Source organism: Colletotrichum abscissum (assembly GCF_030869225.1).
Source record: "Colletotrichum abscissum strain IMI 504890 chromosome Unknown Scaffold_3.1, whole genome shotgun sequence".
NCBI classification, from domain to species: Eukaryota; Fungi; Ascomycota; class Sordariomycetes; order Glomerellales; family Glomerellaceae; genus Colletotrichum; species Colletotrichum abscissum.
The window spans coordinates 1,380,987-1,648,835 of NW_026850209.1; the positions used below are offsets into that span (position 1 = coordinate 1,380,987).

The window sequence follows — 267,849 nt, forward strand, 5'->3', positions numbered from 1 at the left end:
AAAGGGTCCATGGAGGGAGGGCCCTCGTAGACGGTTTGTTTGTCACGGCTCACCTGAAGCCGGAGCCGAAAGCCGGGGCCCAAAAAGCCGGTTCTCGTCTCGTTTATACGATTTGCAGAAGCACTGGGTTCATCGTCGACACGCATGTACTTCGTAGGTGGTTGTGCGACTACGCGGCTGCTCCGCACTTTCGTCACCCAACTTGCTCTCGCTTGTTCGGTAGAGTTCCTGGAGGCTGGGGCTTGCATATGTCGGTGATGGCTTCCCTGGGTGTTGAAGGGCTGGCTATCGACTTACGCAGCGCACACTCACCCGCTCACACGCCCCCCTCCCCCTTCGAATCCACTTCTTCACCGGTCGTCCGTCGTTGGCACGCTCCTGCGTCTCCTACCGGAGGAGGTTTCCTTCCGGGTGGCCCAGTCGCAAGAGCTGCGAAATCCCGGGTGGAGGAGGCGACTTTTGGGCCGCAGGAGCAGCGGCGGCGACGACGGCGGCGGCGCGGATCTTGGCCCTTAGCGGGTAAGTTGACGAGCAGAAGGGGGAAGGGTCGGGGGGTTTTAGTGTAGGGTCCCGCATCGGATCTTGCGCATCACTGCATCGATAGACGCGGATCCCGGCCGACGGCTTCATGGGTGAGAGGGTGAGAGCCTGGAAGGGCAGAAAGGGTATTCGTAGAGAGATTGGCCAAGGATCGGCTTTCTGGTTTGTGAGATGCTGCTGATGTTGCTGCTGCTCATGTGGCCCTCAGTGCCGTGTTAGACGTCGTTGCTGGGGCGGGCTGTTCCCTTTCGGTATCTCGATTCCGCATATCCTTCCACTGGTTTGACTTGGTTCATCCAAAGATCGACACAGCTCTAATCTGTGGTTTTGTAAGATTGGCGGAGGGATCCAGATTCCCAAGATGAACACACATTCTTTTTTTTTTTTTTTTTTTTAAATTCGCAAGTGAGAAAACGGGGGAGGTGTCACAAGTGGTTAGCCAAGCATATCTTCCCCCCGGTCCCCTTTATTTTTTGGGACAGCGCCGCACGAGTACATTTCCAGATCCGGACGAAGCTTCGATTTATTGGGACGACCCTCGAGTCCCTCCAGATCGATGTTTCGAAACCTTGGCCATCATCATCACGACGCGTTCTTGAAGGGGCATGAGGGGCTGGGGTTGGTAAGGGGGTTTCGAAGGTAGATATGGGGGTGGGAGAGGGGGTTATCCATTTGGGGGCCCTTGGCCCCCTTCCTCCAGGCTTCCCCTGCTCTCTGTCTCTCGGATGGGACTACCAATGGAAGGAATCTGGAGGGGTTCATTCTTGCGTGTATGTATTCTTGATTTTCTTTCTGGGAAGTGGTCTTGGATTTCTGGAGAGATGGATGAGACACGGGTTGCTTGCCGTATTCGTGGGGTGTTTGCTTATTCTACGGGAAAGAGAGGGACCGTAGGTAAGTAGGTCATAGGGCCTCGTCCGTTTTTTTTTTTCATGTTTCGTGCTTTTTTTTCCTTCCAGGGGTTTGAGAAAGGATTCTAATGTACCTTACGCAGTATACGCAGTATTAGTACTAGGTAGTTTAAGGTCGTTGTTGCTTTTTCTTAGATGGGTTGGTGATGTGCGCCGCCCTGTGCCTCCTTAGTCAAGTCTGACAAGTCAAACTTCTTTTTGGTCCTGACAGGACGCAGTGCAGCCAGTGGGTCCTTTCCCCCTACCATGCCTTTCTTTATTTATTTATTCCTGGCTTTACGCAAAAGGTACATCTAACCCCGTTTTTCCCGGGCGATGAAGGCCGAGATGATTGCACCGACCGACCGCCCGGCGGCGCAAACACGGGGGGGGGGCGGTACCTAGCTCACAGGAACGAAGCCGGGGGGTGCGGCTGGCTGGCAGTTGGGGCGGGCGGGCGGGCGAGCCACGAGCCTAGGTTCTATCCGTACCGTTGTCTGGCATGTGGTGAGGTGTCGTTCTCTTATAATTTTGTTTTTATTTTGTTCTTTCTTTAGTTTTTTCTAGGTGTAACTGTTGGTGGGCTAGGCAGGTAAGGCGGGGCGGCCGGGGGTCGGTCCTGGGAGGGGTTCGGTGATGCGCTTTTCCTCGAGTTTGCCCTTGTCCGCTTGTTCATGTGAAGCTACGCTAGATGATGCGGGCTGAGGACGGTTGCGTCGATCGACGATCCTTGCCTGGGAGGTCTGGAGGGGGGAGGTGTGGGAAAGAGAAAAAGAGGAACTGTTACTGGCTGGTTGGTTTGGAAAACTTGGGATATTTCGTGCCATTGCTGTGGACGTGATGGGCGGGAGAGAGAGGGGGGGAGTGAGTGGACATGCGGGAAGTTTTTTCTTTGGTTCGACCGAGTTGCGGTTGCCGTAGGATGGGAGGGGGGTTACAAGGTGTTACTAGGGCTGGCTCGGCATAATTCCTTTTTCCCAGCTTTTCCCATGGATGATGGGTGCTGCAGCCTGCGGGTTTTTGTGGATGTTGTATAAGAAGCGTTCAGACGTTTCTTGAGAGGTGAGAGAGGCGAGTGTGTGGAGTCCGTGGGATGCAAAGGGCTTGCTTTGGATATTTGCTTTTTCTTACTATTTGGGTATAGACGCCGCTGCGGAAGGACGGTAGGCGGAGGTGAGGGAGAGTGGGGATTTCGTCTTTGTCCGAGGGGGTGTGTGTTGTGCAGCGTTGAGATGTGGTAGATGATTTGGATACAGAGAGAAAGGGACACTGTTGAGCTTCATTCCTTTCTTTGAAAACATCTCAGGAACCATGAATGGAAGCATGTTGGTTGAAACCTGCGATTTGGGAATATAAGAGGCCGGGGGGGGTTAATGGGAGTGTGGGTTTGGATTACCCATCTACTAAGCTAGTATCGACGAGATCTGTCTACCCACCCTGACGTCGTGCCTGTACTTCATTCTGACAGGCTGCTGCTCTGCTCTGCTCCACCGGTGCGATGCCGAATGCGATGCGCGCAAGGCACGCACGGGGAGGAGTTGTCCCGGCAGGCGGAAAGAACAATAAAGAGGGGAAGTTGAGGTGCTGCGCGGGCTCGGGGACCGGCCGATGGTAACTCGGTGTGAGACTTGCAGGTTCAGGGACCGGGGACCGGGCGGGGGTATCGGAGAGAGAGAGCCGTGGCACGGTCACGGCGCTGCGCTGCGCTCAGGGAGAGGTTCAGTGTGGCGTGGGCGCGCGGCAGATCTTCGGTCAGCTCGAGAGCACAGAAGGAGAGGTGGCGGCCGGAGATATCGGGTGCCGAGAAGTCGTTCCACGGCATAATTAAAGGATCTGGTACTGAGGAATGTTGAAAACGCTGGTAGACTAGAGAGCTAGTGTCGTTGGATGTAGGGAAGAACGTTTGTTAGAGGAGGGCCGGTGCGAGGCGCACCGGGAGGGCGGCGGTCCGGCTTGGCCCCCGCCTGCTTTTTGGGAGGGTCCGTGGTCTGGACCTGTCTCTTTGAGGTGTGTCATGCGGGCTTGTTGGCAGCGGCAGACAGAGACTCAGAGACTCAGAGACTCGGAGACTCAGACAGCGCCAGCAGCCCTGCTGAGATGGAATGACGGAGGTCTGGAGTCTCTGAGTCCCCTTTTTCTGGAGGGGATCATCGAGAGCTGCAAGCTTGAGCTGTGGCACATGTACTTTGTAGCCTAGTTATATACGTACGGATACATTACCTTGATCACGCATCTGGTAGGGAGCGATGGCGGGTATTACCTATTGCAGGCAAGGGAGGTAAACCGGGATCTCTGGCGCTGACGTAGGGATCAGAAAGGAGGCCGGGGGTCGTCCAGCATATACTTGCTTTTTCCCGACTTTTGGTTTCGTTTCCTGATCCCACAACCCTATGCACGAAATGGATAAGATGAGCAACAGGGTAGCTAGTTAGGGGATAGATAGAAAGGAAACGGGCACGACGGGGAAAGCTGGCTTGTGGGAGCCTCTCTAAGCCGAGACAACAAAACAAGAGATGAAGATCGAGGTGAAGATCTTGTGATGGAACTGGTTAGAGCCTCGTCGGCGCAGCCTTTTTTGTCTTGAATTCTTGATAGGGTTGGGTGTCTTTGCGTATCCAAGGTACGCGGTCTCTAATTTCAGACAATCAGCTCCCAAGACGTTTTGTTTCTGAAGCCGCATTCTGAATTGACCTGCCTATCGCGGTATGGAGGGCGACGGATGGTTGTCGACCTCGACTCCGTTTTGGGATATGAGATGTGCAACAGGGAGGCTTTAGTCCGAAGGGCTTAGCGTTTTGTAGTTGAATAGTCAGGGCACATAAGGGTAGAGGCAAGCACGGCAAGTGAGGATAGGGCTGAGAAAGTTGTGGGCTTCTTCGTGTGCCTGAGTAAGCGTTGCCATAACGTCTTTTCTTTTCCTGTCCATCTCTCTTACCTGACTTCGGACTAGGTTCGGCTCTTGCGAGAGCTTGGCCTTGACTTTGATGGGGGTCTAGCGTGGACTGGTTACGCGAGAGGTTTCCAAAACTGGATAATGGGATTCCTTTGGGAGGAATCGAAGGATGATGGAGGTTGCCCAAGAACTAGTCATGATAGTCCTTGCAAGGGAGAAGCAAAGGGATGGGTACTGTGGGAGGAGTTCCTAGCAGAGCGGGGGAGCCAAGAGTGGCTGTTTTGAGGTGGCGCATTGCGGGCTTAGCGTTACATATTCTAGAAACTCGATCCCATGGATATAGAGGCGTCCGAAGCGTTTATGAGATGTGATGGTAGAAGTATGGAAGCTAAGAAGATGCGGAAGGAAGGGAAGAATGATTAAGATATGGTTACAGTGGCTCTGTGGAAACCGGCTAGATGCGGTAGATGGCGAATATGGTGGGGGGCGTTGAAGGCAGGGAATATTGAAAGAAATGTTCGGTAATTGGATATATCCAAGTCAACAAGGTACCTGTTGTAACTTTGCTAGTTGGTATACGTTGAGTGGGACTTTGGTAGAGGAATCGAGACATGTGGCTTGATGGTGGAATTGACGTGTCAATGAGGCAGAGTCACAACACGTGGTATACTGACAACGCCTTGAACTCTCTCTTATCTGATGTGATCTGGATGTATCACGTGAACTTGAGTAGATTGAGCGGGTTTGACCATAGTTGCAGTGAAGCTCTGGGCTACATGAATCATGATTATCGTGTAGAAGCTATGAAACTTCAAGTCGTGTGGGGTGCATTATTCTAGGCGCCAAGTGAAAACTCTTGTCGAAAAACGAGGACAGTTCTTGCATAACCTAATGCAAGATGTCCCGGTAATGAAAAGCTAGAGTTCATGATTCAATGTAGTGCTTATCAACTTGAGCAGGCTATAGGAGTGATATGATTGTCCTGCTTTCTTGACAATGTGTCAGAAATAGTCTCTGAACCGACTTGTTTATATAGAAACTAAACATCTTGATTTAGTATCACGTTAAAATATTTGACATTGGCTTGCAAGTCAAGTTCCACACCTTAGCGAAACGCACTTTCGGTCTCTCAAGCAGCCGGTCAAGTGTGGCCATGGCCACGGCCGATCATTCGCACGGCCTGTGCTAAATCTCCTTCAGCAGCCAATCCTCGAGCAGCTCCTCTTCGAAAAATGATGCAGGACGTGATGCAGAAAAGCATCTCCTGAGGAAGAGGTCCGCACTCTGCTCTGAAGAAGGTCAGCTGGTGCTTGATTCAATATCAGACATCGGTTCGCAGGGTGTTGCACCGATCGGGGATGGTGTTGAGATGGCAGTGCCAGAAAGCAACATCCCGAGGAGCTGGGATATCAGGGCATCAGTATCAGTCCGGCGGCACAAACGAGACAAAGACTGGAGGCAACACTTACTACAGGAGTGGGTCTCATGGTGTTAATCTGGCGGAAAGGACCGAGGAGTTTGACGTTGAGAGGTGAACGGCTATCTGGCTTCGTGAAAGGGATTATGCCTCCGGTTCTTGATAGTGTGTGGTTGAATGAAGCTGCCTTTCTTGTGTACCCCGCCAAGTCTAGGTTGATAGAATATAAGTAGAAGGAAGACAATCATTCCGTAACGTCTCGAATCTCGCTCGACATTTATATCTAGGACCGCTAAAGTGAGTTTGGCTCCAACCTTCTCAAAAAGACTTTGGAGTACTTGGCATCGATCCGTGGTATTGATGATTACGGGAACTTCCAGGGAATGCTCGTGGTTCATCCTGCCGCTAAGCCGGGTGCTTACCCTGCAGTAGCAGCACCCAAGATGAAGTCAGTTGCCCGGCTGGAGAGGAGGTTGGCTAACCAATCGCACTGCATTTCTCTTTAGATAACTAAGGATTGCGTACAACGATGGCTTCAGAATTCGTAACATGGAGTATGTTCTTTGGGGAGAAGAGGGCTGTGTTCCTTTCTGAGAGACCCTCTGTTTGGTTGTGTTCCACTTTCGGGCGACTAAATTGCGGCTCACCATCATAGCCTACATGCATCGCGGGAGATGAAATATCGTCAGGCCATTATTTTATACGTATTGCGCCCTTGGAACCAATACCGATGACATTGCATGAAACTCGAGAAATGCTCAGCGATACGTTGAAGAAAACGGCCCTGAGGCTTGGTCTCATTTATAGTTCCAGTTTTGATTGGGCTCGTGGATGGCCTACGGACAAGATGTTCTTCGAATCTGGCCATAATTTACCTCACCAGTATTGTGTAGACCGTGTACCAGGTCTGCTCGCGGGATACCCTCCGTCTTAGATGGAGGTGGACGGCCGGGACAAAATAGACGTTGACCATCTTGCCATCAAGATTGAGATTAGTACACCGTGATGAAGAGACTGTTCAGGTAGAATTATTTTGGCGTCAACACCAAAATTATAATGAGCTTGAAGTCCGTGTTGATGATGTAGGGATCCAAAGATTTGAATTGATCTACTTCATTCCATGCTTCATGATGTAACACATGGTCAAAATCCCTTGTCCGGACTATTAGAACCAAGGAGAGAGATCACGGATCGCTATACGCGAGACAAGAAAGAGTATGTTAAGCTCAGAGATGCCACACGAATCGGGCATAAGCCTAGATGGTAGGGAGGTTGAAGTTGAAATTGAAGTTGAAGTTGCAGTCAAGTTTAGTAGTCTATGGGGATATAACGTACCCGATGAGGGGAATTCCCGCTGCTACCCATCTTACCAAACCTACTCGGTCAAATGTTGCTTACAAAAATGATCATGAAGTGACACCTTGGAAAGGGAGTTTCTCATGCTATGGTTCGGAATTACGATCGGACCTCTTCAAGGCCATTCTGTCCAATTCTTCGTCATGACGTTAGCGGCTTTGTGGCTGCGGGCCAGCTTCGGCATTCTTGCCCGCTTACGGCCGAACACGCATGTGATATGTCCGCTTACGTCCGTCTCCAGAAGTCAACTTCACCTCAGCACCAGGACGGCCCATCTGGCTCATCCGCTGCTTCCCCTTCCACCCCAAGTCTGCCTGCAATCGCCATAGGCCCGAGACGTTTGAACCGTAATCAACTGTTCAGACATGGAGCGACAAACCCGTCGACGGCGCAGACCCGCTCTGTCATGCCTAGAATGCAGACGCCGAAAGATCAAGTGTGACCGCGACGAGCCATGTGGGCATTGCACTGCATCAAAACTCCGTTGCACCTACCGAGTATTCGGAAGTGAACCGGCAACTCGGCCAACGGTGCAACAAGCTGTTCAGCCAATGCAGTCAATTCACATGATATCGCCCCTGTCACAGGCTCCGACTGTTGTTCCGGCACATGAGTCCACAAACGATGCCAATGCCATCTCTGAGCCTGGACCGGCGCATTCTCGTCGTCGCGAGTCCAGTATTGGCGATGATGTCAGTGAAGAAGTCATCGTATCTGGAAACATGGCTCAAGCTTCAGCTGCCGAGCCCGCTCTCAGAGATCTCCTACACCGCGTCCAGAAATTGGAAGAAGTTCAAGTATCTGCTGATACGGCACGACGAAGCCGATCCGAAGTTCCCCAGCAAATGATGGGGAAGGATACAGATTCACGCGTAGTGTTGAAGAAGTCAAGAGTCTGGCGATGGAGTGATTGGATGGGTGAAGCTTCCGAAGTATGTTCTTTGGCTGTGATGGTTGCTAGCAAGATGCCCACTGCTAACATTTGAACAGTTTGACAGATTATTGGACTGCTATACAAGTTACGTCAAGGCTGCTGCAAATGAGAGTCATACTCCATTTCCAGATGCCGAAACTGAGGCCATGGCTATAGAGGCCGGAACCTTACTACGGAACTGCAAAGACCTAGCGAGGAGCATCAAAAGTTGGCGACCCAGCAGAAGCTTTGGCAACTCTGGAGTCAACCTGGCGGCGCCATCTCGCGAGGTAGCCGATACAATGGTAGATCATTACCTGGATTCATTCGAATCAACCTACCGCATATTACACAAGCCTACCTTCAAGGCGGAATATCAGCGGTTTTGGGATGACCCAGCTAGCGTCAAAACCGATTCGCGCCTCAAGATACTTCTCGTCATCGCGATTGGGTCAAGCTTACATGACACTGAATTAGTCGAGCCAGGATTTAAACGCCTGGCTCATCAGTGGATTTACGCTGCCCAGGCTTGGCTTTCCGGCCCCCTGGAAAAGGATCGATTGGGTATCAACGGCGTCCAGATTCACTGCTTGACCATCTTTGCACGGCATATATTATCTATTGGAGGCGATCTGGTATGGATTTCCACAGGAACACTTATCCATACAGCCATGCAGATCGGCTTGCACCGTGATCCAAGCCATTTATCGTCAATGTCGACGTTGCAAGCAGAGATCCGAAGAAGAATCTGGTCGACCATCTTGGAGTTAGTAATCCAGTCATCCTTAGATGCGGCAATGCCTCCCAGGATCTCTTTCGATGAGTTTGATACTCAACCGCCTGCAAACATCAATGACGACGAACTATTAGAAGAGTCGCGAACGGAGCTAAGATCACATCCGAGGAGCACTTACACGGATATGTCGCTACATCTTCAGCTCAGAGACTCTCTCTTGAGCCGGCTTCGAGTTGTTCAGTTGCTCAATGGGATACACCATGAGTTGTCTTATCACGTCGCACTGGAGCTGAGCTCGGAGATTACTCATGCCTGCAGGACCAACATCCACTTCGTGAGGCAGCACGAACGATCCGGAGTCTCTGTTTTCCACCAAAACTTACTCGATTTTCTCGTGCGTCGCTTCCTGATTCCCTTGCACTGCCCGTTCGCGAGCCAGGCACAGACAAACCCCCTGTTCCAGTACTCGACGAAGGCGACCCTTGACGCCACAATCACGATCCTGTCACCTGTGCCGGACGACAAGTTCTCTCGTCTATTCAGAATCGCGGGAGGCATGTTCCGCGAAGGCTACAGGTACGCACTTGCTACCGTAAGCCACGAGTACATCGCTCAAGCAGAGACGCAGCATCGTGATGGAACGCTGCAACGCAACGTCCAACAGAGAGAATTTCTGAAGAAAACAATGATGGAGTTGATAGAGATAGCGGCAGAGAGAGTAAGGTACGGAGGCGAGACAAACATCAAAGGTCACATGTTTCTCAAAATGATTGTGGCACAAATAGAAGCCATGGAAATGGGCATCCAAGGAGATTTGGAGATTGCGAAGAGCGCGAAAGAAAGTCTAGAATACTGCCACACCTTGCTCGAGGGTCAAGCAAGCACTGTGACGCCATGCTCAACGGCCGATGCAGATTTTGGATCCTCGGGGCTTGACCACGAACAGGGAGGCTTTGGATTTGACTGGGACTTTGACTTTTTTCTACCCGAAGGAGATTTTTAAAGTTCATTCAATTTGAAAGTTGATAAAAAAATCTCCGCAAAATTCGATTGAAAAGACTCATTACTATTTCAATTTTCTTTGCAGCTACAGTTTGACTAGCGACTGAACGTTCCTGCTACTTGTCACAGCCGTTTGACAGTCCCCATATCGGACCTTGGCCTTTGACCGAGAGTATCTACAGCTCGATCCATCGGCATTAGCTGACTTGTTGTCAAAGAAAGGGCGTTCGCAGTGGTTCGGCCGAGGCGGCTAAGACACGGACATAACAGCTCATTCATACGAGTGTGACTCCTCGCCACCTTGATTGATTAAAGTACTTAAGTGTGGTGACAGAATCACCTAACATCTCTTCTCATATCGATTAAAACACGATATAAGACATTTGCTTCATTTCTCCGCCCTAGGTACTCCTCACTATCCTTATACTTAATCACGACGTTCAATCAAACATGTCTTCTCCTTTGAAGATTCTTATCAGCGGCGGTGGAATCGCTGGAGGCTGCCTCGCCTTCTGGCTAGTCAAACTCGGCCATGATGTTACCGTGGTGGAATGGTTCCCTACTCTCCGCGCTACAGGACTTCAAATCGACCTCCGAGGACACGGCATTGAAGTCTTGAAGCGTATGGGCCTCGAAGAGGGATTCCGCGCCAAATCGGTTCCTGAGCAAGGCCTCCAGTTTGTCGATAGTTCCGGCCGAAGGCGAGGCCACTTCCCGATGAACCACTCGGGAAGTGGAGCGCAAAACTTTACCTCCGAGTATGAGATCATGAGAGGAGATTTGTGCCATCTCTTCTACGATGCCACCAAGGGCCGTGCCAAGTACATCTTTGGCACTTCCGTGGAAAGCTTCGACCAGAAGAACGGCGGCGTAGACGTACGCTTCAAGGACGGCAAGACGGAACATTTCAATCTATTGGTCGGTGCCGACGGCCAAGGATCACGTACGCGCAAGATGATGCTAAAGTCCGAAGCCTCTGACGGCTTTTACCCGCTCAGGGGTATTCACGCCTCTTACTTCACAATACCCCGATCAATAGAGAAGGGTGAAGAGTACTATTCGACGGCTTATTTCGCGACCAACAGCCGGATTGTAATGACTCGACGACACAGTCCAGAAGCGATCCAGGCGTACACTTTCTTCACATCTCATGACGAAGAATTCCAGAACGCTCGACGAACCCACGGAAAGGAAGTAAAGAATGTTGTTGTCAAGACGTTCAAGGGCGCAGGATGGCAAGTGGACCACCTCCTGGACGCGATGATGGACTCCCAAGACTTTTACTGCGAGCAAATCGGCTTGGTCAAGATTGACCACTGGTCCGAGGGGCATGTCGCCCTTGTCGGAGACGCGGCGTACGGACCATCCTCCATGACGGGCATGGGCACAACTTCGGCAATTGTCGGCGCCTACGTCTTGGCTGGAGAGATCGGTAAACACTGCGGATCTGAACGCGGCCAAGATGGCATTGAAACGGCTCTACACGAGTACGAAAGAAAGATGCGGCCTTTCATGGATCAAGTGCAGGAGGGCATCACAGATGACGCTTTTGTTTATAAGCTGTGGCCGACGGGACCCATTGGGATGACAATCTTGTACTGGATTATTGGAATTGTTTCTTTCTTCCACATGAACCTTGGGAAGTGGGTTCTAAAGGAGAGTGCGGTGAAGTGGAACTTGCCGGACTACAAGGAGTTGCTACTTTGACGAGACTTGCCTCAGTATTGAGGAGGAAGGTACGGGAAAATAGCAGAGCATTCATTTATATCTGTACATTATGAGACGAAACACAGCTCTGAAAAAACCTCCATGATTCAACGACAACTAATATGAGGCAATATGTACGGGCTTTTCAATATGTGAGGAGGTTTCAAGACCCTAGGGAAGTATTTACAAGATGGATGAACGAGGAATAGTATCTGTACATGCAGCTTTGCTTGGCAGTTTAGTTGTTGAAGGTATGTGTGTGGATGTTGATAGTATCAACCTTCCAGGTCTTGCCGTTGTCGGAAGTGGTAAGCCCAGACGAGTCGGCCTCATTGAGACCGAGGGTCTTGCCGAAGGTGTTATCGGCGGCGTTGAGTATGATGGTCGTACCTGTGTACTCTGTGAATGACAAGGTTAGTGAACCATGAAGCGAACAAATCATCACAGGGAGCACTTACTGTGAGCAACAACCGTACCGACACAAGCATCGTCTTGGCATTCAACAGCAGTACCCCAGCCCTCGGCGTTTCCGGAGCCTTTGCATTGTGAGCATTCATCCTAGTACATTGACATCGCCTAAGTCTTTGAGTTTTACTTACTCGTTGAAAGAGTCGACACCACCTTGCCGTTGAGAGAGACGGTCTGATCATACTTGCCAGTGCTGTCGTTGTATTTGTCTGTGTTATGGAGTCAGACTCGATTCATGATAAAATCCAAATCTGATGACTTACAGTGCATATTGAGCTTGTCACCGGCAGAAGCAGGAACTTGCGTGCCTCCGAGCTGCTCTCCTTGAAGAGTGCTGGCCCAAGTGCACCACTGACCGACGCTAGCACCGCAGTTCCTATGGAAGTTGTCAGCTCGTGACTTTGCCTTCTGATAGAATATACAAGTGATTACGCCTTGGGATCGCTGAAGGAGACAGCAAGAGCCTGGATAAGGTCACCGCCGCTGGTACCCATGCCGGGCCAAAGAGCAAGACGATCCTTCTGGGGACTTGGCACGGGAGGAAGAACGAGAGTCGTAGTCGCCTCACGGATCCAAGACTGAGTGGGACCGAGGGAGAATGCTGGTCCAAACCCGACCTTATCCTGAGCGCTCACCATATTGGCGGCAGCGAGGAGAGCAGCTGCAGCGACGTTACGCATGTTGACGGATATTCGGAGCGAGTGACTGAAGGCAGCAAGGGTATGCAGTCGAAAAAGATCGAAATCCGGAGTGAAGCAATGTCGAGGGTTAACGTAGACTGGAGTCTTAGGAATGGAACGACGACGGCAAGAAGCGCCAAGTACTCTTGGCAACGAGTGTAGGATTTATATGGAAGGCTGCTCATCGTTCTAGACTGCTTCGATTCATCCTAGATGATGCCCCCTTTACCCGTCCGGCATGTTTCTGCCGTATCCAGTCTCCCAATTAACCTGCTACCTCCCACGAGAGAACCAGTCACAAAACAGCCCAGTGGTGGACAAACAATTTCCGCGATGGGTTGTGAAGGCTGCGCCAGGGTCCACGCGACCTGGCCAGATGGTTGAAGGAATAATCCAAGCGAGAAACCCATTCTCATTTGGTAACCCCAATGGGGTCGACAAGGACAAGGCATCATGCTTACTACCATCAACCTCTTAGGCTCTGCAACCTTAACCTTCCCAAAAGAGGGTTGCATTCCCTCGGAACCATCACTAGCATGGCAAGACGCTCAACCACTAAGCAAGAGCGCGACAAGACCAACGGAGAAGCGTGCAGACGGTAGACAAGCCTAGAAGGAAGTACATGACTTCAAGCGTAGACTCGTCGATAGTGACAATGCAAGTGGAGTTCGCGTATTCAACGTGCCGCTTTTTGGATCCCCTTCAAGTGTGAAAAGACAAGATTGGAGACCCCCTGTCTAAGGATCGTCCGTTGAACCATTGCTTGGCCCTGCGAGCCGCAACTAGATTGAAATCCCCACATCGTCTTTTTTAGAGTCGCGATTAGTAATCGTGTCACGAGTTATGGCACGTAGCAATGGGCATACGGAGTATAGTAAAAGTAGCTTAACTATTAAAGTGGAAATAGATAAAAGCAAAAGGTCTATATATATGATATTTAAGATAGATACGTAATTTAGTACGTAACGGGTATTTCGTAAGGTACGATTACTATTTTTATTACGTAATATACCCCCTAATTACTATTACTAAGGAGCTATTATACCTAAGATAGAATCTCTAAATACTTTTATAAAGGCCTAATTTAGTCGAATATAAATAAAAGAAAAATAAGTATAAGGGATATGCGTTTTTTAAACCGCGTTTATTATAAATATATCTTTTTATTTAAAATAAATAGAATCTTAACTTAGAATAGCGCGTATTATATTACTTTTAGTATATAAATTATTAAGGGCGAGGCTACTTAGCTACTTTATATATATTTAAATTCTTACGGCGTTACCTAGTTATTATTTTTTTTCTTTTTTTTAACTTTTTATAGTTATTATAAGTACTCCTATTTATTATATATGCGCGCTTACGCTATTGAATTGTTTATTAATTTTATTTTAAATATAAATATTTAATATATCTAAAAATAATAATAAGTTTTACGTAATTTTTATAATACTTTTTATATATATATTATATAGTTTATTAAGAGTTTAGATAGGTAATAATACTAACGAGCCCCTTTAAGTTATCTTCCCTTTTTATAACCTCTTACTTACTTATTAAGGCCCGGCTACCGAGCTCTCTCTCCTTAATTAAGAGGATATTAAGGCTACTTATTAAAATACTAAGGACTTTATTAAGTTCGAGGCTCTTTTTAGTAGTTATAATAAGGGTAATAATAAGGTAAATAGTAATAATAAGAGCTTTAACGGGCTTTTACTTATTCCCCCCTCGGAGTTTAAAAATAAAAATAAGACTAGTTTAGATAATAAGCTTTTTAAAAAGGGTATATCGTATACTTATTATTTTAAGAGTTTATATTTAATATTATTTTAAAATTTAAAAAACGTAAGGCTAGCTCTTTTTAAAAAAGTAGTAAGAAATAAAAGAGAACGCTAAGAAGTAAAGGTACTTTTTATAATAAGTATAGTTCTTTTTATTATTCTAAGCTTATTTAACGTATATTTAGTTTTTAAGAAGTTTAAAAGAGAGGCTCCTAAGGAACAGGAGATTTAGTACTTACCCTATTTTAAAGTAGCCTTTTAGTATACTAATTTTAAAAATAGTAGTTATTATTTTATAAAAAGTAGTAGTTAGTATATATACTATTTTAACGGCCGTTTAGCCGAGGGGTATATTAATATACTAGTCGTTTTATAGCTAATAGCCTGGGCCCTTACCGAGGCTATTATAAATAATACTCCCTTTTTTATAAATATATTATCTTTTTTTATTATTAAGAAGCGTATTTTTAATTATAGTTTTAATAAGATATTACTAAGCTCTATAGTATTATCCGCTAAATAGATAAAAACTAAAAGTTATATAAGAACTATATTAGCTTTTATATAGAGGACTTCTTTAACCCGCGCCCCTAGTCCTTTTTTATACTTATTATAGTTATTTATAATTAACTTTTTATTACGCCGCCCGCTTTTATATTCTAAGTTATTAACTTAACGGTCGTTCTAACTCCCGTACCCCCTACTATCCCCGCTATTCTTAGTTTTATAAATTTTAAAGTACGTAAGATACGTTTCTTAGTACGCGTACTAACCCTCCTCTTTAATAATATTATACTTTTAGTAATTACGTATTTTATAAACTAGGAGTTTAAATAGTAAGTATAAGCCCGGGTCTTGTTTTTATATACGTATATCCTATAAAGTAAAGTTATTTTAGGAGTTTAGGCCTTTAGGTTATAAGAGGTTTTTATTTTATTTATTTTAGGCCTCTGGGCCGTACTCTAAGTTCTATTTATTATTTACTTTTAAGTATTAAGTTTTTTTAAGCGTGGCTTAAATTAATTATTTTTAACTATTTTAGCTATTTATAATGGCTTTTTACGTATTATAAAAGTTAAGAAGTATATAAAAATGTTCGAACTTAGCTCGTAAAAGGTTTTTAATAAGTCTATTTATTAGTATATTTTTTATTAATATATAAGTAACTTTAAAGCTATTTTTAGCATATTCTTATTTTAGTTATATATTTTATATATTAATATAGTAAAGTTAAGTAGTTATTTTTTTTTTCTTATAACAAGTTAAATTATTTACTAATTATTATAGTTAACTAATTATACTTTTCTTAGATTAAGGGTAATATTTTTAAAAAGGCGTTTTAAAGCTATAGTTTTTTTTATAGTTTTTTTAAAGTAAAGAAGCTTAGTTTTAGTAATTAACGTCGTAACTATTACTTAGCGTACTAATTTTTATTAAATTAGGCTACTAAAAAAGAATATTATATATCCTTAAGATAATCGTCGTATTATTTTATTATTTATAAAGCTAGTATTTTTAGCTAAAAGTAATAATTATGTACTTAGTATACTACTATAATAGAGCGTAAAATATCTCGTTATATAAAGATATCGGATATAGTAGTTAATTATTTTAATATAGATTATACTTAGGTTAGTTAGGAACCGTGATAATTACGAATAAGTAAAAGTAACGTTTAGTTTAATTATAATAGTTATATAAAGCATACTCCTAACCTTCTCTTAGTAACTTTTTATTTCCTTTTTTATTACTTACCCCTTATTTAGTTTAAACTCTTTTTAAAAAAGAGGGGTAGCTAAATATAATAAATTTATAAAGTTAAAGCGCTTAGTAACTCGCTTAATATATATATTATAAATAAAGTAAACTTTATAAGTAGTATAGTCTTATAAAATCCGTACTCTAAGAAAGTAATTAATCGGTCTATTTTTTTTAAAATTAATATATTTTTTTATACTATTAACGATCTCTTAAACTACTTTTTAGTTATTTTAATAGTATAAAATAATAAAGTTATTAACGTAAAATACTAATATTACCTTCCTATTTACGGTTTAGTAAATATAGATCTTTTCGTAGCTATATATTATATTTATATTACGAAGTATAAAAGTAAAAGTTTAGAACTAAAGAATTAGTAAGTCTCGGAGGCTATATAGAGCGCGTTAGAGCTTACTTACTTTATTAATAACCTTATATCCCTCTAGGAGTTTAATAATTACTAGCTTCTTATTCTTAAAAAGTGCGTTAAGGAATATGTTAATGGTATTATACTAGTCTACTTTAAGGTCGAATTAGGTAGCTATTATTATTATAAACCTAAAGGCCTTTATAGCGAGCGTTAAAGCGTATATATTTTATAAGGGGTTAAGTAGTTATATATCCCCTCTTATATATATATATACCTTTACCTCGCTAACCTTATTATTAACATCGTATTTATAAGTATATATTTATTTTAATAAAAGTAGGATCCCTTATTTAAGATTACGGTCGACCTCTTTTTATATACTAATATCCCTTAGCTTTTTTATTTTTACGTTTATAGTATCCCTAAGTAGCTTTTATAATTATAATAAAAGATATTTAATATTACTAAACTTTTTTAGTAGGTTTTAGAAGTTAATTTTAATAAGTTGTAGTTTTTAAACTCCTCTAGAGCGCTCTAAGTAAGTCTTATAAACTACTCTTTTTATTACTTAATAAAGTATTATATATTTTATATTACTTTTTTTTATAGCTTTTTATTAATTAAGTATAAAAGTAGAGAAAAAGTAGTTTTAGAAACGGTTATAATAATTACCGTTTCTTATATTTAAATATAAGAGCGTTATAAAAATATTATTATTAAAACGTTATAGAGATTTACGGGCCCGGTTTAAACGTTTAGGACCTAACGGAGCTTTATTTAGTATTTAATAAAGTAGTTTTTATAAGCTCTATTTTTATATAATAGTAGAGGTTTATTATAAGGGTTCTTTACTAATATCGACTTTAACATTAAAAATTGCTTTTTTATAATTAGTATTTTATTTATTACGTATTTTAGTATTTTATTAAAAGTTATTAAGAATTAAAGGCTTAAGAACTTTTATAATATATATAAGCGCTCGTAGGGAGGACTATAGACTATATAGAGCTATTTATAACCCGGTTATTATATCCCCTTCTTTACCCCTACCCCCGAGCTTACGCAAGGGGGTTATTTTAAAAGTTAATAATAATAATAAGATTATATTAACCTCTTTAGTTTTATTAATTATACCTTAATGTACGTTTATTAGTTACTTAGCGTCCTAAATAATTAAAAATCTAATAATAATACTATCCTTAATTATAAAGTTATTTTAAGTATTAGTATTTTCGAAGTTTAGATCTACTTCTTTAAGTACTCGAACTAGCTTATCGTTAGTATTAAAAAGTTCTTATATTTTTTAAATTACTAAATTTACTTACTTACTTACGATAGCTTATTCTTTATATACGGGATTATAAAAGACTTTTTTATTAAATTTAATATTCTTTATAATAAATACTTATTCGAGCGCGGGTACTTAGACCTTATATAGGTTATACGTTTTTAGTATATATCTAACTAGGTATTTTATATACCCGCGGGGAAGTATTTTAAACTCTTTTTAACATATACCCCTCTTATAATCCTTATAAAGAGGGTATACTTAGTAGCTATATATATAGAAGTTATTAAAATACGGGGTAACTAGTTTAAAATCCCGTATTTAGTAACCTATTTATTACTAACGTTAATATTGCTTTTACTAATTAATTTTTATTATAATAAGTAAATCTTTTTTATTAGCCTCTTATAGGGTAATATTATAAATAAAGATTACTACTAGTATTATTTCGTCCTATAAATTCGTAAGGAGGTTTATAAAAAGGCGTATTTTATAGGCTTTAGTAATTATAAGTTAACCTACTCTTTTAGCGTTATTTATAAGTTCTTTTATATATAGAGGTAGAAGTTTTATTTTAATTCCTAGCTCGCTATATTACGTTTTATATACGCGTCTAACGTTTATAATTAAGAGGGTAGTTTTATTATTATTTCTAAAAAAGTAAATTAGGGTCCTTTTTTAATAATGAATTACTATTTCGAGGCTCTGTAGTATAAAAAGTACTTCCTCCTTTGTTTTAGTCCTTAAAGGGAACTTCTTAAGCTACTTACTATATTTATTAGAAACTATAAGTATATATTATTATTTATTTAAAAATAGTTCGAAATAAAAAAGATCTTAGTATATATAGTACTATAGCCGTAAGGCTTTTTTTAAGGGTAGTCCTCTTAAGACTACTATTTTAGCTTTAGATAATATATATACTTTATACTTAACTTATAATAGAGGTTTAATACGTATACCTCGAGTCTTATATAATAATTAATAAAGAGTATTAGGTTTAAAATAATTTATTTTAAGGTACTAAAGGAGCGTGCTATTAAACCTCTTATAGGTGCGTTAATATAAGTATTAGAATTTTTTATAACTAACTAGTAGTATAATACTAGCTAGGTTTTATAAGATATATTTGAGGTTTATAAAAAAAGGATAGGATTAGAAGAGCTTATATTTAAAGAAAATTAGATTATTTTTTTAGATAAGCTACTTTTTAATAGTACTCTTATAAAGCGTTCTCTATTATAAAGTATAATTTAGACTATAGTATTAGAGTGTGCTTCTATTTAATAGAGTTTCTAAGACTATATTAATATAGAATCCCTTAATATAAGCGACGTTTTAGAGCTTTAAATTGTAAGTTCCCTTTTTTTTAAGTTTATTTAAAATGCCCTTTATAATATAAGTACTGCGTATAGTAATAAGTAATATAATAGTTCCTAATTTAACGTAGTTATTATTACCTAATAATACGTAACTCTCGGGTTTAAATAGGCTCTTATTATTAACTAGATATATTACTCTATAGCTATTTATTACTATACTCTAAGAAAGGGGGTAAGTACTACTTATAGGGGTACTAAAGATTATATTTATTTCTAAGTCCTAACTTTTTATAAGTATAATAACTACGTAGCCCTCGTCCTAGTTTATTAATAAGCTTACTATAAGTTAGTTAGAGGATTTTTTTAAAAATCTAGGTTTCTTAAGGGTTTTATTATTCCTTAGTTAACTAGTTTTTTTAAACTTATTATAAAGTAATTTTTATTTACTTAATTTAATAATAATAAGGACTTTTTTTATATAGCTTTTTAATATTCGTATTAGTAACCTATTAGCGTTTTAGTTTATAAGTACCTATTTTAATTTTTAGTACGCCGTAGGGCGCTATAAGTATATATAATTATAAGGGTATATAACGTTACTTTTATTATTTATATTATTAATTAAGTTAGAGCGTCTAGTGAAAGTAGAATAAGCCCCTCTTTAACTTAAAAGTTATTTAGTATATACGTCCTAAGTTATTAAGCTAAATATATACGTAATCTCTTTAAATATCCTTATATACGTTCTAAAAGTTATTAATTTATTAAAGGTCTTATATATACGTTAGCCTTATATAGGGTTAAGTTTAGACTTAACTATAATTAAGAAGTTAAGTATAGCGATTTCTTTACTAATTTTTAGAATATTATACGTTTTAGTTTAGAAGTAAGTAGATTACTATTCCTTATATTAGTATTAGGGGTTAATTCTAGTCCTCGTTTTATTAAGGGCTTATTAATATTCCTCTCGAACTATATTCTTTATTACTAATTCGAGGGGTATAAATTCTTATTTTAGATATTTAACAATTCGCTATATACTAAACTTAGTACCGTTCTTAATAGCTTTTTAAAATACGTATTTATATAGTATAGCGTTAACTAATTTTATTAACTACTAGGCGAGGACTTTAATATACGTATTAATAATATTACGTTTATAAACTATAAGTTACTTATATTTAGTATTAAGCTCTTATTATTTTTAAATACTTTTAAGCATATAGATCCTCTTTATAAGTATAGTATAAAAATAAATTTATTTACGTAAAGTAAGTAGCATAGCTAGCTTTATAAAAAAAAACCTAGCTTAGTCCTATAGGTTATTTATATTTAAAAAAGTCGAAAGGTTCGTACTAGGAGTTATATTTAGAAGTTATTAATAAAAGATTTTTTAGTTTTTTTAGTTATTTTCGAACGCTTTATAACGGGCTTAGTAAGCTCGTAGTTCTTTTTTATTATAAGTCGTAACTAATTATTTAAATTTAAAGGGTAAAGTAAGTATTATAGAGGGGTTAAAGAATACGTTAGAGTTTAGAGCGTTTAGGTTAACGTATTTTTAGACCCCGACGCTCTTATTTATAATACGAAGTATATTAAACTATTTAATCTAATTATTATAGCTAGTTAATTTAGCTTAGGCTAAAGTGGGTATGAGTAAGTTAGTTATTTTAAAAAAATTATAGGAATTATATTAATAAGTGTATTATCGTAGTATAGGGTCTTAACTAAGAGCTAGGCTTATAATTATTATAAAAAGCGGGCCTACTTAATATGGGTAGTATTAACTATATCTATATTTCGTAATATACCCCCTAGACGCCTAGAGCCGTTATCTGTATAATGGGCGTTTATACTACGCCTTAACCCCGCAGGTAGTAGACTAGTTAGAAAACCCTAATATCTACGCTGCGCCTTAGCCTAGACTAATTAGAAAAACCTACCTATACGGAGACTCGAACGGCCGTCTTTCGCTTTTTAGGTATACGACTTATAGATAATGCGGCACTTAACTATTATAGTAATAGCGGATAGGAGCTGGGCTTATAACTATTACGAGTTATAGCACGTAGTAATAGGTATACGGAGTGTAGTAAAAGTAGCTTAATTATTAAAGTAGAAATAGATAAAAGCAAAAGGTCTATATATACGATGTCTGAGATAGACACGTGATTTAGCACGTGACGGGCACTTCGTGAGGTGCGATTGCTATCCCTGTTACGTGACAGATCGGGTAGACGGGTTTCGGCACTCAAGTGCCACAGTCCTCGATGTATTACTGGACTCGTTCGGTTTTCCGAATCCATAAATTCCTGGACTCATTAACGAATTATGAATGAGGGTTTCGGCTACCAAAATCAGGCGCAACACACTTCACACGACGTCATGAATGCACTGAAGAGAGCGAGGGTGGCTTCGAAGTGCCTCGAGCTCAGGTTTCTCGGAGCAGTTATATTCTGAGCGGAAGCTCTTCACGAAGCTTCACACAACTTGCAATTCATGAGGGGTTTAGGGGAGGGGCGCGTGTTGACCCCCTTGGCAAGTTGTCTTGGGGTTCCTCTGACGGCATACCGATGGTGCGCTTGAAACGGTGTAGCCACTCAAGATTGTCTGCCGAGGTCTGATTCCAAGGGTCGCCGCTAAATCAGTCAGGCTTCAATAATCCCTTACAAGAGAAGACGAGGAGACAGAACTTACTCTTCATAAACAATGAATCGCGCTTGGTGCTGAATCTCATGGTCCGACGGAACGTGACTGTTCGGGTTGTTGGGAGACATGGTTGCTGCGATCCAGCGTCGTAGCTCAAGAGCAAGCCACCGATTGAAATTGGAGTCATTGAAAAACGCATAGTTTCGTTTGACTGTTGAAAACTGCGGGTGTGCGCTGCGGCCATCTGGTCCAGTGCTTCCGGGTCTCTGCCAGTCGGGAGTATTCGAGACTAGAGGCGACACGGGTGAAGCTTGGGCGACATCGCTTGCTGGAGAAGCGTCCTGGGTAGTAGGTTCTTGTAGCAATGGTGGGAGAACGTCACTTCCTGTATCCTGCAGCCAAGCGCGTTGATTCGGCATGGCTAGATTCCTCCAGAGTCCTCTGTCAAAAGGAACACCTTGGAGTTGAAATGGAATCGGGGGCTCGAAAGGCTCATTTGCAGCAGCTCTTCCGTTCATGAGATCTCCGAGTCCTACTTGTTGGTCTTTCTCAGAAAGTCGTAGTGGAGGTAGAGCACTTGAGCTTTCGTGTTGAAGAAGACGTGTTCTCAAGCGAAACGCGGTAAGCCAGCCAGTTGATGAGCTGATGAGGTTGACTAGCCAGTTGACAACCAAGTCGGCCGGAGACATTCCCCAACTCTTGCCTAAACGTGTGACTATCTTACAAGCCTCGTTCTGTAGTTCTTGGTTGTTGAGAACATTGGGTCCAAGTAGCCTGTGCTTATCAACAAAGGCATCAAGCTGCAATTCACAGGGGCATTCATCAAACAGACTGCGCTTTCCTTTGATCTGAAGAACAGACATCATGCTTTCGGCTGGCGATCTTATCGGCCCAAATCGAGCCTCTCGAGTGAGGTCTTCTGACGAGGTAATCAAGTCTCGCAGCCACGACTCGGGTTTCGCACCCTTTTCAACTTCCGGAGATGAGACTTCCGATGCAAAGACGATTCGACAAGCCTCGAATTGGATTTCTCTGTTGTTGGGCAAGTTTCCTGTTCTGTCGAAAAATAGTCGTAGAAAATGATTGAGTTCCAGCGTGAGCAACTCATAGGCGCTACGGGGCGACTCGGGAGGCACGCCGCTTGCTTGATAGGGGAACGGCGAGAATCTTTCATATTCGATGAGATCTGGAAGGCGCATTAGTCCGGGCATCCGCGAAACAGTTTTGGGTTCTCTTACAAGGTGGAACAGAGTTCTCAACCATGTCCAGAACTGCATCGTTGAAGCCCCAATCTCCTTTCCAACTCGCCATGTCGGAACCCATCTTGAAATGATCCGCGAGATGGTCAGCTCTGACACCCCAAGTATCGAGAGATGCACCGCAGAAGCCGCAACGAGACTCGATTTCTGGAATGGTAATTTTCCAGAGTTTAGCCGACCAGTCGAGAAGGCCAGCATTGTGTACCAAACGCAAGTGCTGTTTCAAGTGATCCTTTCTGTTGAACGTTCGTTCCTGACAAGATGAGGGATTGTGGCTGTCGATGTGCGATTGAGTAGGCTCGGCTTCTCCACAGAAGACACAACATGTTTGGCCTGTGTCAGGATTGACGGCCCGAGGCCCTTTAGGCGAGCAAACCCATCTTTCGAGGGGCATATGGAGAGACTTTTCGTGTCGCTGCCAGTCGTGTTTCGTTCTAAATGTCTCTGTACAGAATGTGCACTGGTACTGGTTCCGAGGATGTGCAAGAGAAGTTCGCTTTGGACGTCTACGTTGCCGTGCTCGACTACGAACAGCGGGACGCGGAAGGGAAGCAGAGTCTTTGGAAGCATGGGAGAAGGCAGAAGCAAATGAGCCGCCACTCGAGGTTCCAGCGCTACTAGCTGACGAGGTGTGATAAAGGGACCGTGCTGGCTCATCGGTGAAGCTAGCATTGAAGCTGTCGTCTGCGACTACAAGGGATCAGCTTTGAGATACCCCCCCGACATTTGACACTCACACAATGGAGGGCCGTTCATAAAGTACAAAACTTACCTGATGATCCTGCATGAGTAGATGCTACGGCACGTGCAATGTCGCCAACAGTAGCAGGCTCGTGTTCTGGAGGAGAGTCGACCCATCTCTCGAGCGGGTTCAACCCCTGATAGTGTGGGCTGCTTCTAGGAGCTGGTGTTCCTGGCCTCGCGGGGACATCTATAGGTCTTGTCCCAGTACCAGAGTTTCCCGAGTATGGTGACGTAGATCGATGACGGCCTTGTACTTTTCCGCGACGACGAGCGTTGATCAACCAGTTAGTGATTTGGATCTTACTGAGGCCCGTTTGGTGCTGGAGGATTTTCTTTTGTTCGTCGTTTGGATAAGGATGGTGGCTGTGGGAGGAGAGCCATTGTCTCAAGATTCGAGTTGAGTCGCGAGAGAATCTCGTGCCAATCTTGGGTGGAGGAGGAGTCGATGTAGTGGAAACGTTGAGTGGCTCGAACGAGCCGCTTGATCTCTTTGAAGTCTCTGGTGTCGGGAGGTTCTGAACATCGGTTGTAACAGTCCGGCTGTCGGTCATGAGGTTGTTGAAAACATCTCCAGTGAAGTTCGGCGTGGTTTCTAAGAAAGTACAGTTGCATCCGAGAGAAACGCAAGATATACAGCGGTCTTGAGGTTCGGGTTGTTGTGGGAGCTGGCATTGGTAGCCCCATGCGGTGCAGTTGGCACAAGATGTCGAGGGTGTCGTCCATCCACTTTCGAAATTATCGCTGATGTAGTCAAGGGATCCGTCAAAAACGAACGGGGAGCATTCACCGCTAAATTGTTCAACGGGCGTGAAACATAGAGCTTCGTCGACGGCGAGGTTCTCGATAGCGAGATTGGCCCTGGGCTCCTGTGGCAGGGAAATTTCGGCGAGGTTCACGAATCGGTTTACAGTCGAAGAAGTAGCTTCATCCGAGTTATCCATCCTGTCGAGTCTCAATTCCACCACCGTAGCCACAGCAATAATCTCCCGGCCTTAATCTGGGGAAGCAGTAAGGCTTGTCAAGGATGTCAAAGCCCCTGCCAAAGATCGGGCTGATAGGGCGTGATCGAATCGATAAGGCGTATCAAGATATGAAGAAACAATGTCAAACGTGAATTGTGTATTGGTGTTCCCTCAGGGGAGTCATTCGACTTGGACTTTGTTTTGCTCAAGAGTGGAAGAGTCGTCGGAAGTCTATCCGCACTTTCATGCGTTGGAATGACACGGGATCCACCAAAGCACTCTCGATGATTGGCCCGACGTCGGATGTGTCAAGTGCGCCTTACACTAGAAACGCGATGGCCGGACCCATCGACTAATGGCAAGCTTGTTCAACGTGAAGTCTAGGTCCGAACCCGGACCACAGGCCTTCGCGTGCGGTTGAACTCAATTGCGGTGAATGTGGTTACTGAAAATAAGTCGTGTCACTTCAACTCTTAGGTACGTTGAAAACTGCCACATGGGGTTTATAGCTCCAGCTTCTCTGTCATCTCGTGAAATGATGTTAGAGTTCGAGAGTCACTGATGATTTTCAAAACACAAATGAATGAAAGGAGGCAAATCGAGAAGCGAGGAAAAGTCTCCGTAGTGGGTCACTTAGACCGGCATGCTTCTAGACCCTTACTCGAAGCCTTTGTCTTCGCCTCTCGCAGGATGTTGGGCGCGCCTGACGCACAATGAAATTTTTTGCGTGCGCTTACGGGTAGAAACATTACATTTATTATCGGCTTCATAAGTTTTTGATGAAAAGCTCTGATTCTCACCACTTGACAATAGACTTGTCGAAACACACAAGTACTCAATTACTTCATGCCGATAAGTTTACCTCAGTCGAGTTACTTCTTTCCCAACTACCTTAGCTTTCTCAGCCTTCAAGCATGGGGGAACGCGAGTCGTCAGGCCCAACATTGGCGATTGCACCGATACAAATCGACCCAGAAACCGATATTAATGATTTATCCAACGTCAACAATGATGCCGCGAGTGAGGAGACAGAATTTCTGCGATGGTCCTGTGTTGGTGCAGCTGGCCTATTCTTGATGTGCTCATATGGTACGTTCAGCACCATAGGATGGCCGTACCCGTTTTCACCCATGGATTGGACCGGACTGATTGGTATTTAGGCTTCTCTCAATCGATCGGGACTGTCCAATCTTTCCTTCAACTAAATCAGTTGAGCGACTATTCTGCACAAGATATTGGATGGATCACGGGCTTAGACACAGCTCTTTCGCTATTATGTGGCTTTCAGGTCGGCCCTTTGATGGATCGCTATGGTCCTAGGCTTCTGGCGCCAGTTGCAGTTGGGCTCACCGTCGCAAAATTCTTCCTTCTCTCCGAATGTAAAATTTACTGGCAGATTTTTCTCTGCCTAGGTGTTCTGGGAGGCATTGCCTCCGCGGTAGCCTCAACTGTCGCAATATCAGCAGTAGGCAAGCTGTTCATCCGCCGTCGAGGCCTGGCAATGGGTGCAGCGATGGCTGGAGCTTCTTTGGGTGGCATCACCTTTCCACTAGTCCTCCGCAGGGCTTTCCCGGCTTTGGGCTGGTCATGGTCTAACCGGGTGATGGGCTTCGTGATTCTAGGTCTCATGACTATTGGCATGGTTTTGCTTTTGCCTTTTCCAAAACTGATCCTACCCTCAGCGGTGTCGTCGAAGAAGAAATCAGCAGCACTCAACTTTGACGCTTTTCGGTCGGGGCCTTTCGTCTTCATCACGCTCGGGTTCTTCTTGTATGAGTTTTCCATCACTGGAGTGGGCGTGCTGTTGCCAACTTTTGCGGTCAAGGCTGGCTTTCCATCTGCGATGGGTTATACCTTGGTCTCAATCCTCAACGGATGTTCATGCCTAGGCCGCCTACTGCCTGGACTTGCGGGTGACTATGTAGGCCACTTCGACGTCATGCTTTTCATGACTTGTCTCTCATTGATCTTTACTGGAGCCTTATTTGTCCCGTTCGGGGGCCAATCGGCCGGAATCCTCTACGCATTTGCTGGTTTGTGGGGATTTTGCACTGGCTCTTTCCTGTCAATCCTTCCCGGTAAGCGAATTCTTAGCATCTTCAGTTTCGAGATTTCGTTTTGGAACTAACAAGGGTTTGCGACTAGTGTGTGTGGGCAAGACTTGCGATCCTAAAGATTACGGAAGATACTATGGTGAGTTGATGCACCAAATCATACCCGCCCCGATTCGCTCATGATTGTCTGACTGACGTGATTTCAGGTACCATGACATTCTTTGTTAGTTTCAGTGCCCTCACGGCAATTCCAGCAGGAGGTTCCCTTTTGGAAAAGGTGGGCTCAGTAGGGGCGTCGGGTCTGTATCTTTCAACGGTTGCTCTGGGGGGCTTGAGCTTCTACACAGCCCGTTCCTTGTTGATTGGGAAATTTCTTGTTTTCAGATCAAATATCTAGATTTTTATTTCTCATTCCAGCATACCAATTTTCATTACAACTCTTCTCTCTTGCTGACCAATTTTATTGTCTCGGCCCTGGGGAGATCGGACACAGCAGTAATCTCGAGACTGTGCCGATCTTCTCTCGAGACAAATTCTATGGCTCCTAAGTCTGGCCCGAAGTCTCTGATGGGACCTAACATGTAAACTTCCTCCACCGCAACCGCTGAACTTTCTGAGCTATTCTTGGCAACTGAGGTTGCTTCATTTCGTGTTCCAAGGGTCGCATTTGTAACATGAGTAAACCCTAGCTGTGTAAGACTGTATGGATCTTTCGGTTTCTTCTTGTCGTTGTGGTTGCTGGAAATCCCATCACTCAACTCTATACCATCCGAGCCCTGACTTGATTTCGGTGTGAACTTGTACTTGTGGTAGAATTGAGCCCATACTCTCCGTTTGAAAAGAGGCACCACCATGGGGGCCTGCCCAACGAAAATGGCAATGAAGTCCTCACGAATTGACCACATTGCCCCTGGGCCAAAGCCACCTGTAGGCTTGATGCATAATTAGCAACATCTCGGAATCCAAGAGGGAATGGTATGTCTTACGTGAAAAATGAGAACCACACGGATTGTCGCAGCAACCATGATGAAAACTCCCAAGCTGAAAAGAAAATATACTCCAATCCTGCGCCAAATCGAGGCTCTAACGAGACTTATCACCTAACTGATGATTAACTGACCGTTTGCAGGTTTGACCGAGGGATACTTACGGGTATAGGAATGGCAATTATGCAAAGATCTGTGGTGACGTTCATCACGAAGATGCTGTAGAAGTAAATTTTGTTTTGTGGCACACAATTCTCTTTTCAGATCTTGTAAGCTAATGCTTCCTACTCGGATCCCACTCAAGCTTACGTACCTCCTGGATCTGGGCGAATTTGCCACATGAGAGAGAGAGGGAGGCATGTCAGGGCAATGATCAGACCCATCGCAACCGCCGTGGCACCAACTAGACCCATGACAGGGAATATAAACTTGTCTACCCACTGTCCCGCAACCAGCCTTCGATAGAAAAACAACACTATCATGTATTAGATATGTTGTGGCATGAATGCAGGTTTGAGCATGAAAGAGGCCTCGAAAACAGCATGCCACGTACTGTTGAACTTCAATGACCACACTACTGTCGCATAGATAATCATGCCTGCGACGAAATTCTTCGAGCCGTATTCCCACTGATAGCTGCTTTTAGTCAGACTTTGTTGAGAACAAAAGGTTTCCTTCGCACATACAATTCTGATTCTGGCAATGTCGCGCGCTGTTCCGGGGTCAGGAGCGAGGTGTGTTTGCCTTGGGCAATCAGCGCGAAGAGCGTTGCCATCACGCATACAGAAGTGTAGAGAGACTGCCATGATGTAAGTCGAAATCGGATCCATCCCAGTGACAGCAAGATAGGGTATACCCATGTGAAGAAGATGATGTAATCGTCAGGTCGAAATCCAGACACGCCCACTTGCTTCGTGCGGCAAAATACCCTCGCCGCAATCATCAAAGTCGCAACAGCATACAAAGTCCATATTTCCAAGAGAGTCGGGTTGATCTCCATGATGTGTCCGATGTGCGAGCCAGCTGCTCTGCCGGCTGTCTATTTCGTTATCATCGAAGCTAGTCCGGGGCTCCGATGTTGTTGGCTAAGGTGAACACAAGGAATACTTGTATGAGTAAGGTCGGTAGCAGCTTGGACTTTTATTTGAACCTGGGGAACAATTCAGTCCAAGAAAAGGGAAGATTGAAACTTCTTGTATTGAACGCTATCCTAGCAAGGGCCTGTCACCTTGATCCAGGCTGGCTAGGTCCGAGCATGTGGAAGTAAACTTCACCAACTTCAGTGGTCTCTGGGGTCTTCCCCGATGTAGATACTCACAACCCCCCCCCCCCCCCCCAAACAATGAAAACCACCCGAGTCACATATATGCCAGTCAGAAATGTGCTTAGACAGTTACCCCGACAGAATTTTTTCTGGAGCGGAAACAGGCTTAAGTAATACGGTGCAGTATTGTTTGCGGCTCCCTACATATAGGTACTTGGAGTAATAGCTCCACAATCCATAGTTAGGGCAACAGAATTGTCTGCCAATATCAATTGGATGGTTCTCTCAGTCGGCGGTGGCGATGAGCAGCTCCTGCATTAGGTATTTCAGCGACAAAAACTGCGAACAAATTGTTGGCATTCCCAGGGCGTAGGACAATCTGTTGACTGCTTTGGGGTAGTTCCAAAAGTTAACATCATGCGATTCCACCTTGGCACAGGCTGCAGGATAGAACTCTCGATTCCAAGGTTGTGCCATGCTAGTTAACAAACAGCACGTGGTAGATCGGTGCTCGAATACACTGTAGACTTCTTCCATCTGGCCATACTTCGATGTTGATCAAGATAATAGAGCGTTATCCCTGTTTATCTTCTCGGTTTCGCGAGTCTATAAAGCCCTGCATGTGCCATGTCCTGATTGCCGGTATGCCGGTATGCCGTATGCCAAAACTTCCCCAGATTGCCCCAACTTCTCCAGTCAACCTCCATGTGCCGAGTGGGAGCAACGGGGGAATGATGATACTGAATCATTGGGTTGCAGCGCCTGTGACATGGCTCGCGACGAGTTAAGTTCATCTAAAATCATCCCTCTCATAAACATGTATGATACAGGTTCGAGGTAGTCAAATTCAAGAGTTCAATAAAGCTTTATGGTATGCGAATCTAGCAGGGATGAAATTGAACATACGGCAACCTTGGTTATCAAGACTTCCCATATGGTAACCGGTGGACTGGGTCGCAGCCTGGTATCTCTTCACCTGGACTCTGAATTAGAATATCAGCAGAAAATGTTATAATTAGATTCCCAAACCAACCTCAAGCTATTCCACCACAGCGACACTTTTCGAATCTGTGCTGTGACATGTATTATTCCGTTGTAAGTGAACTTTCCGATTCGTCTTAGCATGCTCCTCCTAGTCTTCTTCCTCCGTCTTGTTTGGACCTTTTAGAACATTACATGTGATGAATCTTCGCACCACAATCAGCACTGGCCGTTAGCTCGTAATCATCGGAAAGCGAAAATCAACACGACCATAACAAACACATGCCCTCGTGTTTTGATCCACCTTCGATTTCCATGTTCTATAGCTTAAGCCATGTATCTGGTGCCTTCATTATGAAAGCTTTAGATTTGGAGATGGGACAACTTGGGGAAAATAAAGTTATATAGAGCAATGACAATATCGCAAGTATCGATTACTAAAACCCAATTTCCCACGATTTCTAGAACTAGTCCTCGTTAGTCAATCTCTGTTTTTGATCGTCTTGTTCATTGATACCATTGTCCAATTTTTGTCGAGGATGTGCTGTGAGGCATCCGGCTGCTAAGAATAATAATGTTAGTACTAACAACTAAAATATAATGAAGGTACTTGGCGGAAAGTACCAGATGTTGCAGTGTGATATTCATGCCTACATTAATGCAATTCCTTTTTCAACTTACCAGAGATACAGAGGCGTGGGCGTGCGAAGGTGTTTTCCCAGAAGATTCGAGAAGCACCGTATTAACCCGCATGAAAACGTCAAGAATATGACTGCGGGTATGGCACGTTTTCAAGGCTATTCTTTCGATTCGAGAGCGAGCACAAACTGTGAACTGATGCGAGGGTACTGATGGAACCTTCTGCAATCAAATGACATCATTTTCCCCCCGTGCGGCGAGCGCACTTCGCGCCCTAAATGAGTGCTAGATAATCTCTGCATTCAATCGACCAAAGACCTGGGCTTCCATCTGATATTGAGAAACCGCCGGATGTGCTTTTTCTGAAGGGGCAGCGGCAATTGATATTATGCGGATTCGAGGTACGATCACCTTGTTATTGCTTGTACGCACTATTAATAAGACAAATAACAAAAGCCCTAGCCTCGGGTCGTCCCTTGGTAATCGCGCTGACCATTTTAGTTCGAAAGGTCTTCATATTCACGTGAAAGATCACGAACTAGCTGCCTTTGCGCTTGCCATCTACGTAGCTAATGTTGGGTCACATATCATCAGACAGTTTGAGTTTCTTAAGACGAGAGTCTGTGCGACATCTCATCTTGTAATTTGGTTGGCAGCTCTGCGCTCTGTCATACCACACGTCTGGATAAAGTTGCCAAGCGAAACATCCAACTCAAGGTCCCTGCCATTTCAAGGTAAGCTTAGCGTGCCGGCTGACATCAACACAGCGATGAAGCTTTCTGATTGCTCAATGTCGTTTAAGCGTTAAGTACACTAGAGATCGCCTCTTGGACGGGCTTCCGGATGCAGCGGTGAAAATGTGACTGGACTCGGAAAATAGGTAGTAGGCTCTTGGATGAGGTTCGGCCCCAGGCTCGAAAGCGAAGGCGCGCGAAGGCTTATCTCTTCCGCTTGGGGTAGCGCGGTCGTGTGAAAATATCCGTCGCCGGTTCTTGTTGTTGTGGGCTGGTTCAGGAAGTTTAGGCCGTGGCTAGTTGGGTGCTGATCATTGTTTTATGGTTTACCGTATATATATACATATGATATCCTTTTCACCGACCAAATAAGTACCCTAGCATTGGCAAGATTCGACTCAACTCACTAAGTATCAACTTCACTTATTTCACGCTCATACGAAATATTAAATCAGACATCATGGCTTCGAGAGAGGATGGAATCAATGGCATGAATGTCGGATCTAACTACGGCCAAGACTACCTGCGAGCGGTTGGGGGTATCACAGCATCTTCTTTTCAGACAGAGGAGGATCGCATGAAGGCACTTCTAGCAACGTATGAAGTTCTGTCTAAGCTGGAGACCCCCTGGGACACATATGTCAGAATTCATTTAAATCAGGTGAGGCCCAAGAAACACGCAGACGAGATTTCGATATATCATGAAGTGCTGACTCAGTTTTAGCCTGCTGTTACCGCGGGGATAAAAATCATCAAAGACTTGAAGTTGATGATGAAGTGGAAAGAACAAGGATTTGTCCCGATGACGAGTGCTCAGCTCGCAGGCCTTGTGGGGAGCTGTGATCCTCAGCTTCTTCGTAAGTCTCATCGGTGATAGACTTGGGTACTTGGAATCATTTTCGGACACTGCTGACAGATTAGCTGTAGATAGGTTTCTCCGTAGCTTAGCTGCGAATGGTCTTATGGAACAAGTTCCAGTAGAAAAGTTCAAACCGAACCAGTTCTGCATGGAACTATCAAAGCCAGACTTCCACACTCTCACAAACTTCTAGTGAGTGGCACGATCAAACCGAAGTGATTTTGCATACTTATAAGCCCCACAGTTACGTGACTGGCCACCGTGCATATGGTACTTTGCCCGACCATCTGGCAGAAAAAGGGTACAAGGATCCCTCTGATCCTGCTGACACAATCTTACGGAAATCTACTGGGCACACCGGAGACCTGTGGTCCTTTCTGAGCGGGAATCCGAAAATAGGTGAGATGTTCAATATCGTACAAAAGGCGTCCACCAACAAAGAGCCACCGTGGATGGATATGTACCCTCACCGTAACTTGGTTGATGGATCAGATTCAAGCCTTCCACTTCTTGTTGATATTGGCGGCGGGATTGGGCATGATCTCTTACGTTTTTACAAAGCTTACCCCAACGAAGGCTCGAGGTTATACCTCGAGGATCTCCAATCAGTCATTAGTGACGCGAAGGATAAAGCGCTCCTTCCCAACACGGTAAAGCAGGTGGAATACAGCTTTTTCGAGCCACAACCAGTGAAACGTTAGCTATACAAACCGCTTTGTACGGATTTGGTGCTGACTTGTGATACAGACGCTCGTGCATATTACATGCACCATATAATCCATGATTGGCCCGACCATTCGGCCCTGAAGATACTAGAGATGCAGAAAGGCGCCATGAAACCTGGCTACAGCAGATTGCTCATTCATGATCAGGTCTTAGACGACGAAAAGAGCCAGATGAATACTACAGCATTTGATATAGCCATGATGGTGTATCTATCTGGGAAAGAACGCACTGAAAAGCAGTGGATGGCTTTGCTTGACTCGGCCGGTCTCAGAGTCATCAAGTTTTGGAAGAAGCCACCAGACTACTTCAGTGTTATCGAAGTTGAGATTCCAGCTTCCTAGAGTTTTTAGGCTCCTTGTGTCAAAACGTACGAATGTTAACGACGCGTAAAGTCATACGAGATTTGAACGACACTTGGCACAAGCTACATGATCGTGGGCTGTAATGTTCTGGTCAATGAGAACATGTTACGGCGGCAATTGGATTATACTTTGCAACAAACTGCGTTGAATCAAACACACCAGGATTGAAAGTGCTCTGTCCACATGTCTACAAGAAGCGAATCCCTGAGCAAAGATTACGTCACTAGATTATTTTAACGATTTCTGTCGTTTGGGACCATGGTTTGCACTAAGCCTGACACTGACAAAGCTTTCTAATTGCTACCCTAATGACATTCGGTATTCATATTCGATGAAAAATGGATTGAAAGCCTCAAGTAAGAAAGAGAAATTGATTTTGATTTTGAACGCCTGAAATTGAGAAGAAATCTAAAATGTAATCTCGGCTTAGAGGTTCTTCAGCTCAACAACCTCGTCTCTTTGTACTCGAAGGCCATAAATACTTTCAGGTCCACCTATGAACTTATCCCCGAATGCTTTAAATCCGTCATCCCTCCTACAATATGTCTCGATGACTGTTTGGATAGGCTTAAAAGGATAAGGAACCATGATGCCCTGCCCATGGTCCTTTCCATCCAAGAACATTAGCTCCAACTCCTCTGTTCCGCTCCACTCGTAGTCTTTCCACGACTCTAAATCATCCATCGTCCACTTCACGTCTCCGGAATAGACATAACTTGCTACTGCTCTTGGGTTAGTTACGCAGTCTTCCCCTCCCAACACAACGGTGCTGCGCATTCCGGCTTGAATACCATTGCCGAATATCGCAGTTTCTTCTGGCGAGCCAGACGCATAGTAGCCAGCCTCAACATTCCGCAGGCTTGGAGTGAGCATCTCGCGCCACATAAGAGATTCCCGCCAGCAGAGCCTCCGAGCAAGTGTGTATGCTGTCCCGGCGTCGGTTGCACTTGCCCACCATATCTCCCATTCATTGCCGTGTCCTGTTCTCCCACGGATCGACGGCTTAGGCTCCCTGCGAGTAAAGTTGAAAGCGACATCCGGGAGATGAAGGAGCAACGACACTGGGTCAATCAAGATTGATGCCGCAACCCGCGGAGCAAAATCTGCTCTTTGTAGTAGTTGGCCCATCAACAAGGTTCCGTAGCTGTTACCGACAAGAACAAAGTCATCCCATGCTCCTCTTTCTCCGACTCCAGGCGCGGGTTGCGAAGCTCGCTGCTGTGCCACACACTTTGCAATCATCTCGCAGAGTTCGGGTGTTGATGGCAATGGCCACGTGGTGACACGAGAAGAAATTGGCAGCATCTCGACTGCTAGAATTCCGACGTCCTTAGGAATTGTGTTGAGCCAAAACATGTATGGGATCAAGCCGACACCCAGGCCATGGATAAATACGACAGGACGTTGCGTTGCTGACTTGTGAGGTCGATACCAGTAGGACATTTTGCTCGCCGCGGACTGTTTGAAAGGGAAGAGGTTGATGAACCGAACTGGGAAAACCTTGAAGAAGGTTGAGAATGACTGCTTGTAGTAGCAATAGCCTTGAGTAAGAAGATATAAAGCCATCAAGTTGTCGAAAAGTCCAATGACCTGGGAAACAATTTGATTAGTGAAGGTACATCGACTAGTCGAAGGGTAACAAGAGTAAATTGTGCCAACGGCGCATGCATCGCTCCTACTTTTCGGGAAACAATCATCGCAATCGACTTACCAGGTAATAAAGCAAGCTCCGATGTTGAATTATCACAGGGTCGAAGGCGAGTTTCAGGGCTTCAGCATCTCCTCTTCCCGGGCGTAATTTGATTCCAAACTTTTCTTCAGTGTCGTCGACGTACCCTTCGAGTTCGGCTTCAACTTCCTTAGTAGGGCGTCCAGCTGTATTGTCCTGTTCAAACAAAGCCCATAGCAGCCAATCTTTTAGGTTTTCGCGGCGTATGTCCTCCATATGTGCATTGAGCATCCACATGCGAACAAATTCCTCGCCATCTGGCACGAGACTCAAGGCCTTGGAGAATAATCGAGCGCGTTGTGATCGACTCATTGGGGCGGGCATGTGTGGCTTGTAAGTTTGCAAGTGCCGTTTGTACGGTAGGAAGAAGAGCAAGTAAAAAAGAATTTCGATGGCGGCAATGACTTCGATGAAGATGGAAACTGGATGAGCAATAGCCTTGACGCCGCCTAATGCGAATACGACATAGAAGTAAGTCAGGCCTAGAAGCCCCAGGTCCCTCATCATGATGATTAGCAGACGCACCGCAATGTATTGCGGCCATGTCTTTTGGACAATCATCGTCGAAGTCGACAGATCGGACCGTTATCGTGCTGCGTTGTTGCCGAGATGCGACAAGAATCGCTGAGATAAGGCTAGATACTTTTCGAGTCGGCCGCTTCGAATTCTTCGTTGATAATCTTGCGGCGAGAAAAGCAATGGGGCGGTATTAGTTGTTCTAGAGAGCACTGGCCGAGACTCAAGTCAGATGTAGTGCGGAGTCCAGGTTCTCTGCATCACTTGTGTGCGTTGTGACGATGACGCGCCGCCCTTGAATGGATGCTGATCAACTCCAATGCCTCATACTAATGCGAACAAAAAAGAATGCATAATTCTCCTCGGAAAGACAGACGCTCTGGACCTGCCGAGCGGTTGTGACGTATAACGGGAAGATGAATCGGACGCGGTAAAGCCAACCGTGTATACTTGAAAGGAGAGCGGACCCCCGTATCCGGGAAGAAGGTAGCGGAGACAGTCGTCCCCTTGACTTGACATCGGTGGGGTGGAGGTGATAGAAGACGGTGATCTTGGACTGCACCGCATAAGAATGCCGGCTGCGGTAGTTTCAAAAGGACTTGCCGCACTACGGACGACCTGTTAGCAAAATACGGTTATCTCTGACATGTGTTGCGCGTCCTGCAAGGCGGATCATCTCAGCCGTGGGAGACGGGCTGTGGTTTCTGTCTGGTTTTCGGCTTTGCAACCGAATATAGGCCCATCGACCAAATGGGTAATCGAAGAGCTGCACCTTAGCGGCGATGAACTTCAGCCCAAAACCGACTGTGTCGGACCTTGCCGACTCCCCATCGCCTTCTGGGCCCTGTATGGCCAAGTCTCGTGCTTCCTCGGTTGGTTCTCTGTTGGCGATTGGGCAGATCCGTCTGATCTTTACTCGTGCTCGTGTCATCGTTCATGTACTCTGGCCAAGACTTCTGTGGGATACCCTTGTGCTGTCAACGTCAAAGCCATCAAGGAGGCCCGAGATCCGCATTGATGCTAGGATCTAGGGGGCAGCTCCCCGTGTTCGTTCAGCGTGTTCGCTTGTAAGTACTTGATATTCTCTTGGTGGGGATTTTGACACATGAATGTTTCCCACGGTTATACATTGTTGCTAACCGACCAGACGCTTGCATCCAAACTTCCAGATGGTTGTGATAGTTGGTTGTCCAACTTGGAGTTTCCGATTTGCCTAACAGTAAATGCGTAGATGTATGCCAGGCTATCCGTAATATCAACAGCTACGGTACTTGTGAGTATAGAAATACTGGTCACAAACGCGAGGTTTTCCGTTATTGAAACTCGTCAACAATTGATGGCATGTATCGAGAAACAAAATAGTGAAGTTTCTAAATCATTACTCATGTGCTGGTGAAACCACTTTACTATGCTGTCACTCGCATAAGGTAGGCTTGATCTGACTACTGTTCAACTTGACGTGCAGTCAGTACCTTGTCATCGTAGTATTCTATGTAAGTTGGGTCTTGGGCTTCTGAATGTATGACCCTTCTATGTCATCAGCTGACTTCATTCCGAAGTGATGTGGTATGGACCTACAACATGTTGAAGGTGCCATCACAACGGTCAACCTCCATGTCGGTTGGAGTAATATAATAGTATCACACAGCACCTTTGTCTTAGAGTCGTGGCTGACTTCAGCAACTTGCAGAATACCGCTTTAGCAGACTCGGTTAACCAGAAGCTAGAACATCTGGCAGCACAGATGAGGGTATAATAGGTCGCTTCCCTAAATTAACGCACACCAACGCATGTAGATCAACGCATCCTCAGATGTGACCTGATTGAAAGTATGAATGATTTTTCCAGGTCGATTCGACCAATTATGGATTAAAGTCTAATACTCAAACTATGCTTGATAAGGAGGCAGGTGATAATCTAGGAGATGGGGCAGTTGATTGCGCTAAGAAGTGATCGGTTAGTCCTTATCTGCGATGTTCCGTGCCTTTTGTATAACTTACTTCTTGTCAGACTCGTTGGCGGTGATGCCATCCGGCTTCTTGCCGTCCACAGTGCACTTGGCGAAGACGTTGGGAACGATTTGTCCCGAAGTGGTACCGCAGTCAATGTGGTAGCTCTTGCCGCTGGTGCCGGTCACGTCGATGTCGTGGCCAACGCTGACGTATTGGTTGACAACGCCATCTCCGGAGAAGTAGCTATCAATTACTGTCAGCCCTGTGCAAGAGTTGGAACCCCTGCGATACAATCGCTGAGTTGTGTGGCTTCAGGGAACCGTGACTTACCATCCGTAGATGATCTGACGGCTCTCAAGAGCAGGTGCAGCCTGGGCTCCGGCAACCAGGAGAGCAGCAGCGATGGTGAAGGCGCGCATTTTGATGTATATATCTTAAGTTGGGAAGACAGCTAGTTTGTTGATCACGGAAGGGGATGAGAAAACGAGAGACAAGTAGTTGATGCAGAACAGATCGAGACTACGACACAAGTGCGTGTCCCATAGGCTCTTATACCAAGAGTGCACTAAACCAAGACCGTCGGATTCGTCGATCATTCAGTTTTTGACTTTCACGCATACGGGCCTCGAGTGGAGGCTATGCTCCTTGACTGCATATTGTTCTCATGCTATTGCCGGTTGTTAGGCTTCCTGGCAGCAGAATCCTGGGCCTAAATCCCGGGGAATCCGACATCAAAAATAACTTAGCGCCGGTTCATCCAATTGTAAACCTTAAGTGGCTTGTTTGTACGGGAACATTCTCACTGCCACAAGCAGTGGGGATTGAGCAGAGTATAATAGAATGCGCAATCTTAGTTTCAGAAGCTTATCCTTGTCGCGTCAGACCATCGACGACTCGATGTAGCTCGGCCAACGGATTGCTGAACTCAAGCGTGAACCGTTGATGATTGGTAATCGGCGAATTATGAAGATGTAAGTTGCGGTCTCTAGGTTGAAGGTTCGCAAATTTGTGATCCCTTTAGATAAAGCAGTCTGCCTCTAAGGAATATGATGACTCAAATGGCAAAAACATCGTTTGTAAGGAAAGATTAGGTTGAGAGAGTACGAGTCAGGCGCAGGACAATCAAGGAGGCGCGGTATTAAAACACTGTTTGCATGCAGGATTTCCCCGTGGTCTCTGAAAGTGGTCTTTGAAAGAAGAGCTTGAATACTTTTCTGTTTGTATAATCAGAGCCTTTGGCTGAAAAAACAAAAGACGGCGTTCTAGTACTGTCATAGACGATGTCCGGCCAATTGAAGTACCAACTTGACAGCCAGCTCGCGTACTGATTTCGGTATCCTGCCTGATCAGGATGCGACGCCTAACGAAGCTGAGCAGAAAGAGAGACATCTGATTTCTGGGCTGTTCAATGATACGTTCGCTGGCTACGGAGTACTGAGCGTTGGTTCTCAAAGTCATTGCTGCCCTCTAATGCGACGCTGATCGACTGTGCGCTTTCTCCCACCTTCCGAGGCCAGGAGCATTACTCGCATTATCAAGGATAATAATAAGCAGAGAAACATATGAAACCAAGTCTGATATCATTAGCGAGGCCGACCAAATACATACTTGCAGAGACAGATAGAGATTACATTTGTCTCTTCAGATATAGGATGGGGATGCACGAAGCCAATTAGGATGTATCACTTTGCAGCCCAGACTGGTTCGCGTTTCTTACCTCCTAGCTCCTGAGCGTGGAAAACGAAGCCTTAAGAGGAACTTGACTGGTGAAATTTGGCGAATCTTGGAGAAAAGAATTTGCATCAATAAGTAGGAAGCAACGAGGAATACGAGTTCAAGTGTCTTACCTAGCTAGAACAATGAACAAAATAACTTGCAAAGAATGTGGCTTCGGTGTTGTCTGGATTAACTCAGGGCTCTTCGGTAACCTGCAACGGCTTCTCATTGAAGAGCTGGCCCATTATTGTACTTACAAGAAGATCAGACAACGGGATATTCAGCATTGCAAGAGCTGCTGTCACAGATCTTACAGCCGCCGGCTCCCACAAACGGAAATTTCATAAGAATACTCTTTGCCCTCTCCTCGATCTATCTGCCACGATCTCATTATGAACAAGCCGGAAACCCGAGGGAAATTGAGAGTCATATGGACTAGATGTTGACCTCAACTTCAAGACCAATTTGACTGCAGAAAGCTACAGACAACCGGTGTCAACTGCCACGGTCTCGAGAGCTCCGGCCGAGAAGAAAGAAATGAAGTAGGGAAGAAATTGACGTCTGCGAACTCAAGTTCTTCTTCAAGGTGCTCGATAGAGTAGGACCTGCCTAGTAACTAGCCGCATGCTGCTGCCTGCTACTTTGATATCTTCGGACTGAAAGCAAGGGCTTGAAACAAAAAGGATCTTGGGAAGCCAAAGCTACCTGTTCTAGCACCGGCCACAAATCGAGATGCCCGAGTTACTGAATACCTTGACGAAGCTTGCCGGACAGTGTTCGGGTATCTCAACTATCAATTGTGTGGATTCTTTTCTTCCTTTTTTTTTTTTTTTTTTTGCCTATTACTTTAAAGGGGCACAGGCGCGGACGTATCTCAATGATGGATGCTCGCGGTCCACTGTGAGGTCCACTTTTCTTCTCTCCAGGAAAAAGAAAATATTCAATTCCTTCCTTCTTGGAGTTCCTGGAGAAGGAAGGATCTGATGCTGGGAATCTATGTAGGGCCATTGCTTGCTGCACCCAGTTTTGCCCGCTGCATCCATGCCTGTCAGATAGTCAGACTATCAATGATGAGAATCACAAGACTTGGGGTGATTGAGGATATGCCCCCCCTGGTGATGTATTTGCAGAGAACTTGGAAACGATTATGTTTGTCGTTATCGTCTAAAGTGGCCAAGATGTTGTAAAAAACACGTACGTATTAGGCTCCGTTCCGGGATGCCTTGGGGGGTTAACGCGCCATTGACGGTTTAGTATTCTAGCAAACACATCAACAGTGAGCGAACATGTCATTAGATTGGAGTGGGGATATGGGAGCGATCGTCCCAAGACTGAGGGATCCCAAGGCTGAGGAACCAGTCAAAGAATCGTATTGAAAATTTCGATGGTAAGGTAGCATTAGGTGGGAGTGGCAGCTCATGTTTGCGGTACCGGCATATCGAGCCTGCCACGTTTTCGAGTGACCATTCGTTTTGCCAAGATGGCGGGAAAGTGGGCACTGGAGTTCATTGGACGCATCCCCTGGCTCATGCATGAGGCATGGAAAGGTCTGACGACGATGGCCTCCTGGGACAGGTCTAGCCCGGGACTCCGGGGCGCCAAAGCTTTCTTATTCAGACGCGGCTCCTCGTATGTCTCATTGCCTACTGCAGAGGTGTTGCGAACTTGCCACTCTTACCTTCACCAACTGAATCAGCGGCTGACAGCCCCTCATTTTCGAACCTCTTGACCATCTGGCCATCAAGTGCGATTCAATGTCAGGAATCAATTTGAGCCCCAACAAACCCGTGACGATATCATCTAGATGGGGAATATGAGAGCGAGGCAAGAGGGCAGCAATCACTGCTAATGTTTGCCTCCTTACCAACTGCCACCGGCGATCCAACGGTTTAGTAACTTAGTTCGGCATATTCATCCATGTCCTGATGGCGACGTCCAACCAGAACACTTCATGCGCCGGCACCAACAGCAACACCAATTCGCTTGTTTGCTAACATGATGCATATCATCCCTGTCGCACACCCACAGGCAGGCACAAGGTCCGATTACATCAACTTCTCGGCCGCAAGGGAATTTCCTTTATCTTCGTCTTATATCTGCAAAGCATATTCCCGGTGCTCGGACGAAGATGGATGAAGCGCAGACGGCAAGCCGCATTCACCTTTCTCACTTTGTGTGACCAGATGTTCCTGCATCCAATTTGTTTGGACTCCCACTTGCACAATGGTTTCCATCGCATACCACTCGGACCACGACATCTCTGGCATTCTGACTATCTCACACGGAGTACTGAGTTTTGTGGCCACTGTTCTCTTCTTGCTCAGACTTTATGCCTCATGGAGGACACCACATGCAATATGGACAGCAGATGTTCATATTTCTTTGATAGCTTTGGTAAGTACTCGCCACAACTCACGTTGAAATAATATGAGACATGGCGCAAAGTGGAACAAACTGACTCAAAGGATAAAAGCTGGCAAATCACGCTTTGCTTGCTATTGAACTTGCCGGTAAGGTTATCCCGATGATCTTCGAGGCAACAAAGCTAACGCTCTAGTCTAGCTGTTCCACTCGGTCTTGGGATCAACATTCAAGATGTCATGGAAAATCAACCTGGCGGTACGGCCCCTCTGTTCAAGGCAAGTAAAGACTCTTTGCAATCCTCAGCGATTCTGTGCCAAGTAATAACTGACGCGCGAGATCTAGTGTATTCTGGCCATCGACATTATACACTGCGTAGCATGCTCGGCTGCCAAGATAGCAGTCCTCGCGATGTACTACCGCCTTTTCTCAGCTTCAAAGGTTTTGCGGTGCTGGGTATGGGGAACAACGATCGCAATCTTGCTGTGGCTCACTGCTGTGATTTTTGTCAGCAGTAAGTGATCTTCTAGTGGAGACTCCTTCGTTATTCCTTGGCTTTCGACCTCGGCGATCAGTAACCATCTTCGAACGAGAGACAGTACTGATATTCCTGCACAACGCACAGCTTTCTCGTGTCTGCCTGTGGAGTACCACTGGGATAAGTCGCTTCCGGGCAGCTGCATGGGGATCAGCAAAATAGGGATTCTATTCCCGAACATCCTCTTCGACATCATAGCTATGGTCCTTCCCATCAACGAGATATGGAGGCTTCAAATGCGACGGACCAAGAAAGCGGCACTCACAGGCATCTTCTTGATCGGCGGCAGGTATGGAAACACCTTCATCAAGCCATGCTTGCCCCCGAGTCAATGGCTGACTTTTTCCAGCGTAATCCTCATCTCCATCTCCCGACCGCTTCTCTTCTGGATCTTCCGTCCGGTGCCCGGTATAGCGCACAACGTCAGCCAGACAACCATCTTCCCCTACACGGCATCGGCCGCCGAAGTCTGCCTCGACATCATCGGCGCCTGCCTGCCGCCCTGTGCGTCTCTCTTCAGGCGCTTCTTTGGTGGCGTCGTGAGCGTTGTGAAATCAGGACATCATTACTCCACCTCGCGGGGCAAATCCAGCGGCAAAGATTCGTCTACAAAGAGGTCCAGCAAGGTACACGCACTCACCATCGGTAAAGCGAGTAACCGCAAGCGGGCCGCCGCCGCCAATGACACAATCGATCTCGAGGGGTCTTTTGAACAGCTTGGGGACGGTGTGAGCTGGCAAGGGTCGACGGACGAATTGTATGGGATGGATGATCTTCAGCACAGCAAAGCGAACGTGGTTGATGGCAAGGAACGTGATGGGATATGCGTCAGGCATGATATCCAAATTGATCATGGGGGCACAGTTACGGAGGAAGACATTAGAAAGTGGCACCGAGGAGACGTCTTCGACGGGAGATCTAGCAGACTTTCGGGAGAAGCTAGGGGATTATGAGTCTTCCAAGTTGCGTTTCTACTTGACTGATGTAAGATTTTGTACATTTTGGATCTATAGTATATGCTTCTTCCGAATCATATGTTGTCTGTGTACAGGTTGGTATCCGCCTCCACGGTTCAATTTTCCGTCAACTTTTACTCCTTATGTCAGATATGACTTGAGCCTGGAGTACAGAAGCCTTACACCTGCCCACCGGTTGCTACTTTCTCACAACTCAACCCACTCCTCCAGGTCCTCCCATTGCGGTATCACATCCTCTTTATATTCCCTATCCATCGAAACCTTCACCCACTCATCATCCTTGCCAAAGCCCAGATCAGCCTTTTTGAAATACGCCAGAATGATAATACATCCCTTATTTCCCAGCGAAATAGCCATGATCTCGCCAACGACCTCGTTCGCGAGCTTGTCTTTTGGCGCGACAGTGACCTGGACATTCTCCCGTTTCCCTTTCATGGCGACGTCTCTGCATTCCGAATCGTCGGTGAACGCATGTATACGGACGCCATATCCGGTGGTGGTTTTGCCCGCGGCGACGAGTCTGAAGCAGTTGATATACTTATCGTTGATTCGGACAGAGATGGATTGTTCGAGGTCGTCAAATTCGTGGGTGGGCTTTTCGCGGGGAGGTGCAAGATGTCCGTATCGCTCCATGTAACCATATGAGGATATAATGTTTTTAGCCGAGGAGTTTGATGTGGGATTCTGAGACATTGTTCCAGTGAATTGTACCGATTCCTTGTGAGTTGGATATCTTGGTAGCTGATGAAGCTTCGTGAGGGAGATGTTTTTGTTGTGCAGAATGTTGCCCTGTTGTGGACTTCAACGCAGGCTAAGGCTTGATAATCTAGTCGCACTTGGTTATATCTCCGAATGCTTTCTACCCTATCCTCAGTTAGAATGAAGTCACCAATTAAATACAAAAGTTCGAGAGAAAATGGACATATCAGAAAAGACTAATCCATTCGTGGGCAGACTTTGAGTTCTCCAGTTCCGTGGTAGCGGAAGAGAACTGCCTTCGACTGCTAGGCTCAGGTACCTTGTTATCGAAGGAAAATGAATTTCATGAGTAACAAGTACGATTCCATGGCCCAAAAGCTCTTTAACATGTTCTTGAGTTTTCTATCTTGATTTTAGTTTTTCTCATGAGATCCTTTCGGCTACCTTTCAGGCTACTCAGCACCATCAAGGTCAGGAATTGGTCCACCCTGAATACCTGGCAAACAGGTTCCTAGCCCGAATCCAATCATTTCCGTAGTCTTGTCCAGAATGTCCTCCTCATCTTTGGTCTCAGACCTCAAATTGTTGAAAAGCATCCATATCCCACTCCCTCACCTTTCCCCTCGCCACCCCACAAGGCCTAAAGTGTTTAAATTCAATTGTAGCAAGTGCAGACACTGTCCAAAAAGTCAACAACCATCAAGGCCACAACACGGCACGAGGAAAAGATGTACGAGAACTTACTTCTTGGAGTTGCAGTATCCACCAGTTCCCTTCAACCCAAAACACTACACCAAACTCGTCAGCGAAATTCCATCAACGAGCCATGAAGATCCGCGTCAGAAACAATACCTTCACCTGACAAGCCTTATCGCCCAAGAACGAACACGTCCATCCCTGACGGGTCTCGAGGATCTCTGCGGCGCGCTTGACGACTTCGGTCTCTTCTGCAGAAAGGATAGTACGGTCCTCGAGCTGTTCAGCCGCCGCTGCCGGTTGCGCGATGGGGTTTGCGAAGACTGTCGTTGAGGAGATGGCCAGCGCGGCGACGGAGAGGAAGGTCTTTGAGAAGTGCATTTTTTGAGGAGAACGTTCGTCTGTTTGGATTGAGAAGGACGAGGTATTTCAGTTGTGGGACAAGGTAGATGAGTGTAAGTAGGACTTGCTTGGTGGATGTAGTGATCAAATGATAGAACTTGTGAGCTTGGAAGTCTAGAGATATGGATGAAGAAGACCTTTCGACTGTTGGTCTTTATAGATATTCCCCAAGCACATCAACGACCCAAGCTCTACCCCAAGCCCGTCGACATCTCCAACCTGTTCACGTAACATCTCCCGTCTTCCGTCTCCCTCTCTCGCTCATCTCCTTCGCAGCTAACTTTCGAAGGCAAAGATCCGCAGACCAAAAGTCTGACGATCTCGCGGAGGATAGTTGTGGCTGACAACCTCATTACAAGATTTTCATGATCGGCAAGTCTCACGGGGACGAAAACCCTCCTCTCCTCAAGGCGGATATTGAGGCCCGAAGATTACCGATTACAACTGACGAGTCAGGAATAGATAGCAGGCTGTAGTAAATGACTATCACGCACGGCAGGTTAGCCTAAGAGACCGGTACCTATGCCAAGAAGCCTATCCTATATCTGGCCCCGCAAAGCTTCAACTCCCTATCACCTCGTGGCGTAGCTTATCAGACCAACATTGAACCAAGAACGCGGAGTCTCCGCAGCCGCCTCCGCTATGTTAATAGTTCACTCAAGTGGCAACGTATAACCGACCGAACTACTACGTAAACTCAAGCAAGCTTTTGGTCAAAGTGGCCACAGTAGGTAGGTAAGACACAAGACCCTGAAAAATAGCCCCGCGCCGGAAACAGCCTCAACGTGGACATAGGTAGACTGGGGAGGCTAAAATGTCTCTCTGGTGGAGGCCAAGACATGGACTAACAAGTTGGCATGCGGGTGTAGCCGCCGCCGACGACGCCGAGCCCGGTTGATCTCCACGTTCGGACTTTTATCACGTAACAAGTCGTCCAACGACAATGGTAAGCAGCCAAGATAGCCACTGTGACAAGTCAGAAACGGGATGATCTCCTCCTTCAGATCGCCAGGGAGTCAAAACAGGCTTCACACCAAGACTTCTAGGTACCCCGACGACAAGCCCTGCATCGCCTGCGACTAGCTCGTGGGTACGGTGAACGAAGTTGGAAATGATCCGGGTAATTCTGACACAGAGCTGAACGAAGCTGAAGCTGGACACCTAGGCGCAGAAACACCATAAAAGCCAAGAAGCTAAGAGCTGTCAAACTCCACGATGTCTCATGACCTCCTCAAATTCGCATTTCTCACCATACGCCAAGCCACAGTAGCCACCCGCAGTCATGTTTGCCACATCAAGGGGGAAGCGAAAAGCCACACCTGCAACGCTAGGAGAGCGGCCCGTCGGCCGGGAGCCAAGCTGCTTCCCTTGGTGTAGTGTGTGCTTTTTGGTGGCTCGGATGTTCTTGGCGTCCGTTGAACGTGGGCTTGCCATCCTTTCGTCCTTGTGTACATAGCAAGCTTGCTTGCAGTCTGCATGTCCGCCGCAGAAGCAAGTGCGTCTTTCCAAAGTCTTTGCACCTGAAAGAGTACTCAAAGTGCAGCATACACGATAAAGCCTCTACATAATCAAGAGACCACACGTATCTAATGTTGCAAGAAGCTCGTCCTCGCGTTCCGAGCAGCTGGAGTCGGAGACCGGGAATGAAAGCTCCGGTTCAGACCCTTCGCAGTCATGACGTGCTCGCCGAGACGCAAAACAGGCTGTCAATGTCATCGGGAGAGGCAGGGTCCGCTGGGCCAAAAAGAGCTTTCAAGCAGCATAAATAAGCTATTTTGACTTTCTCCTGGCATACGGCTGGAAGATACATACAAGTCCCAGAAGGAGCGGAGGAATGGAAGCAAGGATGATAATTACCTGAAGACATGCATGTCAAACCTGCACTCTTATCGATCGCGAAGAACTTTGTGGGCAACAGAATGCCTGTCTGACCATGCAGGGAAGCAAAGGGCTACTGGGTTGAACGTGATTCGACAGCACAACAGCTGCAGGCCTCGCAGCTACTCTGAGGCTCGGGCACGCGCGCCCTTGGGGGAGAACGTCGAAAAAAGGGAGTTCTGGCACTCTGGTTGAGAAGACTCATGCCCGTCTCAAGCCCTTCCAAGGTGGCCAAGAGCCCCGTGTACATAATGCCGTCCATCCGTCTCCCAGAATGTCGGATTCCGCAGGATGAGACCAACAATGGGCTTTTAGAGGTGAGGAAGAACACATTCGAGCTGAAAAGATGCTTACTGTAGCCCAAGCCTGACTGGCTGCCGAATCCCGTGCGATTAAACCTTCCGCCAGGACCACCGGGAGACTAGCCGGCTTGATCCTCGAGTGTCAGGTCCAGCCAAGGCATTAGGTTCTGGGGTAAGTAGAGTTTTCTCTTGTCAATGTAACTTTGATGAGGAAAGCGTAAGAGCCCAACTCTGTAGCACGATAGGCGAGAGAGAAAACGGCTAAGCTCATACTGCGGATAGCTCGGAGGGGTTCTGTCTTGGTGTCCGACAGGTGGTGGTAACATGGTGTTGAGTCTTGTCTGGGGCCAGTCGCAAGCTTAAACATCCCCCGTCATCCAACCACGTTGGGAGAAACATACGGGCCGTGGTCACCGAGTCGTTGAATGAAACTTGGATATCGAAATAAGGCCGCGGCGGATGCGTGGGGGTGACTTAGCTTGGGGTGCTTCGTTATCGGTGCCTTTTGGATCTCCGACGCTTTGTTGGTCGGTGATCGGCCATGGGTGTTGAAACCGCGCAAAGAGCCGCCCGCCACGTGTTGGTGATGGCCGTATGTATTGTGATACGTCTACCGTGCGCGAAACCGCAAATTCTCACACAAGACATGACGTTGAGGTTCCCATTGCGAAAAAAGAGGAGCAGTCGAACTCCGTTTTGGATCTCCTTATCCTCCCCCCGGTGCATCGTACATCCTCATTTGCGGTAGTGTAAAGGAGGGAGGATGTGCGGGGGATTTTCCCGTAGCCCTGCATCCGCGTTAATGAGAATTAAGGCTTATGTTCCAGGAACAACCCAGTGACATAAAGCGTTACGACTCGAGGAACTTCTGGACCACTGCACTGACTATTGCCTCCTTTGGCCGATAGTTGGGGTGGCTGTGCGTTCCGCTTTCCGGTTTCGCATTGATTTCAGATCCCGCCGTCTCCCTACTTGATGTGCGTGTTCTCCTCCCCCCCTGGGTCATTCTGCCCGCTCTCATCAAAATGGGTGTTGGTCGCATATTTTCTCGTCGACGTTGGAGCCGGGTTGTTGAACAATCAGATTCTCATCACCAACAGTCGCCGGCAGTTTCTACCATGCCCGACGTCGAGATGGCCCGAACGGGAAGCGTACAACGGCAAGGAGAGAAGGAAGAGGATACCGAATACAGGCCATTGAATTGGAAGAAGATCTTCTTGACGCCAAAGTATATCCGTATGAATCATCCAGTCGGCATCGAAAATACAGGGGAAACTGACTTGGGCGACGTGCAGCATTTCACCTTTTGGGCATAGCCATCATTGTGGCGACAGTCTTTATCAGTCTTCATCATGATGAGGTCGTTGAGGTATTTGGCATCTTATTGAGAGCGAAGAAGGTGCATACACTAACATGTACGGCAATCGTAGAAATTGAGACCCTTTTCTGAAAAGGTCCGGTCGCTACCCGGAGGGTTCTTGATTCCGATCGCCATCTTGGTGCTGATCTCGTTCCCGCCCCTTTTTGGCCACGAGATTGTGGCTCTTTTGTGCGGTGTGGTGTACGGCTTGTGGATTGGATTTGCCATTGTCGCAGCCGGCACTTTCATCGGAGAGAGTACGACGCTCATAAGCCCTCACGTATGACCAGATCACTAACTCGGCCTGCAGTTGGAACCTGGTTTGCGTTCAAGTACACCTTGCGACGCAAGGCCCAAAAGCTGGAGAGGACTAACCTCAACTATGGTGCTTTGGCGCGATTGACTCGCGACGGCGGATTCTGGGTACGTTCATTGACAAGCGTAGTTTGTGTAGTTGAACTGTGTGACTGACACCTAACAGATTGTCTTCATCATTCGGTTTTCGGTCATTCCGTCCCATTTCTCGACCGCGGTGTTTTCGACATGCGATGTGAAGTTTTGGCACTTTGCTGTGTCGACGTTCTTGACGCTTCCGAAGCAGATCATTCTCGTCTACCTCGGTGTCCTCCTGATTGAGAAGAAGTCGAACAACAGCAACAACACCATCAAGAACATTGTCTTTGGCGCAACATTCGTTCTGACCATCGCACTCGCGATATACATCTATGTCAAGATGAGAAGAGTCAAGAAGATGTTGTTGCAGGAGCAGGAGGAGAGGAGAGTGCAGCGAGAGTTGCAGGAGTTGCCTCAGAAGGCTGAAGTCGACGCAGTCGAGACGGAGATTGTACCCCTGCAGCCAGGCGCAGCGACGGTGCGAACAGACAGACCGGGATACCCACACTGGATTTGAGGGCTAGCAGCCATGATAGGGAAAGATGGAATCTTGAGAGAAAACAGATGTCTAGGGATTCAGGACACACAGGGACGGGGGAACATGGGACAATTGGTTTTCGGAGTTGGCGTTGGCATGCGCAACATAGCGTTTGAGGGCAAAGAAGAAATGATTGGCTTTGGTTCTGACAAGATGAGCGCCTTTCCTGAAAGTCGCAAAGTGAATGCCGGCTGTACTGGCTTTGCACCAGTGGACAGGAGGCACTGACAAGTTGCCAAGGTTTGCCAGCCACCGGAGTTGTTTCCGTCGAGCGAAGGCACAATAGTACGAAGGGTCAGAATCTTCCGATATCGACGTTGGCGAGTCGGTCTCGTGCGTGAGATCGTTTCGAGATGCGCGACATACAGAAAGGCGCCTGAAATTGCCAATTCTAGACGATGTGCTAAGACAGATCAGACTGTACTCGAAAGCCCCCCCAAGCTGCTGTACGCATCAGTTGGCTGATAGAAACACATACTTTGGTGATTCTCCTATGGTTCAATCCAGACTCTTGCTGCACGGGGGAGGATTGGGCTGTTCAGCTCGATATCTCTAATTATCAGCCAGGTTGGCTTTCAGCTAAGCAGTTGATCGTGGCCGCCTCGATGGGGTTTCTGGAGTTGGACTTGGACAATCTCCATATCAAACAGCAACAGCTCTATCTCATCGGATCTCTGCGAAGTGTATGCCAGAAGAGGGAGTCATCTGTGCACTCGTTACGCCGTCCTTGGCATCTTTGCGAGAAATGCCATCGAATTCCGGCAGGAAGGTGGGCTAGACATGACGAGCCGTCCCCTCGCGATCCGGTCAATGGGATGATCCCGGGGGAGTATGATGTGCAGAGAGTTTTTCCGACCTAATGGGAGAATATCTCCGGAAGAAGTCCGTGATGAGGTCGAGACTTGAGTTGAAGGTTGCAGGTGTGACAGGTTGGGGGTCGTCGAGCGAGTCGTTGAGGATCCGGCTGAGTCGTGGCTTGCAAAGGAAAGAAACAAATTTGAGGAAGCACAAGCCACATTTCTCTTGCCCTGGACTTCAGTCGCTGTTTCCTGCACCCAAGCCAATGTGGGATGCCGCAAGTGACTAATTCGAGGTCGGCAAGACTCAAGCTCAGAGCGTAATTCACCCCGCCTCCGGTGCTGAGTCCGCTGTGGCCGATGCCTCTGGAGTCTTCTGCAGGCCCGGACCCCGGAGCGGATTCTGCGCGCTGGACGGTCGTGGTCTGGTCCCTGGGCGGGGACTCCTGCTGGGGCTGAAGAGGTAAAAATAGCATCAATCTCAAGAAATTGTCCGCAGCACGCACTTACAGGGTCTACGTCGGTGGCTGTTCCGGTGGCCCTGTTTCGTTCATTCCGGGGAAATGAGGATGCAGATGGCTCTGCGGCCTGCCTCGAGCAAGAGATTGTTCCTACCGCTACGGAGTGAAGTTCTAGATGAGAGTAGACGGGTCAGCTCTGCACGGCAGGTGAGCGACGGTGAAGGTGGGTAAATGTTCACTCATACGCGGAGGAACCGGTAATAGAGTGCCGTCCATTCCTCATCCGGAGTTCCTCCATGTCGTTTTCTCTCTGATGCTCCATATGTCCCATGTCCGGGCCATGACAGGGGTAACGGGTCTTCGATTGAAGCATTTGGATGATGATCAGAACAATTATCAAAGAGTTTGCTGTACCTCAAACCACGTGAAGCCATATAGTCATGTTTGACGGGACGGATAAGTAGTGTCTTGAGCAATTCAGCAAACGTCTTCTTTTAATGTTTCATCAAAAGAAGACTCGTTTGATGAGGCTCAAGTACAGCTTGGTAGAGCCCAGAAACCTGACCATACCTTAATGAGCACAAACGCCTTGGCCCTCCACCATGACCTCATACGCGGATGAAACAACGCGTTTTCTAAGGAGCTAAGGCCAGCGGCCTCCAACTCATCAGTTGGCCTGCTGTGAGTACGTATGCAGTGATGCACCTGTGCTCTGGGCTATGGACGGTTCAGTATTTGTGGACAGACACTTGGAGACAGAGATGCAGGAGGCAGGGGGCTCAAAGACACGATGTGGAAATCAAGACCCAAGAGTCAAGATCAGGGTCTTTCCGGTGGCATTTGGGTAGCATTTGCAGAAGCTTCATGTACCTTACTAAGGTAACGTGGTAACCTAACGTCTCTTGGCAAATGAGCAATAGCAAACTTGCTGCTAGTCCCCTGATTCCCGGTTTACTGCCGTCAATCACCAACTCGATTGAGGAATCCGTTGGCGGTGGCGTTCGCATCTTGATTTCCCCCCTTCCTCAAGTTGGACCCTGCAATCGCCAACCAGCTGCAAGCCGCGCGCAAAAAACGGCCCTTTACTTGCCGTGAGATGCTCAGGACCTAATCGTAGCGCGGCCACTATCGACTTCGGGGTGGCACGGTGCGTGTAGTTGGTGATAATTGGTAGTTGGAGGCTTGAATAGCAAACTTTACAAGGTTGAAGAAAACCTGAAGAGAGGAACTGGGACCAGATAGGTGAAGTGGGCAGGAGGAGCCTGGCTGAGTCTCGAGAAGCCGTCCACAATCCACGGTGGTGCGGCATGCTTTTCCCCTTCCCTTCTGGTCCCCCCAGTCCACTCGGGTGCCTTCTCTCGCCCAGTTCCTTGGTATTCAGCCATTACGAGTACAATCCTGGCCACTGAGAGCTGCTGCGCCTCCTTCCAGACCACCCATCGTCTGTCTACCTTGCCTTTAGTCTGGTCTTAGCCATCAAAACAATAAATCCAGCTTTGTTTCTTTTTTGGCGTCTCAGAACCGCTACATACATAATCGAGACCGTTTTACCCAAAGTCCCAAATCGCACCGAACATCATTTGCGCGCGATTCGAAAGTCCCGAACCAACATCGCTCAAACCCACCCAAATTACGACGTCATGGCTGCTGTGCCGTCAGATCCTCCAGCTGTGGCTGCCACCACCAACACCAATTCTGTCCCGACGAACGGCGATGCCAACAAAGCATCTGACTCCACGGAGACAGCTACACACGCCGCGGAGCCCAATGCTACGACAACAACCGAGGAGTTGAAGGCCGCTCCGGAGCCCAAGAGCGCAGAGGACACAAACAGACTGTCTTCGTCGAACGGTCAAGATGCGACGGGGGACGAGCCGAAGCCTAGTCTACCTCCTCGGCCGACATCAATAGACGCCAGGGAGGGACTGCCGCCCACCGACCAGTCTGTACAACAACCACCAAACACCGCCACGACAACGAGCACCAGGTCGCCAAGGACCTCTACGACTCAAGGCGCTGATACGGCAGCGACCTCGATAGAAATTGACAACACCAAGCCCGCCGACTTCGAGGGCGAAATCTCTACCAACAACGACCTACCAACGCCCCAGATTCTGAAGAGGATCGAGAACTACGTAGTGCTAGATCGTCATGGGAAGAGCCACACGTTCAAGAGCTTATACACCGGTCGCAATGTCGCGAGGCGAGTCCTCGTCATCTTCATCCGCCACTTCTTCTGCGGCGTAAGTCTTCAACCAATCCCTACACAACTCTTCTCCTTGCTAACCCTACCAAGAATTGTCAGGAATTCCTACGATCTCTCTCCGAATCGATAACCCCCGACGCTCTGCTGGGTCTTCCCATGAGCACGTTCATTACCGTCGTCGGATGCGGCAACCCTGGTCTGATTGAAATGTACCTCCAGGAGACGGGCTGCCCCTTCCCCGTCTACACCGATCCTACGCGACGTCTCTTCGACACCTTGGGCATGACGCGCACCCTCGCGCTAGGAGCTCGACCGGCCTACATGCGCAAATCCATGCTCAAATCAGCCGCCGAGAGCGTGTTCCAGGGGTTGAAGCAGGTCAAGAGCGGTCTAGCCACAAAATCGGGCGACCACAGACAAGTTGGCGGCGAGTTCCTCTTTGAACCACTCGAGCTCGTCACACCCGTCTCAACGCCATACGCCGAGCGGCAGATCGAGGAAGCCATGACGTCGAAAAAGAACAGCATCGACAATAAGGAGGGCATCGACGGAGAGGGTGGCGACGATTTTGAGCCGGAGGAGAAGAGAGTGACGTGGTGCCACCGCATGCGCTCCACGCGAGACCACGCCGAAATACCCGAGCTGATGGAGATTCTCGGACTCAACGGGTCCGGAAAGCCTCCCGCTCACGAAAATAAGAGGTGGTCCAGGGCACTGGAGACGAGGAAGGGCACTGGGTTGAGCATGGCTAGCCAGATGAGCAAGTTGAGCGAACAGGAACGAGCATAGGAGCGGCAAGGCTTCTTTTGGGTCGTGGACGGGTCAGTACGGTCCATCCTCCGCCGAGGCTCCGAGAATTGGGGATGATTTTACTCATAGGTTACGGATCCAGGCCGTGCTGCGTGGTGCGTAGATGACCGCGGGCAAGCTGCCAAGTGGTCTTTCTTGTTGTTGTTTTTTTGTTAGGATTGATATCAGCATAGCCACTAAATGATACCTGCAGCACACATCACATCTTACAACTTCATGGCAGGACAGGTTGCATATGACAAGGCGACGGACCAGGGGTCTCCTCGATGACTACGTTCCAGTGTGGTAAGATGTGGTTGAATATACTCGACGAGTACGGGTGCCTCATCCCATGGACGAGATGAAGGGAGCTACAAGGTTTGATTACAGCCAGATCATCCAAACTCGGGCACAACTTTCTACCGCTGTCCCTCGTACCGGCCACAACTTGAGGCCTCTTAGGTTACAACCCGTCTTACGTCTCCTTCGCCATTCTGGGGCCAATGCGGAAATCAGCAGGATGTTGCGAGTACGACGAAATACCTAAAACCTATCGTCAGATGAACTAAGGCACTGCCAATCTCATCGGCTGAGTCGGTACCTTGCATCCTTCCGGCAGCCTCCGGCATCTTCGCTCAACACCACACCTTCTCGAAAAAGAGTCAGATTCCTGGTCTTCGAGCTCGCGAGCTCGTATAGGTGTCGCTCCTGACATGAGAGGACGGCGACATGACCTTGATTTCTAAACTTCTCTCGTTGTCGTCTTTGCTGACGACAAAATGTCTCAAATTCATCGCCAACAAAGCTCTCAGGCTCGTTCTCATACCCATGATCCTCACAACCGGCCCGAATGAAGTCACTACAAAACTCGGATCCTTCAAGAGCCCAGCTTTTTAGTATATATACCAAGGTCACGAGAAAGTCTGCTCCGCCCTACACGAAATGTTTATCCAATCGGCCGCGAACCCTGAGCCTTTCTGTCACGGTAGGTATTGGTAAGCTAGCCGTAGATGGGCACTAGTTAGACCTTTCCTTCTCGTTACCTCTTTTGGAGAATGCATGTTCCCGTGGAGGCTGTCAAAGTGCTAAGCTTATATTTAGAACATGCAAATCTGGGGAAAGGCAGGCTACCTAAGCAAGTCACTTAGGGCGTAACTTTGTAAGCTTAGCCCGGCAGTAGCTTCTTCAAATTCCCGGCTGAATCTGACTGGCCTTTTTCGTTGTCAGCTTTCGATCTTGCAGGGCTGAGCAACGAACCCGCCGAGCAGGGAGGGCGTGCTGACGGGCGTGAGATCCTCAGCCCGGGTTTCTTCACTTACCGCGAAGCAGCAGCTAACGCAACGCAGGAAACCGCATGGAAGGAAGAAAAAAAAAAGCGGAGGGATTTTTTTGGGAGATTCGATTCTTACGGCTATCTCAGCAGGGAGATCGTATAGGGTTTGGTCTTTCCAAGAAAGGCTACGACAAAAAGTCTCCGCAAGGCTTTTAGTGAGGCGGAGTCGGTTTCTTTTGCCCTACCTTGGTAGATGACTTGCGAATGTTGGCCTCGTGGTGCCCGTTGTGATACCCGAGAGCTGAATGCTGGAGGATTGTGACATCTCCCTCACTCTCCATCAGCCGCGATGTTGTCTCTCAACTCGCCTTCGCCTGGTGAGATTCCGGGCGCAGCAGTTGATGATCCTTCTACGAGGTATCGTGATGGACCGAAGAACCTCTTCAATACGAAGAGGACGACGAGATGAAGATATCTATAAAGCAGGATACTTCCCTCGTCTTCAACAACACCTTCCTCTCATCCACACCATCAGCAATAGCTTCACTTTCAGCCTAACAAGCTTACCAACCCCTCAACTTCCTCTCACCAACCAAACCAGAATCCCCCTTCCAAACCCAACAATGCAGCTCACATCAATCCTCATCACCGCCCTCGCAGGCCTCGCCACAGCCCGCTCAACCCCCTCCGAACGCCGCCAAACCTCAACCCCAAGCTGCCGCCTCGTCGCGCCCACAGACCTCAACTTCGGCGTCGCCGACCTCCGCTCCGGCACCGTCGTCACCAAAGTCCTGACCTTCCCCGTCGGTCCCACCACTGCTGGTCCCTGCCAGCTCGTCGGCGCCTTCAGCCAAGGCTTTCCCATCGACCAGGGCGGCGACGCTTTCGCCCGCCTCAACGTGCGCGCGCTGGACGGTCCCGCTGCTGGTAGCTTGGTCGGTAGCTTTGGGCCGCTCGAGGTGGCGAATGACGCTGTTGTCAAGGATACCGTGCAGGTCGTCAACAGCTTTTCGTGCCGCGAGAGTTTGAGCTTCGAGTTTGCTATTGCGAATGATGCGGATGTTGACGTTGATATCAATGTTGCATTCACGGCTTCTGGGCTCGGCGGGTTCTTCGTGCAGGTTGGGGACCAGTGCAACTGAGTAAAATGTGCTCGGGATATGTCCTAGACGAGGAGAGGCCAGGTACTTGACTTCTTCTCAGTTTCGGTTTAGATGGTGGGATTTGATATTTTGATTTTGCATTTGGGAAGCGCGGGTTTACTCGGGGTCTGGCATGTTGAGCAGCGTAATCATGAGCTCGGGGATTCTGATTGTTGTAACTTTACTGGTACTTCTACCGACTAAACCATTCTGTCCTGAAAGTTTCCTCAGTCCTTCATGAGTTCCCATCGATCCGCCCGTATACCTCAGTCTTCTTCCAGCTTAGCCACCACCCCTCTTTGCTCTTGCCTCTCTATCCACCACTTTGGTCGTCCGTCCACTGCCGACAAGCAAATCCGTATCACTGCCATATAGCAATATGATCTGGTAATTGATTCGAATTGGGACATTCAGAAAGTGCCAAAAGCCGCCAAAGGAGGGCAGACAGCCGTGTAGCCATCAAGAGTCGTCCTGAACGTACAATTTGTCAGTCTTTGATCGGAATGAAGATGGGGGAAGTGACCATATGCATCGAGATATACCTATCGAGATATACCTGGGACTTCGATAACTCACATTCGGTGGTTGAATATGTATACAAGTAGCTTCCACTGCATCTTTGTCTCTGCCTTCACGGCACGAAAAGTCGGCTGGAACGCGTTTGACCTCCATGCGAGCTGTAGTCTTGTAGACGATAGGCCGACTTAGGCTGGGAGGCTACATAGTTTCGGCAGGCTCATCGATAGCCATGGCCTCGGAAGAGTTGCCGTTGGCGGCGTTGCTCTCGGCGAATCCGTTCTCGGCGGGCTTGTCCTCGAAAGGGTTGAATTCCAAAGACTCCAAGTTGTCAGAAGCAGGCTTCTCAGTTCGAGACTCGATGCCCTCAGGCTTGTCATCGCCAGGCTTGTCGTCGACGTACTTGCTGTAGTCAATAACGCTTGCCTCGTCCCAGTCAAAGGTGTTCTCGCAAGACGCGCATCTAAACACCCGCGCAAGAAAATTAATAAGTAGCCGCTCAGAAAATAAGAAGAAACAACGCCAAAGTAGTAATTTCCACATGGAGCAAAGGAACTTACTGAACGTAGTTACAGCCACCATCAGCCTTCTCAGCAGGGGACTGACAGACCGGGCACTGCTTGATGGTCAACTGCTCCATGGTACGACGACTCTGACGCTCAAGCTCCTCCTTAAGCTTTCCCTCCGCCTTCCAGCGCGCTTCAACCTCGGCACAGGTCTCGCCCTGGTGAACCTTGTCGCCGCATCCAATGCAGGTGAGCTTTCCGCAGGGGCAAGTACCAGTGCCGCTGACGGTGCCGGCAACGTTGTTCAGACCGAAGCGGTAACGAAGCGGGATGTAGCGGCCGCAGGCAGTGTCATGGCAGTACAAGGCGGCGTTGCGGGAGACCTCATCGGCCTCGTCGGCGAGGTCGAAGTAGGTCGTAGCCTCCTTGCGGCGGAGCAACTGGCGGGCCCAAAGATCGGGGAAGGGCTTCTGGGATCCGCAGCCGCCGTCGCACTTAGGCTTGCGGAACGGCTTCGAGATGCACGACTTCAGGTAGGCGGTCGCGCAGGTGGTGCAGTAGGGATCACAACCACAGGAGAAATCCTTGCGGGTGGCTTTCTTGCAGGCCTTACCGCAGAGAACACAATCCTTGATGTCCTTTTTGCCCTCCATGATATTGATGCTTCGAGCGTGGGTTTTCGAATGTTGATGGGTGTTGGGGTGCCGACAGCTACCTTGAGGGTGAAGGTAAGCTGATAATGGATCGGGAAAGTGGAAAGTCCAGGAACGAACTTAGGGGTTTGATTTAGAAGAAGGATGGGGCCTGAAACTTCTGGCAGTCTACAGGGCGCTCTTGTTCTTGCCTCTAGATAGGTCTCCTTTGATGGGGGAAGGCACCCTGGCCGTGGAAGGCCATCGTGAGAGCCTCTCGGGAGCACCGGGACGTGGAGGCGCAAGACCATGAAGTATTTGTGGCCAGCCCGGGCTTTTAAGACGATGTCCTCACGAGTTCGAGACGGGGACAGCTTGGCCTAGAAGTGTCTGCACTGAACGTGGCCACCAGAAGGCTTGAGACTCGAGAATGCTTGAATATCCAAGGCTCTATGACTAGATGTGCATGAACATCAATCCCCAAAGGTCTAATGTGAAATTGATGGGATTACAGCATAATCAGAAGAATAAAGAAAGGCAATCATTGACAAGATGTGGTGTAATTGCCGTCAAATTTTTTCCTGGAGTAATGAAAATATTGGCGATGTCTTTGTCTTATGGGAGTGGTTTGAAATATCGAGGCTCATTGAATACCTCTAGTTCTCCTGTCCTCAGATGTTCTTTGGTGCTTTGAAGGTCTAAGATTTGACTTGACTCTCTCTAAATGACAGGACGAAGTAGGAATCCACCATCTGTCCACAATATCCACAATGCTTTTGCAGTTTCGGGGCATGGAACGATGGTCTCTGGAACTTAAGATTCGGACTGTGATATATCCATGACAGGCTAAGTTGATCATTGTCTCATGGCCAACATTTTGTTTGCAGGGTATAACTTTCGAATAGGTACCACGAGAAGTTTTCGGTCTTTGCCCAAAATACACAATTGAGTGGACAATCTCTACTTAGTTAGTGGAAATAAGGTTCTATCATGGCTTGTTACATCTACCTTAGATGATCATCTTTGAATGGTATTGTTTTAAAGACATAGATAGGCGAATTCTGTGGTAGAAAGGCATAGCAAACCTTGTTGATCATCTACCCATTCTGGACCATGGCATATCGATGCATGAGTCAAATTTTGGGTTCAAAGTTGAAAAGGGCAGTTTGAGCTAATGAGAAACCCCTTTTTGTTTTGTGGAAGGAGTAAGCACAACTAAAACTCAGAGCAGAGTAACCCGTTGATAGATAAGTAACGTCTTGTTATCGATGCTCCTTTTCTCGACTAGGTAAGTCTCCAATACTTTTCGAGTTTTTACAATCTTATTTGGCTCGTAAGCTGGCCTGTGTACCTCGACTTTATGAGTGTGGTATGCACGTACTGGCTCTCCGTTTTAAGTTGGGCCAGGTAGGACATTGTAATATGTAGGAATTGAAATCCACCTCGATCCTCACACGTTCAGTGAGTAGAAACCAATTTATTTGATACAACTTACCTTGGGATGCACTTAGCCTCTCACAAATAGACATAGATGTATGGAAATGGTGCTCACTCGGCCGTACTTGGGATATCACGTTGTACTGCGTATGCACCGTAGCAGCTTGAGGTTTGACTCATGTTACACCAAGGCTCTTCTCAGTCTAGACACTTCCGAGGGTATGCCAAGGTCTTGACCGATTCAAAGCGCTTCGACTGTAGGTCATGATCAAGGGCATGGGCTATGTATCATTGGAGCACTTTGATTCTACCCCGCAAGATTAAAATAACCTGCTGGCTGGTGTCTCAGGCATACTCGACACAGTTTGCCATACTTGCTCGGAATTTGAAGAGGAGCAACAGCATAAGGGAGATCACGTAACGGCGAGGGTAAAGACAGAACCATCCAAAAGTCATCGAATAAGGACTGTAGGCTGTCACTTGTCGCCTCAATATCCACAAGGGTTCGCGTTGGACAGACTAACATCAGTACTAGCCCGATTTCCCCTCTCAAGCGGTCAAGCTTACGTTTGCTTCTTGGCTAGTTTAGTGTGTAGCTTCGAATGTTATCCTTGGTTGACCACACCTTTTCGAATGCAACATTACAGCAATGTTTCATTGGCTTGGGCTCTATCACAAGAATCCTTCGAAAGTCACCGCAAGTCCAGCCGCACTGAAATACATGAGTAGACGATACACGCAGCCGGATGGTAGCATAACCAAGGTGCAGCAACACGGCTAACAGAGGCTACGCACTCATACGTAGAAGAATGAGCTGCATGTCCCTCATGTTGCTAGACACATACCGTTGAGAAGGCAGCCAATCCGGTGTTTCTCTCTGTCTATCAACCCCGCAGCTATGCCACAATGTTGTGATCGTATGTCTTTCAGCTGAATCAAAATGCGAAATATATACCGTTCAGCTATGCTGATCTCTTCGGAATAGTAAGACGGGCATGATATTACCCCTTTGCATCGAAAGCTTGATGAACCGACTTGGAAGCCAGAGCATGGAATTATGAATTATTGTTAAGAAGCTTATAAAAGCTATGAAAAGTTAACGAAATAGTCATCTTAACTAAGAAGCTCGAATCCATTTAACTGTAGCTGTTGAATCTTGCGTGAGCCTCAAGCGAATTAACAGACACAAAGGTATAGCCCAGCTATCAAAGCCTCGTGATTTGAAAGACAACTGACCAACTCTATGTTTCAGAAATTCGCCCAAAATGCGCTTTGCCACATCCTTAACCGTTTTCTTCCTCGCCGCAGCCGCCCAGGCCAGCGTCGCCCAGCAGGATGAACCTTACGCCATAGCCGCGCGGGCTGACACGGACGAGCCCGTGGCCATACTGGAGAAGAAGGAAGAGCCAGGTCTGGAGAAGAGGGCCTGCAACTACAACGGATGCAAGTGCGACAGCAAGAACAAGCAACTCACCGTCTGCGGCAACTGCGTCTGGAGCCGCGACAGAGGCTACGTCGTGACGAGCAAGAGGATCGCCAACCACATTTACGAGTGCTCGCCCAGCGGCAGATGCTGCGACTACGGTGTCGCCCATGACTGCGGTTCCCTCTCTGCTCGGTGCATTGTGAACTAATTGGGCGGCAGCGACTACTACACTTATTGTCTGAAGGGGTCGACTAAAGGAGCAGAATGAGCTGTCATCTCGGGTTCACGGCAAAAGTTGTGTTTGAAGGTGTCGTCTCAAGTCTGTATTTACCTCGAGTCACTCGCTCAAGTCGGTTTAGATCGTGGGGGTTTGATTCACTGAAGTTGCAGAGGAAACAAAAATCGGTACAAATCATTGGAGGCAATTATGGTTCCATGCAGGAGTGAAGTGCGTAAAGTTGCATGTTCCTGGTTCGAGACACTTATAAGGCAAGACGAGGCGAGTCGAGCCTAAAAATAGTGTATCAAATGACGTTGTGACGTGTAAGAGAAGCAAACTTAGCCGACTTGAACCACGATCTGCCGCGTGCAACCCGCAGTCTAGTCGCAGCCCACGGGTAATAGGCGTCTGGAACCTTGTAATTAGCAAGGCCAGAGTTGCAAGAATACGCGCCTCCCATGGTGGTTTTTGATGGGGGGTGGACCGCTTGGCCGCAGACTTGGCTCTTTTTTTTTCTAACCGTTCCTATTGCCCCTGGGGAATTTTGCGACTCAAGACCTGAGAATAGACGATCGGTTTTGCTTGGACAAGACGAATCAGGTGACTGCTATTTACCTCCATACCCGAGTTTAGGGAATATTTTTTCACCGCGCCTGTGGAAAGCTCTTACCAGGTGAAACGGGATTGGACATTGCATCCCTTAAAGGGGGCAACTCCCCGGTTAACGACTTACGGGGGCTTACCCCGCGCAGTTGCGTTTACCAGGTGGGGTTCAAAATCTGTGTTGCTCCCACCACCAACTTCACATCACACGCGAAATCTAGTATGCCAAGATGGCTGCCCAAGTTCCCACAGAAGCTTTGAAGAAGCTCAACGGTATGGCGCTCTTCGCCGTAGCTACCGGCTGTTCGCCCATCAAGTCCGGAACCTTATGCTAATCAATGATTTTTACCTTCCAACAGTGGGAGAGCCTGCGACGAACGGCAAGGCAGCGAAGCCCGCGGAGGGAAATGGGGTCGACCACGACAGCGACGACTCGGATGAGGAGGGCGAGGATGTGACGGCACCCGCCGCCGGCGGAGCGGCCAAGAAGAAGAAGAAGAACAAAAAGAAGAAGAAGAAGAAGTCCCCGACCGCCCAGTCCGACCCGCCCCGCGTGCTCATATCCTCGCTATTCCCCCAAAAGAACTACCCCAAGGGCCAGGAGGAGGAGTACCGCGACGAGAACCTCTACCGCACAACGGACGAGGAGAAGCGCCACCTCGACAACCTCAACAACGACTTCTTGACAGACTATCGTGAGGCCGCCGAGATCCATCGCCAGGTTCGCCAATGGGCGCAGAAGAACATCAAGCCCGGCCAAACCCTGACCGAGATTGCCGAAGGTATCGAGGACGGCGTGCGTGCGCTGACGGGACACCCTGGTCTCGAGGAGGGCGACGCGTACAAGGGCGGCATGGGCTTCCCGTGCGGCCTGTCCCTCAACCACTGCGCGGCGCATTACACGCCTAACGCCGGCAACAAGATGGTGCTCTCGCAGGAGGACGTTATGAAGGTCGACTTTGGCGTGCACGTTAACGGACGTATCGTCGACAGCGCCTTCACCATGGCCTTTGAGCCGCAGTATGACAACCTTCTCGCTGCCGTCAAGGACGCGACCAACGCCGGTGTCAAGGAGGCTGGCATCGACGTCCGCGTGGGCGATGTCGGCGGTGTCATCCAGGAGGTCATGGAGAGCTACGAGTGCGAGATTGACGGCGTGACGTATCCCGTTAAGTCGATCCGCAACCTCAACGGCCACACGATTGAGCGTTGGAGCATCCACGGCACCAAGAGCGTGCCTATCGTCAAGAGCAACGACACGACAAAGATGGAGGAGGGTGATGTTTTCGCCGTCGAGACGTTTGGTAGCACGGGCAATGGATATGTCAGGGAAGATATGGAGGTGTCTCACTACGCTAAGCGTGGAGAGGGCCATGCCGCGCTCCGGTTAGATTCAGCCAAGAGGCTGTTGAACGTCATCAACAAGAACTTTGGCACCCTGCCTTTCTGCCGGCGTTATCTGGACCGTTTAGGACAGGACAAGTATCTCCTTGGTGTAAGTTGGCATCTCCACCGCTGACTGAAGAATATGAGCTGACGAATAACAGTTGAACAACCTCGTTGCCAGCGGCATTGTCGAGGCTTACCCGCCCTTGTGTGATAAGAAGGGCTCCTATACAGCTCAGTTCGAGCACGTAAGTAACAACTTGCTACTCTTTGTCAGGGACAATGTTAACCCACGCCATCCAGACCATCCTGCTCAGGCCAAACGTGAAGGAAGTAATCAGCCGAGGAGAGGATTATTAGGCGGGGTGAAACCGGCCAAGGATAGGTATTGTCGTGGGTTTTCCTTCCACTTATCAAGACTATCGTTCAGAGATACATCAAAAATCCAAGCAATCGAGTCCAACATGACCGTACCCAAATCTTTGCCGAGAGTGTACGACTTGTAGTGAATTCTGCTTAAACCAGTGCTAAAGGCATCGAACGTCAGTCTGTTGTATACGACGCGGAATTTGGGAACAGCGTTAAGCCTGTCTCCAGGGCACGGTGAGTGTCCACATTTCGGGAGGCCAGCGATTTTCCCACGCCGATGTATCGGTATCACTTCGCACAATGCTCAAGAACGCTGAGGTACTATCACAAGCATGCATGATGCTTAGATGTGTCTACTCGAATCCGTATGTTGCATGTTACCTCTGCTATCGTTAGGCAAAGCCCAGAGCCTGCCATGCCAGCATGCTCGCAGCCCTCTCTTAACCCGTAATTCAAACGTTCTTTGAGTTCGCGAGTCGTTCGCGGCCCCATAACGGGATGCCGTCCCGTAGCCGGGCACAACGGGGCAAATCATAGTGGAGACCAGCTCCGACGCAATGGTCCGGAGCGGAAGACTCGATGTACAGTATGGCCGATGGTCTTGCGGATCGAAGGCTTCCGTTGCCGTCTGTGTGAATCTAGTGGTTGTCTGCGGTGATGTCAGATGCCATCACCACGAGCCCGGAATGGAAACCGATCGGAACCCGCAGATGAAGACGGGCGACGGGCGAAGTGGGTAGAGCAACACGGAACCCAGCGATTGCCTTAGTAAGCATGGAGCTAGAGAGGACCCCCTGCGCCACTTGAGGCTGAGGCGTGTCAGCATGGCGTCAATAAGAGGCATGCAGAGGCAAGATCATGGGCCGATCCAGAACCGACGACCACTCATAGGCATTTCCCCCGAGCGAGACTTGGCTGGCGCGACCGTTCACTGGTCGGCGGACTGGAACTGCGGTACCCACTTATTTCTCCACCGCCAATCCGCGCATCTCTGGTTCTCCAAGGGTCCGATCGGCGGCGTCCAGAAGCACGGAGAAGGGCATGACAGCTTCATCCGATATCCACCTCGGATATCCAGGTAGCATGAGAGGCGTCGGCCGCGGGTCGGCTGTCGGGGCCTGTAGCAGGAAGAGGCCTTGGCGGAACCTGCTTTTCGTCGTCCCTTCTTCGTCACACTCTCGGGCTGGGCGAAAAGTGTATTCATCCATGGATGTGTGTGTGTGTGTGTGTGGCGGGAAAGAGAGGAAGAGCTTGGGCCCAGTTTCCTACTCGCCGACTTAGCTTTCTCTTGCGGCTTCCCGGTGGGTAACGGGAACGGTACGGATGTCAGCGAGAAACGGCGTTTGGGAAGAGGAGAACCGACAAATGCTCATCCGCGGATCCACCTTTAGGCCAATCACATGCAACCAGCGATTTCACATCGGCGGCCAGCCCGCGTCCTGGAAGGTGCTGGGCATTTAGCACCCCCATCCCGTCTCTTCCCCCCTCGTCTCCGACGTTTTCCATCTCCATTGACGCGGTCCATGCGCGCCATACCCGAAACAGGCAGCTAGGCGAGGTAGGAGGCCCCAAGCCGAGCCAGACAGCGCGCTCCCTGCGGTGGAGTTTTCGTGCCTCCTTCGCTGCGAGCTCGCACGCGCCACCCCGAATTCCCATCTTTCTCCGGGGCACCGGCTGGGCCACTTGGCCCTGGGGGGGAAGGAATGCAAACTGCTGCAGTGCACCAAAATCCCACTGAGAAATTTCCAGCGCAAAAAGACCTTGTGGGGGCCTTGATGCCTTGGGAAGCGTTTTTCCACGCCCTGGTTGGTCAGATCAGCTTCCTAAAAAACCCGCACACGACACCTGCTCCACCCTCCGGCCTACCGAAGCTCGCAGCGCGCTGCTGCTCTCGGTTTTTTTTTTCTCGCACCCCCGTCCGATTTCCTTACTAGCAAGGCTCACCTATTATTTTCGCATCCCTTATATCAACAATCGCCTCCCTCTTCCTCTATTTTCCTTCCCGCAATAAAAGTTGACTCATCACTGTCGATTGACGATAAACAAACAAACAACGAGATACAACTCAGTTTGACTCGTTTCATTCACGAATACCCACGACACTTACACGATACCCCGATACCAATCCCGAAGACACTAGAGGCAGAAAAAAAAAAGCGACGAAAACCTTCCCGTTCGCTCCATCACACGAGCTTCCTTTCCTACCTCGCCCGCAAAACCCGATACCCAGAAGTAATATCAACCACCACTACACAAGAACCACATTCAAGATGAAGGTCTTCTCCAACGCAGTAACCTTCAACTACTCCTGGGAAGAGGTCTCAGCAGCAAACTGGCGCAAATACTGCCCCTGGAACGACAAGACGACGCACGTAATCGCCGTCGACACAATCGGCCGCAGCGTCGACCCAGCCACGGGAATCCTCCGCACCGAGCGCCTCATCACCTGCAAGCAGTCCGCCCCCAAGTGGTTCGCCTCCCTCGTCGGAGGCGGCGGCGGCGACCCGGACGTTTCCCACGTCTTCGAGACCTCCTACGTCGACCCGGCCAATAAGACCGTCACAATGGTCTCCCAGAACCTGACCTTCGCCAACCTCATCTCCGTCCAGGAGTCCGTCGTCTACAAGCCCGTCAGCCCGACGCAGACGCAGTTCGTCCAGGACGCGCAGATCACCGCCCTCTGCGGCGGCTGGCAGCGCATCAAGAACGGCATCGAGGACCAGTGCGTGTCGCAGTTCCGCAACAATGCGCAAAAGGGCAAGGAAGGGTTCGAGATGGTCCTGGCTATGAGCAGGCGGGTGTTTGCCGAGGAGCGCGAGCGCGAGATGCGTGTCCGCCAGGGCGCTATGGCAGCATGATGTGGCTGATGATGATGAAGATTTGAGAGTCCACCACGTTGACTCTTGTGTCTTCCCCCATCCCGGTTTGCCACACGACACTCGTGTTATGCAGCGTTCCTCGTCATTTTTTACATCTTTTCTCAACAAGCGGGCAGCATCACCACAAAAGGATCCGGAAAAGGGGGTTTTTAGACGGCGTTCAGACATCACTTTTTGTTTTTCCGGGCGAAGCCCAAAGACGTGGATGCGGATCTTCCACTCAAACCACTCAGGTTTAGAGAGGATAACCACCATCCCCAACTGTATAAAGACCTTCGGCGTTCAGGAATATCCCTACATGATAGAGCATCCGGGGGTTTTCCTCAGACAAGACATTTTCTTCTCAAGGTCCATTGCGACCAGAATTAGAGTGTTTTTAGAAATAATAGACCCCTCACAATGATCAGCAAACTTTATTGCCTCAACATGGAATTGTCCACCCGTTTCATCGTGATTCAGCAGAAATGCCTTATCCCATGTACCGACGCAATTCACTGCCCAACGAAACTCTAAGCTGAACGTGAAGAACTACTCGCTACAAGCCACCACGGTATCCCTTCTACGTGAGGTCGGTAAACCCTTCATTTCTCCATTCGGCCCCGGCACTTCTCCTCATACCGGACCAGCGTCTCCTTGGTATCCCGATCCAGCGCCGCCTCGCTCCCGTCCAGGACCCGCCTCGCAAACGCCGCAGCCTCGCCGAACCGACGTAGGAAGTAGAGCTCTTCCACAGCATGCAGGAGCTCTTGTAACACAGGCTTGCTGGCCTTTTCCGTGTTGAGCGGTAGCTCTATTGTTTGCCAAACCTAGCAAGGCAAGCATGTGTGTCAGTCGAAAACCACTCTTTCTGATCATTGTCTGCTACAAGAATAGAGGGGGCAAACAGGCGGAAGGGGAGGGGAGGGGGTGTTCTCCGCGGTCCAGGGTTCTCCAGGCAGGTGGAGAAAGCCGGGTAGCTTCCATCGGAAGTCCATCCGAGCTTCGAAAAGGACTGCCAAATGAGAACATGAAAAGGAGGATGAAAAGATCGAAAACCATCACCCCTCGCATACTCTCCATTGCACAAGCATAATTACATAGCCAACGATATAGAGTACATATTGTTTCTGTATAGAAAGATATCAAGGAAGCATGGGAAAGTAATGACTCACATCGCCGTCTTGCACCTTCACCCGATACGTAGCCCGAAGCTTTTGGAAGTCCTCTTCTGATTGCCAGTCTCTGGGCTTATGCTCCTCCTCATCAGAGTCGTCGATGGCGATGTTGAAGAGGTCGCCTTCTTCGTCAGCCATTTTTGTAGGTTGTAGGTGCAGATGTAGCCCGTGGAAGTAGATAAAAGTCCAGAGTAGGGAAAGATCCCAGAACTTGCTGAAATTCCCTTTCGAGGGTTCGGGGTACAGTCCCTTTAGCCTGCCGCTGCTCTATTCCTTAAGTCGACAACAAGAATGACCAATTTCGCCGGGGCGCTCAAAGTCTCGAGAAAACGAACGTCCAAAGAAGAAAATGAATCCCCACTCCGATTGCTCCGTCGTGGTGCAGGTTGGTCGGGAATCCAGTTAGGCGATCGATCACCAAGATATCCGTACAGATGCCGGCACGCTGGAAGGGACTGACTGACTAAGTCAAATTATGCAACTAAACAATACAATTTATGGTCGGGCTGCAAATCTTTTTACAAGCAAGTCCTGCCGAAACGGTTTCCCCAACATGACATCAAGCCGCATGGCGGGGTTAGTGGGGCCGCTTTTGCACCTAGCGGGCCGAGAAGCTTCGAAGCTTGAACCTCATCCGTCCAGTCTACCACCCCGCCTCTCCCGTCCCTTCATTCCAATCTTCCCGTCCCGTGAAGCCTTTAATTGACTTCAACGACCTTACCTAATTTGACTTATACATACACGAACGAACAGTAGAAGACTGCCTGGGATCAAATTAGTCGAAATGGAACAGCAAGTAGCCAGGCTCGTAGAAAAGGCATGGGACAAGTTTCAAAAGACGCCCGAGGAGAAACGCCTTTGTGAGTCTGCGCCCTTCACATCATGGCCCAGAGCTAGACACCTAACCTAAACATTGGAGCGTCCTGCTCTCAGTGAAATCCCTGCTCCCTGGCAGCTCTGTTATGTTTTCGTCACCCACCTCAACCAGCTTCAACCCAAGTATACAAGACAAGACTGACATCCCCAAGTGATAGGAATATCCGGCATCCCAGGCTCAGGTAAACACACCTCAAAGCCCTCTCTCTTACTCGCAACTCAACATTATCAACCCACACGGCACCTAACACCTCAAACCAGGCAAAACAACCCTCTCCCAAATAGTAACAACCCGCCTCAACGCCCGCGCCGCAACCCTCGACCCCTCAAACCCAACCCGCACATCCCACCCGCCCGCAGCCTTCGTCCCCATGGACGGCTACCACCTCACCCGCGCCCAGCTCTCCGCCATGCCCGACCCGAAAACCGCCCACGCCCGCCGCGGCGCCGCCTTCACGTTCGACGGTCCCGCCTTCCACAAGCTCGTCACGTCCCTCCGGGAACCCCTCAGGGCCGATTCCTCCCCGATATACGCCCCAAGCTTTGATCATGCCGTCAAAGATCCCAAGGAGAACGACATTGCTATCCAGCCGTATCACCGCATCGTTGTGTTCGAGGGAAACTACCTTACGCTCGACAAGCCGCCGTGGAGCGACGCTGCGAAGCTCATGGATGAGCTTTGGTTCGTAGACGTGGACTTTGAGGTGGCGAGGAAGCGGTTGATAGGGAGACATGTCAAGGCAGGCATTGCTAAGAACGAGGAGGAAGCTGATAAGAGGGCAAGAGAAAACGATCTGGTGAATGGGAAGGAGATTGTCGACTTCCGCCTAACGGTCGATGAGGTTGTTACCAGTCGAGAAGATGACGAATGGATTCACGAATGAGAAATATATGGCACTGTGTTTCAGTCATGGCTAGGGGGATCTTTATGACTCGCTGTCGACCCTCAATCGTGCCGGAACTATTATGAGGTCCTGTCCTGTCCCGTCCCGTCCCCGACCATGTAGCCGGCACTTCTGCTCAACCAATTGTGCTGGATATCGGTGGAGACTCGCATTCCAACTATCTATGCAACGTTGAGAACCATTCTCCCTCACATTGCCATCTCACTCGGCTGCAGCCCCCGTGAAGCTACCAGGAAACTTAGCTGCGCTGTAGCCTGTAGCGAACATAGAGCCTCCCAGTCCCCGGCGCGTACGAGGCTGATCGCCACCCTGCTGTGGAGGGACCTGGCCGTGGCCACAGGGCTGGAATGGTTCTGCGTTGGGCGAGAACGCTCCGCTATTTTGGTGAACTGGGCCATTCATACCAATGCCCGCCCCGGAATCCGGATAGCTGATGTGGTAAGTGACCGTCACAGCGTGAACGACGCCCGACGGGTACATTCCAGGAATCATTGCCTGCGGATGCATCTGAGGCTGCATCTGGGTCGCGTAGTGCACTTGGCCCGGCGCCATCTGCGGCGTAGGGATGCCAGCAGGCATGACAAAGCCTGTGGGGTTGAATGGAACTGCAGTGGCGGCCTCGGGACTCTGCACAGGAGTGGGCGCCGGCGCGGTGACATCTGGCTCAGCCTTGACGGGAGCTTCAAACTCAACAGCCGAGTCGTGCGAAGCGTCTGACATCGCATCTCCCTTATCCGATCCAGCAGTCTTGGAAGAAATCGGATGCTCTTTAGAAAGAACATTCTGAGAGGCATTCTGGACATGCGCATGCTCGCCCTCAGTACTGACACCCGCATCGACCGGATCGGTCGACTCCTTGGCGATGCCATTGGGTACATGCTCCTTTGCAGTGTCCTCCACATGAGCTTGGGTGCTGTCAATGGACTTCTTCGCAATGCTACAGTCGACTTGACCCTGAATCTCGATGTCGATATCGATCTTAGTCTTCGGTGCCTCAGTGTTTTCTGGCTTGACTGCACTGTTCTCCTTGTTCTCTGCCTTGCTGTCGGTGTTCTTCTCAAGGTCACCCTCAGTTGATTCCTTGCGTGGCATTTGAAGTCCGGGTAAGGACTGTGCAGTAGTAACGACTGCCTTATGGTGGTTGACAGCTTCAGATAAACCAGGCATAGAGACCTGTGAGACACCGCCGGTGCCTATCTGTGTCTGTAGAGTTCCCGAAATCCATTCCATAGCCTTTGCGGCCTCGTTGTTTGGCTGGGAAGCTCGCACTTTCTGGTTCTGTTGCAGGTGAGGTGGCAGCTTAGAGAACACACTTCGGCTGTCCTTTTCGAGGGGGATCTTGACGTCCTTGATTCCGGCAGGAACTTCAGCAGAAGAACGTCTCTCCAGCAACTGTTCCGGGCTGTACTGGACCCAAGGAGGGCGGTCTGCAGTGTACATGGGGGAGCCCTTGACATTGGTCAGCTTCAGATTGCTGAAAGCGTCCGTCAGGTCTTCCTCGCCATGATCCTTCTTCATGGGCACCACCTCGGTGGCCTGAACGGCGGCCTGGGTGGGGCGAGCGGCCTCGGGAGCAGCCGACTCGACGGGAGCGACGGCGCCCGTGTCCGCTTCATCTTGGGAAGCAGCCATCTCGCGGAGATATTTCATCACCTTCTGCAGCATGTCCGCACGCTGAACAAAGTCGGCAGCCGTCTCGGAGTCATCGAACTTGAGGCTGTATCGCATCGATGGACCCGACGCGGAAGCTCCGAAACTCATGATACACAGGTGATTCTTGTGGAAGTCCAGAGCGTAGTCGTTCATGCTATGGGCTTGGTCGAAGATGCCAGGGCATACAATGATGCAGACGACACGTCCATTAGGATGCTCGTCAGACTTGATGGTCTTCAATTTGAGAACAGCATCATGCTCTTTGCCTTGAGCCTGAGCCTTGCAATGGCTAGCCCAGTGGACCTCGGAGTTGTTCTTATCAGTCAGGTGAGGTTGCTTCGTAATTTCTTCAGACGTCTCCTTCTCCTTGCCTTTCACACTGGAAGCGGCGTTCGGAGTCGGCGTGGAGGCCGAGATGGCAGTGCCAGGGGTGGCAACTGGAAGATTCTGAGTGCTCTTGGCTCTCAGATGGGGCGGCAAGGGCATGTTGGTCGCTTCAGTAGATCCAGTCCTAGTAGTGATAGAGCCAATGGCAGCTGGTCTGGCCGTGGAAGGGGTAGTATGCGTGACCCTGCTTCCCTGGACATTTGCGCGGAGCTCACCAGCAGCTCTAGTCGAAGGGTATCGATGAACCTGGGAGCCAGGAGGCATGACAATGCCATTCTGACTGGTCTGCATGCCTTGAAAGTTCGCCACGCTATTATTGTTAGTTGAGTTTCTGCCAGAGGAGAGGAGTCACCTACTTGGGTCGACGTGTCTCGGGCAGGTGTCTGGCTGGACCAGCCGTAAGAGTTGGACGATAGACATTTGAGCCGCCTAGGTCAGGTAGCTGCATAGCAGCCATGGCTTCAGCATCGTCCATTCCTGTCTCTGCAAGGGCTATCATCTTCATTAGTCGAGATACTGTCCTGTGAAGTATGTGGAGAAAACATACCTCGGTAGCCGTTGAGAGCCTCAGTGTTCTCCACGTTGACAGGAGCGCGGCGGGCACGCGGCGGTACAACATGCCTTTTCGGGGTGTCGTCAAGAGGCAACTCATTGATGCGGTCCATACCGAGGTCGGCCTTCTCAATGTCAGTTACACACAGTATAAACGAGTTCCAGATGCAAAAGCAATCACTGACCATCATTGCACGCTGGACCAGTTCTTCATTGGTCAGTGACGAAGATGCGGCCTGGAGGCGATGACTGGGCATTTTGTCCGCCTTTCTGTCGGTGTCGGTTCCCCAGGATCCCATGTTTGCAGGCAAACTAAAAGTCAGTCCGAGGTTTTCGCTGATTTGATGTCGTGGTTTGGTTCTGGTGTCTAGATGTATATCTGTCAGAAAGGGTTGAGATCCCAAGATGGTCAGGGTAAGGAGAGAAGTAACAGTGGTGATGAAAACGAAAACAAATGACGAGTGGTAGATGAAAATATCAGTAGAGGTTTAGCTTCCTGGAGGCTTACCGCTGGAGGTTCTTGGACCTTTCCTGCTGGTTAAGGATTCGTAGATGCCGTCCCTGATGGGAATCGATGTAAAAAAGACGTAAGGCAGAAGCCTAGTGTGAAGTTTTACTCGAGTGGTACAGGAGAAAATAAGTGAGTGATAGTGATGGCAATATTTGCCCTGGTGGGATGTGTGTTGTGGTATGGAAACCTGGAAGAGAAGACATTCAGAGTGCGGGTGTTTTTGAGAAAGCAGAAGGAAAGAGAGAAGTGGATGGGTGGCAGCAGTACTTGGGGCAGGCTTTTCTGAGGCAAGAGGAAAGAAAAACAGTCCTTGCCTTAGATAAATAACCGTGCTGTCTGTCTAACTTGGAAAGAAGTCCTGCTCCGGGATGGAGTAAGTGAGCAGGCCGGTGGAAGGAGCCGGGGTAGAAGCGGAAAGCAGAGACAGGAAGGGCATATGACGATGCCACGAGGCAGGAACTGACTGAAGTCGGTACCTGCTACTTGTTTGTGAAATTAAAGCGCAGGCACAAATGACCATAGTGCAAGAGTAGCCATATATAAGGTATATAAACAAGATGTTTTGTAACTTACCTTATGAGAGACATTTTTTGTACCTGAGAGAGAGAGAGCTGCGTAATAGAAGGCTGTTCCCATAAGTGTACAGATTTCTTTCAAGGTTTGGGGCAATCGAAAACAATAACGATGTGCTGATGTGCACTTCCACGGGGGTGGATTCTATCACCATAGTGAAGGGCGTTCCTCACTCAAGGTTTCTGCCCTGGATGTTCCCATCATGCAAGAACAACCTTTCAACAAGTATGGCACTACAAGTGTTGGCAAAGAGAGGGACAGGTCACATAAGAAGGCACCGGAATTTGCCAGTTGCAATGTAGAAAAGAAAGAGCAGCATCTACGGCTAGACTACGAGCGTACTTTGCTCGAGTGTGCGATCTTATACCCATGCGTCATATATTTACGGAGGCGCTGTGGCCTAAAATTGAAGTTGCTGGTTCAATTTGGACGAAAACGACCTAAGGAGAATGTCATGCGATGCCCGGTATCTATTGTATAATTCCAGACTTTCTAAATCAGCGACGCATGCCATGGGATCACGCCAAGTCAGAGACGACCCAAGTGATATGGTGAGCTGCTAGGAATCATTCAAGATCTCATGCGTCACGGGCAGAAGATCACAATGTATGCATATTGCTCATGCTTTACTTGGGAGAATGCAGGAGCGAACCAAGCATACGAACTTGAGGTTTGAATCAATACCCTGTAGTTCAGCATCTTGAACCACCAATTTGGGAACTAGTCAGGCAGTGCCTTATGCACTAATTGTAAGGTCAGACTTTGATTCTCAGCATTTTGAGCCCAAGGCGATTTCTAGCCATCACGACACGAACATTGCGTTGTTGGTAAAGGCACATCATGCCCATGTCATTTACTCATATCTTGCAGTACTCTCTAGTCATACAGAAGCGTTTGCTCATCCATCCAGTAACAACCTTTGGTATATCCATCGCTTAACAAATTCCTAGAAAATGTGCTTATTTCGCAGCATCCTTGGGGACACCGCTCAGGCCCTCGGTAGCCTGACGACCGACGTTGCTAAGATCCTCGTTGGCCTTGGAGGCAGGGCCTCTCAGGCCGGAGGTGGCGCCGGTGCCAGTACCGACGGTAGTCTCGGCATCACCGCCGCTGCCGACGTTGACCTTTGTGGCGTCGGCGGATTGCCAGTCGGAGGCGACGGGGGGCTGCTCGGGGAGGGGGAGGTTGGACTGGACCTCGTTGATCTGGTCGGCCTTGGATTGGGTCATTTTTGCGGTAGTTGTTTAAGAAAAAGGTCGCTAGAGAGGATGTAAGTTAGCGTTGTGTGGCCTGTGGATGCTATTGGTTCGGGGCCATAGCGGCCTGGGCGCAGGGAATGTAGCTCACTGGAGTTGATTCGTCGGAGGGGATTTTTAGAGTTTGATCGAAGTTGCTGGTGCTGTGATTGTAATGGTTGGCTTTTCTTGTGATTGCTTGATGAATAGAAAAAGATAGACTCTTGCATCGAGCTTCAACAGAGGCTCTTATATGCAAAGCTGGAGGAGGACGAGCTCCAATCCGGCCAGGCTTGAGCTTTCGGAGCCTTTACGGACGCTGACGTCAATTACGTCAAGCAGGTGCAATTGCGGCTCTTTGCGCGGAATCAGTGGAGAACCATTGACGTTCATCGACGATTGTCGCGGGAAGTGGAGAACATCCAACAACACTTTTGGGCGTGGATGGCGGATGGGCGATCAGTGACACAAATTGGCCAGGAGCAAAAGCTCCAGACGCTTCGATGAGGCAGACGGGCTACATTGAATTGAGGGTCAAAGTGGTGCCTGGGCATGAACGAGGGCGTTTTCCTCAATCAGATGCAATTTTATCGAGGGGGTTGTTGGTATCAGCCGAGTGGGCTTTTTTGCGTAAGCTTCTGTCACCCGTCCCTGAACGCCTTACTCCCAGAGTCCCAGCAAAGCCAACCGTAGAGTCGGTCTGTTCCTTTTTCCCAAAGTGCAGATGCGGATGCCGTCATGGCCATGTCGACGTTTTGATCCAACCCTGTCATCTCCCAGCCCTGTGCCAACTGCTAATCCTTCCCTTCTGCCACTGCCACACGCGATCATTCTAGCCCATTCTCTTGTCTGTTTCAGCTGAAGTCGCCTTGTCGCCGGTGTCGGGGTTCAGGTAGTCGGAATCCTCCGCCGCCTCATATTCTTGGATCAGGTCTGACACAACCTCGCGGGCCTCGTCGAATTCATCCAGGTTCTCAGCAAAAGGCGCCGTCTTCTTGTAACCCTCCATGAAGGCATTACGCTTCCGCATACCGTCGTATTGTCTTAGAATTCTCTTGAACAGCTGGGAGCCTGTCAGCAAAGCAGGCGCATACCAGGATCAGGATCGTGAAACCTACAGTTGCGATACTTGTGTGGTTTGCCAGCATCAATCCACTGACACGGTGGGCCATTGGGATGTAGGGGCTCCGCTTTGTGAGGGCCACTTGAATGCTGGCCGGTCCCCATGGGATAAAGGTCGCCAGTCGTCGTTCCCGGATTCTCAGCAAACTCTTGTGGACGTCTGTCGGATCCACTTCGCCCTGAATGACGTTTAGAATAGAAATGTAGCAGCTCTTCTTTCCCGGTTGAGTAGAGACCATGCGGTTCTTGGGCTGCAGTAGTCTCCGCATGACGTCCAATACTGTCGTCTTGCGCACCGTCTTGGCCTGCTCAACCTGATCGCCTGTGAATGGTGTGTATGCCGTCATCAAGAAATGGCAGCGGGGCGTGGGAATCAACGAGGCAAGAATGCTGACCAGATCGTTGTGCATGTAACCTGGGTACCTGAGAGTTGTGGTACTTGCTGACATGACGGTCGATACCTGCGTTGCCCAAGTTAGTCTGTGAGCCTCGAACATGAGAGAATAATTCCTACCAGTTGATTTGTTTGAGCAAACGAGGGCTCCTGAACGTGTAATCTGTCGGCTGCGATGCGTGATAGAGCTCCGTTGTCCAGTACCACTACCGAGTCGGCGTTTTGCGTTAACCTTCTCATGGCGAGAACACTGTTGTAAGGGTGGACGACGACATCGCCTGCGTTTGTGGTATCAGGGAAGACGGAGTATGTTTGGATGATCTTTTTAGGGAACCGGTCGTTGAGCCGCTCGAGGAGGAATGAGCCCAGACCAGAGCCAGTACCTCCCGCGATGGAATGCAGCATCATGAAGCCCTGAGATGATCAGCGGGGATCGCACGAATAATACAAAGTTGCACGTACTTCTAGAGAGTCGCTACCATCAGCTTCGCGGTCGATCATCTCCATGATGTCTTCGTAGACCACTTCGCCAGTCTGATAACCGTCACCCCAGTTGTTCGCAGCACCAACTCCATTCTTGCCAACGTAAAAGTTCTCGGGGTTGTAGATGTTTTTGTAGGGGCCACTTTGAATGCCTTGTATGACCTGTAGTTCCTTTAGCAATAGTACAGTGTCTCGCTGGAAATTGTCGACGCACCCTTGGCTCTAGATCGACTAAGATAGCTCGCGGAATGTATCGTGTGTCGTCGCTCTGGTAGTAAAAGACGTCTTTGCGATCGCCACCTTCAGTAGCAAAGTCTTCGAGGTTTCCGTCCTGGTTGATGCCATGCTCCTGACAAAGCTGCTGCCAGAATTGGCTTCCAACTGTATGGCATTAGCTCCATTGCGCACGACTGATGTTCTGTTTGGTGGGGTAAACTGACTGCTGTTGCCGCATTGTCCGGCCTGGACCGTAATGATTTCCCTGTAAGACGAAGTCAAAACAAAGTATGGGCAAGCCAGGAGGGGCTCACGAAACCTACCTTGGCATCTTTGCAGTGTGATGGCGGCTTTGGCGATGTTGGGCTCCAAAATCAGTGACCTTCCGCAAGCTGTGATGTTGGACGCGACGGTGAGAGCTTATCGATAAGAAGATGCGCGAGACGCGCTTTGAGTGCGTTACGTAAGGCAGGGTGCGAAGAGTGAGGTGGTGCTGCACCGAGGTTGCTCGCAAACGGTAAGCAGGTAGTACTATACTACCTACCCTGAGGCGCCAGGATTCTTCCTTTACCACATGTGCCACACATCAAAATTTCAAGCCACATCTTGAGAGATGGGAGACTCAAATGATGGATCTTCAATTCTCCATTCTTTCATTCACAGTGAAACAGCCCACGCGGACTGCCTAGTCAGGGTCAACACGCTCGTTCTTTGTCCCTTGGCCTTATTCCTCCACAATGGGTCTCGGCGGCCTCTCTCTATCCGAAGCGAACAGCGGACTTTTCCTCGGATCCCACGCCCGCACCAAGGGTTGAAGTACCAGGGTGCGGATGACATTTGTTCATGAGGATACCTTTCCATCTCAAGATACGCGGCCCTCTGGCTACTCCGTACATTTGCCAGCCACGCCAGCCTCTTCTCCTTACGTTTGGCAGATAATAATCAAGCACCGCTGTCCCGACATACCTTGGATGGCCCACGTCTCAGATCTATCCGAACCCCTATTGAACGCCCCCACGGCCCGGACGTGCCATATGCGCGCAACAGGCGTATAATAAAAGCCATCGATCCATAATTGCGGGATTTGCGTCGTCTGTAATTGTGGTCATTTCAACGTCGCACAGTCGATGAAAGTTTGGCTTAGGACGTAATCTGGGCAGAAACGGGCCCCTGTAGGGCTCATGTACACTACTTACATCCAATGTAGGAGCTCAGTCCATTCCCGTCCTTTTCTGCGCCTTAGCTCCCTCCCAAGCATCTCATGATCTCATCACTGGATTGTTCAAAGCGGGAGACAACCACATACTTCGTGCAAGTCACATGGAACCGAAACGGCAGAGACGGGCAGAAAATCAGTCCCTATTCCTTGATAAGGTAGTTGTTCAACCGCGGATTCGGTGTCAAATGTCAGTGGAAGCTCCATCTGCTGCACCGCGCCCGAATAGCGCAAGGAGCCACTGAAGATTTGGGCGTGACATCGGACTAAGGTGGCACGCCCCAGAGGGAGCCGCTAGGTGTCCCCCCCTGTTCACCCCCCCTTATTCGCGCCCCTATTGGCGCCCATTGGCTCGGAGCCAAAGAAGCAATTAAGCCTCGCCCTCCACCAACGTTGCAACTTGCTGGGGATTTGCAGGCCGTCACAGGGATCACTGGTCCTGGTCCCTCCCATACCTTACCTTTCACTGCACTCCATCGCCCTCCCTGTCTCCCCCCAAAACTGCGACAGCCCAAGGTTCCTGGTCTCGAGGATCTGAGGTTGTCTGCAGTCTGCCCGCCTATCCGTACGGGAGATACCTGACTTTAGCAGGTCCAAAGATTCAAGGTGCTCGACTGCAACAAAACCGATCTTCCATCAACCCTGCAGGGCTTGCAGAAGCACACCCCCAGCCCAACCTTTTTCTGGGTACTGCTACATTTCATTCTTTGGAAGGTGTTGTTTCTTACCAAACCCATCAGCCGGATTTTGGAGCAGCTGCCGGTGATCGACCACGAGCGCCGTTGTTGTCTCGCTTTAGCTTCTCGCCTTCGAACCTTTCACCGACGGGTGTGTCTGACTGTCTCGACCGCAATTACAAGACGTCCGCCCCCGACCACCCCTCGACTTGATCTTCCAAACGCATCCCGACCCCTTGTTGGGCTGCTGTCTCTCATTTACACTTCGCCGAGAAAGCCATGTTTGAGGTGTTTACACCGATCCACGGCCTACACACCTCAATTTCGCGAGCCGATTTCCTAGAAACCTCGACTAATCCTCAACTCGTTTCCTACCTCTACACCCTCCCGAATTTCCCGTCACAATGACGGACTCGAGACGAGATGATTCGGTCTCACCAATGACAAGAAGCCCTCGCGCGGCATCACCAGCCATCACGAGCCAGCCAGAGTCGCTTGCTCCTCCAGCTCCTCCGCCGAAAGATAACCCTCCGGCTCTTCCCCCAAAGGATCTCCCGACGCCAAAAGACACGCATACCCCGATCGATTCCACGGTGGAAGCACGAGATTACATCAATGGGGGAGCACCTCATGACAGCGTGTCACCCGTTAACGACGGAAGGCGGCCGCAGCTCCCAACCCTCAACTCCACCGATAGCGTACGTCAGACCCCTGGCGGTCTGCCCGTGATGCCCGAAGACGATACATACTCCCCTGAGCCAGCTTCACCGACCGATCGCAGAAGCGTACAATTTGCCAGAACGGACCAGGTCCTGGAAGCCCCCGCAAGCCATTCGCGGCAGCCATCATGGGACGACGGTGGAAAGTCCATCGGCTCTGCCTTCATTTCTAAACTGAAGCAGCTCACCGGCTCTGGCAGCACGCAGACCCTCAAGACGAGCAGCTCCGGTAACCTGAACGAGAACGGCACGCCGCCGTCCATGGGTAGCTCGCCCACCACCGGCCAGTTCAGATCAAGAATACCTCATACACTAGACGAGGATGGTGGCAGCGATGCTGATGCGGATGTTGAGGAGACGGCTGATGAGGGAGCCACATCGGATGCTGTCAAGCCCAAGAAGAAAAGGAGAATGCGCCGCTCAAAAAAGCAACACATGTCTGTCCCGAGTACCCCCAACCTGCGGCATCTACCCGGCCCAGACTCGCCCGTCGGTTACGGCCGGATGGGTCTGCGAAGGCGCTTGAGTATGCCAGACCACCCCGAGCAGCAGCACGGCATGTCGGAAGGTGAAGGACGAGACCAGCTTGCAGGCCCCTCATGGATAAGGTCTCGCAAGAATACCGGAGACGGCACTGAGAGCCCTGGAGGAAGAAGAATGGGGCACGTCCGTCGCATAACTGTCCTTGGTGGAGGCGGGGTATCGGAGGGAGACGCGATCACGCCCAAGAGACCTTTTTTCGGCAGCGAACGAGCATCGACTTGGAAATACGTCAAGAACACCTTGAAGCTCCTTAGGCAGAAGAAAGAGGATCGTTTCGATTTCGCAAAGTCGGCAGAACTCATGGCAGAGCTGCGAGCCGGAGCGCCCGCCGTTCTCATGTTGGCCAGCATGATCCAAAGGGATGAGCATGGCAATAAGCGAATCCCTGTCCTTCTCGAACAAGTGCGCTTGCGTATTACTGATAGTCAACCCGAGTCCGACGACGACAGTGAGCGGCATTGGGTCTTCACAATGGACCTCGAGTACGGCAGCGGCCCAAGTCGAATGAAATGGGTCATTATCAGGACTCTGAAAGACATCTACAATCTCCACGTACGATACAAGCTTGCGATGAGCAACGATAAGTACTTGCATGGGCGCGCCGATGTAGGAGCCCGACCCAAAATGCCCAAGTTCCCCTGGGGCGCCTTCCCCTATCTTCGCAGTGCCCGTAATAAGGATGACAGCGAGGACGAAGATGACGCAAGCATTCGGGGCGATGATCTAGGAGAGGTCACCGCTGGCGAAGGGACTGCTGCTGAGGGTACCGCAGGAGAAGGTACAGCAAGCGAGTGGGAAGGCGGTCGAGCTGGCCCTGGAGTTAGGAAGAAGTCACGCCTCGGCATGCTCGGTATGCGTAGGAAGTCGACCGGATTTACTGAGCCCGGGGACTCGGGTGGCGAGAACCAAATCGATCAGGTTCAGGCTCGGAAACGGTATTTTGAGCGTCAAAGAAGGGTCCTTGAAAAGTATCTCCAGGACATGATTCGGTGGTTAATGTTCCGTGCGGACAGTAACCGTCTTTGCAAGTTCTTGGAGTTGTCTGCTCTGGGAGTGCGCCTAGCTGCTGAAGGCAGCTATCATGGCAAAGAGTGCTACTTGCACATCCAATCCTCCAAAGGCATGGATTTCCGTCGAGTCTTGACACCAAAGAAGGTCATTGCTCGCCATAGTCGCAAGTGGTTCCTTGTGCGCTCTAGCTACATCGTCTGTGTCGAATCACCAGAGAAGATGAGCGTCTACGACGTCTACCTCGTGGACTCCAAGTTTCGCATTGTTTCCAAGAAAAGCACATTGAAACAGTTGTCCAAGGGAAAGGCCAAGGCCGAGGAAAAGGAGATCGACCTGGCGGAAGAGGGCGATGCTGAGAAGCATCACACACTGACACTGCATACAGCTGAGCGAAAGGTCAAATTGTTTTCAAGAAACCAACACATCATGAAGCAGTTCGAAGACTCAATAGCAGAGATGCTCAAGCAGACTAAGTGGTATGACACCAACCGCTTCGACAGCTTCTCTCCAGTCCGAAATGGCGTATTTGCGCAGTGGCTTGTAGACGGCAGAGATTACATGTGGAACGTATCTCGTGCGATCAGCATGGCCCGAGACGTGATTTACATTCATGATTGGTGGCTCAGTCCCGAGCTTTATATGCGTCGACCAGCCGCTATCAGCCAGAAGTGGCGTTTGGATCGACTCCTGCAGCGAAAGGCCCGAGAGGGTGTCAAAATCTTCATCATTGTGTATCGCAATGTCGAAGCTGCTATTCCGATCGACTCTGAGTACACCAAGTATTCACTCTTGAACCTCCACCCGAACATCTTCGTCCAGCGGTCTCCCAATCAATTCAAGAAGAACCAGTTCTTCTTCGCCCACCATGAAAAGCTGTGTATCGTCGATCACGATGTCGCATTTGTCGGTGGCATCGACTTGTGTTTTGGCCGTTGGGATTGCCCGCAGCATCCGATTACAGACGACAAACCGACGGGTTTCGAGCACAGCGAGCAGCCAAAGGATGCTGAACATTGCCAACTCTTCCCCGGAAAGGACTACTCGAACCCCCGTGTCCAAGATTTCTTCAAACTCGACGAGCCGTACGAGGAGATGTACGACCGAAGCAAGGTTCCCCGAATGCCATGGCACGACATTGCTATGCAGGTCGTTGGTCAGCCAGCCCGAGATTTGACGAGACACTTCGTCCAAAGGTGGAACTATGTCAAGAGAGGCAGGAAGACGACCCGTCCTTTGCCGTTCTTGCTACCGCCTCCTGATGTAAAAATGCACGAGCTCGATGCCCTTGGGCTGACGGGTACTTGCGAAGTTCAGATCTTGAGGTCATCCGCCAACTGGTCTCTGGGCATTGAGCATGTCGAGTGCAGTATCCAGAACGCCTACGTCAAGATGATTGAGGATTCCGACCATTTCGTTTACATCGAGAACCAGTTCTTCATCACGAGCACCGAGGCGTTCAATACAAAGATTGTCAATCGCATCGGTGATGCGCTTGTCGAGCGCATCATCAGAGCTCACGAGAACGATGAGGACTGGAAGGCATGCATTGTCATTCCTCTCATGCCTGGTTTCCAAAACACTGTCGATGAACAGGAAGGCACCAGTGTTCGTCTCATTCTGCAATGCCAATACCGCAGTATCTGCCGCGGTGAAGGCTCGATCTTCGAACGTCTTCGTGCTGCCAACATCGAACCGGAAGAGTACATTCAGTTCTACAGTCTGCGACAGTGGGGCAAAATTGGCCCCAGAAATGCTTTGGTCACTGAGCAGCTTTACATTCATGCCAAATGTATCGTGGTAGATGACCGTGTTGCGCTCATTGGTTCCGCCAACATCAACGAGCGGTCCATGCTTGGAAGTCGTGACTCTGAGCTTGCTGCTGTTGTTCGTGACACCGACATGATTTGGTCAACAATGGCAGGCAGACCTTACCAAGTCGGCCGGTTTGCGCATACCTTGCGACTTCGCCTGATGCGAGAACATCTTGGCCTGGATGTAGACGAGATCCTGGAGGAAGAAAGGCAGGCCGAAATGGACCGCCAAGCCGAGTACGAGGCAGAGATGGATCAGATTTACGACGAGGAAGCAGAGTCACCTCCTGTCGCAGGGCCGAGTGCACCGCAGTCAGCCAGCAAACCGACCAAGCCAGCAATGCCAGGACAGGCTGCAAGCTTTAACCATGATGCCGCAGAGGCGGAAGCGGCAGCCGAGGAAGCGTCCTCAGTGTCCTCTTCAGAGAAGGGCAAGGACCGCGACGATCGCGTAACCGGCAACGAGGCACACGACCTAGAAGTCGCCGGTTTTGGCAAAGACCACTGGAAGGAAGCCGCTCAGCTTGGCCTTGACAGAGGACGAGACTCTGTCATCATCAATGGCCGCGAGGTCCTTGTCAACAATGTGAACTCTGAAGGAAAAGGCACTTTGCAATCGCCGATGCAGCCTCACGAGCGCAAGCTGTCGGCTGATCACCACACGGAAGAGGAGGGCGGAGTCAGCAACGATGCCCTGCCGCCGATCCCAGCTCTCAACAGACGGACCACAGACCAACTCGGCCTCCCTCGCACAGCTGGGCTTCCCACACTACCTGCTGTAGACGATACTGATATTGGCGGACCCCCTGTTCACTTGGACCAGAGCGGCCAGCCGACCAACGGCCCACTGCATCCTCTGGCTGCGGATATCAGGCAAGCGCACATTGATAAGGATTGCATGCGTGACCCCGTCAACTCAACGTTCTTTGACGACATCTGGAACAGAGTCGCTGAGAATAACACGAAACTGTACCGCCGCGTTTTTAGATGCATGCCCGATTCAGAAGTGCTTACCTGGCCCGATTATCGAGAGGCTGTGTCTTACACGGAGAGGTTCAGACAGAGCATGGAGGGCCAAACCAAGACCGATGACGGAGATCCCAACTTGAACCGTCACCAGACACCTGTCAGCGGAGGTAGTGCCGGTATGGGCGCGCCAGGCCCCGGGGCTATTGCGAGCGCTGTAGCGGATAAGACGGAAGAGAAGCTGCACCTCAAGACCAACCACTCGAACCATCCTAGAATTGTCATCCCGGCAGGTGATGACCACGACCTCAACGAGAAGAGCGAGCACCCAAGTTCCCGAGGCGGGCTCAACCTCAACATAGACGTGTCGGCATCATCAAAGCGTCCACAAGATGACCCATCGCCCATTCTTCCTGCTGGAGACGTTCCCTTCCCGGCCTTTGAACCAGGCCCTGCCGCCGACGCCAGCATGTTGGAACCAGCACGAGAGAAGAGTAGGGAAAGAAGAACAACCTTTTCCCCTCTAGAGAAGCCGCCTTCGAGAGATGTGAGCATTCCAGCTCAACAAGCCCAAGGGTCGGTTAGACGCCGCCGACGGGCCACTACTAAGGGCAGCCGGCGCGGTATGCCGCCTGAAGAGGTGCTTGGGCGGGCCGAAGCAGAGGAACTGCTCAGCATGATTCAGGGGCATGTCGTCAACTTCCCATATGATTGGCTCCTGACTGAAGAACAAAACGGCAACTGGGGATTCCAGGTAGATGGTGTCGCGCCGCTTCAAATCTAGTAAGTCTCCGTCTATCATTCCCGTGCGTAGCCGGTCCAGTGCTAACATCCATTGCAGCAACTAGGTGTTATACACAGTTCAGAACGGTCTCATGGACCTGCTGGACAAAGCCTCTCTATATGGCTGAACCATTACACGATACTTCGATGCACAGGACGGAGTCAGGGAGGAGCATCTTGGCGTCGCGGGTACTTTCACTGTATTGATTCTATTCGTATGGCTTCGGCCCCTGTTTTTACATGTATTGTACACATTGTTAAATTACAGCCTTTATTACACCTTCTCACTTACCCAGATGGCGCCTTTGCAACCCGCCCGGATCACACCGGTGAGCAACCAGTGCGGCTCCGCCTTCTTGGCGTCATGCTCGACAGCGTGGTCCAGGTGCTCCAATTCTTCATCGCGAATCCGCCGCAGTGTCTTGATGAGATCGGTGAACTCCGGACCGACGTCGTAGCCTTCAGCTTCCCACTCTGTGACCATCTCGATTAGGGTTCTGATTTGGTTGTTGTAGTGATCGCCAATTTCCGTCTCGACGGCCTCTGTACATGCCATGGCCGCTTCGCGACCCATTACTGCGGTACTCCAGCCCAGCCCAGTTGACATTAGCTGCCACAGAGGATACAGGGCAGTCGGTCGCACGCGATGCTTGTGGATGAGGGCGTTGAATGTATTGAGGTGGCCCTCTTCTTGGTCGTACATATGTGCCATGAGAGGTCGAAGGTGCGGGTGTCGATTGACGATCGGTGGGGTTTGAGCTGTGTAGATTCGGGTGGCAGCCAGTTCTCCGGCTTGATTGACTCGAAGCTGGACAAAGTCAGTATAGTTTCCCCAACTGCATACAATTGCACAACTTACTGCTGAAGACAAGAAATCCCGCTGCTCTTGGGTCAGGGGCTTTCGTCGGGGCGCCGCTGCTGCACCTTTTGCTTCGGCCTGAGCATTGGATGTGCCGGATAGCTGTCTGCGCGAGATGCAAACACCCGGCGCATACGCGTTTTGCGCTCCAATTCTTGCGATGCCACAGCAGGGCCTCAGAAATGAACTTACTGAAGCCATTGTGAGATTTTCCTGTGGATAGACAAGACCCCTAGGGTATTCGGAGCACAAACTCGGCCGAAGACAAATAGAAGATGTCAATGACATCGAACGACTAGACCCTGTGGATGCTGAAGCCTTTGTGAGCGTTGATTGGCTAGCCGTAGGGCAGGTCGGATGGGCATGGGCCGACGCTCCGACTGCTCCACCCCTGTGCAGACGAATGACATAATCTGAGCCAATCAGGCACGCGTTCGCAACGACAATGGCCCAAGGCTGTGAATAGGAGCCAGACTTTCGAGTTCTTATTCTAACAACCTTACCACACAACCGCCAGCGACCATCTCCTGACCATTCACCTCTCTACACCCAATCGACAAAGGAATTTCATCTTTCTGCGACTCAAAGTAATCGTATTTGTTTTCTTTGCATCAATAGCCAATTGCGTAAACCGATCGATCGGTCTTGAATCATTTGATTCACCCCGACGCAGCTGCTTGAAAGAGCTTCCAGCCCCTTAGTCGAATACCCGATTGTAACTCACCATGGCCGACATTGATGATGAGCTTTTGGCTCTTGCCGGAGGCGGAGAGTCCTCTGACGAGGAAGAGGAGGAGGTGATGTCCGAGGTGGAGAGTAGGGCGCAATCCGCGTCACCACCGCCCAAGGCAGCTGCGAAAAAGGCCGCTGCGAAAAAGGTGAAGAAGCGCGCTGGAGGAGGCGACTCAGAAGAAGAAGGAGAGGCGTAAGTTTCTTTCGTTTTGTAGTACACCCAGGCGCATTCCTACCTCTACACCGGAGGAAGTCCACCAACCTTGAGCTTCACCTTCGACATCTTGAATTTCAATCTACCAGCTCATCATCGCGCGCGCAACATTGGCTTTCCACTGCCTTGCCTGCCAATTACATCACTGACAATGCGCCTCAGCTCTTCAGCACCCGGTAGCCCCAACTCGATAGGATCCGCCGCCATGGACGAATCCGACTCCGAGGCCGAGCCGCATAGGGCGGGCCAAGACGATGATGAGGAGGATAAGTACCCGATCGACGGCATGTTCAAAAGCCGCGCCGAAAAGGAGATGGTAATGGCCATGCGCGAAGTCGAGAGAGAATCACTACTCGCAGAGCGACAGGCCGAAATTGAGCGCCACAGACAGAATCGCATGCTGCGACAGCTTGTCAGCAAGCAGGAGAACGAGGAGAAGAAGCAGAAGCTCAAGAAGCGCAGCGCCGACGCTGCCGACCTCGACGACGAATCGCGCACGACAGCGCGGCCGCGCACCGACGGCAAGACGTCAGCGATAGATGAGCTACGTCGCGCGCGTGCGGAAAAGGTCGACCGCATACGTCGTCGCGAGGAGGAGCGCAAGGGGCTTAGGTCGCCGCGCGACGACTACCAGGACGACAGCGATGAGGGAGGTGATTACGAGGAGAACCAACGCCGTCGGCACCGCAAGTCACGATCGCCGGAGGACGAGATTGTCGCCCGCGAGTTGCCGCCTCCAGACATTCGGGATTTCGAGCGCATTCGCGTCGGAAAGAGTCGTTTCGCGGAGCACTGCTTCCACCCAAGCTTCGAGACGACCATGATAGGATGCTACGTCCGCATCAGTATCGGTCCCGATCCCAAGACGGGCCAGGACGAGTATCGCATGGCGCGCATTCAATGTCAGTCCGCCCGCCGAGGTGTTGTTGCTGACAAGATGCTGACGTTTTACAGCCATCACGGTTGGCAAGCCATACGCCATGACAGGCCCTAGTGGTGCTTTTGTGACCGATCAGTATGTTCTGGCAGCTCATGGTAAGGCGGAACGGCCGTTCCCATTCATTTTCCTGTCAGATCGGCCATTCACCGAGGTGAGTTTCCTCTTCAGACGCTCTATACTGGAGGGCGTCCAACTGACTGGAACAGCGCGAATACAATCGATACGAAAAGGTCATTCAGTCCGAGGGCCTGACTTGGCCCAAGAAGAAGACCCTCATGGATAAGATTGACGACATCAACGCGCTCATCGCGTACCATCTCTCCACCACCGAGATTGACGAGCGCATCCAGCGCAAGGCCGCGCTCCGCAAGAAGTTCGATCCCAAGTTGCGCGAGCGCCTCGCTCAAGATATCGAGGTCGCCCGCGCCCAAGGGAACACCAGAAAAGCAGAGGACCTGCAGGAGCAGCTCGACGACCTCAAAACGAACGTATTGGCCTTCAAGACGAGCCTTAGCGAGACCTCATCTAAGCCCAGTGCAACATCCCAGCAGGACCGGTTAGCTAACATCAACCGCCAACGCCGGCTGGAGAACGCCGAGAACGTTAGGAGAGCACAGCTCAAGGAGAAGGCCGAGGCGCGTAAGCTAGAGGCGGCGCTGGAGAGGGGCGAGGACATCAAGAACGATTTGTCGCGGCGGTTGCGGACCAAGGCCAAGTTCATCCACGACGCCAACGATACGGGCAGCAAGAAGGCAAAAGACAGCAATGCAAGCACACCCGCCAACGGCACGCCCAAGATGGGCGCTCAGGAGAAGAACTTCTTGCCTAACTTGGTCAAGCTGCAGGCTGCGAACCAGGAGAAGAAGGGCATCCCGACAATTCACAAGCCGCTCATGGATGATGACATTATCGGATCCCTGGATCTCGATATTGACATTGACATTGACTAAAGAAGTCTTGTTTCGCGGCGGAAATCATTTGCATGGTTGCGAGGGAGGGACTTGGCCTGGCTGGAGACTGGTAGGTTGCTATAAAAGTTGCTTTAAAGGGGCATAAGGGGGTTTACGGGTACAGAGGCCCGACATCATATGGCACCTTTCCAGCGCAGTAGTTGTAGAGTAGAAAAAAAGCGTTTTGGCAGGGCTCTCTGCGTGAGCGAAGCAATCGACGCGATAGAGCAGACAAGAATGAAACAGGCTGCGCAAGCACTCGTCGAATTCATGGATCATCAGCCGTAATTTCACCTGCCTTCCCTCAGTAGTTTCTTCCAATGACCGCATCCTAGGCATGAGGCCCATTGATTCCTGTCTATCTACCTCAGTGAACCTGGAAGAGAACGGGTTACGCGGGACGCTACTGCAGACTCGCCCACCGCGGGGTCGGACTTAAGGTCTTGCCCCGCGGCGGTGGTCTGGTGGTGAGTGAGCTGCGGGGCAATGGATGCGCCAGCCCACAGTACCAGGTAGCGGAAGCGATCCGTCCCAAATTCCCACCTGCACCCTGCCCGCGTTAAGCTTCAAGGCAAAGTACGGCCCCCGTCGGCGCGCATTGGGCTTCTGCACGTGGTGGGACGTCGAACTGGCACGACCGCATTGGAATTGCTCCGAGGCACCCCGCTGGCCAGCTACGTATGGTGAGGCGAGGCAGCTAGCTGTACGTCTTGTCTCATAATCGTTCCTACCTTGGACATCCAATCCTCATGTTCATCGTCGTCAACATTCCGTCTCGTCCTTTGAATCAGCCCACGACTGCGCACGGCTTTTACGGGGTTAACCTAAGTCTTCGAGACCTCTGAAAGCTCCCGAGTCCGTATGCGCTAGAGTATGCGACGACTACATTACGTCCATTAGTTGATTAGTCTACAACTCTTCTCCCCTCTCTACCACTGAGGAAGGATTTCATCGTTTCGTCGTTGGATTCACGTAGACTCATAATCCTTTGCTTCTCTCCCTCCTCCGGCGCCTGCCTTTCTGCATTACACCACTCGGTCACTTGCGCTCATAGACCACCATCTCATTAGACAAGAGTGCTTTACACTAAGCTGGGCTGTCCGTTGATAGACCCAGCCTCCCACATACCATTAGAATTCTAGATGCGACATAGAGGACATCCAGCAGCAGCGGCAATGACTCCCGAAACGAAACCCCTCCTGGGGGATGAGTCCTCCAGCCCGTCAGGTACAACCCTCTCTCTTTCTCCCCCCCCCCCCCCCCCCCCCCCCCCCCCCCCCCCCCCCCCCACCCCAACCCCACCCACCCCCCCCCCCCACCCCACCCCCCCCCCCCCACCCCCCCCACCCCCCCCCCCCCCCCACCCCACCCCCCCCCCCCCCCCCCCCCCCCCCCCCCCGGGAATTGCACGTTTTTGCTCTAGGTGCCAATATGTAGCTAATAAGAGTCTCAACACCGCAGCACACTTTACATCCGCCCTCCCACTCACCACAGCCACCATCACAACCCGAGGCAGCGGCGGCGGCGGTGGCGGCGCACATCATCTCCCCCAAGCAATAGCCCACCGCGGCTTCAAAGCCCAGTACCCCGAAAACACCCTCCTCGCCTTCCGCGCCGCGCTCGACGAAGCCGGGGCGCACGCCCTCGAGACGGACCTGCACCTCTCGCGCGACGGCGTCGTCGTGCTCTCCCACGACGGGAACCTGAAGCGGTGTTTCGGGATCGAGGACAAGAAGATCAACGAGTGCGATTGGAGTTATCTCAAGACGCTCGAGACGGTTAGAGAGCCGAGGCAGAGGATGCCGAGGCTGGAGGATCTGTTGGGGTTGTTGGCGGAGGAGGGGAGGGAGGGGGTTTGGGTTTTGCTCGATATCAAGGTAAGGGATCACGTTCTTGGGTGCTTTTGGGGTGATGGGTTTGTGCTTTGGGTGTTTGGTGTGGGAGGTGAAGAGAGGGGGAGTTGAAGAGGAGGATGTGTGAGAAGAGGGCGCGGCGCTGGGAAGAAGAAGAAAATGATGATGATGAAGATGCTGACGTGAATCGAATGCGCATAGACCGACGATCCCCCAGCAGAACTCCTCGGCCGCGTAGCCGACGTCCTGGCCTCCACGCCGGGTCCCGTGCCGTGGAACGAGAGGATAGTATTCGGATGCTGGAACGTAAGTTACCATCTCACCAGTCTCACCACACTTTCCGCAAAAGACCAAAACCCCAAAGAGCACGACGGTACTAACACTTAACCCAAAGCAACCCTACATCACCCACGTCCGCACAATCTTACCCGCCTACCCAATCTCCCTCATCTCCTGGTCCCCGCTCTACGCCCGCAACTTCCTCACGCCGAAACAGCCGAATCTCTCCTTCAACATGTTCCAAAAGTCCCTCGTCGGGCCCGTCGGCAAACTGTTCATCAGAGACGTGAAGAAGAACCGTCGGCAGCTGTTCGTCTGGACGGTCAATGACGAGGAGTGGATGGAGTGGAGTATCCGCGCCGGAGCGGACGGGGTGATTACGGATGATCCAGAGTTGTTCCGGGAGGTGTGTAAGCGGTGGGAGGGGAAAGGGGAGGGGGCATCTACGTCTACATCCACGTCGACTTCGGTTCCATCGGGAGAGCGAGAGGTAGACGCAGACGAAAAGGCGAGGGCGGCTAGGCGGACGGGCCGGGTGCGCGACGGGACGTGGAAGAGGACGGCGAGGTTGTACCTCGAGGTCGCGGGGATACAGGTCCTCGTGGCGGTGTTCACGCCCATTCTGATGCTCGTTGCGCGGTTTGGGGTTGTGGGGCCCGGGCCCAAGGCCGCCAAGGCGTTGAAGCTGTGAGGATGGAGGGGGCTCTTGCAACGATGTGTTGGCGCTGGCTGGTTTGAGAAGGTCTCTAGTATGATCAATCTTGCGGGGATAGACGACGCCTGTGAAAGAGGAGAGAAAATGAGCTAGGGGAAAGTACACTGACAGAGGGCGAGTGGAGGGAAAGGGGGGCAGAGAGTAGAGCCCAGTCGGATGATGACTGTGATGAACATTTAGAGGACAGTAATTTACCTACATAGGAAGAGGCAGAAGGAGCTGAAATATGGCGCTAATTGCGCGATGTAGATGGAGGCTAGGTGACTAGAAATACAGAAGAGTATAAAGTTCGAATCCCGAAATACACATCCTCCTCGATCTGTGGCTTTCATCCAAACTTTCCTTCCCATGCTATACTTCTGTACAAGAACAGGCTACAGTACCCAGACATTGTGCTGTTTTGGAAGATGGTACCAAAGGTAACAAATTGTTGGACCTCCTTAGACCAGGACAGATAGTGCGCGTGAGAGCATTGAAGCAGACAGGATTTGTGCGAAGCCCGCATATATCCTTGAGCCGAGAGAAGTTATGCGTGACGCCTCGTTGTGTCTTGTCAGAAGATTCGGGTGGGGTCGAGAGAGGGTTCCTTTAAGAATAACAAGAGATAATCAATATTCGTGTCCAAGAGCTTGCTAGGTTTCCCATTTCCATCTGGCCGTTCAGATATATAAACCCCTGAAAATTCTCACATACAAAAAGCCAAAGCTGTCGCTATTTAAACCATCCAAATCACGCCGTCGACATACGACCCTCTCGCTCAAAGTCCGTAATTCCCATCAAGCCCATCCAAAAATAACCCATCATTGTTCCCGTTCCCGCTGCAAGATGCGAGCAACGCGTTCCGGTACTCCAAACTGCTGACGCTCAAATTCAAATCACTCGTCGCCAGGTCCTCGCCCGAGGACAAGCTCTCCTCGCTAACACTCAACACACTCTGCGGCGGTGCTGGGTTCGTTCCAAAGTCACCGATATTGAAGTTGGCTAGGTCCCAGCTATCGGGGCTCCAGCTGTCCAACCCTGTCGATGACGACGCGGGCGTCTCTCCCATGTTGGGGATGGCGCCGCCACCGCCGCCGTAGATTGCGTCGTAGACGTTGTTCAGACCGCCGTCCATGGAGCCGAGAAGGGCCTCCCATTCAGAGGAAGATACCCCGGACACCTTTTGTGGTTGCTGTGGCTGATGTTGTTGTTGCTGCTGCTGTTGTGCGTAAAGACTCTGGTGCGCTGCGGCGAGGATGTGCTGGTGTAGACGGGCTGTAGTTGGCGATGGAGGCGATGAACCGTTTGGTGTGCTATTCAGAGACAGATAGTCGAGGTTCTGCTTGGAGGACGTGCGGATGCGGCTGGCGATTTGTGACATAGAAAGACGCTGGTCTCGCCGTGCGGGGACGTCTTGCTGCTGCTGTTGTAAATTGTCAAACGACGGCTTCGAACGGGACCGGTAGAGTTCTGGGCGGTTCTGGATGCTCGGCATGGTCATCCGGCGCATCTTCTCCTGCTGCTGGATCAAGTCACTCTCGCTAGCAGCGGCGCTCGGAAGACGACCCAAAGTCCGTTGAGGCGACTTCTTCTTCACCGCTGGCGCAGGCGGCGAAGCCCTTTGCGGTGCGGGCATGGACGCGGATGCTTCCGGAGGCTCTTGTGGCGGAGTGGGCAGGTTTTGCTCATCAAGTCGAATGAGGAGGCCTGCCACACGCTTGAGATCGAAGGATCCGGGTGCCTTGGCCTTTGTGAGAATGTGGAGGACGCTGTTGACGAGACGCTCGACGTCCTTTAGCATCTTGCTTTCGGGCTTGAGCTCGAAGCTCTGGTACATGAGGGTCATGCCGCAGAGAACGAGGGTATCCGTCTTGTTGAGGCAGAAGGAGAAGGTCATGCTGCGCTCCTCGAGCAGCTGGACGATTTGAACAACGTGCTTGCTGGACTCGCCAATGGAGATCAAAGCAGGGGCGGCCTTGCGACCGAGCGAGGAGCCAACGGCAGGGCGGTAGATGAGGATCTTGGTGTAGTAGTAGGCGAGAGCAAGCAATGGCGACCGGCTTCCGGTGACATCGGTCGAAGGCTTATCTTGCTTAAAGGTAAGCTTGAGATGCGTCGGGAGTGACTCGTTCCATTCGTCGAGCTCAGCCTCCATGGCAGACATTGACTGCAGCGACAGCTCATGTGAAGTGGCGGCGGGGTAATTCTTCTCCATCACCTTGGCTAGGATTCGGCAACAGCGGAAGAGGGCGAGCGCGCTCGACAAGCGGGTGTATTCGCCAGGGAGCGTCGGCTGGAAGCCCTTCTCTGTGACGTACTCGTCGTCTGTGTCTGAAGGATACTCAGTGTGGATCTCATCCTCCTTGAGCAGTTTCGGCAATCCAAGAATGGCACCAGAGAAGCTGCAGCCGTTAGTCCATGTTCCAACTTCATTCTGAGATAATAATACTCACCAATCCAATGTGTACAGAGTCCAGAACACCTTCTTACGGGTCTCAATAGTGAGCGCGCCGAAGGAGAAGCGTTTCTGGCTCTGATGGAGGCCGAGGCGATGGGACAAACCCACCGCAATGCCCTTGTAGTGCTGCAAGCGCTTGTAATCCGCTCTCACGATGCAGTACAAGAGAGCCAACTCAAGACATTGCAGGGTGACCATGGTGTTTTCCATAAGAACAGCCTCGACAGCTCGCTGCCATTGTTGCTCACACGCTGCGATCTGCTCGAGATCGGGCTGGTCGCTGCCTAATGCCGCGATGCCAAAGACGAGGTACAGCTGGGCGATTTTGTGGTTATTCTTGACCTTTTCCGGGTCTGATACGAACTCCTCATAGATGTGGAGGAATGTCGGCTTGTGCAAGACGGGGAATAAGGGAGCCCACTCTTGGAAGTAGACGTTGACGCAGCGATCTGAGAACAAACGCGGCGGCACTTTGAGTGACTGATCAGGCGTTTTCGGCGTCAAGGGATGGCACCCCTGGATATGCAGAAACGCTTCCGGGTTGAAATCTGAGCATGACTTGCCATTTTCTTGCATCTTGCGCTTGAAAGCCTCTGTGTTCCTTGTTAGCCCAAAAGCTCGTTGGTCTATATCTACATCGCTCGGACCGCCACTCTGGGAGGCGGGATGAACGGGTACGCGCATAAGAAGGGCGGTACGAACCGATAAAGGCACGGCCGCTGGAAGGGCCCATAAAGTATGAATCCGAGTTCTCGACGCCGAGTAATAACGGCGACGCCTGCACCCGGAAAGTATCTTCCTTGGCCGGCGCCCCAGCATCCTTTCTTCCATCTGATGTCGACGCGGGTGAATGCGCCGATGTCGCGACGGAAGGGCTGCGCATAGTCGTGTGGCTGTGGTTTCCGTGCATCCTCGACAGCATGTCAATCTTTTCGTCCTTCTCATCCAGCAAGTCCTTCAACTCCCTGACTTCGGTTTCCAGCTGGCGCACGCGCTCCTCGAGAGACTCTGTGTAGCCGCGGGGGAATGCGCGACGGCTCAGCTTGTCGCTTGTGCGGCACTCGAAGCCCACGTTGGAGCATTGCGAGCATGTCGGCCTGATTCCATCGCAACGAATCTTCTTGCTCCGGCACCGGTCGCAGGCCTGTGCTATGCGGCTTTGCGAGCTGGTGCCCACCTTGATCACCTTCATGGGTAATATTCCAGGCATGGTGGCGGTGTTTCCCTCTGTTTTCTACGTTTAGATGTTCCTTCCTAGTGATTTATCCGATGATGGGCAACTCAAGGCGGATATCTGGCGTTGACTAGGTCAGCCTCAGAGGCTTCGGCGGTGACTTTTTCCTGTTCTCTAGATTCGTCGTTGGTGGGCTCGGTTGATTGTTTTGGACGGGCGCGCGGTTGGTTGAATATTTGTATACAGTTGAATCACGAGTCCTCCTCGAAGTGATGGGCGGGTGGTTTCGTAAACCGTCGTCTTCGTTGGGGGTTGCTGCAGGTAGTAGGTATCTTTAGTGACTAAGAAAGTAGGTCCACGAGAACACCGATCTTGCCAACTGAGATGGCAAAGATGACAGCAGAGACACGGAAAAGAGAAGAGAGGAGATTTGGTGTGTTCTACAACTCGGAAGCGGCGGGTGAGCAGTACCTATAATAGGTAGAATGAATTGTAAGGTCGAACAAGACGAAGAGCAATAGAGATGTTGGGTGGGAGGGCGGAGTCGGGGGTGTGTGTGAGGGAAAAAGGGAAAGAAGAAGTGGAAGATGGTCGTAGGGGAGAGGGAGTGAGACTGTGGGGTCTCTTAGTAGCAAAATGAACACAACGACTGGGAACGCTGGACGCAGGACACCACACCGAAAGGATTTGCTGCTAGGAACGCGGTACAAGATGAATCGTGGGGAGTTGGGGACGGTAAAGTACCTACCTGCCTGCCTTAGGTTAGGTACACTAGGCTACAAGTACAGTACCACCTACCTAGAACAAGACCCCGTGGACGATGTGCGGGGACCAGGGATGGACCAGGAGCCTAATGTAAGGTCGAAACAGCCTTCCGCTTCTTGACTGGAATGCACAGAATTGGTGAGCTCCTGCCTGCAGCCCCGTCAATTACTTACACTGAGCAGAGGTACCTTACTGCTCGGTTCTGGTGAGGTGCTGCTGTGGAGAGGAAAGTACCTGAGGAAACGGGAGGTTTTGGTGGGCCCCGGGCCGGCTCTCGCACTGGATAATCTGCCCTGCATCGCTGGCCAGTGCCTTGCTGTGTTGTGTAAGCGAGGAGCCCTTGAAGGTACAGAAATCTGGGGGAAGAGCAGCCCGGGGTCTGCCAGGCGGCCCTCGCGCCGGCGCTGGTGTTGGGAAAAGTTGGGGTGAGGTGGGAAACGATACAAATGCACGCTAACAAGAGTGAGGGGGAGCCAATCACCAACTGGCAATTGTATACCACCCAGCTCGCTAGACCGTAGACTTAAGTACGAGTACTTCGCTTCTGAGGTCTTCCAAAGTACATTTCCTGATATGGCCACTTGGTGAGGTGCTAGGTACCACCCAAGGTACCGGCCAGCACTCGATGACTGACAAGATCTAAGCTCTGGAAACAGGCGCCAGACAGAATGGAAGCCAGAAGCAGAACAGAAGCACACCACTACACTTTTGCCCGCCACGATAAACGTGTCCATCAACGCCATGCGTCGACATGATGTATGCCGGTCTGCTGTTGTGCCCGTAGCCTGACAGCGTCGCCAAAGCACAATGCCCCACGCAAACACGCGCTGGCCTGTCCTGCCATTGTCCCGTGTCTATGAAAAGCAGCATCTCTCTCTTCATCTCGCCATTCAGCCCTTCAAAAGCAGCTCAGCGGACGCAGATATGGCACCACTCGAGTCCTTAGAAGCAGCAGACCACTTCCCCAACTTCAGCTATCCAGTCTCTAGGTAGACCATCCGGTCTCTCCAGAGGCCCCAAAAGTCAACAGGCGCCTACGGCAACCTGACGGAAGGAAAAGCTCTAGACCATTTTGGACGCGGGGCGGATCCGCCCCCCAGAGTTTCCGCTCCGTTGTCAGCCCAGTGTCATGCGCAAGCGTCTCCTGGCGAGTCGTCCATTCCATGCTTCATGCCGCTTCGCTCCAACCAACCCGACCAACCACTCCTTTCCGCCACCACCCATCTCGCCTTTTCCCCAGATTCAGCCTTTCGTTCAGGGCAAGATTCGGAACAAAGAGATACATAGACAAGCTTGCGAATTTGACGTTCGGCAAAAGTAGGAACAGCCCACTGGGCTCTGGGGAAAAGGAGGGAGGCACCTGGGGTTCGAACTGGGGCGCAGGCCACAGGAAACTGGGGGAGAAATCCGGGGCATGGCCCCCGGTGCCGTTACACTGGTTCCGGGGCCCCCCATTATCGCCATATACCCATATCGGATTGGATCAACCCCAGTCGATGATCGCTTCCTCGTTACTGGTGGCCCCAATGATTCGCCGCCTGGGACGAAAGCTGCTTGGCCCACGCCTGCCACGCAAACTGGACCAATTCTTCACCTCTGCAGCGCTCTTCAAGGCCTATCGAGTCTGAGCGTGCGCGGCAGTGATACCTAGTCGTCAATACTGGGCCCGACCTTGCGGTGAGCAGCCAATAAACACAGACGAGCCGCGACTAAACTACCGGATCTTTTGCGATCAACGGGATCTTCGCTGTCTCGAGACCTGTTGGCACCTATTGGCATATCATCACTGAGAGATGACGCCTAGTCTTCATGTCACAACCTCTTGAGCTCTTGCACTGACCAACAGCCGTCATCATGATCAACCCGGCCCGGAATCCAGTGTATATGTTGCGACGACAACCAGACACTGCCCTCCGAATTTGGCTCGACCAGACAGGGTCCAACAGATTCCGAGATAGTTGACTGCCCCAATGTCACTTTGAAGTCTGAACGCGCCCGAGTCCCCGACGTCTTGACTCGAGTGACGCTTCTGTGATGCAATGAAAAGACCCACTGATATTGAAACTGGCGCCAGCTAGTCGGTAATCGTGAGTCCGCCAAAAACGGATCCCCCCATCCAAACATGTCACACCGTCGACGCCGTTGGCGTTGGGGATGGAAGGAAACCACGCTATCTTTGCGGAACCGCAATTGCAAAACTTTATCCCCTGCCCGCATTCCGCGCCGTTCTCGGGCGGGCCCACTTCACTTCAGTCCGGGCTTCGGGTCAGCGGTACCTGTAACTTGTAAGCTGAACACTGTCCTTCGAGGAGTCGAGGCTCAAGGAAGCACAACGTAGCAACAGTCTCGAATGCTCGCGTGCTCAGTGCTCGGCATCGCAAATATATGAGTCTGCCTGTTCCGAGTATTTGTCGTGCTGCCCGTCGTTGATTGGGCTACTCTCAGCATCTCCAAACAACATTCGGCCCTGTTCGGAAAGCGGACTTGTCTCGTCAACTCCAGACAATCCCATCCCAGATGATATGGGTATTTGTGTAGAAAGCCAAAAAGACATCATTTAACGGATAACGGGATCGGATGAATAAACGCATCCTGTCACGTCCGCAAGGCAGGCCAAAACATGAGACAGGCGAAGTTGAGCAAACCACGCCACTTTGTTACTTCGTCCTGACTCTCCTTTCTCGAAGAATTCCTGTTTGAGCGTCCCCTGTGGCATTCACCCAGTCAAAGATCGAATTGCAGAAGAGTGGTGCTCCTTCTCTATCCCTCATTCCGCAATCCCTTCCCCACACTACACTGTTGGTAATCGCACGTTGGAACGCTGACACCGCGCGCTGATGATGCACGTATCCCTTATCGGAGACATTCGTTGAGCTGCAGATGCCGCGAACAACAGGAACGTCAAACTCGTAGGGGTCGTTGTGTTGTGTTGGGAAATTCTACCCCATAACGTTTACCATGGACGACCCGATTGCCGCCCTTCATCGTGATATTTCGTTCATGCAAAAGACCCAGGGCGAAACCCAATCGGCGCAAGCTGCATCCCCGCTGGCAAGTCACCCAGATTCGATTCAATGACAAGGTCCAGGGTCTCTCCCACACGCGCCTGCTGCTCGGCGTGGCATCCCCCGTCGCTCGCTCCTTGTCCAAATACGTGCACCTGCTGTGTTTCTTCCTGCCCTCGTCTTCAAGAGGTTGAGGAGGCGCAGAATGTCACGTCGCGGACGAAATTGAGCAACATTCGCACCCTACTGTAGAGGTCCGTTCCGGACATGGCCCACCTACGTCGATCTCCATTGCACCTAGGTGAGGCCATGAACTCGTCGTCCGCCCGCCAAGTCTGAGCCTCGACGAGCCTCACGCTGCTCGGTGTGATGAGGAGTCTTCGGGGCGTTCCGCGCATGCCGGCGAAGAAACCGGATCACTTCGGCCTTGTTCTCGAAATGCAGATGGCGTCTGTTTGTGGCACGATGGCTATCAAGTATTGTTGTCAAACTCCATGAGATGGCATCGCCCCCATTATCAGACATGCATCGTGCAGGCAAACGCGGGGCATCCGGATGTTTGGTGCTGCACTCAACTGCCATTGTACAAGCTCCTGTTCTGCCCCGTGTGAAGGGAAGAGGTGGTGTTTTGATGGGTTTCCGTAGTTTTCGTAGGATAAGACGTCAAAGTAGTAAAGCACTCTAGTTGCGAACAAGCTCAAACTTCATGAATAAGGTCGTCTGCATTGCTCCATGGTCTGGTCTCTGCTGCAGCCGCTCATCGCCATGCTTCGCAACGGCGTACTATGCCCCAGATGGGCACCGCCGCGACTGAGTCTACGCTCGAGGTTGTGACTGCCGAATGGATCGACCCGGCCACCTGGCTTCGCCTGTCACTCCCTCCCTAACTGGAGTCTTCATCTTCATTGGATAACTCGTCTTGAACTAGGTCATTTTGGGCATCTTCCATCAACCCGAGATAAGCCACCACGTTCTCGTCTGCGAGGAGTTGTGTTTTCTGCAAGGTTAGGGCACATCGCCCACCCTTGTTAGCCTGGGCGCCACACGCGGGGGAAGTCTGGAGTTGAGACGGGTCTCCGGGGTAATCGAATTGTAGGAGAAAAATAGAAGGATTGCAGGACTTTGAGAAGCAGAAAGACTCTGGAGTGAAGTGGGCAGAGAATCGTAAGATTTGTCTGCAGCCCTAGCACTGACAGGAGACCGGCGATGAAGAGTAGCAAACCACTTACCTGGTCTTCTAGAGCCTTCGCGGCAGCTTCTAGCAAGCTCGTCTCTTGCTCCCTCAGCGTTGCAGCTGCACTGATGCATGTCCCGCAGACGAGACCACCTTCATTCAGGGACTCGTCCAGGTCCTCCAGAGATACACCGGTGGCCAGTCGCTCAAGCTGGCTGGCCACCAGATCCTCCAAAACGGAAACAACCCGAAGACGAAAGATTTGAGCTAGGGGGTGTTGATCGATGTGTTGCTCGAAAGCCGTTGTCGTCAAGGTCACATCCTCTTCTTGCCAGAATAGTTTTAGCTCCCGTGAACCTCCGGTGTCCTGCAAGACGCGAAATGACAGGCCGTCCTCCTCGTTGAGGCACATGAAGTAGGCAAAGGGGCTCTTCCAGCTGAGTGAGCCATTCGTCCGGACAAACTCCACAGTCGGTGCTCCATCAAAGACGTGCAGCTTCGCCTTGCCCAGCGGGTCGTCTTCCATGGGTATCAAGGGCAGCGTGATCCGGTCGGCGGCTGACGCGGGGTCAATGAACCCATAGCTGAAGAGCATCTCTGCCCCGGATTTCGCGTCTCCGTAGGATATCGTCATCTCGTCCCCAGACGAGACCCTGCAGCCGGGTCGCAGAAGGAGTACTACCTCGTCCTTGCCATTCTCCTCGTAGTAGGCATTGGCCTTGGATGAGTGATTTGCCAAGTCTAGCACCGGGACCATGGCCTCCCCTGATTTGGGGAGCTCCAGACATCGGGACCGAAACCACGCATCGACCCGAACCCAGTCAATGAGCGACACCTTGTCGCTTTCCCAAAACAGCTCGTTCCAAAACGGTAGAGTCGCAGAAATCTCTCGGAGCTCGTCAAACTCGTCTGTCAACGCAACAATCTTGGCGGCCGTGGCCGACTACTTCTTGTTAGAACGTTATCCATAAGCAATAGCTGAAGCCTTCGGGACATCGGTTCTATCTCACTCAGCCGCAATACTTGGCTGGCGAAGAAGTAGACCTCCATATGAGAACGATTCCACGAAATTTGGGGTTGCAATATTGATGTTGTTAAATACGGGGGTTGGACCAAACCTGCGTAACCAACGACAGCCGGTATTTGCTTTTCAGGGAAGGCCGTAGGCAGTGAGAAGGGAGGCTGGAGAATTGCTTGCCTCAAGTGATGTTCCATTCAACATCTCGCGTTCCTGCTCAGTCCAGAGGGTGGTAACAGGAACTTGCGGTGGCAGGTACTTGACGTATTCTGTCCATGGCGTCGAGACTCCGCCCTTCAAAGACGTTTTGGGCCTATCAGAAAGTACCTTCTGTGTGAGAAGAAAGAGGCAAACGTCATGGCGAGTGGACTAAATTAAGAAGATGGGTAATCCTTTAGCTTTCCAAGGTCCGCATCAGGCTCGGGCGAACACTCTACCTTGTGACCGGCAGCCTCGAGCAGCTGCCGAAAGTTCTTATCGACCTTTGCATAGTTCTCAACAGCTTCGGCGGATAACACCAGCTCGCCTGGGATCCTGAGTAAGGTTGGGATGTCAAAGGTCTCTTCCTCTCGACTGAGCTCCTTGTTTGAAAGTAGACCCAACCCGCAGCCGGGGATTTCGCGGGCCTCGACGTCGACGAGGTCTACGTCATTGAACATGGCCCAGGTGGAGAGGGTCTCCAGGGGAAGCTGCGTAGACGCCATGACGAGGCTGTCGCCTTGCTCTCAATGGGATTGAAGATATACTTGCGAACGGGCGGGATGTTGGTCGTTGCACTGCAGTCTCGTGGTTTGTCAGGCAAGTAGCGAGCAAATGTGGAAAGATTCAAGCGCGAGTCCCGGAGCAAAACGGTTGCTCAAAGCGCAGGGTGGATCGCAATGGCATGTACTGCTACCGAGCAGCGAATACAAGTGCTTGAGGGTTGGAACTGCAAGAAGCCGATGTCTCTCACCAGGAAACAATTCAGTTTTTCTTTTGTCATGTCAGAAAATCATGTTTTGAAACGGCAAGATATCTTTTTGGGCCAAGATTTCAATAGAGGCGCCGCATTGGTAGTTAGAAGCCCAAAGAAGCCTAAAAGACTGGGCCCCATCGCGAAGGCGGGCACGCACTCTACCTACTCGTCTCATGTTCAAGTACCTTAAGGTAAGAACCATCTTCTCGCAGCTCTGCTTGAACTTTCCGATGCAAAAGAAACATGGGCTTTCGACTCAAATACCACAACACTGAAAGACGACGGAGGTCACTGGATGGACATTGGAACTCGGAGGGTGTCAAAGTCCTGTTTTCGTAGGTGGCCTATGTACTGATACTCAGGTAATTGGCCGGAGCATGATTAACAACTGCTAGTCATCATGGCGGAACGACCAGACAATCCCGCTCTAAGGTAAGTTCGCAACGTCCTAGGAAGCATGTTTCCCCTATACCATTCCTGACAACTCCGAAATTATGCGTGCAGACCTAGCCGGGTTACGGCGAGATCAAGGTATCATCGATATGAAATAGGATAAGGAAACGAAAAGCAGACCAAACTCCATGCTGAGCATTCCCGGTCCCGTTGTCGCTGTTCACATGGCTCGTTAAGATGAGTAGTAACACAGACTTGCAGCCATCAATCGGCTGCACTGATCATCGTGCTTCAGGTTACCGACCATTTGAGGCGAGATGCTCCTTGAAGAGCTCAGCGGCACGACGAGCATCCCTCCGCTGACTCTCTTCATGTATCTTGCGCATCCAGGCCGCTCCCCGCACCCACTCCTCGTTCCTGCGGACATAGATTGGCAACTCCTCTTCAGGGACATCGCCGAAGTCCATGTGTCTATGGTGGGACCACGGCCGTGGCTCGCCCCTCGCCGAGGCCAGATTGTCTTCCTCTTCCTGGCGCTCTTCTGCCAAGCGCTGCTGTCGCATACGCTTGGCTGCTTTGCCGAAGTTCGCCTTGCGGCCACCTCGGGCTTTGATTTCCTCCATCTTCGACTTGTACCACTGGTCGCTGCGATTATGTGGCCAGTGGATGCGAGGGTCAAGCTTCATATGAAAGCGGCCGTCATCTGCACCAGGTGTCGAGGCTCCTTTCGAGGTCTCTATTGTCGCAGCCAGAGTATACACCCCCAGAGGAGGTCTCGTGGCGCCGGGCTGGCTATATATCATGGCGTCGAACTTGGTGAATTCAAAGTCGGCGCAAAGCTGGAGTCGACGCTCTTCACAGGTCAGTCTCTTCGTTTTGCGGGAAGAACTGGACTTCGGATCCTGTTGGTAGCGATTCTGTGGGTCGGCCCTCCCTAGTGTCGAGCCTTGTCGAAGTGTGCCATTCGGCAAAAGGACGTGATTATGACTCTGCCCGTTGGCAAGTTTTGGCTGCCGTATTCTCCCATCTTTCTCCCGTCTACCATCTTCGTCCTCGTCAGAGGAAGAGCTGAGCACAATAGGCCTAAACACGGCACCCAGGCGAGTGGTATCCTCATTTCTCGAAGAACGTGAACGTGACGCCTCGAGATTGGCGCCAGGAAGTCCCAAAGAAGATGTGGACTGTGAAGCATTCAAAGTTGCTGGGGCTCCAAGGTAAGTGGACGAATGGGGATGCCCAATGACTACCTTTGCCTGCTCTGGAGCTCTATCATCGATCTCGTCATCATCGTCATCAAGATCTTCATCAGAAGAGCTGGATGACGACGATGACTCGGATGTTGTGTCAGTACTGTCAAGCCTTCTACGCTTGCCGGCCGAAGACGTGAATCTGCTTGTTGAAGCTGATCGTGATGCCGATGGCGCCGATTTCACATGCATTGGCGGCAGACTCTTAGTATTGACGTGAGGCAGTGCATCGAAGCTTCTGTTCCCAGATAGCGTAGATGCCGAAGGTGCAATGGAAGTCCTTCCTCCAAGTTGACTTCTGTTGCTTTCGGCATCCGGCCGAGTGCTCAAATCGCGAGCGGCATGTGACGCATTCTTAGTGCCTGGCATCATCGCGGACTCTTGAGATGCTCGAGGGCTTTGACCTGGTCGATATCCCCCTGAAGAAGCCCGTGCTGAGTTGTATCCCCATGTCTTCTTTCCCCTTGGTTGCACCTGTTCGACGGTTGCAGACGTCTGCGATATGCGCTGGTTTGTATCGGTACTGCTAGATAATCGCTTCGTCTGGTCTTGTGATGGCGAGTGCACTTGATTAAGAAGTGGCCGAAAAGGATTGAACGTGCCAGGAGGGAGAGTTTCATGGTTAATTGGTGAGACAGACTCAGGAGTGTGAGTTTGCGCAGAAGTAGTGTGGAACCTTGGATGAGTCTCTTCTTCCATGCGCTTCTTAGGAGGAGCTTTTGCCCCGGCTGTCTTTCTAGCTGTCATTGCCAGTTTTCCCATGAGATCGGCCGGCAGATTCGTCCTTCTGACTGTGGCATGGGCGCTCTGGAAAGCGTGTGCTGGTTCGTCTCGAAAATCCCTGCCACGTGAATGGGACTGGCTGCTTCTCGACTGGTCGTCATGACTAACTCGCCCTACGTTCTGCGATGGGTTCTGCACCACGGAGGGCCTTGGGGGCGCGCGTCCAGATGAGCCGGCAGCAAGATGCGCAGCACTGCCTCGAGCAATCCTCCTTTCTGCTTGATGGCGTAGGCAAAGAGTCCCATTGAGAGCACTGGAATCGCATCCGTCTTCGGCACACCGTTTTGTAGACTGCTGACGAAGGGACTCCATCTCCTAGCGGCCTGGTTCTTCATGAAGATATCTCGATTCTATCAACTTGCTGAGATGGGTTTCCACGGACACAGGGTCGGGGTCAGTAGATCTCGAAAGCCTTGTTGCCTAGCCAGACCTGCTCTAAAGGGCGAAAGGCCGTTGCCCAAGTGCTGAAGTCAACGAAGATACGTCGTTAAGATTGGATGTTTGAGTCTCTCGGAAAACCGTTGTCAAAAGTCGAGCTGAGTGGTGCGCCCTAATTCAAATTCGGAACAACGTGTCGAGCAAGAAGTACACAGCGAGGATGGGTTCCTTTCTCTTCATGGTCTGGGACTTGGAGATTAGGTGGCCAGAGGTGCACGACAGGAGGGTTCTACTGAAGTAAGGTTAGCTTAAAGTTCAACCTGACGTTAGACGGGACCTGGAAGGTCCTTCAAAACAAGTTGGAGCCAAATGATGACAGTTGTAGAAATAAAGTGTGCGCTCAGGTCTTTTCAGTCATTTTGGTCTTCATATTGGGGACCGCAGCGGGTTCGTAGTCTCATCTTGAACCATTTTACTTGTCTTCCTGAGCCTTTGGTCCTACTCCGTTTGGGTAACTAGTAGCAGAACTCCAAAATGAGGTCATGTTCATTTCGCTTCTCAATCCTATGTTGGTATACTGCATTGTTTAAGCAGCTCCGTCTGTCGCGTATGCTGTTCGCTCGGCGAAAGCCTTGCGAGGATGAGGACGTGGCTCATTCGTCAAGAACGGCCATTGAACGGTAACAAGATGAGACAACAAACCCAGAAGAATCCTTTTCGATCGGACCTTTTACCAGTAGTCATCACTGCGCGTAAGAAATGTGTGTTGGGGGTCGGGGAAGGACATCAAGGCCTTGGAGAAGCAAAATCGCACTTACCCGTTGGAGAATCGCCTGCTCCCTCAGAGTCGCGCCTTCGGCCGCCAGCACACGACACTTTGGCATGGGTTAGGAAGATAAAGAGCTTTGGGACCGGGTTGAAATCGATTGAAAATGATTGAGTCTTGTTGTGAACGCAGAGTTGTGATCAAGTTTCTCTTCGTAGCTGCGCGAATGCTCAGGGTAAACCAAGCTTTTGTCGAGTCGCAAGGCTGGTCGGGTTGCTGAGGCTCTCGCCTCGCGTTGCGTTCAGTGGAGGTTGATGAAGGTCGCTTGCTTGAATTCACTGGAGGGCCTCTGGGTAATCCTTGCCTAGCTTCGTTAACAGACGGAACGACCTTGACGGGGCACCGTCGATTTGCATCCGGGCCCACCCAAAACATCGGCGAACGGATCATTTGTCACCCGTATCACCCCTCCATCCAAAATAGCCTAGCGCGGGGATCTTCAGGCATGAGCTGCTGCCCGTGGTCCCCTGTTCCAGTGTCAACGGTCCACTATCTTGTCGCCAAGTTGCCCGAAGCTCCCTGCCTACCTCAGCACTCGCAGCGCGTGCGTTGCCCCTTCCGCCAAATATACAATTTTGAGACCAGCAGTCGCCGATTGACCAGATCCTGGCTTCCTGAATACGCTCTCGGATTTGGTAGAGCAAGATGAATTTCCTCAAGTCAGCAGTGGCCTCTGCCATTGCACAGGGGCCACCATTCCCTTACAGCTTTGGCGACAAGGTGGACATCGACGAGTCCATATGGACATTGAACAATGGCACCAAGCGAGTATGTCTAGCTACCCGACGACGCAATCGACAGCCCAACATCTAACGCCCCTTGACAGGAAGACGGTTCCAACTGCAGTATTTTCTCCTTTGATGTTGCCGCCAACAAGTCCCGACTACCCCTGGCGAAGAACGCACTGCGAAAGCTGAGGACCTTACGACACCCAGGCGTCATCAAGGTGTTGGATACCGTGGAGGTAAGGGCGGCCCTTGACTACCTTACACGGAGCTTTGTCTCACAAGACTATGCAGACCGATACATATATCTACATTGCGACCGAGCGAGTGGTGCCTCTACGATGGCATGTGAAGAGAAAGAGCCTCACGCCAGAAACGATAAAATGGGGATTGAGCAGCGTTGCGGTATGTTGGGTTGATAATATAGTTGAGTGGGAAGACTAATTTTTCCTAAAGCGCACCATCAAATTTATCAATGATGAGGCTTCGTCAATACACGGCAACCTAAGGGTTGGCTCTGTGTACACATCTGAGAGTGGGGAGTGGAAGATGAGCGGGTTTGAGGTTCTGAGCAATGTGAAAGACGACGAAGCAGTGATATACGTAGGTATTCCTCCTTGATCTTAGGCAACACATTTACTGACATCGAGGCTTAGACATACGGCAGCTTGGTCCCAGATTCAGGGCGATATGCGCCACCTGAGCTTGCTCGTGGTGGCTGGGATGCCATCAAGAAGAGCCCGCATTCCGCAGTGGACTCATTTGGTTTCGGATGTATGATATTTGAAGTTTTCAACGGCGACTTCATGGGCTCTGATCAAGCCGGGCAGACGAAGAGCATTCCTCCGACCATGCAACAAAGTTACAAGCGTCTCGTCAACCCAAACCCTAAGGCGCGTGTTAGCGTTGGCCATTTCCTAGAACAAGGACAACGGAGTGGATCTTTCTTTGACAGCCCCTTAATCAAACTGACAGAAGGCATCGAGAATCTGGGTGTGAAGACTGAGAGTGAGAGAGAGGCATTCCTCGAGTAGGTCCTTTGATGTCGAGTCAATTATGTTAAGCATGTAACTGACCCATACAGTGATCTCGATCAACTGACGGACGATTTCCCCGAAGACTTCTTCAAGATGAAGATTCTCCCGGAGCTCATCAAGTCAGTTGAGTTTGGCGGCGGCGGCCCGAAGGCCTTCAGTGTCGTAATGAAAATTGCAGCCAAGCTTTCAAACGAGGATTTTGACTCAAAGATCACACCCGTCGTAATCCGGCTATTCGCCAACCCCGATCGAGCGATCCGCGTCTGCCTTCTCGATAGCCTGCCATTGATGATCGATCGGTTAACACAAAAAGTGGTCAACGACAAGATCTTCCCACAGCTCGTCACTGGCTTCACAGACGTGGCGCCAGTTGTCCGAGAACAGACTTTGAAGTCGGTTCTAGTCATCATTGGGAAGTTGTCTGATCGTACCATCAATGGAGAGCTGCTCAAGTACCTCGCCAAGGCCGCCAACGATGAACAGCCGGGCATTCGAACAAACACCACAATTTGTCTGGGAAAGATTGCCAAAAACCTTGGAACATCTTCGAGAGCCAAGGTGCTCATCGCTGCCTTCACCAGGTCCCTGCGTGATCCATTTGTGCATGCCCGAAATGCCTCGCTAATGGCCCTCGGCGTCACAGGAGATTGCTTCTCCGACGAGGATGTGGCTTTGAGGATAATGCCCGCGGTCTGCCCCTTGCTGATTGACAAGGAGAAGGTGATCCGTGACCAGGCGAGCAAGACGATGGACGTTTACCTGAAGCAGGTCAGGAAGGCCGCCTCCAACATGCCAGAAACCGCTCTGCCTCCTCAGGCCGCAGAAGGCGCCGGCGGACCTCGCATGAGCACTCCCCAACCCAACGAGGCCTCGGCAGCATCCTGGGCCGGGTGGGCCATCTCCTCTTTCACCAACAAGATTTCGACTGCGAACGGTGAGATGCAAACCTCCAACGGCTCAGGCGCTGCGTCTCCCAAGCCGACTCCATCGCCAGGCCCCGACGCGAAGAGGCCGACCACCTCGTCAGCCTCGGCTCTGCATCGTCAGGCGGTCAAGTCCCCCCCGCCAATGTCGCGAACACCGTCGTCGGTCGTGGCAGACGCCTTCAACCCGGAACCTGCGGACGACGGCGGAGACGCTTGGGGCGATCTTGGAGATGATGACGGTTGGGGAGAGCCAACCACCAACAGCAGCTCGTCGGCTAAGAAGGCAACTACGGCCAGTGCAACTCCATTTGACGACGGTGCAGAGCCAGATTTCGCCGGCTGGCTGGCGGCGCAATCCCAGAAGAAGACCGGAGGAAGCAAGCCGCTGCCAAAGGGCCTCTCGAAGTCAACAACAGCAGCGAAGAAGCCTCTGGTGTCGAAGCCGGCTGCTAAGCCTGTGGTAGCGAAGAAGATCGACATGAAGCCAAAGGACGACGATGACGATGAAGGCTGGGGAGATGGATGGTAGGTGATAATCGGAGCAAGACAAGACAAAGTTTGCAGCATTTACGGCGTTAAGGGGTGCGGGATACCACGATGTTGCAAGTAATGTTCATGTAGCAGTAAAGCCTGCCAATTGAGAATTTGTAATGCAGACGGCCGCAGCCTCATCTGTGAATGCGATACAAAGGACTGTCCCGGACGCCCCGCCAACCCAATCCCCAAAAGTCATAATGAAGAAAAGTTACAAGCCATGATTGAAGGAAAAGCCTTTTGTAGACCAATGAACCAACCAACGCAGACGTGTCCTCCCTAGTAAAACCCTCCCCAAATCGTTATCTAGCAGACTCGGAGTAGTCGTTGAGGGCGACACAGACGGCGCCTCTGTGGTGACCATTGTACTGGCGAATGATCTGCTGGCTGTGAAGCTCCCACAGCCGGGCATAGTGGTCGGAACAGGCCGTCACCAAATAGGCAGAATCGGCGCTGAACGCGCAGTCCCAGACCCAGCGCTGGTGGCCCGTGAGGGTGGCCTCGAGCGGGAACGGCTTAGGCTCCTGGTCGGGGGCAGGCTCAAGGTCCTTGACCTCCCAGATGCGGGCGGTGTGGTCGGCGCTGCAAGTTGCGAGCTTCTTGACGTCGGGCGAGAGGAGAATGCGCGTGATGTACTCCTTGTGCGCATTGAAGTGAGTTACTGGAAGGAGCTGGGTTCGGTCGTAGGCCTGCAGCAGCTGCCACACGAATACGTTGCCCTAGTTAGTCGTTAGTTCTGGTGTCGCATTCTATGTCTGTAGGCAATCGTGAGAAGCTTACGCCATTATTCGCAGCGCAAAGCAGAGAGCCGTCGCTGGCGACCGTGACGCTTGAGACCGAAACGTCCTCCTCGGGAATCAGCTGGTGGGAGCAGTTGTTCTCGGCAAGGTCCCAGACACGGACGCTGCCCTGGCGATCGCAACTGATGATTTCGCCCTGGTTAGGATGGATCACGACGTCGTTGGCGGGACAGCCGTGGTTGTAGGAGCGCTGGACCTGGCCACTGCGTGTCTCCCAAATCTTGACGGTGCCATCCTCGGAGCTGGTCACCATCCACTTGCCCTCGCAGTGGAAAGCGACGCCGGTGATGTTGCCAGTATGGCCCTCGAAGGTAAGCAGTGGGTTCGGGTTCGTGGACTTGATATCGTAGAGTTTGACCGTGTGGTGGCCTGCGGCGGCGAGGAAGCGCTTGTCGGGAGAGATGCAGAGGCGATTGACCTGGGAGTCTGGGTGCTGGATCGTACGGGAACAAATGCCCGAGAGGGCCTCCCAGAACCTGCATTCGGAGAATGATTGTCAGTCAAAGATTCCCAATTATTCGGCGGTCGGGATCGAGCCTTGAATAGTTTCGTACCTGATTGTGTGGTCGTAACCCGCTTGGACAAGGTTAGTGACCGATTCCAATGCTTTGTCGACCGGGAGAAAGAGGTAAAGGTTCCTCAAGGCTCAAGAGAACTCACCTGTGCAAAGAATCACAGACATGGTGACTGTGATGAAGCCTTCGGCCTCAGTTATCGCATGTTATGATTTATGTGTGTATGGAAGATGTTGGTCGAATATTGAGGAAGGCGCATCCAGAAATTGGGAGTTGTATTTGCGCGCGCAGGATCGCCAGTAGGAGGATGCAGCCCCTCCACGATGTAGTCGGCTGGGTTGGACTCTCGACTGGAGCTTCGGCTCACATTCCTAACAATGCGGCCCCACTACAGGTCCGGGGACACCTGGGGTCTCACCGAGGTGTGGCTGGTGTCGGGATTACTTCGGAATTTGGCACACAGACTACCACTCACCACCACGTAGGAGAAGGCGCGCCTTTGAATAAATGAATGCCCAGCTCCATTATTTTTACGGTCTAGAATTCAAGAGGCAACTAACTACCTTTCGACATGGAATTCATATGCGTATGCTTCCTTCATTTGAAGACTGACCACTCCTTGTCTGACATCTTCTACTGGCCACAACTATTGTCACTTAATTCTCTATTCTAAATCTCCTAATCTTTTCGAGTGTGACTCCGTCTCTATCGCACGCCTTCCTAAAAAACACACTGTTATTCCACACAGCCATGATGTCTCCATAGGCCTCTATCCTGCCCTGGTCAAGGACGAGCACTCGATCAAAAAGCATAGCAGACTCCATGCGATGCGTGACCGCTATCATTGTACTACCCTTCAGTGTCTCTTTTACCATCTTCGTAATTTCAACATCCGCTTGGACGCTAAATCCTCCCAGAGTCTCGTCCAGCACACATACCCGTGGTTTCTGAAGTATCATGGACGCTAAGGCAATCAGTTGTGCCCTCCCTGTTCCTTGAGCGACCTGCTCGTCAACAAGCTTGTCGAGTACGAGAGGAACCTGACTGTGCAGCCCGGCCACCCTGTCCAAATCCGACAGTAGACGACTGATTTCGTCACGAGAATGACTGGTTTCTGGATCGACAGCCTCTCGGACAGTGCTACTGGGAAATGAGGCGGCATCGTGAGGGACTGCAACGAGATGGGACCTCAAGACATGTAACGGAATGTCCACCATTGGTATGCCATCCAGGGTGACGGTGCCCATCGTGGGATCGAGTAAGCGGAGTAGTAGGGCGACAAGAGTCGATTTACCTCCACCCGTAGGTCCTACAACCGCAACATGCGTATCGCCTGGGATGGTGAAAGATATTTGCTGCAGAGCAGAGGATGTCTCCTGGAGATTTTCTTGACGGTGAGAGACACTCATGTTCCGAACAACTATCTCCCCGGAGTTCGGCCACGATTGCTCGAGAGAAAAGCGGTAACCCAAGGCACGCTCCGTCTCGCCCTCACGAGGTAGACTGGTTGCATAAGCTGCCAGGCGGTCAACTGCGACCATTGACTGAAGGGCGCTCGTAGAGAATCTCATGCCTTGTCTCAGGGATGCCGGTAGCACCAACGCTTGACTCATTATCAGGCCAATGATAGAAGGAGATAATGAACCTGAGGCAGTCACTACAAATAGACCCGTGAGCCCAATAGTACTGGCCACGATAGCATCAAGTCTCACTTCAAGCCAGCGTAGGTTTGCGGCGGCCAGCAAGCGGATATTACTCCAAGCGTTCAGCCGTTTGACTAGAAGGGACCGAGCCGATATTTCGGTCTTGTAAACAGAGATGCAGCTAGCGCCGTCCACGCTCTCGCTGAATGCAGCGTTCACACGGGACCGTAACTCAGCTTCGCGAGATCGAGCTGTCTTCAAACGAGGAGCGTAACGGCGCATCATAATGACGACGGCGGCTAGGCCTGGTACTACAACAAGGACAAGCTGGAGGAACTATTGTGAGCACAAATCTTTCGTGAGCATGTGAAAGGTACATACATTGATCTGCATTGCCAACATCAGGGCAACTCCACCCAATAGGCGCGCCAGATGGAGGGTGGCATTGCGCGTTGCCTCGATCAGCTCTCTATCGGTCGTATCTACATCTTTGGAGAGGCGATCCATGATGCTTCCCAAGGAGTGGCTTTGGAAGAACCTCATGGGTGCCCCGACCACACGTCTCACTGATCGCTCCCACAGGCTATGGCTCGCTTGCAACATCTTTCCCGTGATGTTCAGGCACAGCACATACGCCAGTATCGCCTCTCCAAATCCTAGCATAGCGAAGATTGCTACTGACGCGAGACCCGACAGCCCTAACCGATCAGAAGTCCACAGTGAAAGCCAAAGCACGAGGACGGCGGCGGTTACTTGCCAGCAAAAGACAATGCCTGCTGCTGTGGACGTTGCTCTTGGGCCACCCACGAGTTCCAGGTACCAGTCGAAGGACTTTTGTACTCTAGCATTTGCTTGTGGTGCTGTTACAACAGAGGCACGTGTAGTAGTCGGGCCTGCTACTTGTACTGCATCCGCATGCGATGAGGGCTGTTCTGGTAGCGGTTGCATCGTCTTGGTCTGAGGAGACTCGTCCGTTCCGATGGATGGTAAGTGTTGTTCAAGTCTATCCAGAGACCTCAGCTCGCTGGCACGTCCATTGTCGAGCCACAGCACCCGGTCACATCGGCGGGCCACCCAAGCCTGGTTTGTTGCGATCAGGCGCGTTTTGTTCTCCAACAAGCTGCAAATTCCACCTTCAAACGCTGCCTTTCCTGTTGCAGGGTCAAGATTGCGGAGACAATCGTCAATGAGGACAATGTCAGCATCCGAATACATGGCTCGGGCCAGACTGACACGTTGAGCTTGGCCGCTTGAGAGACCTTGGCCTCCGGAGCCAATAATAGTGAGATCCCTGCGAGGCATTCTGTCGATATCGCCCAGGAGAGCTGAAGCGCTGACCACTTTCCAATATCTGACCTCGTCGAACTTTTGGTCGAAGAGGATATTGCTGCGGATCGTTCCTTTCCTTAGCCATGGTATCTGACCAGCCATGGCCACCTTTGACCCGATGCCCAGTTCTAAGCCGCCAGAATCAAGGCACATTTGACCTGCGACTGCACATAGGAGAGATGATTTACCAGATCCAGGCGCACCACAGACAGCTATCAGCTCACCTTTCGTGACCTGAATATTGGTGTCAAAAGACAGTACGAAATCGCCATCTTCAGTTGTAGCTGGCCAGCAAACCACTGTGTCCTGAGCTATGTCAACTGCCCAGTCTGCGGAATTCGCCATCGTTTCTCCAGGCTCTTCCGTCTCTAACCACTGCTCAATTGCGCGGCATCCCACCAGTAAATCCTGCAACTGCACTGCAGCCTGTGCTGCGCGGTTCACATGTGGTTTGAGCGCTAAGAACAGAGCAAAGGATGAGAAAGCCTTTGCTGGATCGGGTACGCCCTCGTGGAGCGTGTGATAGAGGATGAGACTCGCCATTGAGGCCAATGTCGGCAATAGGGCGCACGCCGCTTCGAGCACCGCGCGGTTGTGCCATAATCGGCTTGCCGTGACCATCTCCACCACCCTCATCCCGCACAACTTGTTTAGGACCATGGTCTGGGAAGCCCACCCCGCGAGTTTGATCCCGCGGATGCCTTGGATGACTTGCTGCGTGCAGGCTGCTCGTCGTCTGCAGAGTCCGCTGAGATCCTTTTGCTCGCCCCAGATGCGGAGAGCGACGTTGGTGAAGATGGGGAGGCCTAGGAGCAAGACCACCATGCCACCTAGCGATGAACTGTCTATATTCGCGGCCAACATGGGGATCGCGAGAACAAAGCTAGCCGGTACAGTCCAGATAGCGTTGATACCGCTGATGCAATCCTCTATGCGCGATGCTTCCACGGATGCGAGATTGAAGACGGCGCCGGAGTTCCAGATTTGTCGTTTTGCCCTTCTCTTTGATTCTTGGCCTGTTTGAGATGAGACAATTGCCGCCGAAGAGGGCGGTGCCAGGAAGGCCTTGTCCATGATGATGTACGTGAGGGCAGCCTTTGCCTGGGCTCCAACACCTTCGAGTCTGTATCGCGAGGCGTTGATGAGGATGCCAGCAGCCATCTGTGTGAGTGTCATGGCTGCGACAAGAGCGTAGCTATGTGCCATCCGGGCATTGTGGCTCTCCCGCTGACCTTGCAAAGTCCCATCCGCTGTTGAGACTTTGGCGTTTTTGGTAGGTTCTGGTAAGGCTACGAGAAGCCAACGCAAGATAATGGGCGGGAGGGCGGCTGTCAGCATAGCAGCCAGCTCGATAAAGCCTCCTAGTAGAAGTCCACCGCGGAGACATTTTAGAAGGCTGATGGCAAGCCGACGACCTTGAGCTTGGGGATGCGTTGGGGTGTCGTAGAAACATCGAGAGAGCCCGCGGGCAAGGGGCTCTGCTTTCTTCCAGTCCGACAGCACGCCCTCGAAAGCGACTTCGACAGGGCCCTCATCGGCATCGTCAAATTCACTGACATCTTCTCCATCTAGCTTCTTGGTACTAGGAGGCGGAGGCGGCGCCCAAGAGAATAGCATCAGGCTAATCACCCAGCAGAGACTGGACCACATTGTGAATCGAGGCACATGCATCCTACCGGAAACTTCGAGCTCGATACGGCCCAGCTATTCACTCATTGTTCTGGAGCATAAGAGTAAAGGAGATCCACAGATAATGTTCAACAGCAACGCGACGAGATTTGCTTATGGTTTCTCCCCAGCCAGGAGCCCCAAGGATCTGAAACTTTGGTCTGGCGACAATTACTCAACTCGGGTCTAGCATTCACTGAGAGGTCAGTGTAGGCCTGGGCCGGAGCGGCATCAATCAAGCAAACTACTACGTATGTATACGATGGTTGTGCCGGGGGTTGACATTAATATAAAATACTTTGTTAGTCCATTGATATCCCACCGGTCGGCCCGGCGGCATCTAAGTGACAAGAACCTTATTTGAAAGCTCCACTGACAGGCGAGTATACCTGTGCAGGAAAGCTGAAGCATCGACTGATCTGTCGAAATCGATGTTCATTCCTTGTTCGTGGGTCAGGTTCTAATAAGACTCTTGTGTTCTGAATCATGTCCTCTAGTCGTGTCAGGAGTGGTTTTCATGAATTAATATAGAACATTCCGGATCGTAATATACTCATACTCAGACTGAGTCGCGTAACGGGCAGTCAATATTCAAGGGAGAATTGGAGGAAAGATTATCCAAAGCCCAGAGTGAACGGCCTTGAATTATATATCCGTTCAAGTCAAGGTTACGCGGAACTTTCCATCTTCGTGGTTGCCAAACTTTGCAATTACGCAATTGCTGCGAATGGTCATGTTACAATAGTGCAATAGCAGTTTCATCTAGATCTCACTGATCATCAGGTATCTTGATTAGCTCTCACGCCCTTCTCGTCGCCCCATCCTCAGTTGTAGAGGGCTTCTCCTGAAATCAATCTTTGACACCAATGCTGTGAGTTCACAGTAATTGTTCTTGGAATGCCAATTTTTGATGGATTCAACAGGCCAATCTTGTAGCTATGGCGAGGTTACGGTTGTGGCACACGTTTGCCATACTTGTCGACAGGAATGTTCTCAGACCTGACCTTCTTGATGACACCCTTGATGGCGTCCCAGTCACGGCACGTATGCATTTCGTGCTGACCGACCAATTTGGGTACAAAGTCATCATGACCCGGGTAGTGAATGAATTCAAATCGTTCCATGTTCATGTTTCCAGCACACATGGTGGCCTGGGTGTAGCTCGTCAGCATGTGGTCATCTTGTGGGCCGTTGAGGCTTTTCTCGAGCATTCAGCAATTATCTTACCTGACGAAGACTTTCGAGGCAGTGCTCAATGTGTTGGCGAGTGCAGACATCGTAGCCGCCGTCCAAGTCTAAAGCCAGCTTCATGTAAGTGGTGCGGAAGCAAACCTGTTCACAAGCATATAAGCTACGACAGCACGTTATATCAAGGGCCATCTTATAGAGTGTAATCATACCAAGCAATGTAGCTGATGGAAAACATTCCAGGCCACGGGTTGTAGACCTTCGGGTTGGAGAGCGTCTTTGTGGAAGTAGTCCGGGAGGCCATATTTGGACGGGTCATTCAGCGCAACGAAAGGCTTGCCAACTTCATTTCATAGGGTAAGTTTTGATCCGCAGCATGACAAGGAGCATGAATTATGCAGCGCTCCAGAGTTGAATGTTGAGTGGGCGGCATCGAATGGGACTTACATGAGATCAGATCGAGCCATCTCTGGTTCGCTCCCGGGGCTGTGAAGTTGTACGAAGAGTCGTGCTCAAACTTCTTTCGGACAAGTGGCACTGCGTCACTTTGGTCAGCTTCTTGCTATGGCAGCAGTATACTCATCACATACCGTCGGTGATGAAAGGTGCCTCATCAATAGTGGCCATGCCAAGCCCGGTAACAGAATCGACTTTCTTCGGCTCAGTGGCACACGAGGTCTGCCTTGAACCCAAACTGAAGCCGTAGGTACCCAGGAAGAAGCCAATAGCAACAGAAACAATGCAGCACAAGAAGGTCGATACCATCAGCATGCGATAAGCAGAGTGCGTGAAGCGGTCAGGCTGGGGCAGCATTCTTGAGCTTCCTTCGCCTTCGGATCCCTCTTCGCTCTGGTGCACCTCCGAATATTCTGTCTTGGTATTGTTGAAAACCATATTTGTTAATTGGCCGTCTTGATTGACGGAACCTCAAAAGTGAAAAGAGATGGAGAGAATTCTGACGAAGTCAGCCACATGATCGGATTCAGGTGCCATATATGCATCCCATCGCTCTCATTCTGACATTTGGGGCAGATCAACCCCAGCCGGTCGGCGGAGTCGAACGGTCAACTTTCTAATAGAGTTCTGCCTCACGACGCTTCGTCTACAAATCTCAGAAACCTTGGTTATCGTATTATAGGCTGCGCGAGGTGTTCGCTAGCTCTCTCCCCCCGTCCCTAGTCCTAGAAGTCGGACATGCTGACACTGCTGAGTAGCATGGATCGCCAATAGCTCTAGTCATGTCGTTTGTACAGAGACAAGATTAGTCGGACAACTTGTTAAAGTTAATGAAGCCGTTGTAGCGACTGACGAGTCATTTCAGACGAAGAGCAGTACTTCGTACCGAATGCGCGGGTCTGATTGTACGGGTCCGACCCTAGTTTAACTTTCCTTAAACTTCCATGGATGATCAAGGATGCGAGACCGAGCCAGGGTATCCGAACTTTCGTGTTGCACGTCCAACGACGGAGTCAAGCTGGCCGAAGCCGAGATACAACAGAACGGAATCAACCAAAAACACTGCCACTTCATCACGGGGAACATGTACTCTTGGAGAAATGACCGAGATCTAAGTACACCCTCCTGGCGTGGCAGTGGCGGCCAGACTGATGTAAACACAGCTGACTGAAGTTGTCCATGATATGTGTACTTTTCGACTTGCTATAGCTTCCTTAACCAATGCCCAAACATGCTTTGCGACATTGACTATTTTCAAACTTGACCGAATCACCTGCAGCTGTGCCTGTGTACTTATCAAGCCATGTGCTCAACACCTAATGCGATCCTCTACTTCGGGGATCAGTCTCTGGGTGTCAACACTTACAGCGAATCGCTGAGGTGCCTGCGCAGGAGAGCCATACCTCCCTCGACACATCTGCATAGGCTCTCGACGCAGCGGCTGACGGGCGAGCAACATAATGTGCTCGAGTGGGCAGAAATGGTCGCTTCAGATGTTGCCTACCGGGCAGATCCGATGTCATCTGCTCTTGTGCCTTGTATATCACAGCTTGGCTCAATGATCTGGTCAGTTGTACTTATGTTCTGAAAGAACAAAGCCTATCCTAATGTCAAGAACTGACGGATGAGGGTTTTCCCCGATGATATGCAGGAAGTGTCAACAAGACCCAAGTATACTTCATGACACTCATCCCAAGATCCTAGTGGGCGAATGCATCGGGCTCATCCTCGCATGCAGTGTTGCGGCGGCAAGAGATACGGGACACCTCGTCGATCTTACCCTGGAGACATTGAGAATCGTGAAGCGTGTAACGGAATTTGCTACTCAACGCTCTTGGGAGTTGGAAGATCATCCCGGTTCGGTCTGGGCTGTTGCGGTTCAGCTACCAAGACACGACTGCATCGCCGCCATGGCGCATTGCCCTGGCTATGAAGTAAGAGAACAGGAGTAGCTTTCAAAATCATCTCATCCCCATCACCCTGGCAAGCATTGGTGAGGATCACGTAAAGCTAACAAAGTGCGCCTTTAGAAGGTTTCGGCTCACAAGAGAGCGTATGTGAGCTTTGAGCTGGAAGAGTGGTCTGTCATCTCAGGCCCACCATCAACACTGAGTCAACTACGCCTAAAGACCTTCTGCAATACGCCAATGAAAGACCTGCCGATCTTTGCTGCATATCATGCAGAACACCTTCGTGAACCTAAGTAAGGATACGCGGCTCATCTCCTAAGGTGACTACGATGTAAGAGGGGATATCTTACTAATATTAAACCGATCCAGTTATGATGATATCTTAGGAGACTCTCCGCTTCTCGACTCACCAATTCAGTCTCGTGTCTCTATCTTGTCATCTAGCACCGGAGAAGTGGTGAAGGGCAGCTCATTACGGGCCATATTGCCGCAGGTACTCCGCGACATTCTACAGCGGCCTTCGTGTCCAGCACGAGTGGCGAAACAGATTGCTCATCAACTCGAGCCAGTCAAATCTCCTTCAGATTTATACACTTTTGGCCCAGCATCTCAATGGAGTGCTTTTGCCCGTCGCTTAAAGAACTCGGGGGTTGGCCTTGGTGCCATCTTCAGTCCCGCCCTTCTTCAACATAAACGGACAGGCGACAGCATGAGTGGATACAATCACGGTGACAGTCATAGCGACGATGAGGAGAGCGATGAAGAGGGAAATGAAAATCTCATAGCAATCATCGGCTACTCTGGCCGCTTTCCAGGGGCTGAAAGTGCGGAAGAGCTGTGGGATGTACTTTATGATGGCCGTGATACCTCGAGCCGAGTGAGTGGGGTCATGGTTAACACTTGTACGGGCTGTTTGCTGATTGATTATCCAGATGCCACGTGAAAGGGTCTCCGATAGCCATGGCGATATCTTGCCCACTGGGTGCTTCATCGAACAAGCCGGACACTTTGACAGAAAGTTCTTCAACATGTCGGGCAGAGCAGCTTTGCAGACAGACCCATCACAGAGACTTTTGCTACTCACGACGCAAGAGGCCTTGGACATGTCAGGCTATAACAAGGATACCCATACACAGCACGTGGGAACATTTGTTGGACAGGCTACGGATGACTGGCGCGAACATAACATGGCGCAGGACGATCCATACTACGTGACAGGAGGTCTGCGCGCCTTCGGCCCCGGCCGTCTGAATCACTTCTTTGGATGGGATGGCCCGTCAGTCTCAGTGGACACGGCTTGCTCCTCCAGCGCCATGGCTCTAGATTTGGCCGTGCAGTCTCTTCGGGGACGCAAGTGCAATATGGCCATCGCTGGCGGGGCCAGCATCATCTCAGGTCATGGTGATGCCGGCATGTACGCGGGTCTCCGTTGCGGCGGATTTCTGGGAGCCTCCGGCACAGCCTGCAAAACCTTCGACGCTACAGCGGACGGCTATACGCGGGCTGAGGCAGTGGCTGTTGTCGTCCTTAAGCGTCTCAGCGATGCGCGAAGCGATGGGGACATAATTCATGGCGTCATCAGGGGCATCGTCACGAATCACTCAACGGACACAAATCCCATCACTCGCCCGTCCGCAGAAGCTCAGAAGTCATTATTGCGTCGTGTTATAAGCGAATCGTTGAGGCAACCTGAAGATGTGGCTTATGTCGAGCTTCATGGATCCGGGACCCAGGCAGGTGATCTTGCAGAAATTGAAGCTGTAGCCGCCGTTCTTGGAGGGCCGCGTCGTCGCCCTAGGGGCTCACCAGGCAAACCATCCAGTGAGCTACGTATCGGCAGCATCAAGGCCAATATTGGACACAGCGAGGGTGCAGCCGGTATATCAGCCTTGGTGAAGGCGCTTCTCATGATTCGTCATGACCGAGTTCCTCCACATATCGGGCTCAGGACAGAGCTAAACCACAATTTCCCTCCGCTGGAAGAGTTGGAGATTGTCATCAACTCGATAGCTAAGCCCTTAAAGCCACTCGAAAAGTCTTCTAAACAATGTCGATGCCATTCAGCCATCGTACTAAATTGCTTTGGAGCAGCTGGCGGGAACACCAGTATACTTGTGGAAGGCTCAAAGAGGCACTCAAAAACCACCAGAAAACAACCCAACCGCGAAGAGGTTCACATAACAAAGCCACAGCAACGCATCGTTGTGGTTTCTGGCAAAAGCCGTTCTGCACTTCAAGCCAACAAGATGAGACTTCTTGAGTTCGTCAGGAAGGAGCCTTCTGCAGCGATTGACGACTTGTCTTACACCACATGTGAACGAAGAAGTCACTTTCCATACCGCTCTGCATACAGGGCTAGAAACACGACGGAGATTATCAAGCTTCTGCACGATGGCACAAATGAAGCATCGCCTCAATTTCGAAATGCGCCACAAGCGCCGCATATTGTCTTCGTGTTCTCCGGGCAGGGCGGGAAAATCGCTGGTTCGGCCCGGCCGTTATATGACAGCAACAGCGCCTTTCGGGATGCTTTAGACAACTACAACAAACTCAGTGAGTCCCTGGGATTTTCCGGAGTCTTGCAACACCTTATCACTCCCGATATAGCGCAAGCTTCTCCGAGTACCGTGCTAGAACAGGTCGCACTTATCGTGTTTGAGCTTGCTGTCAGCAAGATGTGGAAGAGCTGGGGCGTTGCGCCCGCGACTGTACTCGGACATAGTCTGGGAGAGTATGCGGCTCTGCACTTATGCGGCGTTCTCTCTGCTGCAGATGCTATTTGGCTTGTGGGCAAACGCGCAGGCTTGGTGCAAAAGTCTTGCCAGCCTGATACCCACAGGATGCTGGCTGTATTGGCCGAAGAGGAACGGCTCACTCCGTTCCTGGCAGAGTACGCAGTCGAGGTTTCATGCAGAAACTCGAGAAGTCAGACTGTAGTTGGTGGGCCATTCGACAGTATCTTGCAGTTGCAAAGCCGTCTCAAGGTACATGGCATTAAAAGTGCCTTGGTCAAGACACCATACGCATTCCATACGGGTCAGATGGACGGGATTCTGAAGAATCTGCTCGCTGTTGGTGAACAAGCTTCCTTTGCCAGTCAACCACAGATCAACTTTGTATCAACGGTGACGGGTTCGCTGATCGATGCTTTCCCGTCCGGGCCCGAGCATGTAGCCAAACACGCCCGCCAATCTGTACTATTTTCCGACGCCATCGAGTCTGCGATGACACTGAGCCCTGGTCGAAATACCATATTCCTGACGATTTCACCAACATCGATGTGCAGAGACATGACTGCGTCAAACATCACCACCGGGAAAGAAAGCATGGCCGAGGTTCTCGAAGCTACAAGAACCGGAAGTCAGGCATGCCTTGACGCTATCACCTCCAGCATGACTAGGCTTTACGATTCTGGGGTTGACATTGACTGGAGCCGATACCATGGTTCGATGAAACAGATCGGAAGTCTGCTAGAATTACCAGCCTACAGCTTTGATCTAAAGAATTTCTGGATTCCTCTAGAGCAAAGCCGCCACCTCCCTTCATCATCACCGTCATTATCGTCATCCTCACTCTCAACACAACTGGATACACCTATGTCTGAATGTACACTCAACTTAGAAGACGACATACACACTATCGAGAAACCACTTGTTACGAATATCCAAGAAGAGCCGCTAAGAAGTCTCATAATTGGTCATGCAATCCGTAACAAGGCCATATGCCCTGCAGGCGTACTGGTTGACATGGCCTTCGCTGTTGTGCTAGAAAGGATCGGCAAACGGGTGGGCCTCGAGTCTATCGGGCTGAGATCACTACGCCTGATCGCGGCTATCACGATAGACACTGATACTGTCAACGATTCCATCCAGACTCTTGAGACAACATTGCAAAAACGGACTGTAGCCCCAGAATTCGATGTCACTTTCAGCGGTGTCGAGCGTCAGACTCATCACGCAAGTTGCATCCTGCGAGTGATGGAAGACGCCAATGGTATAAGAGGCGAGCACACGACTCGCACACTCATCCGGGCCGTCTCTCGTATAAATTTGCTACGAAGCAACACCGCTTCCAGCTACTTCAATGGGCAGATGATCTACAAGATGTGGACGTCCGTTATGCAATACTCTTCAGAGTATCATGTTCTCCGGAACCTCACACTAGCACCCCTCGGTTATGAAGCCTGCGCGAAGCTTCAAACAACATCAACGGCGGGGCCCGCAAACCGAGAGTACACGATCGACCCGGTCTGGCTGGATGGTGCCATGCAGGCCGCTGGATTCACAGTGAACATGAATGTGGCTGCTGATCCCGGAGCGGTGTACGTTCTCACCGGATGTGCGGCCATCGACTTCTGGGAGCGTCCGCGAAGCAACAACATGTACGCTTGTTACGTCCACGGCGAAGCAGACGTGTTAGGCGATGTCATCATGAACGTTGCAATATTTGATGAGGACAACGACATGTCCCCGGTGGCAGCTATTAGTGGCATGCGCTTCCACAAACTGAAGCAACGACCGGAAACCAAAAGCAAAAGTGGTAAAGGCTACGAGGACGCCACGGTACGAATGAACGGGGATGAGTCCAGCAATCAGGTCATCTCGCCTACAACTAAGTTGTCAAATCCAACTTCCTTTTCTCCGTCAAAGAGTGTGAGACTCGATGAAAATAATGCAGTCGCCGATTCAGGCCCAGCGAGCTTGATTCATACACTCATCTCAATACTGGCCAAAGAGACGCATGCAGACCCCGAAGAGATTGGCCAAGACACCGCACTAGCCGACGTGGGTGTCGATTCCTTGATGGCCCCTACCATATCAGATACCATTCGCGTCAAGTTAGGCGTTGAGATTCCATTGACAGCTCTAATAGAAGCTCAAACTGTCAGCGACCTTGCCTCGCTTTGCGCGGATATCAATCCCGCAAACGTCGAACCCAGACTAGGTAAAGATGCTGCTGAGAAGTCCAGGATCTCACTCAGGAGCATCGCCCGGGTATCAGACGCAACAACTCGCGCTACGAGTGCTGAACTTTCGAGTAGAGTTGCTCTCTTGCAAGGTTCCAGTCATTGCAAACACAATTTATTCCTCCTTCCCGACGCCTCCGGAAGCAGCTCCGTGTACGCAGGGCTTCCGCCGAACCTATCCCAACAGACCGACACGAGAATCTATGGTCTTGAGTCGCCATTCCACGGCACTAGTTCCATACCCGACCTCTCAATGGATAGGTACTGTTCACTATTCGTCGAGGCAATTCTTCGGATCCAACCAACGGGTCCGTATCTCCTTGGTGGCTGGTCGATTGGAGGGCGCCTTGCATACGAATGCGCAAGACAGATCATACAACTGGGACATGAAGTTTCGGGACTTCTCGTGATAGAGTCTTACGCAGAGATGACGCCCAATCTCTGCTTGAGTCCTGAGGCGATCTCAGTTGAGCATCTCGAGGCGACAGGGTTCTTTGGATGGTCTGGAGGTCATGCTTCGTCAAGCATGGCTGAGTGGCAGAAGAACCACATGCTATATCTCATCCTCATGAACAGCGCCTTCAAACTTGAACCCCTTTACGAGGACAAGAAGGAGAACACTGCGATGTTGCATTTAGTCTGTTCATCAAACGGCGACTTTTCGCTGTTCCCAGCTAAAGTTTTGCAAAAAGCGCTGGAATTGAGCAACGGATCGTTTGGCGATGCCATAAACGGCGATCATGAAGACTGGTTGAAGGAACCACGACCGGAAAAATCTATAGCCCGGCTCACAGAAGAATGGCAAGAATTAGCAGGGCCACGTTTGAGGCAGCACGTAGTTCAGGGAGGACACTTTGACATCATGATCCCAAGAGTGAATGAGGATCTAGCACATGTCATCGCAGAGGCATTGAGATGTTTCTGCGAGCCCTCGGTACAGGAAGTGAGAGGATAAAAAATTGGTTCTTTCTAAGCAGCTCAACAATCTATAGACTTAGATACATAGCTTTTGTTCACTTCACGGAAAATTTGGGTTAACAATTATCATTATCTTGAAGATACACTCTGTCTTCCGGAGTTTTTGTTACTCTCTCAGTCTTCACTTTGAATGGCGTATTTGCTGAAAAAAGTCAATAACGGAGCGAGAGAGGAGGACCAGGGGAGTAGGGGCGTGGATTACCCTCGAGACACACCCTCATCCAGATCTCCTACCCGGAATCCTGGATGAGCAATTACGAGTCAGCTCAATCTGTGCCAAGTTAGGTTTATCCCCCTTGCTATAATAGAAACCTAGTCCGCGAGCCCCGGTACATGACACCTGCGCTCACTTATAAAGACTCACGAGTGAGAAGCAAAACCTCGGCCGAGATGAGAAGCTTTCAAGAGATACTGCGGAAACGAAAATATGGCAAACGGGAGCGAATACACAAGTGACTCGTCATTATCGAAAATGGAAATTTCAGAAAAGCCTCGTCTCATTGACTCCGTCACCAACACGAGAACGCGCCCGATGAAGCTACTGTTGCTCGGACTGCCGCGGACGGCCACGGAATGTAAGTCATCCCATTCAAAAACACGTTCATCCCATATCGCAACACCCTCAACTTCCACAAACCCAAACCATGCTATTTTACTAACTCAACCCGACAGCACTAAACAGCGCCCTCGAGCAACTCGGCTTCAAAGTCTTCTCCTTCCAAGCAATGTGGCCAACCTGGCAAGAGTCAATCCCGCTCTGGACGGAAGCCATCGAAGCAAAGTACCACAACCGCTGCAAACCCTACGGCCGCGCGGAATTCGACAAGCTCCTGGGCGACTTCGACGTCGTGAAGTGCCCGCACGCCCTCCTCTTCGCCGAGGACCTCGCCGCCGCCTACCCGGAAGCCCGCATCATCGTCTCCAAGCGCGACTACGAACCGTGGCGCGCCTCCATGGAGAAGACGGTCTTCAAGCTGCGCCGCTCCCTCGTGTTCCGTCTGCTGCACCCGCTCGACCCCTTTCGCGCCGCGTGGTGGCCGTTCTTGCGGCTCATCATGGACACGGCGTACGGCGGGTGGGCCGAGGCGGTACCCGGGCGTAGACCCTATGACGAGCACCACGCTCGTGTCGAAGCCATCACGCGCGAGACGCCGGAGAGGATGCTCGTCTTCTCCGGGCCCAAGGATGGGTGGGTGCCGCTGTGTGACTTTCTCGGCTTGCCGGTGCCGGAAACGCCCTATCCGTGGACGAACTCGGGAGCAGACTTTTTCGAGAAGCAGGGTCACCGCGCGGGCGAGAGGCTGTTGCTGCGCAAGCTGGCTGAGAGAGTGGCGGTCGTTGCAGGGGTTGGATTAAGCGTGTATTGGTTCCTGCGACGCTCATAGACTTCAGAAGTTGGATGCCAGCTTTGCTCTCGTCCTCATCTCGCGCGGCTACTGATTCATTTCGACTTGTCTGTTCTCGCGCCGTGACTTATTCTCAGCACCCGAGCCGGGTTCCCGTCTTGGTACGTAGTACCCGAGAAGCCGACGTCTATTGTAGCGGGACTGTGACTGGATGACCTCGGGACCCTGAGTAGCTCCAAGGTCTTCCGTTCAGTTTCTTCAAAGCCAAGATGAGTCGATCTTCTCAAACGGTGAAACAGTAGTACTTGATGAATGAACCACGTGGTAGCGCATCATTCGAAACATGATTATCTCATCGCGGTCTTCTACATCTGTGACATGGCTACTTCGATTCCGAGATACACAGCTCAGGGTAGACTCGGACCTCCAGAATGCCAATGATACTGCATCAATGTTTTGCAGATCCAGTCGGAGTATCAGATGGAACCAAAGGAGCGGTAATACGTCAGTGCCAATCAGGTGCGAGACCAACGAATCTGTACGACTCGGGACTCTCTTGGAGTGGCGACTATTGTCACTTGCTTTCTACTCGGCCGTAGTTACGGCTTCAGATGTGACCATCACTGTGGCTATGCCCATGATTGGTTTACCATAGCCATCTTCGACCATCCTATCAGAACTGCTTGTCGACTTGGTGCTGTGCCCCCTACCTGTAACATGGTATTTGGCTGGCTCAGGGCTCCCGGATGAGGGCGTTCCTGGCATACTGTGCTCTCTCACCTGCTGTAGCTGGCATATGGCTTACTTGCCGTTTTTGCAGGATAGACGAAAGATACGCTCTCCTGCTACAGCCTAGGAAATAGCTGGTGATGAGTCTAGAAGTCGCACACATTCTTACGCCCACTTGCCCAAGCATAGCCATGTTAGCTGGACAGAAAGACGAGCAAGGGCTAGCGACACACTTATCAATAGTGTTGGTTGCACGGGTACTTTTTCTCGTGACGCACGGCAGTGAAGTAAGAAGTGAACGGGCATGGGCATGAGATTTCCCATAAGGCTACATCGACGGTGACAGTGCACTGCCGACGTTTCTGTGCAGTTGACAGCCGAAAAGCGTATGAGTCCATGGGCTGAGGTTGAGACATACTCTGTATTATCTCGCCGCTTGGATGATCCGGTCCTATCACGTCTTCACATCCCGTAGGCTGGGCCGAGTCATGCTGTAAATATATTGGAGGCGCGCAGATGCGTAGCGGGAGAACGTCGTTGGTTGTCTCGTTCGCAGTGAGACAGTGTCGAGGGGCTCGGGGAAAAGGGACTTTTCCCTTCCTTTTCCGTTTTCTTGACCTTGAGACCTGCAGGAGGCTTCGCAATTGAAGCTCAATCCAGACCTAGATTTTGCGGATTTACACTACCTATCACCTCTTCGTCTCTCAACCATGTCTCTGTCATGATCTTGTTCTCTGCGTCTATCTCCTCTATTGCATGGGGGGCCAAGAGCCAAAAGGACCGCGGTGACTGGGATCCTGTTGGTTCTTCCGCTCACCGAGATAAGATGTTTGCCTGCAGTGAGAGACGCCACCACGGGTAAGGACTGGGAACGAGAGAGGGGTCGTTGGAAAGAGGCCTGTTGGAAAACATCGTGAGTGCCGAGGCGCCGCGAATCGTCTCCAGGAGGGGAGGAGCAGGAAGAAAACGAAAGGTAGAACGGCAGGGTAACCACTCGGCAAGAGTGATATGTGCATGGTAATCACCATTCGTAATTTGGATCCTCAAGATAAAGAAGAATCGTCAAAGACATGCATAGTAACCATTCGAAGACGCGCCCTGCGATGTAACGGGAGAAAAGAGACATCAACAACATGCAGCTTTCCTGGCGCAGATTTGGCCGCGACAACTTTCACGATAATCGTCGTCGATTACAAGGCCACCTACCCTTCGGCATTCGAGTTTTGGACGAGCCGTCACAGAGAGTACAAGGAGGTCAGATGATCCTTTTTGGGGATCGCGTCCAATGCTGCTGGTCGAGGGAAAGGATGGGTGGCACGAGCAGGGAATCGGCCGAGGATATGAACGGATGGGTCGGAAACACCGGGTCTTGTCTAGGAAGGCAAGCATTCTGCTGTAGTTTTTCGGCGCTTGCAATTCTTCAGCGCTCGTTCCTTGATGATCGCTTTGTCGCTCTGGGGTGCTTCATGTACCACTATGGTTCGAAGTGCTGTATCTGTCGTCGAGACCTCTACGACTCCATACATAGTGGGTGAAGCATTATGCCGGGGCGGATGGGTTAGAGCACCCGAAACCAGAAAGATTCGATTACGGGATGCCAACATCGTGAGTCTAGGTTTTTTGTTGTGTGATGGCGTTCCGCAGGCAGACCACTCTGTCCTGAAGAACTCGAGTTAGGCAGACTTAAGCTCGGATATAATGGGAGAAAGCAATGCGGGAGCATGCGTGTGTCGTGGCCAACATGTGGTTGTCATGGCTTTCGTCGGGCATGGGCCGTGCCGCAGGGTGTCGCTTGACGATACAACGAGACAAGTGATGAGAGGAGGACTATCCAAATAGATTCGGTGATTTGAAAGGTGCCACGGGAATCCTGAATGCTTGGTCTGACGATGAAGCCGTCATTTGGTCGCACTATCAGGGGCGAGTAGAGAATTTGGGACACCAAAGGAAACGGTGTCTCTCAAACGCATGATAGCCCGCGCAGCGTGGACAGGCTGCATCGAACACTGCCTGGTTCTTCTCCCCTCTGCTTGAAGGTCTAATGGAAACCTCCGCATTGCATGGGTCTGTATTCCCGCAGCTTTCCAATGCTCCCTCGAGGTGCTGGTGTGCGTCTGTGTGGGAGGATTGGCAAGGGTCGACACGGGTAGCCGCAGTTGTCGGTCGAGACTGGAGACGTGATCGCAGGGACAGCTGGCAGCCCGGGAGGAATCAGATCAGAGTCCGAGGTAGGTGAAGCCGAATGGAGAAAGAGGCGCGCATATTGTCATTCGAGAACAATGATTCGGGCTTTATCTCAAAAACGATAATCTGGAGGTCGTCTTCAGCCGGACGTAACTGAAGGAGAGATCGTAGAGCAGCAAGATCGGTTCGGGGCTCGACGCAAGGAACGCAGGCGCCGGGGAGCACATGAGGCTGCTCATACCACGGCATCGGCGAGGGTTGTAGTTACAGGATATGTAAGCCCTGTATTTCTTTGCGGCTGACGTCAATATCAGATCCAACATTTTGCCGAGACAGCCTGCCCCTCCAAAGACGGCTCGAAGAATATGCATGCCTACTTACCCAAAAGGGAGAGAGAACAAGGCGACATATGAAGTATCACCCACCGCTGTCTCCTTATTCGCTAGTCCGCGGCATGAAACGAGGCAACCAAGAAAGAAGAAGTCGAGAGCAAGGCATGGGTCACAAGACTCGGCCAGCTGTCCTCTCTGGTGATGTCTTGGCCGGCGTTGAGGGCCCGGGAGACGATAATGCTCTCCAGACCGGCTGCTGGTTAAAGGCGGTGAGGCAAACCGACACACAAGAAGGATCAGATGTTGGAGGGTCTACGTGAGTGCGATGACTTTCATGGTGTTGAGGGGAGGTTGGTCCTTCAAGTGTCGTGATGGAGAAAAGTATAAATCTGCGCAACTCCCTCCTTCACCATGCCTTCTTTCCTTTTGTCTCTCGAACACCCTGCGACGCACTCTCCTCTATCTCACGATCTTCATCCAGAGCAAAGCACCCATCAAATCTGGGAACGGCACCTGAGCTCTTCTTTTATTAGCAACGTTGTTATATCTTATTGCATCATTATGAATCGTGGGAACACGACCTCATCATCTGCCATGGCGAGTGATGAGAATGAAACTTGCGGCTGCATCGATGATGGCTACTCTGGCAGGTGGGACTTCAGAACTTGCACTCATTGCGGTGGGCACGAAAGGTGAGGCAATCCCCAATCCAGAGTCTGCTGGACTCTACGTTGACGCTTGTCACGCAGAAATCCATGCAAAACCTGCGACTCCCGAGGTGTAGTCAGAGTCCCCTGCCCTCATGGAGCTGCTGGTCAAGCTCAAGCTCTGAGTTCTCGGCCAAGAGCCGATGATCAGAACAACAAACCGGGACCCAAGGGACCGACGGGACCGACAGGCCCGGGTCAAGGTGTTGCCGGTGCCGGCTGCCACTAAACCACGGCAGCCGACGCCATCATTTGGTGTCCGAACAACCAGATAAACTCCATACATATCTAATAGAACGTTCATCTTTTCTTGAGGTTTAGTCTGGTTTGGAATTGGGCTTCGTATAGGTATAAGGTACAGGGCGTTGGTGTCATGCGCGGACGGCTCATCCCAGTTCCACTGCGTTAAGTACAGTGTTCGTCGGGAATCTAGGCAACAAATAGCACGCCAGTCCGGTAGGAGTCTGAAATCTTCATATTTGAGATCAGATAAAGGGATAGAAGAAACTTGGAAGGAAATACGACTCTTGTTTCGATGCTGCTTATATCCTTGATGAATATCGAGTGTCTCTTGACGGGGTCACTTACTCTCGCTTTCCGAGCTGCCGCAGGTAAACCACGACATGGACGGAACAGTTGGTGCCAAAACAAACCTATACTGGTAGCAGCAAATGCCGAATTCTTTCCCTACTTGTGTCCCCTTCGCTTATCCGGAGGAACGGAACCACTCAAGTACGTCCTTCGTGACTGCAAGGACGACCGACGGGAAACACAGAGAGAGGATCCGCTCAACCCTACGAGGTAGCGTGGCATCAGCCGGTTTGTGTACCGCCGCGGAAGACAACCCGGTCATTGCTACTGGAGCGATATCGAAAGGGCCGTGATCACGCGAAAGGAGCCGGCCTCGACACACAAGATACCATACAGTCATCGGTTACTTTACAGACAAGTAAGCGCCTTGAATGGAAATCGTACCCCGCTCCCTTCTCTCCCTCTAGGAACCTATGAAGTATATCCGCGGGTCGGGCAGACTCATAGCGGAGTTCAAGCCCTTTTTTCCCAGATACTCGTGAAAGAACCAAGTATGTATACGTACTCTGAGAACTAGGCTTGAGTTGTACAACAGCAATAGCATGACCTGACACGAAGGTGACGCCTTCAGTGTATTTTGGCTACACTACTGTGAACCCCACAGGCTCACTGAGAAAGGGTCATTGCACAGTTATTGGTTGTGGGTGGACCATTCACAACCTAGATCAATTATCGGGAAGAGTTCCACATAGTTATTGTAAGAGATATTCAAGACTGGTACTAAGACGAGTAAGATGACACCCGTAAAAGTCCAGCCAGGCATAGAATGAGGATATACCATATATCTGCACAGGTGTGCCGTATACTAGACGACGCCCTTGCTTCCGCGATCTCACCAAACTTCAAGCAGCCTCTGAAGAAAAAAGAAAAAACGGAACAGTTCAGCTCCAATCTGCCGGGTGAGTTGCTCGTGGGGTTCGTCAAACCTAGAACATGACGAATACCCAGGGGCTCTGTGGCCTTCCGGCAATGGTTTGTTTCATTCATCTCTTTAATCACGTATTCCGTATCGGCGTGAGGTATCATCAGAAGCTTGGAATCGCAAAGGACAAAGCCGTTACCTAAGCATTGACTGCCACGGACTAAAACGATAACTATCGTGGTAAAGAGCCATGATAGAAATAGAGAAGCGAATACCTAGCAGCCTAGTAATGTCATAACCCTCCAGGTAAGAAAACCCGCCCCACCAGTCCTGATCGAGTTGTCCTCCCCGGCCGCCCTCTCAACCGAAGCATCATCAAATTTGAATCGTTCCGTCCCATCACTTCCTTATTCTCAAATCCAGATCCCGCAAGCTCTCAACGCCGCGACTAACAGTCAGTCGGGTAGACCTAAATGGTCGAGCCCGTTCCGATCCAGTTCCCTCTCGAGAAATCAAACCAAGCCTTAAGTCGAAGATGAAGATGAAGAACGCCTAAATTAAGTCGTCAAAGAGCAGGGGCGGTTGCAGCAAGTGCTGTTACGACACCTGCCGCAGTCAACACGCCGCCACCAACGAAGTACCCAGCCTTGCTCAAAAAGCTTCGCAGACGCTTAGGGGGAGGGGGTGCTTCTGGTGTCGGCTCTGTAACCACAGAAACAACTATGGGCTGTTCGGCCGTTATTTGCGCCCCGGTTTCAGCGCTTTTCACAGCCGCCTCGATCGTCTCCTCATGAGGCGTGAGCGTTGAGATTTCACTAGCCTTACGCTTTGGAGTAGCCTTCTCCCCGGTAGGGATATTCAGTGAAGTATCCTCAGTCTGTGCCAGTGAGCCCAACTTGCTTTGCTGGAACTGATATGCACTGGTCATATCAAGCTCGGGAGTTTCCATTGCGTATGTAAGAGGGAAGTCTTGAGGACTATTGAGGAATTTCTCCCCAGAACTAGACCAGGCCGACTCGGCCACTTTGGCCGACTTGGGCGTTTCATTTACCGGCTCCGGCGCGGTGGCTGCATCGGAGGTAATGTGGTGCCCAAGCTTTGACGTAGATGGCTCAGTGGAAGTCGCAGGCGGCTCGGGAACCTGGCTGCGAGGTTGGACTGGGGTTGTATCGTTATCTTGCTCATTGCGGCGCAAGATTTGCTTATTGACCTCCCTGGCTGCGAAAAACTCCGGCTTTCCAGTAGCTTGGCCAAGGGCTTCAGCTGATGGCCCATCGTCCTGGGAGAACGCTAGAGACTCCGTGGCAGTGACAACCTTGGGAGTATTTGGGACCCGATCCCATGAAGCACGAAGTGGTGCTACTCCTTCGCTTTGAAGAAGGTAATCCGTCGGTGCAGACGTGTGCATTTGCTCGGGGTTCATGTCAGCTAAGAAGGGATTCTCAACGTGATCATCCGAAGGGTTCAATATCGACGGCAGTCTGAGGTCGTTCTGTCGTCCTTGTTCTTGCAAACCTACATAAGGTATGATAGAAGGGAGTGACGGCATAGGCGCGGGGAAGAAATGGCGACCAGCATCTGGCTGAGGGAAGTAGCTTGCGTGCGGAATGCTGAGCATTTGTTGCGATTGCGTGAAGGTAAGAGAAGGATCCTGGGCTTCCCAAGCGGCTGCCATGTCCTTAGCCTCGTCATAGCTTGGAGCTCTTGTCAGGTTCTCATCTTCGCTCTCGCTCTCAAAGACGCTGTCGGCTTCAGCGTCGTCACTGTGCTCGGAAGTCTCGGAGTCGCTGAGGCAGATGTCATCGTCGTAAGCGTCGGGCATTTCCTGGCTCGAAGGTTCATCATCGGGATAGCTTTCGGACTCGTCGTCATCGTAAGAATCCTCTGATTCTGACTCCGATGCGAATACCAGAGGGAGTTTCGAGTTCATTCTATGGCTGGAGGGCATATCCTCGTCTTCCTCTTCGTCGTACGGAGCATCCAGCTCAATCGTCACCTCCTGATCTTGCGTGGCGTTGGGAGCGCGTTCGGAGGGCTTATCTGTATCCTTCTGGATATCTTCGTCGATGACAATTGGCTCCACCCCCGGAGGAATGAAGCTGGGAAAGGAACCAGCCAAGCCTGTGGTCGATTTAGGCATCTCGATCTTGCGAATCTTCTCGACGGTGGCACGGATGTCGTCCGTAGTAGACATGTCTTCGTCGCTACTCTCTGAGTCGGAATCATCGGGGACGGAAAAGGTTGGGCGACCGCTGAGCTCTGAAGCTTTGGCTTTGGCTAGGTGGTCGAATTCCCAGTCCACCTGGATCGTACACGGGGGAAAGAGGTCATTGGACCGTTGAATGTCAATCCCAAACTTGACTATGTCGCCCCTTGCCAGCTCTTTCGCTGTATATGGAGACAGCTTTAGAGAGTTATGGTAGGTTCCGTGCAGCGAGCCGACGTCTTTGACGAATAGTTTCTAGTCGTTGTGTTAGCAGTCAGCGTAAATATGTTTCAAGTAGAGGGCATACCTTGTGATACCAGTCGACGGTGATTTTCGCATGCTCCCGGGACATCACCGGGCTGTCGAAGTAGCAGTTATCCGCTCTTGCTTCCAAGTTGGAAAATCGCTTGCTTGTCCGGCCGATGTTCACAACGCTTGGGTGCTTCTGTTCGAGGATAACCCGTCGCTCCGGGAAGTGAAACTCGGGGTTTGGATATTGGACGGAGACGGTGAGCAGAACTAGACCATGATTTTGTCAGGACTGATCATTCGGAGGGGGAAGCGAAATGGGAGTGTCGAGCTTACCGTCCTCCGCTTGAGGCTTCACGCCCGTCGCCATCTTGTCAACGTCTTCTCGACTGTATCCGTGATCTGGCGAGAGTGGGTTAAAGAAGAGAACGAGGGCGATGAGGAGCTCCCGAGAGCGATGGTAATTGTGATGGAGGATGGAAGTTTGTCTTGGGTGCCCACGGTGTTGCTGTGAAGGAGGGAGAAGTGACTAAAGTAAAGCCTCTCCTTCGCGGGCTGAAGTTAATGAGCGGGCATGGAGTAGGCGGGAGGGAGACAGAAAGGTAAGGCAGGAGGAACGAGACAGTGTAAGTTGGAAGTCGAGGTCGCCGAGGTGGACGAAGTGGGGCAGGAATCCGGAGCAGGCACCGTGTTGTCACTGTTCGGTATCAGGCAGTCGCGGCAGTGCAGGCAGCGATAACGCCTTATCGCACTCGGCTTGGTGCGCGGAAGGGGCAGGTTGCAGGGGGAATATCGGGGTCTTGGGCAAGTGCAGTGGGGAAAGGCGTCTGGTAGTGAGGTGGGTTGGTGGGGTTATCAGCAGCGAGGTTGTGAGGTCCGAACAGTCCCGGCACGTCCACTTACCTCGATAGCGGTAAGGTAGGAAGTGTGGAAGTGTAGTGTCGAAGCTGATAGGATGGAGAGTAGGTAAGGTAGGTGGAGGGTAGGTAAGTAAGAGTGAAGCTGGGAAGTGAGAGAGAGCACAAGGTCTGCCTGCGAACCATGAAATCGATGGCTCGAGTTCCGGTCGCTCCAAACGAAAGGAAGGTAAGACCACCTCCTCAGTTGTTCCTTCCCGGGCTGCCTTCGAAGGTACTGGGCAGCTTAAGGTAAGGTAAGACCGATGATTCGTACCTTGGTGAACCTGACTGTGAGTTGCGTTGCCTCGAATGGTCCGCCAGAGATGCACAGTGCGTGTCTGAGATCAGGCTCGGGGCGTTCCAATTTAGTGATGACGGGATTAGGAAAGAGGGGCACACCTTAGACCTCACCACATGGCACCTGACAGCTGGAATGTGAAGGAGGCCAGCGGGGTCAACAGATGTACCTTCCCGCTGCCTTGCCTCAAATTCTCGAGATACCTCAGAGCTCAGAAAGGCATAAAACGCATCAAAGTCACCATGACTGTCAGATAGGTCGGACTTTGCCTCTGTATAATCTAGGGCAGCCATAGATAGCCTCAGGGCGACAGACTGCACGGCATAGAGCGGTCCTAACGGCCAAGGATAAAGTAGTTCGTCAAGGTTGTACCAACCAATATTAAGGGAGGCCCGCTCTGGTGTGGTGTAAGTAGCTATTCACGCTTGTGACTCTCATGGCTTTCTCATCAACCTGGTCGAACACCTCAGTTGAGAAAAGCCATCTCAGCCTCTGTCACTCTGGTAAATTACCTACCGATCCTCAAACCCGGGCCAGCTCCTACCGTCCACGTCGCCGAGCCCAATCTGCGCAACTGCGCGCTCTCCAATTTTGCTTTGCAGAATTCCCAAGGTATCTGCCTACCTTATCCGTACCTACCTCACGCTCACCCTTGCATATCTTTTGGCCTAAGGAAGCACCTGACAGACCTCAAGGTGCCAACCCGGTGATTGAACACGCCAACACACAGGTACCTCCCTTCTTGGAATTATTCTGTAATTATGACTATCATACTGCGCTTTTCAAAGAGTATTTTCTCATCAACATACAAATGATGATAACAAAGAATAGTGAAAGTACCTTGGCAGCAGTAGTATTGAGCGACAGACGATGTGCCTTACTCCACGTCTGCTCGAGGCGGACGATACAGTCGTGCTTCGGCTGAGGCCTACTGGTCGTGTACCTCACGCATGACAATAGGTATTTTTGTCCTGCCTTATCGACATAATGTTGACCTAGGGGCAGATTGGGTTGCATCTGCTCATCTGTCACCGGGTGGCCTGAGTTGTCGCAAACTGTCACTGGTTCCCTTCATGCCCATCGCTAACAAAAGCCACAGGGACGAGTTGAGATCCAGACGAATCTGGTTAGGCGGCGGGTGAAAGACCAGGGATGGGGGGGATTCACTGGCGCCGCCCTTGAATGTCTAGACTTAGAAACGGTCAGATGATGCCGGCTGGGTTCACTTCAACTCGCCTGTATGCGTATCTGTTTCCCATCCATCTCACAATCCCGAATGGCCCCATGTTCTCCCCATACGCAGTAACTCCCTACCTAAGGCAAGCAACAAGCTACATCACAGTCATCCATGGCTTTCTTTCTCCCTCGAATGCGGAACACTACGGTTCAACGGGCAGAAGTTCAACAGTGAGTGGAGGACCACACTCCGTCCGCAACCACGTAACCAAGGACGGGGGATGATCTGCTTACAGGGGTACCTCCCAGGAATGCGCGAGCGGACAGACCACGCCCACTTTGCCCCCACAGGAAGACATCATCCTGGAGTCCTTGACCTCGAGCGTGTGGAGTGACAAAAGTTGACTGATGTATCCTTACGCAGTACGCATGAATACGCAGTACAAGTATGTCAGAAATGGAGGGGCAAAATGCGCCTGATGTCTGGATTTTTGTTTGCCGGATGTTCTGCTGCCGCTGCCGCCGTTCCTGTCCATCCTGCTGCTTTGTCCCCGAGCTCAACCTTGCATCCAGCTGCGTGTCTCGCCCTACACACGATTGAAAAGTCTCTTTCGTCATTCGTCATCCACAACGCTCGCTCGCTCTTTTTCTGCGATCCCTGTGCGACACCCGACAGGCATCCTTGGTGAATCAAGGGTTCCCCTCTGATGAAATGTGAATGCCACCCTCTTCTTCTATCGCTGCCACCCACCACCTTCACCACTCTTCTCCGACCCTCCACAACTTATTTTTTTTCAACCGTTGCCCTAAAAAATCCCAAGCTCCTCCTCACCTCCGAAAAGACGGTCTGGTCTGGTGACTCACGAAGCCCATCTTTCAGTTTCCAGTTTCCGCGGTGTCCTTTGAACTCTCTCAAATACTCGTCGAGCCGCTAGGTAATCACCAACTTGTACGGTCCAAACCTATCTCCGGATTCGACGCACTCACCCTTGCGTCTCGACCTATCTCCGGATTTCCTCCCTGACCTATATATAGAGAAGCCGAATACCATCCATGGATTGTTGGAGAAGGACGCAAAACACAATTAGAAGCAACACCATCTTCAAAGAAACGCCACCGCGCTACAAGCACAGAAGGTCCTAGACCCCGATTCTCACAAATCAGGCAACCCACACATATACAGGTCTTCTCCCACGAGAAGTTCCGCTCACAGCAACTCTCTCTCTACACTCTACACACCACTCTTACACATACATTCCACCTTACACCGTCGCCACTATGCACGACCTCAGACTCAAGGTTCTTCGCGAGAGCGGCAAGACCGTCTCCAAGAAGGCCAAATCACGCCCCGAGTCCGCTCGCGCCTCCATGAGAAACTCGCCCAACGTCTCTCCTGGCCACTCTCAGATCAACTCCCCAGCACATTCTCGCGCTGGTAGTCGCTACGCCTCAGAAGACGAAGGCAGCGACTCCGATTACGATGATGGCATGACCATGAGCACCCTGTCAAATCACTCGGATACCGCTTTGGACGAGGCAACAGAACCCAACTGGGCGCAATTACTACAGGATCGCATCGTCGAGCTGCAAGATCGCAAGCGGACAAATACCCAGAGACGCGAGGCGACCCTGATGTCCTACCTGCACCTTGTCAAACACCACTACGGCGGCCGTCAAGTCAGCAACTCCTTACAAGACATCGTCACAGCGTTGATGAAGAACACCAGGTCCGGAGGTAGCTTCCTCGAGCGCCTCATGTCCCTAAAGTCTCTCTCAGCCACCCTCCTCACCACGCCATCAGACTCCCTGTTCGACGACATCTACCCGCAACTCGAGAAGACCCTTGAAGACGACGACGACAACGACGTCAAGGCGGCCGCGATCTGGGCCATGGCAGTCACAACGATGTACGGCGGTGGTGGCGAAGAGTCAGCAAGCGAGCTGCTCGAATACCTAGTCACCATCGTGGAAAGCGACGGTGAATCAGTCGGCGCAGCAGACAGTGGCGACGTCGTCACCTCCGCCCTCGAGGCCTGGGCCTTCGTTGCCAGCCAAGTAGACGACATCACCGAGAACGTCTACTCCGCCATCGAAGCCTTCGTGGAGCAACTCGACAGCACCGACGTGGAGGTCCAAGCGAGCGCGGGCTTCAACATCGCCTTCATCTTCGAGGCGGCGCGCGACCACGAGGAGGAGACGGGCGAGCCGATGAACCTTCAGTACGACCCCAAGAAGCTCATCGCCCTCATGGCCGAGGCCTCCAAGCCCTCCGTCAAGCAGACGGCGCGCAGGGACAGACGACACCTGCGCAAGCAGTTCACCAGCATCGTCTCGTCCTTGGAGCACGGAAAGGGACCGGGCTACTCGAGCGCAAGCCGTCCGGCCTTTAACCCGCACACGGGCGGCACCAAGGCCGATCCCGGCGCGGGCCGCAGGGGCGACGACGACGACGGCGAGAACCGCGCATTCGGGTACCGCGAGAAGCTTCGTCTAGGTTCTACAGTTGTACTCATCGACTCGTGGTCTCTCATGGCGCGTGTCGAGGCAACGAAAACCATCCTGGGCGGCGGACTGCCTACGCACTTCAACGACAACCCTACTGTGGCGGAGCTGCTGGATAACGCTGAGACGGAGGAGGCCTCGGCACAGCTGTACGCAGCGCGTCCCAACAAGAGTGCGAAGCACATGAGGAGGTAGAAGGCGATCGTTTGCTTCTTAGCAGCGACTGGAGAAGTGGGAGGAATGGGCAGAATATGGCGTATGCCTTGGGAGCAGCATTCATTGGTGGAGAGAATTGCGTTGGCATGCTTTCTTTCCTATGTACAGATTCACGATAGAGCATTACGGTCCAACAAAAAAAAAGGGATACGAAACGCATAGTATGAGGCATAACCCTTACGTATTGCGAAATGAGGCAGAAGATACCACAGAGCGGAGGATCCTCGTTGCTAAATACACTTAGCCTACATCATTGGGAATTGACATTGGTTGATAAACTGAGGCTTCACTTTGACTGAACCTGTGATGTATTATTGTTTTCTTTGATTTCTCTTCACACCATTCAGGTTTGATTTTCAATGGAAGACTTACGCCGCCGGCGCTACACAACGACTGCACCTATCCATCAGGGGGCGGCGTTCACATGTCGCACAGCAGGGTGGATATACGGTTGCCATTTGATGTAGCGTTGGTGGTCAGTCGGGTACGAGCTGGAGAGGAGGGGGAAAAGAGAGCGGGAGGGCGGCAGAAAGAGTGTCCCTGGCCGATACCCAATGAAGAAGCTATGGAGGGATGCCGATGTATGTGTCCTGGAGGCAACATGTTCGGGTGGCATTCGTTTCAGGGAGAACTTTTGAGCGGCGACAAACGGAAGGTGATGCTGCCCATTTTGGGGGCCACGAAAGTGAACCCAGGCCAACTATCCGTACATGTACGACAGACGGCGCTGATGAAATCCCGCTCAAGTTGACTTGCAGGACAATTGCAGAGACGGGGCAGCGATGCAGTCCAATGGCTCGCAGTGAGTAGGTAGTTGAAACCGTGAAAGCCCCTAGACTCTGGATATGCAGCGTGCTCCTATGGCTTCGAATTCGAACCCATCTCGATGCACTCACATCAACCTGTCTTGACCACTCAACATACCTTTACAAACGGGCGTGGTCGGGTCGGGGGAGGGAAGCGGGATGACCGGCATGAGCCGCCGACCCCAGACGGAGGAGCAGTGGAAAGTCCATCGAGTCTGGGCCACCCCGTCGAGGTGCGCCTTCGCCACCGCCGGTTGGAGTACGTGGACAAATCGGACTATTCCGTTTTTTTTCGAGGCCTCGTGGGGTCGAACGAAGCAGACGAGAGCTGAGGTGCGCGGGTTTTTGGAGTACCGTTTCGCTTGGTTGCAGTGGCGATTTACCCGTATTGTGTTTCAATCTTTTTTTTTTTTTTTTGCCCCCTTTACTCGACTTACCTAAACTGCGCACTCGATTCTCTATGAAGGACTGAGACAGTGACCACTAACGGGAGGCGGTGATAGGAGGGATGGGAATCGGCACATCGGATAGCTGAAATATCGTATCCCCTGTTTGTAGCAGCGTCCGTGTGTTTCTGGGGGCCGCGGCTTGTTCTTGTGAGATGACGTACGAACGTCATTCGATGTTGCAAGTGTGGAAGAGCTCGAGCTCGGACTCAAGTGAAAGGTCTTGGGGGGCAGCAGGAAAGTCATACTCGTTGCCCGGTTCACAAGGCGGCGCCGTCTGCAACAGACGGACGAAAATGTTTCAGACGTTTAATTTCGAGGTTCAATCATGATCTTCCGAATAAGTCTTGATCAATACCTCGTCACAAAGAAGCCAGCGTGCCGCCAGGTCGAAAAAAAAAAAAAAAAAAGTGTCAAAAGTGTCACTCAGACTTCCCGTCAGTGGTGGCTCTGTCCCGGCAAGGTTCCCCGTGCCAATTTTATTTTCGGTTTTCACCTCGAGACTATTTTCTCGTGGCGCCGACGATGAGACCCTTGTCTAGTGGATGATCGGTATCCTCCCGTCGCCCAGCCAAAAAAGAGGTTGAACCCACTTGGCTTTGGTTTAGCACTTCAAGACGGGAAACATCACTCTTGGAAACAGGCGCCCGAGCCAGCCCACGCAAGTCCCACCTCTGGTGTGCTGTGGGGGCCCGGTTTCCAGGGGATCCCGTTTGAGCACAGGTGGATAGAGGTGACAGAAGTGGGAAAAGCCCGTCCCGATGGCGTCTGGCGTCTATTTGCAAATTGCATTTGTGAGGTGATCAGAGAGAGGGGAGGTTGGGAGAGGGAAGAAATGCTTGTCAAACCTTGTTTTCGTACGAAAGGGATAATAGAGAAAAGACGGAAAGTTGGTCTCTTTGTGGCAAAGGAAGATTGTAAGACTATCTATCTATATGGGTCGAGGGGCTGGGAGTGACCGGGGTGGGTGAGAGTGTTTCGGAGCGATAGACAAGGTTATGGCAAAGGCATCGAGATATCGAAGTGACCCCGGCCGGTATGATGGATATCTGAACACAGTGAACAGTATCCTCATGTCGAGATACCCATAGGAATGGAATGGGTAGGAAGTCGACAAAGACAATGGCCAAAGGGGAACCGTTTCGGACACGCAGGGTCAAGGCAAGGACAGGTTCCAACGCTGAGCAAACGGCTGCGCGGGACGACATAACGGCGGTGAGGAATCGGACCTCTAACAATGCAGCGTTTGACCGAGTTCAAACAGCTAGAAGAGCAGACGTGACATGGGGGCCGAGATGTGTGGTGCATTCTATCCCGCTGAGTGGTTCCAGCCCCGTTGCAACAGAAGGACTGCACATGAGCCACGAGGGCACTGTAGTCTGGACAGACAACACCAGGTATTCCTACGTTAACCACTCAGTTGTCTTCACCTGCGAGTACTGTGAGAGGAGGGATGTGAAGATGTAAGGCACATTTGGTTACCTCGACAGCTCGACCACATTCGAAGTTGAGAAGCGTGCAGGACGCTCTGCAGGCCTGCAGGGACCCGATTTCCCACACGCCCCAGGCCTGCGGCGGCAATTGGCCCGTCGCCTCATGCTTCTGGTGCCTCTTAAGCTCCTTTCGGGAAGCGAGCGAGGGACAACTCATCAACCATCTCCACCCTGTCACGGCATCACACTTGGTGGACGGACCAATCTCTTTCTCAATCTGATGCTTTTCTCGATTCTCACGTCAACTTTTGTGGCCATGGACAGTTGAGACGAGGAGGGGAGGGACTGGACAGAAGATTGCCAGTGTGTCCGGTTGCTTGCTGCGGCCCAAGTAAGTGTGGAAAGGTACTCCGTAAGGTAAGGTAGGTACGAATACACCTACTATATACCGTAGAAACTCACGCCGTTCGAACTTGCGTTAGCCCGTGCTAACCCTACTAGCGTTCCCTACCTAGCCCTTTTAGGAAGTTAGATTTCGTGATTATTTAGCGGCGCTATACCTAATATAAAAAGTAATAAAGGGTTATTTTTTTATTTTTTATTTTTTTTTAATTACTTATTTATTATTACTTATTACTTATTACTTATTACTTATTATTTATTACTACTTATTAACTATATTTCTATTTATTTTTATTATCCATATCCTTTTATAAATTATATTACTAAATCTATTACTAATTATATTATTAATTATACTATTAATTATACTATTAATTATACTTTTATTATAGACCTTATAATACTTTTATAACGGGCCCTCGCTAAAAAGAGCTTAAATACTATAAAAAAGCTAGAGCTAATTATATTTTTAATAACTAAGCGTTACGGGCTAGCTCCTATTCTTATTAAAAACTAAAAATATATACTACGAAGTAGCCTAGTTAAGCGCCGCTATTATTACTATACTTACTAAATTAAAATCGACTTTTTAATATTTATAAAATATTATTACATAAAGAAGCTTAATAAAAAAGTAATTAACTTATTAAGGCTATACTAAAGTAAGACCGAGCTCCTAGGAATTTATAAACGTTTTATATATTAAAAAGCTATAAATTAATTTAAAATCCCTCGAAGTACGGTTATTACTTAGTATTAAAACTATAATTTTATTATTATTTAATCCTCTAATTATACTTATTACTTATAGTAACTTAAGCTTAAAATAGCTCTTTATACCTTTTTTTATTAATAATATAATAAAGGGAAGCTCGTTATTATTAATTAGTTTAAAAAGAACGCTAAGCGGATTTTTATTTAATAAAATCTAAGTAATAAATATATTTTTACTTTTTTTTTTAGTTAGTTCCGTAGCTTTTAAAATTATATAAAAATTACTTAACGTTAACTTATTAAATAAGTATTAAAACTACTTATAGAATATTATAAAGTTATTAATAGCTTTTTTTTTATTTAACGAGTTAATTAAATAAGCTTAGTTAAAGTAAAGTAGTTAAACCTCGGAAATTTATTTAGAAATTTAACCTACTAATTTCCTAACTTATAAATTCTTAACCTCGACGAGACCTTAGTTCTATTTAAATACCTTAACGGCTATATATATAATAATATTAGGGCTAAAACCGTAGTTAATAAAAGTAACCGTAATAACTAAAATAAATAATAAGCTATACTTATACTCTATATATTTATTAATAGTATATAATAAATTAAACCGAAAATTATTTTTTATAATAAGCTTATAAAAAAAAGAGGTTAATTATAAAAAAAAGAGGGCTAATTATATACTAAAAAAGTAATAATTAAATTTAATAAAACTATTTATAATAATAAGTACTTATTTAAATAATAAATTAAAAAGGAATTAGTAATACTAATTAAGAATAACGAGTACTTTTTAGTTATAAACGTCGCTACTTTTTATAAAATAGATTCTATCCTTACGTAATTACGTTAGTATAATATTATACCCTACTTTATTTTATTAAAAACTACTTCCCTTTTCTAACCTCTTAATACTATAATTAATAAACCCTTTAAATAGTAATTTTTAAAAATAACTAACGCTTATATACTTAATAAAAAAAAAGTAGTTAGTTAGTAAAAAGAGCTTAAGTAGGAGACTAATATAAAAAAGATAATAATTATTCAAATAGTTATTATAATAATTACGTAATTAGTTAATAAAAAGGGCTTAATAATTAACTAAGCCTTTTTATAATATAGAATATTTATTTAGCCCGATAATAACTAAGTTAATAAGATCTAAATTAAAAACGTACTAGCCGAGGCTATTAATTATATTAAGTAAGAATTATATAATATAAAAGCTTATATTAAATAAGAGACGCTATAAGAGGAGATTTTAAATTATATTATTTAGAATAACGGGTTAGAATATATTTTTATAATAGAGGACGTTCGTAATAATATTAATAAGTAGTATATTAACTTAATAATTTAATTACTTAGTAATTAAGCTATTAAAAATAAGGGTAGGTTAGAAGCTAAGAGCTACTTATATATAGCTTTTAATTAACCTTTTTACTTATTTTTATTAATTTAATATAAAAAGCCTAAATCTATCGAGTTTATTAAAATAATTATTAAATTAAATTAATTATAAGTCTAGTCTCGATAATAAGCTCTTATTAATCCGATTATTTAAAATATTAGCTTATACTAAAATTACGTAGCGGTTATATTTATTTAAATTAGGTAGTATTACGGTTCTACTAAACCGCTAGTAGGGTTAGCATGGGCTAATGTAAGTTCGAACGGCGTGAGTTTCTACGGTAGATGGTTGTCACGGTGGTGTTGGCTGTTGCCATCCCTCGTCCCAGCCCAAAGACCCAAAACCCGGCCCAGCCCAGCCGCTCCCGCGATCACGTTGCCGTCATCCTCGGCGCTACGTGTGTACATACCTTGGGCGTAGATAATTGCAGTGGCCCGCTTGTACCGAGTAAACAGAATAGGTGCAGCACAGGTCGCAGAGGGTCAGCTTGGACGGGAAGGATATCCCAGGCAGAGCCCGACGAAGCGTTCCCCCCTCTCGACCGCACTTCCCTGTCCGTTTGGGCTGGCCTGTGTGCCTGTGTGCCTGTTGTGTGCTTCTCTCTGTGCGTGCTGATTCCAGGTTGTCTGTTAGTCTTGCGGCCTGCCTGCATCATCCAAGATTGTTAGGTCGCCTGTCCATCGCCTGTCGCCTCTATCTGCTTACCCCCCCCCCCCCGGCTTGCCTCTTTCTAAGATACCTCTAAGTACCTTGTTATTAAAGAAAGTTAATTCTTTCTAAGTCATAAGTATAAGAATATAGTTTTAATAAAATAGTATAGTACCTATTTAGTACTTAAATTAAAATATTTTTTTAAGCTCGCTATAAGAGAAAAATAATTATATTACTAACTACTTATTATTAAAGTTTATAATTAATACTATAGCTTTAATTATAATAGCTTTATTTATAATAAATAAAAAGTTTAATTATAAGTCCTTTAAAAGCCTCTTTTTAAAAGCTATAAAAGCTTTTAAGTTAAGTTAAAATGCTTATTAAAATATTAATAACTAAACTAACTTTATAATAACGGCTTTAATAAAGAAATTAAGAGATAAATTAAGAAATAATATTAAAATCTTTATTAATATTAAGTACAATTTATAAAAAGTAGTAACGTAATTATAAAGTATTAGTAATATATTTTACGTTAAAAAGACTATTATTAATACTAACGAAACGGATAGGGCCGTATTAATATAGTACCTTAGCTTTTTTTTATAACTCGAGGATTATAGTTTTAAATAGTATTAAAAGTTTATTAAAAAGCTCTCTTAAGTACTCTAATATATCTATTACTATTTTTATAATAATAAGACTCCTAGTACCTATATATAAGTATAAGCTATTTATTTTTAAATAGTAATATTAATTTATTAATAAGCTATCGAAATTACGATTTTAGTAATCCCTTAATAAGAGAGAGGGTAAAATAGAAGAAAGGATAGGTAAGAAAAGGGTTAAAGTTAAATAGTACGGAATTCGAGGGCAGGGTAGCGTCTATATATACTGCGGCAATCCTCTAGTAATGCAAAACGATGGAGTTAAACAGTGTTCCAAGATACCTCATGAAGTATGGATGGATACCTTACTTATCTGCTCTTTACTGTACCTTTGCTCAGCTACTATCGTTCCCGCCCGTTTGCTATATTCGACATCGCTTCCAATATCCTTCTCTTCGCTGCACCCGATATCACTCACTAGAGTCTCTACTTGTCCCTTGCCTCGAACCAACACACTCCTTTGTTTCGATTCGTTTCGCCGATACCTATTTCTCCTCCACGACGACAAAAGAGTTGCCCAAAGACAAGAAAAAGTCAACTACGGCGCTACACGGATAGAAATTAAGGCCAGAGACAGGCCGGTAGACCCCTGGAAGCTTACCTGCCTCTCTTGTTCAGCTACCAAGAAAGATCCGCAAACTGGGGCAAAAACATCGCCGGGGAAAAAACAACACCCAAGCAACGGCCTGACCCCCCAGCCACCCCAGTTTGCGAACCTCACACCTTCGCCTCACCCCTCCACTCTCACCACTTGGCCTTCCCTCCTTTGCGCCATCCAATTCTGAGCTCCTTCTTCTCACTCAGCCGTCCCTCGACGTTAATCCGCAATTTCAAACTAACATCGTTGCTTTTTTTATTTTCGGGTCCTATTTGCGCACTGCGTTGTTTGTGGCATAAGCGGCCACAGGTCTCTCTGTGTCTTTTTCCTTCCTTCTTTGGGGGATATTCCGTTCGCTGCCTTTCGCAGACATCGCCGAACCGCAACGGCTTTCTCTCTCTCTCTCTCTCTATCCCAGTGTCTCGCTCGCAGCCAGGTGTGAAAGCTCCTTCAGATACAGCTTGTTCGCCCAGCCCGCCCAGTTTTTTTTTACACCCTCCCCGCAGCAACGAAGTGCTCCTCATGTCTTGACGGCGACTGCACCCACAACAAATCCTTGCCCACCTTGGACGACAGCCGGCAAATCCACCCACCCTCTCCTCTCCTCACCTCTTCTCTTCTCCTTCTTTCCTCGATCGAGGGAAAGGACGAGATCCAAAATAGAGGTGTGAGCCGCTGATCGAGGCACTCATCATCCGCGCCCGCGCATCAACAGCCCCTCCGTCGCCGAGGCCTTTGAGCATCGCACCACAATGGGTGTTGACTCGAATAAGCCTCCTCCACTCCCTGCCCCGACCGAAACCGACTCCGTCACCCCCACCGAGCTGGCGACCGATGTGTCCAGGCCAAACGACGAAGCTTCCCACTACTCTCTGCCCGACGACGGCACACCTGTCACCATCAAAACCCGCGGCCACAGGGCCAATCGTTCTCAGACGTCCCTCCTCATTGAGTATTTCGAGGGTGGCAAGCCTGGCCCCGAGGGAACAGTCGAACGCAAACCCAGCGTCCGCGTGCGCCTGACCCCGTCCAAGAAGCACCGCGGTGACCATATCCAAATCACCGAGACCAAGGGCAACACCCGCAAGGCCTCGTTGACCCGCCGTGTGCCTCTGCCGTCCACCACAGCAACCTCCTCGCACCTCGACGTTGAAGCTCTCGAGGGCGAGGACGCCGACAGCATGCGGTCCTACGCCTCCGCTACGGAGGAGTCTAATGTCTCGAGAAACCCAATCGACATTGAAATTGACCACCGCGGCGGACGGCGTCGTCGGCCGGCGAGTCCATTGATTCCCGATGCTGATGCTCAGTCTTCATACCTGGCTCCCAACATGTCCGACATCTCGGCAATCCCCCAAGACAGCTTTCTCGATGGCTCTGGCTCAACAGTATTAACAAAGAACTCCGAAAGACGCAGTAAGAGCACGTCGCGGGGCAATGAGCTGGCGGCCGGCGTCACAGGCGCATTGGCTGGCGCCGCGATAGCTGATCATGCAAAGAGCAGTAGGAGCAAAAGACACAGCGGCGAAAGAAAGGTGTCGGGGGAAAGATCCTCAAGAGACAAAGATCGCAAGCACCGTTCGAGCAAGAGTCGGACAAGCAGTGTCAGCGAGAAGCAATCGGAAGGAACGCGATCACCCCGACGACGTTCCAGTCGGGGCCATGTTGACTCTGTTTTATCTGGGGCAGATTCCAGTCTTTTATCATCCAGCATTTCTCCCAGCCACCGTTCCTACGACCAAAGCTCGGTCCGCTCCGGAGCTTCCAAATCGTCCATCAATAACCCGAAACTACTCGAAACGGTAGAAGATGCCATTCGTCGACTTATTCTGCCAGAATTGAGCGCATTGAAGAGAGAGCAGAGCAAGCGCGAAAGCCGCCGCAGCTCCATCACATCAACAGGAACAGGGACGTCTCTATCTCGCGAGGAACTGGGGGTAGACCGACGCAAATCCGCCGATAAGCGCAGCGAAGCCGGTCGCGACAGCCGGCATCGAGAACGCAGAGACCGGGAAGCTCGCCACGACTATGTTGACTCTCCCCGAAGCGTTGCAGGCGAATCGGTGGAAGAATCATCCATTGTCTCCATTGACGATACCCCACGGCGGAGTGATGGCGCGCTCAAGGCCGCCGTTGGAGGTGCAGCAGCAGCTGGGCTTGCCGCTGCCGCAATGAACGCAGCATCGCCGTCATCGGAGGATAGAAGGCAGCGGAGGCGCCGGCGTGCTGATGGTTCAGCTCGAAGCAGAAGTGTAGGTCGCGAGAAGTACGACGAAGAGTTCCACGAGGAAGAGGTTCCCGCGCCGCCAATGCCGTTAATGAGCGAGATCAATCCCTCCGAAATGACGCGAACCTCAATTCTTTCGGCTGATACCGATCGTCCCCATTCCGCCATGGAGGAGAGAGCCTCTGTCCAGGAGGTTGCCCGGGGCAACGCCTCCCTTGGCTCCTCGCCAACGCCAACGCAAGCAGCACCAATGACCAATTTGCAACAGACTCTAGGCACGAAGCACGCCAATATCTCTCACGGGGATTTGAGAGAACTGTCTCGGTCACGAACCGGAGATTTCTTGGAGCAGAGCGAGGTTTCGGAGTTCAGCCAAAGTCCTTCGTCACAAATCCGCGATGAATACGACGACTACGACGATCGAAGCCGTGTCACGGAGAGCGAAGGCGACTATGTGGACTCTGGCGATTACGACTACTACAACACGCAAGATGTGCCGCCTCCATTGAAATATGTCCCTTACCAGCCAGAGAGACGTGGGTTGAGCCCAATTTACAGTGTGTCCGGCTACACGGAGGCTGGTAGCGAAACGGCTGCCCAGCGTGACTCGAGGATGTCGCATGGGACCGCTTCGCCAACCAAGTCTCAAGCGTCTCACACTGATCTGAGAGCCCTTTCTCCGGCGTCAGTACCAAGTAATGTGATGAGTCGGGGCTTCGATGAGCAGTCTGTGGATGATCGTAGCGTCCGAAGTGGACAAGACTACCGCAACAGCCAGTACACGGAGGGCAGCGAGATCGCAACTTCTACCGGACAGGCTGTGCGTGGTATTGCTGCGAATCCCAACATTATTCATGTTCCAAACGGTGTCGAGTCCAACGTAGCTTCACTCGTGGACGGCTCCATGCTTGAGTCTCAACTTACCACGGGCTCTGGATACGACTACAGGGACTCCCAAGTATCGTACGGTAACGAGTCCAATGTTTCCTATGGACCGGAATCCTACGTGTCATACGCCAAAGACTCCAATGTCTCCTACGATGACCAGTCCAACATTCAGCCCCGGTCGCGCGACGTCAGCCCAGAAAAGAGATCTGTCGCTGACCAGCGGGAGTTCTTCGAGCAACGTGAGCGCGAGAGCAGTCGCACGCCTACTTCGAGCCGCCAGAGCCACCGATCAAGAGAGTTTGCTGGAGAGTACGACCTGGACGAGTATGGTAGAAAGGTTGCTCCTGCTAGGTACAGAAACTCCCCTTCTACGTCTACACGGCACTCGCCTACTGCCTCCGAAAAGGCAATTGCCGCTGGTGCGGTTGGCGCAGCAGCTGCTGCTCTCAAGGCCGCCAAAGACAAGACGAAGCAACCGACAGTGGAGGAGGTCGACGAGGAACATGCTGAAGAATGGGTTCCCGAGGGAGTCACAAGAAACAAGTCCTTTAAACAGCGAGCGATGGAAGGCCGGGAGCCAGCAAACACCCCGGCACACAGCGTCGACCGTCTCGACCTCGAGGACAAGCCCAAGATGGGTGCTAGTGCCATGCCGACATTTGACGACCCGATGCCTGAGGTCGGATATGTGGACGACGATGCGCTGACCAATCCGTCATTGGTCCGCGAGCCGCTCGGCGGCAGCGACCACAACGATGGGGACCACTGGCCCGGCGATATCACCCCTCGCCAAGGCACGCCTCGCCAGAGCGACTATGACCAGTCTTACGAGGAGTACAACTCGGAGAAGCACAGCCCGCGCGGCCACGGTGGTTATGGGATGGCCGCTGCCGGTGCCGCCATGGGAGCCGCCGCCGGCGCAGCCATGGCTCACCACCGACAAGCCAGTGGAGAGCATGAGGACGAGTGGCGACGCACATCGGCTGAGCGAAAGCGCGATACTGTCATTACGAATCCCTATGATGGCGCGAGCCCCGTCGATCATCCCGACCTGCTCGGTGGCAGAGGATTCGAAGATTATGCTGCTGGGTACCACGCCAACAGTCCGGGTGGGCACAAGAACCTGGATGAGGGTTACATTTCTCAAGGTCCCATCCACTCGCCCAATATGCAGCCCACCAGCAAGGCCATGATGCCCTTTGGCGATATGAATGCAGAAGACCCCTTCTTCGCACCTCAGCACTCACGACACCTGAGCGGTCTTTCCCAGGGCATGAACTCGCCGCTGTACGATGCCGCCACTGGCAACGGTATCGACAGGATCGAATCCAAGGACATTATTGCCTTGATGCAACATGTGAGTATCCCGTTATTGTGGACATGAAAAGAAAATGGCTAACAAATTCTCAGCTCATGGTCCGCGATGCTCAACGGAGCGCTCGTGACACGGAGATTCTCGTCACGCTGGTCCGCTCTGCGGCTGAAATGCGCAACTCTTTTGATGACCTTAAGAAACTTCTTGCCAACACCGAGGACGTCATCATCAAGGAGGTCCAGGAGAACACTGACGAGACGGTCAAGAACGCCGTCGCTGGCTCCCGTGCTTACCCTGGCAGCCTTCCTCGTTCTGTCAAGGGCTACAGCGCTGCATCTCAGAACAGCACTCTCGATGAGACCGCCAAGAAGAGCAACTTCTTCCGCAAGGCGCTCAAGGGCCTCAGCAACAAGGGCGCCAACGATCTCAGCAGGATCGAGGACATGCTCATGCAGCTACTGGGCGAGGTCGACACACTCAAAGCACAGACTATAAGACCCGGCATGGTTAGCGGCCGGCCATCTTACGAGAACCTCACCCCGGAGATGCAGTACGAGCAGGATCGCGGCTACGAGCCCGAAGGCCAGGCTGGCACCTCTACCACTAGCCAGGGCAGCCACTCTGGGATGTCATCCTTTGCCCAATCTCGCGGGCCTTCCAAGATGGCCTACGAACCAAACCGCATCAGCACCGTTCACGAAGACAATGAGGAGGAGTATATCTCCCAGAACAACTACCATGAGCCTCAAGGTATGCTTACACCGACTCGGGAGTTCTCTCGTGGCGGTTCTGTGCCCTTGGGCACTCCTCCTCAACCCATGGCCGCTCAGAACGCATCGTTGAGCAATGACAACACTCCCAAAACGGACAAGGGCAAAAAGCATAAGAGGGGGTCATCGAGCTGGTTCCCCAAGATTTCTCGGTGGTCCGAGTCGACGGCTACAAGCGTAAGCAAGGCTTTCCGGGGCAGCGGCTCTAGCAAGAAGGAACACGAAGACGAGTTCCTGCAACATCCTCCATCCCGATCTGGATCCGATCTACGATACGACGACCGGTACCAGAACGAGTTTGGCGGCAGTGACCAACTGCACTCTGGATTCTCGCAGCAGGATCTTGCAGCTCCTCAGCCCCCGCACCTGGATCCTCCTGCCACCTACATGACCCCTGAAGACCCCAAGTACAAGGCGCACCGTAATTCGGTCAATCTCCAACACCCCCAGCCTCGTCAAGGACAGACTGAGAGGTTCAAGGCTGCCCTCGAAAGCCAAGCATACGACTACGACACGCCTATGTCTCCCAGATCTGCAGACTGGGCCGGCTCAGCCACCAGCTTGCACCGCTTCCCCCCAAATGCCAATAGCTATAGCAATGGCTCCCCCGCGACAGGTGGCGACTACTACACGTCCTCCTCCCCAGCTGGCCCACCCAGGCCGCCTAAGGAGCCCATGGATGAGATGACCCACACGCCCGCCAAGAAGCGAATCTCCAACTTGGCCTTGAAGAGCAGCCCTCTTCCCTACAACAGTGTTGAGAGCGGTTACGGCACTGGCCCTGGCACACACGCCGCCAGCACTAGCAACTACACCGGCAGCCCTAAGCCGGAGAACCGCAATCTCAGCGGTGCTCGTGGCATGCCTGCGCGTAGGCCTTCCGGGCCGCGAGCCATGACCCCCAAGAGTGCGGAGGAGGAAGCCGCCAGAGAAGAGCGACGTCGCAAGAGAGGTAAGCACATTACATTTACAGTAATTGAGCCGCAAGCTGACTGACTATCTAGACACCTTTGGCACAGTCGCTAGCAATGAGACCGATACCTTCTAGACAAAATGATTCCTCGCCACAGAGAATCGTTTGTGCATACAACACACAAAATAAGCACTACTACATGAGTTGATGCTACTGGATAGCTTGAACACATGATCAGCTATAATCATTGAACATATTGGATGCAGATTCTCCCATCTGCTATAGAGATGCAGCGGCAACCAACCAAAAAAGGGGGGCAAGTTGTACAGCCGCAGGGAGGAAGCGGAAGGGGACGACGGAGGTGGATTTGGTTCGCTACTCAACCTAACGACGACATGACACGCAATTGATGGCTTTTGCGTTTTAGCGATGTTTTCGAGGTGGAGGAGGAGGGGGGAAGGGAACGACAGCACAGCATGACCTCAGTTGGCCATGTTGCGTTGAGGACAGTGCCGAAGGAAGAAAGGCATGGAATAGGTTTGGAACGCGCGACAAAGTTGGTTGATACCACATTCTCGATATTGGGCTGCTGTGTTTTTTTCTTCGAGAGCAGCCGTGACGCATGGCAGATACCATTAGGGGTTTTTGACTGTAATAGTAGTCGTGGATAATGGAACCTCTACTTCGCCCTGACGATTTATGACCAAATGTGAAGATTGTGTTCCCAGATGAAGGGGATAGTGAAATTGAATGAGGTGAATCTTGCTTTGTTGATGGTTGAAGTACAATGTTGGCACCGAATATGACTGGTGTATTTTATGGGAGGAAACTTTGTATCGAGGGAACTACGGGCACATCCGGTAGAGGGTGCGCGGGGTCTGCCGTCGACGGTTATCTTTACCGATGGCAAGTACAAGAAGTTTCCGCCCATTTATGTTGTGAGACATAAGCTATGTATGAAGAGGACTTCATCAGTGGGAAATAATGAGAAGCAGGATATCTTCAGTGTCAAATGTTCTACGTTAGATTCCTAAATCAAATGTATTAGTATTGAACAAATTTATTTTGAAAAGGTTTCCCATTGTCTGACTGAACAAATGCAGGGTTGAAAATGTGCAGTAACAATTATCAAGTAAACAATGGTGATAGTCGACTTGAACCCGTGACCTCTACGAAGGTCACAAAAAAAAAACAAGCTATCCATGGCCTTATGTAGGACCGTGAGCCAACATACGATAGAGTCGTCCCGCTCGGCCATCGACTACAACGGACGGTGCTTGTTGAGAGCTGCGTCTTCATTGGTATTCGTAAGGGATAGTACGAGGGCGGTCAAGATTCATATACAGGTAGGAATAAACAGACCAGTTTCCATCTCATCTATGGTGACAGGTCGCAAACTAATTCACGTAGAAGCAATATACAAGTCAATTAGTGAGCTCTAGCATCAATCAATCGGGATTGACATTTGGTTTATTCCGTAGCTACCTTAATGCGCAGTAAGTCAGAAAGATACGTCGATTCATGTCTTGCCCAAACGCACAGCATCTTCTTCATTTCGCATTCACGTCTCCGACGATGCGTCGCTCGTGGCCCGGTTTAACGCCTACGTCATTCCCGCTCGATAACACTAATCGCCGACGACCGGGAATGCCCCTCATTGCATTAGCGAGGTTTCGGCGATAAAGATAAGATTGTGTGCGCAACGCCCTTTCGCAAACTTATTACCCCTCGAACGACTTTTGAGCCCACCGCGAGACTGCGCGAGGGAGCAAGCCATATAATCATCTTGCCCGACGACTACTTCACCGCCTCCTTCCTCCCCCTTCGTCTCCCATTCTCCCCTAATTTTACCTTACAATACCGCCACAATGCCTCGAGATCCGCTCATCGGCCTGGTCGGCAAGCCGTCGGCCGGTAAGAGCACAACGCTCAACAGTCTCACAGACGCCTCGTCAAAAGTTGGTCCGTAAACCTCCAAATCCATTCGACCGAGAGAAGGGAAAACCCCGACGCCCACCGACCTGGTCGCTGATGGACATATCGTGAAAACAGGAAACTTCCCGTACGCTCCAACTCTCACCCTTACCCTGGCCGCCTCCTTCATATCCTTGAGATTCTGTGTTATTCGTTGGTGGTTCAGCAGCATCCACTAACATTCAATATCTCCCCCTTTGCAGATTCACAACTATCGATCCCCAAAGGGCAATCGGCTACCTCCAAATAGAATGCGCCTGCGCGCGCCACGGCGTCTCGGACCGCTGCCGACCCAACTACGGCGCCTGCATCGACGGCCGCCGTTCGGTACCCATCGAGCTCCTCGACGTCGCCGGCCTCGTGCCGGGAGCGCACCAGGGTAAAGGCCTGGGCAACAAGTTCCTCGACGACCTGCGGCACGCCGACGCGCTGATACACGTGGTGGACGCCTCGGGCACCGTCGACGCCGAGGGGAAAGAGACTCGCGGCTACGACCCGTCGGTCGACATCGCCTGGCTGCGCGGCGAGATCGTGGCCTGGATCCGGGGCAACCTGATGGAGAAGTGGGGGTCGATCCGGCGGCGGCACATGGCCATCAAGGCCACGGCCGTCGAGACGCTGCAGGGTCAGTTTTCGGGATACGGGAGCACCTCCAACGTTGTCGCGCGGGCGCTGGACCGGCTGGGCATCAAGGAGCCGCTCGAGGACTGGGACGCCGAGACGATTGACCGCGTCGTCAACGCCTTCACCGACGAAAAGTTCCCGACCGTCATCGCGCTCAACAAGATTGACCACCCGGACGCCGACAAGAACATTGCAAAGATTGCAAAGATGCAGGACCCCGACACGATCGTGCTGTGCTCCGCCATCTCGGAAATTTTCCTGCGCAAGATGGCTAAGCAAGGGTACATCAAGTACACGGAAGGCAGCGAGTTCGTCGACACGCGGGAGGACCTGATCGAGCAAGGGGACCCCACGGGCGGGAACCTGAAAGAGCTGGACGAGAAGAACCGCAACCGGATAGAGAACCTCAAGGACATGGTGCTCTACCGCTTCGGGTCGACGGGCGTGGTGCAGGTGCTTTCCAAGGCGGCCGAGATCCTGGGCCTCGTCCCGGTGTTCCCGGTGCGCAACACCACCTCCTTCACCTCCGGCGCTGCCGAGTCCAAGTTTGTCTTCCGCGACTGCGTGCTGGTCAAGAAGGGCACCACGGTCGGCGAGGCGGCGCGCAAGGTCATGGGCGACGCGCCCATTGCGTACATCGAGGGCGCCGGCGGCCAGAGGGTCGCGGAAGACCACCTCGTCACGGTTGGGAAGAACGATGTAAGTATTGTCTCGCCCCCTTTTTTTGATACTCACATACACGTATCCTAACGTTGTCTTCACACAGATCTTGTCGTTCAAGGTTGGAAGAGCTTGAAGAAGAGTTGAAGCTATCTCTGCGTCATCTGACCTTAGTACACTCATTCCCACCAAAGCTGCATAAAACTGGAAAATACCCAGTGACATCTAGATTCCCCGTGACTGCCCCTCTCCTCGGAAAAGATAGAAGGGGTTTCATCGCAAATCATTCTCAAAAAGCTCCATGGTAGAGTTGGGAGGCGGGTACTCCGGAACAATCGCCCCCTAGCCCAGTAAGGCGAGAGCGATCACCTGGGGGCCAAGGGACCATTCAGGGTGGGCCTCGAGAAAAAGAATTAAATAAAGAAATTTCAAAAGATCAAGACCTGCCGCGGGCAATGGAGCATTGTTTTCAAAGTACCGACTCGGAACTCGAGTCATTCCGATGTGGACCGTTAAGGTGTCTTCTTGATATTCTGCCCTATCTCTATTTTCGCATTCGCGCATCGCGGCCATACCCGCGCCATCTCGTTTTCTCTTTTTTTTTTCCTGCTCGATTCCTCCCTCACCAGGGCAGTGACCAGCCGACTGGTTGCGGTCTGCGCCTTCCTTACCAAAGTGCAATTTAAACTAGCGGACAGGGATACAGGCCTCACCGCGAAGGCGGGGGCCCTGTCCTGTCCTATCCTGTCCCACCGGGCGCTTGCTGCCAGCGGCCGGCCAGCCAGCCACAATGGAGCCCTGGGCCCCCGGACGCTTCTGGCTTCGCGCCGATTGCCAGAAGGCCCAGAGGTACCCGCAGTGCCGAGCTCTTCTGCGTCCGAGTTGCGTACGCGTCCCTCGGCTTCCGCTGCCCTGGCGGATTTTACCATGTTGCAATTTGCAAAATGAATCATTTCTGCTGTATCCCGTAGTCTCGTACGGAGTACCCGCGAGGCAGACTGCGAGCAATAGGGCGGATCAGCAAGCAATTTGGGGGCCATTGGCATGCTTATTCTCGTGCTAGCACTCCGCTCAATGTGATGGAAACAAGGTTATTTCACAATCACAAAGTCATCTGAGCGCAGTCATCGCAAAGGAAATAAGCTCCAAAGTAGCGTCGCAAAGTCGGATGTTTCTGACAATAGTCCAGAATACTTATGGCAGTATACAGAAGGTTGTAAACGTTTCAATGCAACAAGCATGACATCACATGGATCTGCATCAATGGTTTGGTGGTCTTGTGGGGACGTCCAACCGCGTATCAAGCACAGCTGACTGTGTTCAGGAATTTGCGGCATGGTCTGAAGCATTGATTCTCACAGCTGGGCACACTGAACAGGATTCACGACGAAGACTTTATAGTAAAATAGTTTGAAGAGATTGATATGTCGGGTATCGAATTAAGCATGCTACACACAGCGCGAATTCCTCCTCCACTTCCTGGTCTTGAATGCCTGCCCAAAACAAATCGTTTCGAAAAGTCGCATTCCGCAAGGTGAGAAGTAACGTGACAAAGTCCGAAGAATGGAACCGCCAGGAATTATGAAAAGAGGCCGTTGCTGTGTCGTTGTCGTAAAAAACAGTGGTGGAGGTTGGTGAGGTAAGGGGTAATAGGCCAACCCTGCAGAGCAGCATGCATCCTTGCAGCTGGCGCAGGAGGATCCCCCAGCATTGCCGGATGAGACGGAGAGCCAAGATCGCTGGAATGCCCGGCCACCGCCTACAGCGTCACACTCTTCGGGAAGGCGTGGTGACACATCCTTGAGAGTAGGTAGAGTTCATGTCGCTTCCGTTGCTGGATATCGTCATGCCCTCTCGTGTAGGCGATTACGATCGGAGAATTGCAGCGACGATTCGCTTAGTACTTCAGAATGATGTACAGAGCGTGGATGATACCAGGGAGGTAACCTATTATTGTTAACTAGATTCACAGTGTCTGAAGAACTGTCAAGCTTACCAAGAATGGTCAACAGGATGTTGATGAAGAAGTCAGCGCCGCAGCCACGCTCGAGGAAGACACCGACGGGCGGGAGGATGACGGCAAGAATGATCTTGCAGATATCGGAGGCGGTGAAAGGCATGTTGATTGATGTGTTGGTGTTGTCAAACGGTGTGTTTGTTTGTGTAGAGTAGTTCGTGACGGGATCCTGAAGATCTGATGTGTAATGTCGAATGTAAGTTCGTTGGTTGATGAGGGGAGGGGATTCGAATGGTAAGTGGGTTGGGGAAGAGATGGTTATATAGCAGGAATGAGAGCAACTGCGAACTGGGAAGCCACAGTCCAGCGCAGGAAAAAATACAAAAAAAGGCAAGGACGAGCTCACAGTGATGTGATGTGGACTTGCATGGGCCACCCCTTCCCGCTCTCCTCCGTACCAACCTGACCTTACCTTACGGATACGTCTGACAAGGGACAAGCCAGTCGCAGGTGGTAGGCCAGTGAGGCCCGGCAGACATGTCTTCCCCCCCAAAGTACCCAAGCGCAGCCTCCCAAGACGAGCCAACGAGCAACAAGAGCGTCTGGTCGTGCCGGGAAAGGCTTGGGGGTGTGGTATGAGAGAGGAGTTGCGTCATCGACTCATTCCCGGTTTGCTGCGGCAAGGAAAATAAGGCACAAGCGGCAGCACCAGCACATGGCCACACGAACTGCAAGCTCTGGGCCTCTGGCTAGGCCATTTACGCCTTGAGAGAAGAAGGAAAAGATGGGATGGCTCTTGCCGTGCGTTGCGGACAAGCCACACCTCCGCCCACTTTAGCAATGACCTTGTCTCTTTTTCCTCCTCTTCCTCTGCACTGCTGCAGGCTCTCCCCTCCTGCGCCTGCGGAAACAAGCACCCGAGCGGAGCAAATGTGAGCCCCTTACGACGTATCACTGACACACACGGCATCTGGACCTTCCTGCTGCCTGTCATGCCTTTGTCGCTGCATCAGACCTCGCGGCGCACACTGCCAGGTTTCTCAGATCCCATTGATGAGGATTGGATGCCTGCTCTCAGCCTCCGAAGCTCGCTTCCACGGCAAACATTCGGTCCCCCTACGTCTTCGTCGTTATTTCCTCTCCGCGCTTTCATGATGTTCAATCGTCTTGGATCGCGGTGGCCTCGGTTTCCGATCTATCCTTACTAAATCGAGACCCATTGCGCGTCCCTCCATCCCTCTTGCCCAGCCTTTTCCCGCCGTCATTGAGGGGCTCTGTGCGGTTAGTCCGACGTCCTTGAGCAACTTGTACAGCTAATTCCTGCTCAACTGCTATACTTGCTCCTTCATGTACCTCAGCACTGCGTGAACTCTTTTCGGTGGACGCGATAAAGGTGGGTGCTACGTCATCAACCGAGCCCTTGCTAGCGCCGCGCTGGTGGGGTCCGCTCTTCTTAATTTTGCTCTTTTTGCTCATGGCTCCACCTATCGTCATCCAGTCAAAACAGCTTCGAGCTGGTCAGGGGACATCCCCATGCACGCAAGCCTCAAGGTGCGCGTCATGAGCCACAAACGCCACACATCGGAAGCTGCTTCATGGGACAATAGTGACGACTCAGCCACAGATGCGTTCCAGGGTCTGCCTGTCTTGTCCATGTCGAGGCCCCCAACAACTCAAGAAGTCAAGGTTGATGCTATTCTTTTCTCCAGCGGACATCGGTCCGTCCGCGCTCGTCGCGGAGAAGGACGCAATGCACTGACGATCCAGGTGGTTCTTTTCCTCCGCCTAAGATTTCCTATTCTTCGTTCGTCCTAATTCCCCTTCTTCTTATTCCTCCCAAACAACACAGGAAAACCTGTCAGTCTGTCTCACCAATGGAAACCCAAGGCCCCTCGTGACTTATGACGCAAGGGGCCCGGTCATGCCCGGCGGCAAAGAGGGCCAAGCCGGTTCGGCAGCTCCCAGGGCTAGGGAGGAGACGCGGCCTGTCTCCGCTCTGCAACGGGGAACTCAACGTGGGCGAAAAGACGTCAAATCCTCGATATCGCCCTTGCTCCGAGCTCGTAGGGCTGGGCAAGACCGGCAGGCTTGCGGCAAGGCTAGCTGTGGCTGGTAACTGTGAGGTATGCCGCGACGAATGTTGCGTGCCTTGAACAATTAGGTATTGCGATTTCGTCGCAACCAACGCCACACTTGCGCACGCCTGAGGCTCAAGGGGCCGATGATGTAGTGTCACATTTGCGCGTCCGTTGACTTCCCAGGCCCGAGGCTATTATTAACATGTTTATTTCTTGTTTCGGCCGGGCCAAGCGACCTCATTGGCAATCGGCTCTGCTACTATACATCGGTTTCCCCACGAAAGCCAGGTCTGGCCAACAGTGATGGACTAGCTCTCATAGGCAATCCTAGACTGCCAAACTGCCTAGACATGCACGTCTGAGGCTACTGCCCACCAGCCATTGTTGGTTCAGCATTAGACATGATACAACTGGCTTGGAGTGTATACCAAGGCAGCGAGGTCCGTACTTTCGCTGAACATCTATTGGCGCCACCGGTGCCGTGTTTCCGCAAGCTATTCCAGCTACGGTTTGTTAAAGAATGTCTTGTAGGGTGGACTTGGCTTTAAGCGTCATAGGAGTTCATTCGTCGTCGTGCGCCGAGGGAGCCATTTTCCTGCCAAACGCCAATGTGCCGCCAATCGTCTTGCCCAAGATGTATCCAGCGTAGAGGCCGCAGACAATAGTGACGGGCCACTTCTGCCACTCACGATCCCAGTCGAGCGGGATGGGCACCGCACCGAGCCACGCGCCCAACAGGCCTCCTACGAGACCGCCGTATGTCTCGTCCAACGGTGCCGCCGCACTGGCGAGAGCCGTCCAGGTGCTCGCATCGACTCCATGGACGTAGAAGAGCGGGAAGAGCGAGAGAATGGCGACGTTGGCGGAGCAGAGGAGGGTATGCGGTACATGCGTCAAAAAGGGGGCGCCGAAGAGGACGAGAACGACGTGGATGGCTGGCGTAACGAGGAGAGCGAGGAGGAGGGAAAGGAATATAGCCTGAGGGGTTCCCGATAGTCAGCTATGGCCCTTCCTCGAATTGGCCGAATGTTGTGACTTACAATGAAAATATTGGGCCCCGTGCTCTCAACCTTCTTCTTCTCGCCTGGCCGAGGCTTCCTCGACGGCCTCGCGCTTTGCGATCCGGCTGCCGGCAGACCGACAAAGGCGTAGACGACCTGGATCGCGACGACGATGGGGAGCGAGTTTTGGAGGGTTCGCACGGGGTCGGTCACCAGGGAGCTGAACTGCGCGAGGAAGAGGCCGGAGATGAGCACCGGCTGGAGGTGTCGGACGACCTGCGCAGCAGGGCTCGCCAGGGCCTGGACAGGATGTAATACGTTGTCCTTTGGCTTGCCCGCGTCGGAGGCGGCTTTTGATGATGCTGGCGCTGACATTGTCACGGGGTCGACCAGTGGCATGGTGTGGGTAAGGAGGAGGATGGGGTGAGGCGATCGATTCGGTCGGGGTTCGGAGCCCGGTCTCCTGTCGTTTCGGTCAATGGCTGAGGCAGGATACGGGTTGAGTTCGTCAATGGGTACCCGGAAGGCCACGGCTCTGGAAAAATCCCGGAACGGACGCGTCGAGGCGCGGGCACCGTGCATTCGGATCCGATCGGATCACATGACGATAAGATGCTGGGGGTCTGATAACGAACCCCAGATTGATCTACTGTCGTGCTTACCTAAGCAAGACTCTTACTGCGTACAGTACACTGTTCCTAATGTTCACCTTGAGGAAACAGGTACCTCTGGTAAGGTACGTATCTGCGGTATGTTCTGCTCACAGAACACATGGTGACTGTCTCACGGTTTGCCTTGTTTGGGCAATGACTGTTAATCTCAAAGTTGCGGTCTCCTCTTTTCGGGATCTGTAGGATACAAATCTGTCGATTCGGAAGCAAGGCAGCTGCCAACCTTTCCCCGGATTCTCCCTCGTCAGCGCACCCAGCCGGTCGGGGCCTGTGGTTCGATAGCTGAAGGAAATGGCGATCATGTCATTGGCACATGATTCCTGGCCCCGCTTCTGTCCAATCAGCGCTCGTACTCGGTGCCTCCCGTCAGACCACATCACCCCATTAATGTTGGCACTCGTCAGGAAACCACCTGAAAACGCACGATCGCCCAACGTCAGTTTTTTTTCGTGGGTTGCTAACAACGGCTGGAATCCAAACGGGCCCCCTCCAACTCGGGCTTTGCGAACCACGTTACCAAGCGCTGCGCTTGCCCCCTTTTCGCGGCTGCGCCTATTGGATGAGACACAGTTGTCATTCATGATTCACACCTTTTTTTGGTGCTGCAGAAATCCAAACCCTTGGCCCTGGCTTTTGGGGGGATCCGTTTACAAGATGGGATGGCATGATCTTGACCCAGCCCAGATTAGAAGCCTCCAGGCACGGCAATCTTACGGGCAAAGATGCCCGCCCATCTGCCCACAATAGGCGTTTGCCGTTGGAAATCCCGGAGTCCTTTGTCAAGATTCACAGATCTCGTAGGTATGCGGGCTGGAGGCACAATCTTTTCCTTGGTATAAGATCCAAAGCAGCTTCCCGCCTGTCGTGTTCCCATTTCCGTTCTCATCATCATCACACATCAACAACACCAAACAGAGTCTCAACTCAATCACCAAACCAACTCTCCACTACATCTTCTGTACGAGTGTATTACATTTCACCTCACTCCTCTCCATCAAATCAATAGAAGTCTCTTGACTCAACACCAAAAAAAAAGCCAACCCTCCAATCACCACTCAAAATGTCTCCCGCCTTCGCCGCCCGCAACGCTGCTCGCTTCGCTGTTCAGCGTAGACAGTTTACTCTCCTCCACAACATGCGCAACGTCGCCCGGTCCTTCGAGCCTCATCCCTTCCAGAGAATGTCGCAGACTGGTGTTCACGCCAAGCCTTACTACGGTGCCATGATTAAGAAGCGTGCCGTCACCGCAGCAATGTAAGAAGCCATCACAGCCTTAGCTACAGAAGAGACGACGGTGATTAACATTACACCAAACAGGTTCTTCCCCCTTGCTTTCGGCATCCTCGGCTGGCCCTACGCAAGCATGCTGCTTGTCGATGGCCACATGTAAACAGCCTTTTGGATAGTAGATCCACAACATGGGATAATTGGCAACAACGATACAGGAGTTGGAAGTTATATTTGGGAATTTGGGACATTCACGAGATACCAGTACATATCTCAAGCATCTGAAGGCGTTCTGGGGCTTCTTGGATACCTATAGCATCGGTAGAAGTCCGTACGGACCATGCATAATTTACTTTGTTCAAACTAAGAACCCACCTGAAATCCTCAGGTTTATTATCTTTGACCATGAGTAACATCGAGCTTGCCTACATGAATTTATTAGTACGATAAAAGTCATACACTTTGTATCGTCCCATGTACTCTTGTCTGGACTTCACTTACAACTTAAAAGAGACCCTGAGAGGCCCGTGCGTGGAAGCTCCGAAGTGCGCTACTCCACCTTTGTCCTAGTCCCTCATTCGCGCCCATGCAGCTCCCCGGACTGCTACCGCGTCGTGTTGAAGCTGCCACTTTTAACCATTTTGACAACACTATCACCTCCAAAGGCGAGCAACTGCGACCACGACCCAACGAGAATACCTGACAAACAGGTGCCGGGGACCTGCCAACAAGCTCGAGTGCGGCTTTCTGTTGACTGCCATCGAGCCACCAAGCATCGAATCGCCCCCACTTGCAGTCACCGCCCGACCAACAAACAAAGGGGCTCCGCCGCGAAAACGAACCGAAACGACCAGCAGCAAGAGCATCGTGAGGGCTAAAAGGCTCGAGGTGTAGACAAACAATACCATTTTGTTGTTGAAATTTCGGATGCATCTCACAAGATGACGGACTCGCTGCACAACGCGCCAATTGTCCTGGACAATGGCTCCGGTACGATCCGTGCCGGTTTCGCAGGCGACGACCTGCCCAAATGCTATTTCCCCTCGTTCGTCGGTCGGCCCAAGCATCTGAGAGTTCTCGCCGGCGCGCTCGAGGGCGAGGTCTTTATCGGACAGAAGGCGGCAACGGAGCTCAGAGGCCTGCTGAAGATCAGGTACCCGCTGGAGCACGGCATCGTCACGGACTGGGACGATATGGAAAAGATTTGGGAGTACGTCTACGGCGAAGGCCTCAAGACGCTCAGTGAAGAGGTTCGTTTGGCACAGCTTATGGCTTGTGCAATATGCGAGACGCACTATATCTGCTCTTGATACTAATGCCCACCTCAAGCATCCCGTCCTCTTGACCGAACCACCCCTCAACCCTCGCAGCAATCGCGACACAGCGGCTCAGATCCTCTTCGAGACCTTCAACGTCCCGGCACTGTACACATCAATCCAAGCCGTCCTATCATTATACGCTAGCGGCCGGACAACCGGTATCGTTCTTGACTCGGGTGATGGAGTGTCACACGCGGTGCCAGTTTACGAGGGGTTCGCCATGCCGAGCAGCATCAGGCGGATAGACGTGGCAGGACGCGATGTGACCGAGTACATGCAAATGCTGCTGCGGAAGAGCGGCTACGTCTTCCACACCAGCGCCGAGAAGGAGGTTGTGCGGCTCATCAAGGAGTCTGTAACTTATGTCGCTCACGACCCCAGGAAAGAGGAAAAGGAGTGGGCAAACAGGACAGATCCGGCCAAGGGCGTGGAATACGTTCTTCCAGACGGTCACAAGCTTAAAGTCAGTTTCTCGTTATGGAAGACGGCAAAGATAAGTGGGCTGACTATGTTTACAGATCGGTGCGGAACGGTTCAGAGCACCCGAAATCCTCTTCGATCCAGAAATCATCGGCCTCGAGTACCCCGGTGTGCACCAAATTGTCGTTGATGCCATCAACAGGACGGATCTCGACCTGCGCAAGTCGCTCTACAGCAACATTGTACTCTCTGGCGGCAGCACGCTGACTAGGGGCTTCGGTGACCGTCTGTTGACGGAGCTGCAACGGCTGGCCGTCAAGGACATGAGAATAAAGATTTTTGCGCCGCCAGAACGCAAGTACTCGACATGGATCGGTGGAAGTATTTTGGCTGGTCTCAGCACTTTCCGAAAGGTAGGTTACAATCTACTCGCCTGCTCTTTCCCGTGGGCTCAATTCACTGCGGAATCTCGAGGCTAACCCCTTTTTACAACAGATGTGGGTGAGCATCGACGACTGGCATGAGAACCCGGAAATCATTCATACCAAGCTTACGTGAGACGGTTCTTGTTTTTGATTCATATCGATGAAACGGTTTCCAGATGGCGTTGCTGGCCCCCCTCTCGACGTTTATAGATCTAGAGCTGTGTTCACCATCCTGTTGCGCCTTATGATTAGACACAAAAGGCGACAACTGGATGAGTAGATGGAGTTTAGATGTCATGGAAGTTGGAGCGAGAGAGAGAGAGTGGCGATTGGCTGGATTTGAGATTTACCTACCCTCAAAAGACATCGGCATTTTCGAAGCCATTGTCATAGGTAAAAGGCAGCATGAGGTAATGGTCAGCTAGAAAGTTGAGAATGATACCCGAAGCTGTTGTCTCTTTTGATCACATATGCAAAGCGTACCTTTTGACCATGCATTGCCGTACAATGCTATGCAGCTTGCCGCATGAGTTGGGGTCCAGTTGGTTGGTCGTTGTCAAGTTACGTGACATGCGTCCGATGGAAACCGGAGATTGCGTTGGTATCAATATATTCCTTTTTCCCCTTTCGGACCGTAACATTCTTTCTATTCGCAACCCTATCTCCGTGTCTCGCCAAAATAGCGTCAACAATCTCTTTTCTTGTGTCTTATCCATAACAGCTTATTGTCTCTTGGGCCCCCGAGCGTTTGCTACTCCCCAGTCACGTTGCGTGTTTCTGTCAGATGTCAGTCAGGATCGTCATGAGTTTGTGACGGATGAATATATATCGATACCCTGGTTTGGCCGTTGTAAGTGGGTCACCGCGACGGTTCCATTTGAGTTTGTTGTTGGAGTTGGGGTCTAGAGATGAGACCTAGGTAGGTAACTGGCGCGTACATACGGTTGTATTCATACATGCAATGATACCGAACAGAGGTGTGATAAAATGATGTTAGTTTCCTTGAGTTGGAGCGGGTGAGAGAAGGTGAGGGTTGTGGATGTGAGACGAGGGATCGCTGTTGTTGGGTGGCCACGGCGGTTAAGGTTAGTTCCACCCTGCCAGATGGAGGACGTGTTGGAGTGAGATGGAAGACTATGGATACGCAGTTTGAAGCGCAGGTTCAGGCTCGCCTACCATCATCTCCTCTCAAGGTTGGTTACTTGCTTGTTGGTCCTTGATAGTCCTCGCTCATTGAGACGTAATTAGTACAAGACTGCTTCGACCATGACAGCCGGACCATTCTACAACTCAGCAGGCAGAGCCAGTGAATTGAGTCGAAAACTAGAGAAGATTGCACCGTGAGAGTGAGCTGGTTCACTTTGATTATCGACCGGCATATGAGATCATGTCACATTACTGGCCAAAATTAGAGTCATTTGTGAAGATGTGAAACATTTGATATTCAAGAGGCAACCCATATATGGTCCCTCTCAGTACTATTTTGCTGAACAACCAGATGGGTGTATCTGGGGGTATTGTGTCCGCCGCGCTCGCTCTCATGCCATTCACCAGAAAATAGAAGCCATCCCGAGGCCGCTCCCGCTATGTCCTTGATAATTCATTCCGTATGCGTGTGTGCTTTTTTTTAGTTTCCGTAAAACGCCGTGCCGTTGTGATTATGAAAAAGAGGTGTGTAGATAGGTGCTCAGTTGGCCTTGGTGACCCGGCGCCAGAAGTTGCCGCCACGGTTCTTGAGGGACTTGAGCGAGGAAGTAGACGCAGACTCCTCCGAGTCGCCGCTGTGGACAGAAGAGGCGTCCGAGACGCGGCGGGTGACATTGCCAGCACCGCCGATACCGACGTGGCCGACGGCGGCGCGGTCGCGAACCTCCTGGCGGTCAAAGTCCTCGTCAAAGGTGCGGACGGGACGCTCGGGGGCTTCGTGGCGGTTGCCAGCGCCGCCGATGCCAGAGTAGAAGCGGCGGGTTGCGCCTCCGTTGCCGGCGGGGATGGGCGCGGGCTTGAGAGGGGTGGTGATGCCGGTGGCCGGGGTGAGGACCTGGGGCGCCTTGCGGATGTTGCCGAAGCCGCCTCTGCCTGAGTAGATGTATGTGTTTGGTGCCACGGTGGGGTGAGGCTCGGTGACGAAGATTTGGGAAGGCATCTTGGTGGATATGTGTGTTGTATGTATGTAGTGTTTGGTTGTGGTGGTGGTGTTGAGCTTTGAGGTTTGGTGTGTGGTGGAAGTGGGTGTAAGTGGGATGGATGTCAACTGAAATGTCGTCTGAACTGTCAGATGAGGAGACTTGGGTAACCAGCCGATGATGTGTGAGATGTGTCTTGGATGTGTCAATGACGGGAAAGGGGATGCTCGTGAGAATAGCGAGAGGAGGCCAAGGTTATTATAGGTTTGTCCTTGGAAGAGTAAGAGGTGGTGGAGGGCTAGCCTCACAGACACACCAAAGCAGTGTCCTCCTGACAAGCAAAAGTTTCTCCCATGCCCGTGAGCTAAGTGACGGCGTTGCACTCGCAACGAACAAGGTGTGCTCTCTCACACTTGTGATGGACCAGGTACACTAGGTACGTAGCTACGTACTATCGTGGAAGACTTTTTCTTTCTTTCTTAGTGTGAGAAGGAAAGAAAATAAAAAAATGAATAAAACCGGAGAGCCCACATTAGGCAAAGTTTTGTCAGAGAGGGCGGTTCTCGAGCAAGTCACAGAGTGAGGAGGAGGCGGAGAGATCTGAATGTGCAAAATTAGCATGGCCCCGAGGCCCCGAAACAACGGGAGCGGAGCTACGCTAGCTAGGCTGGGCCCAGGCTCATGGGTAGCTTGGACCTTGGCTTTCGCTTTTTGCCAGGTCAGGTTTGCTGTTGTTGACTTGTTGGAGCCGGTGTGGGGAGTGAGCAGAAGAAGACCATGCATGTCGTGATGCAGTGAATAAATGACAAGACAAGGTCAGATGTGTGTGAGACATGGGTCTTTGCCGGAGGCATGCTGCATATGCCGTATGCCTCTCTGGGTTGCTAGATCTTTTACCACCACCAACACACGCGCTCTGAGAGCTCTCTCTCTCACCCTGGTCGTATATCGCAAGCTGCTGGGCGGTGCATTTGAACCGTAACCGGACAAAAGAGCTCTCTCTCTGTTATCATCAATAAGCAAACGTCGAGATCCAAGTTTAGCCACTTTTGGTTGCACTCAATGATCTCACTGATAAGAGTCGTAGAAAAGCAACGAGTAACGCCCGTTGCGCTGTTTGTTATTCCTACGCAATCATTGTCAGGGCCCCCCAAGGACCCCAAAGACCCTAATGACTGCGAAGAGCAAGAGGGCAGCTACAGGGCGAGCATCAATTCATCCGCCATGGCGGTGATTGATTTTTTTCCCTCTCCTCCTCTCCACTTCTTGGTGCCAGGTGGACCTCGTGACTCTTCAAAAAACTCCAGTTGTCAAATTCTCGCCATGAAAAGACGCCATTCTGGAGCAAACGATGGGGTAACGTTTTGCTAATAGATTACCGCTTTCGGCCGTAGCGCGACCTCGGAAGGGCCCACTGGCTGGTCACGACGCTCCTCTTTAAACAAACCTGAAGGGCTGGGAGCTGGGGAAAACGGGGCTAATGCAAGGAACGTGGAACGTGCTGGACGGAATTTCGCAGTGACTCTTGAGCTCTAGCAGAGTTTTATTCTTCTCCCCTCTCCTCCCTCTGTGACCTTCGTTTCTACTGCGTAGCGGCTCGGGAAAAGCTGATCCTGATCGCTGCTGGCATGTTTTGGCTTGGAAGGAGTGGATAGGACTGGACACTATTAGATCACCACCCACCCCCTCCCTGGCTAGGGCCAACAGCTTTGTCGACGACGTCAAGGAGTACTGCCCGCTTGTGCCATTACCGCCCCCGCCAACATGCCCTGTCGTCGACCACTCATCAGTTTCCTGGGGGTAATGGGAATCCGTTTGCCGCGTCTCTGAGTGTCAGCAGACCTTTTCTGAGCCCATGTCTGATGCCACGATCCTGTTGCAGGTTTGAAGGAAATTCCGTTGACGAAGCTCGTCTCGGTTTCGAGGCAAACGTGCTCGCTTGACAGCCTTCGGTTCGTTCGATAGTCTGGCGCCAGTCCACTCCCCCCCATTGACGTGAGTTCTTGGCTTAATTTCGCCTTGAGCTCAGTTTTGTTGCCGTCGAGGGCATGAAGCCACGATTCAGTCACGCATTCCTGCATTGCCTTGGATTCGACATCAAGGTACCGAGAGCCACAAATTTCATTTGGAGATTGAATGTTCGGCAGCCGAGTTGACAGTGAGATTTGAGTAACGTCAACGCACCGAGAAAGAAAGAATGGCTTGGAGAGAAATGAACCAACTTGGACTGCTGTATGTGAGGTTATTCAACTTCAGACTGCCAATTACATACCGCATCTCCAACCAAAAACTGGACAGAAACGAGCTTTACGAAACTCTCGATACACAGAGCGGCCCGCAAAGCTATCATCCCATCTGAATCTCAGACTTTCAGGCTATCGAGAGAATACACTTTTGTCTCTACAATCTTACCTCCATCTCAGCTTGTGAAGTATTAAAGGGCCACCAGTTTTACCCTCCGTAGACACTCGTCCAAAAAGCCACAAAGCCATCGTCAAGTTCGGCTTACACCAAGCCCAAGCCCAAGCCCTGGGCTTGAAAGGCAGTGGGACCGGCGCCCTCATCAAACCGTGGCGTCTTCATTACGTACAAAAAGCCAGACAAGAAGCTAAGAGCCCAGCACACTTTCCCCAGACGCCCGGCGAGCGCCATGATCCGCGCATCTTTCTTCCTCCACACATCAAATCTCCTTACCCCGCGTTTTCGCTGAACCTGGCTCCCTCCGGATGAGGCAAGCCCCGGTCCAGAGCTTGAGGAGGTGCCATCTGATCCGTTCAACCCGTGTGATCAAAAGTTCATTCCCCATCCCTTGCGGATGAGCAGGGGGGAAGAAAGGGGGTGGTAGGTAGTCAGGTAACGGTGCACTCTCTCAGGGCTGAGCGCCCGCAACAACGTGGTTGAAGTCCGTCGCTGCGGGAACATCTTTGTCTCGAGGAGGTTATGGGTGTCGTCGTTGCGCCCGGTGAAGAGAGTCGGCCGTTTCAACGTCGTGTTCGAAAATAAAAGCTTTGTGTTGTTATATATCGACCTGTTGATCTTCAAATGTTATGATCTGCTTGCCACTCACTAAACAGAGCTCGCTATCTCAGCCATGACTATGGACTCAGCTGCTGACTTGCGTTTATTGTTGTTATTGTTTTGAAGCCTCTTGCAGTTCCTTGTCATCAATATACGTCTCACTGCAGCAAGGTTATTAGTTTGCTATCTATGATATTCGACTTACCTAGTCGCCGATTATTTGGATGAATAACAGTCTGCTGCCACCTCCGGTGACTATTCTCACATGGATCTTGACTTCCGGAGTATCCTATGGATGATCGCTCATGAGGATTCGCAGAACACAAGTAGCACTTCATATCACATCCCCCAGTTAGGCCAGAGGTTTCACCTATCTGAGATAATTATAGTGGAAGAGCCCTGCTACCTCGTCTAGGACATGTCTTGCGAACATCACGGCCCCAAAAAAGACGATGGACTTGTCGTTCAGCGGGTTAAAAGGCCTTCACCAAATCGTCAAAAGTGCCAGACCACCGCCCACGAGTTGAAATTTCGGTCTGCATGTCTGCTTTTCTCAGAGGCGCATTCCCAAGATCATACACTCGAGGCAGAGAAAGGTGGCCTTCAAAAAGAGGGACTACCTATGCATGCTTAAGTAACTTCGCTTACGCCAAGACGAATCAAGTCAACCACCCAAAGGAATGGCATCTGTCCCACAGAATATTTCCATATTCGTACGATAAGACGTTATAGGAAAGTTGCGGAAGATGAACTGCGCGCATTGCTCCAACCTCGGTGCGGATGAGGTCAAGGGCCAGAAGCTCGCCGCGAATCAGCGCATGGCCAAGTTCATCGAGCTTCACGACCTCCAGCGATCCGCAACGAACACATCATGCCAGTCCTGCCAGCTCCTCTGGGCTGCGCTACGTCTGCGCAAGAAGAATTTAGATGAGCTCAGCGGCAAGGATGTATCTGGACTGTTGCAGATGCGCTTTGCACCGGGCGCGTCGCTTCAGATTTCCGTGTCTGGCTGGGGAGAAGATAACATTGCTCTAGAGCTCTTCTCGCGACGAGGTTAGACCAGTTTCCATTGCGTTGAAAATCACCACTCGAGTATTTCTCGTTCAAACCCGCTCACAACATAAAAAGACGATCATGGCGCAAGCCATCCGACCATCGGTCCGGCCCAGGAAGTAGAGAGCCACTCTTCCTCCCCAGCCAGTCTCACTCTAGCATCGTCATGGCTTCAGGACTGCCTCGCAAATCACCCGTCCTGCAGGCAACCAGCATTAGCCTCGACTCTACCGACCCGTGTGATCGACGTCGGCATCAATGACCACGCCGTGCCGTGCCTCGTCGAGTCCCGCGGAGCCTCCGGCGCATACGCAGCATTAAGCTACTGCTGGGGCGACCCGGCCTCCCACCCGGCCTTCAAGACGACGCTCCTCAACTTCGCCGCGCATCAAGACGCCATGCCGTGCGCCGACATGCCTCCGACCCTGCGGGACGCCGTCGCCATCACAAGAAACCTCGGACTGCGGTACCTATGGATCGACGCCCTCTGCATCATCCAAGGCGACGCCCAAGACTGGGCCCGGGAGGCGGGCCGCATGTGCGAAGTCTACTCCAACGCAACGGTCACCATCTCCGTAGACCACGCGGACGGGAGCGGCGTCGGCGTCTTTGCACCCCAGGCCTTTGGCGCCCCGCCGCAGCGTCTCGACGAGCTCGGGGACGCCGTGCGGCCGGTCTACGTCCGCGACGAGCTCAAGAGGAAACATAACGACATCACCGTCCTGCTCCGGACGATCGAGGGGGAGGGCGCTCACGGGGAGCCCATCAATAAGCGCGCCTGGACGCTCCAGGAGGCGATCCTGTCCAACAGGACGCTGCACTACACGACCAACGAGCTCGTCTGGGAGTGTAACACGTCGCGCTCATGCGCCTGCCGCCGCGATCAGCCCGTCGAGCTGGACGAGGAGTCGGTGCGGTGTTTCCGCTCGCCGGAGCTGTTTCGAGCGCTGTCGTCAGCGGAGAGGGCGTATCTGCAGTGGCGGCAGGTCGTTCAGCTCTTCTCGGAGCGGTCCATCAGTTTTGACGCGGATCGGCTGCCGGCGCTGTCTGGGATGGCGAAGCAGTTCCGGATGATGCATGAGGATGTGTACGGCAGTGGACGAGAAGGATATGAGAAGCAACGGAACAGATATATCGCCGGCTTGTGGGAGGGCGATTTCGCGACGCAGTTGCTCTGGACGGCGGATGACGACTACTGGCGCAACCCCGAGACAGTCTCGCGGAGGCCTGGGAAGTGGAGGGCGCCGAGCTGGAGCTGGGCGGCCATTGAGGGGCCCATCATGTTCCATCCCATGTCGCACTTCAAAGGTGACTTGAAGGTGTTGGATGTTCAGGTAGAACCTCTCATGACGGAGGATATCTACGGTCAAGTTTGCGAGGGAGCCAAGATCGTGGTTCGGGGGGCCATAGTACACAACCTTGAGATTGCAACTACAGAGATACAGGACGGGGATTCAATGATGGGGTTTACGGAAGGCGTCAGATACGACCTCGTGGATGCGGGAGCGAACAGATACACCATGATCTGCGACTATGCAGGCTCTGTTGCCCGTAATCAGCAATACTCCTGTCTGCTCGTGGGAAAGACATGGAACAAGGGCGATGCCCATCCGTATCACGGCTTCATCGTCCTCGAGAGGATAGAAGCTGGGACTGACATATTCAAGCGGGTTGGCGTGTCGTTCCGAGCAGGGGCTTTGAAAAACACGAACGAGATGAAGCTATTCAACGGCGTGGCCCGCGAGGTAATCACTCTTCTCTGAAAGCGTCGATATCCAGATGGATGAAGTCAAAAAAGAAGCTTTGATAGATAAAGTCGCCCTACTGGGCAAAAAGATTGGACGATCAGGGGATTGAACCCTGGGCCTCCCGCAGACACTGAAGGAATGCAAAGCGGGCGCTCTACCACTGAGCTAAACGCCCGGTATTAACCGAAAGCATCTCGGCGCTGGCAGACCGACCACGGAGCCGGATCTATGAGGTCTTGTGTTCTTGTTTGCCCAACGCATCTCGAAGTGTTGTCCTTGATCCTCTGTGCAAGCCTGTTAAATATATGGGAAACTCCTCGTGAGGCAGACCGGCAACATGCGAATTATTCTTCCCCTTAGCGCGGAAAGGGCAAGGGTTTTTTTTTTCCCCCCCGGGAGCGGCTATTTCTCCGTGTGAATGAACAGTGATTGGATAACGAAGACTTCATCGACCCAGGATGAAGTTACTTAGCTGAGGAGGTTTTGGGGCGGGGTAATTTCACATCATGAGAGTTTGGCATCCCGTAGAGGTGACGTTGATATCATATACCCTGCGAGCGAGGAAAGCCAGTAATTGACGCAAGTGTTACACTGTGACGATTCTGGGCACATCATCTGGGTTGTCTGGGGGTTCTCCTCCACAATCAAAGATGGCCAACAGCAGAGAGGAGACTGCTCGAGCAAGAGGCTCTGATCGAAGCAGTCACATCATACTAATGATCACAAGCATCGTTGTAGGTACCTCAAGCATAAGACCACGTAGTACGCTGGCCGGTCACATGAAAGTGGCCCCAGCAGAAAGCCGATTCTCGAATCATCTTCTCTTTTGTGATACACGCCTTGGCTGCTCTAAAATATCCCGGAAATGGAGAATGACGCTGCGGGATATATACAATCGTCGGAAATTTTTGTCTTCACCTCTTTTCGCCTTTTGTAAAAAACCACAAGACCCATACAAGAAAAAGGACAGAGAACAGAAAGCCCCCGCAAGGAAAACAGAAAAACATACTCTTAAGCCTGGTTACGCTTGGCAAGCATGCTCAGAGCGCTACCCGCGAGGATGAATCCAGCCTGGTCCTTGGTAACAGCGTGGGAGGTGGGGATCAACACCTCAGAGCCGTCCTTCTTCTTGACGAGCAGCTGCACCTTGCCCTGCCCGCCGTTCTGGAGCATCTCGTACAAACCGACGGTGCTGACCTCGTCGCACGCCGCAATCTTGTCGTAGTCGGCCTCGTTCTCAAACGTCAGGGGCACGACGCCCTGCTTCTTCAGGTTGGTCTCGTGGATGCGCGCAAATGACTTTGTCAGCACGACGCGAGCGCCGAGGTACCGCGGCTGCAGGGCGGCGTGCTCGCGCGCGCTGCCCTCGCCGTAGTTGTGCTCCGCGACGACGAGCCACTCCTGTCCGCGCTCCTTCCACAGCTGCGCGAGCTCGGGGATGGTGTGCTTGGAGCCGTCGACGTCGTAGGCGGCGTTGACCTCGCCCGTCTCCTTGTTCACGGCCGTGTTGAGCGTGTTTGTGCTGATGTTGGGCAGGTGACCCTTGTACTTGAGCCAGGGGCCCGCGGCCGAGATGGTGTCGGTAGTGCACTTTCCGGTGACCTTGACGAGGACCTTGAGGCCGCTTAGGTCGCTCTCGGGGAAGGGCGCAAAGGGCTCGAGGAAGGCGAGACGCTCCGAGGTCGGGGCGATGGCGATCTTGACGTCGGCATTGGGCTCATCGGGCGAGATGGACTGGAGGGACGCGACGCCGGACTCGAAGGGGGTTTTGGGGTTCTCCAGGCCGCGGGGAGCCTCGAACTTGAACTCCTTTCCGTCGGGGGTCTGCAACTTGTCCGTCATGGGGTTGAAGGTGGTCGCACCGGCGTAGGCCATAGCAGTGACGATCTCAGGGGAGGCGAGGAAGTTCATGGTGCCGGGGTTGCCGTCGTTGCGGCCCTTGAAGTTACGGTTGTACGAGGTCAGGATGGCGTTCAGCTGGCCCTTGGGGATGTCGTCCTGACGCTTCCACTGGCCGATGCATGGGCCGCAAGCATTGGAGAGAACGATACCACCAGCACCCTCCAGAGTCTTCAGAGTACCATCGCGCTCGAGAGTAGCGCGAATCTGCTCGCTTCCAGGGGTGATGTAGAATGGTGCCTTGGGCTTCAAGCCGGCCTTCTCGGCCTGCTTGACCATGCTCTCGACCTTGGTCATGTCCTCGTAGGAGCTGTTGGTGCAGCTGCCAATAAGACCGGCGGACAAAACTTCAGGCCATTGCTCAGTCTGAATGGTCTCCTTGAAAGCGGACAAGGGGGTAGCCAAGTCGGGGGTAAAGGGGCCGTTGATGTGGGGCTCGAGCTCAGAAAGGTTGATCTCAATGACCTGGTCATAGTGGGCATCCTCGTCAGCTCTGAAGTTGAAGGCTGACCACTTCTTGTATGCGTCCAGCGCCTTGTGTTCGGCCTGTCTGCGGGTTTGAAGGAGGTAGCGTTCAGAGGCGGCCGTGTAGGGGAAGATGGAGGTTGTAGCGCCGACTTCGGCACCCATGTTGCAAATGGTGGCCATTCCGGTAGCGCTAAGAGTCTCAACGCCCTCGCCGAAATACTCGACGATAAATCCGGTTCCGCCGCGCACAGTCAACTTGCCGGCCAGGTTGAGAATAACGTCCTTGGGGGACACCCAGTCATTGAGCTTGCCGGTCAGCTTGACTCCGAGCACACGAGGGGCCTTCAGCTCCCAAGGAGCACCGACAAGCGCCTCCACGGCATCGGCACCACCAACTCCGATAGTAATAGTAGAAAGGCCACCAGCGTTAGGGCTGTGGCTGTCGGTTCCCAACATCATGATACCGGGAAGAGCGTAGACCTCCAAAACCGTCTGGTGAATAATGCCTGCACCAGGGGGCCAGAAGTCCATGCCATACTTGCGTCCGGCAGACTCGAGGAAGTCGAAAACCTCCTTGTTCACGCTGATGCCGTCCGTCAAATCGCTCTCGGCGCCCTTGGATCCCACAATCAAGTGGTCACAGTGGATGCTGGCAGGAATCGCAGGCTTCGCAAGGTTGCAGGACATGAACTGCAGCAGCGCCATCTGTGCCGATGCATCTTGCATGTTGACTCGGTCTGGGTTCAGCTTGAGGTTGGCACTGCCGCGGATATTGCGTCCATTGTCCGTGTTCGTGAGGAGCGAGTCCTCGACGTTGTCCAGATGACTGTACAGGATCTTCTCGGCGAGGGTGAGGCGCTGCTGTCCGAGGACATGGCGGACCTTGAGGAGATTGTCGTGAAGTCTGCGGTACGTGTCGGGCTTGATAGACTTGGGGAGCAGCTTGCGCATCTCAGCATCTTGCTGCTCAACGTCCTGAGCGGTCGCGAATGTCCTCCTAATCGGCAGGCTCGAGGATGCGGAAAGGCATGGTCGCGTGCGAGTCAGAAGCCGCTACAACCTCGTCAGTTTCTCTTTTCTCTTCTCACTGATTGAAACACAGTCATTCCTCACCCTCACGGCGCCTCCTGATCGACTGGCAAGCTCAATTGGTGCCATCGTCACTGAGCACCTCTCACAGGTTACTGTGAGTCGAACTTGGTGGCGGGGTGTGATGTGGAATTTTTTGGGTTGACTGTTGGCGACATCGGCACGTAAGATCCAATTGGAAAGACTCAATTGAAAAGCCGGTGCACGAGTCCGGGGGAAGTTGCACCTAGTGGAGGTCATACGCCCAATCCCTGCTCTGCCGGCTTCGCTCCGAAAACTACACCGGGAATAGCTGCGCCGAGGTAATGCCCCTGCACAGTCAACCTGCACGGTCAACCCAGACGGTCCAGCTCAGAGCCGCTTCGCCGAGGTGCTCACTTTCAGTGGAAATGTCACCAACAAAAGGTAAGCTCAATATGAACTTGTGGCCTATCAACCTTTCTACTGGCTGAATTTCAGACGGTAATAACTATGCAAAGAAACAATTTCCCCTATCCCAGATGCTTATCTATACACAACCCTTGAACTCCTATGTCACTATGTTCCCATCTGTCGATGCCCCCATGGTGCTGCTCTACTGATCGTACTCTGAGCTCTTCGTGCCAATGAAACCCTCGTTTCTCTCTCTTCTCCGCCGGCCCATGACCTCCTTGTACCACTCGGTGAGGGTATAACCCCAGTGGCCGGCAACCAGAACACCACTGATAACGTTGACAATCTTCATCAAGAACTGGAGGAAGCCGTCTCTGGACTCTTCCACGGATAGCAGAATGGGCTCAATGTCGTACTTGAAGAAGATACCGGGAATGTTGTGGTCATCGGTCTCCTTGCTCTGTTCTGTAACGGCATACTGGTTTGTGGAGATGAGGTTGGACGACGAGTGGCCGACAGAGTAGACGGTGGGAACCACGGACAAGTAGTACTGGAACTTGTGGAAGTTGATCCTGGCGAGGTTGACCGTGCGATCCAGGGGATTCACAAGCGAGGGGTAGAATGGACCGAAGGACATCTCCGAAATGATGTGTGAGAAGTTGAAAGCTGAGTGAAAGTGTGAGCCAACGCGTCAGGACTGAAGCCCAAGATGATCAACTTACCGGCATGATCCAAATGCTCCCCAAACTCCATGTAGCCGTGGCCTCTGGCGGTGATGTGGAAGTCACCCTGCACTCTGTTTACATCGAGGTTGCCGTAGATGCGGCAGCTGTCGCCGTCGCCCCAGAGCCTGGGTGTCTTGGCCCATTTGGCCCTCTTCTTGCTGAGCGACACGATGTCGTGGACGTGCTCCTCCCCGAAACCCTCCTCCTCCTGCCAGCCGGCGCCGGTGTCAATCTTGCCCTTGCTGTCTCTCCCCAAGCGGTGGATTCCCTTGCTGTCCACCCACTGAGACCAGTTGGTCTTGTCGCGCTTGAGCATGCTGCTTGCGAGAATACGATCACCCGCCGCATCTTGAACGTTGATGTGAAGGTCATCGCAGTGCATGCGCACGACAATATCCATGTTGATCTGCATCTCGTGCAGTACACCCTTCTCGACGGCAAAAGTGTGCGTCTCGGTACCACGCCACCAGCGACCAAGTTCAGACCAGAAAAGGAAGACTGATATGACCGTCATCGCGACAGTCCATTTTCCACCGCCAGCTGTGCGCGTCACATACTGTGGTTTCGCCTTGGCTAAGGAGACAGGGCTGTTAGCACATGGCTATTCTGGCAATCATTCCCGCCACGTTGAAAGGCAGCGGCACTGAGGAGGCTTGTATCTGGAAAATTGGCAACTTACGAAAGGCATCGAAAGCGCTGACGATGTTCCCCTTCGCCCCAAAGGCGTCGTCGTCCAGGTGCTGCTTCTCGTCCCAGCCGTTCATCATGACGGTCTCAGATGACGTAGATCGAACAATTGTTCAGAACCAGTGATGTTGCCAGCAAAGAACAGTCGTCAAGTCTTCGGCAGTTCGTGGTCGGGCACTCGAGTTCGTCGCTGATGAAGCTGGTCGCGTAGCCAGTAACGGCTCCTCGATGCGAATCCTTTCGGCTTGATGCAAATGCTCGCCGTTAAAACTTAGTTCCGCTACCGCATGCCTCGTTTCCGGAACCTCAATTGTAAAGGAAAGTCGTCAGTGTCGAAAAAGAACGATATTGTCGAGAATTGGCTTCGCGCAAGTTGGTCAGACCTCTCGGCGCAACTCGTGAAGTGGGAGAGCCTACTGCAGAAAGTCTTAAGGACACTCTATCCAAAAGTTGTCCGCAGTTCGGGCCCCCTGTCCAGGGGTCCTAGAATGATTGGTGCTGGTAACAGCGCTGGTGGGCTAGGAGGGGCGTGTGCATTGGGTCTTGTAACAGGGGTGCGGTTACTTGCACATGCGGAGACATTGCACTGAATAGCGGGCAAGACCAACTGGTCATGATAAGAGGCACATCGCCATTTTCGTGGTTCACTGGTGATTCTTAAAGCAGATTTGTTATTCGAAAAAGCTGTTAAAGCTACGGTTCATTGCTTCCTAAAACCTACAAGTACCAATCTGTAATCTGTCATGAAGACTCATGAAACGAGCGTCGCCTCGACCTAACCTGAAAGATGAGTTGCCAGTAGCTCGCGTTTTCCGCTATTGAGAAGGCCTGCCGGCTTTGCTTATGCCACCTCCAGCTACCGGTTCACTCTCTTAAAACCAGGTTCCAAATGAAATCAAATAACCCCAGGCCTGATGAAATGAGACATGCAAGGAAACCCAAACCCCCGAATACACCACCGATCACTCCTATTCCAATGGTTAAGCAAACCCAGAAAGATCTCAAGTACTTCACTTTCTGAGTCTTCGCTGCTGCTCCTCGGAGAATTCCTCGTCAGAGGCATCCAGGATGTCGTACTCCTCGTCGGTCATGAAGCCGTCATCAGAAGCATCCCAGTCCTCTTCTTCGCCGCAGTCCTCAAACTGCTCAGCCTCTGAACTGGTCGCACGAGCGGACTCGGACTTCACCTCCTGGTGGATGCTAGAGACAGGGGATTCCTTCTCGAGCTTGGGGAAAATCATGGTGCTGCTCTGCATCTCAGTGGGGATCTCCTTGGGCTCTTGCTTAGGCTCCTCAAGAGCTGGCTGAGTCAACTGAACGCTGACATCGCACCAGAGTCTGTGACCAAACTTCAAACCATCCTTGGTTGTCAGGCGCCAGTAAGAGATTATCTTGCCCTCGCGCGCAGGTGTCCGGAGGAGGACATTGAAAGAGAACTCCTGACCAGGGGCGAGCGGTGCATAGCAGACAGTTGACTCTGAGGCAGAAACGAGCTCAGAGATACCGGCCGGGTGGTTCGAGTCGACGTGGCCCATGTAGTCGCCACCAACGAACTTGACTGAACATCCAGCAGGCCATGCAATATCGCCGTCGTTGCGGAGGACCCATGTCTGCTCAAAGACGTGGTTGGGCGGCAGAAGAGTGCCATCAGCGACCGTATCGCGGACAAAGACAGCCTGAAGATCCTGCTCGGAAAGGGGCTTCTCAACAATTGGCACGGTCTTCTCCTCGGCCACCTCCTCCTTGACTTCTACCTTGGGGGTCTCCTCGACAACCTCCTCCTTGATAATCGGCTTAGCTTCAGGTTCAGGAGTCTTCTCGACAACCTCTTCCTTGACAGCCGGCTCTGTGGGCTTCACATCCACAACGGTCTGTGGAACGTTCATGGAAGCGTTTGCGGTGGTCTCAGTAGAGCGAGAGCTAGTGCGGCGAAGACTGCGGTCGCCCATCTGCTGCATACGCTGTCCATCTCCACGCTCGCCAGTAGTGGTAACAGTGACGTGACGGACTGGAGTTTTGAACTTGACGAGGGGATGGGTCTTGTTGTGGGTGTTAGCAGGGCTAGCCTCACAGTTGGCACAGAAATCAGTGTCGTGGCAAACAGTGCACTTGTATCGAACGCCAGAGATGTAGGCGGGTGCGTTGTAAGTGCGGGCGCACAGGGGCCCATCGCAGCAGATACCAAAGTGCACAGAGCGGCTGACGGCACGGCTGCGGACCTCCTCGAGAGGCTCGTAAATGGGAACGAAGCGGTGATTGGGGTGAACAAACTTGGAGTTCACGATGCAGTCAGCGCAGTAGTCCCAGTCGGGGCAATCGAGGCACTTGTGGCGGACACCAGCAATGTATTTGTCGCAGCCATCGCAAATGGCATTGTGGCTCTGGTTGCGGCCAGGAGCCAGCTTGATCTGAATGTGGCTAGGGACGTGAGCACCCTCGACGGCGGGGACGAAGGAATGCTTGGGGTTGTGACCATGGGAGTCCTTCTCGAAGCATGCGTGGCACAAGTCGAAATCCTCGCAAGCTGCGCAGTGGAGGAAGCTGGACTCTGGGAGTTCCGTCACACAGCAGTTGCAGGTGCGCATGCTGTACAGCGCAGTGTTGAAGACTGGACGAAGGAGCTCACTGATGTTGGCGGGTGCCCTGGGAGGCTCTGGAACCGACTCCTCGACCTTGGCCTTGGGCTTTGGTGCAATCGTCTCCGTAGTGCTGTTGATGATTTGGCCATTCTTGACAATCCTCTTGATGAGCCAGTGGTCAGCGCCGTAGCATGTGATACCCTGGTCAACGCAGTTTTGGCAAAGATCGAAATCACCATCATCGCATGTGGAGCAGTGGTAGTGAGCTTCGGGAACTGTTTGGTCGCAGCTGTTACAGCACACGGCGAAGTTGGTGTTGGGGTGCATCAATGCGGGGCAGCGACCCCAAGAAGCTCGTGACGGAGTCTCGGTGGCGGCAGCATTAGCGAACCACTGGTCTCGGGCCGTAATACCCTCAGAAACGGGAATATCTGCAGAAGCGGCTGGCACCTCCTCGTCGTTAATCTTGGCGTGTCTTCTCAGCAGAGATGCAAGGATGGAGGCTTCGAAGTCAAGTCCGGTGTCGCTCGTGGGCAATTCCTTCTTGGTCTCGTTGTCAATGACGCTAGATTGCCTCAGATCAACGAGGGGTTGCGTCGCGGCGTCTTCCGGCTTCTGCTCCTCGGCCTCCTTCTCGACGAGAGGAGTGCTGGACTCGGGCACATCCTCCACTGACACTGGTCTGGGAGACATCTTCTCCTCGGACAATTTGGTAACACGGAGCTTGAGTTTTTGCTTGGCCTTGGCAGCTCTGTACAGCTGCTTGTAGACTGAGACATTCTGCTTATCGAGTGTGATGTACGAACCAGCCGAGTCGGAATACCTCTCGAGAGTGACGTTGGCATCAGAGGTAACGCCCAAAAGAGCTCTCACCTACAAGAAGCTGAATTAGCGTGTGCTTTCAAGAACGAGCCTCATACGCCTCGTGGCCAAGTAACCGGTGTCGCCATCTCACTCAACATTGAAACTTCCGATCCAACGTTCATATGCCGCGGCAATCTGACCAAGGGCGGAAAGAGTGCAATGACGTACCTTATCTTCAAGAGTGCTGGGTCCCATGTCGCGCAGTGGGAGCTTATGGCGGCGAGTCATGCCGTCGAAGTTGATCTTCAGGGTGACCTGAGTGTCTGGCGTTGTTGCTGATGAGGACGCCATTTTGAGAGATGGAAAGTAGACTCCGGGTATGGATGAAGAGGGAACTCGCGGTCGGCCGGGCGGGGAAGGGATGACGGCTCTGGCGGATGTTTCACTGATAGGCGGCCAAGTAGCACGGTGCACGAGGCTCGCTCGGTCGGGGTAAGAGATGCGTCTTCCTCCTTACGTCGGGGTTTCAAGGAATACCAGACGGATACACGGTATTTGTTGATTGTTGTAAATGGTTGATTGTAAGGGCGGAGTTGGTGAGAGGGAGGAAAAGAAAAACGGACAAAGCAAGCTTTCCGGGTAGATGGCGAAAGATGGTTGAGAGGGTGAAGGGACGGGGAGTGGGAAAGATAAGTGAGTTGGAGGATGATGGGGGTCGGCGGTCGGTGGCCGGGTGGAGAAAGAAGGTGAGCAGACGAGGAAGGAGCGACCGGATGAGAGATGGGACACTGGAAGCTGGAGTGGGCGGGTGGAGGTGGTGGAGGTGGAGACGGGCTAGGCGGATGATGCGTGTGCGTCTCTGCGTCTCGTTCTCTCTATGGTGGAAGGTCTTGACCCTCGGGAGCTGTGTGTGAGACGGGACTTGTTCAAGTGCGGCAGACAAACAGCTTTGCTCTCCGCAGGTGACTTTGGGGGTCGGGATGGGGAGAATACCTAGTACCAGGGGGACCAGGAGCCACTTATGTACCAAGAGCCAGACGAAAGATGAAGAGGCCGAAACCGTGGTGGCCCGAAAAGGGAACTCGGGTGGTGGGAAAGTGAGGATGGATGGCGAGGGATGGGAAGGGAAGGCGGGCAAGCCAAGGCAGGAAAGGCGGTAGTAGCGTCAGTCGTCACTCTCGCAACTGCCTTGAGATTCTCACGGTTCACCACTTGCCCCCTGGGGAGTACATCACAAAGTAACAAGGCAATGGAAGGTTCCTACCTACCTTAGGTAGACTCTCACACTCTCACACTCTCACCTCACAGCGCTCTCTCTCACTCTCACCCATCCGCGGAGAACATGGCATAGCATGGCATGTCTGATGTCGGTGACCGGGATCCCTCAATGGGTGGACCTGTTGAAGGGCGGAGGGGTCATGGACATGACATTGCTGGCCTTCCCCAGGTAAGCTTGGTGCCTTTTCACACCTTCAGAGGTACTTATCCAACGTACCGTGGGGGGAAAGAGAGGGGCAAGGTGACTCTAGAGAAATCTGGTTGGCTGGTTGGTAGTACCTAAGGAAAAGGAACGTACCTTTCTGCAGCTGCTTCCGCGCTGTTAGGCGAGAGCGAATGGTGTGAACTTGAAAGGTATAAACTGCTTATTCCGCTCGCTAACAAGGTACCTTATCGAACATTGCCTCTTGCCTCTTGACTGCCTCAAGGATCAAGCTATCCGTTCGTGGGCGCGGGAAGGCACTCCAGGACTGAGGCGTCTGGGAGTAGGTATACGCTTGCAGAGATAGCCTTTGCTGTGGGAAAGCCGAGACACCGCTAACCAAGACCATGTCAAAGTGTCAGATCCGCGTAGTGGCATTAGGGATAGATGCCCCCCAAGGTTCAAACCTCCTCCCACCGCTCTGCTTAGCAAGCCGGGCCTCTTGTCGCCATCCATGTTCCATGGATTGCTATTCGGGAACCACAACTGCTCACATGTCACTGCAGGCAGATACACCAAGGCCAGGCAAACCAGTCAGTCAGCCAAGCCAGGCAGCCTACGACACCTCAGCTCGCCCCTCTGGCTTCACATTCGTTCACATAGTACACCATCACAGTGGGCAGCAGGCGGCAAAAAAGATAAATCATGACCATGGAAGAAGCTCGAAAGAGGCGGTCAACAGCCACCACCGCGAAATAACGACCCGGCAGCTTACAGTGCCTTCAATGGAATCTGCTCCAACCTTCCTCGCCCCAATTCAATTCATTGTCCACAACCATGGCTACGGCCACGTTCACTTCTCGCAGCCTCGACTCCATCTTTTTTTCCTTGACTGGATGAACCGGTCGAGTCGTCAACTTCGGCTTCGCCTCCGTCCTTCGCCCTTTCGCCTTTTCAGTATAGTAGTCGAGGAACCGACGAGGTCTCGGCGCTACCAAATCATCCGCATTTTGATTCCCTTTCTAATCTTTGCCTCATGCTATTTCCCACCCTTCGCCTACTGGGATTCACACCCACACGCCCCCCGGCAATGACTCTCTCCTTCAACCACTACGAGCTACCCTGGTACGCCCGGGCAAAGACGCAATAACCACTGCCCATTGGCACATGACGGGGGACTGCCCTGCAAACACCAGACTCGAAATGAGGCGAACTGGAGCCTCGCCGCGAATTGTTCCTATGTTTACGCACTTCAACTATGCAAAATGTGGACAATAAGCAGTCATAGGGGTTTGGCTTGGTCATCGACCTCTCTTGGGCTCCTTAATCTTCTCACATTTCCTTCTGCCTGAACTCGCATCTGGCGTTCAGACGTGCCATGTCACCATGGTGGCCTGCCCTCTCGACTACCGACAACTGGTCGATCTGGGTCTTCATGCAACGAATCGCGATGCCGGAGCACCAGCTTGCTGCATAGTTGCATAGTCGGTCAGTCGGACAGTCGGTCATCCTCCACTGCGATTCAGTGATAAGACAAGGAATACGACCTCCGACCTGTCCGTCTACCAGACTTTGTGCCTGGATTGGCCCAGGGGTGTCCAGTGCTATGTTTGCCCAGAAGGCGCGAGTGTCTCGCACCTAGCTATGCGTTTGGCGCAAATGCTGTTACGCCGCAGAAGGGAAAGCGAAAACCTCCAGACAGTCACTGCAGTCGATGCGTTATCCAACGCGTGGTAAAACCCAACCTCATGCAGCTACCGCATCCGATCTTAGCGAGCCCGGCAGCGTGGTCACTCGAGATCGGAATGGGGAGGAGGGGCGGGTCGACCGACGACCACGGGAGACAGTCTGTTCTCTGTCACCTGAGCCTCTATTCCTTACTGGAAGCAGCAATCGCTGCCGCAAGTCACGCAGCACGCAATCCTTCAGTACTCAGTCTCGCTGGGCCTTGTCACCGAATGGAGCTGAAGTCGGACAAGACAAAGAGCTGAGGTCAAACAGGAAAAATCCGTCCGCGCTTGACTCGTTCACGTGGAGATCCTTTCATCTGTCTTGGACCGAGACAGAGCCTCCTCTAATACGAGCTCTCTATCAATCTCTGAAGTAGATCAAACTGGCACTCACCCTCCGATGCTGAGGCACGTTAAGCCGGCCTTAGTCAGCTAGTGACTAGTTCCCTCCTTTGCAGAAGGTCTCCGTCTTCAATTCCTATCGAAGAGGCTTTTGTGTGTGTCTCGGGCCATCAAGATCGACGTATGCCAACCTCGCATCAAACCTTCTCTGACAAGTGTCTGTGGGATGAATTAAGGACGGATGCTTCATAGCTACTTTACACCGAAAGGAATGGCCACGGCGACGCTCACGGGGACGAAGTTGGAAATGACAGCTCATCGTCCAGACGGAAATGTGCAGCAATGGCGCCGGCGGACCAACAACAGCGCTCTGACAAAGGCGGGGGAGGCGGGGAAGCTCTCGGTGAGCAAAGCAAGCAGGTCATAAGCAACCAAATATCTCACGGCCTCATTTAGGCCAGCTGGCTGGTCGGTCTTTTGGTCCAGATCGACAGACGGCGGGAATAGCGAACAGTCGAGAGGCCATCCTTCCAGGTCCGAGAGCGCTGCTCGCCTGCCTACGCCGTCCTCAACAGGCAAAGACGATACAGTTATCGCAACGCTACGCTGCATGTCACCATTCTAGTGTCCAGCCATCCAGGCTGCTAGTCATGCGAACTCAACCCCCGCCTTTTCCCAAAGTTCTCATCAAAGTTACCAAACCACCGCTGCGGAGGCTGCCAAGAAAAGGATGTTTTGTTGTCACTCGCATTGCCTGACATTGAATTCATCCGGCAAGCTCGACCTCCATAGTGTAAAGCAGGACGTGGGAAAGTAAAGTGGCCGGCTCAGGGGTCTGTCCCAAGAAGGGCAATCCGGACAAGACAAGTCGCTCTCCGGACCCGAAGCTCCATTGCGCCCGGATCGAAGCCGACCACCCGATCTCTCCACCTCGAGGCTCAACCGCCTCACACACTGTACACTGTAGGAAGACGGTGACTTTTTTCCATCTCATCATCCCCCCTCGCTTCTTGAATCATCTAATGTCTGTCCAAGGCACCAAAGCTACGTCAGGCGAAAAAAATTCAATGAGAAAGGTGAAAAAGTAATACCCGCACGAGGAAGTTAGGAACAGTCTTTAACTTCCATACTCGTCCCATGAATTCGCTCTTGGCGCCGCCTTTCATCGACTCATCGAGGACCTTGAAAGTCTACCTAGTGCGGAACATGTTCCCCGTCTACTCCTGAAGAAAGGTCGAGGTAAGCTCGAAAGTTCGGTAGGCCTCACGCCTGCCAAAAAAGACGGTTCAGAGGCGAAGCAAACAAAGGAAGGGCCCAGAACTCGACAATACGTCATGTTTCCCCCCTCTCCCCCTCCGCCTTTGAAATCTCACCACCTTTGACCAACCCCAAAGAGACATCATCCGGTTCTCCAATCGCTTTGTTTCAGGATTGCAGGGCTTGGCGAGGGGGCCGCAGCAATTCGTCCAGACAAGAAATAAAGATGAAGACTGAGGCAGCGCGTACGCGTGTCTTGCTGTCGTGCCTGCTCTAATACCCGCTCGCTGACCACGATCCTTCGTTGCCTAATAGGTACCCATCTTTCGACTCATAATCTTTAGGGAAAGAGAGGCAAAAAAATAAAAATAAAAAAAATGCATTGAGTTTTACGGATAGATGTTGGCTTATTATTCATCCCTCGCCTGGTTGGGTTTCTCCGCCGCACAGGTCTCGCAAAGAGACGACGGGACGACAAATCATTTCTCCTCTATGAAGTCGTACCGGCCTTGTAGGCTCATATAAGACGCCTCTGATAGGGGGTTTACGTGTACACACGTCTCGTATTTTGCATGCACATCCTACCTTGCCTACGTGCCCTATTGTCCGGAAACGTCCGCACGACTTACACGTCGCCAGATGCCGAGGCCGGCATGTCTCCTGGTTTTTCTTCGCTGTTTTAATCCCATGTCGTGTCTGTACGCGTTAAGAGGGAAACTATTGATGCGGTAGGACAGATAGGATGATCGATCGTGGACGTAAGCAATCGATAGATGGCCGGCACCACCGTATCTGCAGCCATCGAGCAGAGGGTCAAAGCTCACCCGTTAATGCGAAGCTATTGATGGTGATGATTGTTAAGCCCGTTGTGATCATGTTAAAGTATTGGGCATTTTCCCAGTTCGTGACCAACTGAGAAACAGCAAGAGAGTCTGCGAGGAACCACAGAAGTTGCTCAGCCATGCCTACTTACTTTTGATAGGACAATACAGGATTTTCTTACTATCATTGTTCTGGACATCTGACAGATCCAAGCAAGCTGCCATCAAGCGCATGGTCTTGGTCACCGTGATGATGTGGCTGCCTCTTTCGACCCTCAACACTCAGGAATGCAAGGAAGGATGTTTCCGGGCAGCAACGTTGTCAGACGTTGCCCCCCCCCCCCCCCCCGGCCCGTTCTCCAAGTTATCCGAAACCGGCCCAACGATAAGAGCGAAGATGACAATCAGTTCTTCTCAGTAAGTGAGATATTGGGTAAGATGTCTCTAACGGTTAGTCAAGCAATGGACGATCCTTGCACTCTTTAACATCTAGAATGTCCAACATCACCTTTCCCACCGCGAATATCAACATGCGGTCAATTCGTTCGTTCATCGTTGGGCTCTAGGTCGATTCTACGGTCTCACGGTGACGGAGACTCAAGGTCGGACTAGAGCCGCAATCAGTCGAGGTTACGGACAGTGTACACCCTGGCAGGCGGGACCAATGTTCAATCACGAAGACTTCATACAGTAGCTTTAAACTACCTGCCCCAGTTCCATCCCAGTGCCATTCCACCGTCTTTGCCCTCCTCTTTTTTCAGTATAAGATTCAACACCACCACTTTCACTCTCACTCCGCGCTTCGGTCCCTTCTCCATGTGCCATTCTCTCTCGTCTCGTCTCCTGACAAAACCATGAGAATGCTCTTGAGCCAACCGACCCTCCTCTTACCCCTCACATCTTCAAATACGAATTTAGGATACTGTCAGAACTTTTCCACCACATCCTCCTCCTCCAATACACACTTGAGAAAAACAGCAAGTACAATTGCGCTGCCTAAACAATAAGTAGCGTAAACAGAAAATAAAAAAAAGGAATACCTTGATGGGAACGGGGAAAAGAGATCTAGGCTTTCATTGGATCATGAACGGAGTAGAAACAAAACGAGGAAAAGAAAAAAGTTAGAAACGACATCGAAAGGGTTGTCAGTATTGTGTACCGATCCCGCTCTCGAGTGTTTACTTTGTAAAGAGTGTGTGGAAGAACGTCTAGGTAAAAGAACTCAGCCATCGTTGCGAACATCAATAAGCAAAAAGAAAAGGTGAGTAGAAGCAAAATGTATAGACGCTCAAGAAACACAACGAATAGCCTCCCCGATAATCATCCGCCTTTGAATCCAATAAAAACAGGCCCGGGGATTTTAATGAAAAAACTCAGAAACGCCAGAAACACAAGGCGGCGACGTGAAGTGGACGGATGGAAATAGGCTGGAAAAGATGATAGAATGTGGTAGAGACAGAGTGTGAGGAACTTCTTGAATTCGAGAACAAAGAGAGGTTGTAGGAACCAGGGAGGAGGAGGGAAACCCCCTTTTCTGTCGACCGCTTCTCGCTCGCTCTCCACCAATTCCGTAGGAATTCTCCTCCTTTTGTCCAAGATATGCTTGTAACCATACGTTGGAACAGGAGAAGTCAAGTAAAACCTCAAAAGGACAGCGAAAGTACCTCACAACCCCATCCTCCAACAGTGTACCAATTCAACCCAGATCAAGAGCGCTCATTCCTATCAATACTATAATCATAGAGTTCAAACACCGCAAAGTTTTTTGTGGATTTCCTCCTGCCCTTTGTCCCCGTCCGGCCGTCCGACGAGAAGAGGGTATAGCGACGGCTAGAGAGCCGACAATGACAATTACAAGGATTAGAAGGAAGGCGGTAGGAAGTGTGGGAAAACCTAGGAAGGCGTTTGCCCGTACCCCTATTGCGAGTAGTACACCATCCCGGGAGCTGGCTGCTGGTAGTAAAAGGCGTCCGGGCTCGGAGTCACCATACCGCCCATACCACTGACACCGGGGCCAAATTGCGGAGGAGGCTGGTAGCTCTGCTGATAGTTGGACATCTGAGTGGCATCGTAGTAGTACACCATACCATTGACCTCTTGAGCTACCAAATTGGGACCCGGCGGTCCTTGGCCGTTTGCTTGTGCAGCCGCGGGGTCTGCCTGGGCTTGAGGAGGGAACCCTTGGCCTTGACCTGGCTGTCCCGAGGGAACGAAGGATGGAGCTGCAGCAGAAGGACCCATATTGTTGCCATTGTACTGCCCAGGGTAGTAATACGGCTGCTGAGGCTGCATCATAGGATAAGGTTGGTTGTAGAAGTTTTGCTGCTGCTGGAAGGTGTTTGGCTGGAACGGAGCCGCGTGAATTGCCCTCTCGGGAATCTGGGAAAGAGGCGTGCCGGTAGAGTGTTGAGTGGGGTATGACGGCTGTCGCGAGTGGGCTTCCTGCGGCATGCCGTTGGAGACCTGGAGAGGGACCTGCTGATGGAAAGCTTGTTGGAAGGCTTGCGGGCCTTGATTGAGGGTCGGCGATTCAATGTTCGTGACCGAGACGGCCTTTTGAGGACGAGGCTGGTGCATGGGGATCGAGTTCGGGCGACTCTCTTGGAAGGCAGGCTTCTGTGGCAACGGGTGCGTCTGCGGCTGCGGCAAGTCATTGATAGATGTCTCGTTTGGCTGCATAGGATAACCGTCCTGTCCAACGAATGGCTGATTCGGGTGAGCTGCAGGCGGGAGGCGGACGACTGGTCGGGGGTTCTCGACCGGAATCGGGGCCCGCGACATGACAGAGCCTGTGGGGGAGAACAAGTAGTCACGCCCATCAGGAGCGAGAGAGGAGCGACGACTAAGGGCGATGCTGGGAGAGTAGGCGCTGCCGTAGTAGCTTCCGCCAAAGACACTGGTCCGCCGGGAGAAGCCTCCCATGGAGCCAAGTCCAGAGCGAGGTTTACCTCGGGTCCGCTGTTGGTTGGGTCGCATCGCCCGGGGGATAAAGATGAAGGATCGGTCGACAGCTGGGAAGATGTACTTGGGCGGGTTATCGGGCAAGGAGATGCGGACAGGCTTGTCACGGCGAAGGGGTGGCCGATGATCCGGAAGCTTGGTGTATTGTTTCACAGGCATGCCAAAGGCGGCGGGAGCTTTGCCAACAACGGGAAGAGACACCCTGACCTGCACGTTTCCGATGTGTCGCTCGGTCGACAAAGTCCGGTTGATCGGGGTGGGGTTGGACGGGCACGTTGGGATGAAGCCGTTGCCGTTGGCCGGGCCTTCAGTTTCGACGGGCAGGTGCCTTGGATGTCTCGAGGGAGGCGGTTCGGTCACGGCCTCGTGCATATCATGCGCCCATTGGCCGCTCGTGAGAGGATCGGTCGGACTGTGCAGTTGACTGCGCGGATTAGCCGGGATACGGGCAGAGTCTTGCTGGGCAGCGTACTTGATGGGTGCATAGGGGCCTCCAATGCCTCCGCCACGGCCGCCGCGTCCTCGTCCTCTGCCAAAGGGCCGGAAGCCGTTGGCAGAGGGTCCGGCATGACGATGATCGTGCATAAAGAAGGCCCCTCTGTTGGGAACGAAGGCGGGGTCTTCATCCCTTCTCCGCTTGTATTCTTCGTGTTCCCGGCGACGACGTTCGTTGACAGGCTCGGCAGGGCGGGACGTGTGGGAGCTCACTACGAGAGGGGCAGAGGACTTTGGAGGAGATGCGGTTCCGTCAAGCTGTGCCTCTGGTTGAACGGGCTCGGACCGGTCATTGACAGATAGCTCCTCGGCATCGGGTGCGGCCTTGTTGGTCGTCGAGGGGGCCAGGGCCGAGTGTTTCCGGCTACCAGACTTCGCATTTCCATTGCCAGCCGACTTCCTAGGGTTGGGGGTAACGGGAGAAGCCTCATCGATGTTGCTCGTATCGCTGTCGTTGCCGTGATCGTGGTCGTCGCTGATGATGGAACCCTCGGTCAGAGAGTCATCATCGAGTTCGAGCTGGTCAGGTCCACCTTCTCCGTCTTCCTCATCTTCGATGCGTCTTCTGTGACCAATCTTTCGGCGTCTTGGGGCGGCCATGTTGAAGCTTTGTAGGAGCTGCCTGTGCCTGGCTCTGTTGGTTGATGAGCTGGGTACGAGATCGAGCGAGGGGCGATGCTCAAGTTGACGGATAGGACAGGCTCGAGGAGCGGAGGCGGCGGCGGAAGGATGTCGAGACAATCATGCGATGCTTGCGGACGATGGATGAATGGAAGAGAGGGGGAAAAGCAAGTACCGCCCTGCGGTTGGCGAAGAATGAGGGCGATGGAGCAAACAGACAGCCAAGAAGGCGTATTAAATAAAATACACAGCAGCAGTAGCAGCACCGGTTCGTCGGGCAGTGGGGTGAGCAGCAAAGCAGAGCGGGAGGAGGGGGAGAGAAAAAAACGCAATGCTGTTGACGAGCTGGAGCTGAACCCGTGTCGTCTCCTCTGACCTCTCTGCTTCTAATGAAAGAGCAGATGAAGTGGAAGCCTTGGAATAGGAGGAGGGTTTGGGTGCGAGGAGGAATCGCAGGGGTGGAGATGGTGATGATGATAGAAGGGAGGGAGGGATTTCGGCCAGACGACAAAACCAAGACGGACTGGACGGGCGACGGAGACGGAGCCACCTCACAGACAGCTGGTGCAGGTGCAGGTGCAGGTGCAGCAGGTATACGGTAGCAGTAGGTAGGTGCTGGTACTGGCGGCGTTGGTGCTTGTGCACGCCCAGGTGGTGCACCTCAGTCCATCCTTCCGACCCGTTTCGTTAGGTGCTGGGCCTGGAAAAAAAAAGTGTGGTGTTATTTTTTTTTCTTCGTCTCTTCCTTGAGCCGTGGCTAGAGCTGCCCGCTCTGTTGGCTCGAGGTACCTAAACACCTTACCTAAGGTAGTTAGGTATCTTGGTACCTCTCTCTCAGCCAGTAGGATTCTCTCCTTGTTGCCGGCTGGCGTGCGACGTTGCGTGGTTGCTTTGGGCCGTTTGGGGCCTGGACCAGCTGGACGTGCCCGCTGTGGAGAGCTGCGAGCAGAGCTGCCCACTAAATTCACCTCGAAAGCTGTGAGGTAAGGAACCTGAGTTCGAGGTACGGGTACCTTGGAATGTTCGGGAGACTAACGTGAGGCTCTCGCACCAATCAGACATGCTTACCGCATCAGAATTGACCCACTCTGATATTCGTCGCTCTGCCTAGATCAATTACCTATCTTCATCAACTCATACATGAAATTGTTGTTCATCAACTATTTCTACATGCCTCTATAACGCCTCGCACCATAGTATATTCATACAACTAGGAATCTCAGATGTCCCGGCCGTCGAGCTTCACCTTCCATGCCCCCCCCCCCCCCCCCCCCCCCCCCCCCCCAACCCCCTCAACCCCCCCCCCCCGCCCACCCCCCCCCCCCCTCCGCGCGCCCCCCCGCTCGCGCCCCCCCCCACCCCCTCTCCCCCCCCCCCGCCCCCCCCCCCCCCCCAGAAAGTAGTCTAATACTCTCCAAACCCCCAGCGTGATGCGCCAGCATGCCGTTTCAGGTCTCAGACGCTGGGACGGCCCAGGATCTATCTCGATCTGGCACCGAACCTTAACTTCGTCGTGCTCACCATGTGTCTTCCCACAAACCTTGGCTTGGGATGACAACTTTTTGACTCTCTGAGAGAACAAACCTAGATCCGAGCCAAGAGTCAAAGGACCACTCACTGCATGCATTTCTAACTACACAGTTAATCGCGAGGCGGGTGAATTGGCATGGTTTAATAAAAAGCTGCTGCGTCCTTTCTACAAACCTTGAGTATGTGGACGGAGTGTATTGATATCCTGGTAGAAGTAGCCCAAATCATCATTGATATTTTGGAGACTTCTGTTCATATTGAGTCGATACTTGAATCTTTCATCTCGTCACAGACAATCACACTGTTGCAATTAGCTTTTACACAAGCGGATGATGACAACCGCAACGGACTAAGTCAGGGTAGACAAGGTCTTTCGAAAAGAAAGTCAACAGTGATACTATAATATTGTGACTCAATGAGCTATCAATGTCTTGTCGCTAGAACTCGCCTGTCTATACCGCTCGGCTTTGAACACTCTAACTCTACGAAGCCTAATTACTAGCTAAATACCTTCACAACAATGGTGTCCTAGAGTTATGTAGAGCATATCATGAGCGTATAGCTAATTCGGGTGAAATACAGTCTGAAATTGAGGCTTTGCAGTTCTTCATGCAAATCACCCTCAAGTTGATCACGAGGAAGGCAAACTCAATGAAAAGTTGCAAGTCCATTATCATCCGTATCTAGTCCCGCTAGAGGAACATATCGCTCAAATGACTTCATGAATGTCTTGTGACACAATACCGTAATGCTTTAAGACGGCGGTGTGAGATTCTGCGTCTTCTCAATCTTCGGAACGCAGCCAAATCGAGTGTTTCCCTGATCCCAAATCTATTCCAAAAGTCAGCTTCATCTCACTTCGCTGCCTGATTAGAATCAACAGTGCCACTTACCGCATAAATCGACTTCAGGAACGCATCACCCAAGATGTCAAACTCGTTGGAACCCCGCGACTGCACTCCGCCGTACCAGAACCCATCACTCGCCGGCGCAAACGCAAGGTCCTCCTTCTGAATCACAAACTCCTTGTCACCGACGGCGACCTTGAACTCGGGCAGGTCGTCCGCCTTGGTGCTCGTTGGGAACACGTAGCCCTGCTGCTGGTCGTCGTACTTGGCACCGGGGATCGCCTTGTACAGCGCATCGCAGACCTCATCTGAGACGAGCGCCAGCGTCGTGCCTGTGTCTGCGATGGCCTTGTTCCCGCTCTGCGTCACGGCCTTGCCGTTAATACTCGCGGACCCGGACTCGAACATCCAGAACCCTTGCGAGTTATCGATGTCGGTCCAGTGGATATCCTCGCCCGAGGCCGAGACGAGATCCGTGTCGATCCAGCCAAATGTATAAAAAGACCGCGGCTTCGCCTCGTCCCGCTCGCTATAAAACGCAGAGGTGAAGAGCTCCGCATCCTTGGGGATGTCTTGCTGCGCAATCATGTTCTCGACGGGTGTGGCGACGGGGTCGCGGAAGTTGCCATCGCGCATGACGGTGTTGATAGATCCGAAGGCGAGACCGAGAAGACCATCTCCGCTGCCCTGGGAGAACTGGTCTGCGAGCTGCGAGGCTGACTCGATCGCTTGGTTCTCGACTGTCAGCCCGCCGAGGACGAGGTTGTCGGTGCCAACATCGCCTGACGCCGAACTACCGTCGCCGTACGAGATCTTCCACGTCTTTCCGTCGAGCTTCTTGTAAGTCGAGGACTTGGAGGCGTCGAAGATGTTGTGACCCTTCTGCGTGGCGCTGCTAAGTTCGGTCGAGAAAACCTGACATGCGCTGTTAGTGAAGATAATTGGTAACATAGTTTGCCAGAGAGAACCGAAATACCCAAAGGTCAGAAGAACCTGTGTCAAAGTCCAACTTGAACTTTTGCGGTGGCGTGCCGATTGAGACTTCGCAAAGGTACATGGAGTCATATTGCTGGTCTTCGGCTGTAACATCCCCGTGCTGGTCGTCGCCAGTCTTCTTGGACAAAACCTTGCTCATGGAGACACGACCGCCGACAGCAGCATTGAACCCGGGAGCTGCAAGCCCTCTCTGAGCCATTCTTCGTGTCTGAACATAAGGGCCTGGCTTTGTTGGTTCGAACTTGAACTTGTTGAGCAGGTAGACGTAGGATTTGGTGCCATGACGCTGGTAGTTCTTGTTGGCGATGACGGGGATCTTGGAGAGGCCCTTGTCGGCCTTGAACTTGGCTTGAGCTTTGAGGAATGCTTCCATCTTGTATGCTTGAGAAAATGAGCTTTTTGTATTGTGTGAGTGTGAGTGTGAGTGTGTGTGTGTAGGTTGGTTGGTTAGGTCAAGTGGTTATGACAAGGGAGCTTGAACACTAGCTTGGCGGATCAGGGTGACGATTTAAATACCTGCCCGTTACGGTCAAGAAGCGACGATGACGACTCGGATGGACGGCACTCGATGAACCTGGACTATTTGGGTCGAACGTGCGATGGTAGGCAGTAAACCTGTTTGGATAGCGCTTGCGATGTGATGAGGGGGAGATATCACCTAGGAGATAGATAGCATGTCAATCATGCGCTGGCCCGTCGAGACTTCTTATAAGACAACAAGCTATTGTTTCGCTGACGACAACCCTGAGCTGAGCTCGACCGGGATCGCGTTATGTATCTTGTCACGGCAGACCAGAGAAGAGCCCAATGCCGGCAGTGTGTAAGTGTGACAGCTCTCAGCAAGACAAGGGATGGTGGGGCGGTGCAACCGCAGGCTTGAAACCGAGTTCTCGCGAATGCGCATTCGGACCTTCTGACCGTGCTCTTGAGCTGTGTTGAAGGGGAGGGGCTAGAAACAGGTCGGCCCTCGGGCGAACCCGATGAGGCAGTTGATAAGGAAGAAGAGGGGCGTCACTTGTTTGTGGAGTCTGCGTTGAGCCGACTCGAGCCATATGAGGAGTTGGTTGAGAGGGGGAAAACAAGAGGGAAACGGAGTGGAAATGGCGAGTTGCGGAGCCATCTCTTCGATGTCAAGGTGCCGACCTCTCGGTCAAAGCTTCATCATCCGCCTGCACTCTCCATCAACCTGTTCTTGGCTCTCCGGTCCAGAGAGCTGCCGAGACTTAGCATGACGAATGACACGTGCGAAACCAGGCACAAACTGAACCAAGATCAAAGCTCCCAAATGCCAGTCAGGAGAAAACGACTTCAAGAGACGAGCAAATCAAGCCAAGAGATGAGGTCCTCCCCCGCCGCCGATGATGTAACGAACTGCCGCACGGTGGTTCCGGGGCAAGGATCAGCTTAGCGGGCCATGTCCCGTCTTGGCGGCGATCGACTCCAGGCTCCTGGGAACCTTGCCAAGCACGATGCAAGACACAAGAAGCAGACGAGGCCTCCTGATCATGCCCATGGTATCGCTGGAGACGAACCGGTTATGCCACGAATTTTCTCCTAGCCGCCGGGTCTAATCACGAGGTTCCATTCCGATGTGCCGCGATAGCTTGCACGAACGCGTAACAGGCAGATGTGCAGCAGCACTAGATGGACGATGATGCGGTTTGTCTCAAATGCCAAGGGAAGCCCAAGGTCAATACATGAAGTCGTGTCCTCTATCTCGAGAAATTGGGAACTTCGACTGGTCAACATTTTACCTCGTTGGACTCGTGGTATTTTCCCGCTCAGCTTGGACCGTGAATCCGTTCTAACCTCAAGAGGTTTTAGGCGTCATCGAGCTTGATGATCCCAAAAGTGAAGCCTCGGACACCATTGCTGATCCAGCATGGCTCTCCTCCAACAAGGCTGTCAACTTTGACTTCTTCTTCCACGGCCAACCCACTGATCAAGTTAGTCAAACGCTCATCCCATGTTGGCGGGGAATGGCATAGCAGCTGACTTACCGCTCAAGTGCCCATCTACGGGTGGTCCCGTCTTGGCCACCGCTCCCACCTTCGGGACTATACTTAGCAGCCACCGGCGGGGTGACCCATCTGCCGTCTCGCCAGAAGAATGGGGTTGTCAGGCTACCTTCCATGATAGACCCGTCTTTTGAGTTTACGAGAAGGACTTCCTTGCGATCTGCCAGGCTGATAATCGCTCGACTACGAGCTGTATCATACATATTTCTCTCTGTAGTCTTGTAGTGGGTATACTCGGATTGCGTGGTCTTTGTGTTATCAACCACTACTATCATGGGATTCTCTTCCAAAGGATAGCCCGCTTCTGTCGATTGTCCTGGGGAGGGAAGCCGTTCTGGGAAGAGGTTCTCAAGCGACACCGCTGGGACTTCTGATCCTTCGCAGGTGAGGCGTCCTTCTGAGGTCAACAAGACTTTGACTCGTAATGCTTTCTCTCTTCCATGCTGAGTCAAGAAAGTCTCAATCGCCCCAGTCAGTCTCTGGAGGCCGTCCGATCCAGAGATAGCCTCGATGGCAGGAGTCCAATTCCAATAGGTGGCAGCCCGCAGCATCCGATCCCGGTGCAGATCTAGCATGTAGAACGGTGAGGTCATCTTGGCGTTCCATCCTGCGTTGGCCAGGCGCCGCTTCGGTACGCCTATCAAGCCAGGGTCGTATCGAAGCGATGTGAATAACTGGAAGTTGGCCATGGTGCTGGGCTTTTTGTGTCAACCTTAGTGACTGATGCAGAATAATAGGTGTATGGTTGAAATTGACAATTTGAGAGTTCCGCGAGCGCGCGAGCGGGGAATAGTATTCTCTGATGCTTAAGAGAAAGAGTATGGTGACGTATTTTGAAGAGAACAGAAGCGCAAAAGTCGGGTTTCGAGTTCAAGAGCGTTAAGTACAAATGTGACCGCAAGAACCACCCTGGTTCAGAAATGTTCATACCGGGGTCACAGCGGGAGATGCTTGGGCCGCAATGATCTCCCGTAAGTTTATGTAAGCAGCACAAGGGTTCTTCACCAGCGAACACCGAACATCGCTGGATTGATGTTACAACAATTACAGGTGAATCGATGATTCGAGGGCAACAGATGAAACAGCCATTCGGAGAACCTATGAGTTCAGAAATTGCGAGCCAATACGGAGTTAGAAAAAGAAGCCAGCGCCTTCTTTTCAGAATGAACAGATCGCCTTGGGATAAGCAAGAGACCATCCAAGTTAGTGACTAGTGACCGCAAAGTACGACATCAAGCAGAACAAGAGCTGAGATGATCAAGATGTCCTGAGATGGTTATCTGAAGGATGTCGGATCCTTTATCCTGATAAACTAAGCTAGGCTGGTAGGAAGCTCGATATCAACTCCTTCTTCCGCCATGCCAAGGGAAAGGCCTCGTTGACTCTAGTAGACTGTCGAAGATAGGAATTAGATTGCACCATACATATATACGTCCAAGACTTCAAACTTATATGCACCAAAATCTCCAGTTATTTGCTTGAAGAAATCTAGATTCAACTATGTATCATAGGGACGTTGCCCCTTGAGACCCATAAGCCGTTGCCCGATGTTTTAGGATGAGAAGCCGGGAGTACTTCGGTGTGACCACCCTACATACGTAGCAGACAATACAATTGACTTGTCAATTACTTGGGAGATGTGGAAGTCCATATCGCCACAGTCGTGTCGTGCTGTGTCCGAGGTGAGGTTGTCGAGACCCGGGAGAAGTATTGGTGATCCTGTGATAGTGTCTACCCTTGCCGGCATCATATTTCCATTTCGGAAAGGTGCCAGACTTCCCTTACTTTCCGAGTTTGAAGTCACCTATGGTTCTAGTTTATAGAGGTACTACTAGGCTGTGATCACGATCCAAAACAAACCCCAATGTTCTTAATAGTCTTGGAATCTCGTGAGGCAATCGGTATCTCTCAACCACCATTTCGGAAACTTCAACGCACTCTTTCACATGACCGTCAGCTTACTTCACCTTATCTTGGATGGTTGAAGAGTCCTGTGACTTTTTTAAAGACTTTAGACGTCTACTAGTTGAGCATTTCAAAACTTCATAGATCATGATCGTGGGCTTGCGGGCCTTTGGACAACCCAAATTTGCCTCACCTCTGCGACTCAAAACAGCCGACCAATCATAAGCGGACATTTCCTATGCTTGAATTATACTTGAATTGAAGAAGTCTGGTGTGACGCTGTCTGTTATCTATAGAGAGTGCCGCCCCTCCTCATCTCTACTGGACCAGCGAGCGTAGGTGGGGGTGGGTGAATGTGTCATGTTGGCATCTGGTACCTTGCTTGTGGTGGTTGACCGCAGCCTTTCAAACAGAAAGGATGCAACCTTCAAATCAAAACGACATCACCGGAATACAGTGTCACTTCGTACGTTATGGTTGCCAATCGACCGTCCGTCAACCCGATGTCTGACCACAAGCAAAGTGTGACTTAACCAGTGACCAACTGGGAGGTGAGGAGTCAAAGATAAATTTGTCTGAGTTGTGTTTGGCCTGTCATATCTCAAGATGATTCATGGGAAATGGGTTCAGCTGGATTGGAACTTGTTTGTACAAGATCTGTCACTTGCATGTAGTTCTCGTCAGAGCGAGACAGTATAGATCATAGTAAATTAGAAGATGCCAGTTTGGAGTATCAAAGTTAGAAGGAGTCGGTCAGTCATGGAAGGTAAAGTAGGTAAAGAACACAAGGCGGAATGCGATAGATGATATGGGATAGCATGGTAGACATTCAGTCGTTTTGGTGATGGTCTGTAATGGTGGGCGTAACCCACCGTGTTTTACCAAACAGACATCATGGCAACGGTGACATGTCTTCGACATATAGAGTCATTGTATGCGATAACCCCCTTTGTTTCCAGTGAGACTACATTATGTGACTTAATGTGACTGACGTTGTATAACGGTGAAGTTGACCTTTTCAAAGAGAAGACATTGGAGAGATTTTATTGTTATTTGATACCAAAATAAGCACAGTTCAGTTTCCCTCCGAGTCCATGCGGTGACATGGCTTGTCTGTCAAGGTACTTTACCTCACAGGCTCACGCTACATGCTGGGTGCCGCCCGCGGGCTCTGGCTGACCAACGCACCCTTGCCTTGAGGACAATCGGGACCCTCTTTGGTTACGTAGTGTGCAGATTTATAGGCGGGCCTCCCTTGCGCCCCCACTCTTAAATCGCCTCAGGCAAAGCTGATTTGATGAATGACAGCACCAAGCAGAGGCAACTGCCCGGAAAAACTCCTCACGAGCTTCCCCGTCGCGCAATAATTTTTTGAGGACGGTTACTGTCCGGAAGCTCCTGGCCCAGCGCAAGTGCAACAGCAACAGCAAAAGCAACAGAGCAACAACACCTGCAGCTCCTGCACCCTCTACATCATCGACCACACTGGTCAGCCCATTAATTACATTCCTTTCGACCTCGCGACTTTTCTTCCTAGAACACCTCTGATACCTTTCTTCCCTTTCTCTCTCAATTGCTCTTGGGCTCGTCGCCATCATGTCGAATCCCCTGCCGTCCGTGCCTCCCATGGCCAGCCCTCCGACTGTCATCCCCGTTGATTCGTCTTCTGGCCTTTGGGATCGCATCACCTCATGGGCTTCGGATAATAAGGCCATTGTCTACACTGCCGCTGGTGTCGCCGTCGTCGCTACCGGTGCTGGTGTCATCTACTTCCTCAATAGCGACTCCGTACGTCATGCTTCCCATCTTATCCTCGCGACCCTCGTCGTCATGCGATCCAATTTTTCCACCCGTTACTACCGAGATCTTGGCGTCTATCACTAGCACCTGATTGCTCCTCTCTCAAATAGCAAAGCTAACTCAAGTGCGATTGAAGAAGACAGACTCGACACCAAAGCTCAGCAAGAAGGAGCGAAGGAAAAGAAAGGAAGCCGAGCGGAAGGCTGCAGCAGATGCCGAAAAGCAGCCCACACCTGCAGAGGCCGCAGCCCCTGCATCATCCAAAGCAGCCAGCGTCGAGTCCGCCGACGAACTTCCCGAGATCACCGAGGCGACTGTTGCCGAGTTCACTACCGAAGAGCGGGAAAAGTATGCCGCCAAGCTTAAGGATGTCGGAAACCAAGCCTACGGTGGCAAGGACTACAACAAGGCCATCGACCTCTACTCCCAGGCTATTCTCTGCAAGGCCAACCCCATCTTCTACTCCAACCGCGCCGCCTGCTACAATGCCCTCGGCAACTGGGACAAGGTTGTCGAAGACACGACTGCCGCCATCAACCTTGACCCCGAATACGTCAAGGCACTCAACCGCCGCGCTAACGCCTACGAGCACCTGAAGATGTACGGCGAGGCCCTCCTCGACTTCACTGCTTCTTGCATCATCGATAGCTTCAAGAACGAGAGCAGTGCCCAGTCAGTCGAGCGCCTGCTTAAGAAGTTCGCCGAGCAGAAGGCTCAGGAGATGATGGCCAGCCGGCCCAACAAGCTTCCTAGTCACACTTTTGTCGGCAACTACCTCCAGAGCTTCCGCGTCAAGCCTCGTCCGGCTGGACTCGAGGACTCTGTGGCCTTGTCCGAGGAGACTGGCAAGGGACAACTCCAAGTCGGCCTGAGTGCTCTGGAGAAGAAGACTGGCGACGGATACGAGGAGGCCAGAGCGGCCTTTGAGAAGGCGTTGGAGTTGGGCGACCTGGGCGAATTCGAGGCTCTTGCTTACAACCTGCGCGGTACCTTCAGCTGTCTGCTCGGAAAGCACGACGATGCCATGGTCGACCTGACCAAGAGTATCGAGCTCGACCCTTCCATGACCCAGAGCTACATCAAGCGCGCCAGCATGAACCTCGAGCTTGGTGCCCCGGAGAAGGCCGCTGAGGACTTCGAGAAGGCCATGGAGCAGAACACCGAAGACCCTGATATCTACTACCACCGTGCTCAGCTCCACTTCATCAAGGGCGAATTCTCCGACGCCGCCAAGGACTACCAGAAGTCCATCGACTTGGACCGCGACTTCATCTTCTCTCACATCCAGCTTGGCGTGACTCAGTACAAGATGGGATCTATTGCATCATCCATGTCGACCTTCCGCCGCTGCATCAAGAACTTCAAGGAGGTTCCCGATGTGTACAACTACTACGGCGAGCTGCTTCTGGACCAGGGCAACTTCCAGGAGGCTATCGAGAAGTTCGACAGCGCCATCGAGATGGAGTCGAAGACGAAGCCCATGGCGATGAACGTCCTTCCTCTCATCAACAAGGCTCTGACCTTGTTCCAGTGGAAGCAAGACTTTGGTGAGGCCGAGAAGCTCTGCCAGAAGGCGCTCATTAGTAAGTTCAGACTACTCCATTGTACGAAGTGCAATTGCTGACCCTTGATAGTCGACCCCGAATGCGATATCGCCGTTGCCACCATGGCCCAGCTCCTTTTGCAACAGGGCAAGGTCACCGAGGCGCTCAAGTACTTTGAGCGCGCTGCAGAGCTCGCCCGCACCGAGGGCGAGATCGTCAACGCCCTGTCCTATGCCGAGGCGACCCGCACGCAGCTCCAGGTCCAAGAGAAGTACCCCAAGCTGGCGGCAAAGCTTCAGGGCATCGGCCCGGGTGGCATGCCCCGGTAAAGGGCCAATGACGTCCTGAACACGAAACATGTAAAACTCACCTACGGCGGCGTGTAAGAAGAAAACAGCAGATCCCTTAGCAGATGGGGGAGCGGATAGCCAAGACAAAGGGCTCTTGGTTGATAATAGGGGAAAATATCAAGGCGGGCCAGCCGCCCACCTCGTTGAGTCGTTTTTCCATTGGTCGGTGAGGGAGGCTTTGGGAAAGGAGAGCAAAGTCCAAGGCTCCGTACGTACGGCTGGGGAGGCATTGGTTGAAACCCTTACGTTGTACATAATCCGACTTCCCTCACTCTACGTACATTGGTGAGAGCATTGTAGAAGTAGTCCACTGTCAATCATCTTTTTCCATTTCCATATTCCTTCTTGCATATGAGTCCATCGTATGTTGCCTTGGTGTCTCTATATAAGGAATACATACACGTTGCGGTGAAAGGACAGATTTGAAGCAAAAGAAGTCATATAACCACCCGCGCAATATGATACCCACCTTAGTTGCTCTTCAGGTTTACTGACGACCCCGCCGCAGGCACTATTCCACACTCACAAAAACATAGTTCGTGATCGAAAAACCACCAAAACAGCAAAAACCACAACACTTGCATAATCTTTACGACCCCCAGGGCCCAGGGGAGCAAAAAAATGGACGATCTGGGAATCGAACCCAGGACCTACCGCATGCTAAGCGGTCATTATACCACTAAACCAATCGCCCAATAGAATGATCTAGCCCGGACTTGAACCGGAGACCTTCAGTGTGGCAGACGATGGAGAGGCTGTGAGAGACTTCTTTTCGAGCTGTTAGACTGACGTGATAACCAACTACACCACCAGACCATGTTTTTGTTGAAGACGGCGAGGGAAAAAGGTGACTAGGTATGACTGGGGTGTGGGGGTGACCATACGGGTTGGGCCAAATTGCGCGGGCGTTGCTGTGCGCTGCGTTGCGGTGTGGAATGTGAAGAAGTGGATGTGGTGGCATCGCGAGTGCAAATTTCGTTGGTGGGCGGGGCGGAAAGACCGGGGTGCGCCCGTGTTCCCAAACCCCGACAGGTTCTGGACCGGCCGGGTTCTCGCGTGGCTGCCATGGTTCGAATCGGGGATGAGGTGCTGATAGCCAGGGCAGGCCGGGTGGGCCGGAGTGGAGGGAGAGAAAGAGAAAAAAAAAGCGGTTGAAGAATCTGAAGAGCGACTCGCCAAGGTCATGGGACATTTACAGGATGGGTCGGGAGCGGATTGATGCCATGCGAGTTCATAAAATGTTCGCCATTGTGCGATACGTACAAGAGGGAAAAAGTGGTGGCCTCTCTCTCTTCCAGTCCACTCATAAAATCCAAAGGACTATGAAGTGGGAGGACAGACAGACGCAAAATAAATACAGATAAAAAAGTCCACTCCATATCCCCGTCTGATTGTGTGAAGAGTACGCGTATAATAAGTCACTCGTTGGTGGGGAATCAAGAGCCCGCCGTGTCTCCTATACGCGGCAGATGAAATAGAAAAAAAGTCGTGGTGTCGTCGGAAAAGAGCTGGTTTTTGGGTTCGTGGGGCAGCGCGCGTGTGTGCTCCGCCATCTTTTGTGTCGCCCTTAATTAGTACCGTCCATTCGTCCGTGCCATGGTCATGAAATCTAAACAATCGTAGTGCTGCTCTTTTAGAAGTGCTGTCCCGTTTCCAATCATATGAGGGAGGTGCCGCAGCTGCCTCCCCATCCCATTACTTTCTCCGAATCGTCGTCCTAGTGCAATTGCGCACATGCGCGTCCGATTGTTGTGATCGCACCCGTTAATTCTTCTTGGTGAGAGCAACGCCCAGACCGACACCCAGCGCGATAGCAAGGATGATGAGTACGACAACGAGGAGGCACCACCACTTGAGCTTCTTGCGTCTGCGCGCGTGGTCCGTCGCAACCTTGACTTCTTCGTTGCCCTTTTGGATGTTTTCGACAGTCTGTTCTGCGTTCTGCTCGGCGGCTTGGACGACGGGCTCCTGCTGCTCGACCAAAGTGGCCAATTCCTGGAAGAGTTGGCCGAGCTCCATCATAGTCTGCTCAATGCGCTGCAACTCGCTGTGGCGGGCTCTGACGTTGCCCAGAATAGTGTTGGCGTGGCCTGTCCGATTGGATTTGAGCTGGTTAAGTCATTAGCATACGGTGCCGACATGCCGAGAAAATCGGTCAAAAACAACATCAAAACATACCGCTGTTTGGAAAACACCTTCGTCACCCCAGTCCATCTGTGTCGCTTGCTCGACTTCATCTTCCGTCGCTTCCGGGTTGACGATGCGGTACTGGCGGGCAATTTGGTCGCGGTACCGTTTCTGGTAATCGCGCTCGATCTGCTGGTATTTTTCGAGTTCCGACTTGAAAGTGTTCTTCAAAGAGTTGAGCTGTGCGGTCTTGGTTGCGCGCGATCCGTCCTGTGTCTTGGATAGATCCCTCTCGAGGGCCTTGATGCCCTCCTTGACGCCGGTGTTGCGGATTTGCGTCGCGGAGACAGCCTGCTCAAGCTGGGCGCTGGTGCTGCCGTCGGGGGAACCGAGAGAGCGCTGGTGAAGCTGGGCAATGCCCTCAATATCGGAAGTCAGGCCATTGATTTCTGTGCGCAGTTGTTGGACCCGGGCGAGGAAATCTTGCTGGCTCAGAGTACGAGGCGCGGATTGCCCGGCATACTGGCCCGCCTCTCCGTACGGCTGCATCTCGTACTGGCCTTGGCCATATTGAGGCTACAATTCAAAGAAAGTCAGCGATATGGAATTGAGAGGGCATGCGCGGACTGAATTGAAGGGCGACGGACCTGTTGGTTGTCATAGCCGTATCCGCCCTCGGCCTGGGGGCCCTGGGCGTAGGGATTTTGGTTATACTGTTGGTACGACATGTCTGACTCAAAGCGACTGTCAATGTCGACGACAGACAGTGCGATTCGAACCGCGATTTATTCGGCGAGCGAGCAGAATTGAATGAGAGACTTCGGCGCTATATGGTGTGATTGAGCCGTCGGGCTCGTGAGATTGTTGTGGTGGTGCAAGGTGAAGGACCTTTCGGCTGATGTTTGGTTGTTAAATGACGTTGGACCTCCGACCGCTGACAGGAACTGGGAAGTGCTGGAGAGACGCTGAAATGACAATGAGGACGGGCCCAATCAGGCACCGGGACCTGTCAGAGCGGATACCCCGGGCTGTGTATATGGTTGGATGGAGTCGCTCGTGAACGGGGCGACAGTGGGCAGGATTGGCCGATCTGCTTTCCGGGGTCCCTTTTTTTTTCTTCTCGTTCCCTTCTTCCTGTTAAATTCGGACCAAGAGGAAACAGATAAACAAGCTTTACGAAGGAAATTCCTTCTTTTAAAATGAACCCAGAGATGAGAAGGTACTTGAGGCTGTCCACCGCACCTTTCAGATCGTAGTCAGACTCGATACTTTACTCGATTCCCAAGACGTCGGCCGCGAACAGTGAAAGACTGGATGAAGCGAACACTAGGTCAGTGACATCAGAAGATGTTGCGCCGACGGGCGGGGCGAAGCTTATTATACCCGGGACGCATGTTCTTCTCTGTAGCGGCAAGGTACCTTAGGGACAGACGGACGGACGGTCTCACCCACCCCCAGCGAGTCCCAAGGGTCTGTTTCCTTCTCTCACTAAAGGTGAGGTGGGCAACAGTTGGGTCTCACACATACACACACACACCTCACACAGGTTACTTTTTAGGTGCTCTGCTCTGTGTCTGCCCACCGCCGTCCGACGGGCCTTTGGTGCTGGCTGGAGGCTGGAGGCTGGAGCTGCCCCTCGTTCTCTCCGGGGGTCCGGCCAGGCCTGTCCGTTTCCTTCTCATTCCCGTCCTTTCCCATCCTCGCGTGGCGAGCAACGCCCAGCCACCCCGCTGCGGAAAAAGTGACGATTGACAGCTGAGCAGCAGAATCGCAATGGAATGGGGAGCGTTGCTGCGTAGAACATGGGTTGCTGAGTGGCGGCGACGGCAACGGCAGATGTCAAATCATGTCTGCGCCCCCAAAAATAGACCTTCAGACTCGGAATGCGGCTACAGCACAGTTTGGTTGGTGATTTTGAACCAATTGGCTCTAAGCTGCATCGCATACTGGACCCTTTCAGGTCCTACCTACCTGATGCCAAAGCCGAGAAACGGCAGGCAGAAGCTCAAAGTCCGCCGGCTTGTTCGCTGACCACACTGGTCCCTAGCCCAGGAAATCGTCACCATTTTGTGGCTGTGCGAACACTTGCAGTTAACACACCTCGACGTTAACGTCCTAAGCCACTCGTTCCTCTTGCCGCGTATTAGGAGACATCCTCGGGCAGTGCTCAGTGCTGTACTGCCTCTATGATTACCCACTTCGCCTTTTCCTTCTGGCCCTCTACTCCGTACACCATGCTTCTATCGCACAAGGCGATCATAGGCGATGAAGGCCACACCGACGATTAGTCAATGAGAGCCACTACGACCAAAGTGCCTCCCGCGGCTTCTGCGTACTTTCGGCCCGTATCCGTATTGCGCGTAGGTTCGTGGCGGGGCCTCCATGACACCGAACTCTGTAAGCGACCATTGGGACCATCTGATGTATTCCATCCCATGCTCAACCTTCGCTCACTGAGATCTTGGCGTTACCACGCGCCAAGGCTGGCTGCTGCTTACCGTTCATTGGCTCGTAATAGCTATTGCAAAGAAAGATGCCCGTCTCCATCTCGAGGCGTCACCTAACCTTGTTGAATGGCATTGCACCCTACGAGCCGCGGCGAACTCGGTGGTATTAGTCGTCAACTCAATTCGTGGTCATGAGCCGCACTCCTCCAGCTACGGACGTCGACGTGCTTTGTCATGAGCAAATCAACGGTAAGAACTCAATTGCCTGACTCTCAACGGCCGGCCACACTAATCGCAACCAATCGGATGTAATACTTATTATTCAACAACATTTTGATGCTTTTTTGCCTGCCTTGACTTGTCTTCTCCTGAAGCTTGGGAAGTCTCTGTTTTCTACACTCCACCATCTTGCCGTTGTAAGCCGCCAAGAAACTACGGCGTTCTGGCTTGGATATCTTTAGTTGAACATCGTTCTTCATCTTCCACTTCGTCTAGTCCCATGAGTGCCTTTACCACGACTCTCTTCGTCTCACGTCCATCGACGTCGCTTGACCGGCGCCTGGGTATTGTGGCTTCATTGAAACCCGCGTCCTCGTTACCTACGGCTCCGTTTCGTGGCGCACTGGTTGACAAGTCCTGTTCGTCGTTGCGGCATTTCGCCCACGCAACGAGCCCATCTTCTGGGCGCTGATCGTAATGTACTTGCCCCATGATCTCGCACGGCAGCGACGCCTAAGCCTTCGACCGCATCTGTCATGTCGGTTCTCTCCGGTGGCCCTCTCTCACAGGTACTCCTTCTTTCTACCAGTACGAGTGTACTGTGTAAGGTGCCACTCAACATCGCCATCCTTGTTTTCCAAGGTTCCACCGCGAATCTCGAAGGGGCGCATCGTCATCCGAGGTCCAACCTCAGCGAGCTCGACAGAATCGTACGAAGTCCGGACAAAAACGTGACTACCAAGGGGTTAGCAAAGGTCTGGCGGGGATCGGAGCTTCGGATGAGCTTACTGTCTGACTTCAATGGAGTCTTCATTGTTCACAAATGTCACTACCCTTGACCCTACCTTAGCCTTGGTGGTCGGGGGATCGAGCGGAGGGAAAAGATGTTTCAGGATCTTCACGATCCGCTGTCCAAGCCGGCTTGAAGAGTTGATTGATGATTAGTGACCGTCGAACGACCTCCGAAGCCGATATCTCATACCTCTTAAATCCCTCAAATATTAACCGTGGGAAAGCCTCTGAGACGGATCCTCTGATACTTCCGGGTATATCTGCTCTGAGTACAACGTTGTGGAGCGACATGGATAGCGTAGGGCCGTGGGGAAGATGAGAAATGCTGTTAGAGAGGTTCGTCAGCTGGTGGCTCTTCTTGGATTCAATATAAAGTGCGTACGTCATGGCAGTCGGTACACCGCGATGTTCGTGAAGGAGGACAATGTCTGTGAGCCCGTTGGACTTGCTAGACTGCACAATGTCCGGAAGAATCAAATTTCCACGATTGAGCCGAACGGATGTAGGGAAGAGCAATCTGATCTCTTTGGAGAAGGCTGAAAGCCTTGAGGACGGGTCTCTTGAAGTCTGAAAGGGTGAGCTTCTGCTTATGTGCCTGGATTGGAAGAGCAGAAGAAACTAACTGTAACCAAAAGCCGTGGCTCCGAGATTCCCGACAGCTGGGAGTATTCGTCGTCGAGATCCATCTCCTCATCGACTGTTCGATCGGGTCGCGACTCGTCATATTGGTAGTCTTTCCGCAGCGCCTTGTTCTTTGCGATTTCGGGGTCGATGGGCTTGCCAGAAGCAAGAGCAGATCGTAGCTGGGCGCGCTTCTCGGTCGTCTCCGCCTCTTTCAATATAAGCGCCTTGCGATAGAGGTAGTCGCGCCGTTGTCGGGCCTGTTTCCGGATCATGTTGGGCTGTTGGTATGTGAGATGGTGGGATGTCAATGCTAGAGTTCCGCAATGCATCCAACGTACCTTGGACAGGCTGATCGAGAAAAAAAACCTTATCAGGTGGCAGGTATCCACTTTCAAGCACCCCAATGTGACAGTCACGTGGTGATAAGCTACATCCCACCAAAACACCACCCTTTCGCCGCTGCTCTGTCGGGCCTGGGATCTTTCTTGGGTGTTTGGATTCACCAACGAAAAGGCACGCAACCACTCCCGACAAGTCTCTGCCCCGTTGGTGTACCTTTGAGGTTTCCGCACGAATCCCCCAACTTCACATACCGATATGATGTGACCTTCCCCCTCCCCGATCCACCTCGAATCCCCCTTCCGTACGACCTGAGCCTACTGAGGCTCTGCGACGCCGAACCATTCGAGAACCATAAAGAAGCTGAAGTAAGTTGCGCATTTTCCATAACACCAAAACGATGCTCCCGACACCACCGCCGGCACATGCAAAGGCATTTCTACAGTTACATCGTATGCGACAGCCCACTGACACTCTTGGAAGGGAGATCAGCAGAGAGAAGTAGAAATCCGGAATACCGCGAATATGGAGAGCGCCTTCAAGAATCTCGGGAACCACCTAGTTTCCGACAGCGCCGCTGCGATCAAGGCAGGTGACGATGTCTTGACCGGTATCGATGCCGACGAGAGCCTTCTCTACGGCAAATTTGGCGGCCGCGACGGTCGCCGCCGTGCCGACGATGACGACAACCAAACCGAGCTTTACGATGATGACGATGTGGACAGCCTGACTAGCATGCCTGTTGGGGCTATGAAGGATCTCAATATCGGAAGACCCAAGGAGGAAGATAGGAAGCTTCCCCCTCACGCTTGCGCGTATGGCATGCCTCCGAGCTTCCGAGCCCTCTCTTGAATCTAACACTGGCTTAGGTATTGTGGAATTCATTCCCCGAGCTCCGTCGTCAAGTGCCTTGGCTGCAACAAGTGGTTCTGCAGTGCCCGCGGAAATGCTACCTCAAGCCACATTGTTTCCCATCTGGTCCGGGCGAGACACAAGGAAGTCCAGCTTCACCCGGAATCTACCCTGGGTGATACCGTACTCGAGTGCTACAACTGTGGAACCAAGAACGTCTTTCTCTTGGGCTTCATTCCTGCCAAGTCGGATACCGTTGTCGTGCTGCTTTGTCGTCAGCCTTGTGCTGCAAACACCTCTTCCAAGGATATGAGCTGGGATACCTCTCGATGGCAGCCCCTAATTGAGGAGAGAGCTTTCCTGACCTGGCTCGTCGCGACGCCCTCCGATGCCGAGCAACTCCGCGCCAGACACCTCACCCCGCCGATGATTGCCAAGCTGGAGGAGATGTGGAAGGAAAATGCGACTGCTACGGTTGCCGACCTTGAGAAGGCTGCTAGCATCGACGACGACCCTCATCCCGTCCTCCTCAAGTACGACGACCCTTATCACTACCAGAACATTTTTGGCCCGCTCGTCAAGATGGAATCTGACTACGACAAGAAGCTCAAGGAAGCCCAGTCTGAGGATGGACTCACGGTCCGCTGGGATTACGGTCTGAACAACAAGCACCTGGTCAGCTTTGAACTGCACAAGATAGAGTCGGGTGACGTCAAGCTGGCCGTTGGCGATGAAATGCGACTACGTTACAAGGGCGAGCTCCGCCCTGCCTGGGAGGGAGTTGGCTATGTCATCAAGATCCCCAACAATCAGTCTGACGAAGTCACCCTCGAGCTGCGTAAGGCCGGCAACGAGAAGACTGTCCCGACTGAATGCACCCACAACTTCTCAGCAGACTATGTCTGGAAGGCTACCTCGTATGATCGCATGCAGTATGCCATGAAGACTTTCGCCGTGGACGACATGAGTGTCTCGGGTTACATTTTCCACAAGCTCCTGGGTCACGACGTCGCTGTTGCGCCGATGAAGACGACTATGCCTAAGAAGTACAGCGTCCCCGGCCTTCCCGACCTCAATACTAGCCAGATCGCAGCCATTAAGGCTGTGCTGTCGACCCCGCTCAGCTTGATTCAGGGACCTCCGGGCACTGGCAAGACTGTCACTTCGGCGACCATTATCTACCATCTGTGCAAGATGAATAATGGACAAGTCCTCGTGTGCGCGCCCTCCAACGTCGCTGTCGACCAGCTCTGTGAGCGCATCCACCGCACTGGCCTCAAGGTCGTTCGTCTTACAGCCAAGTCCCGAGAGGATGTGGAGTCCTCCGTGAGCTTCCTTGCTCTTCATGAGCAGGTTCGTATGAATGACAGCAATGGTGAGCTTGTCAAGCTTGCGCAGCTGAAGACCGAGCTTGGCGAACTGTCCAGCCAGGACGAGAAGAAGTTCAAGCAGCTCACCAAGGCCGCCGAAAGAGACATTCTACACAACGCAGATGTCGTCTGCTGCACTTGTGTCGGTGCCGGTGATCCTCGTCTGTCAAAGATGAAGTTCCGTAATGTCCTCATCGACGAGTCGACTCAATCGGCTGAGCCCGAGTGTATGATTCCTCTCGTTCTCGGATGCAAGCAGGTTGTCCTCGTTGGTGACCACAAGCAATTGGGCCCTGTCATCATGAACAAGAAGGCTGCCAAGGCTGGTCTCAACCAGTCCTTGTTCGAGCGCCTTGTCAACTTACGCTTGGTTCCCATTCGCCTCAACATCCAGTACCGCATGCACCCTTGCTTGTCCGAGTTCCCTTCCAACATGTTCTACGATGGATCTCTCCAGAACGGTGTTACAGTCAAGGATCGCGTTCGCCGCGATGTCGACTTCCCTTGGCCTGTTGTTGATATGCCGATGATGTTCTGGTCCAACCTTGGCAATGAGGAAATCTCGGCATCCGGAACGTCTTACCTCAACCGTACCGAAGCCTCCAACGTGGAGAAGGTTGTAACCCGCTTTTTCAAGGCCGGCGTAAAGCCTTTGGACATTGGTGTTATTACTCCGTACGAGGGTCAGCGAAGCTACATCGTTAGCACCATGCAGAACACTGGCACATTCAAGAAGGAGAGCTACAAGGAAGTCGAGGTTGCCTCCGTTGACGCCTTCCAGGGTCGTGAGAAGGACTTCATTGTTCTGTCCTGTGTTCGTTCCAACGACAACCAGGGCATCGGTTTCCTTTCGGATCCCCGCCGTCTCAACGTCGCCTTGACTCGTGCCAAGTACGGTCTCGTCATTATTGGTAACCCCAAGGTCCTTTCCAAGCATGAGCTTTGGCACCACCTCCTTGTCCACTTCAAGGACCGCAAGTGCTTGGTTGAGGGGCCTTTGACCAATTTGCAGACCTCGCTCTTGCAATTCGGAAAGCCCAAGACAGCTTATCGCCAGAAGATGAGCCAGCCCCCTCAATTCAATGCCGGTGGCGGGTTCCCCAACGGCGGCGGCAACCGCTTCAACGGTGCTGGCTCCACTCGCGATTTTGACTCGGGATCTATGATGTCCTACATTCCCGACGACGTCTCCTCCATCCATAGCTCTCTGGGCGGTGCCGGCTTAAACACCACTTACCCTCCCATCTTCTCGAGCTTCACCCCTGATCAATGGCCTGGCCTCCCTGGAGTGCCCGGATCCAGCCGTTCCGGCATCAAGAGAGGAGGTCGCGCCACTGAGAGCATTGCGGGCGAAAGCGTCGCAAACTCCGAGTACACAGATGCTAGCGCCAGCGTCATCGGTGCCAAGGGTGTTGGACAGGGCGGTGTCAGCCTGGGCGCCGGTCTCCAGGACGCCATACACGGTATGCGCCCTGCGTCCTACAGCCACAGCGACCGCCTAAAGCATTATGTCGAGAGTGGTGGTCGCATGGGAGCCGGCAATGGCTTCGGCCGTCGCTACGACGACGACGAGAAGAGCGTCAGCACCGCCTTCCACAGCCAGATTGGTGGCGGCTTCGACTGAGTGCCGAGATGGATTGGGACAGGGACTTGCTTTACCAAACCCAAGGGTTACTTATACCTCATCCTCTGAAGGCTTCAGCCCTCGCCGCACCATGCTCGGTGCTGTACACAGGAACAGGCAGTGTGCCTGAGCCTAGAGGCGTCTCGGAATACCGGCTCCGGTCATTGAGAATCACTCCACGTGGTCGACCATTCGGCTTCCAACGACGACAACGACGTGCCGCAGGCGGGTCATGGCCCGACCAGCGAGAGCTGCAACCGACGGAGGGGGTCGCACGCGCGCCCTCAACGGCCCGTACTTTGCAGATTGTCAATCAGAGAGATGTCGAGTGTTAGCAAGGGGATGAGATCTGGCGGGGATAGGAGGTTATGCTCAGGCGGAGGACACGGGTCAGCGTCTGAGGAGGCAACTCAAAATGCGGTCGAGCATTAAGGTCTCAGAAGCGATAAGTCTTCTATGGCACAGTGCAATTACTGCGAGGAAGCCCACGGCAGATGTCATGCAGTTTCTATGCTGCACGCAGAAAGCGCACTACGAGATCCAGCTTAGAGTTTAGCTTCTTAGTTTAATCACCGTCTTTATTTGCACCTTGTGCTCTGCCCCCCGGTTGCGCTAATCATCGCGAGACTAAGGTACCCTCTCAGTATTCTTATCCACCGGCCTGGCCGGGCCGGAGAGGTAAGCTTGTCAATATGGCACACGCGGACCCTGCGTTCCTCAAGTATCGGATATACTCCGAATTCAGGTACCTTTTCGAAGTAAGTGCCGTGGTGCCTTGCTTATTACGGAGTACTTGTTTGGATTCAAAGGGTAGAAGAACTGTATCCTCTTTTTTTCCTTGCTGATGGCGTAGCATCAGCCAATCCATTGATAGACAGGGGGCAGGCTCCGGCACCCCACAGACTTGAAAATAGATTGGCAGCCGTGGCAGCGACGGGGGGCCACCCATGTCTAAGCGCGGGAGCCTCACCCAATCTGACAACGACAAGCAGGTCACCACCCCCTGACAGTCCTGACGGACATGCGTTCTTCGCGAGAACGGGCCATCTGATGGGAGGTCCACTATGACGATCCGTCTGATTCTTGGCTTCGCAAAACGTTTGGCGAGCGGATTCCCCAAATGGAGTTTCGAGTCGCAGCAAAGCGGCCAGCCACCGGGCGGCAGTGTTCGGCGAGATTCGAGAAAAGGGTGAAGACCGAAAGGGAGGGGGAAACTTGGGTGCGCTTGGGAAGGGCGGGAACGGCTTTCCTTGGCGTTTTTACGTACACGTGTTGAGCAGGTGAGCATCAATGCCTTTACCTTCTTTGGCGGTGGGAAAACAAGCCCGATGGCTCCGTAACCCCCTTGGCCAAGGATTGTTTGGTTCTCGACCGTCAGAAGAAGCTTTGGCGCTTCCGCTTCTTCTTCCGACCTTCCACTGCCAAGGTTTCGTTTCTTTTCCATCCAAAGAGGTCGCACTTCACCTCGTATCGGAGCGTTGGTTCTTAGTTCCAAGCCGTCCTCCTCCGCTGGACGAACCGACAAACTCTTCCTCGAAACTGCCGTCATTCACCTCGTCTTGACGGGGAAACGACATGAGTAACCAGTTGCGCCGAGCAATGCTGCCGCTGCCCTCTTTATCCCCGTACCCTGAGCCGCCAACATGATCACCATACGCCGACGACCCGCGAGGGTTCCAATCTACCTGGGCATTGCCCTGACACTGTTGTTGGTCTGGCATACCGGCTTTCCCGCCGGCTGGAGCGCTGGAACCCTCAACTACAACGGCATCCGCTACCGCAAGTCAAGCTACGACTGGGCGAGCCTGAAGCCCGAATATCCTCTAGAGAAGCCGCTGCGTACGCCTCCGAAAGGCACTCCCGTCGAACTACCACGAGTCCAGTACGATTTCGACAGCAGCAAAAAGCAGGCGGGAAAGAAGACGAGCAAGAAACTTTCACACGATGGGAAAGGCGACCGTGATCGGGAGAGGCAGACTGAGTCGAGACGGGCCGCTGTGGTCCATGCCTTCCGGCGGAGCTGGGCGAGCTACAAGGAGAACGCGTGGACGTGGGACGAGCTTACTCCCGTATCGGGCCATGGCAAAACCACATTTGGTGGTTGGTCGGCCAGTCTGGTCGACGGCCTTGATACTCTATGGATCATGGGAATGCACGATGAGTTCCGCCGGGCCGTTAGGACTGTCGCGCTGATCGACTGGTCCAACACTACGGAGACGGCTGCCAACATGTTTGAGACGACGATCCGCCACCTGGGCGGCCTCATCAGCGCCTACGACCTGAGTGGCGAGCCGGCCTTGCTGGCTAAGGCCGTTGAGCTGGGTGACATGCTGTACATGGGCTTTGATACTCCGAACCATATGCCGCCTTTCTGGTTCAAGTTCTCCGACGCCAAATACGGCACGCAAAGAGTGGGCGAGCGCGAGTCCTCGGCTGCGGGATGCTCGCTCTCCATGGAATTTACCCGCCTATCCCAGCTGACGGGCGATGCGAAATACTACGATGCCACAGAGCGAGTGAAGGAGTTCCTCGTCAAGACGCAGACGCGCAGCAAGCTGCCCGGCATGTGGCCCATGTATATGAACTACCGCGATGAGAAGGTGGAGGACAGCTCCTTCACGATTGGCGCCCAGGCCGACTCCCTCTACGAGTATCTGCCCAAGATGCATGCCTTGCTAGGCGGTCTCGACAGCGAGTACGGGAAGCTCACAGTAGACTCTTTCGACGTCATCGACAAGCACATTCTTTTCAGGCCTATCCTTCCTAATAAAACAGACATCCTCATCCCAGGCAACGCCTTCGCACACGGCGATAACGTCGACCTGACGCCCGAGATGCAGCACCTGGGCTGCTTCGCTGGCGGCATGTACGGCCTTGCTGGCAAGCTCCTGGGCCGGGACTCGTACGTCACCATTGGCGAAAAGATCTCCCGCGGATGCGCCTGGGCATACAAAGTCTTCCCCACGGGCATTATGCCCGAGATCATGACATTCCACCCCTGTAACGAGCCGAACCACGGTGCTTGCGAATGGGATCAAAAGACGCACGGCAGCAAGAGCGACGTGCCTGGCGGCGTCAAGCAGGTCCGCGACAGCCGTTACATGCTCCGCCCCGAGGCCATCGAGAGCATTTTTTACATGTACCGCATCACGGGCGACGACGAGTGGCGCGATGTTGCGTGGGACATGTTTCAGAGCATCCGGCGCGCGACGGAGACGCCGCTGGCGTACTCCTCCATTGCCGACGTCAATGTTCAGCCGGGGCAGACGACCAAGACGGACTCGATGGAGAGTTTCTGGTTCGCTGAGACGCTGAAGTATTTTTATCTCATCTTTTCGCCACCCGACGTGATTAGTCTGGACGAGTGGGTGCTCAACACGGAAGCACACCCGTTCAAGCGGCCCAAGAGGACGGATCACGTCGAGACTGAGGCGGAAATTCGGGAGCAGTCCAAGTAAAATTATACTTGAGACGACCATCACATATGGTGACTGGTGGGAGCGCTAGCATCAGGAGCATTTTAGATGGGTTCATTGCATTGGGCGGATACATATGTGCACTAGTATAGACAAGAAGAGGGCGCGGCACGTTGCGAGTCTTCGCTTAGAAGCAAGGAAATGGTATAAATCCACCTCACGCTTCTCTTCCTTTGCTTTCAATACTGGCTGTTCGAGCAATGCCTTGACTCCTATGACCACTACCTTTCGTTCATTCATGCCCCGAATCTCCTGCCCAGATGACAGAGTTGCTCCACCTCGGCGCGCTTTGAAGAATCCTTGTGACAGCCATCTCTCCCTCGGAAACCCTTCCCAGTCGATGGAATATACATTGTTATCAACGAGAGATGAAGAGCCCGAGTCAGGTATGAATCAAACTACACCACACTGCATGTAGTCGGTAAACGTGCTAGCAGCACAAGGTATTTGGAACATGAAAGCTCGTTGTTTTGATAACGTGTCACCTCTCGAGAAGCACCTCGGAGACGAGCTGGCGTCAAGTAACAAGACAGGGTTCATCGAACGGTATTACAGAACCCAAACAATCTGTCACTCAGGGGCTCAGAGAGGCAAAGGTAAAGGGGAGGGAAATATGGCCAAAGACCGAAAGCTCGGGCACGTATCGTCATCGAGCAGACAGTTCGTTGAGCCCTGCTTGCCTCATCTCATTTCCTTCTTTCTACATCGTTGATTGGCAAAGCGCTATAAAGGCTGGAGTCTAACGATGATGCACTCTTGACGAACGTCCAGAGACAATTAGCGGGAAGCCAGGAGATGCTCCTAGAAAGTCAACCTGGACTTGGGCTCTTTATATAACCTGCTACTCAACCGCCACCTGGTTTCATATTCTGGTGGGAGGTATCATGTCCTTCTCGCTATGTAGCTGTGTAGGTTTCTGCGATCACGTACGCAACCTATCCCTCATTTCTTAAAGTAGCCGCGAGCACCATTCACGAGAACTATAACAGCGAAACCGCAATCATCTCATTCCCAGATGCACCACTTCTCACAGTTAGCACAAGCCTAACCTTACTCCTCAGATACTCAGAGAAGCAAGAAGTTGCCGCCAAACGTCTGCCTTCAGACTCGGATTTGCGCAGCGGCTGCGGCGCATTCGCAGATTACCCATATCCGCCAGAACCAGTCTACAAATACAAACCATGCGTCAACCACAAAATTCAGCAACGGGTTTGAAACATGGCTTTGCTCGCCGACGGGATCTGGTTAGTATGCAGTGCTCAGCAAATAAGAAAGGAAAAAAAAACAAACCTGCCGGATCTCTGCTTGGCGGCTGAAAAGACCAAAAGTGGTTTACGGTATCTTCAGAGCCCCAACTCGGAGACTCGGGCGAGCCAACGAACAGAGAGGGGACTGAATGAGGTGTCTTTCGACGCAAGAAAAAAGCAAACGGTGACAGCAAGGGCCCGGTTCGAATTTGTTCAGTCGTCTCTCCAGTCTTACCAGACACTCTAGATTGCCGTAGATGACCCCACAGCAGCACGGGTTTGCCTGGGGTCCATGTCGTGAAGCCGCTGCGTTGAGCTTTCTTTTCCACTCACCGATGTTGACGACGAAACGATCAAGAGTATTGAATCCGTTTGCGCCCATCGTTCCGCTCAATGAAGACGAGTTATTTTCCCCTTCCCCTCGCGCACTTTACCACAGCATTTTTTGCCTATTCCGCGATACAAGGCGAGAACAGCAATACCACCGAACTCTGGGAGATGGATACTCTGGAAGCCCCAGGGGATGGGACAGTGGGTTCATCGTCTGTGCGATGGCCGCGGGTCCTAGCCGGATATATGCCTCCTATCTTCTCTTTTTGCGAAAGAAAACAAGGCGCTAGTGGTAAAGGTGATCAGCAAACCCCGTTTCTGGATCTCGAGACAGTATGAGACCGATATGATGATCCACTGCCTCCGGGAGGTGGAGTCGAGGCCCGAGTGTTCACCTTACAGGAACGAGTGCCGGGCTGCTATGTACATCCGTAGTCGCGGGGCATGTATCCGTATTATCGTGAGTCTGTATTTAGCGGCGGGTCGTCGCACAACCAGCGGTACCGAGCGGCCACACAGAGCCACCCTCCCCAGCAGCGTAATTTTTGGGGAACGATCTTCATGCACAACGGCAGATGGAATAATCATCCGTCCGAGTTTGTGGAGAGGGAAAAGCGTTGTTCAAGTCGCAGGTTCGGGCGCACGGGAAATTGGTCAGGAGGCTGAATCAGCAAGGTGAGCAATTGCAAATGATTGTAGTGTTTGAGATGTGTCGTGGTACTGTGCCGCTTTGTGTTGCGTTGCAGTTCACTTTATCCATCGGAGGTTTTTGGTTTGAAAATATGCAGTCGATATTGGTCCTTCAGGTCCCGCTCATAGATGATAGATGGGTGGACATTGATTGCGATTGCGTTGCGCACCCACTCATACGTGTGCCGGTGTTCACAATGAATCCGCCAATCGTGTAGGCTCCGCCTGGATAAACAGTTTGGGGGGCCATGTGGGGTTCCAGTTCGCTTATGTTTGACTAGCAGAACTGAATCCTTCGCATCGTTGCGCTTGACTTGTTGCTGGTTAGTCTAGGCTTGAAGAAGCGTGGACCGTGGTTCTGGCCACAATATGTGTTGGAGATGATCCGCTGACGAGAGACGAGACTCATTGATAATCGAGACGGTCCGCGGAGGAACACTGTCCACAATGAGAAGTTGAGACCGGTTACCAACGAGGCTACGTGGGTGGGCATGACGGACCGATGATGCCTGCCATGAGTTGAGAAGCGTCTTTATAGCTTTGTTCTGGACCAATGTGTCTTGCGCTACTTCCGCGCCTATAACGTTAGAAACATAAACGGACGCAGGTACCGAGCGCCCCGTGCCCCCACCGTCAATCTCATCCGAACCGAGTTGTTTAGTCGGTGACTCGGGTTCGCTCGAGACTCTAGAAGGGAGGAACGCGGCCGCCGGCAACATTTTGGGGGCCGGTTGATGGGTGATGGTGCGGAGGGAAAGGATCAGTGCAGAAGGCCGCTGCAAGCCTGCGACCCGTACCTGTGCGTTGCATGGCGTAGGCCAGCAAGCTGGGTTTCTTTCGTCTTAGCCTCGAGGTAGCAAGCTCTCCAGGCGGCGCTTGGAGCGTTTTAGGTACTTGTTGGATCAGCGCCCAAATAGATCTTGGTAATGGTTCCTGGCCCAGTGGCCGTGAGCCGGGAGGAGGATACATTGCTGGGCGATGCTGACGGGTCGAACTGGGATGAGGTAGCATAGCGTCGCGCTGTTGCCGGGTAGGCGACCGACTACCTGGCTACATTTGGCCCTCGAAAGGCTGGGTTGGGGGTGGTGTCAGGAGGAATTGCTCCCGCAGATTTGTTCTTAGTATCTCTGTTATGGCACCCAGCTGGTACTTCCAAAAACAAGTCGAAGGGGGATAGTCAGAATGGCCATGTATGAGTTCATTTAAAATTCCACAGCGATCGTGGTCAATGTGTTCTCTTAACATCACGAATGAGAGAGAGGAAAGGTTGGATGGAAGATGAAGCCAATAGAGCATGTTGGAAGAGGTCGTGTTGTGGGGTGCGGCTGTGGAGGTGAAAGGGATGGATGAACCAGACAGACGGGTCTTTTGGCACGGCATAGACAGGCGGATGGGATGGAATGGAATGGAATGGACGAAAGACGGCAGGAACAAAGGGGGTGCCGTTACTGTACCTGCGTGCTGCCCATCATCCGGCTGACAATGGGACGAAGTCGCGGCCCGTGAGATGAGACGCGCATAAGATACCTTACTTTTACTTATTAAGGAGTTCGTGCTCTGTATGCTAGACACGAAACATTTGCAGAAATCCGGGGATTTAGTTCGTCCCATTGATTGCGCTCCACTGTGCAAAAATAACACGTCTATCCGTAAGGTAAAGTAAGGTACCCCGTGAGGTACTCCGTAAAGTACTTACTCGAAGACAAACGCTCTTCCAGAAGATTCAAGTCGAGGTTAATCTATCGGTGGTCGGTTCCTTTCCGTCATGGCAAGGAAGTCAATGCCACTAAAGCGTCAATCAGCAATTGCCTTTTAATTGGCAACTTGGATTGGTTCCAGTCCCCTGGCCACTGAGCTTCGTCGCATTCCCCTGCCTGAAAGCTTGCGTATAGAGGGAACTCGGGATGATCCTTGATCCGTTGTACGCCGCGAAATAGGTCTGTACTCTGCAGTGCCTGCTTATTAGAGTAAGCCAGCTTCGAGACAAGACATGCGAACGTAGTCGAGAGAAAAGCAAGCACAAACAGCCATGGCTTGTTCCTTGGGCGATTGAGCGGCTAGTCCGGGCAAGGTCGAGCAGCAAAGGGCGGCACCTGATGCTGTTCACCGTCATTGTCCGTGCCTCGCGCGTCCCAAGGGATGAGATTGAGCCAATTATGCTTGATGCGCTTGAGCTCGACGCTCGGCGTAGCCTGCTTTCTGAGTTCTTGTAGTGAGGTGATCGTCATGATGCAAGGTCACGCGCCGCAATCGATGGCCACAACGAACAAGGTGAAAAGAGAAGCCGGCATTTGAAGTTGAGCAACGAAAGGGGAGCCACAGATGAGGTAGGGAGGTTGCTTGGCCCTTGTTAGGTTCCTGAAGATGCTATTCGGCTAGGAGTCAGATACATGCATGAGGTGGTCGTGCAAGAAGGACTACGTGCGATGAGAGACATGGAGGCTACCTTTACGTACCTGGGTAGGTACCGTAAGTCCATCATTGGGGAGAGGGGGGCCTCGTCTTGGAAGCCTTGCTTTGTGTCGAGTCTATCGCGCTCGCCCGCCGTTTTTCAGTCTTTCATCGACCTCTCGGAGGGTCCATTGGCAAATTAACACATAATTTTCGATGCATTTCGAGGCGAGGTAAGTAAGCCGGTCGTCGAATAGGTTGGTTACCTTAAAGTAACTGTCCCTTAATATACGCATCTAAGACCATCCAGATGTATCAAAGTACTTTCCGTCGAGCTTTACTACTTAGGGCGAGGTGCGGTGTATGCTAAGACATGACCCAAAACAATGGAAGACGTACAGGTGGACATGCGGTACCTGCCAGTTGAGGTAGGTTTGCAAGCATGGAAGCAACCCAACGAGCAAAGCACCAAGCACGCGGCAAGAAGCAATAAGCAAGCAGGTGCAACTTGGGCAATGGCAATGGCAACGGTAGGAGCAACAGCAATACCTACCTAGGTAAGGCAGGTAGGTACCTCAGCAACGAGCAGCACCTGCCCTCCTGACCTACCTCACCTCGAACCACTTCACCTCGAGGAAGGGGCCTTCCTTTACTTTTGCTTACCTAGCTACCTTGCCTTACCTTCCTTCTCAACGTGCCAATGTACTTTGCCATAGATGCGTAGGTAGACCAATACATAGGGATACCTTCGGTGCTGACAGTACCTACCTAAGGTAGGTAGGTAGCAAGAATCTCTCATCTTCATCCTCCTCCCTCTTGGGACTCGAGTCTTTCTCTCTCTCCCTCTCTCTCTCCTCTTCGTTCTCACTGCTTCAGGAACCAGAACTTCTCTCACTCTCCTTCCGTCGCCAATCCAACCACGAATTGGTCACAAACTCCGTTCATCTTGACGAATCACACGACTTTCTACCGATAGCCCGCCCCGTTCCGTTTCAACTACCGGCGCCTTATCATTGTCGTCGGCGGATTGTTCGGCCAACAAATCCCCCATCTGCAGTCTGCAGTCGATATCTTGCCTCTCCTCTCCTCTCGCCGCCTCCTCTCCAGTCCCCACGCTCTCCTCTCGCCCGGGGTGCACAGCTGCAACTGCAAGAAAGAACCCATGGGGCCTTGTCTCACCGACTGCCACCACCATTACCACCACCAACTCTTGGCTGGCTCGATATAGTCTCGTTCCATCTGCATGCCCTGCAGCACCGCCGTTGATTTCCTATTGGCAGCGGCACCTGGTCCAGCAGCATTATCTTCCGGTATCCTGCCAGGGCCTCGTCCTTCTCGGATTTGACGGGCGCCCCAAAAAGACAACGCAAACGTATCTGCCCATTTCCCGTCTGTAAGTCACTTCTCTTATGCTTTATTGCTTCTTTCTATCCTCTCCTTCGCGCTTCGCTTGCCGCCTCGCTCATGTCACGTCTTCCCGTTCGCCCCCTTGCCTGGCCGAATTCCTCCTTCTGTTACAGTTGTGTTGTTGCAAATATCACCTCGTCTTCCCATCTTATACCCTCCACGCAAACCACGGCAGCAAATGCAACAGACCGACAATCCCTGGCCTCCATTGCATCCCGAATACTACTTCACTTCCTCCGCCACCTTGGCCTCATTCTCCCTCGACAACTTGCAGCATCGGATCCATCTACGGGCAGCAGGCAAACAACTTCGCCTTCCTATCAGTGCGGCCTGCCCAGCAATTAGACCCCTTCCCTCCAATACCTACATCACCCTCATCAGCCCTTTTTCTTTCTCGCCTTGCCTTCCCCCCAGCCATCCAACTCTCCTTCAGACAACCCTTATCCATGCCATCTCCTCGCTTGCTTTTCCCAGCACATGGTCGAATCCTCCCTCCGCTGACATTGGGTATCTCGCTTGCCAACTAGCCCCGTCCCCAGTCTTCGCCATCTTCCCTGCCCTGATCCTCCGTGGTTCCACAGGCCTTGCCCGATTGCCTGTTCTACCCTGGAGCTTGAAGCAGCCTTAATATGCAAGCCGTAGCAGCATGCTGGCCGACCAAGTCCATGGACAAGCAGCAACATCCTTGGTGATCGATTCCACCTCGCCGAATACATAATCAGCAATAATATTTAGCTCCCCGGCTCCATCTCCGTTCTGGGTCCCCAAGAATTTGCAACGAAGCGACGAAAGAAAAAAAAAAAAGAAGTGGAAAGAGCAAGAGAGGGAAAAAAGCAATTAATACCATTCGAACCCACTCAAAGCGCCATCGCTGCATTTACCAACACCGCGTTCCCCCTTCGCCCCGTTGCCGAATTTCCTCGCTTCTTGTCTGCACGCGCCGTTCTCGTCTCGCTCAGACATCCCCAACTTCCATCCCCCGCGTTGGAGGTCTCCTCTTTACCGCCTCCGTCGCCGCCTCCCGACACCCGTTGCTGCCGCTTCCATTGGGACGAAACTCCCTTTTCGTCCGTCACCTGTGCGACATTTGACAGCACCAGCAAACGCCGTACGAAGCCGAACTGCCCCCGTCCTCGCCCTCGAGCTCTAACGGCCGCTCATCGTTGCAACCCTGCACCATCCCACCTTGGACCTGTGGATCTACCACCAAAAATCCCCCGCTCTCAACCTCTCATCCCGCCGCTGATCCATTTCTACGTCTCTTCCCGTTCGCTCGTCGCTCTGCCTTGCCCAGGGCTGGCGTAACAGTTGGCCACCACAGTTCCGTGTCGCATTGTGAAGCCCGCCGAAATTCCTGTTGGAGCGGCTTCGCTGCGCACCAACTTTTCTCGCTGCAGGAGCTGAAAGTCGTCCGCCTCCCAACGACATCAAGCGTCACCACCGCTCAACGGGCTTCGCACTCGACTCCCACCTGTAAGACCCGATTTGCGACTTGCAGGAATACCGCTCAGCAACTAGTATGCTTGTTGTTGCGTGGTGGCACACACATTATCCTCGGAAGCAGAATCTGATCGGCCATTACTCAATTTCGGAAGAGGCAGAAAGGCGTGCTGGCTAGGTTACGGAAAGCAAGACGTGGTGGGACGCTCAGGTGCAGCTCTGGAAGAGACGACGAATTCCGGGGACGCACATAGAATCACCAAACCTCAGATGCGGGCGGACCCCAAATGAGGACAAACCATGGAATGAGCATGGCACCACCGGGAATGGATGGACGAACCTACCACAACGGGGTTCACAACGTTACGCCGCGCCTCAATTGGCAGCAATCCCAGAACCAGAACTTGTCCGCAGACTCGTCGTCTCGCGGCATGGAACGCGTCTCAAACTCCAATCTACGCACATCATTCCGCTCTAACCACCCGTCGAACCCCACGATCCGCGCCGTGACACCCGAGTATCATCATCCGGACCTCTCGCCGACGCCGTCCGCGAACGCCGCATTCGATCCGACCGTCCCTCCTCAGATACCCCGCGGTATCACGTCGAACTCCCCTCAAACCTCCCCGAGATCTATCCCGGGAGACTTCTCGAGACGACAGGGAATGGTGTTTAATGACACATATGGTGGAAGCTCCTACGAGAATAATTCAACTAGTCCGCCTCTGAGGCAACAAAGCAGCTTTCGGCCTAGGACACATACCATGGACGGCGCACTACGCCAGCAGTTCATGAATGCTGCCTCCCGAGAGGGCCGCCAGCGTGTGGGGTCGTTTTCTTCGTCTGGATCTCAGCCCTTGTACGACGATGCTCGCTCCCCACCGCCTCCCATCGAGTCCTTGGGATTCCCCTCGGTCATCCCGGCCCGACACTCGGAAATTCCCTTAGGTGTCGCAAACAGCCTGAAAGAGAAAAAGCTGTCGACGAAACGTCTGATCAAGCGCCAGTCTTCCCGGCCAACTTCTCCGCCAACAAGCTCAACGCCTTCTGTTGATTCGCTACCCATTCCCGTTCCGACGGAAAATGCGAACAACATTCTGCTCATGATGAAAAATCTATGTGGGCGCATGAGAGGTGAAATCGAATTTCAGACCGACCCCCGGGGTCCATGGCAGCTTGGTATTGCATACGTTGACGAAGAAAAGGGAAGCTTGATGTTCGACTCAGGACATGATGGGCCATTTCATATCCCCCTCATTTCTGACCTCCGTGGATGTCGAGTTGCGCCAGTCATATTACCTGATGGGAAAAGATGTTTGGACGTTTCGTGTCCCATCCAGCCCCCGTTGGATCTTCTAATTCATCCGCTTCTAGCAGAAGAAACAGACCTCTGGCTTGCAGCTTTGCTCTGCTGGCAACAACTTCGACCTCCGAAAGTGAAACTTTCGAACGGCAATCGAAGTCCTGCGCCTACCGCCCTGCGTCCAGCAGTAAGAAGGCGTGGCTCTGAGAATGGAACCGCGAAGACTACAACTGCATTCATCAAGGTCGGCCAAGTGAGACTTTGGGACAAGGGCTTGGCAAATTCGCCGAGGGCCATCGTGAAAAGGCCCTCTACGAGGGATCTGAGATCGCCGACTACTTCTTGGCGGGTTGTTTCCCTCCTCCTTCAAGAAAACGGAGAGGTTCGACTCACCACAAGAGACGGCGAGGCTGTCATCGCTGTGGTCGAACTATCCCAACTATCTCGATGCGCTATTCAACAGCTGAACCGGTCAGTTTTGGACGAAGAGTACTGCATCGGCATTTTCCCACACTACTCTCCGATATCTACACAGCTGTCCATATTCCGTCCTGTGTACATTGCTCTGGACAACCGCTTGTTATTCGAAGTCTGGTTTGTTCTTCTTCGAGCATTCGCGCTGCCGGACATTTTCCGACTGGATTCGCCTTCAGCCGAAGGAGCGATGGAGGTTACAGATTTGGAGTCAGATCTTTCCGGCGAGATATTCAGGATTGAGAAGACGATCAGTCTGCGGGTGACGGAGGCAAAACTGAGACCGAAGACTTGTTCTCCCGACGTTAGCTTCATCGACCGACAGCCCAAGGACGCAGACCCTTTGATGGGCAACTACCTGACAGAAGTCATACTGGATGGCGAGGTCCGCGCTCGATCAACGATCAAGACTGGAACCAAGAATCCATTTTGGCGGGAAGATTACCAATTTTCGGACCTTCCGCCGACTATGCCATTCCTTTCCATTATTCTGAAAAGAGTGGACGGGAACCTGGAAAGTTTCAGCCATCAACTGCAGGCATCACTTGGGCTGCCCAAGACGGGAAATCTGACTGAGATTCTTTGCGGCTCCGTTGACATCCCCTTGGACCATGTCGAACCCGGCAAAGACTTCGAGCGGTGGCTTGAGATCTATGACGAACGACAGCAGGTCATGGGCACAATGCTTGTGAAGCTCCATCACGAGGAGCTCGTTGTTCTTCATTCTAAGGAATACCAGGCGCTGTCCACTTTGCTTCATAGCTTTCCGTCCGGTCTGACCGCTCAGATTGCTGATGCGCTTCCCGGCAATTTGCGGCGGCTTTCCGAAATCTTTCTCAACATTTTTCAAGTGTCTGGTCATGCGAATGAATGGCTGCAAACACTAGTCGAAGACGAGATCGACGGTATTGGCGGCAGCCAAAACCAGATGAAGAAGTACCGATTCAGCAGCCGCTTGAAATCGAATGAGTCCATGGAGTCATCCAGTGACAGAGAGCAGATTCTTCGTGACATGGGTAAATCTCTTGCAGGAGAGGCCAACTTGTTGTTCAGAGGCAATACGCTGCTGACGCAAGCGCTTGAGTTCCATATGAGAAGATCAGGAAAGGAGTATCTCGAGCAGATGTTGCAAGCCAAGATTTTCGAGATCAACGAGACCAACCCCAACTGCGAAGTCGACCCAAGCAAGCTCAAACCTGGTGAAAACATTCAGGAGCACTGGACAAGACTGATTCAGCTGACAACGGAGGTGTGGCAATGTATTTGCAAGGAGCCCACGAAATGCCCACCGGAACTTCGCTCAATCCTCAAATATGTACGAGCCGTGGCTGAAGATCGCTACGGCGACTGGCTACGAACCGTCACTTACACGAGCGTGTCGGGCTTCTTGTTCCTCCGTTTCATTTGCCCGGCGATTTTGAGCCCCAAGCTCTTTGGTCTGTTAAGGGATCACCCTAGACCCAGAGCACAGCGAACGCTCACACTGGTTGCCAAGGCACTTCAGGCCCTTGGAAACCTGTCTACGTTTGGTAAGAAGGAAGAATGGATGGAGCCAATGAACAAATTTCTGGGCTCCAACCGTCAGTCGGTCAAGGACTACATTGACACGATCTGCGCCATCCCCGTCGAACGCAACAAGGTCGCCCTAGGTCCATCCTATTCGACACCTATCGCGATTCTTGGACGACTATCACCAACGGCACGAGAAGGGTTCCCTGCACTGCCTCACTTGATTGATCACGCTCGCAATTTCGCAGCGCTAGTTAAGATGTGGACTGAGGCCAATCCTATCGGAAATGGGGAGGTAGTCAAACCTGTAGGCGGCGAAGACGACATTCTCATCTTCAATGAAATGTGTCTGGTGTTACAGGAGCGCGCCGACCTATGCTACTCGAAGTTGGATGGCTCGTCTCACGAGACTGCATCCCTTCCTGCCTCCGACTTCGCCGACGCTATGGATCATAACTCTGCCATCTTGGATTCCATGAGCCTTTCCACACATCACAACAATCACTCAGCACCGACCTCAGCGAACACGTCTACAGTTTGGCTTGACCAAGACAATTACCAACCACCTGGTTCGGCTGGCAGCGACGTATTGATCGATGTTCCTACGCGAAGAAGTCGTGAGCACCGTCGTGGCCGAGATTTCAGCTCCCTGCGGCAAGCGGCTGGACATTCAGAGCACGCGTCTTCGCATTTGGCTACGCTCAAGCGGAATGGCAGGGCTACCCGTCATATTCTGTCTGGCATCATGAAGCCGTTCGGGCGGAGCGATTCACCTGAGTCGTCTCCATCAACAACACGCGGCAAGAATCTCGACCGATCGTGGAACACTGGCTATTGATGTTCCTTATTTACCACTCATTTCCCTTTGTTCATCACTATTTCGATACACACGCACACGAACCAAAACCAAAAAAACTTCAATGGTCGAATGACGAGCCAAAGTCTCTGCATTCTTAACGAGGAAGATGTCTGGATACGCCCAGCTTGGAGCGTCAAGAGAGTGCGGAAGGGCAGCGCCTCTTCTGCATTACTATCACCTGCGCCGGAATCGAGGGCAGTCTTGGGTGGGCAAGGATCGACTGAACTTACCTCTGGCGTTTCTCCATTTGCACAATGTTCATCAATGGAGCCTGCTTGGGAAGGTTCCTTTCTACTTGTTGATGCATTCGGTTGGAGGGAGGGTCGGCCCTATTTGTTTTTCACTTTCTTCTTACACCCAAACCCATCCCGTGTTCGTCTCTTCTTCCTCGCCAACTTTTCTTGAGCTGGTTGGAGGGTAGGTAGCCGTCGCAACATGGGCCACGAATGAATATACCCAGACATATCATGACTAGCATTTACGTGTCTTGCCTCAGCCTCACGCCACGAGACTCTTCACAGCATATTTCATTTCCCTTTAGAACAAAACGAAACGAGCAATGTGTATAATATAATGATATTGAACTTTCAGTCGAGGTATCTACCCATGAATTTTCTTTGTGTTTTCCAGTGCCTGCTTCTCTTTACGCCCCGAGTTGTTCCAATTAATTAAGAGAATTCCCTTGTTTTTAGTCGCCCAGATCATAGAATCGTCATCCACCAGTCTTCGCTCTGCCTCATACCATCACAGTCGCACTGCTTCTATGCCGTGTTTCCCCGTCCAGTCCCCGGTACGGTACGTGCTGCGCCCTCGCTGAGTGGCTCCATCTATTGGAAGAACTTCTTGTAAGCCGCCTTCTCCTTGGCCGCACGGGCGGCCGCCTTCTGCTTGACGGCATTAAGCTCGTGGAGAATGACCTTATCATCCGGCACGAGCTTGTGCGCCTCTTCAAGATCCTTAATGGCGTTCTCCTCGTCCTTAAGGCGGACGTTGGCGAAGCCGCGGCGGTAGAGGGCCTTGGCGCGGTCAGCGTCCTTGGTTCCGGAAACATCAAGGGCGTACGTAGCCGTCTTCGCGGCATCATCCCAGGCCTCGAGCTTGATGTTGAGCAGGGCCGAGTTGTTGTTGAGGGTAAAGCGGAGAGCTTGGAGTTCCGCCTTGGTAGTAGCGGGCTCCTTCTCCAAGTCGGGCTCCTCGTTGATGTAGCGCAGGCCCTTTTGGTACTTCTCGAGACCGAGGTTGAAGTCGCCAGCCTTGAAGGCCTTGTTGCCGTAATCCTTGCAGGCGGCAGCAATCTTGATGACTTCCTGAGCATCAGGCGGGGTTGCACAGTCCTCGGGGAAGTCCTCGTAGGTGTCGCCCATGGCGTCCGGGGCCTTCACATCGGCTGCGAGAGCGGCGTCTCCGGTCAATTCGCCGCAGTCTGCAATGACGGCGTCCTTGAGGGGCTTGTCGCCTGATTCGGTCTGGAGGTTCTCGATCTGGCGAACGACGGACTTGCCGTTGAGGACCTCGCCAAAGACGACGTGCTTGTTGTCGAGGTGAGGCGTCGGGACGGTGGTGAGGAAGAATTGAGAGCCGTTGGTGTCTGTACATAGCATTGTCAGAAAGAAGCCTCCCTCATCAAGGCATAGAAGAGTACTTACTAGGCCCAGCATTGGCCATGGACAGGAGGAAGGGACGGTCGTGCTTCTTAGGGAAAGCCTCATCCTCGAACTTTGCGCCGTAAATAGACTCGCCGCCAGTACCATTGCCCTCCGTGAAGTCACCTCCCTGAATCATGAATTGCTTGATGACGCGGTGGAAGATAGAGCCCTTGTAGTGCAAAGGCTTGCCAGATTTGCCCAGACCCTTTTCGCCGGTGCAGAGGCAGCGGAAGTTCTCGGCCGTCTTGGGGACGAGGTCGTTGTAGAGCTCCATGGTAATACGGCCAGCGGACTTGCCACCGACTGTAATATCAAAGAACACGCGCGAGCGCGCGGCCTTGTTTTCGGTTCCCTCAGCGGACATTGTGACTACGTTCTGAAGTGCAAGTTGAACTCGTTGAGGTTGATCAGGCTAGGATTCTGTACTCGATCCAGTAGTGCGGGGTAGATGTGGTTGCCGCAAACGAGATTGCCGGAGTGAAAGGTTATCGATGATTGGGCCGAAGCTGGTAGGAAGTTGTCGTTGATTCACGTTGAACGTGAGAAGTGTTGTTCATACAATTGAGTCGAGGAAGTAAGGTACCTGAGGCAAGGTATAGCTTAATCCTCGGAACGATGGTGGTGGAGGGGGACGATAAATGCTTCAGCCCAGAGCTAACCTGGAAGGTGGGGGAAGGTACGATGGAACTTTCTGGTAGCTCGGACGCCTGTGCGCGGGGCAGTCGCACCACCGGCTGCTCACTACCTGCATGCTTCACCGGGAAGGAGCAACAGCTTTAGAATGGGCCAATCAGAGGGTGCTATTCTTACCGATGTCTCTTTCCTGCCCTGTCCTCGGCTTTTCCATGAGGTGCCTGCCTTCGCTGCTGTGTACCTTAGGTGATGCATCTCTACATAGGTAAGGTAGGCAGGTATGTTATCTAGGTACCTACCTAGGCTGAAGAGACAAGGTGAGGCAAACGGGAAAATAAGGCAGAAAGAAATTATGCAGCTGAAGCAGGCAGCGTTGATGTAATTGAGTTGCAATGTCTCTGCCTGCGTTCTGAGGTATTCTGAAAAATGACAAGCCCATCGCAGTTGCATCTATGTGCAAAGTTCCACGCCTAAGGCAAGGAAGTATGATGCATATAAATCTATCTTTAACCGCGGCGGACCGCCTGCCAGGTCCATTACTGTTTGTCATCGCTTCTTGACGCTTCGAACGAACAGGATCCAAGCTGCAGTTCTGGCGTACCTAGGTTCCGCTCGAGTAAATCCCCGGCTTGTGTCAGGCGACGCTGCACTAGTTAGTACCTTGGGCCATGGCAAATGGCATCCGGAAGACTTCGAGAGCGATCAGGACTTAGGTGCCGACTCTGTGTTGAGCTCAAATGTGACCTTTGGACTTGAATTAGGACAGAATCACCAGTTGTCGTTGGGTTCGAAGGGCACAGACCGGTCCGTCATTGACGGAAGCCACAGCCATCATGGCCTGGAAGCGTCCATCCTTGACCTTGTCGGCGGCGTAGCTATCCTGCAATTTTTGCAAGAAATGGTGATAGAGCCTCTTGGCATCCTCGGCTCCTGCGCTGAGGCGGAAATCCGGCTTGTTCTTGACAATCTTTGCGAAAAGCGTGAATTGGGACACTGTAAGGGTTAGGAGTTGTCATGAAAAGGCCCGTCACAGGAGCCCAGAACGGCAGCCTACATACCGCAGAGAATTTCTCCGTCAATGTCCGGGACTGATTTCTTCCACTGAGACAAGATTAGATGGAGGTTTTGTAGTGGTCAGGATCTGACCAAACGCACCCTTGCGCCGGCATCGTCGTCCCACATCCTAAGCTTCAACACCTTGTTTGCTAGATTCTCGGCATCTTTCTCTGTGTCTTCGGGAGCCACAGCAGCAAGAACAAGAAGTCCCTTTCCAATAGAAGAAATCACTTCGTTGTCCACCGTCACTGACCCAGACAGCACCCGCTGTACGATAGCTAGGAGGGATCATTATCTCACATCACCAGGCACAAGCTCAGTTGAGGAAAAGCAGTCTCACCTTTCATCTTGTACTGCACAGCACCACTGCCTATGTTGGAGACGACGCAGTGGAATTACCTGAGACTTAGAGACCTCACTAAGAGTAGCAAAAGCTGGCTCCGGTGACAAGTTCTTCAAACACGATTGATAGGCCGGAACGTGGATCCCTCCGACACTGTTACCCGGATGAGAATGAAGTCAAAACACAAATGGAGCAGCTGGAGACCGCTGAGTAGTCCGTATCGCCCGGGAAAATGCAAGCTACAACCCGAGCACGTCGGGAACAAACAGGCAAACGGGCGGCAAACCACACGGAGAAGAAGCAAACAGCAAATCGGTACTTGGCCTGGCAAGTCATAAGCGCTGCTGTCTGGCAGCCCTTCAATATTGCAGAAAATTCCTGCCATCGAATGAGGGCAAAACCAATAGCATTAGCACATTGCCTTGCCTGATTTGAATTACCGGTAATAAGGTATCTCCCTGAACACGGCGGGAAACAGCTGGCAAGGCTGGGCTTGACAGTGGCCCGTGTCATATTTAGTGACGAAGTCGAAGTAGCCTGAACTTCAGTCTGATAGATGAAAGAATCCGGGGCTGGTCTTGCATGCTATTACACTACCGGAATGGACCATTTTATTGTAAAAAATGATCATTTGTAAGAGTTATATTAATAATGGTGTGCTTATGAGATTATTCGTATCCTCAGGACCCCTTTGTAGCTTTTCAAGTACCCATTTGCAACATTCCTATGTTTCACCCTCTATCGGTCTTCAGGTACTGGCGACCTCCACCCTCCACCTCCCACACAGCATCTTCCATCCAGCTCTTTCTTCTGCATGCGCGCATCCTTAACCCATCAAACGCCTCACTTCCCGGCAAGCAAACCTGTATTGCGCAACCAACAAACGCCGGTCAACACGGCGTAGCAGTCGTCACGCGAGGGACAAACCCCCCATTCATCCACCCATAACGCGCCCATCACCCCTTCGACGGCCGTCTGCGACACGAGCACAGCTCACTGAAAACCAGCGTCAATCACGACACACCTGACACAACCGACAAACCCAACCCGTCGGTATCGAGACACGTAATTAGGCTTAGCATTTTCATCTCTGCCACACACAACCCTACAAGATGGCGGCACGCAAACTCCAACAAGAAGTCGACAAGTGCTTCAAAAAGGTGGCGGAAGGCGTCGCCGAATTCGAGGCCATTTACGAAAAGATTGAGCAATCCAACAACATCTCCCAAAAAGAGAAGCTCGAGGACAACCTCAAGCGCGAAATCAAGAAGCTCCAGAGACTCCGCGATCAGATCAAGACATGGGCAGCAAGCAACGACATCAAGGACAAGTCTCCTTTGCTGGAGCATCGAAGGTTGATCGAGACGGTTGGTCTACCAACTCCCCGGTCGTAGCTCTTCCCCGCGGTCCCGCTAATCCCCTCTGTAGCAAATGGAAAAGTTCAAGGCCGTAGAGAAGGCTATGAAGACCAAGGCATACTCCAAGGAAGGGTTAGCCTCTTCAGCCAAGCTCGATCCCCAAGAACAAGCAAAAGCCGAGGCAAGCGACTTCCTAAATAGCATGGTCGACGAGCTCGAGCAACAAATCGAAACCCTAGAAGCCGAGGCCGAATCGATACAAGCGACGATGAAGAAGGGCAAGAGCCAAACTGCCAAGGCGGAACGAATGGCCGAGATCGAGCGCATCATCGAACGTCATAAGTGGCATCAGGGCAAATTAGAGCTTATTCGGAGATCTCTAGAGAACGGCGGAGTCGACACGGATCAGGTTACTGAACTCGAAGAGACGATTCGATATTACGTCTCGGATGGCATGAACGATGACTTTGTCGAGGACGAGGAGATGTACGAGGAGCTCGCTCTGGACGAGGACGAGGGCGCATTTGGCCTAGCTCAAGATGGCGACAAGGGCTCATCGCAAGACGCTCAGTCAATAGCGGAGGAACCGACACCCGAACCAGAAATCATCAAGGCTCCCCCAAAGCCAAAGGCGGTAGCAGAAGCATCTGCTTCAGGACGCAGGTCGAGCTCACAGAACAAGTCCCCACTGCCTGCGTTAGCTACCTTGCATATGCCGACAATCATTGGCAATGGCGCAGCAACCGGTCCTACGATGAAGCCAGCGGTAGCCCCCGCAAGACCTGCTGAAGGCCTCAAATACGCGTCTGCGGCGGCGGCAGCGGCAGCGTCAGACAAGATCGGCATCTCTCCCTTGCCCCCTCCGCCAGGCGCAGCACCCGTCCCTGCCAGTACGCCGGGCTCGCAATCGAAAACCAGCGCTACAAGCTCACCCGCAACGACATCAGCGCACCCTGTTGCAGCAAAGGAGCCCGAACCCAAGCAGCCACCACCACCATCAACAACCCCAAGCGAACCACCGATCGCAAATGCGAGCGCCAGCGCAAGCACAAGCACAAACACGAACACAAAGGCCGTCTCGGCCCCTACCAAGGCAGAGAAGCGTGCGAAAAAGGAGCAGGCTGCGGCAAGTGCTTCGGGAGCAGCCAAAGGCAAGTCCGCCCAGCACCGTGACCATTTTCATAGTTTACTAATGTTCTTTAGCATCTCAAACAAACGGTGCCACAAATGGGATCCAGGCTACAGCAGAGGGAGAGGAAGAGTCCATATATCACCTTCCGTCATCTTTGCAAGACCTCGTCGAGTCTTTTGAAGCTTCCCGCAAGCGCCCAGCGCCTCTCAACTCGCCATCCACGCAACGCATGCTCCAGACCAGCCAGGCTACGTGTCCCGACATCATGGATGCAGATGTACCCAGAACGTACCGTCCCGACTTGCGATTGACATCAACCGGCGTTGGCTTTCCTCAAGAGCCACTCCCTTTGTTTGATGACCCGCGGCTATATTCACGGATCGACCCTGACACGCTCTTCTACGTGTTCTACTACAAGCAAGGCACGCCCCAGCAATACCTTGCCGCCAAGGCGTTGAAGGACCAGAGCTGGCGGTTCCACAAGCAATATCAAACCTGGTTCCAGCGCCACGAAGAGCCAAAGAACATCACCGAGGAATTCGAGCAGGGCACATACCGCTTCTTCGACTACGAAAGCACATGGTGAGTTATTTTCTTGAAGACGTTAAACTGAGGTAATTAAGCTAACTCAAAGGGCAGGATGAACCGAAGAAAGGCGGACTTCAAGTTCGCGTACAAATTCCTCGAGGACGATGTATGAATAGGCAGCAAGGTTTACGGGGTTTCATGCCAGGCGTAGCCTCGAATTGGGATGGGGGCCTCAAACCATTGGTATCGGGAGGAACGGCGTTGCCTCTTTTTGCGGAAACATACAGCCAAGGTCTATCTGGCTCACCTTTGTTGAAGTACACTGACTATTGACTGGCTATGAAAGGGGGAGGCTACAGGCCGCTCCAATTCGGCTTTTGCACATGAAGACAAGACAACCTATTCGCAATGCGCGTGACCTTAGATTGAGCACTTTCGGCACCGCCAAGGCCGTTTGCCCTGCCATGATATCAGGGACCCTGTCCTCGGCGGTCAGCATAAATGCAAACTAAGATCCCGGTCGGTGCAGTGTGTTCTGGCCCTATCGGAGATGGCCTGTTCCAGTACTCCATACAACCACCTCACTGGACGCTCTAGGAGCTGGGGGGAGTCGATGACGGCTTGCACCCCGGCGCCCGGATCCAGGCTCGGCCGAAATAAGTTGAGAAGAGGACCTCCAGGCTCCTTGGAAGCTCCGGCCACCCCGACAGTTGCCCCGTGTGGATCCGTTTCTGCGTGACACAAAACATAGCCGCCAGCGGGTGGGTTGACGAATACCTTATCCCCCACGATTCTCCAAGTCTTAGACGTACGTAGCCACCCAGGACGAATTGGGTTATGGATGCGCCGGTGGGCGTTCCGAATGGTCAGAACCAATGCCAGGGCTGAGGCGACAATGACGAAGCATGGAACTGTGGAGGGTTGCAATCAAGCTTTCCAGCCAGCGCAAACCATTGGCATTCTGCAATAAATCACTCCGCCACTTGTGTTATCACAAGCCGGGCGAACATGGCCAGGAGGTATGAGGCACGTCGATATGAAGCGAAATGACTGGACGGGCCAAGGCCAGTAAGGGTAGCCAGTACTGTTGAAGCGGCATATACGTGCAGGAAAGCAAGAGCAAAGTAAGGAAGTCGACGGCGGCAAAGCGGCAGTCTCTCATCTGCGTGCTTACCTACCTGCTGGCTAAGGTGGTGACGATTCGCCAGGTGCAAAGGAGCATGTTGACATGGTACTGCAAATCTAGAGCGTCACAACGTGACGAGACTCCTACCGGTACCTAAGGTCGAGAGGGTGGAACATGAGAAGAAAGTACCTTAAGGTTAGTGGGGCAAGCGGCAGGCCCAATGGAGGGCCATGATGCATCACCACCTTCCGACAAAGTTGACAGGGTCTTGCACAAGCGATGGAAGATTTCTAGAAGGTTGTCGAGGCCCACCTTTCCTTCCCCCGGGCGTGTCGCGGACCTGCCAACTTGCCTCCTTCCCAACTAGCAACCGTGAACCCAGTCGAGCGTCATGGGTAGGACCCAGCAAAAGCCCGTTGGCAGAGCGGTTTATTCAGATGACTACCTTTTCCTGGAGTCATCAAAGTCTCTTCTGACCATCCACGAGGCTCGAACACCTCTCCAAGTGACTCCAACACGTTGGACCGAATCCACATCTCGAGGTCTCTCAACCTTTTTCCAACAGTATCGCATACCTGGCCTCCGTGTTTTCTCACGCCAGAAAATGGCTCGTCCGAGCAAAAGGCCCATCAGAATGGATCCTGCTACTACACGATATGCGCCTCTTTGAAGATCCAACAGACTCTGATTTACACCAGCATGACAAAAAAAGGCACCTTTTCGTATCGCCGTATCCTCTCTGACTTGCTCACCGAACCAAACCTGCATCGACCGTCAGCCGGACATGAAGCACGCCCGCCGCTATCTCCCGATTCTTCCGTCCCCACGCCAGAAGTAGGGCACCTACCTATCTTGCCAAAGACACCTGACCATTGCAAGGTGTCGTTTGCGCGAAAAGGGTGAAGTTTCACCATCTTACAGACTACATACTCATTATGGCCGTCACCGCCTGTATCACTGTTCCCCGTTCAGGGTCGGCGGACGCTCAGAGGGGGCAACGTGGCCGAGGAGACAGGAAATCGGACCTGGAATCGCCCCGGAACCGGTTCACTTGGTTGGCCATCACTCATCAGTCCTTCTGGGTCTCAGGCTATTCCGGTAGGCAACATGCAGCTTTGCGGCGGATCCAGCGGATTGGCCCCCGATGGAATACCTCGATGTGACAGTGGTTGCACTGCAACTGTGCTGCGCAGCACCACACAATCCATCAATGAGCCATGACAGCAACTCACTCCCAGGAAAGCAACCGAGGTACAACGGTACTCCGTATTCAATGTCTGCCCCAGAAGGGAATCGCTTCGCTGGGCAGAGGGGTCCTCCGCCAGAGAGTGAGAGACTCCATTGGATTCCAAACCGCCCCCTAGGCTTACTATGGCCTCACCTACCTGGTTACGATTGGACCAGTGAGGGCTTCATGATTTGCGGTACCATTGTTTCTTGGCTGATTCCACTCTAGCATTCGGACCCTGCACAGCAGCAAGGGCTGGGACTGCAAGCGTTCACGCGCACACTAGTGTGGCAGTGCGGGGCCAGGCAACGAGATATTCTACCAGTCAAGCCTCTCCTCCGCGATTCCGATCTTCAGTCCATCTAGACAGCCGCATCGCATCCTGCCAAGTCCGCCCCGAGCCCGAGCCCTACAACGCCCTAATTGCTACCGTCCAGTTTGCTATGCCACTGAGCGACAATTTCTCGCCATCCATGACATATCTCACAACTGTCGGTTTCGTAGCTCACTGGCTTATCTTCGAGCCCCTTGTCCGGTCCTGCACTAGACGCGGTACCTCGAGTCCCCAACTCTGGGTTGACTGACCTTGACCCTGCCGTGCCGTACAAACCGACCACCAGAAACATTTCCATAATGGGGCCTTTCTCTGCCCCGGTTTATCTTTTGGGCCTGCCAGACATGTCTTGGGTCGCCAGTACCTTTTACCAATGAAGTCGGCCCAAAAACACTCATGGTAACTCAGAGCTGACTGCCCAGCCGGAACTGGTCCCCCCTTTCGATTCCATGTCAACGGCGGTTGAGGCCCCCTCGAATGTATCCGTACAGCGCTCTTTAACCACCCCGCCGCCAGCCCTGTCGAGTGATAGGTGGGTGCATCGTCATGGGAGTATCTGGCGGGTCTTGGGCTGACCTGATCTCGAATCTCGCCGGTTTGTTCTCAGACCAGGTTGCCAGTTATGCATGTCTTCCCGCATGAATCCATCGACTTGGTGGCTGGCGATTCTAAGCCCCCTTCTAGAAGCATGTCACTCACCGAGGACCGCCTCTCACTTGATCAAACGTTCAAGTTGGTGGAGAAACCCCAGCACTTGCAGTTGTTTCCTCGCTTCGCGCCGTATGGCCAAGACAACTCTATCCCATCTTCACCCTACGCGGAAATGGCCCGGGGGCTGATGGAGCTTTACGACGTTCGACATGCCCGCTCATTTGAGGCTCCCCATGGCCAAGGCCGTCTTACGGAGGTCGAAGCCTTGTGCTGGTGGGTTGCCATGACCCCATTCTACCGCCTGCTCGTGTATCTGTGCCGCTTGACGTCTCGCTGCCACCTTTATTCCTTCCAGCTCCAAGGCGGTGAAACTTGAATTTGCCTTGTCCCGCTCATACTTGAACCACCCACTTCCCCTCCAATTCGTGAGCTTGTCATTTGGGAATCACTTCAACAAATCCTTTACCTGCTCGGACTCTAGTGTAGTTCGGTACTGCACTTTGCCTAACACTTACCCTGTTCATGAACAGACTTCCACTCCTTTCTGGACTATAAACCCCACGGCGACGAGGATTTTTGCCTGTACTCTACTTATTCACAATCTAAGCTACCTTACTTCCATGGGTATTTATGTGTGAGCCACGTTTTTGACTCTCCGAAACCAGCCTGCCTACCCCCCCACGAGTCTGACACTGGCATCCCATGTAAGTTGGTATATTTTCCTTGGCTCCCGGCATTCCTCGCTACTGCTTACTCTCCTTTAAATGTTGTATGCTCCCCCCAACCTTGCCAGGTCACCCTCCCTTTACTGAACTGCTATCCAGAAGCCGGGATATAAACGGTTTAGACAGCACGACAGTTCCACCTGTTTAAGTCAGAAACAATGGACAGCCACTATTACCGCGGAGCAGGCTATCATGTTAACGCAACGTCTCCAGTATCGGCAGGAGACTACCTTGACTCCCCTACTTTCCTAGAGGCTCCGGAACTTGCTCGCCAGCCCTCCGATATCAGCTCCCGAGGTCCTCTTACACCATCTTCATACGGCTCTTCGCCTGGTATGTCATACTCATACACGCATAACATGAGCCACTCTCCTGCGGGTGACTATGGCGATGGCTACGACGAGAGCTATGGAGGATACTATGCAGACGAGTATGCGAGTGCTGCGTCTTCATCGGCACAACAAGCGTCTGAACCTTACTATGGAAACGTAGACTGGTCGCAGTACGACTACGTTCCCACTGAAGACGGAGGCTACTGGCAGATGAAACCACGATATGTTCCTGCAGGGCAGTATCCAACAGTGATACCCCATCAAGGGTTAGTCAATGCGGAGGCCTCTGACAGAGATGGTCAAGCTGTGCTAACAATGCTGTGCGCAGTGGCCAAGAGCAGCAAGAAGTCGTGGACTACAAATTCCCCTGCCTCGAGGCAGGATGCACAGCAAACCCGTTCAAGCGCAAGGCCGACCTCGAGAGACACTATAGACAAGTCCACCAAGACCCCTCAAAGAAGGAAGCTCACAAGTGCGACTATCCAAAGTGCTCGCGAAGAAGCGAACCATTCGGACGACGTGACCACTTCAGAGATCACCTGCGAGACTATCACAACGAAGACATTTTCAAGCGGGGCACCCACGTGGACGACAGCTGGCTCCAGGGACGCAATCTCTCGTCGCGATGGTGGCGGTGCTCAAAGTGCTTGATAAGGGTTGATGTCAATTCGTATCCGGACCACGTTTGCCCCAAGTGCAAGAATCCGTGTGAAGACAAACGCAAGCGTGCGCGAGGTTGGCATTGAGGGTCATCGTTGGCACTGCCCCATCGTCGAAGGCGGATCACCATTGGGCCACAGGCACGGGCAAAGCTGATGCCTAGAGGTGAAGACGCACCTGCAAGAGCTTGGAAAACGACGCCCCGGTTGCTTTCCCCACAGGAAGAAGGCGGTAAAAGTTGACAGCGAAACGAAGCCCAGGTTCCGGAGTACAGGAGCCAGGGCCGTCGCCCGACACGACATGCTGGCTTTTAGCGACCCGGCAAAACGTCTCTCTTTCTTTGGTGTGGCCCACTGACAAGAGTGCGGCTGAGGCAACACAAGCTTATGACGTTGGCAACCATACCATAGAGTCGGGTTGCACAACCAATCACGTCGGCACGACTCGGCCTTGTTGCAGCTCACTTTCTCTTTCGGAATTGGTGGCCAGCAACAGTCGCAGCAAAGTCAGTCCGTCCTTAGCTCAACAGGCCATGATGTTACCTACTGAGTCTAGATACGATTGGGCATGGACTGCATGGTCCCAGGCGGTCATGTGGAGCAGCAGGGTATGAGGTTCGCGGAAGAGGTTGTTTTTTCAACGACAGGCTTTGCCCATGTGGGAAGGCTTCGAGAAGAAGTCTATGCAGGCTGCGTGGCTTTGACCACTGCACATCTGACGATAATGGGCCCTGGGAACCTTTGCCTACTTGGCTACCCATTCGCTCTTCTGAATGGGCAAGCAGGGACACGAAAAGCAGGGAGCACATGGCCGGAGGATGCAAGGGTGGTTGTGCCTAGCGGTCTTAGTGGTCTTGGTGTTACCTCAAGGTGTGTGGTGATCGATAGACGGATGTACGTCGCGAGACGCTTTTCCTTATGTTTTCTGCATGGCGGTGGGGCTGTGCCTATTTTTCCAGTCTTGTTATGGCTCAACTGTCTTGGGACTGGGGTGGGAATGGGGACGAGAGGATGGATTGATACGACGATTGGGGTAGCTTGCAGGTGTGGCGCAAGGCATATTCGGGACCATGAGAGGTGATTGTAAAGGTTTAATATGGGGCGGGCATCTCGGTCTCCTCGCATTGCGGCACGGGGCCTTACTGGGCTGATCGGATGGGATGGGGAGGTATTGTCGAACTGGATGGATGCGGACGACGGCTTACTGTTTTTGTTTGAAAGGGGGGTTGGAGAGGAGAGAAGAGGAGAGGAGAGGAGATGGACGACGATGACCATTACGACAAACTACACTATTACACGACTACAACGATTTCGGCCCAAGAAAACAGGAAGACATTACAGAGTAATTCGCCAAGAGGAGAAGGCAGACAACGAGACAAGAAAGACAAAGATACCCTGAATTCGAAATGCATCTACATACATACATCGCACAGCTGACGGGGGAGCGGGAAGCTAAGCACGCACATCAGATGAGACCATCTACCTACCTTTACCGTACGGATACACCACGGAGGTCTCGCTTAGGGGATAACGGAAGGAAGCTTTTTGCCTGCGCGGAAGGAAGCTACACTACTGTGCCGTGGCGAGCTTTATCTTGTACACCCTGCCGAATCGAACGGTAGCTTAGGGTAAGGTAAGGTAAGGTGAGCAGAGAGCGGGCGTGGATGTGGTTGTGGTGGCAGTCGAGGTGGAGGACGGCAAAGAAGAAGGATGCGGTGAAACGCGCGCTTCTGCTTGTCTATAGTGACACCGTGTCACCGAGACAGCCTTGTGGGAATGGGTGATGATGATGATGGTGATGGTGATGGTGATCATTGATGGGGTAGGGCGTTCTCGGTGCTTGTTTAATTGCAAAGAGACACACGATGATGTGGGATGGATGGAATGGGGAGGGGGGGGGGGGCATTGTATTGGAAGCTGCAGGGTGCGGGGAGACGGGCGGTGGTGGCTTAGAATCGACAGATTACCGTACATAGTTGCTGACGGTGGAACGAACGTACATAGTATACCTCGAGGTACATACACACACGCGCGCATTACATAGAACTACGTGAGGTAGCGGGCATGGGATGACTCGGGGGTGATTAGTGCATGGTCCTTTTCTACCGTGGACCACCTCGGGCCTTTTTCTTTTCTCTTTTCATGTCTCTACTTTTTGTGTAACCCGTCAGCTCATGGGAGTATTACAATAATATTGGTTTACATTTTTTTCGTCGTCAGTTTGCCTACCTTGGATGGGATGAGATGAGATGAGACGAGACTGTGAGACTAGAAAGCTCGGCGTTGAGTCCGGCATTATCTGATTTGACGTCACATTAAGGCTGTGCATACAGATACTCTCCCTTCAACTGGCAACGCAGTAAAATGACAGTAAATACATTGCCATTTGCCATTTGTCAATGCCGATGACCTGCCTGCCTGGCCCACCGCCGAAGCGCCTGGGAATATGTACCTCCGTTTGCGCGCGTTAGGTGGGCATCACGCTTTAAACGCGCCCAGGTAGCATTTCAGGATTCGCGCGCAGGGCTTGCTTGGGTACGTGTACGGCGTAGTCAAGAGAGTTGAAACGTAGGCAGACATTAGTGTATAGGAGAAATAGTGTTCGAGTCCAAGTCAAGGAAGAGGATGATGGTCATCGGGACCATGCTGCAAGGGAAAGGATTTGGGCGAATGGGTATTGAAGCGTTTATGCGGATTAGAGGCGTGGGCGAGGTTGATGAGGCGGTGATGGTTTTTTTGGAGCAAGTCTGTGCTACCAGTGGACATTGAGAGGTCCCTTTACCCTTAGCCTCTCTCTATACCTAACATGCGAGGATGCAGGTTGATATGCTGACGAGCAGGCTTAGTACAATGATTACAGCAATGCTTGACTTGCTTCCGGCGGTACGAATGAGGTTGAAACAAGGAGGAAGAAGCGAAGCTGTGGCCTGTTTCTCGCGAGTTTCTCGCTACCTGGTTTCTTTGGCCTCGGTTCTTGAACCATAAAGCCACTAGGTAATCAACGACTCCACGACTCCGCGACTCCGCTGATGTCTTGGGTGTTTAGCGCCAATTGTGGCATGGGTTGATGGGACATTGCATGGCGGCATGGCGGATACGGATTTCGGATCGGGGGGGAAGGGGGAAGGGGGAGGAACTAAATGTCGTGAGGATCGCTGTGCATTAGCTTTCGTGTTTTCCTAATCACCATGGATCATAGCCTGCCCGCCTTTCGGACTTGGTGAGTCATAGGCGAAGGTGCGTTATCATCATCGTCGTCATTATCATAATTGCTATCCGTAAAACTGATGTACGCCTACTAGCAGTAGTAAGGGCACCTTCGTGACGGGGAGAAGGAAGGGCGGAACTTTTGCCAAACCTCAAAAACAAAAGGGCGAGATACAAAAGGGCGTAGGGGTTCATGGTGTCGTGACGGTCTTTTATTTCTTGCGAATTAAGGCAAGGTGAGGTGGCATCTGGCTGGAATTGGTATAGAGAGAAAAAAGACAAGGTCACAGAGTTGGATCGGACAACAGCAGTGAAGATCCTCCTCGTGGTTGCAGGTACATACATAGGAAGGCCCGGAAGGATGACGGCCGACAGACGACAGGGTCGAATTATGATACCTATGTCTCTGCTGTGGAGGAGTGAGACACTTGACCGACTATCCCGATCGACCGTAACCGCAAACTCCCGCCTTTTTCTGTGTGTCTCTGGAGTGGAATGTAAAAAAATAAAAAAATAAAAAAAAAAAGGAAAAAAAAGGAAAAAAGAAACGAAAGTGAGATGATGTGGAGGACCTGGGGGGGGGGGGAAACTGGGAAGGGTGTAGTATGGAAAGCTTGGAAGTCGGAAGGGAAACCTCTTGGGATAGGGCTGAAGAGGTCCAAAAAATTGAGACGTAGTGAGATGCGACTGAGACAAACGGCTGGGCAGAGTGTGGCTGTGACGGCGGCAGCGGACAGCAGTAGTACCTAGCAAGATGCAAGCCCGTCCTCGGTTGCTATTACCGGGCCGCCTGCGGCCTTGCATGTTGAATTCCTCTCGTCCGAGACTCAGATGGCACGAATACGGGGCTAATACCAGGTAGGTAATGACAGGTATCCGTAGAACGGAGTAGAGAAAGAGAGAAAGACCCCGTACGCCAAGATCTGACGGGGACGAAGACAAATTTCGGGGGTATTTTCAGCTGAGGCAAAGTGGCATTGTGCTTTGCGAACTATCGATATCTGACAGGCATGGAATGAAAAATAGACGCCCATGAACACCAAAAAGGACCATGTATTGTTGTTACATTGCAGGTTTCCATCCTTCCTGTCAGGCGGGCGGAGACATAGAGAGACGGGTGTCTCCTTTTGCAGAGTTGCACACCTGACGACAACTGCGCAAATTCGTATACGTTCATCTACAGCATGAGCCCAGGACGAATCTTGATTTCGAGTGTCGGTCGTACATGCACGAGGTCCCGCGGGTCGCGAGGGATGGAATGATACCATGCGTGTTGAGCTGACGCTGCCAGCGGTCGATGACAGGACGCCATCTGGGAGAAGCTGGTTGGCACGTGACTCTTTGCTTAGGTAAGGAGTGGATGAGTGGTAAGCCACTGCTTAGGTAACAGGGCCAGCTCCACTCCTCGGTGCTTCCTTCGGTGGTCGTTGTGATCTTATCGCGGGAGGTCGGGTCTGCGGGCCTAGTGCGACCGAGATCGGAGCAAGTCCAGCTCCGCTGTATGCAGGAAAAAGCAGTCATGGCGGGGCTCAGTTGGAAAGCAAAATGTTTTTTTCCCTTGAAGCTATCGCAGGGAAGCACTGACATAGGACGCAGAGAATTAGGAAGCTCTGTCATGAGTCGACACGGCTGACTACCTATGCGCTGGCTGTATTTGTGACACAACTTCCTTTGCGAATGCGATTGAAGCATTTTGGGGGTCGCTCCGGGCAGGAGAAATTCCGCACGCGAGACCAAAGTGACAAGATGCCGAGGAAACGCCTATTTCACCGTCCCCATACTTTGATAAGATCAAATTTATCTTCATCTCAAGTTCAGGTCCACAGCATGAACTTCCCCATCCGACAAAAAGCTAACTACAAGAGAGCGCGGCAGCAAGCAATCCGACAACAGACGAAACAATCGACTGCGCGCAAAATCATCTGGTGACCAACTTTGGGATGCTGTTTCGTCTCGACTGTCTTGGTTGCTTTCCCCGCACGAAGCTCTCTGGCAACGTGTGGGGTGGGTGGTGGGAGGACATGGGATTCGGAAGAGGAGGAAAGACTGGACAAATTCGTGACAAGGGGGACCTTTTGTAATTTTTATGAGAGAGAGGCCTGTTAACCCTTCCAATCACGCTGCTTTCATGCATTGCTCCCCATGCTCCTCTCCTCTCAGAGCAGATGACGAATTGGCATTGGTCCGCAAACAGCAGAGACGGGCCAAGGCCCAGGAAAGGGTCACAAGTGGTATTTCTGAGACAACCACTGCCGAAAAAACAGCAAAAAAAGTTGCTGCAGAAGATTTGCGTTGGATTGCTTTTCGTCATGCGACGGGTTGCGCGAAGAAGTTGTGCGTAGGTAGCTAGTCTTATGCCATATTTCTTTCTTCGTGTCACGCCAGGAAAATATCGCAAAAACCTTCTCTAGCTCCAAAGATTTAGCAAGCACTGAAGAATGCCCAGAGACCGCCGATATAGGATGAAGAAAAGGACTCATCAAAGTCAGAACTATGAGCCCCGAGAAGCGCAAAGGCCGAAGAGAGGTCCGAGACGGAGGTAAAGGAACTGGAACCACGACCCCTTGAGGCAAGACTGGCCGGGGGCCGATGCTATCCATGCCTTTTGAGCATTCTCATTAGTCTTGCTACTTACAAGCCGTTACCTCGCGACCAACGAAGAGTGACAGACTGGGAGGCGATACCCGCAAAAACAGAGCTGTTGTGGTACCTCTACCTCACACCGTCACACACCCACACACCGGTCCCCGGAAGGCACACCTGTGACGATCTCGGCTCGGCTGCCATCCCGCTCTCTCTCCTGCTGCTGCGACTGCGTTTTTCTACTGCGTGAACTTCTTGCGCGACTTGCCCTTTTCCTGTCCTTTCCTGCTTCGACAAGGTCTCAATTGCAACCGGCCACTTTGCCTCTTTTCACTCCTCCCCCTCAACCAATCTTTCCCTCGCGGTTTTGCTGTCTATTTGCAAGCAAACCTTCCATCCTTCTCCTCCTTCTCCAAAAAGCAACAGCAGAGCATCCTTAGCTTCGCGATCGTCAGCACCTTGTTCGTAGCTTAGCTGTCAAGCGCCTCATCCGCTCGTACAGTCTGCACTCTTGACAGCCTGCAGCAAGCCCGTCATCGTGCCGTTGCATCTGCTTCTGCCGCCGCCGCCACCACCCGAAGCTCACTACCGGATCACACGACCCGGCTCCTCCTAGTAACCGCGGCCCAAGAAGCTCCCCCGCCGCCGCCTTCCCGACCGAAAAGCCGAAAACAATCCCTCAAATCCCAATTCCTCCCGCGCGCCGCCTCGCAAACCGCCCATCATGAACGCAGCCCGCTTCCTCCGCCGTCCCGCAACCTTTGCTCTCCGGCCCTCCTTCATCGTTCCCCAGTCTTCCGCCTCCTTCTCCTCCTCCGCCTCCTTCAACTTTGCCCGCACAATGGCCGCCGCCGCCAAGATCAAGGTCGAGAACCCCGTCGTCGAGCTCGACGGCGACGAGATGACCCGCATTATCTGGCAGACTATCAAGGACAAGTTCATCCACCCCTACCTCGACATCGACCTCAAGTACTACGATCTCGGCCTGCCTTACCGTGACGAGACCAACGACAAGGTCACCCTCGATGCTGCTGAGGCTATCAAGAAGTACTCAGTCGGTGTCAAGTGCGCCACCATCACCCCCGATGAGCAGCGCGTCGAGGAGTTCAAGCTTAAGCAAAGTAAGTAACGCGCAGTGGATGTCTTTTCGCCGTCTACCTTCCCTCTTCTTCCGGCACTGTTCCTTGCCCGCTCAAGAGTCTCCCACCGGCCGTTGGACTGGTCAGATCGAACCCCCGGGTTTGTCGCATCCGCGCCGTGGGACCTGTCTCATTCTCCAGCTCCCCGCACTCCGGGGATGCAGCGCCGGCGCATTGCATTTGATCCCCCCCTCTGCACCTCTTCGCAACCTGCACAATTCCAGTGGCCGCGCATCAAAGATCCTGTCATCAATGACCCTCTCCTAAAGCACCCCAAAGCAACCCTACCTAGCAGTACAAAGAACATGGACTAACTCAATGGTTCCCTTCCCCTCCCAACAGTGTGGCTCTCCCCCAACGGCACCATTCGTAACCACCTCGGCGGTACCGTCTTCCGCGAGCCCATCGTCATCCCCCGCGTTCCCCGCCTGGTGCCCGGCTGGAAGAAGCCCATCATCATCGGCCGTCACGCCTTCGGCGACCAGTACCGCGCCAAGGATGCGGTTCTCCCCGGCAACGGCACCCTGAAGATGGTCTACACCCCCGAGGGCGGCGAGCCCCAGGAGATCGAGGTCTACAAGTTCAAGAATGGCGGCGGTGTTGCTCAGACCCAGTACAACACTGACGAATCCATCACCGGCTTCGCTCACGCTTCCTTCAAGCTCGCCCTCACCAAGAAGCTGCCCCTGTACATGAGCACCAAGAACACCATCCTCAAGAAGTACGACGGCCGCTTCAAGGACATTTTCCAGGAGCTCTACGAGACCAAGTACAAGGCCGAGTTCGATGCCGCTGGCATCTGGTACGAGCACCGTCTCATTGACGACATGGTTGCCCAGATGGTCAAGTCCTCCGGCGGCTACATCATGGCCCTGAAGAACTACGATGGTGACGTCCAGTCCGACATCGTCGCCCAGGGCTTCGGCTCCCTCGGCCTCATGACTTCGGTCCTCATCACTCCCGACGGCAAGACCTTCGAGTCCGAGGCCGCCCACGGTACCGTCACCCGCCACTACCGCGAGCACCAGAAGGGCAACGAGACCTCCACCAACCCCATCGCCTCCATCTTCGCGTGGACCCGCGGTCTCATTCAGCGCGGTAAGCTCGACGAGACCCCCGAGGTCGTCGCCTTTGCCGAGTCCCTCGAGAAGGCCTGCATCGACACCGTCGACGTTGACGGCATCATGACCAAGGACTTGGCCCTCGCTTGCGGCAAGACCGCCCGCTCCGACTACGTCACTACCAACGAGTACCTCAACGCCGTCGAGCGCCGCATGAAGAACATCCTCAAGGAGAAGTTGTAAATTCAGAGACAAAACACCGAAGAAAGAAATGCGGACCCGCCGTTATTAAAGAAAAAAACGAATAACACTCTTGTAGACTTCAAGAAAACGCTACATTCTGTAGAGAGAGGGGGCGAAAGCCGGCTTCCTATGGGATAGACGAACCTTCAAGACATAAGAAAGGAGGCGGAACGATCTACGATCTACGAAGCTCCCCCTTGGCGTATGCGAAGAAGAGGGCCTTCTGTATCTAACCTGCGTGAACATGCGAATCTTGTTTTCTCTCTTGCATATCGAAGCTGCAGAAGCATGATGGATCATCTCTCTATATTTTCCGTTGGCTCTTTGTTCTTTCTGGTTTCTGTTCTAGTCAACTTGATATCATCTGGTTTCAGCATATCGACACATGGCATATGGAGGGTTTGGCTTTGTTTGTACATAGTGATGCGGCTACCGTTGGTAAATACCAAATGTCGAGATCCACAGCCAACAAAAGTTAAGAAGAAAGCAAGTCCCAAAGCTCAATGATATGCTGACTAGGTGGTGAGCTGTCTCGCCATCTCCGCCCTCCGCAATGGAATAGGGATCCCTCATCTCACAAGATATTCGGTACTCAGCAGTGCATGTTCAGAGAGAAATGTAAAAAGGAAAGAAAATGCACCATTGCTACTCCCTAATTTTGCCCATCCCAATCTGGATCCGGTCAAGAAATCCCGTTGCGCCGTTTCCTTGAGCTTCAGCGCCCCAGCTCTCTCTCTCTCTCTCTCTCTCTCTCTCCGTTTCGTCCTCGCTGTCTTCCTTCTTGAGCCTGCCCACATCCATTGCTCATGAGGCACCCGCGCTAGATGGGCGTGGGAAAGAACAACAGGTCAAAGAAAAATAATAAAAAAGAGATCCATCGATGCATAATGTAGTGTACAAGTCTAGGAAAAGAAAGGGTTTTTCTGTGCTGATTTGACTCTCAGCTGCCCAGCCAGGGCCACAGCATACAGTGCCATCTCAATCGTGACATCTAAAGCATTTTGGCCTGATGATTTTTGATATCTCGGTTGGCCTCCCAAAAAAGAACAACGATCAGTCATCCGACGACCAACCTGACAATCTACATTGACGCAGCTTCTAGTCGTCTCTGTCGCGGGAGAGCTCGCTCTTGCGGCCTCTCTTGGACACAGTCGGGGTGCTTACGTCGGCGCTCTCGCTCTTGCGCTTCTTCTTGGTCGGTCTGCTGCTTGAACCCCGGGGCCGGTATCCGTCGTCGTCGTCTCTACCGGCGCGCTTTCTCTTGCCCCGACCTGTGGCCGGTGTCGCGAAGCTGGGACCGTCCGAGTCGGCCTCGTCCATGCTGTGGTCGTAGCTGTCCGCGTCGCGGCGCAGAGCAGCTGCCCTTTCGGCCGCCGCGGCCGCCTTCTCCGCGGCTCGCTGCGCGGCTTTCTCGGCTCGTACGGCGGCGAGCGAGGCACGCTTACCGCCTCGTGATCCGCGACCACCCCGAGTCTCTCCTCTTGACGCGCCGCCGCCGCGTCGCCTCCGGCCATCTGTCGGAGGTGCCTCGGCTGCTTCTTCGTCTCCAGCGGGTGCGGCGTTTTCGGCATCCTGTAGGAAGGTCTTTGGCGCGTGCTTGCGGAGCCAATTGTAGACACTCGTGGGGTTCTTCATCGCAATCGTCTGGGAAAGGGCGTGCGGGTTGGTCTCCGGAAGAGGAGCGTTGCTGCGGGCGACTGGAGCCAGCGTCGGGAGGAGGTTATCGGGGTCGATACGTCGGTCCACGTCGTGGATGTAGTCGTCAATGTCGTCGGCCGTCAGGAACGAAGGAGGGTGAGGCTCGCCGGAGAACGGTTCCATGTCGGCCACGACAGTGGGGTCCTGCTCCTTTGCTTGGGAGTAGGTATAATGCGGTACCTCCTTGAGGAGTGTGTCCAACGACTTGGTAGGTTCATCGGGCTTCTTTCCAGACTTGTCGACGTCAAGAGGTGGGAACGACGTGTCTTCGGGCGGGTCTTGTGAGATATCGAAGCGCTTGTCAAAGGGCAGCTGGGCCGAGGAGTTCATGTCGAGCAGCAGATCGAGTATACGACTGTGGCCGAGTATTAGAAACGCCTCGGCAACAACCTACGCTGGCACGGGACTGCAGATTGATTCCAAGAAGATACTTACTCATTCTCGATGGCGATGCGCTTCGCAGTGGCAAGCGCCAGGGACTCTTGGCGATGCAATTCCTCGCAGTCGTGCATCTTTTGATCAAAGGTGATGCGCATCTTGCGATACTTTTTCTTCCATGACTTGTATGTCGCCTTTCCCTCTCCATTCTCCTCATCTTCGGTCTCTTGACCTTCGGCCTTGACGTCGCGGGTCGCGACGGTGCCGTTGGCGTCGCTCATCGCGGATGGCATCGGTGCGGACGACACGGGAGAGTTTTCGTTAGTCGCAAAGGGAAGCTAGTTAATCGTAGTTTGGAGGGCTGTATCAATCGATTGAAGAAATGGGGATTTGACCGTAGATGATGGATGGCGAATGACTTCTACCATTGACGATGGGACAAATTTGGGGTTGGTATTGATGACATTTACGGCTGACTGTTGCTTGAGTATGGAGTTTCCACGGGCGCGCGGATGCAGGGCGACGACGAGGCTGCGATGCACGTTCCTGGCCACTTCTCTCCAGTGAGAGCTTGGGAAAAGCGTCAAGAATAGAGCCACGCAGGGAGTTCAGATAAGCGACCTTCGGAAGTGAGAGGGTATGGGGTGTGTGTGTGTTAAAGCGGGGTGTGGCTATCACATCTCAAACTCTCCAATTCTTCCTTCACCAGTGAGAGAGAGACTTGTTGAAAATCATTGAACTGCAGTTCCCACAAACGCTTTTTTAATTCTAAAACTTCGTCATTATTCGTTTCCGTCCATCAATTGTATGTTCCGTTTCTTCAAACCTCTACGAATGGCCGAAAACGCAGCAAAGAGACTCAAGATGTCACCCGTCACCATTGGCACCCACAATGGCCACTTCCACGCCGATGAGGCCCTCGCTGTGCACATGCTGCGCAAGCTGCCCACCTACCACGACTCCCAGCTGATCCGCACCCGCGATCCCAAGCTTCTCGAGACCTGCCACACCGTCGTCGACGTCGGCGGCGAGTACGACGACGGCAAGAAGCGCTACGACCACCACCAGCGTGGCTTCGCCACCACCTTCCCCGGCAAGAACACCAAGCTCTCCAGCGCCGGTCTCGTCTTTATGCACTTTGGCAAGGCCATCATCGCCCAGAAGCTCAGCGAGGGCGCCGAGACCCCCGTCGCCGAGGACAGCGCCGAAGTCGAGCTGCTGTGGAACAAGTTGTACGAGAGCTTCGTCGAGGCCCTGGACGCCCACGACAACGGCATCTCCGTCTACGACCCCAAGGCCGTCGCCGCCGCGGGTCTCGAGAAGCGCTTCAGCGAGGGCGCCTTCACCCTTGGCTCTGTCGTCGGCCGCCTGAACCCCAACTGGAACGACCCGGTCCCCTCTGACCCTGTCGAGGCCCAGAAGCTCGAGGACGAGCGTTTCGTCAAGGCCAGCCGCCGCATCGGCGAGGAGTTTGACGCCGACCTGGACTACTACATCAAGGCATGGCTGCCCGCCCGCGCCGTCGTGCAGGCCGCCTTCGAGAAGCGCACCCAGTATGACCCCCAGGGCCGCGTGCTCGTCCTCGAGGGCCAGAGCGCACCCTGGAAGGATCACCTCTACTCCCTCGAGGGAGGTAACCCCTCGGTGGTTTACGTCCTGTACCCCGAGAAGCCGACCCCCGATGCCAAGTGGCGTGTGCAGGCGGTGCCCGTCACCAAGGACTCTTTCGAGAGCCGCAAGCCCTTGCCCGAGGCGTGGCGCGGATTCAGAGATGCGGAACTGGACGGCATCTCTGGCATCCCCGGCTGTGTCTTCGTCCACGCTGCGGGCTTCATTGGAGGAAACAAGACATTCGAAGGCGCCAAGGATATGGCGATCAAGGGTCTGGATCTGTGAACAAGGGCACCTATAGAGATTGTCCACTGGGAGGGAGGTTACTGGGATACGGAACGGCGTATGGCATCAAAAGAAGTGTCTCATTGCTCATCAATAGATTGGGTTCCCGCAACATTTTCATTTTGACATTGAAAGCTGTGGGCATCTTTGTGACTTGCTCGGATCGAGCTGTGCTAACAACACTAAGCTATGCAGCAGGTAGATGGCCTCTATGGGACTATAGAGGAGAGTTGGATGGTCGGCGGAGGAGCATGTGAGCACCCACGAGGACAGACAAGGTGGTCACTCGTAAGAATCGCATTTGCGCAATCAAACCCCGCCACCAGAGTGGGGGGCTTGAGGGACAACGCAAACGCTGCCATGCGCGCATACGGACAAGACGAAGGGGGTTTCGATTTAGTTGCCGCCATATGCCTGTCGTTCTTCGTTCATCTTCCTCCTTCAGTCCTAAAAAAAACCATGTACGGACAAGCTTCAGTCTTCGCAATAGTGCCGTACATCGCGGACATGATATCCAGTAGCGCGACCTTGAAAGCGTCGTAATCCGCAAGTCCTTCCACAGCAGACAAACTTAGAGACAACCGTCCCAGTCCATTCAACAACCATTTGTACTTGGTTCCCAACCCCATTCCAACGCCTAAGAGACCCGTGAAAACATCAACACAGCATCATAACATCGTAGTAGAAATTTGGCCCCGTGAAACAACCCAATTTGCCGTCGTGTAGTGTCGACAACACCTTTACGAAACTTGGGGCAAGGGAGAGAGTATAGACGAAAAGGTCCTGCAGGACCTCATCTCCGGATAGGGATAGCCTCGGTCTTTGCGGCTCCGTCGACTGGAGAGGTGTTTTCCTGGTCCTTAAGCTCGGCCTCTTCAGCGCTGGTCTCTCTGTTGAGGAAGCTCGCCTCCTTGACAGGGCTGCCGGCGTGGGCACCGGCGGCGATGCTGCCGTGGTGCTTGTTGCCGTTAAGGGAGGATGAGGAGTTGTTGACGGGGCTCGAGAGATGGGGGATGTTCTCGGGAACGGGGTGCTGGGATCCGACAGCGCCAGTATCGACGCTGTCACCCTTGCCCGCCTTTGACATGGCGTAGTCGCCAGAATCGAAGTACTTGCGGTCCTTCAAGTGCTTGGCGAAATGGTCGGAGCGAGAGGGGAGCTTGCCGTAAAGGCGGAAGAGACGCTGTTCCTCAGGGGAAAGGGACTGTAAAGAGAGGGATCAGTACCAGATTCGTCAAAGAACGCAATGAGAATTGGTCGGTCATGGAAGCCGTGATGCCATCGCGGGCTTCGTTCTCAAGGTGGGGCATTGGGTAGCAAGTGGCTGGATTGAACGTACCGAGACGTCGACCTTGTTCTTCTGAAGAGGGTTCATCTTGTTGGTTGATCCCGCGCTTGGTAGAGGTGATTTTGTTCTTCTCAATAGAGGTAGGCGATGTGAACAAGACGAAAAAAAGAAAAAAAGATCGGTGGACAAAAGGAGTCGGGGAGGAGGTCGGTTGGAGGTGAGGTAGACAGACGGAAGTGGGATGCAGGTGCGACTTGTGACGGGAGTTGGAGGTGCAGGTGGGTTGTAAGGCGGCGGGTGCGGTTTTCTGCGGGGCACCTGGGAGCTTGACAGTGAAGTCAGGCCGGCCCAATCCCAGAGCGAGCCGGCTGGAGTGAAGTACGTACTCTGCACCTTAGGGAGTACCTTTACTCAGGTGCTCTACCTACCTATCGGGGTTGCGCTTAGGATACCAAGATGGCATTGTGACTCTTCTTCTACAACCATTGTCAAGGTACCTTGCTAATATGTAATTCAAACCTTGCAAGGTGAATATAGACCCCAAGGTTAAGTATCGCGTAACAGCACAAAAATGGTCAGAGGCACTGGGGTTGGAAATGGTGAATGCAAGAAAAATTGACAGGTCAGGCAGGGTAGGGCAATTGGGTTCGAGGATATGGTGGATTATGACCACTGTGATCAACCTGTCTACAGACTAGGTACGGATGGATACCTTACCTGACCATGCGAGCTGGAAAGTCTTCGGTTTCATCTGGTTTCCGTGCACCGGAAGAAAGCGCAAAGCATAAGGGAAGACTGGCGGAAAATGAGCAGAGAGAGGATGGGAAAAAGAAGGGTCCAGGTCGAGGACAAGATCCAGATTCTGTTCTATGGAAAGAGAAAAAAAAAAGGGCCCATCCCATCGACAAACTGCCCATTTACAGAGGCCGCATGAATGTTTACAGTCTGTATTATTGCCGGGCTACCCATTCCTATCCCCCGCTGATAGACAATATGCCATGTAATTAACCTCGTTCTGCAGCGCAATGCCTTGTTGTGCCAGCCCATCCGGCTCCATTAGGCCCAACTCTGGCCAGGTCGCGATGACACACAAATAACGGGGCGGCGACGTTCTTTCATGGAACAACCGCAACATGGAGAGGTCCCTATTTGCCCAGAGAGGTGCCTGCTAGGGGCTGCTTCCGCGACGAGACATGGTTTACCCTGCAACTTGCTTGACATGTTGCTGGTTGTCCCCCAAGAACACTCGTGGGACTCGCGAGTGAGCTCGGGTTTCACAGACTCAAGTTTGTCACTTATTCACGATCTTCTCCCTATCTCGACCCCTGACATAAGTCTTTCTACCTCTGGCCCGACAAAATATGTTTGGCATCCGTTCTCCGTACCACCAGCCCAATCCCTCGTTCGTCACTGACTTCCCGACCAATGCAGCATCCCGGCACCAGCAACGCGTCTCCACCACGGGCTGCGTAACCGTTGCCGATGACACTGCGCGCCGTCCTACCGGAAACCCTCCAGCTGTTCACTTGACCTCTCGGCCCCGACCCCATATAGAAGGGATGAGCTGTTTCTCCACGACCTCCAGGCTTCGTCTTTCCCTCGTGCCGTGTCGGTCGTGTTCAAGCACTGCCACACAGAGAATGCGACTCAATTCTTGGACCAGAGATCGCTTAGTCTCCCCAGAGGCAAACGAAATCCAAGAAGAACAAGTTAATGGCCCTGACCGGTTCCCTGGCGATCCTTCAGGGTCTCGATGGGCGAGCACGGTCATCAGATCGACCTGTATCAATGCTCCGTCGTCTTCCGTTGGCTTCCAGTCCTATCTGCCGTCCATGGTACCTGCGGCCGACCCGCGGGTCGCATATCCGGTCGACACTATCAAGAGGACCGGATCCAAGCTCCCTGACCTTTTACCCGTCATGGCGACCTCCAGAGCCTTCATCTCGATGCCTTATCAGCCTTTTGACTGGTAAATGGTAATTCCAGGTGCGACGCCTAGCCAATAGAGGGGATGATCCCCCGGGTCTGTTAGCACTGAGAAGGCATCGGAGTGACGTAAAGCTGCCATCCCTACCATACCAGTCAGGGAGAATCGACAACGACATTAGAGCCCATCCTCGTCCAACAGTCACACACGTAGTCCGTCATCTGGACTCTGGAAAGTTCGATGCTGTCTGGAAACCACTGTGTCGACTGTCTCTAGTCCTGCCTCCCCGCATTCCGCCCCCAACGTGGTCTCAATTCTGGGCCAAGTCGTGATTGCTTCGGAACAACTGCCGTCTACCTGCTTAGACCAGACCGAACGAGGGGTGGCTTGGTCGATCGTCCCAGCGTTTCTTATTCCTCCTTCACACCACCATGTAGCATGCCTCCAAAATCGAAAGAGACCGTTCCATTTCCGCCGCGCTTCGCCGAGGCAGCTCATGATACGACGAAACGACCCAAGGAAGGTTCGCTGTGATGGCGGACGGCCAAAAGCTCGCGAGCGGTCAATAGGATGATGTTTTTCTGCAACCCTCCTCCTCTTCGCCAATGGCTTCATTGACCACCACACAATCTATCCCCAATCATACGATTCCGCGTGATTTGAGTGTTCTAGGCTACTCACATGGGTTGAGTTGACGGCCCATAACCTTTCCCACCCCTCATTGCCCACACGACATAAGTAATCGCACACTGGTACGGCTTGACCAGAGAGCTGCTGTGCTAGTTCGCTGATAGAGTTTCCGGCTCTGGCCCGCCGGGGGTTGCCTGCATAACGCGTGCTGCCATCCTACCGAATTTTCCGTTCCCGTCTCCCGTCTACCTCTCAATTGGGAAAATGATGGAGTTGGAGATGCTTTCGGATTTTTGGCGTTGAGGCGCTTATTTCCCTAGCATCTCCGTCTCTCCCCGCTTATCAAGCTTTCGTTGCTGTGTAGGTTCAAGTGCAGAACATGAGTCGCTGAATGTCATCGTGACCTCGTGGTGGTTGCCCACCCACCTGCACCTCTGCGTAGCTCTGTGAGCAATTGAGTTTCCATGGTCGATAATGGTTTGAGGGGAACTAGTAATTACAACACAACTAAGTAATAGGTCCTAAGAAGTAAAACTGTTTCAACGCTAGCTTCGTCGCCATTGAGATTTTCAACAACAATAGCTTCTTCACACTATATCTTTCTGGTATAGCATATCTCTCTTCCTCTTTATGGCCTTCTTCAATTGATCTCATCTCTCCTAATCCATAGCTCATCTGTCTTATGCTCATTGAGCCATGGATTGTGAACAGATCAAATAGAGTATTAGAGGAAGCAGACCTATATCACACCGAAACCGTAGCCAATCGCCCCTCTCATGCAGATATCACGCTGATCAGATGAGGATTTGCTTCTCCTGCTTGAGGCTCTTGACGAATTCCAGCGGCACTTTTAGAGTCTGCGCGACTACTTCAGGCGGTGTGAGAGCGAGCCACTGGGTCAAAGAAATATCCACGACTCTGTCAGACTTGTACAGCTCAATCCATACCAAGTCTTCCGTATCAGAGGTGTTCTCGATGTAGTGTCTATTCAACGAATTAGCAACGACACACTCCACTCCCTCGAGATGAATGATTCACTCACCCGCTGTTGTCCGGGAAAGCCGCTGTGTCACCCGCTTCCAAGTCAAAGGTTCTCGACGCTGCACTTCCGATAAACACAGTCGCCTTGCCCTTGCCCTTGTGGAAGTAGAGCCATTCTTCGGCGTTGGGGTGCCAATGGAGCTCCCTCAGCCCGCCAGGCTTCAGGGTGACGAACGTGGCAGCAATGGTCTTGGCAATGGGGAAGTTGGTCGAGTCAATCTTTCTGAACTCGCCGCCGTTGCCGGGAACATTCTCAGGTGGGTGCTCGAAAGTGCGGTAGACGAAGGAACTGTTGCCGGAGAGGTACTGCCCCGGGGGAACCGTCACGTTCGTGGTTGCCACCGTTCCGTTCAGGATGTACGGGTTCGTGGCGGGTAGCTTGTCAAAGACGGAAGCATTGACGCCAAAGTTCCTGGCCAAGATGTCTCTTGGGGTGTGGGCCAGCCAGTCGACAATGTTGAAAGTGGTTCTTTTGAGTGTCAGTTGATTCGTTCCATACACGAGTGTCATATAGAAGAGGAAGCACCAACCCAATCTTATCAAAGTCGGCTTCGTCAAAGGCCAAGAGAAACTCGGACTCTTCAGCAACTCCTTGAACATAGTGAGCAGCACCCTTGGGGAAATACCTAGGACCAATATTAGCATGCAGTGCTCTTTGACTTCTCAGCTTGGATCTTACCAAATATCTCCATAGTTGAGTTGTTCAACTTGACTTTTTCCGTCTTCGCCGACGGCTCCGATGATAATCGAGCCAGAGTACACAAACCCCCACTCCGCAACCTTATGCCAATGCAGCTCTCTTACTGCTCCACGCTTGATATGCTGCTGGGCGGCTGCAATATCGTGACTCTGAGGCAAGTCCTGAATGACCTGCTCGCGGACCCAGCCTCCGTTGAAGATACGGGTCTTGGAATCAGAGAATCTCCATTTCAGGTTCGGCACCACGCCGCTATCAGTGGACTGCCGGCCGAGATTATCCGGATTCTCTCTGTCAATTGCATTGTTGGTGCCGCCTGTGTCATTTTGTTAGTTGGGTCTGGCATCGAGAAGGTGAGCTCCGTGTCACTTACCCAGGATCGGGGCACCTTTGCCATTGGCATCGATGGGCTGTCCAACATTGAATTGAGCGTCTCTCTTCGCCACTTGAGGCGAGGCACTTGTGATGGCCACGAGGCCAATGAGTCCTGCCACGGAGATCTGAAGTAGTCTCATTCTATCAGATAATGAAGAACCGACTTATGAGGAGGTGCAGATTGTGAGAGATGAAACGAAACAGCGCAGGGAAGACAATCTGTAAAGTATATTTTATAACTGCGTCTAACCTTTAGAATACCGCCTTCAAGTTCGAAAGGACATACTTCATTTCCTTCGACGCGATGGCGGAATTTTCATTACTATCACGTTCAACGCATCGAGTAATCATGGCGTAGAGGTTGCAGTTGCAGAAGCAACGGTTCGCGATGACGACATTGACCATTCAGCGGCATCGTTGCTTTCCGGTCGACACTATTGACTTTCCCAATTCGAGTCTCACAGGCATCTTCCCCAAAAATCAAGAGTGCATATGCGTGTTCGATGGGTGTTGGTGTGATATTGACTAAATGATCGACTGCAGTTGTCTTTGAATCGGGCATGCCGCTAGGTTGGACCCCGGCCATTCGACATATGTCCGAAAATAACGACATCGTGGGAAAGCGTGGGGGAAAGGCTGCTTAGGCGCTGATCCCCATCGACGGCATCTAACTAGCCTGACTGAAGCTTACTTTGACGCGGTAGACTACGGTAATTTACTTTTAACCTTGTCTTACTGCAGATATTGGCTTGAAAGTTACCCGCATCTTTTTGGTAATCTTCTTTATCACAGGCCGGCCCAAGTTTTGCGTTACAAGGCCGGGGCAAAGTCGTGATCTGGATTCAAATAGAGTTAAATCATCTGAAATGTCAAGATCATGTCAATCCACATGGCAAAAAATATGACAGAAAGACCCAGTCTTCAACGCGTTTCTCTCCTTGACCGTATGCTCAAGAGACCAGACGTTTTCTCACATTTCAAACAAGATGTAGAAATAGCATGGCAGAGCATGTGTTGACAAGCAATCCCAGGTCAGTCCTTTCTTCTGACATAGTGAGTTTTCGCAATCCCAATCAGTCTACTATCTTCTGAACGTTGAGACCAGTAGTGTGTAAATGCCTTGAGGATGGCTGTTCAACCCGAACAGCATACTAGCCAAGCACGAACACGCTATTCGATCGTAGCTCTACCAAACTGTCCAAGATCGCCATCGTCCTACCTGGTTCATCTTCTCTGGAACCCGTTTTGCCAAGCTAGAGAAGTTAAGGTTTGATATGCCCGACGCAGCAGCAGAGCCAGAGGCGCCCCCGTTGCATGCCTCAACGTCCCTTGCCGTTCAGCCTCGCTGAGATCTTATGCGGAAATGAGATTATCGGTCCCAAATACTTAAATGAACTCGAAGTGTTATTCGTTACATATGATGCCATCCGGTACTATCGATATATGTCTGAGTTTGGTACATCTCGCCCCTGTCAATCCAACAAACAAAACACCTACGTCGTCCAGTTGAGAGATGATCTGCAACTCTTCATCTCACATGGCTTTACGCGTGGTCGCCGTCAGTGTCGATCAACTTCTTGACATTCGTTAAGCTTACTTCTCCCTCCAATGCCGAAGCACTGGGCCACACTAGCGCTGCTTGACACAAAGTTAAGACATCGTCAAGAAGTGTGCTCTACACGTCGAGCCGTCGGGCGCCCAAGTTTCCGTGCTCCAAGCGATCGCGACATTACAGTCTTCCCTTTTGAGGAAAAAGATGTGGCCACGATGAGCTAGAGGTTAAGGATCTCTGGATTGTGATAGGCAAGGTGTGAGTCCCGACTTCTTGGCAAAGACATGCTCAGGCATCTCTCCAACGCTGCATGACTCTGAGAAGTTCTGTTGGGTGCATCTTGATTATCGTTCTGGCTCACGGCATACTATCCTTCGACAATAGCGTAGATGATGAGGTTTATTGGCTTCATGGTGTGATTGTCTAGTGAGCTCACGTCCAGAGAAGAGAAGCGGTTGACTGTCAGACGGCCCTTATTGCAGCTCACGATGGAGTATAAGAAGAATAGATAAGTGCCCGTAGTCTGGTGTTGGGAACATCTTCAAAAATCAGACTTCTTGGATTTCAACAAATAATTACCAGCAGCTCAATTGACTCAAGATGCTTTCTAAGATCTCTTTGGCAGCTCTCACGGGCTTCCTGCTCTCTCCCGTGACAGCAGGGCCAGTCAACGGCAACGATTACTCTCCTGCCAGCAAGAGAAGTCCTCTGGGGATCAGTCTGCCCCCTCTGATTCCTTCTATCCCGGGAGTCACCGAGCCTCTGGCCTCCAATGCCCCTCCTCTCCCCATTCTTCAAATCCCAACGCCTCCTCTCGAGAGTCCTCCTTTCACCGGCGCCAACATCAAGCCAAAGAAGATTGGCTACTTCTGGACTGGAGCTGGTGACAACATCCATAAGGACTTCTTGGTCACTGCCAGCTTGGACGATGTGAGTGATGCTCTTGTCTCTACTTAACACTCAGTGGGTCGAGCAATGCTTACAACCGTTCTCGCTTCTAGGACACTTTCGGTCAAATTATTGCTCTCACCGATGTGCCCACGAGCGGAAACTCTCCTCACCACCTGGGTAGCTCTCTTGATGGCAAGACACTCATTGGAGGCGGCTTACTGTCTCTGCTTAAGACTCAGGACACGGCCTTCTACTTTGATGTCTCTAATCCCTACGCTCCCAAGTTCAAGAAGTCTAACCGAGCTCTACTGAGTTCCATCGTCGACGAAATCCGCGCCAAGCCAGAGGGGTAAGTCACCACCACTACATGCCATGACTCTGTCCTCGTCATGATTCCTGTTATTCCCAAACGTTCCCAGGGAAGATGAGAAGTGCTGATATTCTACTGTGACAAGTGGATTCTTCATCACGTACATGGGCAGTGCTGTTGGAACGTCTCCCGGCCGTCTGGTCGAGACCAACGCAGAGGGCGATATTATCCATGAATGGCCGGAGGATGTCGCTGGAACACTCAACATTCTCGGCGAGCAGTTCAGTCCCCATGGTCTGGCTGTGGATTTCAACAAGGGAATTATCTTAACTTCGGACTTCGTCGTGCCTATTACAATTCTCAAGCCGACTTTGGGAATCCAGAAAGCAAGCACCCTTCGCCTGTGGAACTTGTCCGACAGAACAATCATCTCGACCATTACGATCCCTGCCGTAAGTCCTCTGCCAACTTCGGAGCGAACGACAAAAATTTAATGGTTTCTAGGGCTTGGGCATTCAAGATGTTAAGTTCATCCCCGGCAACCCCGAGAGCGCTGCTATTGCCACCGCTGTTGGCCCAGGCCAAGTCTGGATCATCTACCCATTCCGCCGCAATTCGTCTGGGAAGCAAGGCGTTGCTGAGCTGCTCTTCGACCTGGGCTCCAAAGCCAAGGACTCATTGGCTATCTACTCCGACATTACCGACGACGGCAAATTCGCATACTTCACCATCACTCTGGGCAACCACGTTGCAGCACTCGACATCTCCGACCTGAACAACGTCAAGAGACTGGATGACCCCAACGAGACGCAGCCAATCATTGGACCTCACTACGTCAAGATCAGCCCGGATAAGAAGAACCTGCTTGTCACTGGATACTTCGTGCAGGGTGGTGATGTGAGTCACGCGTCTCTCGTTATGTTTGACATTCTTGTACCGAGGTTGTTTACTGACATGTTATTCGTGATAGATTTCCATTGTCAACACACCTGGAGATTACAAGGGTCATTGGCTCGACATTCTCCCCGACGGAAGCCTCAGCTTCAACCGATCAATCGACTTTGAGAGCATCTTCACCCGCGACCGTGGCGGTGCTCGACCTCACTCGTCTGTCATCTTCGACTTGACCGACCCCAAGAACCCCAAGTATTACTAGGGTCCTGCTTGCCACAGCTGCGACTCTTGTTGAGCTGCTGATCTGATGCTCTATCAGACCTGGAACATAAGGATTTGGAGGAGGAACGAACCCTACGGAAGCAACGACGCCTTTCTTTTCTCTTGAGCTATAGTACCCGATTGTTCCTTGGTTATGTTCAGTTTAATTTGTTCCGCTTGTAACTTCGCGCTTTACCTATGGCGCTCTATCTTATGCGTCGCTTAGTAATTATCATTGTTAGTAACGTAGCATGGTGCCTCTCGTAGCCACGACTTCGTGTGTGACCATGTTTGAGAATATTGAATTTTCAAAAGTTCGAACTTGAGATCCAGATGTTCTTGAGCACTATCTAAGAATGAACTTCATCTCAAAACGGAGCTGGTCATCATGGTAAGACTCGGCGCTCGAGATTCGCGCACTAACAATTTCGTGCTGCGTGCGTCATTCGTCCGCCCCTCCCTTACCTCGAGAGGTCCGGCCGGACGTTCCGTGTCGCAACTGCCTGGCAGCGCACTGCTCTCGAAGGCTTGACGCTAACACCTTATTTTGTCCCATGATCCATTCCCATCTTTGTAATCTACACTTCACTTCATCCATGTCTTTTTGATACCCCATTTCTTCTAGGCTCAGACAAAATGCCTGAAGAACGGAGCGCCGAAAAGAGACCCGCTTTGCCGGCGGCGTCTCAAACAAGGTCCCCACCGAGCTCCCGGAGAGCTCTAGTCTGCATATTCGGCTTCATTCTATCATTTCTGGTTGTTTACGGACTTTATACCCCATGGAGCAGCTTCATCGATACGGGCAGATGGTTTCCCGGGACATTCAATGAACTCGACATCGATGCAGACAATGACTTGTATCTCGTCGGTGCTGGCCGAGCTGACATTACCGGCCCGGTTGTAGAAATCAACATGATGGGTTATGCAGACCCTAAACAGCTTGGCACTGGCCTTCGACAGAGATTGTATGCCCGAGCATTCATCGTAGGAAGCACCGAACGACGCAACGACAGGTTCATCTACCTCGTGCTTGACACACAGTCGGGAGACACAGCTGTTCGTTACGGTGTACTTCACGGGCTCGCCGAGCTAGGCTTCGACTACTCCATGTATGGACATCACAACTTGGCACTGACTGGGACACACTCGCACTCTGGTCCGGGCGCCTGGCTCAACTATCTCCTACCGCAAATCACGAGCAAAGGCTTCGACCAGCAAAGTTACAGAGCCATCGTTGACGGTACCTTGTTGGCCATCCGTCGTGCACATGAGAGCCTAGAGCCGGGGCATCTCAGTATTGGCTCAACAAAGGTCACTGGCGCAAACATCAACCGCAGCCTGTACTCGTATATGGCGAATCCGGAAGAAGAACGTGCCAAATACAACGTCAGCGCTGAGAATGACGGGTCGGTTGAGAAAGACTTGACATTACTCAAGTTCCAACGAGCGTCAGACGGGAAGAGCATCGGTGCCTTGACATGGTTTCCCACCCACGGCACATCCATGCTCGGCAATAACACTCTCATTTCGGGAGACAACAAGGGAGTGGCAGCATGGCTATTTGAGAAAAGTATGCGAAAGTCGTCTGATGCGACCAAGGGATTCGTCGCTGGATTCTCCCAGGCCAATGTGGGCGATGTGAGTCCAAATGTGCTAGGCGCTTTCTGCGAGGACACCGGCGAGCCTTGCGACTTCAAGACAAGCACTTGCAGTGACGGGAAAAGCCAAAAGTGTCACGCCAGGGGACCATTCTTCCGTGAGAAGGATGAAGGTGCCTCGTCTTGCTTTGAGATCGGCAAGAGGCAGTACACAGCTGCTAAGGCGCTATTCGACGACATGGGATCCAAGTCTCAGCGAGTTCGTGGCTCGTGGGTAAAGTCTTTCCATGCCTTCCACAATATGTCAGAATTCCACTTCGAGCTTCCCAACGGAACGGAAGTGAGAACCTGCCCTGCAGCGTTGGGCTACTCATTCGCAGCTGGAACGTCTGATGGTCCTGGGGCTTTTGACTTCACCCAGCACAACTCGAACTCGACTAATACGAACCCTCTATGGAAGGTTGTTGGCGGTTTGTTGAAGGCACCAACGGAAGACCAAGTCGCCTGTCATTCCCCCAAACCCATTCTACTCGATGTTGGCGAAGTATTCAACCCATACCAATGGACACCCAACATTGTAGACATTCAAACATTCAGAGTCGGCCAGCTGATCATCATTGTCAGCCCGGGAGAGGCTTCGACCATGGCGGGAAGACGATGGAAAGATGCAGTCAAACACCAGGCTGAGTCCTTGTTTGCTGAAGAGACTGATGCGAAGCCGGTCGTTGTGATTGGAGGACCAGCAAACAGTTACACTCATTACATTACAACACCACAGGAATACGGGTAAGCTCTCATACGTGGCACTCTATAGAGCTCGGCACTAATTTTGACAGAATACAACGATACGAGGGTGCTTCAACTCTGTATGGTCCTTACACGCTGGATGCATACATTAACCGGACGCTCAATTATCTCCCGACGCTGGGAGCTTCGTTCGCCAAAGGACCTCCTGCTCACGCTGGAGGACCTTATCCTCCAGACAACACAAACCGCTCCCTGAGCTTCATCACTGGCGTAGTGCGAGATGGCACACCCGTTTTCCGCAGCTTCGGCGACGTCAAGACTGACGTGGAGGACAACTACGCCATCGGGGACGTCGTGAGAGCCACATTTGTCGGAGCTAATCCGCGTAACAATTTGCGCCTGGAACAGACGTACGCAGCTGTCGAGAGATTAACCATTGACAAAGGAGCCATCAAGAGATGGGACACCGTGCGGACCGATTACGATTGGAACCTGATCTTCCACTGGAAGCGGACGAGCGACATACTCGCCACGAGCGAGGTTGAGATTGTATGGGAGACGGAGAGCGATGCGAAGCCGGGGACGTACCGCTTCCGCTACTATGGGGATTCCAAATCGCTGGGCGGAAAGATCACAAGTTTTGAAGGAGTCAGCGGGCAGTTCAAATTGCACTGAGGTCTGGTTATAGGGAGGTTTGTTCTAGATGCGGGAACCGTGGAAGAGGAATCATGCAATCTGTGGCTTTACATGAGTCTTTGTTGATTAACAACAGCGCTATCCAGAGCACACAACAGGGCTCAGCTTTCAAGAATGTTACAAGTCTTTCGACGATTCGGTATTTATTGAACACGACCCAAATCCTTGGACTAGTCGGGACATCGCCATTAGCATTCATTCACTTCAAAGCCATCGCAAAAAGCTGGTTCACGGGATCAAACACATACCTCATACCCAGGAGGGCACGGCGTAATACAGTTCCAGAAACCATCGCCGTATCCGTGACACTCGTACTCGCCGTCGTCATTGTCCGTCGTAATGGGCTTGCTGCACGGCGGGAGGTCCATTCTGCCCTGGGCGTTACCCTTCCACCTGGCGCAGCCCATGCAGGAGCCATACTTCTTGCCCGGAGCGGTGCACTGTCGGGCGCAGCGGCTGCTGCAGCCGGCTACGTCGTCGACGCTGTAGTCTGCAAAGAGCCAGGCGAAGTCTCCGGGGGAGAGGTTGCGGTTCGAGGAGAAGCCTGGGGAGCAGGCTTGGGCGAGGGTTGCGCTTGCGCAGAGCAAGGCGGCGGCGATGGCGGTTGTTGTAAGACGCATCTTTGGTTTCCGGGGTTAAGATATTGGGGGAGAATGCTGCTCTTTGGCCTTTGGGGTGTCTTGTGAAAGGACGACTCTATACGAGATTTCTCACGAAACCGGTATGTGGAGGCAAAACAGAGTGAACGAGCAGAAGAGCTAGGTCATGCGGAGGTGGGAGTAAAGACCGACGGTCAGTAGTACGGACATCCGTTGGCTGTCATTTATACGACGTTCCGCTGGTCTTGTACGGAGTAGTCCTCTACATGATCATGTTCGGCGAATAACTGCCTTCTTGAATGACTAGACCGCAAGTACGCGGAGATTGGAGAGGATATTGAGCAGAAAAAGCTTATACCGATGTCCTGTACCATGACTTCGAGACTCGAGAGCATCGTAATATACTAAGTCTAACGGAGTGCTCCGGTTCTTTCTTACAGAAAAAACCCTTTAATTAACAATCTACACGCCAGGAGGGGAGTTCTGAAGCTTAGTATACGGACCTCGTGGACGGCTGACTCTTTCAGACAGTTGGGGTATTGTAAGTCCGAAGTTCGAGGTGGACATCATCAATTATAGTTTAATAAGTTCTCGCGCTCGGCACACTTAGGGGCCGAGTACAGACAAGTCGAGTCAGAGTCAGTATTCTGTCGGTATCGCAATTCTTGACGAGCAACTAGTTGAGATGTGTACGTAGTAAGTACTCTGGTTGAATTAACTATGTGCCATTACCGACCAGACCTGCCACCACGACCAAAACACAGCACAAGGACTTATGATATACCGAGCAAGGGAGAAGGAGGAACATCTAGTCTGGAAAAAATCGATAGAGTATGGCAAATTCCTGATGCCCATCTTAGCTCTTAAGCCAAAGGATCTGCGTAGTTGTTTGCTGCTGTATTTTTTTCTTTTCTTTTTTCGTGTACTTGGTAGCTCAGGATTCGCCAGCACGGCCTAACGTTGATGCCAGATAGACAGACGGCTTTTCAATGCGGGTACCGTTACGTAGATATTTATAGCTACTTGTGTCGAGTGATTTCCCTCGAAAGTCCGATTCTTATGTAGGTGGATCGTTTGCGTCGGTCACAAGCCGGGGAGAACGATCGGTTGTGAGGCACCGTGGTTGACGTGAAAAGTGTACAAAACTCGCGAGGGTCCCCTCTGATAATTGCTTCTTCTCGAATTCTTGTGAGTTGGACAAGAACCCCTGGTCCCGCGTCGGGCGCTGCCGAGACAAGCCTCGACCTGACACCCGCCGCGCATGTCTTGGCCCCTTGAGCGGCGCCCCTCCTTCAAGTCTTTCCTCCCGGCGCCATGTCTCTTGATCAAACAACCAGCGCCGGCCGAAGGACCTCCGGACCTTGAGTAAGTGTATTCAAACCATTGAATTCTTGTTTGTGACTTGAAAGGTTGTCCGAACTTGTTGACTGTCTAATACGTACGATATCAGATTGCCCAGTCGGCAGGCACCCCTACCCATTGGAATGCAGCTGTCACAGTTCCTGCAGGAGACAACTCTGCCGGCCAGGGGGTTTAGGTGCAGTGAGATGCCGCCACCAATAGCGGCCTGCAGCAGGAGGAAACAAGGAGACGGACGACTCCTTCCGCGCGGAGTTGGACCCGCCCCGCTGGAAACCAACAAGCCCAGGCCCCTGTGTCTCGCTGCAGCTGCAGCTCCCTGGCCCGGTGGGTGGTGTGTCACGACATGGATGAGTGCGAGTTGGATACAACCAGTATTATATGGACAAACTGCAGACCTCGCATTTGACTTTTGCGATGAGCAATCCCCATTGGCGATGACGTCTCCTTGTTTGTTCAGAGAGCAAACCCGATGAGTAATATCGGACCTCAGTGGGTGTCAAGAGAGGCAAACAAGCTCTTTATCATCTCCTCATCATCACGTTTCGACGTGGCATGGTCAAGGCAGCTAGATGCTCATTGAACAGCTCCCCCAAAGCTCCATGTGTATTTTCGCCATAACAAATCACATGCCACCAATTGCTAAATGGCATTGTGTGAACAAAAGGCTAGATTGCAAGGGTCTCTTTTTAAGCTAAAAAAGCTAAGCAAGCTCCTTTCCAAGACTCCAACTCAACCACGAGATGGGCCTTAATGGGGTTAGGGGGGTATTTGCTAGTTTCGGAGACGCAAGACCCGAAACCAGAGCTTCGACCCCTACCTGCACCTTGGGGCTTCCCAGATGGGACCCCCGACCCCATCGACGTTTCCGGTCCTTCTTTTGTTTCTTCCATGGCAGATGTGTGACAATTCTTCCTTTTTGTTCTGCATTCCTTCTCTTTTTCTTCTTGTCGTCCAGGGACTGTCTTAACTCACTACGTCTTATAGCTTTCTATTATTGCTGTGCAGGCATCAAACTCCTCCCCCGGATTTGATATACAAGGTCTCGAGATTATCAAACCAACCCGGGGCTTCGACTGGTCTCGGACCCCTCCTCCCATTGACCTCATTGTATCCAACGGGCGATAAGCTATTGTCATCACCAGGCTTCACTTGGGATATCCTCGTGCTGCCGTGTGCCCCTGGGTGACATTTCGCCAATTCAAGCTCCCAGAGCACTTGGCACCAACATGGTATCGTCAGTCTTTGTGCTCGTTGGAGCTGTGGTCGCCTATGGCGTGTATGCCTACGTCTCCGGCCTGCAACGCAATATAGCAGAAGCAAAGAAAGTTGGCTTGCCATATATCGTCACCCGTACGTGTTCAAGGTGTCCACAATGTTTCTTTGGTGTGAGAAACTGACCATGAGAAAGCCGCATCGCCCTTTTCAATAATATGGCAGCTCACCCACAAGTTCTGGATACCCATCATCAAGTGTTTTCCGAAATCGTGGTGGGAAAACTGGCTCGAGTTAGTTACTTGACTGGACTGCTCCGTCCATTGCGGCGCCCCTGCTGATCCCAATGCCTTGCAAATAGACTCCTCATACCGAACTGGTCCTATAATCTACTTCACAAGCCTTTTGAACGCATTGGCGAGACCTTTATGATCGTGTCGGCCTTTCAGATCCTCGTCCTGACCGACAGCGCCGAAGCCATCCACCAGATCACACAGCAACGCGAAAAGTTCCCAAAGCTTGTTGAGACGTACGCCATCTTGAAGCAGTTTGGCGACAATGTCCTGACCACCGAGGGTGCGGTCTGGCGCATGCACCGCAAGGTCACATCCGCGACCTTTAACGAGAAGAACGCCTCTCTCGTCTTTGCCGAATCGATCAAGCAGGCGCAGAGCATGACGCGCAAGTGGCTAGGCCCAGCGGGGGAAAAGAGCAAGGAGACTATTCAGACGCTGGATCACGATACGATGCGGCTCGCTCTCAACATTATCAGCTACGTGGGATTCGGAATGCGCCTGCTCTGGCCGGGACAGTCACTGCCCGATGGAGCAGACCCGAAGCTTACAAAATACAGCTCGCTCGAGGCGGCCCCGGGACACACGATGAGCTTTGCCGATGCCATTGCCGAGATGCTGGAACATATCTTGGTTCTGTTACTGGTACCGCACAAGATTTTGAAGCTGCTGCCTTTCAAGTACACAAAACAGGCCGTTGACTCGCACGACAACTATGTTCAATACATCGACGAGCTGATGCAGGACAAGATTGAGGATCTGCAGAACGGCGACCACGGCGACGCCGGCATGGACCTCATGGGCCAGCTTGTTAGATCAAAATACGGGGACGGAGCGGATGCCAATGGGGCTATTAACGGAACGCTATCAAAGGGAAAGGAGTCCAAGATCCCTCAGCTGTCCAGATCGGAAATCTCGGGCAACGCCTTCATCATGTTAGTTGCGGGACACGAGACGACGGCGAACGCGATGCACTTTGGTCTGATTGAGATTGCCTGCAACCCGGCTGTGCAACGCCAGCTCCAGAAGGATATAGACGGCATCTTTGGCGATAACGATCCGAGCACGTGGAACTACGAGAACACGGTCAACCCGATGTTGGCGTCCATGCTGGGCGCCTGCATGAACGAGACGCTGCGGATGACGCCGGCGGTGGTGGAGATCCCCAAGAAGGTCAGCCCGGAAGGCGATGGCATCATTACGCTGGACGGAGAGAAGTACGTTTTGCCAAAGGGGGCAGATATCTCCATCGTGGGCGTGGCGGCGCACCGGAACCCGCGTAATTGGCCGTCGAAACCGAGCAAGATTTCGGGGGCGGATCACGACCTGGATGACTACGCACCGGAGCGGTGGTACAGGGCCAGCTCGAAGACGGCGGCAGATGCCAAGACCGGCGGCGAGGCGGAGGAGGACTACGGCGGGTACAGGGGCTCGGACACGAGCGAGAAGATGTTCCGGCCGGTGCGGGGGTCCTACGTACCCTTCTCGGACGGGCCGCGGTCGTGTCTGGGGCGGCGTATCGCACAGGTTGAAATTATTGCCGCCCTGTCGGTGGTATTTCAGCGGCACAGTCTTGAGCTGGCGGTGGACGAGTGGGCCTCGGATGCCGAGGTGGAGGCCATGGGTCCGGAGAAGAGGCGGACGCTGTACAAGAAGGCGCAGGATAAGTGCCGGGAGACTGTG

General features: G+C 51.7%; 90 protein-coding genes across 90 annotated transcripts in view; 43 read left to right on the forward strand and 47 right to left on the reverse strand.

Annotated features, from left to right (window-relative positions):
- Positions 1-387: 387 nt before the first annotated feature.
- CABS01_01782 (uncharacterized protein) lies at positions 388-630 on the reverse strand (the record flags this gene model as incomplete). Its single annotated transcript, XM_060535161.1, has 1 exon — positions 388-630. The coding sequence occupies one exon, from the start codon at positions 628-630 to the stop codon at positions 388-390; it is 243 nt and encodes an 80-aa protein (XP_060398350.1).
- Positions 631-3,336: 2,706 nt separating this feature from the next.
- Positions 3,337-3,647, reverse strand: CABS01_01783 (uncharacterized protein; the record flags this gene model as incomplete). Its single annotated transcript, XM_060535162.1, has 2 exons — positions 3,337-3,568; positions 3,628-3,647. 2 exons carry the CDS (start codon positions 3,645-3,647, stop codon positions 3,337-3,339), a joined length of 252 nt encoding a protein of 83 aa, XP_060398351.1.
- Positions 3,648-7,461: 3,814 nt separating this feature from the next.
- CABS01_01784 (uncharacterized protein) lies at positions 7,462-9,748 on the forward strand (the record flags this gene model as incomplete). Its single annotated transcript, XM_060535163.1, has 2 exons — positions 7,462-8,028; positions 8,087-9,748. 2 exons carry the CDS (start codon positions 7,462-7,464, stop codon positions 9,746-9,748), a joined length of 2,229 nt encoding a protein of 742 aa, XP_060398352.1.
- Positions 9,749-10,197: 449 nt separating this feature from the next.
- On the forward strand, positions 10,198-11,454 carry CABS01_01785 (uncharacterized protein; the record flags this gene model as incomplete). Its single annotated transcript, XM_060535164.1, has 1 exon — positions 10,198-11,454. The coding sequence occupies one exon, from the start codon at positions 10,198-10,200 to the stop codon at positions 11,452-11,454; it is 1,257 nt and encodes a 418-aa protein (XP_060398353.1).
- A 238-nt stretch (positions 11,455-11,692) lies between these two features.
- Positions 11,693-12,602, reverse strand: CABS01_01786 (uncharacterized protein; the record flags this gene model as incomplete). Its single annotated transcript, XM_060535165.1, has 5 exons — positions 11,693-11,853; positions 11,913-11,990; positions 12,054-12,131; positions 12,186-12,298; positions 12,355-12,602. The coding sequence occupies 5 exons, from the start codon at positions 12,600-12,602 to the stop codon at positions 11,693-11,695; spliced, it is 678 nt and encodes a 225-aa protein (XP_060398354.1).
- Positions 12,603-20,888: 8,286 nt separating this feature from the next.
- Positions 20,889-21,017, reverse strand: CABS01_01787 (uncharacterized protein; the record flags this gene model as incomplete). The annotated part of the gene is made up of 1 exon (XM_060535166.1): positions 20,889-21,017. A coding segment is annotated over one exon (129 nt), but the record flags the coding sequence as incomplete, so codon positions are not given.
- A 604-nt stretch (positions 21,018-21,621) lies between these two features.
- CABS01_01788 (uncharacterized protein) lies at positions 21,622-24,717 on the reverse strand (the record flags this gene model as incomplete). The annotated part of the gene is made up of 4 exons (XM_060535167.1): positions 21,622-21,763; positions 21,822-22,959; positions 23,012-23,722; positions 23,805-24,717. 4 exons carry the CDS (start codon positions 24,715-24,717, stop codon positions 21,622-21,624), a joined length of 2,904 nt encoding a protein of 967 aa, XP_060398356.1.
- A 1,522-nt stretch (positions 24,718-26,239) lies between these two features.
- On the forward strand, positions 26,240-27,189 carry CABS01_01789 (major facilitator superfamily transporter; the record flags this gene model as incomplete). The annotated part of the gene is made up of 3 exons (XM_060535168.1): positions 26,240-26,816; positions 26,884-26,931; positions 26,999-27,189. The coding sequence occupies 3 exons, from the start codon at positions 26,240-26,242 to the stop codon at positions 27,187-27,189; spliced, it is 816 nt and encodes a 271-aa protein (XP_060398357.1).
- A 34-nt stretch (positions 27,190-27,223) lies between these two features.
- CABS01_01790 (uncharacterized protein) lies at positions 27,224-28,778 on the reverse strand (the record flags this gene model as incomplete). The annotated part of the gene is made up of 6 exons (XM_060535169.1): positions 27,224-27,724; positions 27,779-27,892; positions 27,943-28,034; positions 28,092-28,253; positions 28,332-28,414; positions 28,465-28,778. 6 exons carry the CDS (start codon positions 28,776-28,778, stop codon positions 27,224-27,226), a joined length of 1,266 nt encoding a protein of 421 aa, XP_060398358.1.
- Positions 28,779-31,856: 3,078 nt separating this feature from the next.
- CABS01_01791 (uncharacterized protein) lies at positions 31,857-33,322 on the forward strand (the record flags this gene model as incomplete). The annotated part of the gene is made up of 5 exons (XM_060535170.1): positions 31,857-32,057; positions 32,121-32,253; positions 32,324-32,447; positions 32,500-32,951; positions 33,003-33,322. 5 exons carry the CDS (start codon positions 31,857-31,859, stop codon positions 33,320-33,322), a joined length of 1,230 nt encoding a protein of 409 aa, XP_060398359.1.
- Positions 33,323-33,769: 447 nt separating this feature from the next.
- On the reverse strand, positions 33,770-35,633 carry CABS01_01792 (uncharacterized protein; the record flags this gene model as incomplete). The annotated part of the gene is made up of 2 exons (XM_060535171.1): positions 33,770-34,933; positions 35,055-35,633. 2 exons carry the CDS (start codon positions 35,631-35,633, stop codon positions 33,770-33,772), a joined length of 1,743 nt encoding a protein of 580 aa, XP_060398360.1.
- Positions 35,634-37,505: 1,872 nt separating this feature from the next.
- CABS01_01793 (uncharacterized protein) lies at positions 37,506-37,959 on the reverse strand (the record flags this gene model as incomplete). The annotated part of the gene is made up of 3 exons (XM_060535172.1): positions 37,506-37,530; positions 37,589-37,783; positions 37,871-37,959. The coding sequence occupies 3 exons, from the start codon at positions 37,957-37,959 to the stop codon at positions 37,506-37,508; spliced, it is 309 nt and encodes a 102-aa protein (XP_060398361.1).
- Positions 37,960-41,479: 3,520 nt separating this feature from the next.
- Positions 41,480-43,108, forward strand: CABS01_01794 (uncharacterized protein; the record flags this gene model as incomplete). Its single annotated transcript, XM_060535173.1, has 5 exons — positions 41,480-41,650; positions 41,819-41,899; positions 41,963-42,131; positions 42,243-42,444; positions 42,505-43,108. 5 exons carry the CDS (start codon positions 41,480-41,482, stop codon positions 43,106-43,108), a joined length of 1,227 nt encoding a protein of 408 aa, XP_060398362.1.
- Positions 43,109-43,318: 210 nt separating this feature from the next.
- CABS01_01795 (uncharacterized protein) lies at positions 43,319-43,825 on the reverse strand (the record flags this gene model as incomplete). The annotated part of the gene is made up of 1 exon (XM_060535174.1): positions 43,319-43,825. The coding sequence occupies one exon, from the start codon at positions 43,823-43,825 to the stop codon at positions 43,319-43,321; it is 507 nt and encodes a 168-aa protein (XP_060398363.1).
- A 746-nt stretch (positions 43,826-44,571) lies between these two features.
- CABS01_01796 (uncharacterized protein) lies at positions 44,572-44,908 on the reverse strand (the record flags this gene model as incomplete). The annotated part of the gene is made up of 2 exons (XM_060535175.1): positions 44,572-44,619; positions 44,684-44,908. 2 exons carry the CDS (start codon positions 44,906-44,908, stop codon positions 44,572-44,574), a joined length of 273 nt encoding a protein of 90 aa, XP_060398364.1.
- Positions 44,909-48,134: 3,226 nt separating this feature from the next.
- Positions 48,135-49,379, forward strand: CABS01_01797 (uncharacterized protein; the record flags this gene model as incomplete). Its single annotated transcript, XM_060535176.1, has 5 exons — positions 48,135-48,345; positions 48,405-48,478; positions 48,540-48,726; positions 48,780-48,892; positions 48,951-49,379. 5 exons carry the CDS (start codon positions 48,135-48,137, stop codon positions 49,377-49,379), a joined length of 1,014 nt encoding a protein of 337 aa, XP_060398365.1.
- A 737-nt stretch (positions 49,380-50,116) lies between these two features.
- Positions 50,117-51,270, reverse strand: CABS01_01798 (uncharacterized protein; the record flags this gene model as incomplete). Its single annotated transcript, XM_060535177.1, has 3 exons — positions 50,117-50,127; positions 50,257-50,815; positions 51,229-51,270. The coding sequence occupies 3 exons, from the start codon at positions 51,268-51,270 to the stop codon at positions 50,117-50,119; spliced, it is 612 nt and encodes a 203-aa protein (XP_060398366.1).
- A 1,028-nt stretch (positions 51,271-52,298) lies between these two features.
- Positions 52,299-53,653, forward strand: CABS01_01799 (uncharacterized protein; the record flags this gene model as incomplete). Its single annotated transcript, XM_060535178.1, has 2 exons — positions 52,299-52,901; positions 52,955-53,653. The coding sequence occupies 2 exons, from the start codon at positions 52,299-52,301 to the stop codon at positions 53,651-53,653; spliced, it is 1,302 nt and encodes a 433-aa protein (XP_060398367.1).
- A 1,896-nt stretch (positions 53,654-55,549) lies between these two features.
- On the forward strand, positions 55,550-56,068 carry CABS01_01800 (uncharacterized protein; the record flags this gene model as incomplete). Its single annotated transcript, XM_060535179.1, has 1 exon — positions 55,550-56,068. One exon carries the CDS (start codon positions 55,550-55,552, stop codon positions 56,066-56,068), a length of 519 nt encoding a protein of 172 aa, XP_060398368.1.
- A 717-nt stretch (positions 56,069-56,785) lies between these two features.
- On the reverse strand, positions 56,786-57,743 carry CABS01_01801 (uncharacterized protein; the record flags this gene model as incomplete). Its single annotated transcript, XM_060535180.1, has 2 exons — positions 56,786-57,047; positions 57,145-57,743. 2 exons carry the CDS (start codon positions 57,741-57,743, stop codon positions 56,786-56,788), a joined length of 861 nt encoding a protein of 286 aa, XP_060398369.1.
- Positions 57,744-60,424: 2,681 nt separating this feature from the next.
- On the forward strand, positions 60,425-60,793 carry CABS01_01802 (uncharacterized protein; the record flags this gene model as incomplete). Its single annotated transcript, XM_060535181.1, has 1 exon — positions 60,425-60,793. One exon carries the CDS (start codon positions 60,425-60,427, stop codon positions 60,791-60,793), a length of 369 nt encoding a protein of 122 aa, XP_060398370.1.
- Positions 60,794-61,638: 845 nt separating this feature from the next.
- CABS01_01803 (methionine aminopeptidase) lies at positions 61,639-63,154 on the forward strand (the record flags this gene model as incomplete). Its single annotated transcript, XM_060535182.1, has 4 exons — positions 61,639-61,681; positions 61,768-62,903; positions 62,956-63,042; positions 63,098-63,154. 4 exons carry the CDS (start codon positions 61,639-61,641, stop codon positions 63,152-63,154), a joined length of 1,323 nt encoding a protein of 440 aa, XP_060398371.1.
- Positions 63,155-64,125: 971 nt separating this feature from the next.
- Positions 64,126-64,371, reverse strand: CABS01_01804 (uncharacterized protein; the record flags this gene model as incomplete). Its single annotated transcript, XM_060535183.1, has 1 exon — positions 64,126-64,371. The coding sequence occupies one exon, from the start codon at positions 64,369-64,371 to the stop codon at positions 64,126-64,128; it is 246 nt and encodes an 81-aa protein (XP_060398372.1).
- Positions 64,372-65,433: 1,062 nt separating this feature from the next.
- CABS01_01805 (PRELI-like family protein) lies at positions 65,434-66,021 on the forward strand (the record flags this gene model as incomplete). Its single annotated transcript, XM_060535184.1, has 1 exon — positions 65,434-66,021. One exon carries the CDS (start codon positions 65,434-65,436, stop codon positions 66,019-66,021), a length of 588 nt encoding a protein of 195 aa, XP_060398373.1.
- Positions 66,022-66,623: 602 nt separating this feature from the next.
- On the reverse strand, positions 66,624-67,334 carry CABS01_01806 (uncharacterized protein; the record flags this gene model as incomplete). The annotated part of the gene is made up of 2 exons (XM_060535185.1): positions 66,624-66,848; positions 67,194-67,334. 2 exons carry the CDS (start codon positions 67,332-67,334, stop codon positions 66,624-66,626), a joined length of 366 nt encoding a protein of 121 aa, XP_060398374.1.
- Positions 67,335-67,980: 646 nt separating this feature from the next.
- On the forward strand, positions 67,981-68,956 carry CABS01_01807 (uncharacterized protein; the record flags this gene model as incomplete). Its single annotated transcript, XM_060535186.1, has 3 exons — positions 67,981-68,056; positions 68,225-68,254; positions 68,334-68,956. The coding sequence occupies 3 exons, from the start codon at positions 67,981-67,983 to the stop codon at positions 68,954-68,956; spliced, it is 729 nt and encodes a 242-aa protein (XP_060398375.1).
- Positions 68,957-69,178: 222 nt separating this feature from the next.
- CABS01_01808 (uncharacterized protein) lies at positions 69,179-71,868 on the reverse strand (the record flags this gene model as incomplete). Its single annotated transcript, XM_060535187.1, has 3 exons — positions 69,179-71,327; positions 71,374-71,509; positions 71,565-71,868. 3 exons carry the CDS (start codon positions 71,866-71,868, stop codon positions 69,179-69,181), a joined length of 2,589 nt encoding a protein of 862 aa, XP_060398376.1.
- Positions 71,869-73,612: 1,744 nt separating this feature from the next.
- On the reverse strand, positions 73,613-73,882 carry CABS01_01809 (uncharacterized protein; the record flags this gene model as incomplete). The annotated part of the gene is made up of 1 exon (XM_060535188.1): positions 73,613-73,882. One exon carries the CDS (start codon positions 73,880-73,882, stop codon positions 73,613-73,615), a length of 270 nt encoding a protein of 89 aa, XP_060398377.1.
- An 838-nt stretch (positions 73,883-74,720) lies between these two features.
- CABS01_01810 (tubulin/FtsZ family protein) lies at positions 74,721-76,434 on the reverse strand (the record flags this gene model as incomplete). Its single annotated transcript, XM_060535189.1, has 7 exons — positions 74,721-74,951; positions 75,007-75,471; positions 75,525-75,818; positions 75,867-76,049; positions 76,102-76,268; positions 76,328-76,368; positions 76,427-76,434. 7 exons carry the CDS (start codon positions 76,432-76,434, stop codon positions 74,721-74,723), a joined length of 1,389 nt encoding a protein of 462 aa, XP_060398378.1.
- Positions 76,435-78,400: 1,966 nt separating this feature from the next.
- CABS01_01811 (uncharacterized protein) lies at positions 78,401-83,830 on the forward strand (the record flags this gene model as incomplete). The annotated part of the gene is made up of 1 exon (XM_060535190.1): positions 78,401-83,830. The coding sequence occupies one exon, from the start codon at positions 78,401-78,403 to the stop codon at positions 83,828-83,830; it is 5,430 nt and encodes a 1,809-aa protein (XP_060398379.1).
- Positions 83,831-84,038: 208 nt separating this feature from the next.
- CABS01_01812 (ubiquinone biosynthesis protein COQ7) lies at positions 84,039-84,889 on the reverse strand (the record flags this gene model as incomplete). Its single annotated transcript, XM_060535191.1, has 3 exons — positions 84,039-84,059; positions 84,122-84,637; positions 84,689-84,889. 3 exons carry the CDS (start codon positions 84,887-84,889, stop codon positions 84,039-84,041), a joined length of 738 nt encoding a protein of 245 aa, XP_060398380.1.
- A 524-nt stretch (positions 84,890-85,413) lies between these two features.
- On the forward strand, positions 85,414-87,524 carry CABS01_01813 (plus-3 domain-containing protein; the record flags this gene model as incomplete). Its single annotated transcript, XM_060535192.1, has 4 exons — positions 85,414-85,613; positions 85,797-86,536; positions 86,589-86,725; positions 86,781-87,524. 4 exons carry the CDS (start codon positions 85,414-85,416, stop codon positions 87,522-87,524), a joined length of 1,821 nt encoding a protein of 606 aa, XP_060398381.1.
- Positions 87,525-88,666: 1,142 nt separating this feature from the next.
- CABS01_01814 (glycerophosphoryl diester phosphodiesterase) lies at positions 88,667-90,347 on the forward strand (the record flags this gene model as incomplete). The annotated part of the gene is made up of 4 exons (XM_060535193.1): positions 88,667-88,751; positions 88,986-89,401; positions 89,579-89,683; positions 89,772-90,347. 4 exons carry the CDS (start codon positions 88,667-88,669, stop codon positions 90,345-90,347), a joined length of 1,182 nt encoding a protein of 393 aa, XP_060398382.1.
- A 781-nt stretch (positions 90,348-91,128) lies between these two features.
- CABS01_01815 (fungal specific transcription factor domain-containing protein) lies at positions 91,129-94,018 on the reverse strand (the record flags this gene model as incomplete). The annotated part of the gene is made up of 3 exons (XM_060535194.1): positions 91,129-92,752; positions 92,804-93,401; positions 93,511-94,018. 3 exons carry the CDS (start codon positions 94,016-94,018, stop codon positions 91,129-91,131), a joined length of 2,730 nt encoding a protein of 909 aa, XP_060398383.1.
- Positions 94,019-98,635: 4,617 nt separating this feature from the next.
- Positions 98,636-100,648, reverse strand: CABS01_01816 (SET domain-containing protein; the record flags this gene model as incomplete). The annotated part of the gene is made up of 3 exons (XM_060535195.1): positions 98,636-98,749; positions 98,982-99,869; positions 100,382-100,648. The coding sequence occupies 3 exons, from the start codon at positions 100,646-100,648 to the stop codon at positions 98,636-98,638; spliced, it is 1,269 nt and encodes a 422-aa protein (XP_060398384.1).
- Positions 100,649-101,588: 940 nt separating this feature from the next.
- On the reverse strand, positions 101,589-102,731 carry CABS01_01817 (uncharacterized protein; the record flags this gene model as incomplete). The annotated part of the gene is made up of 1 exon (XM_060535196.1): positions 101,589-102,731. The coding sequence occupies one exon, from the start codon at positions 102,729-102,731 to the stop codon at positions 101,589-101,591; it is 1,143 nt and encodes a 380-aa protein (XP_060398385.1).
- Positions 102,732-105,171: 2,440 nt separating this feature from the next.
- Positions 105,172-107,743, forward strand: CABS01_01818 (uncharacterized protein; the record flags this gene model as incomplete). The annotated part of the gene is made up of 6 exons (XM_060535197.1): positions 105,172-105,294; positions 105,353-105,490; positions 105,546-105,656; positions 105,708-105,854; positions 105,908-106,281; positions 106,336-107,743. The coding sequence occupies 6 exons, from the start codon at positions 105,172-105,174 to the stop codon at positions 107,741-107,743; spliced, it is 2,301 nt and encodes a 766-aa protein (XP_060398386.1).
- A 307-nt stretch (positions 107,744-108,050) lies between these two features.
- Positions 108,051-109,230, reverse strand: CABS01_01819 (rapamycin complex subunit LST8 target; the record flags this gene model as incomplete). Its single annotated transcript, XM_060535198.1, has 4 exons — positions 108,051-108,467; positions 108,529-109,024; positions 109,103-109,124; positions 109,209-109,230. 4 exons carry the CDS (start codon positions 109,228-109,230, stop codon positions 108,051-108,053), a joined length of 957 nt encoding a protein of 318 aa, XP_060398387.1.
- Positions 109,231-109,719: 489 nt separating this feature from the next.
- Positions 109,720-113,685, reverse strand: CABS01_01820 (multidrug resistance-associated protein; the record flags this gene model as incomplete). Its single annotated transcript, XM_060535199.1, has 2 exons — positions 109,720-111,033; positions 111,088-113,685. The coding sequence occupies 2 exons, from the start codon at positions 113,683-113,685 to the stop codon at positions 109,720-109,722; spliced, it is 3,912 nt and encodes a 1,303-aa protein (XP_060398388.1).
- A 965-nt stretch (positions 113,686-114,650) lies between these two features.
- Positions 114,651-115,785, reverse strand: CABS01_01821 (uncharacterized protein; the record flags this gene model as incomplete). The annotated part of the gene is made up of 5 exons (XM_060535200.1): positions 114,651-114,854; positions 114,931-115,035; positions 115,104-115,234; positions 115,339-115,428; positions 115,482-115,785. 5 exons carry the CDS (start codon positions 115,783-115,785, stop codon positions 114,651-114,653), a joined length of 834 nt encoding a protein of 277 aa, XP_060398389.1.
- An 865-nt stretch (positions 115,786-116,650) lies between these two features.
- On the forward strand, positions 116,651-123,178 carry CABS01_01822 (uncharacterized protein; the record flags this gene model as incomplete). Its single annotated transcript, XM_060535201.1, has 5 exons — positions 116,651-116,913; positions 116,999-117,281; positions 117,378-117,550; positions 117,627-118,134; positions 118,190-123,178. 5 exons carry the CDS (start codon positions 116,651-116,653, stop codon positions 123,176-123,178), a joined length of 6,216 nt encoding a protein of 2,071 aa, XP_060398390.1.
- A 450-nt stretch (positions 123,179-123,628) lies between these two features.
- Positions 123,629-124,586, forward strand: CABS01_01823 (uncharacterized protein; the record flags this gene model as incomplete). Its single annotated transcript, XM_060535202.1, has 2 exons — positions 123,629-123,776; positions 123,874-124,586. The coding sequence occupies 2 exons, from the start codon at positions 123,629-123,631 to the stop codon at positions 124,584-124,586; spliced, it is 861 nt and encodes a 286-aa protein (XP_060398391.1).
- Positions 124,587-126,025: 1,439 nt separating this feature from the next.
- On the reverse strand, positions 126,026-126,304 carry CABS01_01824 (uncharacterized protein; the record flags this gene model as incomplete). The annotated part of the gene is made up of 1 exon (XM_060535203.1): positions 126,026-126,304. The coding sequence occupies one exon, from the start codon at positions 126,302-126,304 to the stop codon at positions 126,026-126,028; it is 279 nt and encodes a 92-aa protein (XP_060398392.1).
- A 2,049-nt stretch (positions 126,305-128,353) lies between these two features.
- On the forward strand, positions 128,354-128,728 carry CABS01_01825 (uncharacterized protein; the record flags this gene model as incomplete). The annotated part of the gene is made up of 2 exons (XM_060535204.1): positions 128,354-128,484; positions 128,542-128,728. The coding sequence occupies 2 exons, from the start codon at positions 128,354-128,356 to the stop codon at positions 128,726-128,728; spliced, it is 318 nt and encodes a 105-aa protein (XP_060398393.1).
- A 1,789-nt stretch (positions 128,729-130,517) lies between these two features.
- CABS01_01826 (FHA domain-containing protein) lies at positions 130,518-132,777 on the reverse strand (the record flags this gene model as incomplete). Its single annotated transcript, XM_060535205.1, has 3 exons — positions 130,518-132,413; positions 132,466-132,677; positions 132,744-132,777. The coding sequence occupies 3 exons, from the start codon at positions 132,775-132,777 to the stop codon at positions 130,518-130,520; spliced, it is 2,142 nt and encodes a 713-aa protein (XP_060398394.1).
- A 2,482-nt stretch (positions 132,778-135,259) lies between these two features.
- On the forward strand, positions 135,260-135,469 carry CABS01_01827 (uncharacterized protein; the record flags this gene model as incomplete). The annotated part of the gene is made up of 1 exon (XM_060535206.1): positions 135,260-135,469. One exon carries the CDS (start codon positions 135,260-135,262, stop codon positions 135,467-135,469), a length of 210 nt encoding a protein of 69 aa, XP_060398395.1.
- A 589-nt stretch (positions 135,470-136,058) lies between these two features.
- On the forward strand, positions 136,059-137,477 carry CABS01_01828 (IFRD domain-containing protein; the record flags this gene model as incomplete). The annotated part of the gene is made up of 1 exon (XM_060535207.1): positions 136,059-137,477. The coding sequence occupies one exon, from the start codon at positions 136,059-136,061 to the stop codon at positions 137,475-137,477; it is 1,419 nt and encodes a 472-aa protein (XP_060398396.1).
- A 6,863-nt stretch (positions 137,478-144,340) lies between these two features.
- CABS01_01829 (uncharacterized protein) lies at positions 144,341-144,829 on the forward strand (the record flags this gene model as incomplete). Its single annotated transcript, XM_060535208.1, has 1 exon — positions 144,341-144,829. One exon carries the CDS (start codon positions 144,341-144,343, stop codon positions 144,827-144,829), a length of 489 nt encoding a protein of 162 aa, XP_060398397.1.
- A 565-nt stretch (positions 144,830-145,394) lies between these two features.
- Positions 145,395-150,890, forward strand: CABS01_01830 (uncharacterized protein; the record flags this gene model as incomplete). The annotated part of the gene is made up of 3 exons (XM_060535209.1): positions 145,395-149,114; positions 149,168-150,794; positions 150,847-150,890. 3 exons carry the CDS (start codon positions 145,395-145,397, stop codon positions 150,888-150,890), a joined length of 5,391 nt encoding a protein of 1,796 aa, XP_060398398.1.
- Positions 150,891-152,623: 1,733 nt separating this feature from the next.
- On the forward strand, positions 152,624-154,149 carry CABS01_01831 (uncharacterized protein; the record flags this gene model as incomplete). The annotated part of the gene is made up of 4 exons (XM_060535210.1): positions 152,624-152,717; positions 152,808-152,817; positions 152,933-154,052; positions 154,120-154,149. The coding sequence occupies 4 exons, from the start codon at positions 152,624-152,626 to the stop codon at positions 154,147-154,149; spliced, it is 1,254 nt and encodes a 417-aa protein (XP_060398399.1).
- Positions 154,150-154,525: 376 nt separating this feature from the next.
- CABS01_01832 (uncharacterized protein) lies at positions 154,526-154,942 on the reverse strand (the record flags this gene model as incomplete). The annotated part of the gene is made up of 1 exon (XM_060535211.1): positions 154,526-154,942. The coding sequence occupies one exon, from the start codon at positions 154,940-154,942 to the stop codon at positions 154,526-154,528; it is 417 nt and encodes a 138-aa protein (XP_060398400.1).
- A 968-nt stretch (positions 154,943-155,910) lies between these two features.
- Positions 155,911-156,133, reverse strand: CABS01_01833 (plasma membrane proteolipid 3; the record flags this gene model as incomplete). Its single annotated transcript, XM_060535212.1, has 2 exons — positions 155,911-155,960; positions 156,010-156,133. 2 exons carry the CDS (start codon positions 156,131-156,133, stop codon positions 155,911-155,913), a joined length of 174 nt encoding a protein of 57 aa, XP_060398401.1.
- Positions 156,134-157,503: 1,370 nt separating this feature from the next.
- Positions 157,504-158,086, forward strand: CABS01_01834 (uncharacterized protein; the record flags this gene model as incomplete). The annotated part of the gene is made up of 2 exons (XM_060535213.1): positions 157,504-157,688; positions 157,858-158,086. 2 exons carry the CDS (start codon positions 157,504-157,506, stop codon positions 158,084-158,086), a joined length of 414 nt encoding a protein of 137 aa, XP_060398402.1.
- Positions 158,087-158,609: 523 nt separating this feature from the next.
- On the reverse strand, positions 158,610-159,631 carry CABS01_01835 (GPI biosynthesis protein family Pig-F; the record flags this gene model as incomplete). The annotated part of the gene is made up of 2 exons (XM_060535214.1): positions 158,610-159,026; positions 159,089-159,631. 2 exons carry the CDS (start codon positions 159,629-159,631, stop codon positions 158,610-158,612), a joined length of 960 nt encoding a protein of 319 aa, XP_060398403.1.
- Positions 159,632-160,780: 1,149 nt separating this feature from the next.
- Positions 160,781-161,110, forward strand: CABS01_01836 (uncharacterized protein; the record flags this gene model as incomplete). The annotated part of the gene is made up of 2 exons (XM_060535215.1): positions 160,781-160,974; positions 161,038-161,110. The coding sequence occupies 2 exons, from the start codon at positions 160,781-160,783 to the stop codon at positions 161,108-161,110; spliced, it is 267 nt and encodes an 88-aa protein (XP_060398404.1).
- Positions 161,111-161,888: 778 nt separating this feature from the next.
- On the forward strand, positions 161,889-163,244 carry CABS01_01837 (actin; the record flags this gene model as incomplete). The annotated part of the gene is made up of 4 exons (XM_060535216.1): positions 161,889-162,197; positions 162,277-162,729; positions 162,785-163,099; positions 163,182-163,244. 4 exons carry the CDS (start codon positions 161,889-161,891, stop codon positions 163,242-163,244), a joined length of 1,140 nt encoding a protein of 379 aa, XP_060398405.1.
- Positions 163,245-164,798: 1,554 nt separating this feature from the next.
- Positions 164,799-165,257, reverse strand: CABS01_01838 (uncharacterized protein; the record flags this gene model as incomplete). Its single annotated transcript, XM_060535217.1, has 1 exon — positions 164,799-165,257. The coding sequence occupies one exon, from the start codon at positions 165,255-165,257 to the stop codon at positions 164,799-164,801; it is 459 nt and encodes a 152-aa protein (XP_060398406.1).
- Positions 165,258-169,001: 3,744 nt separating this feature from the next.
- On the forward strand, positions 169,002-171,071 carry CABS01_01839 (heterokaryon incompatibility protein; the record flags this gene model as incomplete). The annotated part of the gene is made up of 2 exons (XM_060535218.1): positions 169,002-169,308; positions 169,384-171,071. 2 exons carry the CDS (start codon positions 169,002-169,004, stop codon positions 171,069-171,071), a joined length of 1,995 nt encoding a protein of 664 aa, XP_060398407.1.
- Positions 171,072-172,067: 996 nt separating this feature from the next.
- On the reverse strand, positions 172,068-176,376 carry CABS01_01840 (aconitate hydratase; the record flags this gene model as incomplete). The annotated part of the gene is made up of 4 exons (XM_060535219.1): positions 172,068-174,432; positions 175,091-175,550; positions 175,607-176,182; positions 176,289-176,376. The coding sequence occupies 4 exons, from the start codon at positions 176,374-176,376 to the stop codon at positions 172,068-172,070; spliced, it is 3,489 nt and encodes a 1,162-aa protein (XP_060398408.1).
- Positions 176,377-177,306: 930 nt separating this feature from the next.
- Positions 177,307-180,030, reverse strand: CABS01_01841 (uncharacterized protein; the record flags this gene model as incomplete). Its single annotated transcript, XM_060535220.1, has 2 exons — positions 177,307-179,748; positions 179,908-180,030. 2 exons carry the CDS (start codon positions 180,028-180,030, stop codon positions 177,307-177,309), a joined length of 2,565 nt encoding a protein of 854 aa, XP_060398409.1.
- A 3,644-nt stretch (positions 180,031-183,674) lies between these two features.
- On the forward strand, positions 183,675-183,929 carry CABS01_01842 (uncharacterized protein; the record flags this gene model as incomplete). Its single annotated transcript, XM_060535221.1, has 1 exon — positions 183,675-183,929. A coding segment is annotated over one exon (255 nt), but the record flags the coding sequence as incomplete, so codon positions are not given.
- A 1,552-nt stretch (positions 183,930-185,481) lies between these two features.
- CABS01_01843 (uncharacterized protein) lies at positions 185,482-185,815 on the forward strand (the record flags this gene model as incomplete). Its single annotated transcript, XM_060535222.1, has 2 exons — positions 185,482-185,666; positions 185,743-185,815. The coding sequence occupies 2 exons, from the start codon at positions 185,482-185,484 to the stop codon at positions 185,813-185,815; spliced, it is 258 nt and encodes an 85-aa protein (XP_060398411.1).
- A 1,351-nt stretch (positions 185,816-187,166) lies between these two features.
- On the reverse strand, positions 187,167-189,305 carry CABS01_01844 (uncharacterized protein; the record flags this gene model as incomplete). Its single annotated transcript, XM_060535223.1, has 1 exon — positions 187,167-189,305. One exon carries the CDS (start codon positions 189,303-189,305, stop codon positions 187,167-187,169), a length of 2,139 nt encoding a protein of 712 aa, XP_060398412.1.
- Positions 189,306-191,609: 2,304 nt separating this feature from the next.
- Positions 191,610-193,073, reverse strand: CABS01_01845 (eukaryotic aspartyl protease; the record flags this gene model as incomplete). Its single annotated transcript, XM_060535224.1, has 3 exons — positions 191,610-191,687; positions 191,750-192,619; positions 192,681-193,073. 3 exons carry the CDS (start codon positions 193,071-193,073, stop codon positions 191,610-191,612), a joined length of 1,341 nt encoding a protein of 446 aa, XP_060398413.1.
- A 1,447-nt stretch (positions 193,074-194,520) lies between these two features.
- Positions 194,521-195,407, reverse strand: CABS01_01846 (aminodeoxychorismate lyase; the record flags this gene model as incomplete). Its single annotated transcript, XM_060535225.1, has 2 exons — positions 194,521-194,638; positions 194,701-195,407. The coding sequence occupies 2 exons, from the start codon at positions 195,405-195,407 to the stop codon at positions 194,521-194,523; spliced, it is 825 nt and encodes a 274-aa protein (XP_060398414.1).
- A 1,969-nt stretch (positions 195,408-197,376) lies between these two features.
- On the reverse strand, positions 197,377-197,544 carry CABS01_01847 (uncharacterized protein; the record flags this gene model as incomplete). Its single annotated transcript, XM_060535226.1, has 1 exon — positions 197,377-197,544. One exon carries the CDS (start codon positions 197,542-197,544, stop codon positions 197,377-197,379), a length of 168 nt encoding a protein of 55 aa, XP_060398415.1.
- Positions 197,545-198,219: 675 nt separating this feature from the next.
- Positions 198,220-200,296, forward strand: CABS01_01848 (mitochondrial import receptor subunit tom-70; the record flags this gene model as incomplete). Its single annotated transcript, XM_060535227.1, has 3 exons — positions 198,220-198,411; positions 198,560-200,006; positions 200,058-200,296. 3 exons carry the CDS (start codon positions 198,220-198,222, stop codon positions 200,294-200,296), a joined length of 1,878 nt encoding a protein of 625 aa, XP_060398416.1.
- Positions 200,297-202,081: 1,785 nt separating this feature from the next.
- Positions 202,082-203,172, reverse strand: CABS01_01849 (SNARE domain-containing protein; the record flags this gene model as incomplete). Its single annotated transcript, XM_060535228.1, has 3 exons — positions 202,082-202,426; positions 202,496-203,020; positions 203,092-203,172. 3 exons carry the CDS (start codon positions 203,170-203,172, stop codon positions 202,082-202,084), a joined length of 951 nt encoding a protein of 316 aa, XP_060398417.1.
- Positions 203,173-203,998: 826 nt separating this feature from the next.
- CABS01_01850 (uncharacterized protein) lies at positions 203,999-204,142 on the reverse strand (the record flags this gene model as incomplete). The annotated part of the gene is made up of 1 exon (XM_060535229.1): positions 203,999-204,142. One exon carries the CDS (start codon positions 204,140-204,142, stop codon positions 203,999-204,001), a length of 144 nt encoding a protein of 47 aa, XP_060398418.1.
- Positions 204,143-205,673: 1,531 nt separating this feature from the next.
- On the reverse strand, positions 205,674-206,798 carry CABS01_01851 (brix domain-containing protein; the record flags this gene model as incomplete). The annotated part of the gene is made up of 4 exons (XM_060535230.1): positions 205,674-205,845; positions 205,900-206,031; positions 206,093-206,469; positions 206,526-206,798. The coding sequence occupies 4 exons, from the start codon at positions 206,796-206,798 to the stop codon at positions 205,674-205,676; spliced, it is 954 nt and encodes a 317-aa protein (XP_060398419.1).
- A 51-nt stretch (positions 206,799-206,849) lies between these two features.
- Positions 206,850-210,711, forward strand: CABS01_01852 (RNA helicase; the record flags this gene model as incomplete). Its single annotated transcript, XM_060535231.1, has 3 exons — positions 206,850-207,233; positions 207,349-207,680; positions 207,735-210,711. 3 exons carry the CDS (start codon positions 206,850-206,852, stop codon positions 210,709-210,711), a joined length of 3,693 nt encoding a protein of 1,230 aa, XP_060398420.1.
- A 1,643-nt stretch (positions 210,712-212,354) lies between these two features.
- On the forward strand, positions 212,355-214,169 carry CABS01_01853 (glycosyl hydrolase family 47; the record flags this gene model as incomplete). Its single annotated transcript, XM_060535232.1, has 1 exon — positions 212,355-214,169. One exon carries the CDS (start codon positions 212,355-212,357, stop codon positions 214,167-214,169), a length of 1,815 nt encoding a protein of 604 aa, XP_060398421.1.
- Positions 214,170-218,252: 4,083 nt separating this feature from the next.
- CABS01_01854 (uncharacterized protein) lies at positions 218,253-218,567 on the reverse strand (the record flags this gene model as incomplete). Its single annotated transcript, XM_060535233.1, has 1 exon — positions 218,253-218,567. One exon carries the CDS (start codon positions 218,565-218,567, stop codon positions 218,253-218,255), a length of 315 nt encoding a protein of 104 aa, XP_060398422.1.
- A 3,412-nt stretch (positions 218,568-221,979) lies between these two features.
- On the forward strand, positions 221,980-225,816 carry CABS01_01855 (GTPase-activator protein for Ras-like GTPase; the record flags this gene model as incomplete). Its single annotated transcript, XM_060535234.1, has 1 exon — positions 221,980-225,816. The coding sequence occupies one exon, from the start codon at positions 221,980-221,982 to the stop codon at positions 225,814-225,816; it is 3,837 nt and encodes a 1,278-aa protein (XP_060398423.1).
- An 848-nt stretch (positions 225,817-226,664) lies between these two features.
- CABS01_01856 (cyclophilin type peptidyl-prolyl cis-trans isomerase/CLD) lies at positions 226,665-227,847 on the reverse strand (the record flags this gene model as incomplete). Its single annotated transcript, XM_060535235.1, has 2 exons — positions 226,665-227,425; positions 227,484-227,847. The coding sequence occupies 2 exons, from the start codon at positions 227,845-227,847 to the stop codon at positions 226,665-226,667; spliced, it is 1,125 nt and encodes a 374-aa protein (XP_060398424.1).
- A 1,026-nt stretch (positions 227,848-228,873) lies between these two features.
- CABS01_01857 (D-tyrosyl-tRNA(Tyr) deacylase) lies at positions 228,874-229,519 on the reverse strand (the record flags this gene model as incomplete). Its single annotated transcript, XM_060535236.1, has 4 exons — positions 228,874-229,109; positions 229,175-229,217; positions 229,272-229,450; positions 229,513-229,519. 4 exons carry the CDS (start codon positions 229,517-229,519, stop codon positions 228,874-228,876), a joined length of 465 nt encoding a protein of 154 aa, XP_060398425.1.
- A 1,108-nt stretch (positions 229,520-230,627) lies between these two features.
- On the forward strand, positions 230,628-232,705 carry CABS01_01858 (Not1 domain-containing protein; the record flags this gene model as incomplete). Its single annotated transcript, XM_060535237.1, has 4 exons — positions 230,628-230,882; positions 230,944-232,003; positions 232,077-232,587; positions 232,645-232,705. 4 exons carry the CDS (start codon positions 230,628-230,630, stop codon positions 232,703-232,705), a joined length of 1,887 nt encoding a protein of 628 aa, XP_060398426.1.
- Positions 232,706-235,843: 3,138 nt separating this feature from the next.
- Positions 235,844-236,248, forward strand: CABS01_01859 (uncharacterized protein; the record flags this gene model as incomplete). Its single annotated transcript, XM_060535238.1, has 1 exon — positions 235,844-236,248. The coding sequence occupies one exon, from the start codon at positions 235,844-235,846 to the stop codon at positions 236,246-236,248; it is 405 nt and encodes a 134-aa protein (XP_060398427.1).
- Positions 236,249-236,755: 507 nt separating this feature from the next.
- On the forward strand, positions 236,756-237,675 carry CABS01_01860 (uncharacterized protein; the record flags this gene model as incomplete). The annotated part of the gene is made up of 2 exons (XM_060535239.1): positions 236,756-237,195; positions 237,258-237,675. The coding sequence occupies 2 exons, from the start codon at positions 236,756-236,758 to the stop codon at positions 237,673-237,675; spliced, it is 858 nt and encodes a 285-aa protein (XP_060398428.1).
- Positions 237,676-242,428: 4,753 nt separating this feature from the next.
- On the reverse strand, positions 242,429-242,602 carry CABS01_01861 (uncharacterized protein; the record flags this gene model as incomplete). Its single annotated transcript, XM_060535240.1, has 1 exon — positions 242,429-242,602. One exon carries the CDS (start codon positions 242,600-242,602, stop codon positions 242,429-242,431), a length of 174 nt encoding a protein of 57 aa, XP_060398429.1.
- A 1,500-nt stretch (positions 242,603-244,102) lies between these two features.
- CABS01_01862 (isocitrate dehydrogenase) lies at positions 244,103-245,821 on the forward strand (the record flags this gene model as incomplete). The annotated part of the gene is made up of 2 exons (XM_060535241.1): positions 244,103-244,499; positions 244,860-245,821. 2 exons carry the CDS (start codon positions 244,103-244,105, stop codon positions 245,819-245,821), a joined length of 1,359 nt encoding a protein of 452 aa, XP_060398430.1.
- Positions 245,822-246,919: 1,098 nt separating this feature from the next.
- CABS01_01863 (uncharacterized protein) lies at positions 246,920-248,190 on the reverse strand (the record flags this gene model as incomplete). The annotated part of the gene is made up of 2 exons (XM_060535242.1): positions 246,920-247,874; positions 247,955-248,190. 2 exons carry the CDS (start codon positions 248,188-248,190, stop codon positions 246,920-246,922), a joined length of 1,191 nt encoding a protein of 396 aa, XP_060398431.1.
- A 541-nt stretch (positions 248,191-248,731) lies between these two features.
- On the forward strand, positions 248,732-249,793 carry CABS01_01864 (uncharacterized protein; the record flags this gene model as incomplete). The annotated part of the gene is made up of 1 exon (XM_060535243.1): positions 248,732-249,793. One exon carries the CDS (start codon positions 248,732-248,734, stop codon positions 249,791-249,793), a length of 1,062 nt encoding a protein of 353 aa, XP_060398432.1.
- Positions 249,794-250,586: 793 nt separating this feature from the next.
- On the reverse strand, positions 250,587-251,168 carry CABS01_01865 (uncharacterized protein; the record flags this gene model as incomplete). The annotated part of the gene is made up of 2 exons (XM_060535244.1): positions 250,587-250,997; positions 251,133-251,168. 2 exons carry the CDS (start codon positions 251,166-251,168, stop codon positions 250,587-250,589), a joined length of 447 nt encoding a protein of 148 aa, XP_060398433.1.
- Positions 251,169-252,442: 1,274 nt separating this feature from the next.
- CABS01_01866 (uncharacterized protein) lies at positions 252,443-253,054 on the forward strand (the record flags this gene model as incomplete). The annotated part of the gene is made up of 1 exon (XM_060535245.1): positions 252,443-253,054. The coding sequence occupies one exon, from the start codon at positions 252,443-252,445 to the stop codon at positions 253,052-253,054; it is 612 nt and encodes a 203-aa protein (XP_060398434.1).
- Positions 253,055-254,432: 1,378 nt separating this feature from the next.
- CABS01_01867 (oxalate decarboxylase) lies at positions 254,433-255,891 on the reverse strand (the record flags this gene model as incomplete). Its single annotated transcript, XM_060535246.1, has 5 exons — positions 254,433-254,622; positions 254,681-255,148; positions 255,210-255,305; positions 255,359-255,692; positions 255,750-255,891. The coding sequence occupies 5 exons, from the start codon at positions 255,889-255,891 to the stop codon at positions 254,433-254,435; spliced, it is 1,230 nt and encodes a 409-aa protein (XP_060398435.1).
- A 2,012-nt stretch (positions 255,892-257,903) lies between these two features.
- On the forward strand, positions 257,904-259,660 carry CABS01_01868 (uncharacterized protein; the record flags this gene model as incomplete). Its single annotated transcript, XM_060535247.1, has 5 exons — positions 257,904-258,233; positions 258,305-258,543; positions 258,650-258,956; positions 259,009-259,401; positions 259,475-259,660. The coding sequence occupies 5 exons, from the start codon at positions 257,904-257,906 to the stop codon at positions 259,658-259,660; spliced, it is 1,455 nt and encodes a 484-aa protein (XP_060398436.1).
- A 635-nt stretch (positions 259,661-260,295) lies between these two features.
- On the forward strand, positions 260,296-262,679 carry CABS01_01869 (neutral/alkaline non-lysosomal ceramidase; the record flags this gene model as incomplete). The annotated part of the gene is made up of 2 exons (XM_060535248.1): positions 260,296-262,043; positions 262,094-262,679. The coding sequence occupies 2 exons, from the start codon at positions 260,296-260,298 to the stop codon at positions 262,677-262,679; spliced, it is 2,334 nt and encodes a 777-aa protein (XP_060398437.1).
- Positions 262,680-262,843: 164 nt separating this feature from the next.
- Positions 262,844-263,320, reverse strand: CABS01_01870 (uncharacterized protein; the record flags this gene model as incomplete). Its single annotated transcript, XM_060535249.1, has 2 exons — positions 262,844-262,870; positions 262,949-263,320. The coding sequence occupies 2 exons, from the start codon at positions 263,318-263,320 to the stop codon at positions 262,844-262,846; spliced, it is 399 nt and encodes a 132-aa protein (XP_060398438.1).
- Positions 263,321-265,887: 2,567 nt separating this feature from the next.
- Positions 265,888-267,849, forward strand: part of CABS01_01871 (cytochrome P450) — a gene marked incomplete at both ends in the record, with an annotated part of 2,073 nt that continues 111 nt past the window's right edge. Inside the window, 3 exons of the mRNA XM_060535250.1 lie at positions 265,888-266,011; positions 266,070-266,166; positions 266,235-267,849. The exon at positions 266,235-267,849 is cut by the window's right edge and continues 111 nt beyond it. Of these exons, the coding sequence (XP_060398439.1) occupies positions 265,888-266,011; positions 266,070-266,166; positions 266,235-267,849 (1,836 nt within the window). The remainder of the gene's footprint in view (positions 266,012-266,069; positions 266,167-266,234) is intronic.